This window comes from Mytilus californianus, unplaced genomic scaffold (genome assembly GCF_021869535.1).
Source record: "Mytilus californianus isolate M0D057914Y unplaced genomic scaffold, xbMytCali1.0.p SCAF_1, whole genome shotgun sequence".
Taxonomy (NCBI): Eukaryota; Metazoa; Mollusca; class Bivalvia; order Mytilida; family Mytilidae; genus Mytilus; species Mytilus californianus.
Genome location: NW_026262581.1, coordinates 1,269,918 through 1,479,527, shown reverse-complemented (window position 1 = coordinate 1,479,527; position 209,610 = coordinate 1,269,918). Strand labels below are relative to the sequence as shown.

General features: G+C 32.6%; 1 protein-coding gene and 1 long non-coding RNA gene across 4 annotated transcripts; one reads left to right on the top strand and one right to left on the bottom strand.

Annotated features, from left to right (window-relative positions):
- The first annotated feature begins 1,418 nt into the window (after window positions 1-1,418).
- LOC127727443 (uncharacterized) lies at window positions 1,419-188,688 on the top strand. Of its 3 annotated transcripts, XM_052234771.1 has the most exons (7): window positions 1,419-1,494; window positions 29,097-29,834; window positions 148,857-148,908; window positions 150,480-150,608; window positions 160,659-160,787; window positions 186,528-186,567; window positions 188,190-188,688. In XM_052234771.1, exons 2-7 carry the CDS (start codon window positions 29,140-29,142, stop codon window positions 188,438-188,440), a joined length of 1,296 nt encoding a protein of 431 aa, XP_052090731.1. In that variant the 5' UTR covers window positions 1,419-1,494; window positions 29,097-29,139; the 3' UTR covers window positions 188,441-188,688. The 3 variants fall into 3 exon arrangements, with proteins under 3 accessions (XP_052090731.1, XP_052090740.1, XP_052090769.1); XM_052234780.1 differs by lacking the exon at window positions 150,480-150,608; XM_052234809.1 differs by lacking the exon at window positions 160,659-160,787.
- Window positions 127,849-129,910, bottom strand: LOC127729621 (uncharacterized). Its single transcript, XR_007994753.1, has 3 exons — window positions 129,688-129,910; window positions 129,143-129,211; window positions 127,849-128,392 (listed from the first exon to the last, which is right to left on the bottom strand). It is a non-coding gene; the product is annotated as an uncharacterized LOC127729621 (long non-coding RNA).
- Window positions 188,689-209,610: the final 20,922 nt, after the last annotated feature.

Here is a 209,610-nt window from a genome sequence, read left to right as displayed (position 1 = left end):
AGTGGGTGCCCCCAATGCGTATTTGATCGAATTTGGCTTTATTTCCATGTTTCGGACGCAATTTTCGTCCTCTAGGAATGCTTACCCCAGAAATTCTTTGACCCCTCGTTGTAGTACTACCCAAACGCTATTTATTAGAGCAGAATCTATAATCCCTAGCCATACAGAACTGCCGGGGCAATGGTTTTGAAGAAGTGGGTGACCCAGTTTCAAATAGAAGTTGTGTTGTAGGTATACCATGAAAAAATTTATTTTACACCAAAATTCTATATTTTTAGTCGTTAATATGAGTTTCGAAAATCGCAAATGTGGGTTAAACATTGGTTTATACGAATCTCATCATGGACTTATTAACAGATAATACTTTGTTTGAATCGTCATCATGATATTATTGTAAATGCTAATTACAAAACCGTAAATGTGAGTTAGAAATTTGCAAACTAAATTTAGAATTTTGTAAATGGGATATACAAATCTTTGATTTTCTTTATAAATCTTATTTTCGAACAAAAAAGTCAAAAACTATGATTTTAAAGAAAAATAAAATTGTCGCTCAAGTAGTTTTCCAAACGCAATTGCAGGATGTCGAATTGCAGGATAGTCAAAAACTATGATTTTAAAGAAAAATAAAATTGTCGCTCAAGTAGTTTTCCAAACGCAATTGCAGGATGTCGAATTGCAGGATAGATTTTTATAAAGAGAATTGCAGGGTGAGAATTGCTGGATAGCTTGACACTAGTCAAGATTAGAATTGCGCATTTAAAAATTACACACTGACAAGACGGCTTGTTTGTTTTTATTTATATTGTAAAAACAAATGCACTCGAAAAAAATCCATTGATTCGTTTCAACAGTCTCCTTTTAGTTTTATATAGAAGATGTGGCATGAGTGCCAATATTATAGGTCAAAGTACGGCCTTCTGTAAGCTTAAATCATTTTTTCGTATTGCATGTTTGATGCGTTCATTAATTAGGTCTTTCCACTTTTCTGTGGAAAGACCTATTGTATTTGTTCTTGTTGTTTTGAATAAGACATTACTAAGTTGTAAAATTCTGATCAATTTTATCATTTAAAACAATAAACATATGTTACATAAATAGAAAATGAAATTATGGATTTTGCCTTTTAGAGAATTTTCGACATTTAGTTTTTTTTTTTTAATTTGAGTAAAAACTTAGGAAAAAAATCAATAAATAATGTTTCTTGATTAAATTTACAGCATGTCCACGGATTGCGATCATGTCCGTTTTGTAATGTTGAATGCTGATTAACATATCGACAAAGTCGTTTCTTAAAAATAGTTTTTTTTCTCGGCAACGACATCATATCACACAGTGAAAAATTAAATAGTGCAAAGTGGGTTTGTCTTCATACTGTCATTCTGTCATTCTGTCATTCAAATTTATAATATTACACAGGTAATACTGGTCGTTATTGAAGTAAAACATTTTCTATTAAATGAAGTCCTAGCATGTTGGATTTAAACCTTTACTGTAAGTTTATCAAGATTATTTAAATTGGTTAACTATAGAAATTTTTCATTTATTTTTTTGAAATTTGAAGAACAGTTCTGTCCTTGACAATTCATACCAGGGGTTACATTTGATTAAAATATGAATTGTATTATACTGAACGTTGTGTCTCCCTTTTTCAAAGTTTTTGTGATTGATGCTCCAAAATGATTTTTAAAATGCTGTATTTTTCTAAACATCTAGTAACGGGCTTAATTGAATGAACCTGAGGTCTGCATACTCAAATCTTAATATTTTGATTTGGACGATGATGTTCGAGGGAAAGCTTTTATTATCATCGTTTCCTCTTTGATCATTTTATTATATCGATTAACCTTGTTTGTTACCTTCAACCATATTTTACAAAGAGTAATAAGTGTTTTGACGCCTAAACAGTCTGAATGAAAGACTCATTTTACATAGTAATCAGTTCTTTTTATGCAAACAAATATGAAAAAATAGAACCCAAAGGAGCGAGAGGAAAAATGCAAACGATAAATAAATGAACGATGAAAAGAAATAGCAGTAAAACGATTTTTGCATAAATTTGTTTGAATAGTGATCATGGAGTTTATTCAAATCTCTATGTTTTAAATGTTTGTAAAGTAAATATATTCGTTACTTATATAAAAATTCAAAAAAATACGCCCAAAAGATCAAAACAATATATAAATTTTTGCTATAATTCTAAAAAGTTTGACATACAGAAAGGTGTTTGCATTTTTGTTTTACATATGTAAATTATTTAATAAGAAAAGAGATTTTATGGTAAGCGAGAAACACTCGAATTTGATGTAAAATGCATATTTCATATGACGGTAAATTATGGTGAGAGTATTTTCTATGTTTTATACCTATCAAATTGGTTGAGAGCACTTCGGTAGTGACATAATTCTAATAATACATTTGTACTCTAGAATAAAGAAATTTATTTTTAAGCATGTATACAATTTTGCTTTGTCATTTGATTATTTGTTTCACATTTCCATAATAATATTAGTTGATCCAAATTGTCCTTCATCTTTGTTTGTCATATGAAAATATCATTACCGTCAGCAGTATCTATTATCATCATATTTGACCAATCATTATGTTTGACCAATCACCAATGTCCTTGAACTGGAAAATATTCAGTGATGGTTTAAGAGTATCCGATATAAATATTGTGATAATATTACATGTCGTGTAAATGACCAAAACAGTCATTTTTGTTGTTTTTATGTAAAACGTTTAAACACTTCAATTCTTTTTTCAATATTGATATGGTTAACAGCCTTCTCTATCAACAATGCTTGATCATGGAACTAGCGTATCTAGTAGCAGAATAAAAGCAATTGGACTAACTTAACATTGATTAACTTTATACATTGGAATAAGATGAAGAAAAAAAGAGATCAGTTTTTATTTTGCTTATCTTTATATATAATGTAATAATGTCATCTTTGTAAATAATGGCCTTTCTGTAGAAATAAACGCTTTATTACGTAATACAACGAATGAATAAAATGAAATTATATTTAGAAAGAGGTGGAAATATGTACTCATATTCAGACAATAAAAAATATCCAAGAATACCAGATAAACCCAAGTATTAAGACGCAAAAAATGATAAATCAGTCTCAATTGGTGTATATATGTCGAAATCTTTAATAATTTCAAATTTGTATTTCATAGTATTTCTGTGCATAATTGATATATCAAGCTTTGCATTAGCCTTGAATAATTTACTTACCATCATCTTTGACCAATATATGGATCATTTACTAAAAATATCGAATTTTGAAATTGCAAAATCGAATAATACTTACAAGTTTAAACCATCATTTTTATAATCAAACCAACAAAATAAAACCAAATAAATATTATTATTTCATACAATAATATATATTTAAACTTTTGTTTATGTGTAGCAATGTTTTGACTTATCCTATTAACATTTTCAAAAACAATTTTGGCTATTCGGGAAAATTCTTAATAAAACTTTAAAATTGTGTCTCATGGAAAATAAAGTTGTTTTCAAGAACACAATTTCGAATATTTTCTGTCGGTGAATTGGTCGACAGCTTGTCAATTTTCCTTGTTATACCAAAAATATCTCTCGTACGTCATAAAAATACTAAGAGCATCGTAAGTTTAAATATACCAATTATTGAAATAAATTCATTTTAATAAACACAACATCAAGAACTTTTCTCGCATATTGTTTTACATTTTTGTCAATAAGTGTTTGGTAACTATAATGTACGTTTACTATATGTCCATTCAATTAAGTTTTATCATGTTACTAGCGAATACTATCTATCAGTTGTGAATATGATGTGTATTTAGGATAACGATGTTGTTTTTCAATTTTCAATACTTTTCAATTATGTATATGTTAAATCAAGAAATAATCCATGGTGGCCGTACATTTGTTTTCATTTAACCATATTCGATTCTTCCCTTTATGTATTCGACATTTGTGAAATGTAATAGTTACTCATGAAAAATAGATGATAGAGACCTAGGGTCTCTTGATTTGAAGTCCATGGTCCACCGAGAAGAAAATGAGGTCAATGTCAAAGGTCAAGGTTTATGTTTATTTTTTTTGCTACTACTAAGAAACAGTAAGATTTATCGACAAAATATTTTCACTAAATTGTTAGTTGCACTATGTTGTAAAAGGAAATTGTTTCTTCCAAGGGGTACGGTTACATTTACTACGAGTTTTCTCTCCTGAAATGCTAAAATTAAGATGTATGGTATTGTAACTTATAAACAATACATAGTAGAGACCTAAAGTCTTTTGATATGAAGTCCTTGCTTGATGACATTGAACTTGAGGTCAAGGTCAAAGGTAAATGTGACGTTCTAGATTTTGACCTTTGGTATAACTTCATATTGATACATGATAAAGCCGTAGGGTCTTTTGCATTTGATAGGAATACACATGACCTTGATACAGTAAACCGGAAGTGACCTTAAGGAAACTGGAGGTAGCCATGCTTGCATTAATGTAATATAAAAGTATCTAATGCCATTTATTTTGGAATCAGTGTCAAGTGACATATCATATTCATATAATACCGGAAGTGACATTTTTAACCTGAAGTAGCAAATAATCTCCCTTATTATAAGCAAATAGAAACAATATACGTTTGGAATCAGCTTTAATTAAACTATCGTCCAGAAATTACATTTTAAACCGGCTTTTAGTATTTTCATATCACTTGAAAGACCTTCAATTTTTCTCTGAACAAATGGTTTTTAATTTGTATTTAGAAATTGGATTGTTTTCAGCTATGTCTGCCTCTATCCACCCGACTGTGTCCATTTTTGTCCGCCTGTATCCATGTGTGTCTTTGATTCTTTCTAGAAAAAAGCATTGCTTCCAGTTGTATCCACCTGAAGCCACCGGCTTTCTTTAAATTTATATAGAAATAGCATTGTGTCCAGTTGTTTTCGTCTATATTCTCTTGTTTTTTTAATTTTTATATAGAAATAACGCTTTGTCTACTTGTGTCCACCAGAAGCCCTCGTTTCGTTAAAGTTTGCACCGGAAACTGGACATATCTTCCTTATTCATTGTTATTTGTATTTCATAAGGAACATTATTTGCTGGTATCATGAATCAGTAAACCGGTAGCTCATGATTGATTGTATAATACAAAGGACAGCAGTATTGATACAAAATGACTGCAAAATTGCATTTGCTTTAATTGAGAGTCCCAACATTACCTCTTTTTATTAAAAATATTAAAAACAGTAGTTTTGACATATCAGAATAGTTCGTTTAACAAAATGTGTGCATCATCTAACAACATTGTACATAATTGTTTTTCATGATGGCAATAATATGGCGGCATCTAAAATCAGGAAAACTCAGAACATATTGTAAATGTATTCAAATGAAGGCAGTAATAGTATCCATAACTACCACTTGTCGTCTGGTTTCAAAAGTATGTATGGCACGCCTGAACCACTTTTATCAATTAATCTTAGATTATCTCAGATAAACTAGGATTATCTCAGATAATCCCGGTTTATCTCAGATAAACTAAGATTATCTCAGCTTAATTCAAATTCGAGAAAATCCTAGTTTATCTCAGAAAATACAGAAAATTCATTATCTGGAGAAAATCCCGATTTATCTCAAAATATTAAGAAAATCTAGGTTTTTCTGATCGATTTTCAGATAATCCTAATTTATCTCCAGATAATTAATTTTCTCAATTTCAGATAATGAATTATCTCATTTCTCGAGAAAATCTAGGTTTATCTCGGATTCTAAATATACAAAAGAACAATGTAACGAGTGTTTTAATTGGACGACACTGAATCCGGCGTTTAACGTTTTACTTTCTCTTTGAAACCATGATGGGGACGAATTCACTTCCTATTATTGGGTGAACGGGGATGTGCCAAAATATGGGTAATAATTTTGCGAGATTTTATATAAAAATTAGCGTCCTTTTCAGAGGAGGGGTGACATTCAGCATACGGCACGCAATTTTAACTGATCGATCGCTGTTATTGTGTCATTTATCACTACTCGTGGTGTGAACATCACCGTTATTGACACCTGGACAAGCGAAATTTGTTGAATCAATTATAAAAACAAGTAATATACAGAAGGGCTGATTATATACAATATACATATACTTTGTACATACGTAATAAACAAATTTGGTAGCTATTTCTTTTACACAAACTGACTGTTTATTACCGACGGCTAATTTCGACATCGATAATCATTGAATTCTCATATTTTAATTCATTCAGTCGGTTTTAATTTTTTAATCGTGACAAAGTTTTGTAAAATATTTAATTTTAACTATTGCGTTATTTCGTCATTTGTCAGTAAACAAAATAAATAGCACTTGAAAGAAGGCAACTAAGTAATCCAATACACAAATGCACGATTCAATTATGGAAAAAACAATTATTTCATCATGGTTATTCATTAGACATAATTTTCATTTTGTTTTCAAAATAATTAAATACATAAGAGTTTATATGCCACGAACCTTAAAGCGCGAGTTATTAATTGTAGGATATAAACAATAAATGTACATTGTCTGAATACAAAATGTGTGTGTACTCGCGAACACGGGTGTCATTCGGTTTATCGAGAGAAATGATCGTGAAAGAATATCTAACGGAGGTCAAGTATTGCGAGACGATCGTGAAAGCTCTGGTACCGGATCGTGAAAGAAATTTAATCGAGAAGACATATGAAAAGTTATTAAATAATCTAATTTAATTAATTACACGGACAAATTTACAACAAAATAAAACTGTCTGTCAAAATGGTCGAACATTATGATCAGTATGTGAGAAAATCCAGTTCTAAAAGTACATAGTTTTTACAAAACAACAAAAGGCATATTGCTCCTCGACATTTCAGTGACATCAAAAATGTAAACAAACATGATTTTTTCACAAATTCCAATAAAATAAACTATTTTTCTTCGAAAAAGGGCATTCTTTTTGAATGCATCAAATGGTTCTCATAGTTATTTTGTATAAACATAATCTGAAACTTGGTAAAAAAAAAAATATTTACACAAAATTGATATTTCGGATCGTGAAAGATCACGTACTGGATTATGAAGATCGTGAAAAGGATCGTAAAAGATCTAATGCCACGAAGACGTTCATATTATTCTTCAATTATATGATAATTAATATTTGTTATTGGTATTAAAAAAAACTAGATTGGCATGACTGACCCGGGTCTCTTTTGCTGGTGAATAGGGCTATAATCGTGCAATGCCATTGGATCTAATATCTTATAATACCACACAGACTTGGTAAATTGTATCAATACCAGTCCATTTGTCCGTCCTTCATAAGTATTGTTTTTTTTATACATTAAGATGTTTTATTTTGTATTTATAACTTTGAATTCTCATCTTTATGCCCATTATATTTATAAAGCTTGCATACCTGTATGCTATAGGGCCACGGTATTTGGTGTATGGTGTACATGTCTGTCTGCATGTTTCATATATGACGTCAATTGTATTTGATATATTGAATGATAGTAAGATGTCTGTGTCTGACTGTCGGTCAGGGTTCATATACTTTCGACCTCATGTTCCGAATTAATTGGCCAAACATAACTTTTACATTTGTCAGTTTCTAAGGTACTGTAAGCATCGGAACACCTATATTTGGTGTACGGGATTTTTGTAGATATCTGTATGTCATGGTTCATCTGACCTTGATCTCTTTTTATGAATCATTGACAATTTTAAGAGTATGTGACACTTCTAGTAAAACCCTTAATATTACAGAAGTTCAACAAATATACTATCATAAGTAAAGCAGACGAGACATTTCAGCATTTGCGCTCTGGTATTCTTTATTCTGTAATATATAGTTGTCTCATTGGAAATCAATCCACATCTGCTACGTTGTATACAAAGATACATATAACAAAATGTTGGTTATCGTTCAATCTCAAATTTTTCATGAAAGATGCTGTTTTTGCTATAAGTTTTTGGTTGATGGTTAACTTTTTGGTTTGAACGTTGCATACCCATATTATTGGCTAAATAATGGCGGTCTGCCTGATTTGTACTAGTCCGATTCTCAGAGCTGAATTTTTCACACTGATTTAGACACGTTTTAAGTTAAATTTTTTAAACTTTAGAGGTAAAGTGTTGAATTTAAAAAAACAAATGATAGCTTTCATGTTCGTTCTAATCAAAAAAATTTCTGGCTTCAACCAGTTGCAGGTATATCAAATGGTAAAAGAAATATTGATTTCTGATTATTAAGTCTGGTCACGCATTATCTTTCACGATCAAAATAATGCGTTGCCTGATCTATCACGATCAAGTTTGATGAAAAATCAACAAAATTCAAGGTTTTCATAAACAAATGAACGATTTTAAGGGAAGAGCTTACTTTTATTTTACTGTACTTTCGGACACAACAAAGATTAAATTTCAAATATATCATGATATATTGAAATATGACCATTATAGGTACAAAAAACGTGTTTTTTTAATTAATCCCATAGACATGCATTGTGCCTTTTGTGTTTTTTCATTAAGTACTGCATATTTTCTTTATCTTATTGCACAGTAATGTTGAGGAAGTTGAATCATTTTGACAGACATATTTTTTTGTTCGGATTTGTTCCGCATTTTGAAAATTCAGCGATTTTTTCACACATTCTGAAGTAGAATTTACATTTAATTACATTCACGATCCGGTACCAGAGATTCCACGATCGTCTCGCAATACTTGACCACCGTAAAATATTCTTTCACTATCATTTCTCTCGATAAACCGAATGACACCCGTGGCTAAGAAACAGGAGAAAACCTCTTCGTTCTGTTTCTAAATCTTGAACCAAAACGTTTTATTCTTACAGGTAAATGTAATTACAGGTGACAAGATTGTCAAAGCTTTACCTGTTATAGTGCTAATATATAACAACTGCCCCCAATAAATGTTCACATAACAGGAAAAAAGTAATAAAAGTTTGTTTAAGACTGTTCAAAACAATATTTTAATTCAGGCACGAAAAAGAAATTTTGAAAGATTTATATTCTTATGGTTTCTGTTCAATCTTTTTCTCAAATATTTTATTCTAATAATATCTTTTGACTCGAAAACTAGCATATATTTAAGGAAGGACTTATCTTTTTAGACAACCAGTTGGATTTTTGTCGAGCCTGCGACTTTTGTCGCAGAAAGCTCGACATAGTGGGCCGTTAGCTAACTTCTTAAAAGCTTTATATTTTAGAAGGTGGAAGACTTGGATGCTTCAAACTTTGTATATAGATGCCTCATGTTACGAAGTTTCCGTCTGTCACATGTCCATTGTCCTTTACCTCATTTTCATGGTTCAGTGACTACTTGAAAAAAAAGTTAAGATTTTTTGTAATGATAATTTCTCTCTTATTATGAGTAACATGATAACTATGTTTTGTATTTGCGTACCTTGCAAGGTCCTCATGTCCGTCAGACAGTTTTCACTTGACCTCGACCTCATTTCATGGATCAGTGAACAAGGTTAAGTTTTGGTGGTCAAGTCTATATCTCAGATACTATAAGCAATAGGTCAAGTATATTCGGTATATGGAAGGACTGTAAGGTGTACATGTCCAACTGGTAGGTGTCATGTGACCTTGACCTCATTTTCATGGTTCAGTGGTTATAGATAAGTTTTTGTGTTTTGGTCTGTTTTTCTTATACTGTATGCAAGATGTCTACTATATTTGGTGTATGGAATGATTGTAAGGTGTACATGTCTAGCTTGCAGGTGTCATCTAACCTTGGCCTCATTTTCATGGTTCAGTTGTCAAAATTAAGTTTCTGAGTTTTGGTCTTTTTTTCTCATACTTTTTCTTTATTCTCAATAAACTATATACATGTACATAGGTATAGAGAAGACATTTATGTACAATATTTACAATAAGACAGAACAAACAGAACTATTGCTCAGACAATATATGAAGTACATTTTAGCCAGGAGCACATATACCTGTGTTGATAATCTTTATAAATTTACAAAGTTAAAATCAGTTCTGATTTGTGTTTTGAAGACATAATCTGCTTGTATTTAACAGTATTTGCATTTTTAAAATAATAATGTGACATACAATGTTTCCTGTTTTCTTCAAAGTATTTGCATTCTAATATGTAATGAAATTCATCACCAATGTTATTTTTATTACATAGAAGACACAATCTATTACTTCTAACTATATTATTCCATCTACCCTGTTCAATAGGGAGCTTGTGATTTGTGGTCCTAAATCTACAAAAATCAATAGACAGTTTGTTCCCAAAAATTTCAAAATAATCTTCTTTTCCAAAAAAATCTTTAAAAAGTTTATAATTAAGTGCTTTTGGTGAGTTTTCAAGCAAAGAATGCCAGACTTGTACAAACTGATCTTTAAGTCTGACCTTGATGAATGAAACTAACCATTTACAATTCATAAAAGATTGCGTTTCCCACACATTGGGGATACCCCATTCATTTAAAATAGTCTTTACTCTGTTTAACCATGAAAAATGCACATTGTCATTAATAGACATGTGATAACACAATTCATATATTAGGGTATATGATAGTTTTGTCTCTTTGCCAGAATTTAATTCCCCCCAAAATGAGATCAATCTAGTTTTTATGTCCAAGTCTATAGGATATCTTCCAAGCTCCCCATAAATCATGTAAGAGGGTGTTGATGTTTTCAGACCTAATAATAATTTACAAAATTTTAGTTGTACCTTTTCAATTATCTCATTATTTCCAATACCCCATAAATCACAACCGTACAGTAATATTGATTTCACCATTTTATCAAATAAGTCCAACTGACTACATATAGAAAGATTATGTAGACGACCTAGTCTTAACACTTCGTAAAAAGCCTTAGTAGCCTTTTCTACATTGATTGCCTCGTTTTATTAAAATTACCTGTTCTTGTTAGAATTATGCCCAAATAGTTAAATTCATCAACGATATCCAGTTTTTTTTTCATTAAAGAAACATTGAAAATTACATGATGGTCGTCTCCTTGAAAAAACCACGACTTTTGTTTTATCAACATTTACTTTTAGCCTCCATACATCTGTGTATTAGTAATCTAGAAAACAATCTAATAGTTTTTGGAGTTCAGTTGCGGATTCGACCATCAACACAGTATCATCAGCATACAGAATAATAAAAAGTTTTAAAAATATGTCAAGTTTTTCTTCAAGCTCTGTTGAGACTGATTTTAGGCCCTCTATATTACAGGTTTGGAAAAATGAATCAAGATCATTCAAAAATAAAGAAAAAAGAAAAGGCGATAAATTTTCGCCTTGTCTAACCCCGTTATTACATGGGAAAAAATCAGACACGGAATTGTTATATGAAATACATACATGACTTAGTACCTTGATACATATTTACAATAACATTATACATACATCCATTCATATTATTCAAAAGCATTGCGTCTCGCCAAATCGTGTCAAACGCTTTTTCAAAGTCGACGAATGCACAAAATAATGTTTTCTTTTTTAATTTTACTAATACTATATGCAATAAGTCTGTTTTTTTAGAATTTATCAGCAATAGGTCAACTATATTTAGTGTATTGAATGATAGTATTTAAAACATGACATTTTCAAAATTTCGGTGTCAAAAAATATAGTCTTTAAAAACATATAAACTTTATCAAATACAATAATATTTATTTAATAAACATTTACACAAGCGACGACCAAAGACATCGTTCATCGTTTGTTGATGTAAAAAAGGGAGAAATGGAAACCATTTTGTCAAATTTTTTATTAGAAGGTATAAAGTTCAGAGAGTTTTTCATAAATATATTCTTCACGGCCATATATTTCACGGAATGATGATAAACTTTTATTACAATAACTTATCTAGGTTATCTAGACAGGTATATTATCTGTTTCATCAAACAGCCCAACGAAACATATACCCAAAAGACAGCTGTGCAGTCCTTTTTTTATTGCACCTTTTTTTTTATTGCACCATGTGCACTTTTTGTTCCTCAAAGCAAATTAAGATCCACAAAGTAAGAACATTTCTGTAGATTCTTTGTTTTTGTCCAAAATGAAATTTGATAAAGCAAAGCATATATTGACATTTCTGAAATACAGATTTAAAAAAAATACTATTTCCTTACAAAACAGTGATTATAAGGTCCTTTGTGCTCTTATAAACTCCTTTGTGATCCTTTCTGCTACATTGTGTTCAAAGTAGGTCCTTTCTGCTACATTGTGCTCAAAGTAGGTCCTTTGTGGTGTTTACGAGACCAAAAAAAACATGCTGTCATAGTGTATTGGAATGTCGAAAAATAAGTCTCAGAAAAAAATCACTGTGTGGGATTCTTTCATGAATTTGGTTTATAATTTAAAATGTATAAATGATTTGGTCCATTTTAGAGGTCAATGCCTAACTCTATCTCTACCTCTATTATCATGGCCGACAGCCGGTAATAGTAATAGTGGTCGTTGTGACAAACCAGACACCTTCTACCTTAATGCTTCAAAACGTTTACTGGTCTAGTGCTAAGGGTAATTTTAGATACCATGCATACCTCTACTTCTGGTAACCATAACCCACACGGGAAATCAATAGGACATTCATCGAGTACCATCTATGACTATAGGACATTCAACAAGTACCTGCTATAGCTTTGGGACATTCACCAAGGAACTGCTATAAGTATAGGACATTCAACAAGTTCCTAGTATAACAATAGGAATTCAACACGTACCTGTTATATACTACTATATAGAACATTCAACAAGTACCTACTATACCAATAGGATATTCAACAAGTACCTGCTTTAGATATAGGACATTCAACATGTATTTGCCATCACTATAAGACATTCAACAAGTTCCTACTATAACTATTACTACTCTGTATATCTATCACCACTCTGTATATCTATCACTACTCTGTATATCTATCACCACTCTGTATATCTATTTCCACTATATCTATCTCTCGTTTGTACATCTATCAATACTCTGTATATATATCGCAACTCTGTTAATCTACCACCACTCTGTATATCTATCACCACTCTGTATACCTATCACCACTTTGTATATCTATCCTCACTTTTATATATATACTACCACTCTGTATATCTGTCCCAAACCTGTATATCTACCAACATATTGTATATCTATCACCACTCTGTATATCTATCACCACTTTGTATATCTATCACCAATCTGTATATCTATCAGCACTCTGTATATCTATCACCACTCTGCACATCTATCTTCACTCTGTATATGTATCACCACTTTGTATATCTATCACCTCTCTGTATATCTACCACCACTCTGTATATCTATCAACACTCTGTATATCTACTACCACTCTGTATATCTATCACCATTCTGTATATCTATCACCACTTCGTTTATATATCACCGTTCTGTATATCTATCACCACTTTGTATATCTATCACCACTCTATATATCTATCACCACTCTGTATATCTACCACCACTCTGCATATCTATCTCCACTCTGTATATCTATCACCACTTTGTATATCTATCACCACTCTGTATATCTACCATCCCTCTTTATATCTACCACTACTCTGTATATCTACCACCACTCTGCATATCTCTCACCACGTTATATATCTCCACTCTGTATATCTATCACCACTCTGTATATCTATCACTACTCTGTATATCTATCACCCTTCTGTATATTTACCACCACTCTGTATATCTACCACCACTCTGTATATCTACCACCACTCTGTATATCTATCACCACTCTGTATATCTACCACTACTCTGCATATCTATCACCACTCTGTATATCTATCACTACTCTGTATATATATCACCACTCTGTATATCTTTCAACACTCTGTATATCTACCACCACTCTGCATATCTATCACCAATTTATATATCTATCACCATTTTGTATATCTATCACCACTCTGTATATATACCACCACTCTGTATATCTACCCCACTCTGTATATCTATCACCACTCTGTATATCTTTCACCACTCTGCATATCTATCTCCACTCTGTATATCTGTCACCACTGTGTATATCTATCACAACTCTGTATATCTATCCCCATCCTGTATATCTACCACTACCCTGTAAATATATCATCACTCTGTATATCTATCACCATTCTGTATATATATCCCCACGCTGTATATCTAACACCACTCTGTATATCTATCTCCACTCTGCATATCTACCACCACTCTGCATAACTATCTCTACTCTGTATATCTATCACCACTTTGTATATCTACCACCACTCTGCATATCTATCACAACTTTATATATCTATTACCATTTTGTATATCTATCACCACTCTGTATATCTACCACCACTCTTCATATCTATCACCACTTTATATATATCTATCACCACTTTGTATTTTTATCACCACTCTGTATATCTATCACCAATCTGTATATCTATCACCACTCTGTATATCTACCACCACTCTGCATTACACACATATCTATCTCTACTCATTCATCGAGTACCATCTATGACTATAGGACATTCAACAAGTACCTGCTATAGCTTTGGGACATTCACCAAGGAACTGCTATAACTATAGGACATTCAACAAGTTCCTAGTATAACAATAGGAATTCAACACGTACCTGTTATATACTACTATATAGAACATTCAACAAGTACCTACTATACCAATAGGATATTCAACACGTACCTGCTTTAGATATAGGACATTCAACATGTATTTGCCATTACTATAAGACATTCAGCAAGTTCCAACTATAACTATATCTACTCTGTATATCTATCACCACTCAGTATATCTATCACTACTCTGTATATCTATCACCACTCTGTATATCTATCACCACTCTGCATATCTATCACCAATCTGTATATATCTTCCATCACTCTGTATATCTACCACCGCTCTGTATATCTATTTCCACAATATCTATCTCTCGTTTGTATATCAATCAATACTCTGTATATATATCGCCACTATGTCAATCTAACACCACTCTGTATATCTATCACCACTTTGTATATATATCCTCACTTTGTATATCTACCACCACTCTGTATATCTGTCTCCACCCTGTATATCTACCAACATTCTGTATATCTATCACCACTTTGTATATCTATCACCACTCTGTATACCTATTACCACTCTGTATATCTATCACCACTCTGCATATCTACATTCACTCTGTATATCTATCACCACTTTGTATATTTATCACTACTCTGTATATCTACCACCACTCTGTATATCTATCAACACTCTGTATATCTACTACCACTCTGTATATATATCACCATTCTGTATATCTATCACCACTTCGTTTATATATCACCATTCTGTATATCTATCACCACTTTGTATATCTATCACCACACCGTATATCTATCACCACTCTGTATATCTACCACCACTTTGTATATCTATCACCGATCTGTATATCTACCATCCCTCTTTATTTCTACCACCACTCTGTATATCTACAACCAGTCTGCATATCTCTCACCACGTTATATATCTCCACTCTGTATATCTATCACCACTCTGTATATCTATCACTACTCTGTATATCTATCACCCCTCTGTATATCTTCCACCACTCTGTATATCTACCACCACTCTGCATATCTATCACAACTTTATATATCTATCACAACTTTGTTTATCTACTACCACTCTGTATATCTACCACCAGTCTGTATATCTATCACCACTCTGTATATCTATCACCACTCTATATATCTACCACTACTCTGCATATATATCACCACTCTGTATATCTATCACTACTCTGTATATATATCACCACTCTGTGTATCTTTCAACACTCTGTATATCTACCACCACTCTGCATATCTATCACCAATTTATATATCTATCACCATTTTGTATATCTATCACCACTCTGTATATCTACCACCACTCTGTATATCTACCCCCACTCTGTATATCTATCGCCACTCTGTATATTTATCACCACTCTGTATATCTATCACCACTCTGCATATCTATCTCCACTCTGTATATCTATCACCACCCTGTATATATATCACCACTCTGTATATCTATCACCTTTCTGTATATCTGTCACCACTTCGTTTATATATCACCATTCTGTATATCCATCACCACTTTGTATAGATATCACCACTCTGTATATCTATCACCACTCTGTATATCTACCACCTTTCTGCATATCTATCTCCACTATGTATATCTATCACCACTCTGTATATCTATCACCACTCTGTATATCTACCACCACTCTTTATATCTACCACCACTCTGCAGATCTATCACCAGTTTATATATCTATCACCATTTTGTATATCTATCACCACTCTGTATATCTACCACCACTCTGTATATCTACCCCCACTCTGTATATCTATCACCAATCTGTATATATCTTCCATCACTCTGTATATCTACCACCACTCTGTATATCTATTTCCACAATATCTATCTCTCGTTTGTATATCTATCAATACTCTGTATATATATCGCCACTCTGTTAATCTACCACTACTCTGTATATCTATCACCACTCTGTATATCTATCACCACTTTGTATATCTATCACCACTCTGTATATCTACCATCCCTCTTTATATCTACCACCACTCTGTATATCTACAACCACTCTGTATATCTATCACCACTCTGTATACCTATCACTACTCTGTATATCTATCACCCCTCTGTATATCTTCCACCACTCTGTATATCTACCACCACTCTGCATATCTATCACAACTTTATATATCTATCACCACTTTGTTTATCTATCACCACTCTGTATATCTACCACCACTCTGTATATCTATCACCACTCTGTATATCTATCACCACTCTATATATCTACCACTACTCTGCATATCTATCACCACTCTGTATATCTATCACTACTCTGTATATATATCACCACTCTGTATATCTTTCAACACTCTGTATATCTACCACCACTCTGCATATATATCACCAATTTATATATCTATCACCATTTTGTATATCTATCACCACTCTGTATATCTACCAACACTCTGTATATCTAACCCCACTCTGTATATCTATCACCACTCTGTATATTTGTCACCACTCTGTATATCTATCACCACTCTGCATATCTATCTCCACTCTGTATATCTATCACCACTGTGTATATATATCACAACTCTGTGTATCTATCCCCATCCTGTATATCTACCACCACCCTGTATATATATATATCACCACTCTGTATATCTATCACCTTTCTGTATATCAATCACCACTTCGTTTATATATCACCATTCTGTATATCTATCACCACTTTGTATAGATATCACCACTCTGTATATATACCACCTTTCTGCATATCTATCTCCAATATGTATATCTATCACCACTCTGTATATCTATCACCACTCTGTATATATACCACCACTCTTTATATCTATCAACACTCTGTATATCTACTACCACTCTGTATATCTATCACCGTTCTGTATATCTATCACCACTTCGTTTATATATCACCATTCTGTACATCTACCACCACTCTGCATATCTATCACCACTCTGTATGATCTATCAAAGTTTACTGACTTTGAACATGTTGAACTAGGTTATAAAATGCTAGTACTATCAGATCGTTTTTTTTGTGTCCTATTTATTGGTATACTTTTTTTTGTCTGTATTGTGTTGATCTGGCCACCGTTTCACAAAGCCTTCTTAACCTACGATCACCGTATCATTTTACGATCCGTTTACGTGTGGTTCTACGTTCCCGTTACGTGTGTTTCACAAAGGCATCGTAAAGTTGATCGCAAGTTACGCACTGTGTATCATCGTAAGTGTATCGTAAAACGGAACTCTAGCTGTAAACAGGAGGTGTGAATCGTAGTTTATTTACATCGGAATATGGCACACTCTTCTTTCACAGATCGATGAGTCGAGCATGCCGATGAGAGCGGACGTGAAAATGTTTGCAGAGAGAATCCTTCAACATCATTGAAATTGTTTTGCCAAATTGGTTTCATGGATACATATTGTTATCCTTACATCTTATATTTTATGTTTTGGATTATATTTTTTTGTTGAGGAAAGTTTCTGCAGATATTTTCAGGTTTGTTTGAGACATGTGGTCAGATGGAATCCATAAGAAGTTTCCATGTGGGAAACTATCAGACCAATCTATTTGATGTCTGAGGGTTTTAGCTGTTGTTCCCCTAATGGATCGGTAGTTTCTTTCCGAGATGCTTTATTGTAGGATTTTCGGCTTTCCTCTACCAGGAATACAGCTGGGCATTTAGCGGTATCGGTTTGGAATCCAAGTATGTCCTTTCCGGTTTCTCGTTCGTTGCCTTGACATTTGTGCGGCATCCGGGGTGACCTTATCCTTTATTTTGTATATAATTGTTTCTTTATTTTGATTTTTTTATATTTGTGAGGACGAGCGAATCAGGTGAGTGGGTGTGTTCGTATGTTTTTCATTTGTAGACGAAACACAAGCCTTGTATCTTTGATGGGTTACTTCCTTTGATATTCAATAATACTTTTTTTCTTTGTATCGGAAATTTGAAATAATATATAGGAGAGTGACGAGACGTGTTTATATCTGATCAAAGAATTAAACGAATTTTTTTACAATTATTTGATAATGTCTAAAGTTATTATAGTACTGCAATTTTAGAGGAGATATGATTGATTGATTGCTGTTTTCTGAACGTACAGTGGGAAATATTTCATGCAGATTTATGAGCAAGAGAAGAATTTTCAAACAAGAAATAAGAAGTTGCATGCGTTGTCGTTGAAAAGAATTAAATGAAAGTCCAATAAAAATAAACAAAACCAGTGTATATAATGTGCGAATCCTGAAATACCATTTTCACTGTATCCGTTATGAATTTCTAATGTAGAATGATAAATAAACAGACGACAAATTCATGATTTTTGAATAGAATAAGAAATAAGATATAATGTGTACTGTTTTTATAAATTCATGATATAGGTATGAGATGCGGACGGGTTTTCATCGCGCCTACAGCCATCCAGGTGTAAAATTGATACACAAATAGATAAATATTAAGAATAGTTCACGAACAGAGCGCGCAAGAGATTTAAAAGCAGCAGTTAAGTTTCATTTGCAGAAAAATGTACCTTTTAACATAATTATTAATGTTGTATAACTTAAAACAGGTTTTGTTATTCAGCTTGTTGATATTGAATTAAATTCCACTATGCTGTTTTCATTATGCGATTCATGTTTACTGTCGAATAATGATACTATAAGAATTTACAGAATAAGCATATTTCTTACTGAATAGAGAAAAATGGCCAAAAGAATTACAGAGTACAGAAATGTAAAGCCCACCCCCCCCCCCCCCCCCCCCCCCCCTAATCCAGACCCTCATATATCATTGTGACGGATAGTTTTGTTTGTTCTATTTAACTGTTTTTATTTTCGAAAAGAATATTTGTACAAGGTGTTGTTAATAAATGTAACGGACAATATATACCATGCCCTCTCAGCCGACGTCGTTATTTCATTTTTAATGAAAGAAAGTATTTAAAAGCTTCTCTCCCTGTGCAATATGATTTATTAAACTCATTAGGCAGAGCATTTTTTATGACTACTTGCATAATTGTTTAATCGTATTAAATTCTGTATCAAATTTATATTAATAATAAAAGTTTCAGATCTTTAATATTGAAAACGGGTTAAAATTATTTACTTGCATTAATATTGATATAAAAACATCCAGTGCGTTTTTTTTGTGTTTTTTGTAGATCTAAGAAAAAAGCAACTCTGTTACACTAAAACAATTGACTAATTAAAATTGTCACATGGTGTCTTCTTATATCGTGATCTGTAATTTATATATTCGCCATCCGTAATTATTATCTAAAATGTTTATTTGGCATGCCATACTCGATAGAAGTGCGGACGTGAAAGAAAGCACTCTTCACAAAAACGTGAACGGAGATTATATTTCGATGATTTCGTCATTCATAGCCCCCCCCCCCCCCATTTATAAAATATAATACGCGAATCTGAATATCTGTATTAAAATTGAATGTTGACACCGGTGTCGATCTGTTGGATGTAGAATTTATTTTCAAAAAAGGTGTTTGTTTAGGATATACCATTCCACGGAGATTACATGCTTGACAAATTTCTGCAGTTTTCAATTTTGTTTAGTTTTCAAGATTGATATGATTTGGAATAAATGACGATTTAACAAAATTATTTATGGTAACTTTATAAACAAAATTATTTATGGTAACCTTATAATCAAATATAACTCATATGACACTCTATGTTGTGCTAAATATTTATTCTTGCTTGGTCTTCTATCCGTTAACGGGAATTACAGGTTTACGAAGAAAACATTATGACGGCCGGTACGATCACTATCGTTGTGCAATATGTAGATAATAAAGAAATATAAAAATCTCAGATATAAGTATAACAAGCTACGGGTATATAACTCGAAGTAGTTAGTTTTGCTTTGTTACGGTGGGACAAAATAAAATGGGCGCTTTACCGGAGAACCAGTGAGTAGCGCAAAGCTAACAAAACCTGCGTTTCAGGAGTAAGTGCATGGGACCTATTTGTATCATGTTTTATATCTGGTTCTATTGCCAATGTTATTTAATTGATACTGTGTCTATCCAGTCTGTATCTGGATATAATATCCATTTCATTTTCAAAATGATCAAACGAAGAAAGTGTGGTTCTAATATTGAAGATTTTTCTTCGTCTTCTAACATTTGCGGCATCTTGATCGAGAATAAAGCCATCTTAGATATGGTTTAATTCATATTCGCGGACAAACTATGATCGAGATACGACTGGGTATAGCTGTAGTAAGTTACGCCAGGATTTACGTATTATTTACGCTCATCTTAACTTACGACGGCTTTGTGAAATGGCTGTAAAACCTACGATTTATTTACGATGAACGTACGTTGACACGTAGACTTACGAAGGCTTTGTGAAACGGTACCCTGGACCTTTTTCATCAAATTTTTACTTTAAGTTCTGACTTCGGTCTTATCCCATGTGTACAGTTTCAGTTTAAGGTATGGTTTGGCACTAGACCTTTTTTTAGCCCCTTCCAAATATGCATGTGCCTTCCTCCGTCATGACATATTGTGTCATTGAGTCTTTGTTCCTGTATTTCATTTTGTTTTTGTTGTAAATTTAAATCAGGCTGTATGTTTGCATATTTTCTTTTTTTTTACACTCGTCGTTTTAGAAATTAAAAAGAAGATGTAGTATGATTGCCAATGAGACAACTCTCCACAAGAGACCATATGACACAGAAATTGACAACAATAGAAGACGTTACTAAGTTGAAAAACTTGTGTCTAATCCATTTGTCATTTTGGAACAATAAAATATGTTTAAACTAACAACTATACGTCACCGTACGGCCTTCGAAGCTAGAATACAGTGTTGCTGTTTACTGAAGTTACTCTTAGACTAGTAGCTCTGTACTGTTTTCTTGATGTTGGAGGTCCATAATATTTTTTTGACGGTGTTGTCCATGTACCATTTTGTAGATCGTACTTCTTGGGCATATGTTTTATAGCGACACGCAACTAGAACTTTGGCTATTTTTCAGTTTAAGTTGTCGTCAGCTAGCAATTTATCTATTCTTTTTTCGGGCTGATTACAGATGTTGTTCAATAGTCCAAGTACTCGGATATGTAGTTGGGCTTCTACTGGTAGTATTCCGTTTAGGATGTTGATAGTAACATCTGCTACATAAGTTGGTAATGAGAGTATAAGCTTATTAGTAGCTTTTTCTGGAAGTTTTCGATTAATTCTGGTGACTTGTTTTTGGTAGTTTTAGCTCTTATCCATAGAGAAGTACTGGAGATACGTAACACGAATGACCGAATGACACTTGGAATGACCGTATGACACATGAAATTTTAATCTTAGTTTAAACAGTATTTATTAATGAAAAATTTTACAAGAATAAAGTATTAAAATATTACATGAAGTTTTAATCTAAGCACATATATATGTGAATTTTAAACATTGATTTATAAATAATAGTACATTAAAAGTGTATGTTATAACTAAAACATGATTTATTTAAGCAGGCAAGTTCATAAAATGTTAATATAATTTCGTGGATACATCTGTTCCTGATTGCATATATACGATCGCTCAATGTGTTCAAGTTGGACTACCAAAGTGGGGCCCTCATTTGTAAAATATATTATAACTCACTGACACTCCATGAATTGAAATGTATTTCATTTAACAGTCAACAAAAATTATTTTAAGTAATAATTTTGCGGTACGTTTTAAAACCGCTCAGGGCCTCCTGAGTGCACTCAGGACATGTAATAGATATTTTAGTGGGCGTTGAGGGTATGCATCCGATAAATTATTTATTTTTTTATCTTAATATTTTTGTTTGAATAAAATTAATTGAATATTTCAGAAGTTATTGAAGTGTTTATTAACACGCGCCGTTATTTGGAATATGTCATGCATGACCGATGATCATATTCGATACCAATTATCATGTTGATTAGGTCTATACAAATACTTAATTAGGTCGTCTGATCTTTAGTAATTAGTGAAGGTAATCAACACATACTAGTTAACCAAGCAAGAAAGGTTTTTTTTTAGAACAAAAATAAAGATAAAAGTTGCAAAAATTGTTAAATAAACGTTTCGTTTTGTTTGTAATAATATTAAAGCCATTTGAGAATTTTAAGAAATCCATTCAGTTTATTTAATTTGAAAACGTTAACAAATATAGATCTTATTCATTGCAAAGTGTGGCGTCCTTCAGGGATCAAAACCCCGTTTTAACAGCGTTTGTTTAAAGGTTAATTATGCATTGGCCACGTGTCGTTAAAAACAAACTGATTAACAATATAATAGAGTTGTAAGGTAATAAATATTTCAGGTATTGGGCATTTGTCATTATCATGATTAGATTATCTAATTGACAACAAACACTTTATACAACTTACCAAGTAAGTACTAAAATGTAACACTTTGCAATAAATGGATGATAAATTCCTGCACCATATTTTACTCTTTTAATAGGGAAAATTAAGGAAAGAAAAACGGCGGGTGATATTTTTTTTTTGAAGATTATAACTTTCTAAAAGAAAACTCATTAGAACTTCGAAATGGTGTATTTCAACTTTGCTTAACTTATTTCAACATTTTAGTTATTTGTCCTAGTTAATTATGCGGATACCAGATTTATGTAACATATTTCACTATCTTCATAAAGACAAATACGGATATAACATTCAAATTCTCTTAAAAAAAACCTCTCAAGACAAACTTCTAAATTCTAGATCCCTCTGATCTTCATTATTATCGATACACTTGTCATACATGTACATCCTGAATAAATCAATTGTTATTTTTATCAAATTTGGAAATTTAAAACTTCTAAAACGTTTCCCGTAAGAGCGTAATCTTTCATTTTTCTCTATCTGTATAGATGCACCATTGTATCTATATCTTATCCCTTATGACCATGAAATTTTCCTCCAATTTGTCGTGGCTTTCTATTGGCTACTTTTTTTCAGTTAATCGATTTTCTCAAAATTCTCAGATAATCCCGGATTATCTCAGAATTTTCAGATAATCCCGGATTTTCTCCAGTTAATAATTTATCTAATTTTGTGAGGAATATAATGAATTATCTCAAATATGCATTAAGCTGAGAAAATCCCGGTTTATCTTAAAATTCTGAGATAAACCGGGATTATCTGAAAAAAATCGAGATAATCCCGGTTTATCTGAACTTAATGTAAAATAGTGAGATAATGCTAGTTTATCTGAGATAATCCTAGTTTATCTGAGATATCTAGGATTATCTATAAAAGTGGTTCAGGCGTGCCATAAGTATGTTCAACCCTCTTCTTTTTATTTAAGATACTAAACTGGTCGGTAGTCGTGGTATTTCACGACATATTATTTTACTATTTTTTCCCAAATGAAATGTTGAAGACCTGATGTAACCGAAATAAGAGACAGGTAATGCATTGTCTCTGTCGAAATTGACGTGAAGTATCAGAAACGCTTCAAAAAATTATACAATACTTTATAATTATATATCCGGGCACTATTCAGATTCTTTTGACCATTCCATCGAAAATATAATCATAAATACAAGGCCAACAAAGTAATTTACTATGCAAAATCCATGTAATGTAAAGCATATATTAAGGAGGAGACTGTCAAAATTGGAAAATAAGCTTATATATATATATATATATAGAGATTGCCTAACAATGTAATTTTAACACACTATTAAGTATGTAAATATAAGAATGTTTAAAATATTTACAAAATGATGAAAATAAACGCAATATTTCGCTAGACTAACTAGCTTTATCAAGCGTAGATCTATCCAGGTGAAATCGGATGTAGATGATAAGAAACTTTTGCAGCTCAATGTATATGTTGCACTTGAATTTAGCTGCCTTGAAAATAATACATAATTTGGATGAAGTTCAAGATTTTTACAAAATTGGTAGTTGAAGTTAGCAACGTCCATTGGCCAATATTACAGGATATAAAGGACGATGCTGTGTACTAAATTATTCTTTATCTTTCCTGTATCTTTTCTCATCTTTTTCGTTAAGACCATCAGGTTCTAAAGTGTGGAGTTGGTGGATCCAATATTATCTCTTCTCCTTCTCGCCGTGGTGTCCCACTCGGTGTTGACTTCTATGATTTGGAAAGTAACCTTATCAAAAGAATGTTTCGTTGAACGAAGATGTCTTGTGAGAGGACAGTTTTTGTTGGTTTTGTACCATGAACGATGGTTATTGAGCCGAATATTAAATTTGTCCATTGTTTCTCCCACATACTGAATGCCACAAGTGTCACATGTTAATATATAAATTGAGTTCTCCGTTTTACAGTTGGAATTTGAGTAGATGGTATAATTTTGTTTAGTAACGGAGCTGATGAAAGAACTGCTTGTATTGGCAGCTTTACAACACAAGCAGTTCCTTCGACCACATTGTTTGTAGCAACCGGGAGATAGAGTAGGCTGCTTTGCTAATACAGATGTCACTAATTTGTCACGGATGTTTTTAGGTCTTCTGAAGGCCATAACTGGTGGTGGGGAAAATACTTTTTTAAGATTTGAATCATTTTCTATAATTTTCCAATGCTTCTGAACAATGGAAGACACATTTTTAAAATCAGGATGGTAAGTGAGTACAAGGGGTGTTCTGTTAGCTGCTTTATTCTTATCTTTGTACTCTAGAAGTTCTTGGCGACTAGTTTTGTTTGCACTTTCGAAAGCGCTATCAATTATGTTGTTATTGTATCCTCGAACAACTAGATGTTTACGTAGTTGTCCAAGTCTAGCATTTTTCGTATTTTCAGTAGAGCATATTCTCTTGATTCGCAATGCCTGGCTGAATGGGATGCCACGGGAGCAGTGTTTAGGATGGCAACTTTTAGGAGAAAGGAATTGATGTTTGTCCGTTTGTTTGGTATGAAGGTCCGTTATAATGGTTCCGTTCTTGATGTAACTCGAAGTGTCGAGGAAGTTTATTTTCTCTAAAGATGATTCATATGTAAACTTTATTGAATGGTGGAAAGTGTTACAGTTTCCTAGAAATTCATTAAGATGTTCTTGTGAATCTGTCCATTTGAAATCAATATCGTCAATGAATCGGAACCATGATAAGGGCTGGTATGGAGCACTAGCCAAGAGGCGTTTTTCAAGTTGGCCCTTAAATATGTTGGCATATGACGGGGCCATTTTTGTGCCCATACTAATACCGTCTATCTGGAGATAATGTTTTTCATTGAAAGAGAAGTTGTTGTTCTCTAGCACTAGTTTCAGAAGTGTAACAAGGCACTCAGTTGGAGGATTTTTTTCACTACGAGTGTTCCATACCTCTTCACACGCTGCTATTCCTTCGTCTTGTGGAATGTTGGTATATAAAGAAGACATCATTTTGTAAATATTTAAAACATTCTTATATTTACATACTAAATAGTGTGTTAAAATTACATTGTTAGGCAATCTATAATTTTATTTGTGTAATTGAATTAATCTCTGTACTGATTAATCCACACTCCCATAGATTTGTATGTCATGTGCTGCTATTTATAGGCACTTATATATATATATATATATATATATATATATATATATATATATATATATATATATATATATATGTGTGTGTATAGGTACGTCTAAACAAGTGAGAACTCTACGACAGATCCATCGATTGGATCACCAGTGAAGGTGATACACGGCTGAAAACACATATTATATTTATAATTACTCTAAATATCAGCACAACAATGTTAAATCTGCAAATTTGCGGAAGCAAATCTTAGTTCTTCTCTCGCCGGGATTCGAACTCATGCTATTGGGATATCGTGACAGCACCGCCTGCACTGTGTCCAGCGCTCTAGACCACTCGGGCACCTAGACTGAAGTGGGTCTATATATATATATATGCGAATTTTTTTTAACATTATTTTATACATACGAGAATCAATGATAAAATAAATCTAAATGTGTATATAAAGAGTCACAATGTAAAGAATATAGTAGTTTGCTGTTTTAGAAACTAAATCGATACCATTACAGCCATTGGATGGTGTAAACTTCCCCCCAAAAAAAAACGAATATGGTGTAATGGTGTATGACATATGGTGCAATGGTAGAAGGTGTATGGTGCTATGGTGTATGGTGTAAGGGGAATGGTGTGATGGTGTAACGTGCGATCGGGAATAGTGTGAATGAATGGTGTACGACATTTAAAACTATGCAAAATATTGATAAGAACTGATTTTTAATTTTATACATTAATTTACAATATTGTGATCAAAATTCGTTTTTTGAAATAAATAAATAATTTAGTAGTCGCACGCTTTCTTTGAAATTAAATTGCATTATGGTGTAATGTGTAAGGTGTATGGTGCAAAGGTGTAACGTGTATGGTGTAATGGCACAGGGTGTATGGTGTAATGGTGTATGGTTAATGGTGTAATGGTGTATGGTGTTAGTGGGAAGGTTACACCATCCAAGGACTGTATCGTTTTAAAACCATAGGTTAGGTCTGATATTAAAAGTGTAAAACTAAACAATCTGTCGAAAGTATACCTGTCCTAAGGTCAAGTCAGGAGTTGACCTATTGACAGGAACGGTCAAAATACGACCTGTCAATATTTCTGGTATGGTATGGTATGGGGCAGGTCTATAGGACTGGTTCGAGGCAGACTTGTCAATACTATAATGGTGCTTTATAATTTCTAGATAGCAAAAACAGCAAATGTCAACTATAATATAACAGATAGCAAAATAAGGAAATGAACATATTTGCCCTCAGGGTCATACTTTATAAAAATACCCAGAACCTTTATCAGTAAAATCATGTAAGTCCTAGGGCTTTGCACAACAAACTGAAGTAAGATTGAAAACTCCAACGATCATAGTTGCTTGTTCATTCAAATATCATGCTAATAACAAAATGTATCCCATGGAAATATCATTTAATCATCATATTAATCTGGTTGTTTAAGGTGCAAAATATATGTTCATGTTTTGTGTGATCACAATTCACAGCCCATAATTTTTAATTACTTTCGTTGTAGAAATAACAAATAATTTACAAATAGGATACTTCAGATACAGTTAAGTCTGCATCACATCTTGACTTACATCTAGAAATTGACAATGAGGGTCGGTTGAAAACAAAACTTTACGACAAAAGAGATGATTTCAGCTTCCCAATTGTGAACTTTCCATTTCTATGTAGCAACATTCCAGCAGCGCCTGCATACGGAGTATATATCTCCCAATTGATACGATATTCCCGGGCTTGTGATTCCTATCATGATTTCCTTGATAGAGGATTGCTGCTCACAAGGAAGCTATTAAGCCAAGAGTTCCAAATGGTGAAGTTGAAATCATCCCTTCGTAAATTTTACGGACGCCATCACGAGTTGGTTGACTGTTATGGAATAACCGTTTCACAGATGATATCGGATATGTTCCTTATTTCGTAACTACAATACCCTTCCCTTTTCACGAATGTGACTTACCTAATTAGACTATTTACCGGATTTGTAATAACATAAGCAACACGACGGGTGCCACATGTGGAGCAGGATCTGCTTACCCTTCCGGAGCACCTGAGATCACCCCCAGTTTTTGGTGGGTTTCGTGTTGCTTAGTCTTTAGTTTTCTATGTTGTGTCATCTGTACTATTATTTGTTTGTTTGTCTTTTTATTTTTGGCCATGGCGTTGTCAGTTTGTTTTCGATCTATGAGTTTGACTGTCCCTCTGGTATCTTTCGTCCCTCTTTTACGGAAAAAGTTATGAATTTGAATGATGTAGAACTGTTTTTAGGAAATTGTTGGATATATGTCTGTATCTTATCCTAGTTACATAACAAAAAATATTACAGAAGGAAAAATTAAAGTTGGTGAATTAAAAAGTGTTTGCTTCAAATGCAACCATCCTGTAGACAATCTGTTTTACGTGTACACATTTATAATAAGGGCACAGAGAAACTTCATTGAAATTTTTATAGATATTGACATTTATTATTACCTGAAGAAAAATAATCTTTTATATAAAATAAAGGAGGCTATTTCAGTCAATGTAGTCGATTGACACTTCAACTGAATATTTTGATTCGAGGACGTATATTTGAAACAATACTGCATTGATTTTCATTTTCATTTTTAATATGCTGAACTATTATCACAATTAAATAGTGCTCCTGTCGGTTAACTGAACGATTGTCATCTTACAATTCATATTTATACCTATTTCTTTTTTTCTGTTACCGTATCTGTGTTTCAATATTCATGAAATGAATAATATTTTCATAATACGGAAACGTAAGACAATGTGTGAATTATTATGTTGACATAAATCTGTTACATTGCAACCCTTCGTATTGTGTTTACAGCGTGACTTTACATGTATTTTTCAAAATTTGTAAATGCATAATATATATTTTAAGTAAAGTAAACTTTTTGCATATAATATTTAAGAAATTTACAGTACATTACAATGACATTATTTTTTGTTTTAGGTGTTACAAGAAACGAAACATATCAACAATTCAAATTTCAACCATGGAACGACAACATTGGTGTTCATTTTGTCTTATCCCTTTTAAGGATGAATTGAGTTTGAGAGCTCATCTTTATATCCATGCAAAACAGCCACCAGTTTCCTGTAGTCTGTGTCCGTTAACATTTGTGCATCATAGTCAATTAGGAAATCATATCAGATATAAGCATTCGGATTATATCATCAACACGTTTGTTGAAAATGCTGAAAGTATTTATAGAAAAAATATATCAGGAATTTCACCTGAGATAGAATCTGATTCCGAATGGACAGACAGTTCCGAAGAAGAAGACATTTTGGAGGATACAGATTCGGAAAGTGTGGAAGAGCCCGTTGAAAGCATTTCGAATGAAATAGAATGCATCTTAGCACAAAATGTGAATGATGCTTCTGACAATAAAAATCCTATATGCGAATTTGATCCGAAAGGAGTCAATACTAAACATATGAATATTTCAGATGGACATTATGGCAATGTAACGAGTTGTGGTGTTTCATTTCTTGTCAAATTAGAAAGGGAAAAAACAGGAAGACATTATTTGAATATCACAAGAAACATTCCTAATTCAGAAGATAATTCTAAACGACACATATTACAACAGCATATGAAGTCGGCGTTCTTCAATTCAGATGACTGTGTGTGTACTAACCGACCTAGTTATAATTTCAGTGATGAAAATACAGACCCTGATTTACGGTTTGTAGTAAATTTATACATTAAGATACAAATTGATTGTTAATTTTACAACACCACTTCATTACTGCTCTAAACTATGACGTGTACATGTACGGTATATATATCATCTACGATTAAATGAATATTGTGCCGCTGAAAGGATCTCTAACTTACTAGTATATATTGTTTTTTTCTATTCTTTATATTTTGTAAATGATATACGTTGAACTGTTAAGAATAACTTTAAATCATAGTATTTTACAAAATCATTTTTCATGACTGCTTTTGTCAACATGTGATAGTCAGATATAATTTAGCAAAAGGAAGAATTTAAGATAGCATAATGCCTCTCGCTGTCTTCAAATCTCGCATAGGAAATCCTGTTAAAACATATTTGAATTACGTTATTTAAATTTTATATCGTAGTAAATGCACTAAAATGTAGATGTAAATAACAACCAGGATTATATTACGTGTTGAATAAATTTAACTTACAGATCAATAGTAGAGTTTTCTGAAATTTTGCATCAAAACCATTCTCGTATAGCTTCAATAATTGGCGAAAGTTAACACTAATCAGTTTTTTAGTTTATCTGAATGTAATGCAATTTATGTCTTAAGGATGTTCGTTACTCCGTTTCAAAATAGCTATGATAACAAGCTTTTCAAAATACTGTGATTATTTGATAGTATATAAATAACAGACCTAAAAAAGCAGAAATAAATTAGGGTTCGTGTCATTATTTTCGGAATATAAGCCAACGAAAATTCGGCAGGAAATGATTCTCTTTAGTTTTTCATACATTTAACATTGGCACCTTTTTTTGACAAAGTATAAAACAAATAAAAGGATTTTTTGAGATTTTCAAATATGGCTTTTTAAAATATGTAATAAATTTATGAAAAGAAAAGTAAGGGTTAGCGGGCTAATTTTTTAATGAATCTACATGAAGCGAACATCCTTGAGATTTTTTTGTTAGTGAAAATAATTCTTTCTATTTGAAGATGAAAGGTTCAGACTAAGCTTTGAAATTTTAGGGAAAATAGAAAAAAAAGTTGTGGCAAATTAAAAGTATAGCATTACACACCAATGGCACTAGTTATTTATATGTAGTAATGCATTGGAAAAACTACAGGGGTTTCTTGCTGGTCTGAAACTAGGATGTACATACATACATGTGGTAATCCTATGGTTAAATTAATAACACCTCCTCTCTTCTTCTGAAGTAAACAATAGTCTATCTTGATATGTACAGTTAAGGCAGCTAACCCGTACAGTATTTGACATAGTATCTATCATGCCTACATAATTGCCAATTTATAAAACATGTCTGGCCATTAGTATTTTAAGTAAAATTCTACTTATTTAGCAAAACGTCTCGGAACTTAAGGTGCTCTGTGCTCTTCAACTTCGTACCTTAATTGACCCTTGTACCTTTTTTGATTCGAGCTTCACTAATGAACCTTTTGTAGACGAAACGCGCGTCTAGCGTACACAATTTTAATCCTGGTATATATGATGAGTTTATTAACTACAGTAGCTTATAGTTTGCTACCTTAGTTTTAAAGACATTTCTTCCTACGGTCCAATATAATTTGCTTCTAAATTCAATCTTAAAGATGAGAATAATGCACAGGCGTGTGTATTCTGCTAACACTTTGAAAGTAGTATACACTGAATATGTTCTTTTCCTTCCTCATGGCTGTTTTTGCTAAGAAGATGTATCAACCAGTGTAATATCATTTAGACATAACATTATCCAATAATTTATGCTCGTACTGAAAGGTGTTTTATTACTTTAACAAATGTGGACACAGAATAGTATATACAGTAATTGTTGGATTTGTATTAGTTGATTTTTGTCATGATAATTTGGGAAATATAAACTGTGTTTAGGATGACATGAATAGTAATATTATGGAGATATGGTTCCCTGTATTTGTTCTTATTGGGCTGGACTAAAAAGTGTTGTTTTTTTTCATAGTGGAGCAGCAATGTTTATTCAGCACGGTGTACCGCACCCAATCTGTTTCATTTGTAAACGATTAAGTTATAATGTGTGATATGGTTTGTGAGAAATTGGTCATATGTCTCTCTTATAGAGTTCTATGTTAAACTGTGTTATATGGTGACAGCCATTTTGAACTTCAAGTTCACACAACAATCTCAATATTAGTATCATCGTAGTATCATGCATTCAATATTTAATTTAAAGGTTTTAGACGGTTTCTGAAAAGAAGATATTTATATGCATTTTCAAACCAGTTGTATGCGTAATTATGTTCCAAAGTGGTGTCATTTTATAATTTCGAAATAGGTACCATATCCTTAAAATAAGCAAAAGAACACTCCATTGTGCATTGGTGTATTATTTGGTTTCAAAGTGTGATAATGTTTCTGACACGTTGTTAGTATGTATTTCACATGTAGTTCATTTATGTTTTAAATGGTCTTTCGTTTATTTGTTTATCATAACAAAAAAATCCCAAATTAGCATGTGATCACTTTATAAAAATAATAAAATGTGGTATGATTGCCAATCAGAAAACTCTCCACCAGAGTATTCTTAGTGAAATCTGTAATTCCTATGTGTGATAAGATTGATTGATTGTTGGTTGCTTAACGTCCAGTGGCAAATATTTCATGCATATTCAGGACGAGAACAAGTTCACAATAAATACAATAGGTAGGTTCTGTAATAGATTAAGGGATAAAGGTCGGAGAAATTTAGACTGCCACGGGAAATGAGGGTATATTGGATAGGGACAGAAATTTAGCCTTGCAACAGGTCACCTACGGACCCCTCAAAGAGTTGTTGCAAGGGTTCTTAACGTGCAAAGAGCGTGGCACTCTCTTTACACGAGGCATCGGATTTAACGTCCCCATTCTGACCGGACGCTGTGTGATAAGAAGCTTTGTGTATGTATTTTTCATAGGGTTATATGCTATAAAAAAAAAACAATTTCCACACGTTCCAAAGATGCAGTCCTCTCCATTTGGGATTGGCACAAACAACTTAACATGAGTGAAATATTATATATGGATCGTTCCCAAAATTCCCATTTCGATATGCCAAGCAATTCATTAGAAGATCCCTGTAATTTTATAAATTTAGAACACAATATTGAGTCTATCAATAATTTTGCATTTCCGACTCACACAAACAGAAACTCAAATAGTTTAAGTACTTTCAAATGAAAAATCTTGTCAGGTTAAGTTCCAATTGGCAAAAGATGTTTTCCAGCAAAAGATTCAAACTTAAAAAAATTAAGGACGATGATTGAGACATGGTAATGACATAACATCACTAAGTTTTGATATATATAGTCTTTGAATGAGTTTTCTGCTTAGACTTCCATGTATTGGTTGTCAATATGTAAAGAAATGTTAACATTTTACAATAATTTTTAGTCAATGATTAAAAAAATTGTATGATAGGTCAATCAAGATATATTGCGTTGGTTAAAAGAAATGTTTTGATGCATAATTGTGTTGTTCATTTTTTTGTTATGTCGAGTAAAACATCAATGATGAACTTAAAAAAAATGGATACTGAAATTAGCAGTACAACGAAAATGAAAAAATTTATGAATTGTAAATTTGTGGTATACAAATAGACCATTGCTGCAATGACTATTAACTCACAACTTTATTTTATTTGATAATTAGATACTAGTAGTCAGTTAGGCCTTATAAGGTTCGTCCTTTTACATCAATAAACGAATGCCATTTAATTGTACTCGTCAGTAATCAATAGATATTTAAAAACCGGGTAATATGTTACTGTTAGCAATTTTCAGTTGAATGTTACTCAGTTATCTTTTAATATATGCTTTTTAGTAAAAGTAAAGTTAGGTTCCGTTGGTAATAAAATGCTTCAATTGTCCTTTAACAGTCCATACTATGCTTCAATAATACCTTACGCTGATAGTAGGAGGCGCACCACTAAATAAATATTTCGTTTAGTCAAATGTTAAATATGCAAATTTTGCAAAAAATCATTCAAATACAATCATCTTTTCATAGCATTGCCATGATGCTAATCGTAACAAACAAGAAAATTGTTTACACTATAAAGATTTGTTTTCTATCGATTCATTACCAAACAAGAAATTCAGTTTCAAATATTGCTGCTAAAACGTGACCACATTGCATTTAGCATATTTTCAAAATTCCATACGTACTAAATTGATGAATCTACTACTTTCAAACACGAAATTTCTATGTTCTGAAAGCAGTCGTTACCTTTTTCATCTCCTTCTTTGCAAATTGAGTGACGTATGGAAAATAAGATCGTTGATTAATTGCTCTTGTACAAATTACAAGCACTTATGAATATTTTAGCATTACTTTAGATCACTGTTCAAAATCAGTCTAGCTAAATAGTGGATTGCCCCATGAAGGAAAGCATATGCCATGGTTCAACCATCTTACCTTAAGATTTTTATGAACATATGGATTGTCTGTTTACTTATCTAAAAGTAATGCATAACATGGAACTTGTCGTTATGCAAAGAACCCTAAAACTACTCGGAAGAGAGTACCCAATCATGTAAAATACATTGCCATTGTACTTGCCATAACTTGAATTAAAAAAACAGTGTTACAAAAATGCATGTAAGACCTTTAAAAACCGTTGCTTATTAATTCTATTAGACGTAGAAACCAAAGGTAGTTGTGGTGAAAATATTCAGCACAAAGTTAAATGAACTAGAAGTCACTACATGCTCAAATGCTTACTGTAGGTCCTTCTTTTTGACATGCACAGACTTCTACATTTCCATCGTAAACCGGTAAACTAATTATAGTGATGTCCTTCGATGCACAATTTTACAATAACATTTACAATTCGAAAGTTTGTTTAATATGCCTTCAACTGTCGGTGATTTAGAGGCAGTTAAATTTATGCCAAACATTAACGCTACTTTTAATGCCGTTTTAATTTAACCATTGGTAACGTCACTATATCCTTTGTCAACAAGAATTGTACTGTTCGATATCTATAATTTCTCCTATACCAGTACCTACATTTTGATCAGTCTCCGTTGCTTCAATTTTGTCATCGTCCTCCGACATTGTTGTACATACGCTAGACGTTACATTGTTTCCGTTCCATGTTGTCCAATCTTCTTTGCTGTTTAACCATTTAGGTCCACTAAACCAGATTTTATTCTGTTTCATTTCTTCAGATGTTATACCACGGGTAAGCAGATCTACAGGATTGTCCGTCGTAGGGCAGTACCTCCATAAATTCTTTCCACACATACTTTTAATTTCTTCAATTCTATTTTTAAAAAATTGTCCCTGTGGTTTTACTGATGCAAGCCAACTAAGTACGATTTAACTGTCACTCCAAAATTGTATTTCACTGAAAGTTCCAGGAAAGTTTTTGCAGATATGATCAGCAAGTATTGCTCCAATTACAGCCCCCAATAAGCTCTAGTTTTGGTAAAGTTATAGTCTTGATAGGCGTTACTCGATTGTTTGCCATCACTATTGTTGGTTTTCTGTCATACATGATGTATGCGCATGCGCCGTAGGCATGTGTTGGTGCATCGGTTAATACCTGTGAGTTGGTAATTTTGTGTTACTCTCGTTTTGTGTTGTAGTACTTCGATTGATCTCTATTTCTAATCTCAATGCAAGATCTTGTGAAATTGATATCCAGTTGGATTGAATATATTCCGGTAATATTTCGTCCCACTCCAAATTTAGCTTCCAAAGTGATTGCATAAAGATTTTTGCTTTTACAGTTAATGGGCTTAATAATCCTAATGGATCGAAAATCTTGGATGATTGTCGTAAGATATATTGTCTGTCAGTTTCCCTTCTTCGTCTATCTCGAAGTTGTTACTTTGATAAAACAACTTGTCCAATTTAGCGTTCCATTGCATACCAAGAATTTTAGTGAGTTCATCTTTGTCTAAGGTTTTTTGCAAGCGATTTCTTGTAATTTTAGACTGTTTGAATTCCAATACCATAGGTTGAATCCGCCTTTCGTGAGTAATTCTCTCGATCTCCTGTAATAATCTTTTACGCTATTTTCGTTATCAAAGCCAGTTAAAATGTTGTCCACATATAACCCATTTCCTAGAGTATCTGAAAATTTTCCCGGATTTTCCTTAAAATGCTTGAGAAGTGTGGCGCTCAAAATAAATGGCGAACATATAGCTCCGAAGAGTACGGACTTGAAGCGATATGTTATTAGTGAACTTGATGTATTTGCAGGGTCGCTAAGCTACAGGAGCCTCGTTTCATCTCGGTTTTTTCTCGTCGAGCTGTATTTGTAGAAATGCTGTTTCTATCTCTGAGGTAGTAGCATATTTCCTAGCGCGAAGTCTCATAAGGATTTCCATAATGTCATTCATAACAGGCGGGTGTCATTCTAAGCATTCATTTAGACTTGGATTACCTTTTCCATCTTTGCAGTTACAATCATAAACAATGCGCATCGGCGTAGTAGATGATTCCTTGGCAACAGGGTGTTGACTAATTATAGACTTTACTGCGGTCGGTCCATTTTATCTTATTATTCAACTATTGACCAGTAATAATCTGCGCCAATCAACAAGGCTATGTTGAATTTGTCCTCTGCGGATATAGGATGTGCTAGTCGTCATCCATGTAAGTATGGCAGTGCTTTAATTTCCTTCCGTGATTTAGTCTGAATAGGAGCGGCAATTTTCGGTACGATGATTACTTCAATTTCTATTCCTTTATCATCAACTGTCTCAATAACTGTTTTTGCTTTATCAAGATGACGAACCTGTCCTTCGTTTCCTCCAAAGCCAGATATTTTAAGTGCAATCTTTTCGGTGGACTCGATTTCTAATTTTTGCGCTAAATTCTCAGTTATAAATGAGTTCTCCGCTCCCTCGTGAAGTAAGATATTCGTAACGATGGATCGATTGTCGGACCAAACTGGTGTTACGGCAGTTTTCAGGAGAACTTCTATATGTGCGGAAACAGTAGAATGAATAATGTGATCGGCTTTAGTGGCGTTTCCTCTACGGTTGTTTGTGCTACGGTCTTATGTGCGCTTTTGCTGTTTGCTGTCAAGCTCTTTAATTCCGTGGTGTGTACATGTATACTCATGTGATGTCTCTTTCCGCACTGTCGGCATTTAAATTCAGGTTTTCATTCAGCAACTCTGTGATTTCCGAAACAGTTAAAACAAACGTTTTTTCACTTTACAATTTCTTTGTGTTTCTCAACATCTTTCACGTTTTTTCATGTATTCGGATGATGCGGCTCTTCACAAAATAAGCATATCTCACGTGTCATCGACTGTTTTCTGTTCTGTCCGTAAAATGTTCCGGCAATAAACGAAGCGGTCGGTCAAATTTCTAATCCTTTCTCTCTTTTTTACTACCCTCAATGATTGGATGTCCCAGTCGTCGTTTCCGCGGTCACGGATTATGTTTTTTCGTACATCGGACGGCAACTTATTGTATGTAATAGGAGTCAGAATAGTTCCAAATGTGCTCTCGGTTGTGCCTAAAGATTCTAAACTGCGTTTTCTACACTCAATGTCGGAGGACGATAACAAAATTAAAGCAACGGATACTAATCAAAATGTAGGTACTGGTATAGGAGAAATCATAGATATCGAACAGTACAATTCTTATAGAAAATTAACCCGCTTTACTGCATATGTGATGAGATTTGCAGCAAACTGCAGAGCAACGGAAAACGAACGGAAGAAAGACTTGTTACGTATTGATGAAATTGCAAATGCAAAATATTTATGGATTAGATATACACAAGGTAAAATATTTATGGATTAGATATACACAAGGTAAAATATTTATGGATTAGATATACACAAGGTAATTTTTAATAATAAAACGCAATCTATTTGAAAAAGAGAATTTCTATTTTATTCTCTTTTTTCAATGTTTTCTATTTGTGTGAACAAAATATTCCAACAAACATTTAACTGGCATGATTGTAACAAATATATTTGATGATGGTATCAAATAACGCTACACAACAAAAATTAGAGAACAATCTCAAGAAATAAACACGTTTTACTTTACGTATACAAGAAATGTAGAAATTATTTGTTAACAAGTATTGGGGAAATTTCCCCATAAAGTTGATAACCAATCAGATATCAATAATTTGGGAAATTTCCCCAAAAAGATGATGACCAACAACAAATCAATAGAATGGGGAAATTTCCCTAAAACGATGTTAACGAAAAAGAAATCAATAGAATGATAAAATCTCCCCAAAAATGATGAAAACTAAAAAGAAATCAATAGAATGGTAAAATGTCCCCAAAAAGACGATAACCAACAAGAAGTCAATAGAATGGGGAAATCTCCCCAAAAAGATGATAACCAACAAGAAATCAATAGAATGGGGAAATTTCCCCAAAAAGACGATAACCAACAAGAAGTCAATTGAATGGGGAAATCTCCCCAAACAGATGATAACCAACAAGAAATCAATAGAATGGGGAAATTTCCCCAAAAAGATGACTACCAACAAGAAGTCAATAGAATTGGGAAATCACCCCTAATAGATAAAAACCAACAATAAGTCAATAGAATGGGGAATTTTCCCCAAAAAGATGCTAACGAAAACGAAATTACTAAAATGGGGGAATTTCCCTACAAACTTGATAACCAAAAAGAAATCAAAAGTCTGGGGAAATTTCCCAAAAAAGATGATAACGAAAACGAAATCACTAAAATTTTATAACCAAAAATAAATCAATAGACTGGGGAAATTTCCCAAAAAAGAGGGGAACGATACCGAAATCAATAGAATGGGGAAATTTCCTTACACAGTTGATAACCAAAAAAAATATTTAGACTGGGGAAATTTCTTCACAAAGATTCTAACCAAATAGTTATCTATAGACTGGGGAATTATTCCCAGAGATGATAACCAAAATAAGTTCACAGGCTTGAAGAAAATACTCATGCATTGCACAATGATTGCACATTCCGTTGTATACAACAGCGAGAAATATGTCGTCTAACGGATACTGTAAGAATAGAAAAGAGTCACTGTGGTGAAACATTTTCAGCAGAAGATAACACAATTGAAAGGAATCATTGGCTGGGGAAACATTCACACTGATAAATTAAACAACGAACATCAGAAATAGAGATGATACAGTATAGGAAATGGGCTAATTTCCTCACAAACTCTTGTTTAACTGTAATCATGTATATAGGGGCCTTTAATAGGCGACTAAACAGTATGGTTTTTCTCATGTTGAAGGCCGCAAGGTTGCCGTTAATTGTTAAAAACCACTAACAAATGATCTTTGAGGAAAAGTTGTCTCATTGACAATCATACCCGATCCCCTTATTTATGAATAGCTATAAATTGACTCGTATGTTTTAATCTGTCGGGGCCTCGGTGGCCAAGTCCTCCAAGTAGTCCAACTACTGTATCACTAGCCAGTCATCGCTGAGATTATGAATTCGAATTCTGCTCGTGCAAGGTGCGCTCGACTCCAATCCTAATTGACTAGGCCCACGATTGTCAGTTTTCCTATCGAAGGTTCGTGGTTTTCTTCGGGCAATCCGGCTTCCTCCATCAATAAAAAATGACCGCCACGGTATAGCACAATAGTGTTGAAAGTGGCGTTAAACACCAACAAATCAATCAATCAATCAATTTAATCTGGTGAATTTCCCAGCCCGTTTGAAAAAAATTACACCCTATGGGAGACCATGAAAAAAATTGACACATTTGAAGTGAGTTTATAATCTTGCAGAATGTGGTTTTAATTTCAACTGTTCAACATTTACAGCAAATATTATAATTCAAACCATACAGATTAAATAGAAAATAAGCTCTGTCCTTTATTTGGTGTCTTTATACAGCAGTAATAGATCATGCCTTAAGTTGAAGTCTTCTTTTCCTTTCCTGTAAATATATCATGCCTTGAGTAGAAGTCTTCTTTTCCTTTCCTGTAAATATATCATGCCTTGAGTAGAAGTCATCTTTTCCTTTTCTATAAATATATCATGCCTTGAGTAGAAGTCATCTTTTTCTTTCCTGTAAATGTATCATGCCTTGAGTAGAAGTCATCTTTTTCTTTCCTGTAAATAGATAAATCGTTCATACAATAGATTGCTACATGTACCAGACAGTGTGACGTCACGTTAATATTATAAGGAAGCTTCCATTTCATTTTTAGGGGAGCGGGGGCTGGGGTGAAATTTGAAAAAAAACGTCAGGACGTTAGAGGGAAAAACAAAAAGAAAAAGGCAGGACAGAGATTACAATTAAAAAAAAATGCAGGACAATATTTTTTCATCCTTCCCCCTTTTTCCCCCGATTAAAGTCAAATGGTAGCTCCCTTACGAATAAATAAGCTTGCTATATGTATATCGTTACAGGGTTAACTGCATTGAATGTCTCAATACTTTCTGTTATCGTCATTCTGACATTGATATCTATAAAATGAGAAGATTGTACCTGCATAGGGCAATTTTGATATCATTTAGAAAGAGTACGAGCACTTTTACAGACATTCTGATATCTGAGTAAACAACAAATTTTGAGGAGGTTTGCGCGACCTATAAGTTCAGTTATAGAATATGTATCATGAGAATCATTCTGTCAACACTGTGTTAATCGGGACAATTTCAAACTCGATATTTGATTCATAAAAATTAGGACAATACAAACATTTGTGAAAATAGATGCGAAACCCTGTCTAATTTAGAAAAGATGGAGTTACAGTCTATACAGTAACTTTCTTTCACTTGCAGTATATTTACATATTTGCCAATGTGCGTTTTTGTATTGGCAGCAGAAATGTCCTTAAAAACTAGTAAGTCTATTTCCTCATCTATTGATTACGCTTGAGAATTGGCAATAGTTAGGAATAGTTCACGCTCACGATTTTTTACGACACTGTATGGAAAATAGCGTTATAGAGTATAGAAGTTGTGGTGACGTTACAGTAAAAATTAAATAAGGTCACCGAATTTGTTTTTTCCGCTAAAAATCAAACCTTTAAGAAATGCATTCTCAAAAAATAAACTAAATAAATGGGAATGGACACAGATGCTGCCCCCGCTTGCATATAATGTTAGAAAGGGACACAACTCAAGAACTGTAAAAGTGATGCTACTCAAATTTGTACTTGCTCTGAGTTTTGTGGTAATTAGCATTGTGTATACGTTTCATAACATTTAGTTGAGGCAAACTTAAGTTAGACTACCGAAACAAAAAATCCAGCAATTTTTTCCATTTGTAAAGGGGCATAACTCTAGAACGGTAAAATATGACGCCACCAAAGTTCAAACTTGATCTGTGTTTTGTAGTAATAAGCATTGTGTATAAGTTTCATAACATTTGGTTGTGGAAAACTAAAGTAAGAGAACGGAAACAAAAAATTAAGCATTTTTTCCATTTGTAAAGGGGCATAAATCTAGAACGGCAAAAGAGACGCCACCAATATTTAAACTTGGTCTGTGTTTTGTGGTAATAAACATTGTGTATAAGTTCCATAAAGTTTGGTTGAGGCAAACTAAAGTTAGAGAACGGAAACAAAACAATTAGCAATTTTTCCATTTGTAAAGGGGCATAACTCTAGAACGGTTTAAATGACGCCACCAAAATGCAACCCTGGTCTATGTTTTGCGGTAATAAGCATTGTGTATAAGTTTCATAACATTTGGTTGAGGGAAATTAATGTTAGAGAACGGAAACCAATTTTGGGACGTTCTTAAGGAAGTTCAGACAGACAAGGATAAAAAACTTATTGCCCCCTCCGCTACGGCGGGGGCATAAAATTTGATAATAAATCTTTATAAGTCTGTTGCCGATGAAAAAAGCAATATCTAGAAGCAATGAATTATATTTAACAAGAATGTATCCATAGTACACGGATGCCCCATTGCACTATCATTTTCTATATACAGTGGACCGTGAAATTGGGGTCAAAAATCTAATTTGGCAATTAAATTAGAAAGATCAAATCATAGGCAACATGTGTACGAAGTTTCAATTTGATTGGACTTCAACTTCATCAAAAACTACCTTGACCAACAACGTTAACCTGAAGCGGGACAGACGGACGGACGAACGGACGAACGGACGCACAGACCAGGAAACATAATGTCCCTCTACTATCGTAGATGGGGCATAAAAATAACAAGAACAACTTTCAGTTTTGTCGTGGTAGCATGTTTGCATTGAGTGCAGGAGGTCATGGGATCGAAACCCGGCTTGTTCAAAACAAAAACTTTAAAAGTGACATTTGCTGCGACTACGCTGAGCACGCAGCATTAAGGAGTAAGAGAAAAGACTGGTCGGCTCGGAATTAGAATAAGGTGTCCGACTAGGGTGACATGTGAAGCGGCGGATTTTAGCCGAATCCTCCTTATGGAGCTACTTTTATGGTTAATGAAAATGTTTTACATGTTCCACTCCAAACATTGCCTAATAATTCCTGGATCCGCATCTGATGTCTTCCTACGGACTGTTGCCTTGTGAGCGAGCAAGTTGTAAATCCATCCCGGCAAGTCGGTCTAGTACAAAGCAGGGTTTATTATGCATATCACATTAACATATGTTCCCGTCCTTAATAAAAATCAACTTTGCCGCTTGACTTTAAGCAGCAATCCATCGTCACCAGCTTATACTAAATTGCACTAACACTCGTGTTCTATAATAGATACCTTATTAGCGTATCTTATAATTTGATCCTTTCTTCGTATTTTAATTATGTGTAAAATTTCTCATACATGTGTAAGACGATTTCTGTGAAAACACAGAAAAAATATAAGAACTATTAAGGTATTGAATTGCAGTGAAGAATGCAAAGATTTGATACTGATTGCGCTCATCTTTACTTCTTTATTTAAGCTTGCACACTTGGAATGTGATACTATTTATTATACTTCACGTAAAAATGCAATATTTTGATTGGCTTATACGAGGGTGTTAATTTACTTCATTATACTTCATGTCAAAATGCCAGATTTTGTTTGGTTAATACGAGGGAGACAATTTACTCTATTCTATGGTAAATACTCTATTACCCTTCACGGAGACGCTTGATCAAGTGTGCGCTTTATTAAATACGGATGGTTGTTATGTACAAGACGTCGTAGTTTATTACTTTGAATTTGAAATTTAATCGACAGTAATAACAGAACATTCAGTATAATAAATTAAATTACACATATCTGAGAGGGTGATAGATCTGATTGTTACCCCGAGAAAAGACATTGTCAACATTGGCTTCGCCTCAGTTGACAATGTTTTCTCGGGGTAACAATCTGCTTTATCACAATCCCAGCTATGTGTTATTTATATAGTAATACTCGCTCGACCAAGATCGTTCAAATTCGAATTAAATGTACGTGTGAACGACAAGCCACTCCGCTAGCAGCCATTTTTCAGATATGTCTATAAACCATAAAAAAATGGCATAAGATTCATTATGACTTAATTTTTTTTTATTAATATACCAGTAACCCCTAAATATTGTGTGTTTTTTTAACATAAAATGAAGCAGTCAAAGACACTATTAAATGAATTGTCGTTAAATTAATGAACACGAACTGAAATTTTGAAATTTATTTAATCCGAGTGTTTTTGACTGCTTAATTGTATCCTTAAAACAGATAATTTAGTAGTCATATATTAATAAAAACGGTTTCAAGTTAACTAAGTTTGAATCTGATGCAACTTTTGGGTTTATAGTCATATCTGAAAACTGGCTGCAAGCGTAGTGGCTGCTAGCTTGATCCTGGTGTGCGAGGCATTAATACCTTAAAAATGAGATTACTAGCTTGTGTATGTTGAAATTGATCTTATTTTGTCATGTTTTCTAAAATCCTACCCATAAAATTCCAACCTATTCATGTTATACTTTTTTCATAATATTTATAGCATGCAAAATCAGATATAATATAAAGTAATGTCTACTAAATCTGCTTATAAACCATCCGTGCAACAGTTACTTGAAAGCATAATCGAGTACACACACTATCGTTTGCTATAAATACGTATTATATCCAAGTGAAAATAATGCCATGATGCAGCTAAAAATACTTCCAATACTGTTGATTATGATTCATAAAACGTACATTGATATTAAGTGTATATGTCAATTATTTTCGTTCAATCTCGGCTCCCATGTCGTGCTACGGTTGGCACGGCATCAAATCGGGTATCTGCTATTAAAATTTCTCTTGTGCAAATGTAGAAGAAGAGATGAAGGAGTCTGCAGCTGTGAATTTTTGTGTTCAAGATAATTTCAGAATTGATGGTTGTTTGTTATTTCATTTTCACTAAGCGTTGGTCATTTGACTTTCCCACAAGTATTGATTACAGCACGGTGTTGTCTGTTCACTTTTAATGGTATGCATCATAAATATCTAGCAAATAACACATCTTGTTGTGATTAACAAAAGATATCGATGAAAAAGATGGTTTGGATTGTTCGGGTTATTTATATATATTATGTATAAAAAAGTGAAAAATAGTAATTACATGCTTTATTTAATAATTAACACACTTGCATTTTCACTGATCCATGAAATGAGCTCGAGGTCAATTGAAAACTGTCAGACGGGCATAAGGACCTTGCAAGGTACGCACATATACCAATTAACTAGCTATTTGTTAGCGAAAAATACGTCATAATTGTGTCATTTGGACAGAGGATTCGTTCTGCATATGTCTGAAATATTTGTCACTGGACGTTAAACAAGCAGTTTTATATTTGTATGATAATATAAATTTTAATTTCTGGTAAATGATGCAATCAAACTATTTTTTCAAATTGATATGCTACAATTAAAATGTTTCACTAGACGCAAAAAGGAACTGGTTCGCAGTAAGGTATTCTAGCAGTAACTACCGGTATATTTCTTTGAGAACATGTCGTGGTATTCATGCTAGAAATAGGAATTTGGATGATCCATATTTCAAAAATGACAACATTGTTTCATATGAGGAAAAAAAAATCGGCATGGCAGTAATTTCTCGTCTTTGAATATATATCATTATGTTGACGAAAGCTATAAATATATGTCAATATACACTTTGTTTTATCAAAAATTACTCTGAACAAAAACACATTATCTATCCAAAATTTTCTAACATTACGAATGATAATTGCTATGAAGATGTTTCACAAGACGCAAAATGGATCGGTATGGTGCAATGCTTTATTTTTATAATCCGTATTTCAGAAATGACAATATGTTATACTTTGCTTTATCAAGTTTTATTATGGACAAAAACAAATGATTTATATATTTTCTTTCATCACGAAATCAGAATGTTAAAAATGGACGTCTGTCTGTCCAACTGTCTTTTGGTTATTTGTGTCGTTGTGCTGTCTGATAACACGACTTCGAAATATGTATCTATGAAAAAACTCTCTCATTGTATACCTATGGCACGCCTGAACCACTTTTATAGATAATCTCAGATAAACTAGCATTATCTCACTATTTTACATTAAGCTCAGATAAACCGGGATTATCTCGATTTTTTTTAGATAATCCCGGTTTATCTCAGAATTTTAAGATAAACCGTGATTTTCTCAGCTTAATGCATATTTGAGATAATTCATTATATTCCTCACAAAATTAGATAAATAATTAACTGGAGAAAATCCGGGATTATCTGAGAATTTTGAGAAAATCGATTAACTGAAAAAAAGTAGCCAATAGAAAGCCACGACACATTGGAGGAAAATTTCATGGTCATAAGGGATAAGATATAGATACAATGGTGCATCTATACAGATAGAGAAGAATGAAAGATTACGCTCTTACGGGAAACGTTTTAGAAGTTTTAAATTTCCAAATTTGATAAAAATAACAATTGATTTATTCAGGATGTACATGTGTGACAAGTGTATCGATAATAATGAAGATCAGAGGGATCTAGAATTTAGAAGTTTGTCTTGAGAGGTTTTTTTTTAAGAGAATTTGAATGTTATATCCGTATTTGTCTTTATGAAGATAGTGAAATATGTTACATAAATCTGGTAACCGCATAATTAACTAGGACAAATAACTAAAATGTTGAAATAAGTTAAGCAAAGTTGAAATACACCATTTCGAAGTTCTAATGAGTTTTCTTTTAGAAAGTTATAATCTTTAAAAAAAAAATATCACGCGCCGTTTTTCTTTCCTTAATTTTCCCTATTAAAAGAGTAAAATATGGTGCAGGAATTTATCATCCATTTATTGCAAAGTGTTACATTTTAGTACTTACTTGGTAAGTTGTATAAAGTATTTGTTGTCAATTAGATAATCTAATCATGATAATGACAAATGCCCAATACCTGAAATATTTATTACCTTACAACTCTATTATATTGTTAATCAGTTTGTTTTTTAACGACACGTGGCCAATGCATAATTAACCTTTAAACAAACGCTGTTAAAACGGGGTTTTGATCCCTGAAGGACGCCACACTTTGCAATGAATTAGATCTATATTTGTTAACGTTTTCAAATTAAATAAACTGAATGGATTTCTTAAAATTCTCAAATGGCTTTAATATTATTACAAACAAAACGAAACGTTTATTTAACATTTTTTGCAACTTTTATCTTTATTTTTGTTCTAAGAAAACCTTTCATGCTTGGTTAACTAGTATGTGTTGATTACCTTCACTAATTACTAAAGATCAGACGACCTAATTAAGTATTTGTATAGACCTAATCAACATGATAATTGGTATCGAATATGATCATCGGTCATGCATGACATATTCCAAATAACGGCGCGTGTTAATAAACACTTCAATAACTTCTGAAATATTCAATTAATTTTATTCAAACAAAAATATTAAGATAAAAAAATAAATAATTTATCGGACGCATACCCTCAACGCCCACTAAAATATCTATTACATGTCCTGAGTGCACTCAGGAGGCCCTGAGCGGTTTTAAAACGTACCGCAAAATTATTACTTAAAATAATTTTTGTTGACTGTTAAATGAAATACATTTCAATTCATGGAGTGTCAGTGAGTTATAATATATTTTACAAATGAGGGCCCCACTTTGGTAGTCCAACTTGAACACATTGAGCGATCGTATATATGCAATCAGGAACAGATGTATCCACGAAATTATATTAACATTTTATGAACTTGCCTGCTTAAATAAATCATGTTTTAGTTATAACATACACTTTTAATGTACTATTATTTATAAATCAATGTTTAAAATTCACATATATGTGCTTAGATTAAAACTTCATGTAATATTTTAATACTTTATTCTTGTAAAATTTTTCATTAATAAATACTGTTTAAACTAAGAATAAAATTTCATGTGTCATACGGTCATTCCAAGTGTCATTCGGTCATTCGTGTTACGTATCTCCAGTACTTCTCTATGGATAAGAGCTAAAGCTACCAAAAACAAGTTCACCAGAATTAATCGAAAACTTCCAGAAAAAGCTACTAATAAGCTTATACTCTCATTACCAACTTATGTACATGTAGCAGATGTTACTATCAACATCCTAAACGGAATACTACCAGTAGAAGCCCAACTACATATCCGAGTACTTGGACTATTGAACAACATCTGTAATCAGCCCGAAAAAAGAATAGATAAATTGCTAGCTGACGACAACTTAAACTGAAAAATAGCCAAAGTTCTAGTTGCGTGTCGCTATAAAACATATGCCCAAGAAGTACGATCTACAAAATGGTACATGGACAACACCGTCAAAAAAATATTATGGACCTCCAACATCAAGAAAACAGTACAGAGCTACTAGTCTAAGAGTAACTTCAGTAAACAGCAACACTGTATTCTAGCTTCGAAGGCCGTACGGTGACCTATAGTTGTTAGTTTAAACATATTTTATTGTTCAAAAATGACAAATGGATTAGACACAACTTAGTAACGTCTTCTCCTATTGTTGTCAATTTCTGTGTCATATGGTCTCTTGTGGAGAGTTGTCTCATTGGCAATCATACCACATCTTCTTTTTAATTTCCAAAACGACGAGTGTAAAAAAAAAAGCAAATATGCAAACATACAGCCTGATTTATATTTACAACAAAAACAAAATGAAATACAGAAACAAAGACTCAATGACACAATATGTCATGACGGAGGAAGGCACATGCATATTTGGAAGGGGCTAAAAAAAGGTCTAGTGCCAAACCATACCTTAAACTGAAACTGTACACATGGGATAAGACCGAAGTCAGAACTTAAAGTAAAAATTTGTTGAAAAAGGTCCAGGGTACCGTTTCACAAAGCCTTCGAAAGTCTACGTGTCAACGTACGTTCATCGTAAATAAATCGTAGGTTTTACAGTCGTTTCACAAAGCCGTCGTAAGTTAAGATGAGCGTAAATAATACGTAAATCCTGGCGTAACTTACTACAGCTATACCCAGTCGTATCTCGATCATAGTTTGTCCGCGAATATGAATTAAACCATATCTAAGATTGCTTTATTCTCGATCAAGATGCCGCAAATGTTAGAAGACGGAGAAGAATCTTCAATATTAGAACCACACTTTCTTCGTTTGATCATTTTGAAAATGAAATGGATATTATATCCAGATACAGACTGGATAGACACAGTATCAATTAAATAACATTGGCAATAGAACCAGATATAAAACATGATACAAATAGGTCCCATGCACTTACTCCTGAAACGCAGGTTTTGTTAGCTTTGCGCTACTCACTGGTTCTCCGGTAAAGCGCCCATTTTATTTTGTCCCACCGTAACAAAGCAAAACTAACGACTTCGAGTTATATACCCGTAGCTTGTTATACTTATATCTGAGATTTTTATATTTCTTTATTATCTACATATTGCACAACGATAGTGATCGTACCGGCCGTCATAATGTTTTCTTCGTAAACCTGTAATTCCCGTTAACGGATAGAAGACCAAGCAAGAATAAATATTTAGCACAACATAGAGTGTCATATGAGTTATATTTGATTATAAAGTTACCATAAATAATTTTGTTAAATCGTCATTTATTCCAAATCATATCAATCTTGAAAACTAAACAAAGTTGAAAACTGCAGAAATTTGTTAAGCATGTAATCTCTATGGAATGGTATATCCTTAAAAAACACCTTTTTTGAAAATAAATTCTACATCCAACAGATCGACATCGGTGTCAACATTCAATTTTAATACAGATCTTCAGATTCGCGTATTATATTTTATAAATGGTGGTGGGCTATAAATGACGAAATCATCGAAATATAATCTCCGTTCACGTTTTTGTGAAGAGTGCTTTCTTTCACGTCCGCACTTCTATCGAGTATGGCATGCCAAATAAACATTTTAGATAATAATCACGGATGGCGAATATATAAATTACAGATCACGACATAAGAAGGCACCATGTGACAATTTTAATTAGTCAATTGTTTTAGTGTAACAGAGTTGCTTTTTTCTTAGATCTACAAAAAAACACAAAAAAAAAAAAACGCACTGGATGTTTTTATATCAATATTAATGCAAGTAAATAATTTTAACCCGTTTTCAATATTAAAGATCTGAAACTTTTATTATTAATATAAATTTGATACAGAATTTAATACGATTAAACAATTATGCAAGTAGTCATAAAAAATGCTCTGCCTAATGAGTTTAATAAATCATATTGCACAGGGAGAGAAGCTTTTAAATACTTTCTTTCATTAAAAATGAAATTACGACGACGGCTGAGAGGGCATGGTATATATTGTCCGTTACATTTATTAACAACACCTTGTACAAATATTCTTTTCGAAAATAAAAACAGTTAAATAGAACAAACAAAACTATCCGTCACAATGATATATGAGGGTCTGGATTAGGGGGGGGGGGGGAAGGGGGGTGGGTTGGCTTTACATTTCTGTATTCTGTAATTCTTTTGGCCATTTTTCTCTATTCAGTAAGAAATATGCTTATTCTGTAAATTCTTGTGTTCAGACCGTGCATATGAAAATTTCCTGTTGTATCATGATTTTGACATGATAAGATCTTTTTGTCTGTATCAACGACATATAAATATTTGAATCTACATTTTAAATTGATACAAAAAATCAAAATTCTCTGATCTATAGATTTTCATAAATGGAGTCTAAAATATATCCATAATAAATGCACTGTATCAAATGCATATATGAGAAAAACTACTTATAAACTGCTACGCGTCGCATACTATGTATAGAGACATGCATCATAAATCTAAGTTAAAAGACAAATTGAAAAAAAGGAATTTTAAAAGCTTTCTTTGACAAATTTTATACTAACTTCATTTTAACAAGTTTAAATTACATTTTCTAAAATAGAGCCAAGAACTGTTTGTAATGTTGTAAATTTAATTCGTTTGAAATTTTTATTCAAATACGCTGTTGAAGATTACTAAGCGCCAATAGAATACAATAATTTTGTATTTTATAAATTAGTGTCTTCGATAATGAAAAATTCTTCATCGAACAGTCTCATTATCATGTCGGTATTCGAAATGACTCGTTTCATTGTTATTACAAAAAATAGTTCACAATAACATGACAGAGTTTTTTTTGCTTCAGAATGTTCTAGATAAATATACAAAAAGCAAAGTTTAGACAATGTACCCTCATAAGCCTGGAAGTGGCTAGTCACATATAGTTAACAGCGTTTTTCTCACAATGATGTTCTACCTCCATAAGCCTGGAAATGTCGTGGCGGGTCACATATAATCAATCCTTCTGACTTCATAAATTTTGTTAGAGAGTCGGCTGAATTAAGACGTTATATGATGAAAATTAATTAATTTCCTTCCGTGAAAATGCATCGCATGTACAATAGAAATGAATCGCCCCTACAGTGAAAATTAAAGTCTAGTATCATTATTCGACAGTAAACATGAATCGCATAATGAAAACAGCATAGTGGAATTTAATTCAATATCAACAAGCTGAATAACAAAACCTGACATCGGTGTCAACATTCAATTTTAATACAGATCTTCAGATTCGCGTATTATATTTTATAAATGGTGGTGGGCTATAAATGACGAAATCATCGAAATATAATCTCCGTTCACGTTTTTGTGCAGAGTGCTTTCTTTCACGTCCGCACTTCTATCGAGTATGGCATGCCAAATAAACATTTTAGATAATAATTACGGATGGCGAATATATAAATTACAGATCACGACATAAGAAGGCACCATGTGACAATTTTAATTAGTCAATTGTTTTAGTGTAACAGAGTTGCTTTTTTCTTAGATCTACAAAAAAACACAAAAAAAAAAAAAAACGCACTGGATGTTTTTATATCAATATTAATGCAAGTAAATAATTTTAACCCGTTTTCAATATTAAAGATCTGAAACTTTTATTATTAATATAAATTTGATACAGAATTTAATACGATTAAACAATTATGCAAGTAGTCATAAAAAATGCTCTGCCTAATGAGTTTAATAAATCATATTGCACAGGGAGAGAAGCTTTTAAATACTTTCTTTCATTAAAAATGAAATTACGACGTCGGCTGAGAGGGCATGGTATATATTGTCCGTTACATTTATTAACAACACCTTGTACAAATATTCTTTTCGAAAATAAAAACAGTTAAATAGAACAAACAAAACTATCCGTCACAATGATATATGAGGGTCTGGATTAGGGGGGGGGGGGGAAGGGGGGTGGGTTGGCTTTACATTTCTGTATTCTGTAATTCTTTTGGCCATTTTTCTCTATTCAGTAAGAAATATGCTTATTCTGTAAATTCTTGTGTTCAGACCGTGCATATGAAAATTTCCTGTTGTATCATGATTTTGACATGATAAGATCTTTTTGTCTGTATCAACGACATATAAATATTTGAATCTACATTTTAAATTGATACAAAAAATCAAAATTCTCTGATCTATAGATTTTCATAAATGGAGTCTAAAATATATCCATAATAAATGCACTGTATCAAATGCATATATGAGAAAAACTACTTATAAACTGCTACGCGTCGCATACTATGTATAGAGACATGCATCATAAATCTAAGTTAAAAGACAAATTGAAAAAAAGGAATTTTAAAAGCTTTCTTTGACAAATTTTATACTAACTTCATTTTAACAAGTTTAAATTACATTTTCTAAAATAGAGCCAAGAACTGTTTGTAATGTTGTAAATTTAATTCGTTTGAAATTTTTATTCAAATACGCTGTTGAAGATTACTAAGCGCCAATAGAATACGATAATTTTGTATTTTATAAATTAGTGTCTTCGATAATGAAAAATTCTTCATCGAACAGTCTCATTATCATGTCGGTATTCGAAATGACTCGTTTCATTGTTATTACAAAAAATAGTTCATAATAACATGACAGAGTTTTTTTTGCTTCAGAATGTTCTAGATAAATATACAAAAAGCAAAGTTTAGACAATGTACCCTCATAAGCCTGGAAGTGGCTAGTCACATATAGTTAACAGCGTTTTTCTCACAATGATGTTCTACCTCCATAAGCCTGGAAATGTCGTGGCGGGTCACATATAATCAATCCTTCTGACTTCATAAATTTTGTTAGAGAGTCGGCTGAATTAAGACGTTATATGATGAAAATTAATTAATTTCCTTCCGTGAAAATGCATCGCATGTACAATAGAAATGAATCGCCCCTACAGTGAAAATTAAAGTCTAGTATCATTATTCGACAGTAAACATGAATCGCATAATGAAAACAGCATATAGGAATTTAATTCAATATCAACAAGCTGAATAACAAAACCTGTTTTAAGTTATACAACATTAATAATTATGTTAAAAGTTACATTTTTCTGCAAATGAAACTTAACTGCTGCTTTCAAATCTCTTGCGCGCTCTGTTCGTGAACTATTCTTAATATTTATCTATTTGTGTATCAATTTTACACCTGGATGGCTGTAGGCGCGATGAAAACCCGTCCGCATCTCATACCTATATCATGAATTTATAAAAACAGTACACATTATATCTTATTTCTTATTCTATTCAAAAATCATGAATTTGTCGTCTGTTTATTTATCATTCTACATTAGAAATTCATAACGGATACAGTGAAAATGGTATTTCAGGATTCGCACATTATATACACTGGTTTTGTTTATTTTTATTGGACTTTCATTTAATTCTTTTCAACGACAACGCATGCAACTTCTTATTTCTTGTTTGAAAATTCTTCTCTTGCTCATAAATCTGCATGAAATATTTGCCACTGTACGTTCAGAAAACAGCAATCAATCAATCATATCTCCTCTAAAATTGCAGTACTATAATAACTTTAGACATTATCAAATAATTGTTAAAAAATTCGTTTAATTCTTTGATCAGATATAAACACGTCTCGTCACTCTCCTATATATTATTTCAAATTTCCGATACAAAAAAAAAAGTATTATTGAATATCAAAGGAAGTAACCCATCAAAGATACAAGGCTTGTGTTTCGTCTACAAATGAAAAACATACGAACACACCTGATTCGCTCGTCCTCACAAATATAAAAAAATCAAAATAAAGAAACAATTATATACAAAATAAAGGATAAGGTCACCCCGGATGCCGCACAAATGTCAAGGCAACGAACGAGAAACCTGAAAGGACATACTTGGATTCCAAACCGATACCGCTAAATGCCCAGCTGTATTCCTGGTAGAGGAAAGCCGAAAATCCTACAATAAAGCATCTCGGAAAGAAACTACCGATCCATTAGGGGAACAACAGCTAAAACCCTCAGACATCAAATAGATTGGTCTGATAGTTTCCCACATGGAAACTTCTTATGGATTCCATCTGACCACATGTCTCAAACAAACCTGAAAATATCTGCAGAAACTTTCCTCAACAAAAAAATATAATCCAAAACATAAAATATAAGATGTAAGGATAACAATATTTATCCATGAAACCAATTTGGCAAAACAATTTCAATGATATTGAAGGATTCTCTCTGCAAACATTTTCACGTCCGCTCTCATCGGCATGCTCGACTCATCGATCTGTGAAAGAAGAGTGTGCCATATCCCGATGTAAATAAACTACGATTCACACCTCCTGTTTACAGCTAGAGTTCCGTTTTACGATACACTTACGATGATACACAGTGCGTAACTTGCGATCAACTTAGTAGTCCTTTACGATGCCTATGTGAAACACACGTAACGGGAACGTAGAACCACACGTACACGGATCGTAAAATGATACGGTGATCGTAAGTTAAGAAGGCTTTGTGAATCGGTGGCCAGATCAACACAATACAGACAAAAAAAAGTATACCAATAAATAGGACACAAAAGAACGATCTGATAGTACTAGCATTTTATAACCTAGTTCAACATGTTCAAAGTCAGTAAACTTTGATAGATCATACAGAGTGGTGATAGATATGCAGAGTGGTGGCAGATGTACAGAATGGTGATATATAAACGAAGTGGTGATAGATATACAGAACGGTGATAGATATACAGAGTGGTAGTAGATATACAGAGTGTTGATAGATATAAAGAGTGGTGGTATATATACAGAGTGGTGATAGATATACAGAGTGGTGATAGATATACATATTGGAGATAGATATGCAGAAAGGTGGTAGATATACAGAGTGGTGATATCTATACAAAGTGGTGATAGATATACAGAATGGTGATATATAAACGAAGTGGTGATAGATATACAGAGTGGTGATATATATATATATATATATATATATATATACAGGGTGGTGGTAGATATACAGGATGGGGATAGATACACAGAGTTGTGATATATATACACAGTGGTGATAGATATACAGAGTGGAGATAGATATGCAGTGGTAATAGATATACAGAGTGGTGACAAATATACAGAGTGGTGATAGATATACAGAGTGGGGTTAGATATACAGAGTGTTGGTAGATATACAGAGTGGTGATAGATATACAAAATGGTGATAGATATATAAATTGGTGATATATATGCAGAGTGGTGGCAGATATACAGAGTGTTGAAAGATATACAGAGTGGTGATATATATACAGAGTAGTGATAGATATACAGAGTGGTGATAGATATGCAGAGTAGTGGTAGATATATAGAGTGGTGATAGATATACAAATTGGTGGTAGATATACAGAGTGGTGATAGATAAACAAAGTGGTGATATATATATAAAGTTGTGATAGATATGCAGAGTGGTGGTAGATATACAGAGTGGTGGAAGATATACAGAGGGGTGATAGATATACAGAGTAGTGATAGGTATACAGAGTGGTGATAGATATACAGAGTGGTGATAGATATACAGAGTAGTGGTAGATTAACAGTGTGGCGATATATATACAGAGTATTGATAGATATAAAAACGAGAGATAGATATTGTGGAAATAGATATACAGAGTGGTGGTAGATATACAGAGTGATGGAAGATATATACAGATTGGTGATAGATATGCGGAGTGGTGATAGATATACAGAGTGGTGAAAGATATACAAAGTGGTGATAGATATACAGAGAAGTGATAGATATACTGAGTGGTGATAGATATACAGAGTGGTGATAGATATACAGAGTGGGGGTAGATATACAGAGTGGTGGTAGATATACAGAGTGGTGATAGATATACAGAGTGGTGATAAAAAATACAAAGTGGTGATATATATATATATAAAGCGGTGATAGATATGAAGAGTGGTGGTAGATATACAGAGTGGTGATAGATATACAAAATGGTAATAGATATATAAAGTTGTGATAGATATGCAGAGTGGTGGTAGATATACAAAGTGGTGATAGATATACAGAGTAGAGATAGATATGCAGAGTGGTGGTAGATATGCAGAGTGGAGATAGATATACAGAGTGGTGTTAGATATACAGCGTGGGGATATATATACAGAATGGTGATAGATATACAGAGTGATGATATATATACAGGGTAGTGATAGATATACAGGATGGGGATAGATATACAGAGTTGTGATATATATACACAGTGGTGATAGATATACAGAGTGGAGATAGATATGCTGAGTGGTGATAGATAAACAGAGTGGTGATAGATATACAGAGTGGGGTAGATATACAGAGTGGTGGTATATATACAGAGTGGTGATAGATATACAAAATGGTGATAGATATATAAATTGGTGATAGATATGCAGAGTAGTGGTAGATATACAGAGTGTTGAAAGATATACAGAGTGGTGATATATATACAGAGTGGTGATAGATATACAGAGTGGTGATAGATATGCAGAGTAGTGGTAGATATACAGAGTGGTGATAGATATACAGAGTGGTGGTAGATATACAGAGTGGTGGTAAATATACAGAAGGGTGATAGATATACAGAGTAGTGATAGATATACAGAGTGGTGATAGATATACAGAGTGGAGATATATAACGTGGTGAGAGATATGCAGAGTGGTGGTAGATATACAGAGTAGTGATAGATATAAAGAGGGATGGTAGATATACAGAGTGGTGATAGATATACAAAGTGGTGATAGATATACAGAGTGGAGATAGATATGCAGAGTGGTGGTAGATATACAGAGTGGTGATAGATATATAGAGTGGTGATAGATATACAAAGTGGTGATAGATATACAGAACGGTGATATATAAACGAAGTGGTGATAGATATACAGAATGGTGATAGATATACAGAGTGGTAGTAGATATACAGAGTGTTGATAGATATACAAAGTGGTGGTAGATATACAGAGTGGTGATAGATATACAAAGTGGTGATAGATATACAGAGTGAAGATAGATATGCAGAGTGGCGATAGATATACAGAGTGGGGGTAGATATACAGAATGGTGATAGATATACAAAATGGTGATAGATATATAAATTGGTGATAGATATGCAGAGTGGTGGTAGATATACAGAGTGTTGAAAGATATACAGAGTGGTGATATATATACAGAGTAGTGATAGATATACAGAGTGGTGATATATATGCAGAGTAGTGGTAGATATATAAAGTGGTGAAAGATATACAGAGTGGTGATAGATATACAGAGTGGTGGTAGATATACAGAGTAGTGATAGATTAACAAAGTTGTGATAGATATATAAAGTTGTGGTAGATATGCAGAATGGTGGTAGATATACAGAGTGGTGGAAGATATACAGAGGGGTGATAGATATACAGAGTAGTGATAGATATACAGAGTGGTGATAGATATACAGAGTGGAGATATATAACGTGGTGAGAGATATGCAGAGTGGTTGTAGATATACAGAGTGGTGGTAGAAATAAAGAGGGATGGTAGATATACAGAGTGGTGATAGATATACAAAGTGGTGGTAGATATACAGAGTGGTGATAGATATTCAGTGTGGTGATAGATATACAAAGTGGTGATAGATATACAGAATGGTGATATATAAACGAAGTGATGATAGATATACAGAATGGTGATATATATACAGAGTGGTAGTAGATATACAGAGTGGTGGTAGATATACAGAGACGTGATAAATATACAAAGTGGTGATAGATATACAGAGTGAAGATAGATATGCAGAGTGGTGATAGATATACAGAGTGGTAATAGATATACAGAGTGGTGATAGATATACAAAGTGGTGATAGATATACAGAATGTTGGTAGATATACAGGGTGGAGACAGATTTACAGAGTGGTGTTAGATATACAAAATGGTGATAGATATACAGAGTGGTGGTAGATTAACATAGTGGCGATATATATACAGAGTATTGATAGATATACAAACGAGAGATAGATATTGTGGAAATAGATATACAGAGTGGTGGTAGATATATAGAGTGATAGAAGATATATACAGATTGGTGATAGATATGCAGAGTGGTGATAGATATACAGAGTGCAGATAGATATACAGAGTAGTGATAGATATACTGAGTGGTGATAGATACAGAGTAGATATAGTTACAGTAGGAACTTACGGAATGTCTTATAGTAATGGCAAATACATGTTGAATGTCCTATATCTGAAGCAGGTACTTGTTGAATATCCTATTGGTATAGTAGGTACTTGTTGAATGTTCTATATAGTAGTATATAACAGGTACGTGTTGAATTCCTATTGTTATACTAGGAACTTGTTAAATGTCCTATAGTTATAGCAGTTCCTTGGTGAATGTCCCAAAGCTATAGCAGATACTTGTTGAATGTCCTATAGTCATAGATGGTACTCGATGAATGAGTGGAGATATATATGTGTGTAATGCAGAGTGGTGGTAGATATACAGAGTGGTGATAGATATACAGATTGGTGATAGATATACAGAGTGGTGATAAAAAATACAAAGTGGTGATAGATATATATAAAGCGGTGATAGATATGAAGAGTGGTGGTAGATATACAGAATGGTGATAGATATACAAAATGGTAATAGATATATAAAGTTGTGATAGATATGCAGAGTGGTGGTAGATATACAAAGTGGTGATAGAAATACAGAGTAGAGATAGATATGCAGAGTGGTGGTAGATATGCAGAGTGGAGATAGATATACAGAGTGGTGTTAGATATACAGCGTGGGGATATATATACAGAATGGTGATAGATATACAGAGTGATGATATATATACAGGGTAGTGGTAGATATACAGGATGGGGATAGATATACAGAGTTGTGATATATATACACAGTGGTGATAGATATACAGAGTGGAGATAGATATGCAGAGTGGTGATAGATATACAGAATGGTGATAGATATACAGAGTGGGGTAGATATACAGAGTGGTGGTATATATACAGAGTGGTGATAGATATACAAAATGGTGATAGATATATAAATTGGTGATAGATATGCAGAGTGGTGGTAGATATACAGAGTGTTGAAAGATATACAGAGTGGTGATATATATACAGAGTGGTGATAGATATACACAGTGGTGATAGATATGCAGAGTAGTTGTAGATATACAGAGTGGTGATAGATATACAGAGTGGTGGTAGATATACAGAGTGGTGGTAAATATACAGAAGGGTGATAGATATACAGAGTAGTGATAGATATACAGAGTGGTGATAGATATACAGAGTGGAGATATATAACGTGGTGAGAGATATGCAGAGTGGTGGTAGATATACAGAGTAGTGATAGATATAAAGAGGGATGGTAGATATACAGAGTGGTGATAGATATACAAAGTGGTGATAGATATACAGAGTGGAGATAGATATGCAGAGTGGTGGTAGATATACAGAGTGGTGATAGATATACAAAGTGGTGATAGATATACAGAACGGTGATATATAAACGAAGTGGTGATAGATATACAGAATGGTGATAGATATACAGAGTGGTAGTAGATATACAGAGTGTTGATAGATATACAAAGTGGTGGTAGATATACAGAGTGGTGATAGATATACAAAGTGGTGATAGATATACAGAGTGAAGATAGATATGCAGAGTGGTGATAGATATACAGAGTGGTGATAGATATACAGATTGGTGATAGATATACAAAGTGGTGATAGATATACAGAGTGGTGATAGATATACAATATGTTGATAGATATACAGGTTTGGGACAGATATACAGAGTGGTGGTATATATATACAAATTGAGGATAGATATACAAAGTAGTGATAGGTATACAGAGTGGTGATAGATATACAGAGTGGTGGTAGATTAACAGAGTTGCGATATATATACAGAGTATTGATAGATATACAAACGAGAGATAGATATAGTGGAAATAGATATACAGAGTGGTGATAGATATACAGAGTAGTGATAGATATACAGAGTGGTGATAGATATACAGAGTAGTAATAGTTATAGTAGGAACTTGTTGAATGTCTTATAGTGATGGCAAATACATGTTGAATGTCCTATATCTAAAGCAGGTACTTGTTGAATATCCTATTGGTATAGTAGGTACTTGTTGAATGTTCTATATAGTAGTATATAACAGGTACGTGTTGAATTCCTATTTTTATACTAGGAACTTGTTGAATGTCCTATACTTATAGCAGTTCCTTGGTGAATGTCCCAAAGCTATAGCAGGTACTTGTTGAATGTCCTATAGTCATAGATGGTACTCGATGAATGTCCTATTGATTTAGATAGAGTTAGGCATTGACCTCTAAAATGGACCAAATCATTTATACATTTTAAATTATAAACCAAATTCATGAAAGAATCCCACACAGTGATTATTTTCTGAGACTTATTTTTCGACATTCCAATACACTATGACAGCATGTTTTTTTTGGTCTCGTAAACACCACAAAGGACCTACTTTGAGCACAATGTAGCAGAAAGGACCTACTTTGAACACAATGTAGCAGAAAGGACCACAAAGGAGTTTATAAGAGCACAAAGGACCTTATAATCACTGTTTTGTAAGGAAATAGTATTTTATTTAAATCTGTATTTCAGAAATGTCAATATATGCTTTGCTTTCTCAAATTTCATTTTGGACAAAAACAAAGAATCTACAGAAATGTTCTTACTTTGTGAATCTTAATTTGCTGTGAGGAACAAAAAGTGCACATGGTGCAAAAAAAAAAAAAGGTGCAATAAAAAAAGGACTGCACAGCTGTCTTTTGGGTATATGTTTCGTTGGGCTGTTTGATGAAACAGATAATATACCTGTCTAGATAACCTCGATATGTAATTGTAATAAAAGTTTATCATCATTCCGTGAAATATATGGCCGTGAAGAATATATTTATGAAAAACTCTCTGAACTTTATACCTTCTAATAAAAAATTTGACAAAATGGTTTCTATTTCTCCCTTTTTTACATCAACAAACGATGAACAATGTCTTTGGTCGTCGCTTGTGTAAATGTTTATTAAATAAATATTATTGTATTTGATAAAGTTTATATGTTTTTAAAGACTATATTTTTTAACACCGAAATTTTGAAAATGTCATGTTTTAAATACTATCATTCAATACACTAAATATAGTTGACCTATTGCTGATAAATTCTAAAAAACAGACTTATTGCATATAGTATTAGTAAAATTAAAAAAGAAAACATTATTTTGTGCATTCGTCGACTTTGAAAAAGCGTTTGACACGATTTGGCGAGACGCAATGCTTTTGAATAATATGAATGGATGTATGTATAATGTTATTGTAAATATGTATCAAGGTACTAAGTCATGTATGTATTTCATATAACAATTCCGTGTCTGATTTTTTCCCATGTAATAACGGGGTTAGACAAGGCGAAAATTTATCGCCTTTTCTTTTTTCTCTATTTTTTAATGATCTTGATTCATTTTTCCAAACCTGTAATATAGAGGGCCTAAAATCAGTCTCAACAGAGCTTGAAGAAAAACTTGACATATTTTTAAAACTTTTTATTATTCTGTATGCTGATGATACTGTGTTGATAGCCGAATCCGCAACTGAACTCCAAAAACTATTAGATTGTTTTCTAGATTACTAATACACAGATGTATGGAGGCTAAAAGTAAATGTTGATAAAACAAAAGTCGTGGTTTTTTCAAGGAGACGACCATCATGTAATTTTCAATGTTTCTTTAATGAAAAAAAACTGGATATCGTTGATGAATTTAACTATTTGGGCATAATTCTAACAAGAACAGGTAATTTTAATAAAACGAAGCAATCAATGTACAAAAGGCTACTAAGGCTTTTTACGAAGTGTTAAGACTGGTCGTCTACATAATCTTTCTATATGTAGTCAGTTGGACTTATTTGATAAAATGGTGAAATTAATATTACTGTACGGTTGTGAATTATGGGGTATCGGAAATAATGAGATAATTGAAAAGGTACAACTAAAATTTTGTAAATTATTATTAGGTCTGAAAACATCAACACCCTCTTACATGATTTATGGGGAGCTTGGAAGATATCCTATAGACTTGGACATAAAAACTAGATTGATCTCATTTTGGGGGGAATTAAATTCTGGTAAAGAGACAAAACTATCATATACCCTATATGAATTGTGTTATCACATGTCTATTAATGACAATGTGCATTTTTCATGGTTAAACAGAGTAAAGACTATTTTAAATGAATGTGGTATCCCCAATGTGTGGGAAACGCAATCTTTTATGAATTGTAAATGGTTAGTTTCATTCATCAAGGTCAGACTTAAAGATCAGTTTGTACAAGTCTGGCATTCTTTGCTTGAAAACTCACCAAAAGCACTTAATTATAAACTTTTTAAAGATTTTTTTGGAAAAGAAGATTATTTTGAAATTCTTGGGAACAAACTGTCTATTGATTTTTGTAGATTTAGGACCACAAATCACAAGCTCCCTATTGAACAGGGTAGATGGAATAATATAGTTAGAAGTAATAGATTGTGTCTTCTATGTAATAAAAATAACATTGGTGATGAATTTCATTACATATTAGAATGCAAATACTTTGAAGAAAACAGGAAACATTGTATGTCACATTATTATTTTAAAAATGGAAATACTGTTAAATACAAGCAGATTATGTCTTCAAAACACAAATCGATACTGATTTAAACTTTGTAAATTTATAAAGATTATCAACACAGGTATATGTGCTCCTGGCTAAAATGTACTTCATATATTGTCTGAGCAATAGTTCTGTTTGTTCTGTCTTATTGTAAATATTGTACATAAATGTCTTCTCTATACCTATGTACATGTATATAGTTTATTGAGAATAAAGAAAAAGTATGAGAAAAAAAGACCAAAACTCAGAAACTTAATTTTGACAACTGAACCATGAAAATGAGGCCAAGGTTAGATGACACCTGCAAGCTAGACATGTACACCTTACAATCATTCCATACACCAAATATAGTAGACATCTTGCATACAGTATAAGAAAAACAGACCAAAACACAAAAACTTATCTATAACCACTGAACCATGAAAATGAGGTCAAGGTCACATGACACCTACCAGTTGGACATGTACACCTTACAGTCCTTCCATATACCGAATATACTTGACCTATTGCTTATAGTATCTGAGATATAGACTTGACCACCAAAACTTAACCTTGTTCACTGATCCATGAAATGAGGTCGAGGTCAAGTGAAAACTGTCTGACGGACATGAGGACCTTGCAAGGTACGCAAATACAAAACATAGTTATCATGTTACTCATAATAAGAGAGAAATTATCATTACAAAAAATCTTAACTTTTTTTTCAAGTAGTCACTGAACCATGAAAATGAGGTAAATGGACATGTGACAGACGGAAACTTCGTAGCATGAGGCATCTATATACAAAGTTTGAAGCATCCAAGTCTTCCACCTTCTAAAATATAAAGCTTTTAAGAAGTTAGCTAACGGCCCCCTATGTCGAGCTTTCTGCGACAAAAGTCGCAGGCTCGACAAAAATCCAACTGGTTGTCTAAAAAGATAAGTCCTTCCTTAAATATATGCTAGTTTTCGAGTCAAAAGATATTATTAGAATAAAATATTTGAGAAAAAGATTGAACAGAAACCATAAGAATATAAATCTTTCAAAATTTCTTTTTCGTGCCTGAATTAAAATATTGTTTTGAACAGTCTTAAACAAACTTTAATTACTTTTTTCCTGTTATGTGAACATTTATTGGGGGCAGTTGTTATATATTAGCACTATAACAGGTAAAGCTTTGACAATCTTGTCACCTGTAATTACATTTACCTGTAAGAATAAAACGTTTTGGTTCAAGATTTTTAACCCATTTCTCTGACGTCATTCTATTGTTCTTACAGTGGATTATTTTTCACTTAAGATAACTTATTTTATAACTTGAAACTTTGAACTTACGATTTTTTATCCTCTCAAAAACGAGTGGCATATGAAGGGTTCGAACTCGCGCGTATTTTCTTCATAATCAGTAGAGTCTTCAGTCTATGCATGATACCACTATACCACGAGTGCTCACATAAAGCATTATTTAAATAACACTCTTAAAACGCACAACTGTCAATACATGTCAATAAACTGTATTCCTATCTCAGAGATAATTCGCTTTTGTTATCTAACAAAATATATATACTATGTCTGGATTTGTTCATGTTCTTTTCAAATTTATTTATATCACGTCAACATTGAACGGACTCTAATTTGAGTAAAGTGTGATATATAAGCTACGACCGTAAAACTACTTCTTTGACTGTAAAACCAGAAACAAAATCATCGCCTTTACATGAAAATGAAGTATATAATACCTCTAAGATTAAAACTATTTTTATCGAGAAAAAAATTACAATGAAAAAATTTCATTCCGGATACAAGGTTCGAACTTTGCACTGTTAATATCACCGTTATGACATTCGTTACCAACGACTAGACAATCACAGCTATGAACAGCTTGATGGTAAGTTTATGAAATCAAGATAATTATTCATTGTACATCCGTAGCAAGAGCAATTCTGATGGGGATTCAGAATGCGTACCTCAGATAAAACTAGTTTATTTACCGGTGAACGATATATGCCAAATGAAATTATAACGTTAAAATAATCGTAACTTAATGAAACGGAAACAGTTTAAACTGATTTGAATATAATTGTTCAATTTAAATCGTAAGCACAATCGTAATTTTTATACTTTAGGAAAGCAACATGAATTTGAGCATTATGAAATGGCAGATTTATGGCATCTACCTAATCAATATTTTTTGACTAAGAACGGCTTAACGGTGTTTAGTCTTCAATTAACCAAAACATGTTGCTAAATATTATATATATAAATTTTGAAGGTTCTAAATTTTGGTAATTAAAATTTTTTAACTTTTCAAAACAAGATAAATAAATTCTGTATATTAATATGTGTCTTTTTGAATAAATTAAATATACCAAAATCTATTCAATATAAATAATTTGTAATGATTAAACATTAAATGAAATATGTATATACAAAACTAAAATCTGGTGTTAAAAAGGGGAGCTAACACCCCCATTTAAGTTATCTTAAACTTATGTTAACTTGTCAAATGTCTAATTATAGATGCGAACCGTGTGGATATAATCATTTCCAGCTATTATAGAATAAAAAAGACAAAATACTAAACTATTTTTATGAAATATCGTTGATTCATTGTCAAAACGTAAAACAGACAGTCGTTTTAATAGAAATGGGTTAAGCTAGAGAATTGATAAGAAGTAGTGGATTCGGAAACGATAATCAACTTGCCACTAAAGTCGCTCGTTGATTATCGTTTACGAATCCACTACTTCTTATCAATTCTCTACTACAGAAACAGAACGAAGAGGTTTTCTCCTGTTTCTTAGCCATGGGTGTCATTCGGTTTATCGAGAGAAATGATAGTGAAAGAATATTTTACGGTGGTCAAGTATTGCGAGACGATCGTGGAATCTCTGGTACCGGATCGTGAATGTAATTAAATGTAAATTCTACTTCAGAATGTGTGAAAAAATCGCTGAATTTTCAAAATGCGGAACAAATCCGAACAAAAAAATATGTCTGTCAAAATGATTCAACTTCCTCAACATTACTGTACAATAAGATAAAGAAAATATGCAGTACTTTATGAAAAAACACAAAAGGCACAATGCATGTCTATGGGATTAATTAAAAAAACACGTTTTTTGTACCTATAATGGTCATATTTCAATATATCATGATATATTTGAAATTTAATCTTTGTTGTGTCCGAAAGTACAGTAAAATAAAAGTATGCTCTTCCCTTAAAATCGTTCATTTGTTTATGAAAACCTTGAATTTTGTTGATTTTTCATCAAACTTGAACGTGATAGATCAGGCAACGCATTATTTTGATCGTGAAAGATAATGCGTGACCAGACTTAATAATCAGAAATCAATATTTCTTTTACCATTTGATATACCTGCAGCTGGTTGAAGCCAGTAACTTTTTTGATAAGAACGAACATGAAAGCTATCATTTGTTTTTTAAATTCAACACTTTACCTCTAAAGTTAAAAGAAATTAACTTAAAACGTGTCTAAATCAGTGTAAAAAATTCAGCTCTGAGAATCGGACTAGTACAAATCAGGCAGACCGCCATTATTTAGCCAATAATATGGGTATGCAACGATCAAACCAAAAAGTTAACCATCAACCAAAAACTTATAGCAAAAACAGCATCTTTCATGAAAAATTTGAGATTGAACGATAACCAACATTTTGTTATATGTATCTTTGTATACAACGTAGCAGATGTGGATTGATTTCCAATGAGACAACTATATATTACAGAATAAAGAATACCAGAGCGCAAATGCTGAAATGTCTCGTCTGCTTTACTTATGATAGTATATTTGTTGAACTTCTGTAATATTAAGGGTTTTACTAGAAGTGTCACATACTCTTAAAATTGTCAATGATTCATAAAAAGAGGTCAAGGTCAGATGAACCATGACATACAGATATCTACAAAAATCCCGTACACCAAATATAGGAGTTCCGATGCTTACAGTACCTTAGAAACTGACAAATGTAAAAGTTATGTTTGGCCAATTAATTCGGAACATGAGGTCAAAAGTATATGAACCCTGACCGACAGTCAGACACAGACATCTTACTATCATTCAATATATCAAATACAATTGACGTCATATATGAAACATGCAGACAGACATGTACACCATACACCAAATACCGTGGAACTATAGCATACAGGTATGCAAGCTTTATAAATATAATGGGCATAAAGATGAGAATTCAAAGTTATAAATACAAAATAAAACATCTTAATGTATAAAAAAAAACAATACTTATGAAGGACGGACAAATGGACTGGTATTGATACAATTTACCAAGTCTGTGTGGTATTATAAGATATTAGATCCAACGATTATAGCCCTATTCACCAGCAAAAGAGACCCGGGTCAGTCATGCCAATCTAGTTTTTTTTAATACCAATAACAAATATTAATTATCATATAATTGAAGAATAATATGAACGTCTTCGTAGCATTAGATCTTTTACGATCCTTTTCACGATCTTCATAAACCAGTACGTGATCTTTCACGATCCGAAATATCAATTTTGTGTAAATATTTCTTTTTTTACCAAGTTTCAGATTATGTTTATACAAAATAACTATGAAAACCATTTGATGCATTCAAATAGAATGTCCTTTTTCGAAGAAAAATAGTTTATTTTATTGGAATTTGTGAAAAAATCATGTTTGTTTACATTTTTGATGTCACTGAAATGTCGAGGAGCAATATGCCTTTTGTTGTTTTGTAAAAACTATGTACTTTTAGAACTGGATTTTCTCACATACTGATCATAATGTTCGACCATTTTGACAGACAGTTTTATTTTGTTGTAAATTTGTCCGTGTAATTAATTAAATTAGATTATTTAATAACTTTTCATATGTCTTCTCGATTAAATTTCTTTCACGATCCGGTACCAGAGCTTTCACGATCGTCTCGCAATACTTGACCTCCGTTAGATATTCTTTCACGATCATTTCTCTCGATAAACCGAATGACACCCGTGTTAGCGAGTACACACACATTTTGTATTCAGACAATGTACATTTATTGTTTATATCCTACAATTAATAACTGGCGCTTTAAGGTTCGTGGCATATAAACTCTTATGTATTTAATTATTTTGAAAACAAAATCAAAATTATGTCTAATGAATGACCATGATGAAATAATTGTTTTTTCCATAATTGAATCGTGCATTTGTGTATTGGATTACTTAGTTGCCTTCTTTCTAGTGCTATTTATTTTGTTTACTGACAAATGACGAAATAACGCAATAGTTAAAATTAAATATTTTACAAAACTTTGTCACGATTAAAAAATTAAAACCGACTGAATGAATTAAAATATGAGAATTCAATGATTATCGGTGTCGAAATTAGCCGTCGGTAATAAACAGTCAGTTTGTGTAAAAGAAATAGCTACCAAATTTGTTTATTACGTATGTACAAAGTATATGTATATTGTATACAAGTGTGGACACAGATGAATGTGGATAGTATGTTTGGATGTTTGACAGTGTTATATATGACAAAAGGAGTTCTATGTTTTTCCTATATGTTGTTATTAACTGTGTTGCACGATGACAACCAACCTGAGCATGAGGAGTGTTGTTTATTTAATATTTAGATTTTATGTTCAAGACGGGCATGGAAGAGGCACTAATTGCATTAATTACCAAATGATTATGATAGAATATTTTCCACATCTTTGATTTTGGTTACATTTTGTAGCTAGGAGAGCAACACATAATATGTTCATTTTTTCATGTGATTTGTTTTTAAATGGGAGATGATATCTGAGAACATGATATCAGGAGGCTGTAATTCAGTGGTTGTCGTTTGTCTATGTGTTACATAATATTTGTTTTTCGTTTATTTTGTGTACATAAATAACATAAATGACTATGTGTTATGGGCTTTGCTCATTGTTGAAGGCTGTACGGTGACCCGTAGTTGTTAATTTCTGTGTCATTTTTGTCTGTTGTGGAGAATTGTCTCATTGGCAATCATACCACATCTTTTTTATATGTATTTGCTCACTACTATTTGTATGGTTCTATTTATATTACTTTTGGTGGATTGTAAGTATCATTAGTAAAATATTCTGTTAAAATGTCGAAATTGTTTCTCAGATTAGAAGACATTTATTGGTTTTTAGTAATGACAATGCCTGACATGATGCTTGGGGCTAGAAGAGCTAGAAAGTAAACTTCTGTGTTGTTTTTTATCAATTCTTTGATAACATCTCCTCCAAAGCTGGCCCAAGCAAAAAAAAGTTTTGACCAATATGAAAATGATATCAACAAATAAACCTTTGTGAGCATGCTTCAAAGACTCATAACTGCTCCAAAAGTAATCCGATAGAATTTCAAGCATGTCAAGTGGGTATTATGAAAATCTACTTAATATGTCTAAATATCAAAAAAGTTATAGTATTCAATATGAAAAAGGTATTGCAAAATTATTCTCTTTTCAATTTTTTTTGTTATATGGATACAAATATAAATGATACAATACAGTATTTGTTGTGGTATGAAAGTGTAGTAATTAACATTTACTGTAACAATGTTAATTCACACAAATTAAGAAACAAACAAATGAATGAAAAATGTTGAACATGTACAATGAAATATAGTTTTAGAAATCAATTAGGCCAGATAGGCCTTATAAATTTTGCCCTTTTTTTTTTAACATACTGAATGACCATTTACACTCAGGACCGAGTCATCAGTAGGCAGTACAGATGTATTAAAACAACCTAGCATCATATTGCTAGTAGCGAGTGTAGCATTGTCGGGTAAATTTGTTCTTTTTTTTAAATTTGGTTAATGGACAAAAAATGTTTGGTTCAAATCATAATAAAATGCTTTTATCTCCTTATTACTTACATTGTACATAGAATGGACACTACCCTGACAAATCCTTGTACATGGGAGTTGTCTGTCAAATCTTTATTTCACAAAGAATGAATTGCATAACAATGAACTGAGCTCAAAGCAAAGCACTTTAATAATACACTTAGACAAAGAGCTCAATCCAGTGATATACTTTGTACTACAGGTCCTTCAAGAACATCCTATCCACCAAAACCATATCTCACAAACATGCCATACTACATGGTTGGATCAGAGGTCCTGAAAAAGACATGAATTTTATTATCGTATTTTAATTATATATACACAGGTTAAAAGTTATATACTCCAATGGCAGTCTTTCCTGCTAAAATGTCATGTGTAGAATGTGATATACCATTTTTGGGTCTATATGGGTACTGTCCTTTATATTTATTAGGTCATTTTGACACAGCAAAATATATAGAAAATGTTAACTTTGATCTGGAAATTGAGTTCTTTTTCGCAAAACAAACCCACTAAAACTAAACTTTGAATGCAAAAGACCCCTAAATGGCTAACAGATATTGTTATAAAGAATAGTCCATGATGATTCTTGTTATTAAAGAGTTCATGAAATGTACACCGATTCTGTCAGTTGAATGGACTAGAATGAGATAAGTTATATAAACATAAAGGTTTTTACAGTTGTGGTGTAAATTAAATCAGTTTTATTTTATGGTTGACATATTTAAGTATATATGTAGATCATTGGCTTTTCAACACATTGATATTTTACAATATCGATTATCTATTTATTGTTATGTTGTTGGTATTTTTCACCTTCCTAAAACAGTTTTAACGCAACATGAACACAAGCTTGATAGATCTTGATAGGGTGTCCTCACATATTTTGACGTTGCTGAAAAGTTTTGGTTGACATATGTATCCTCTTGACATCATTTTTCGTGCTATTAAGAATGCATACTGTCGTCACAATTTCCATTGAAAAGGCATGCATAGTACAAATTCATATGACGTATGAAAACATATGATCTGACCATATACATGTACATGTATGTATAGGTTATCAGCTTTTCTACACATATTAGCCAGTAAGCCGCAATGAACCTATTATGGCGAGTGAGCGCAGCTAATGAGCTAAAATGAATCAAATTGTGTCCTCAGTGGGGGATATTTTAAGGGATCTATATGAAGAAAACCTGATCATCTGTTTATCGTTCTATTACGTGCTTTTTCACCTCCCTAACTTGGCCTAAGACAGATTTTACAGACGAAAGGAAGCTTGATAACTACTCCTCACACACATGTATAGATTATCGGCTTTTCTACACGAGTCATGAATATCGTAAAATGTTAGCCGGTGAGCAGGCCCGCAATGAACCTTTTTAGCGAGTGAGCCCAGCTAATGAGCTAAAATGAATCAAATTCTGTACTCAGTCACAGTTGGTGATATTTTAAGGTATCTACACAAAGAAAACCTGCTTGTATAAATCTCAGTGGCGGATCCACAACTTTTCATAAAAGGGGGGGGGGGGGGGTGGCCGCTGACTGACCTAAGGGTTGCCCACTCCCGTCATGCTTCCCCAGTGGCGGATCCGGGGGAGGGTTCCGAGGGTTGGAACCCCCCCTTTTTTTGGACGATCAATGCATTTGAATGGGGACACATAGTTGGAACACACCCCCCACCCACCCTTTGTCCTGAGTTGGGAACCCTCTTTTATAAAATGGCTCGATCCGCCCCTGCTTCCCTATAAAATCAACCAAATTTTCCCCACCCCCTGGATCCGTCTATGTAACTGTTTATCGTTCTGCGTAATACTGGCTTTTTCACCTCCCTTACTTGGCCCTAGACAGTTGCTTATCTCAATATCTGTTTATCCTTCTGTCACTGGCTTTTTTTAGACTAGAGACTTCATGTGTACAAACCTGACGTCAAACTCGTGTACTATAAAAGAAGAGACAAATGATTTCACATTAAATCCTGTAACATTACATCTAAAGATAATTATAATCCAAAGTAAATTATATTACGATGTCAATGGACTAAATTCCCGCGCAAATATCATCACTGGGATAGACCAAAACGAATTTTAGGTTTATGTATCATTTTGGATTTAGTTAATCTATCAGAAAAAAAGATTTATTTCTCGCAGATAGCCCTCAATACTATACACCAACTCGACACAGAAGCTAAAAACCCTAAAACATAATAGTATATGGAATCGTCCAAACGGATTACCTAATATTGATATAGGTGAAATATGTAGATTCAGAATTGTGTACACAGAAATAAGATCAGAAATAAAGCCCTATGTAAGGTGAAAACAATAACACAACTGTATAAAATCATTGTTTATTAAATTTGCTTGCATAAGAACCATGAAGTTAAAATTTATAACGATTACGTTTATCCTGTCAACCCCTTTTCTTCATTGCATCAAGGCTTCCGTTGCTTTACATCGAGCAGCAATTCAACCAATCGGGGAATGTTAAGTTGGGACATACCTCTATTTTTGGAAGCGTGATCTTTACATCGAGGCTTGCGTTGCTTTACACCGAGGCCACAGTAGTTCGACCAATCGGGGAATGTTTATTTGGGGCATGTGACCTATTGAACTGCAGGTTTTATAATATTTTAATCGAAATTGTAGAAAAATGAAATGTTGTTAGTACATACAAAACAGAAAATGATGAATAATTTTAGTAAAAGATAATTTGGATCCGGGTTCTGTGTATTCACATCATTTGTACAACTCTCCTAACTGATGCCATTTTTTGGAATTTCTGTGACCTAAATGGTTCGCGAAAATTAATATTTTATTATATAGTATACTAATAATCAGCCCTTCTGTATATTACTTGTTTTTATAATTGATTCAACAAATTTCGCTTGTCCAGGTGTCAATAACGGTGATGTTCACACCACGAGTAGTGATAAATGACACAATAACAGCGATCGATCAGTAAAAATTGCGTGCCGTATGCTGAATGTCGCCCCTCCTCTGAAAAGGACGCTAATTTTAAATAAAATCTCGCAAAATTATGACCCATATTTTGGCACATCCCCGTTCACCCAATAATAGGAAGTGAATTCGTCACCATCATGGTTTCAAAGAGAAAGTAAAACGTTAAACGCCGGATTCAGTGTCGTCCAATTAAAACACTCGTTACATTGTTCTTTTGTATATTTAGAATCCGAGATAAACCTAGATTTTCTCGAGATATGAGATAATTCATTATCTGAAATTTATGGCACGCCTGAACCACTTTTATTAATTAATCTTAGATTATTTCAGATAAACTGGGATTATCTCAGATAATCCCTGTTTATCTCAGCTTAATTCAAATTCGAGAAAATCCTAGTTTATCTCAGAAAATACAGAAAATTTATTATCTGGAGAAAATCCCGATTTATCTCAAAATATTAAGAAAATCTAGGTTTTTCTGATCGATTTTCAGATAATCCTAATTTATCTCCAGATAATTAATTTTCTCAATTTCAGATTGCACTGGTATACAGGCCATGCAGAGTCTAGACGCATTGCATAAATCTAATACAACCTTTCCAAGATCTGACATCAAGACCTGCACTCTCCAATGACAAAAAACTGGTAAATTATTAAGTCAGGGATTTCGTTACCAAATTATTTAAAACCTTTACTAAACTCTTCCATAGATATTTAGATTTGGTTTGGAAGTTTGGTTGTATTTTTAATCGGAAAGCACACCCTAGTTTTTACGGAGATGTACATGTAGTTTGCCGAGCCTGGAAATTAAGATACGTCCCGGGTAAACTTATCGTTCCTTTTATTAAACTTATTCTAAAAAGGTTACCAATTCAACGCTATAATTAGATCTTTTTGTACTGTTTTCATTGGTGTAGTGGTTATCAGTAAATTAAAATCAAACTAAATATTAATTTAAATAGGCACATTCATTTATAATAAATCTTTACACTAAATCCTTTATATAGATGTTGGATGTGAACTTATTTGATATTTTAGTCTTAGATGCATGATTTTATTAGTTATTATTGGCTTTGAACAGCTGTCAACAACTGCGAGTACACTCAGATCTGTACTTAGTGTCTTTTTTTAGTGGGGATGTATAGGTACCCTGCCACGTTCACTCTGCGTTTTTGTAAGATGTATTTTTGCTTTGTTTCGATCTATCGAGTTTAGCCATTTTCAACGGATTTTCATAGTTCGTTCTTATGTTGTACTGTCACACCACTATCCCAGGTTAGGGTAGGGTTGGTGCGCCTTCAAACTTGTTTAACCCTGCCACATTCTGTATGTACTTGTCCCAAGTCAGGATCCCGTAGTTCAGTGGTTGTCGTTTATTGCTGTATATCATATTTGTTTTTCGTTCATTATTTTGCACATACATCAGGCTGTCAGTTTTCTTTTTTGAATTGTTTTACATTTGTCATTTCAGTGCATTTAACAGCTAACTAAGCGGTATAGGTTTTACTCATTGTCGAAGGCCGTACGATGACCTGTAGTTGTATTATTTTGTCTCTTGAGAAGATTTGTCTCATTAGCAATCGTACCACATCTTCTTATTTTTATAATGACATATTATACATATAGATTAGACCGTTAGTTTTCTTGTTTGAATGGTTTAACACTAGTCATTTTTGGAGCCCTTTATAGCTTGCTGTTTGGTGTGAACCAAGACTCCGCGTTGAAGGCCGTACTTTGACCTATAATAGTTTACTTTTACAAATTGTGACTTGGATGTAAAGATTGTCTCATTGGCACTCATACCACATCTTCTTATATTTAATATTATGATGATATTGACAAACGAATAAACTATTTAATAACAAAGCCTCGTCTCAATTTTTATGATATTATTCTATGAAAATTCTGTTTTGATCTCCTTACATACGTAGACGTACAGTGTGCCACCGATTAGTTCAAAATTATAAATTATGTTTATGCGTTGAGTATACAATTCCTTGGCGTTACATAGTATTTACAATCCATAGTTCACAGCTGGTCATAATCATCTATAATATTCTGGTCATCAGATAAGTTCATGCTGTGAAGACAAATACACAAACGTTTGACTAAATTATTTACTGATTAACTGTATGTGCTGGCTACGTAGGGTTGAAAGGAGTATCGTTATCGGGATAAAAATAAATAATCTCATTTTCCAACTATGTCACGTTAATGTTTAGAAGCAACGCAATCCAGTGTCGGATCCGGGGGGGGGGGGGGGGGGGTGTCCTTGAGTTGGAACTCCCCGCCCCTTTTATCCTGGGTGGGGAACCCCTCCCCCATTTTTTTAATCACACCTTGCTTTTCCGATAAATTCGTCAAATCTTAAATACTTTCCACTATTTGCCCTTTCATATCTTTCAGTATGAAGACATTTCACTTTCAATATACAATAAACAAGTTTGGTCAGATAAATGTAGTGACACCCCAGAGATAGATTTATATTACTGAAAAACTGATAAAAAGTTCCCTCTTAAAAGACGCTGACACAGTGGAATTTCTTTAAATAATTGTTATCATGTTTCATGTATACAAACCGTTGAATGTTAATTAGGTGCAAATGTCAAAATGGTCGGATTTATAGCATCTATAACTAGCATCAGTGGAAATACCACATTGGAATAAATAGAGATTAATTGGTTTGACACTTAGCTGAAGCATTTACAACTGTTGTTTAACTGCATCAAAAATAGATATTGACACCTGATTCAGATACTTACAGTGACTTATGACATAATCAAGCAGCAAGTGATAAATTCAACCTATTGATATATGTAATCTGAATTTTTCATATGGAGCATGAAATAGTGACCTATTTCAGCGGCTCATCCCTACCACTTATTACATTTTTACATTAAGTGCCAACAACAACCCCCCCCCCCCTCTCCTTTCCCCCTATTTTCTGAGCAAAGGATATATATATATTCGTTTGCATAATGGTTAGGAAGGTCATTTCAGACGAAAACAATATTTGTTTTTATTGAATTTTGTGCTAAATCGGTAAGTTAAAAAACTTACGAAGCCGTGTTACAAAGTAGGTATGCATATTTACATTACGGCATTTTTCAGATTATCAATTATCGAAGATTAGTATCATTTGTATATATATTTAAAAATGATGCTTAAATGAACCTAATTGTATAAATAAACGCTAGACCTTTAACTGGGATAAAAAAGCAAATGCACAATTATTTGTCAAAGTTTCAATTTCACAAATAAAATAACTATTGTATAATGAGAACTGGATTGCGATTGACATGAACAAATATCTGCATATTTGTTTGAATTGTTTTACATTTGTCATTTTATAGCTGACTATGTGGTATGGGTTTTGCTCAATGTTGAAGGCCGTACGGTGACCTATACTTGCTAGCTTCTACGTCATTAAGTCTCTTGTGGAGAGTTGTCTCATTGGCAATCATACATGTACCACATCTTCTTATTTTTATATTTATCAAATATTTAGAAAAGAAAAGAGAGAAAAAAAAAAGAAACTTTTATACAAGTTTTCTAAATATAAATCTTACAAGCGGTGATCAAAGACATCATTTGTTGAAGTAGAAAAAGGAGAAATAGAATAATTGTATTCAAAATTTTAGAATAAGGTATACAATGAGAGAGTTTTTTCATAGATACATATTTCAAAGTCATACATATGATAGTCACGATGGTACACTTTCATTTCAATTATGCATCAAGTATTTATAGAGTACAAGTGGTATATTTTCGTTTTATCAGACAGCCCAACGACACAAATAACCAAAAGACAGTTGGACAGACAGACGTTCATTTTTAACATTCTGATTTCGTGATGAAAGAAAATTTATAAATCATTTGTTTGTCCAGAATAAAACTTAATAAAGCAAAGTATAATATATTGTCATTTCTGAAATACGGATTATAAAAATTAAGCATAGCACCATACCGATCCATTTTGCGTCTTGTGAAACATCCTCATAGCAATAATCATTCGTAATGTTAGAAAATTTTGGATAGATAATGTGTTTTTGTTCAGAGTAATTTTTGATAAAACAAAGTGTATATTGACATATATTCATAGCTTTCGTCAATATAATGATATATATTCAAAGACGAGGAATTACTGCCATGCCGATTTTTTCCTCTTATGAAACAATGTTGTCATTTTTGAAATGTGGATCATCAAAATCCCTATTTCTAGCATGAATACCACGACATGTTCTCAAAGAAGCATTCCGGAAGTTACTGCGAGAATACCTTACTGCGATACCAGTTCCTTTTTGCGTCTAGTGAAACATTTTAATTGTAGCATATCAATTTGAAAAAATAGTTTGATTGCATCATTTACCAGAATAGAAAATGTATATTATCATACAAATATAAAACTGCTTGTTCAACTTCTAGTGACAAATATTTCAGACATATGCAGAACGAATCCTCTGTCCAAATGACACAATTATGACGTATTTTTCGCTAACAAATAGCTAGTTAATTGGTATATGTGCGTACCTTGCAAGGTCCTTATGCCCGTCTGACAGTTTTCAATTGACCTCGAGCTCATTTCATGGATCAGTGAAAATGCAAGTGTGTTAATTTTTAAATAAAGCATGTAATTACTATTTTTCACTGTTTTATGCACAATATATATATAAATATCCCGAATAATTCGGACCATCTTTTTAATCGATATCTTTTGTTAATCACAACAAGATGTGTTATTTGCTAGATATTTATGATGCATACAATTAAAAGTGAACAGACAACACCGTGCTGTAATCAATACTTGTGGGAAAGTCAAATGACCAACGCTTAGTGAAAATGAAATAACAAAAAACCATCAATTCTGAAATTATCTTGAACACAAAAATTCACAGCTGCAGACTCCTTCATGTGTTCTTCTACATTTGCACAAGAGAAATTTTAATAGCAGATACCCGATTTGATGCTGTACGAACCGCAGCACGACATGGGAGCCGAGATTGAACGAAAATAATTGATATATACACTTAATATCAACGTACGTTTTATGATCATAACCAACAGTATTGGAATTATTTTTAGCTGCATCATGGCATTATTTTCACTTGGATATAATACGTATTTATAGCAAACGATAGTGTGTGTACTCGATTATGCTTTCAAGTAACTGTTGCACGGATGGTTTATAAGCAGATTTAGTAGACATTACTTTATATTATATCTGATTTTGCATGCTATGAATATTATGAAAAAAGTATAACATGAATAGGTTGGAATTTTATGGGTAGGATTTTAGAAAACATGACAAAATAAGATCAATTTCAACATACACAAGCTAGTAATCTCATTTTTAAGGTATTAATGCCTCGCACACCAGGATCATACTAGCAGCCACTACGCTTGCAGCCAGTTTTCAGATATGGCTATATCAGATTCGAACTTAATTAACTTGAAACTGTTTTTATTAATATATGACTACTAAATTATCTGTTTTAAGAATACAATTAGGCAGTCAAAGACACTCTGATTAAATGAATTTCAAAATTTCATTTCGTGTTCATTAATTTAACGACAATTCATTTAATAGTGTCTTTGACTGCTTCATTTTATATATAAAACACACGATTTAGGGGTACTAATATATTAATAAAAAAAATAAGTTAGAATGAATTTTATGCAATTTTTTTTTTTATTTATAGACATATCTGAAAAATGGCTGCTAGCGGAGTGGCTGGTCGTTCATATGTACATTTAATTCGAATTTAACGACCTTGGTCGAGCGGGTATTACTATATAAATAAAACATAGCTGAGAGGGTGATAGAGCAGATTGTTAGCCCGAGAAAACATTGTCAACTGAGGCGAAGCCAAGGTTGACAAATGAATATCTTTTCTCGGGGTAACAATCTGCTCTATTACCCTCTCAGATATGTGTTATTTAATATATTATACTGAATGTTCTGTTATTACTGTCGATTAAATTTCAAATTCAAAGTAATAAACTATGACGTCTTGTACATAACAACCATCCGTATTTAATAAAGCGCACACTTGATCAAGCGTCTCCGTGAAGGGTAATAGAGTATTTGCCATAGGATAGAGTCATATTTAATAAAGCGTACACTTGATCAAGCGTCTCCGTGAAGGGTAATAGAGTATTTACCATAGAATAGAGTAAATTGTCTCCCTTGTATTAACCAATCAAAATCTGTCATTTGACATGAAGTATAATAAAGTAAATTAACACCCTCGTATAAGCCAATCAAAATATTGCATTTTTAAGTGAAGTAAAATAAATAGTATTACATACCAAGTGTGCAAGCTTAAATAAAAAAGTAAAGATGAGCGTAATCAGTATTAAATTTTTGCATTCTTCACTGCAATATAATACCTTTATAATACTTATATTTTTTCTGTGTTTTCACAGAAATCGTCTTACACATGTATGAGAAATTTTACCAATAATTGAAATACGAAGTACGAAGAAAGGATCAAATTATAAGATACGCTAATAAGGTATCTATTATAGAACACGAGCGTTAGTGTAATTTAGTATAAGATGGTGACGGTGAATTGCTGCTTAAAGTCAAGCGGCAAAGTTAATTTTTATTTAGGACGGGAACATATGTTAATGTGATATGCATAATAAACCCTGCTTTGTACTAGACCGACTTGCTGGGGTGGATTTACAACTTGCTCGCTCACAAGACAACAGTCCGTAGGAAGACATCAGATGCGGATCTAGGATTTTGAAGGGGGGACCAGGGCCCTTATTAGGCAATGTTTGGAGTGGAACATGTAAAACATTTTCATTAACCATAAAAGTAGCTCCATAAGGAGGATTCGGGTAAAATCCGCCGCTTCACACGTCACCCTAGTCGGAGACCTTATTCTAATTCCAAGCCTACCAGTTTTTTCTCTTACTCCTTAATGCTGCGTGCTCAGCGTAGTCGCAGCAAATATCACTTTTAAAGTTTTTGTTTTGACCAAGCCGGGTTTCGATCCCATGAACTCCTGCACTCGATGCAAACATGCTACCACGACACTGAAAATTGTTCTTGTTATATTTATGCCCCACCTACGATAGTAGAGGGACATTATGTTTCCTGGTATGTGCGTCTGTTCGTCCGTCCGTTCGTACGTCCGTTCGTCCGTCCGTCCGTCTGTCCCACTTCAGGTTAAAGTTATTGGTCAAGGTAGTTTTTGATGAAAATGAAGTCCAATCAACTTTTTTGTCATATAGCTCTTCAACTGTTTCGGTACTTATACATTCCTCGGATTTCAAATGTATGGCTTTGAGCGTTCCTGATGAAGGTAAATGCAGAAAAGCGCTTCGGACGCATGAAATTATTAAACGTGTTGTTTTCAATTTTTGAAACATCGTACACATGTTCCCTATGATTTGATCTTTCTAATTTAAATGCCAAATTAGATTTTTTACCCCAATTTCACAGTCTACTGTATATAGAAAATGATAGTGCAATGGGGCATCCGTGTTCTATGGATACATTCTTGTTAAATATAATTCATTGCTTCTAGATATTGCTTTTTTCATCGGCAACAGACTTCTAAAGATTTATTTTCAAATTGTATGCCCCCGCCGTAGCGGAGGGGGCAATAAGTTTTTTATCCTTGTCTGTCTGTACTTCCTAAAGAACGTCTCCAAATTGGTTTCCATTCTCTACCATTAGTTTCCCTCAACCAAATGTTATGAAACTTATGCACAATGCTTATTACCACAAAACACAGATCAGGTTTGAATTATGGTGGCGTCACTTTTGCCATTCTTGAGTTATGCCCCTTTACAAATGGAAAAATTGCTGAATTTTTTGTTTCCGTTCTCTAACTTTAGTCTGCCTCACTTAAATGTTATGAAACTTATACACAATGCTTATTACCGCAAAACATAGACCAAGGTTGAATTTTGGTGGCGTCATTTAAACCGTTCTAGAGTTATGCCCTTTACAAATGGAAAAATTGCTAATTGTTTTGTTTCCGTTCTCTTACTTTAGTTTGCCTCAACCAAACTTTATGGAACTTATACACAATGTTTATTACCACAAAACACAGACCAAGTTTGAATATTGGTGGCGTCACTTTTGCCGTACTTGAGTTATGCTCCTTTACAAATGGAAAAAATGCTTATTTTTTTGTTTCCGTTCTCTAACTTTAGTTTTCCTCAACCAAATGTTATGAAATTTATACACAATACTTATTACTACAAAACACAGATCAAGTTTGAACTTTGGTGGCGTCATTTTTTACCATTCTAGAGTTATGCCCCTTTACAAATGGAAAAATTTCTGGATTTTTTGTTTCGGTTGTCTAACTTAAGTTTGCCTCAACTAAATGTTATGAAACGTACAATGTATACACAATGCTTATTACCACAAAACTCAGAGCAAGTACAAATTTTGGTAGCGTCACTTTTACAGTTCTTGAGTTGTGTCCCTTTATAACATTATATGCAAGCGGGGGCAGCATCTGTGTCCATTCCCATTTATTTAGTTTTTTTTTTTTTTAGAATTCATTTCTTAAAGGTTTGATTTTTAGCGGAAAAAAACAAATTCGGAAACCTTATTTAATTTCTACTGTAACGTCACCACAACTTTTATACTCTATAACGCTATTACACCATACAGTGTGGTAAAAAATCGTGAGCGTGAACTATTCCAAACTATTGCCAATTCTCAAGCGTAATCAATTGATGAGGAAATAGACTTACTAGTTTTTAAGGACATTTCTGCTGCCAATACAAAAACTCACATATGTAAATATACTGCAAGTGAAAGAAAGTTACTGTTTAGACTGTAACTCCATCTTTTCTAAATTAGACAGGGTTTCACATCTATTTTTAAAATGTTTGTATTGTCCTAATTTTTATGAATCAAATATCGAGTATGAAATTGTCCCTATTAACACAGTGTTGACAGAATGATTCTCATGATACATATTCTAAAACTGAACACAAACCTCCTCAAAATTTGTTGTATGGTCAGATATCAGAATGTCTGTAAAGGTGCTCGTACTCTTTCTTAATGATATCAAAATTGCCCTATGCAGGTACAATCTTCTCATTTTATAGATATCAACGTCAGAATGACGATAACGGAAAGTATTGAGACATTCAATGCAGTTAACCCTGTAACGATATACATATAGCAGGTTAATTTATACGTAAGGGAGCTACCATTTGACTTTAATTGGGGGAAAAAGGGGGGAGGATGAAATATGTTGTCCTGCATTTTTTTATAATTGTAATCTCTGTCCTGCCTTTTTCTTTTTGTTTTTCCCTTTATTCGGTCCTGACGTTTTTTTATGATTTCATCCCAGCCCCCTCCCCCCTAAAAATGAAATGGAAGCTTCCTTATAATATTAACGTAACGTCACACTGTCTGGTACATGTAGCAATCTTTTGTATCAACGAATTATCTAGGAAAGGAAAAGAACTTCTACCCAAGGCATAATATATTTTATATTTACAGGAAAGAAAAAGATGACTTCTACTCAAGGCATGATACATTTACAGGAAAGGAAAAGAAGACTTCTACTCAAGGCATGATATATTTACAGGAAAGGAAAAGAAGACTTCTACTCAAGGCATGATATATTTACAGGAAAGGAAAAGAAGACTTCAACTTAAGGCATGATCTATTACTGCTGTATAAAGGCACCAAATAAAGGACAGAGCTTATTTTCTATTTAATCTGTATGGTTTGAATTATAATATTTGCTGTAAATGTTGAACAGTTGAAATTAAAACCGCATTCTGCAAGATTATAAACTCACTTCAAATGTGTCAATTTTTTTCATGGTCTCCCATAGGGTGTAATTTTTTTCAAACAGGCTGGGAAATTCACCAGAATAAATTGATTGATTGATTTGTTGGTGTTTAACGCCACTTTCAACACTATTGTGCTATTTCGTGGCGGTCATTTTTTATTGATGGAGGAAGCCGGATTGCCCGAAGAAAACCACGAACCGTCGAAAGGAAAACTGACAATCATGGGCCTAGTCAATTGAGATTGGAGTCGAGCGCACCTTGCACGAGCAGAATTCGAATTCATAATCTCAGCGTTGACTGGCTAGTGATACAGTAGTTGGACTACTTGGAGCACTTGGCCACCGAGGCCCCGACAGATTAAAACATACGAGTTAATTTATAGCTATTCATAAATAAGGGGATCGGGTATGATTGTCAATGAGACAACTATTCCTCAAAGATCATTTTAAGTATTTTTTAACAATTAACGGCAACCTTACGGCCTTCAACATGAGAAAAACCATACTGTTTAGTCGCCTATTAGAATTAGCCCATTTCGTAAACTGTATCATCTCTATCTCTGATGTTTTTTGTTTAATTCATCAGTGTGAATGTTTCCTCAGCCAATGATTCCTTTCAATTGTGTTATCTGCTGCTGAAAATGTTTCACCACAGTGACTCTTTTCTATTCTTAAAGTATCTGTTAGATGACATATTTCTCGCTGTTGTATACAACGGAATGTGCAATCATTGTGCAATGCATGAGTATTTTCTTCAAGCCTGTGAACTTATTTTGGTTATCATCTCTGTGGGAATAATTCCCCAGTCTATAGATAACTATTTGGTTAAAATCTTTGTGAAGAAATTTCCACAGTCTAAATATTTTTTTTTGTTATCAACTGTGTCAGGAAATTTCCTCATTCTATTGATTTCGGTATCGTTCCCATCTTTTGGGGAAATTTCCCCAGTCTATTGAATTATGTTTGGTTATGAAATTTTAGTGATTTTGTTTTCGTTATTAATTTTTTGGGGAAATTTCCCCAGACATTTGATTTCATTTTGGTTATCAACTTTATAGGGAAATTTCCCCATTTTAGTGATTTCGTTTTCGTTATCATCTTTTTGGGGAAATTTCCCCATTCTATTGACTTCTTGTTGGTTATAATCTTTTTGGGGAGATTTCCCCATTCTATTGACTTCTTGTTGGTTATCGTCTTTTTTGGGGAAATTTTACCATTCTATTGATTTCTTTTTAATTTTCATCATTTTGGGGAGATTTTATCATTCTATTGATTTCTTTTTCGTTAACATCGTTTTAGGGAAATTTCCCCATTCTATTGATTTGTTGTGTTATCATCTCTTTGGGGAAATTTCCCAAATTATTGATATCTGATTGGTTTTCAACTTTATGGGGAAATTTCCCCAATACTTGTTAACAAAAAATTTCTACGTTTCTTGTACATGTAAAGTAAAACGTGTTTATTTCTTGTTCTTTTGTGTAGTGTTATTTGATACCATCATCAAATATATGTGTTACAATCATGTCAGTTAAATGTTTGTTGGAATATTTTGTTCACACAAATAGAAAACATTGAAATAAGAGAATAAAATAGAAATTCTCTTTTTCAAATAGATTGCGTTAAAAAAATGGATTAGATATACACAAGGTAAAATATTTAGAGACGACATTTAATTAAGTCTCCCAAAGAAGTTTGGGAAGACTTATTGGTTTTGCTCAGCTCTTATTATTATGGCACCCTCAACGGAGTTGGGGTGACATATTGTTATTCTACGTTTCTTTTTTTCTTATTATTATTTTTATTATTTTTCTTCCACTTTTTTTATCCAGGCGATTTCTTGGAATTGTATGGACCAATGTAAATGGAACTATACAATAATGTTTACCACCATGTGTAGATTTGCAAATAAGGGTTGGCATATTCAAGATGGCTGTCGTTGTCATGGAAACAGAACAAATGTAAAAAATTAAATATTGGTTATTGGTGAATAATTTCAATATGTTTGAACTTAAAATCATCAAATTTTCATACAATGTTGGTGTCCACTATATACAGGTTTTGGATGGTTTTGAGAATCTTTGGAACTACTTATTGCCATAGCAACTCGAAATGTTTAGCATTGTACCCTATGGGAAAAATCTTAAAGTAGTTTTTACACTCTTACTTTGGTATATCAAATCATTGAAACTTTAATGGTATGTTCCTTATTATGTGGCAATGTGGTAGGTGTCTTTGGAATTTTGGAAACGGTCACCGTTAACATAGAAACAGCAGAAATGTTCAAAAATTTCAAAATGCTCCAAAGTTGATGAAACTTTAAAAAAATGGCAATAAACATCTGTAGATGCGCTCTTTGACTTTGGAATTTTCAAAATGGCTGCCGCTCACCTGGCAATGGGGGAAGGGTGCCATCCGTTATTGCTGGCAATTACAAATCTAGTTAAGTCTCCAAAACGGAGTTTTGGGGACTTTATGATTTTGTCCCGTTTCTTATTATTATTAAGTCGCCAAAACGGAGTTTTGGGGACTTTATGTTTTTGTCCCGTTTCTTCTTCTTCTTCTTCTTATTATTATTATTATTATTCTTAACCCTAATTTGTCCGACCATTTTCTTGCAAGCCTTAAATGATGGAAACTTTATATTTGGTATGATGTTGGGGTAGTATCCCTAGGGGTGCATTCACTATTTTTTATTTCAAATAGGGGTCAACTTGGCACTATTTGGGGGCCGGAACATGGGTGGCGTCATTTTTCGACTATTGATTCGCTACTGGTAGAACCTTTAAGTTTTGTGTAATACAAGAGACCGATGTCCAGATGTCCATTCCACATTTTTTATTTCAGCCCGGGGTCATCTAACCCGAATAATTCAGTCGTTATATTCCGCTGATCTACGAAGGCTACATTAACGCCTGAACGTCTTCCTCGATAAAGACCGTCAACCGGAAAATTCACACCGCTATGCAATATGGGAATTTTGATTTAAGTTGGCAGCTAAAGAAGGAGTTCCGGATGTTAATTGATGTTAAATGATGTAAACTGATGTTAATTGATGTTAATTAATTATTATCGGATTTGTGTTAATTGAACACACGTGTTTGGTTAGACAATTACAAGACAGTTGCGCAGACTCATTATCCTGATGGCCACCGATTGGCTCTCTCTCACAGAGAGCAGGCGACGCGGCCAATGATCATAAGGAGTTCAAGCCCTCGTGTGGGAGAAAATCGGACACGGAAAGGGCTTGAATTATTCGAGTTAGGGGTCATCTTGGCATTATTTTAGGGGGTCAATTTTCATGGAACATTCTAGAACAATAGTCATGTGATTAGTCATGTGATAGTGTTGAATTATTCCTATGTACTTTTTATGTTATATAATGATAGATTATTACAGGTAGCACCATATGTAGCTGTAATTCGACTTTGGAATTTTTAAAATGGCCGCCGTTACCATGGAAACTGCAAAAATGTGATTTTTTTTTTAAATGCTTCAAATTCAATGAAATTTTACAGAGATGTTAACGAGTTTATGTAGATTTGGAATTTGACTTTGGAATTTTCAAAATGGCCGCCGTTGCCATGGAAACTGCAAAAATGTCAAAACATTCAAAATGCTTCAAACTTAATGAAACTTTACACAAATGTTGACTGTCTTATGTAGATGTGGCATTTGACTTTGGAATTTCTAAAATGGCCACTGTAACCATGGAAACACGAATGCATAAATTTGAAAATTGGTCCATTTTTTATGAAACTTGTAAGTAATGTGACCAGTCACGTGTAGATGTGATATCCGACATTGAAATTTCAAAATGGCTGCCGTTACCATGAAAACAGCAGAACAATGGTTGGGGGCCGTTTTGGCAACTTTTGTGTTAGCATCCTAACACAGGATTACTTGTTATTATTATTATTATTATTTTTCTTAACCCTTATTTGTCCGACCATTTTCTTGCAAGCCTTAAATGATGGAAACTTTATATTTGGTATGATGATGGGGTAGTATCCCTAGGGGTGCATTCACTATTTTTTATTTCAAATGGGGGTCAACTTGGCACTATTTGGGGGCCGGAACATGGGTGGGGTAATTTTTCGACTATTGATTCGCTACTGGTAGAACCTTTAAGTTTTGTGTAATACAAGAGACCGATGTCCAGGTGTCCATTTCACATTTTTTATTTCAGCCCGGGGTCATCTTGGCATTATTTTAGGGGGTCAATTTTCATGGAACATTCTAGAACAATAGTCATGTGATTAGTCATGTGATAGTGTTGAATTATTCCTATGTACTTTTTATGTTATATAATGATAGATTATTACAGGTAGCACCATATGTAGCTGTAATTCGACTTTGGAGTTTTTAAAATGGCCGCCGTTACCATGGAAACTGCAAAAATGTGAAATTTTTTTTAAAATGCTTCAAATTTAATGAAATTTTACAGAGATGTTAATGATTGTATGTAGATTTGGAATTTGACTTTGGAATTTCCAAAATGGCCGCCGTTGCCATGAAACAACAAAAAAGCGAAAAATCTAGATTTGGTCCAATCTTTATGAAACTTGACAGTAATGTGACCTGTCATGTGTAGATGTGCCATCCGACTTTGGAATTTTCAAAATGGCTGCCGTTACCATGGAAACTGCAAAAATGTCAAAAAATTCAAAATGCTTCAAACTTAATGAAACTTCACACAAATGTTTACTGTCTTATGTAGATGTGGCATTTGATTTTGGAATTTCCAAAATGGCCACCGTAACTATGGAAACACGAATGCCTAAATTTGAAAATTGTTCCAATTTTTATGAAACTTGTAAGTAATGTGACCTGTCATGTGTAGATGTGCTATCCGACTTTAAAATTTCAAAATGGCTGCCGTTACCATGGAAACAGCAGAACAATGGTTGGGGGCCGTTTTGGCGACTTTTGTGTTAGCATCCTAACACAGGATTACTTGTTAAGTCGCCAAAACGGAGTTTTGGGGACTTTATGTTTTTGTCCCGTTTCTTATTATTATTATTATAAAATCGCCAAAACGGAGTTTTGGGGACTTTATGTTTTTGTCCCGTTTCTTATTATTATGTCACCCGATCGACAATATCGGGTGACATATTGCTTTTCCTCTGTTTCTTTTTCCCTATTATTATTATTATTATTTTTCTTCCACCTAATTTTGTCCGCCAGTTTTCTCAGAGCCAAAGGAACCAATCTAAATGATGGTGCACTATAACAAGGAACCCTGACTTTCGAGTTGCAGCGCAACTTTGGAACTAAAAAATGGCTGCCGTAACCATGGAAACCGAAAAAAGATGAAAAAATAAAATTATAGGGTTTGGTGAATTATTTGGATATGCTTTGACTTAAAATCATCAAATTTTAATACAATGTAGGTGTTCACTATATACTAGTTTTGGATGATTTTGGCAATCATCGGAAATACTATGTTGCCATGGAAACTACACCAAAAATTTCAAAAATATCAAAATGCTCAAAATTTATTTAAACCTCACAGTAATGATGAGCAACATTGGTAGATGTGGAATTTGGCGTTGGAATTTCAAAAATGTCTGCCGTTACCATGGAAACAATGCAAAACAGGTCAAAATGATCCAAAAACCTAAAAGTGGCATTTACTTTCTTAAAATGGTATGTCAAATCCATTGAAATTTTAATGGTATGTTCCCTCCCATGTACCAATGTAGCACCTGTCATTAAATTTTGGGAATGGTCTCTGTTACCATAGAAACCAGCAAAAATGTCAAAAATTTCCAAAAATTACAAAATGCTCAAAACTTGATGAAACTTAATATGATTCTTAACTGGCAAGTCTAAATGAGACTTTTGACTTTGGAATGTCCAAAATGGCCACCGTTTCCATGGAAACTGCAAAAATGTCAAAAAATTGTAAATGATCAAAAATGCTCTAAATGTTCTAAAAATTTACAGAACCATGTATAGCCATGCATATATAAGCATCCTGGTTTAAAATTTTTGAAATGGCTGCCGCGTAGTGGCAATGGGGGGAAGGGTGACATCCGCTATTGCTTGCAATGGCAAATCTAGTTAAGTCGCCAAAACGGAGTTTTGGGGACTTTATGTTTTTGTCCCGTTTCTTCTTCTTCTTCTTATTATTATTATTATTATTATTATTATTATTAATAACCCTAATTTGTCCGACCATTTTCTTCAAAGCCTTAAATGATGGAAACTTTATATTTGGTATGATGATGGGGTAGTATCACTAGGGGTGCATTCACTATTTTTTATTTCAAATGGGGGTCAACTTGGCACTATTTGGGGGCCGGAACATGGGGGGGGGGGGGGTCATTTTTCGACATTTGATTCGGTACTGGTAGAACCTTTAAGTTTTGTGTAATACAAGAGACCGATGTCCAGGTGTCCATTCCACATTTTTTATTTCAGCCCGGGGTCATCTTGGCATTATTTTAGGGGGTCAATTTTCATGGAACATTCTAGAACAATAGTCATGTGATTAGTCATGTGATAGTGTTGAATTATTCCTATGTACTTTTTATGTTATATAATGATATATTATTATAGGTAGCACCATATGTAGTTGTAATTCGACTTCTTAATTTTTAAAATGGCCGCCGTTACCATGGAAACTGCAAAAATGTGAAATTTTTTTAAAATGATTCAAATTTAATGAAATTTCACAGAGATGTTCACGAGTGTACAGTTTGGTGCAGACCAAGCATTACATAAAGTAAACGCACGTTAACGCCGCGTACACATATTCCGTTAGTTCACTTCAACTTTCGCGTTTTCTAGTAAACGCGCGTTTACTATAATTACGTTAACTTGGTCAAAATTGAAATTTCTAATGTCTACTCGAGTAAACGCGCGTTTACTCTGTGTCCGTTTAGTCAGTAGTAAACGGGCGTTTACCTCAGATTTCACAAGTTGATTTTTACGTGCACTTAAAAGTAAACGGGCGTTTACTACAGATTTCACTACGGTATTATTACGTGCAACAAGGAATTATATATTTAAATATACAATTCCTTGCGTGCAGCCACTTGAAAGTAAACGCACGACGTCGTTTACTTTTCGCGTTAACTGATTGTGTACATTAAGAAATAAACTTCGTGTTCATTTGTACCTTTGTTTTATTAAAACGACTTTTATCTTAATATTTTACGTATATGTGTTTCAAACCAGAACAATTCAACATCACTTTTAATTCGAAATATTAACTTTTATGAATTACAAAAAATCAGTTCCAACAACTTTACTGAGTAGCAGATTTGCTATTTTTCCATTTAAAAAGTTACATGTACAAAAATCGAGGCGGATAGATAGGTTATCCAACACATCGGAAAAATATTTTTATATGATGGGATATAAACATCATGGTTTTCGTTGCTTCGTTCCCCATTTTTAATAGTCTCTTCCATAATACATGGATTTTTAATCGTAATTCACCTTGTTTGCATTGGACATACATGATTTAAGATTCTGTTTTGCCAAATGTTCAATCGAAAATTGTACAGTGTATATATAGGGATATTGATAAGGTGTTGTATAAGTATGTACATTTGTACCATCTCGTCAATTTAGTCAGACTTATCCATAACGATTATAAATGATATCGGGGACGTCCGAAAAAATATACTCGTTCTGCACATGAATAAAAAATTTGCCCCTGGACGTTAGGCCACAAACGAAATCAATCAACCGACATAATAAATTACATGTAACAGTACACTATTCCAAGAAGAGAACTTCTCATACTTTTCATAATAAATTACATGAATCAGTCATGTCAGTGTTAGCAGAGACATATAATACATTGTATTATATGTCTCTGGTGTTAGATGAAGCCGTTAAAATTTTGTTTTAAAAACAAACCATCCCGAACTACTGACAGTTCAATATGCAACTATAATGATTTCAAAGTGCAAATATGGTCAGTTTTGGTTGACACGAACAAATAATTTTGTTATATGAGTCAGTCTGAGGTATGAAAACTACTGATATTTGTTTACGATTCAATATTTTGAATAAAAAGAGGTCATACTGGCACTATAAATTGATGCGAACCAAATTATTAAGTCATTCTTTTCCAATATTACTGTCATTTGTATTATACAATCCGTCATGATATAAAAATATAACTGATTTACTATGCGGCTATTAAGGTTTACATAATAAAGTGCAAATATGGTCAGTTTTGGTTGACGCAGACAAATAATTTTGTTATATGAGTCAGTCTGAGATATGAAAACTACTGATATTTGTTTATGATTCAATATTTTTAATAAAAAGAGGACATGCTGGCACTATATATTGATGCGAACCAAATTATTTAGTAATTTTTTACCAACATTGCTGTCATTTGTATTATACAATCCATCCTGATATAAAAATATAACTGATTGACTATGCAGCTATTGAGATTTACATAATAAAGTGCCAATATGGTCAGTTTTTGTTGATGCAGACAAATAATTTTGTTATACGAGTCAGTCTAACGTATGAAAACTTCTGATATTTATTGACGATTCAATATTTTGAATAAAAAGAGGACATGTTGGCACTATAAATTGATTCTAACCAAATTTTTAAGTCATTGTTTTCCAATATTGCTGTCATTTGTATTATACAATCCATCCTGATATAAAAATATAACTGATTTACAATGGAGCTAATGAGATTTACATAAAAAAGTGCCAATATGGTCAGTTTTGGTTGACTCGGACAAATAATTTTGTTATACAAGTCAGTCTGACATATGAAAACTTCTCATATTTGTTTACAATTCAATATTTTGAATAAAAAGAGGATATGCTGGCACCATTAATTCATGCGAACAAAATTTTGTAGTCATTATTTTCTAATATGTCTGTCATTTGTATTGTTCAGCCGCTCCTGGCCTAAACATATAACTGATTTACTATGCAGCAAAATAGATTTGCATGATATTGTGCAAATATGGTCAGTTTTGGTTCATGCGGTCAAATAATTTTGTTATAAGAGTCAGTTTGAGGTATGAAAACTACTGATATTTGCTTACGATTCAATATTTTGAATGAAAAGAGGACATGCTGGCACTATAAATTCATGCGAACAAAATTTGGTAGTCATTATTTTCCAATATTGCTGTCATTTGTATTATACAACCCATCCTGATATAAAAATATAATTTATTAACTATGCGGCTATAAAGATTAACATAATAAAGTGCAAATATGGTCCGTTTTGGTTGACGTGGACAAATAATTTTGTTATGAGATTCAGTCTGAGGTATGAAACCTACTGATATTTGTTTACGATTCAATATTTTGAATGAAAGAGGACATGCTGGCACTATAAATTCATGCGAACAAAATTTGGTAGTCATTATTTCCCAATATTGCTGTCATTTGTATTATACAACCCATCCTAATATAAAAATATAACTTATTTACTATGCGGCTATAAAGATTTACATAATAAAGTGCAAATATGGTCCGTTTTGGTTGACGCGGACAAATAATTTTTTTATGAGTGTCAGCCTGAGGTATGAAAACAACTGATATTTGTTTACATTTCAATATTTTGTATAAAGAGAGGACATGCTGGCACTATAAATTGATGTAAACCAAATTTTTTAGTAATTTTTTTCCAATATTGCTGTCATTTGTATTATACAATCCATCCTGATACAATGTATTAAAAGAGATGTTAAAGAGTGTATGTAGATTTGGAATTTGACTTTGGAATTTCCAAAATGGCCGCCGTTGCCACGGAAACAACAAAAATGCGAAAAATCTAGATTTGGTCCAATCTTTATGAAACTTGACAGTAATGTGACCTGTCATGTGTAGGTGTGCCATCCGACTTTGGAATTTTCAAAATGGTTGCCGTTACCATGGAAACTGCAAAAATGTCAAAAAATTCAAAATGCTTCAAACTTAATGAAACTTTACACAAATGTTGACTGTCTTATGTAGATGTGGCATTTGACTTTGGAATTTCCAAAATGGCCACCGTAACCATGGAAACACGAATGCCTAAATTTGAAAATTGGTCCAATTTTTATGAAACTTGTAAGTATTGTGACCTGTCACGTGTAGATGTGATATCCGACTTTGAAATTTCAAAATGGCTGCCGTTACCATGGAAACAGCAGAACAATGGTTGGGGGCCGTTTTGGCGACTTTTGTGTTAGCATCTTAACACAGGATTACTTGTTATTTTTCTTTTTCTTCCACTTTATTTGTCCAGCTTATATCTCAGAATTGTAAGAACCAATGTTAATGGAACTATACCATAATGTTAACCAGCATGTGCAGATTTGCAATCGGGGTATGGAACTTTCAAAATGGCCGCCGTTACCATGGAAACAGCAAAAATGTCCAAAATTTCAAAATGCTCCAAACTTAATGAAACTTTACAGAAATGATAATTGGCATGTGTAGATGTTCTCTTTGACTTTGGAATTTTCAAAATGGCTGCCGTTACCCTGGCAAAGGGGGAAGGGTGCCATCCGTTATTGCTAGCAATTACAAATCTAGTTAAGTCGCCAAAACGGAGTTTTGGAGACTTTATGTGTTTGTCCCGTTTCTTATTATGGCACCCTCAACGGAGTTGGGGTGACATACTGTTATTCTACGTTTCTTTTTTTTCTTATTTTTCTTCCTCACATTTTGTCCGCGCGAGTTCTTGGAATCCAATGGACCAATGTTGATGGAACTGTACTATAATGAGCACCCCCATGTTAAGTTGTGCACCTTGCTATGGAATGGTAAAAAATGGCCGCCGTTTCCATGGAAACAACAAAAATGCCAAAAAAAATCAAAGTGTTCCAAACTGAAAGAAACTCCACAGGAATGGTAACTGGCATGTGCTGATTTGCAGTTTGACTTCGGAATTTTCAAAATGGCTGCCGTTACCATGGAAACAGTTAAAATATCAAAAATTCTAACTCTTTCGTTATAAGACCCAACTGAATGAAACTTTATAAAAATGTTACCCAGTATGCTAAGATGTCAAGACAATATTTGGATAGTCCAAAATGGCTGCCGTTGTTATGGAAACTGGGGGCAAGTTTTACATTGACCCTATGTGAAAATGCATAAAATCAGCATTTTCTTGAAGAGTATTTCACCAAAGTCAATGCAACTGTATTGATATATAACATGACATGTGGCAATGAGTAGTCTGCTTCTAGAATTTTGGAATTATCCACTGTGTCCATGGAAACAGCAAAAATGTCCAAAATTTCCCAAAAAATCAAAATGCTCCAAACTTGATAAAACTTCACAAAATGTCAACTGAAATGTGCAGAGTTGCTATTTGTCTTTGGAATTTTCAAAATGGCCACCGTTACCATGGAAAAAGCACAAAAAAAACATCAGCTGACTGCGGTATGGGCTTCGCTCATTGTTGAAGGCCGTATAGTGACCTATAGTTGTTAATTTCTGTGTCATTTTGTCTCTTGTGGATAGTTGTCTCATTGGTAATCATACCACATCTTCTTTTTTATTCATAAAACACCTCGTAAATTTGAGGCAAAATTATGTAATCAAGAGTATGTGCATAGGATCAAATACAAATCTGTACTGCAAAACATCTTCTAGAAATATATAATTTAACGTGCTTCTATTGTATACAAAAATCGTGATTTAAAGAGAAAATGGCCACCGAGAGAGAGAGAGAGAGAGAGAGAAACACTTAAGAGTACATATTAGTGACATTTCTGTACTTGCATTAAAGTACACATCCGTGAATCACACACCTGCTAAAATATACACATTAGCTGAAATCAATCGATGAACGTGTAATTTAATTGTACAAGATAAGACACATGTATTGTGTGATACGCGAGCTATTAAAGAACAAAAATGAACAGTTAGTATGCCGCTCCGTCCATATATATACACGTGTTGTCTGTCCAAGGTCCCCTCTAAAAAGAATATAAATGTGCTCACGATAATATACTTGCACATCACGTGACGCGACGTTCTTCCTCGCGCGTGGGTCTATTTTTAGATTATTAAGAATTCCCAAACTATGTATAGAACTCAAACTTATTCTACGGGAAGAGGAAAGGGGGGGGGGGAATAAAAGACATGAAAATTCCAGCATGTATAATAGATGTGCCATTTGACTTTGGTACACTCAAAATAGTTGCTGCTACTGTGACAATGTCCAGTACAGGGTGACATCCTCCGCTATTGCTTGCAATAGCAAATCTAGTTATTATTCTTATTCTTCTCTTTCTGACCCCTTAAACTGTCCTACCATTTTCTTGGAAGCTATAGAGGATGGAAACTTTATATTTATTATGGGTATGGGTTTGTATCATGGGGGTTGCAGAACCCAAAATTCATGATACCAGGGTGTCCACTTGGCATAATTAGGGGGCCTCAAAGATGGGTGGGGTCAAACAATTTTTACATTTCTTAAATTAGCTGCTGTATGTAGAGTAGATAGAATTATGATTACTTCTATGAATATTTAGAGACACATGTCCACTTCAACATGGAACATTTTTTATTTCAGCTGGGGGTCTCCTTGGCATAATTTGAGGGGGGTGAATTTTCATGGAACATTCTAGAACATCAGTGTTGAATTAATTCTAGAGACATAAAATGTAATATGATGGTATATTATTATGGGTAGCACCATATGCAACAGCAGTTTGACTTTGGAATTTTTAGAATGTCCGCCGTTACCATGGAAACTGCAAAAATGTGAAAAATTTCAAAATGCTTTAAACGTAATGAAACTTAACACAAACGTTGATTAGCATATATAGATGTAGCATTTGACCTTAGAATTTCCAAAATGGCCGCCGTTACCATGGAAACTGCAAAAATGTCATTTTTCTTAAAATGCTTCAAAATGAATGAAACTTTACACAAATGTTAACTGGCATATGATGACGTGCTATTTAACTTTGGAATTTCCAAAATGGCTGCCGTTACCATGGGTACCGCAGAAAAATGATTGGGGGTCCGTTTTGGCGACTTTGTGTTAGCATCCTAACACAGGATTACTTGTTATTAAGTCGCCAAAACGGAGTTTTGGAGACTTTATGTTTTTGTCCCGTTTCTATTTATTATTATTATTATTATTATTATTATTATTATTATTATTATTATTATTATTATTCTCAAACCTAATTCGTCCGACCATTTTCTTCCAAGCCTTGAATGATGGAAATTTTATATTTGGTATGATGATGGGGTAGTATCCCTAGGGGTGCATTCACTATTTTTTATTTCAAATGGGGGTCAACCTGGCACTATTTGGGGCCGGAACATGGGTGGGGTCATTTTTCGACTATTGATTCGCTACTGGTAGAACCTTTAAGTTTTGTGTAATACAAGAGACCGATGTCCAGGTGTCCATTCCACATTTTTTATTTCAGCCCGGGGTCATCTTGGCATTATTTTAGGGGGTCAATTTTCATGGAACATTCTGAACAATAGTCATGTGATTAGTCATGTGATAGTGTTGAATTATTCCTATGTACTTTTTATGTTATATTATGATAGATTAATACAGGTAGCACCGTATGTAGCTGTAATTCGACTTTTTAAAATGGCCTCCGTTACCATGGAAACTGCAAAAATGTGAACATTTTTCAAAATGCTTCAAACTTAATGAAATTTTACAGAGATGTTAAAGAGTGTATGTAGATTTGGAATTTTCAAAATGGCCACCGTTGCCATGGAATCAACAAAAATGCGAAAAATCTAGATTTGGTCCAATCTTTATGAAACTTGACAGTAATGTGACCTGTCATGTGTAGATGTGCCATCCGACTTTGGAATTTTCAAAATGGCTGCCGTTACCATGGAAACTGCAAAAATGTCAAAAAATTCAAATGCTTCAAACTTAATGAAACTTTACACAAATGTTGACTGTCTTGTGTAGATGTGGCATTTGACTTTGGAATTTCCAAAATAGCCACCGTAACCATGGAAACACGAATGCTTAAATTTGAAAATTGGTCTAATTTTTATGAAACTTGTAAATAATGTGACATGTCATGTGTAGATGTGCTATTCGACTTTGAAATTTCAAAACGGCTGCCGTTACCATGGAAACAGCAGAACAATGGTTGGGGGCCGTTTTGGCGACTTTTGTGTTAGCATCCTAACACAGGATTACTTGTTATTATTCTTCCTCTTCAGCCGCTTTTAAATTTGAACTTGTCCTCACCCGTTCTCCAAAACCGCTTGTCAGATTAACTTAGGGTTTCACAATATGTTAGACTAACATGTCTAGTGGTGCAACCAGGGTTTTGTTTGTGCAATATGGTTTATAAAGGGGTACTTTGAGGGGCAAAAATAAAGGAAGGTTTTTACTATAGAACCCTATGGGATTTTATTTTTTTAAATTTTCAAATGATTATAAATTGAAAACCCCACCCCCTGCTATTTAAGAAAGTTCTAATACCTTGTAAGTGGTCAAGATCCCCACCCCTAAACCATATATATTCTGGTTTGTCATACTAAGATGGTTTGAATGATATACAGGGTAAGTCCCTAGGGGTCATCCCGACCCCCTGTCATTTGAGAAAGTTCTAATATCTTGTAAATGGTCGAGATCCCCACCCCTAAACCATATATATTCTGGTTTGTCATGATAAAGCACATCAAATGAAATACAGGATTAGTCCCCAAGGGTCACCCCCATCCCCTGCCATTTACGAAAGTTCTAATATCTTGTAAGTGGTCAAGATCCCCACCCTTGAACCATATATATTCTGGTTTGTCATGCTAAGATGGTTTGAATGATATACAGGGTTAGTCCCCAGGGGTCATCCCGACCCCCTGTCATTTGAGAAAGTTCTAATATCTTGTAAATGGTCGAGATCCCCACCCCTAAACCATATATATTCCTGTTCGTCATGTCTTGAACATTTGAATGACGTATAGGGTCAGTCCCCAGGGGTTCCCCACACCCCCAATGTTCTAGTATCTTGTAAATGGTCGAGATCCCTACCCCTAAACCATATATATTCAGGTTTGTCATGCGAAGATGGTTTGAATGATATACAGGGTTAGTCCCCGGAGGTCATCCCGATCTCCTGCCATTTGAAAAATTCTAATATCTTGTAAATGGTCGAGATCCCCACCCCTAAACCATATATATTCCTGTTCGTCATGTCTCGAACATTTGAATGACGTATAGGGTCAGTCCCCAGGGGTTCCCCCACCCCCAATGTTCTAGTATATTGTAAATGGTCGAGATCCCCACCCCTAAACAATATATATTCAGGTTTGTCATGCCAAGATGATTTGAATGATATACAGGGTTAATCCCCAGGCATCACTTATGCATATAACTTTACTGGACCAAACCAATTTTCACTGGACTTTGCCCAATGTCAGGCGACCCTGGGAATTACGAATTATGGGAGCTTCGTTTGGGAGACTTCGTAACAGCATCCTGTTACAATCATTTCTTGTTGAAAGATAATTCTGCACAACGTAAAACACTTGTGCGACAATTAAAGCTCTTTCTAGACGAAAAGAAACTATTATGATGTGGTGGCCGCCGAATAGACAATGCGACAGTTGCAGAAGGCTTACATTTGCCTATTTACGTGTGCCGTCACTCGAGCTGTACATTTGGAATTAATTTACGATCTCAGCGAAAAATCTTTTTTATTGTGTTTCCTGAGATTTGTAAGTCGACGTTCAGTGCCGAAAATAATGATGTCAGACAATGCGCTAACGTTCAATGTTGCATCAAGCGAAATTTCACGACTCTGCAATTCTACACAAGTTATGGAAAATATTCAGAGTTATGGCGTTGAATGGAAATTTATCCAAAAAAGAGCTCCATGGTTCGGGGGCATGTGGGAAAGGTTGATTGGCTTGACAAAAACATCACTTAAGAAAGTATTAGGACGCGCACATGTCAACAATGAGACTCTTAGGACTGTATCAACAGAGATCGAAGCCACGCTCAACGACCGACCAGTTTTATATATTTCAACAAATATCAGAGATCCGGCGCCGCTTACACCATCCCATCTTATACATGGACGAAGATTAACAACTTTACCGTATGTATCGTTAAACAGTGAAAATCTAAATGTTTGTAAATTAACGCACACAAGATTTCTGGACAAGATGGAAAGGAGAATACCTTACTTTATTGCGAGAATATCACCAAAGAGCTGGAGTCGACATTCGGAAGATTATTAAAGGCGATATCGTTCAGATACACGACTAATCGAAACGCGTGCATTAGAAACGGTGTTGTACAGGACACTATTAAAGGCAAAGACTGTTTAGTGCGCGTTGCTATGGTGCGTACCAAGTCTGGAATAACAAATAGACCTATGACCAAACTCTACCCATTAGAAGTCAACAGCATGGACTCTTATCTGAGACGAAGTGAACGAAGAAACTAACGTGTGTGAACAGACTTGTTATTTTTTCTTATTTGTGAAAAGACTTTCAAATTCAATGAGTGTTAACTTAAATTTCAAATTTAATCTTTTTCTTTATTTGTGAGATAAATCTATTTTAGTTCATTCCGCATGCCACAATACATCACAGCCAATGGATATTGCACCTGGTGGCCCCGAGTATGTCTGTGATTTAGATGCAGTTTAATTTACGTCCAACGTTAACGCTACTTTTAACGCCGTTTTCATTTAACCAGTGTTAACATCACTATATCTTTTGTTAACGTTATTCTTTTATTATGTAATTCGTCATTATATTGAGTTGAGATTACACAATCATACGAATTAGACGTTGTTTTCTGCCTCTCCATACATATTTAAGATTTGATTTCCTTAAAATGTTAAAAGTATATGTTAGATGTTTATGTATGTGTACAAGACTGATGTTCAAATTCCGGTATTATTTGGCAACTATAAAATGTTGACCTTGTTAGTGAAACAATGACAAGGGGTTTGACCCTACAATAATTTTGCACGACTCTACGATAAGACAAACAATTAAAATCTTTAAAACTACTTAAATCTTGCGCACGGGCTTTTCCTGTTTCCTGTGTGGTATTTCAGATTATATACTCAACCTAGGCAAATATGAAATGTTGGTAACTTTCGTTTGTGCGACTCGAAGTTTGAAGTAAATGATATGTTTTCATTGGCACGAAAAGCCGAATTCTGCTCGTAAAAAACAGTGAATGCTTTTCCGTGTATACTGGTACTTGTATTACAGTGGTATACCAGTTTTATAGAGGTCTTATTCTAATTTAAGATTTGACAGTAATAAAACTGACTGGACAGGATTTCAAATTTGATATGTTTACATGTTTTAAATCATTAGTATGTCATTTTACAATTATGGCAAAAATTCATTATCATTGCTCTCTTTTATAGAAATTTGAACCATACAAAGGATATATATATATTTCTCGGTGCCACAAGGCTAGACAACTCTGAAGTCTATTAGATAGGCTAGCATGTTTCTCTATAAAAAATGAACAACATCGGAAATCGGATTGTTTTCTTTGGATTGGAAATAAACACATTTATTCTAAAACCAGTTGTTGACATGCTACGGGTTATGTTCTTCTCAAATAATTTATGCTGGCATGATACTAAATTTCTAACGGGAGGCCTGGTGGTAGATTTTTATATGATGAAGACATAATCGTTCAATCAGTTTGATTGAAGTCTGGGGCTGGTTTTAACTGCTATTAGTCTTTTGTCAGTTTATGTATATCATTGTCATTTTGCTTACAGTACAACCTGTGACATGCTCTGAAAAATGATCACCATCTGCTATGTTCAACATCAAATGGTGACCATTTATTTGATTTCATAAAACCTGGGATGTTTGCCATTTATTGGGGTCATAAACCATAGGCTGGTGGTCAATCTAATTAGGTTACCTAGAAAGATGCACTGATTTGATCTATTGATAAAAAAATGTGTAAATGACATCCTGCATCAAAACTTTACCTGTACAGGTAAATTGTTCCTGTCCCTTTTCAATTACTTACATGTGAATAAGTTTTGTTTAAAGCTTGAAATATGATTTTTTTATTTAGTCATTTCAAAAATTAGAAATCATCTACAATTATAGGTAACAATGTAGTAATTTCTATTTTTGTACATGTCATACTAATTTTATCATTCCGTATGTTTATGGGATGCAAATTAATTCCCTTTCTCAAGCATTGTCAAGTATTTATATTGTAGCAAATTCATTTGAATCATTCTCATAATGATCATGACATAGGCAGTTAAATGTGTTTTATTACTATTTATTTTTTTACAACTGGTATCCAAACTTCTTCTAAAAATATAATAACGAATAATTAATAAACATAAAAACTATCTGTCAATATGGCTTATTTAAAGTTTTTTTGACTGATTCATGATGTTAAGAAAATATATAGGTAAACAGACAAATTTTTCTCCAGGAAAAATAAAGTACACTATAGATTGTGACATTTTTATAGAATATTAAGTTTGATCATCCTCATATGTTATCAACAGTGTTCTGATTTAAAATCAAATATCAGCTTTCTCCTTCTTGCCCAATAATTAACTGATTTTTGTCCTTTTTTTTTAATAATATACAATTAAGGATTATTTATTTAATAAAAATATGTATTTGATTATCCTGAATTATATAACAAGCAATTCCAATTAAAAAGATTAATATTATATATATACGGATATATTTTCTGATACATCATTTGTACATGTGCAAGTTATAAAATACAGAAATCATAAAACTGAATTCTGAATTCTGAAAATATAAAGACAATTAAAGAAGCATTTATATTGTCAAAACTGCTAGACTAAAATGGTACATATTCTTGGTAAACAAATGCCAAGAATATTAAAAAAAAAAAAAACCAAGACCTTGTAGATAAAGTTGATAATTGTAGGAACTTGAATAAAATATGAATTTAAAGGAAAACATAAAAATAATTTTTAAAATAGAATAAAAAATTATGACGAAATAGTAAACTGTTACTTTATGAAAATTTAAGCTTTACATGGATAGAGAGTTTAATTTAGCGTCCAATGCCTTTTCTATAAGAAAATGCTTCACTAAGTTAAGAATTAGTGACCATAATTTAGAAATAGAAAAAGGTCGCTATTATAAGATTCCTTGGAGGGATAGAATATGTAAACTGTGCCCACTTGTTAGAGGATGAAAAACACTTCCTCCTTGAATGTAACATTAACAAAAACCTAAGGGATAATCAATTTGAAAATTGTTTTCCCGTTCAGAATCATGTCTCTTACCCAAGAACAAAAAGTAAAAGAAATGTTAAACCTCTCTATCATGGAACATGTTAAAAAAATTGGCTCATTTATAAATCAGTTATTACAAATGAGGACAGAAGTCTTAAAATTGTTTTCAGTGTGTTCATTTCCTATCCTATTTCTTTGTGTAATAGTGTTTGTTTCTGTCACAAAATAATAATGTTTATATGACAATAAAGATATTATTAAATTTTGCTTTTATGAATATTTTGAAATGTCAATAGAGAAAGAATGAATTGCCTAGATTTTTTAAAAATAAAGTCCTAAAGATTATCTTAAACATTTGTTAATCAGTGTTGAATGGAGATTAGTATCTCTAAATCTTAACAATTTTGATTTAAAAAAAAATGAAATTGAGAAACACTTTTTCAATATGAAAAGGCAGACATTATAAGATTCATAGAAATGGGAGACTTTGTAAGTCTGTAATATATTAGAAAAATGAGATTCATTTATTTTTTCATTTGCCAAAAAATACATATAAGAAATAACTTAAATTGAGAGAATTATTTCAAAGGTAAAACATCAAAACCAACAGTCAAGGCAGTATAAGCTACATATAAAAACTGAGGTCATAAGAAAATTGTTTCTAAAAATATTATTAAGCTATATGTTCAACTAGTTTTATTATTATATTTTATTTTTTAATTTTATTGTCATTACATCACAGTAATTAAATTTGACAAACACAAATATTTTACCTGAGACATGCCATATACATGTGTATTTACAATGTACCTCAGACACTTAACCTCTAACCTATTTAATTTTATCACCTAAATGCAATCATAATTTCGCTTCACCCTTGACTAGTTTTGAGTAATACCTTGTGTATTAATTAAGCAACAAGAGGGATAATGATTGACATGTAAGGCCATCATGGTGGACATATTTGTTATGGTCACCATTAATCAGAGTATGTCACAGGTAGTACTATAGTTTCTTCTGTTACCTATTCTAATATCGGACTCGGATTTTTTTAAACTGAGTTTTACTGTGCATTTTGCTGTGTATTTGTTTATTTCACATTGGCTGGAGGTAAAGGGGGAAGGTTGAGATCTCTCAAAACATGTTAAACCCCGCCGCATTTTTGCGCCTGTCCCAAGTGAGGAATCTCTAGCCCTTGTTAGTTTTGTGGATTTTTTTATATTTTGGTTCATTTGTATATGTTTCGGAATTTCATGTGGCGTCCATATCACCGAACGGGTTACATTATTGTTTAGGGGCCGGTCTCCAGGTGCAAGATTTTTCTCACTGTGTTGAAGACGCATTGGTGGCCTAAGGCTATTTTCTGCTCTTTGGTCGTTTTTGGTTTTTCACTTTGACACATTCCCCGTTTCCATTCTTTATTCTTTAACTATTGATTACTGAGATTACTATAATACGATATTCATTCATTCATTCATTCATCGATTCATTCATTCATTCATTCATTCATTCATTCATTCATTCATTCATTCATTCATTCATTCATTCATTCGTTCGTTCGTTCATTCATTCATTCATTCATTCATTCATTCATTCATTTATTTATTTATTTATTTATTTATTTATTTATTTATTTTAATTAATTAAATAATTATTTATTTATTTATTTATTTATTTATTTTTTTATCTATATACTTATTTATCTATTAATTTATTTATCTATTCATTGATTTATCTAGTTTTATTTTTTATAAGTTTCAATATTTATTTTTGTATTGTCCTGAAGCACTTCAACTCAACCACATAAGGTTAACGAAAGTATATACTGAATACAACCTAGTCACAGGCGGGTATCACTTTGATATATCTGTGGAACTCCTTTATTTCAGCTATAAGGGGGAAAGCTGAACGCATGGACAAACCTCTAAAAGTCAAAAGCATTGCCGTGAAAGATTTGAGATAGAAGAATTAAAGTCATTAAGTTCTAAATTTGTCTATAAACGACATGAAATTATACGACCGTGTAAATCAATATTTTTTTCCCTAAGGCCTAGACCAATGTCAATTTTATATAATAAAAGTCGGTCGAATAATGACTAATAGTTAATTCTACAGTAGAGATGTTGGTTCTCTAAGACGGGGCCACGTGTCAATTCAACCGTGAATGATTATTAAATAACTGTAATAAACCAAATTTGGATGTTTTGTATAAATTGTATTTTGAAACTAAATGGGAAAAATTGTCGGAAAGAAGATGGAATCATAGATTAGTCCTTTTTCATAAAATTTTGAATAACAAAACACTAAATTATCTTAGAGACGCTATGCCCGATATAGTAAGAAGTAGACATGACCATTATACAAGACAACGTAATAATGTTATTCAATATAATACACGGACCCGTTTATACTCAGAGTATTTTTTCCCAACCAAGTTATGAAATAAACGACATAGAAAACGTAAGAAAATGTGAATCTCTTTCAATATTTAAGAAACTAATTTGTACTAAAAAAAGTAAAGTCCCTCTTTATTACTATGTAGGAAATCGGTTTGGGCAAGTTCTTCAAGCTCGCTTAAGGATGAACTCGAGTTCATTTTAAAAATTCTCATCTATTTCTTTGGAATTTAGCAGACTCTGCAAACTTTCGTGGTGACTTGGAAACAAAGTCTCATTTCCTATTATCCTGTCCAATATATACCAATTCAAGGCAGGAACTTCTGGCTTCAATTTAAGATTTAAAAAATTGGACGTTTTAGCGCCAAAGTGTAACCCATTTTAGCGCAAAATTTTTAACCAAATTTAGCGAAAAGTGAAACTATCAATGCCCTATTTTGCGAAAGATTCTTAATCCATTTTAGCGAAAAAGTAAAAATATAAATGCTCATTTTAGCGACAGAAATTAACCCGTAAAAGAATTATGAACTTTAATAGAATCAAGACAGCACAATATAAAAAATATCATGTCCATTAAAATACACCACTTAAAGTATAAACGATTAAGTCAAATGTTACAACTCCTTTCTAGCCTGAAATTGGTATCGTAGGGAACGTAAATAATGGATCAATGTTAACCTCCTGTGCAATACTGTTCATAAAATTGCAAAAGGAAATGTTCCTTCTCTTTATCTTGTATAGATTGACGTGTAAATTCATCTTTACTTCTTTATATATATCTTTTCCGCAAGGTTTATTGTTTTCTGTTTAGTATTAAATTTATAATTAAGATCCATTTATTACATCGGTGATCCGTTTATTTGGCAATCGCCAATGGCAGTCAGCAGGGTTTAAGAACATTTGTTGTTCGACCTGTTAGTCAAATGTGTTTTGTTAAAATATACTTTTTCGCTTTTTTGGTCTTTTGGAAAATGTTGTTTGTGCTGTATTTAGGCCCCTCTAACAAGACATTTGTTTTGCATGCACACGTATAAAAATAGCGGTTTTTATCCAACGCAATCATAGGTTTGAACGTTGTTTTCAATTTAGACTTGTTTATATTTTTTCGTTTGGGCTTGTATTATATTTGCCTTCGGGTTTATATGATCCGTTCATCCTATTTTGACTCCTCAAAATTCAAGAGTCTATCCTAAATTGAGGTAAATTGTATGGCTTTCCAAATACCGTTTCGATTTCTAACATCACTGAAGAGACATTAATTGTCGAAATCCGGATATGGTGTACAAAAAAATTTGCACCTTTTGTTTGCGGTATATCATCTTCTCCGACATAAATATATGTCACAGTGCTGGAGTCGAAGGTAAATCGCTATTAATCCAAACAATTGGGTCCCCTCCTTGGTAACCTGAAAGTTAGCGCGAAAATGCACGACGTCGCTTGCTAACAAATTTCACGTTCCCCGACTATTTTTCAGATGCATATTGCTTATTTCAAGCTTCAGTAAATGAACACACTTTTTTTTCGGAAAAAACAAAAGTATATCATAAATGCCTGTCTTTTTATTCTGTTGTTAATGAGATTTGTTAAGTTAATACGAAAATTTGAGCACCTGCTTTTCCGTTATAATGCACTGATGTTTTATGATAAACGGGGTACACTAATATCCGATTTTCTACTTTATCTATGAAGTTCCTGGCAAATGTTAGAAACCACTATTCAGTCTATTGATTTTTTATTTTATAACAATGTTTCATTTTTTTTTTCATTTTGTATTTTTCTTGAGGTGATATGATTGTTCCGTCTAACATTTTCCGTGTAACAGGCACACTCCTTATTACATGATATCTCATCTCTATCTTATTTCTGTATATTCAATGAGTCCTTTTCAAACATCTACTGGGAAATAATTGTATCTACAACTTATCACGATGTGCATAATCGTGGACAATGAAAGTTCAGCTTATAAAACAACAGAAATAATGATATTCGATCTTTTACAAAACTAACTGAAGTTATAATTAGGTCTTTCCACTTTTCTGTGGAAAGACCTATTGTAATTGTACTTTTTTCTTCCGCCAAATTTTGTTATCGCGTAAAATTTTTGTTTCGCAATATGTCGCTAAGATATTTCTTATATAGTATCATACAGTTTATGCGCTTTTTAATTTTCACCCATTCTAAGCCGAACAATTTTCTTTGTAAGAGTGATCTCCCTTTTCACTGTTTATCAGGTGTGTGCATCTCCTTCGTAACAAAAAAAGATATCGAGAAAATTCTTTTTCTAAATTGTTCGTTGCATCCTCAGGAATTTTTGGCTAATTTGGATTGAAGCGATTCGATGAAATTTTAAAGGATTTATCTACCTCTACCAAATAAATTTGTCGGTATGTTTTTTAACTCATAAACCGTTAACCGTATAACCCTGGAATCTTTTTATTTGAGGTCCCTAGGTACTTACTAAGAAATGAGGTCAAGGTCAAGTTCTCAATTTTGACTTTTCCTTGTTTTTGCATTTTCTCAAACACTTTTAAAGATATATATATGAAACAACAAGTGCAAAATGTTTGCTTTATTGTAATGAAGATATGTTACATTTGGTCTGAAACAATCTAATGGCATCTTATAGGAGTAAGTGCCCCTGAAATGTCCAATTATAAGGTTAGTTGATTATTACTTCAACTTGGTTCATTATAAAGATATATGACCTTTTACAAAAGGTTGGATGACATATGACCTTGAAGAATGACAACCGGAAGTGACCTTGAGAAAACCGGAAGAAGCCATTTTTGACTTTCTTCATAGAAAAGTACTCGGAATCCATATATTTTGTAATTTTAATACATAAACTTATCACTGAAGACTAGAAATGACTTTCGATAAACCGGAAGTGGCCAATTATCTCCTGGTTTACAAGCAAAAGTATATAGAACCTATATTTTTGGAATCAGTGTGAAAGAAACTATTATATGAGACCGGAAGTGACATTTACTTCACCGGAAGTAGCTAATTATCTCCCTTATTTCACTAAGAAACTGATGATAAGATGCCAATTTTAACTATGAGTAAACACGAACTAGCTTCTTTTCAATAAATTTAATAATTACTGTGGAAAGACCTTCAATTGTTCTCTGAACAATTGGTTTTTAATTCATAATTACATCACTTTTGGACAAAAATTTTGTTTTTATGCTATACAGCAAGACAAGGTCAGACTCTGGCCTGTTGTATATATTAGTATATTTATGGTATTTGTCGGTCTACCTTAAAACAAATTTTATTTGCTAATTTAAAGGTTTAATGAAATAAGTTACTGTGACTTGACTATAGGTGTTGCTGTTTACCTTTACCTATTGTTCAACCAGTTTGTTAAAAATTGACAATGCAATTGGGACATTTAAATTGACCAGTTGGTTTTTAGGCAGTTAAGCTGCCTTATGCTAGCACCCTAGATTTGTGTTCTTCCTAACGAATGCTGAAAAAAGTGCCATTGTTGTAATCTAGCAGGCTAATATGTTATTTATAACTAATTGGACATTTTTTTCATTCTTTTAATTCTGGAATACAAAAAATATGACCAGAATAACCTTAAATGATCGTCGAACGACGCATAATATTTGAAGTTGCACATAGGAAATAGTGCTCAATAGAAATCCGTACGTAGTTTATTATCCCCTGTGCTTTTGGCTAAGATGGCAAAGAACAATTGTATGAAATATTTCATCGCCGAAAATCTGTAATTACAAGTCGTTTATATTTCCCAAATGGCAAAATGCGCAGGAATATTGTTCATGTACACCAAATCTCTATGATAGAGGGAATAAAGTTATATTTAGTACACATGTAGTCTTAAGTTGGCGGTAATTTTAACTTACACGAAACGTAAGTTCGTTTGATTCTGATGATATAAAGTCCGATTAAGCGAAAGTACTCTTAATCATGATATTCTTTTAGTTTAAGAAGATTGTGATTATTTAATTGATTTCAATTAAATGTATGCACATTTAAATTCCTTTCTTTTATTAAACTATTCCGTTTATCACTGAACTTGTTGTTATTTTATGAATGAAAAACCGGAAATCGACGTAATCAATGTCGACCAATCAGGTCGATGTTTTAAGAAATGCGGAATAACTCGTCCCAGAGACAAGTCGGACCGAGTCCACTCGGACCGTCTAAGAAAACAACTCGGACCCCTTGTCAGATTAACTTAGGGTTTCATAAAATGTAAGACTAACATGTCTTTCGTTTGTGCATTGGGAACTATTTAGGGGTATTTTGAGGGGCCTAAAGAAGGGAGGGGTTTACTGTAGAACCCTATGGGATTTTATTTTCAAATGACTATTTATACTCGAAAACAGTAAGTGATAGACACGCGTGGTCTTCAGTAATGAGAACAGGACAATGAAACAAATCAAATAAAATATAGGGTGAGTCCCTGGGGGTCATCCCACCCCCCTTCAATTTGAAAATGTTCTTTTATCTTGTAAACGGTCGCGATCCCCACCCCTAAACCATATATATACTTGTATGGGACAATAAAACAAATCAAATGAAAATTTGGGGGAATCCCTGGCGTCACCCCATCCCCTTCTGTTTCAGAACTTGTAAACGGTCGATATCCCCACCCCTAAACCATATATATTCATGTATGGGACAATATAACAAATTAAATGAAATATAGGGGGAGTCCCTGGGGTCACCCCACCCCCTCCTGTTTGAGAACTTGGAAACGGTCGAGATCCCCACCCCTAAACCATATATATTAATATATGGGACAATATAACAAATCAAATGAAATATAGGGGGAGTCCCTGGGGTCACCCCACCCCCTATTGTTTGAGAACTTGTAAACGGTTGAAATCCCCACTCCTAAACCATATATATTCATGTATGGGACAATATAACAAATCAAATGAAATATAGGGGGAGTCCCTGGGGTCAACCCACCCCCTCCTGTTTGAGAACTTGTAAACGGTCCCCACTCCTAAACCATATTTATTCCTGTTTGTCATTTCAAAATAATTTGAATGATATACAGGGTCAATCTCCTAGGCGTCACATTAAGTGACATATGCATATCACTTTACTAGACCAAACCAATGTGTACTGGAACTTGCCCAATGTCAGGCGACCATGGGAATGACGAATTATGGGAGCTTTGTTTGGGAGACTTCGTAACAGCATCCTGTTACAAATATTTCTTGTTTATTATAAAATTTTATTGATGCAAAAAATGAGTCTAGGTAAATTGAATTTACTTTAATTATTTTTTGAATTATTTCTGGGCCTAAAAAAATTTTCATTTATGGCTTATTTTAAAGAATACATATAAATCTTTCAAGCAGTGTAAAGCCCAAGAATGTTTGACCAATTGTTTTATTTGACCGGAGAACCTGAGATCAACCCCAGTTTTTGGTGGGGTTCGTGTTGCTTAGTCTTCAGTTTTCTATGTTGTGTCATCTGTACTATTATTTGTCTGTTTGTCTTTTTATTTTTGGCCATGGCGTTGTCAGTTTGTTTTCGATCTATGAGTTTGACTGTCCCTCTGGTATCTTTCGTCCCTCTTTTATAATCACCTGTCATTTTATTCCAAACTTGGTATGGAGTGATATCACGGACTTGGGGTGAAGGTGGGGGTCATTTACATTTACTATGGTCAGGGCAGTCAGACCTCACCTTTGATCCCTGTAGTAGTAAAAATTTGTCTGATTTGTGTCTCATAACTTTTGTACTGTAGAACCCAAACTCAGTGTTCCTTCCAGGAAGCAAGTCCATTCATACAATTACGTCAACTTGTACCACTAAAAGTCAACTGGTACCAACGTTAACTACCAACTAGAACACCTGCAATCATTGCGAACTTGTACCACTGCAGACTCACCATTAAAAATATACATTGATATATGCGTTGCTTTAGAAAACCTTGATTAAATATTAATTAATTTGCTTTAATAATCAATTCATTAAATAAACATAAATGTACAATATACGAATGTTTAATGTTTGTTCTTTCAAATCTGAAAAAAAAATTTGAAGCAACACTGCCACAGTTTTCATAATTACGTTTGCCTTGGTTTTTGGTTAACTGCCTGCAGCGCTTACAGTGCTTTGATTTAGAGTTGAGTCTACCTTGATGCTACATGTACTGATTTTTCTTTACCTAACCCAACCTTACAGCATGCTTTTTTCCTGAAGTTTTTCTTCACCTAGGGTTATTCTATAAAAGTGATAGGGAAGAAAATATTATTGATTTTCATTGTTTTAAATCCCCAATATAGATGATTAATGTAATTTTTACCCAAAAATCTTATTCAATAAACGATTTTCTTAACTGCATGTTAATATGTATGAAAATTAAAACTGCCTATTCATAATAAATAAATCTTTAAATTTCTAACCCTTATACATAGTATTATCCAGTTGTCACTGAAACAAAAACAAGCTATTCAGGTGTTTACAATTTCAGTTTTCAGATGGATAAATATGTTATGCATTTCTTCATATATCCCATCAATCTTTTCATTTTGGATTATTATTCATAGTGTTTGAAATCTATTGGAATCAATGTGCATACAATATAATTGTGATTTATTTTATTTGAATTCACTTCTTAGATGCCATTTAATTTTGCTTCTTAAAATGTGACTTGTTTTTTCCCCAAGAATGGATTGTCATGAATGTATCAAGGAATAAATAATTCAATCAAAATGTTTAATGTGGCTTTCACATGATGATGTACATGTAGAATTTGAAATAATTTTGGAGTATACCATGCAGTGTTTTTATTTGAAATATATTAGGATTTTTGTGCATAAAATACTGTGTTCAGTCAAAGGAAACTCTTTTACAATTACAGTCTTTTTGTCATTGAAAAGAACGTATTCATTAAGTAATTGGCCATACAATTGCCAAAGAAACATAACATTTAGAAGGAAATAAAAGAGATTTTTTTTTACTGTTATTTCAAACTTTAGGAGTGAGCAAGCCAGACCAATAATGTATATATGTTATTTTTTTTCTTGCAGGGTATTTAATTGCATGTTGTATGATGAACTACATTTCCTTTTAATGTTTTCATAGCCAAATACTATGAGTGCTCGGATTTCTTTGATATCTCTTTGGCTTTTTCTAATAGGAGATAACTCAACATATATATTGTTTTTAACTCTTGTGGAAATCTTAATCATTTTATAATTTCCATAATTTTCCACGATTAATAAACACCAAAACAAATGTGTGCATTCCTTCATTTAGACATTTGTTCAATACATGACATGAGCCTTGCCCAAAGCGTTAACCGTATGCATAGTGAAATATAAAAAAAAAAGTTCTGAAAAACTGTTTTATTTATTTATTCATTTATTGACACTGATATTTGATATTCCATCTAGTATTCCAGTTTGACTATTTGAAATAATTTATAAATACTTTCCTAATTTTATTAACTTTGTGGAATATTTTCTTACATTTTCACTATATCACAAGATTTTACTATTTCCACAGTATTCTGTTTAATTTCCAATGATATAAACCCCAATTAAATAGGTGCAGAGTCTTTATATTACTATTTATTATGATTACACTTTTCCAATATCACATTCAAAATTGTAATCCTCACATTATGTTTTTTGGAATATTTTACTTTATTTTTCACTTTCTCACTAGATTTGAGGATATCCACTGTCAATGACTGTATTCACATTTTATTTCATTTCCCATGATATATATCCCATTTAAACAGGTGAATCATCTTCATATTAGAACCAAAATTTTATAATGATTATTTTTAAAATCACAAAGCCACAGAAACATGTTGGATGAACTTATTTCTCCAATGGTTTTTTTTTCCTGTATGAGGATTCTCCAATGAAAAACATAGGGAAATGAATTTGTAAAAATATTAGTAGTTTTTTTTAGCAAATATCAGAACATTAAATAAGTTTGCATCTTGTGGTCATACTCTAGCTTTAATCATACCACATATACTAATTTAAACTGTATGCATGCTATGTTATGTAACAAAGATAAAAATTGAAGCCTTATTGCCACATGGATAACTTTTGAAAGACCTATCCCAGTTGCACTGCAACAGTTACAATTGATCAGGTGAAGTGATGGGGCAGCATCCAGGTACACTCTAAATGCATGAGTGATCATCTATTCATCAACTCTAACAATACCAACTAAGCAATTTAAATGTCCCAATTGTATTGTCAATTTTACAATCTGGTTGTGCAATAGTTAAAGGTAAACAGCAACACCTATAGTCAAGTCACAGTAAGACAGCAGGGAAGATTAATTATATATTGTTTATTACTTATACTTATTTAACAGTTTAAAGATGGAGCCATTTATACTGCTAAGCAGCAGCGGCAATAAGGCCCTTTTTTTGGCCCAAATATTATTGAAGAAGAAGAGTTACCATACATATTCTTAAATTTGTCATAACTACACTAGGGTATAAGAGGTTCAGAAAATAGAGGACAAAATACACATTTAACAAATTACCTTGGCAACAAGCCATGACGAAGTTTGTATATTTGGTAACAAATCTTAATTTTCCTTGGTTTACAACAATTCGATCAAAGAAACAACTTTATATTTGGTGAGATTATGTGAATAGTATCAGCACGAATTCACGTGTATGTGTCATGTGTGCGCTTTGTTTTATCATCAGATTTTGACCTGTTCAAGGCCGTATGATGACCTATAGTTGTTAATTTCTGTGTTATTTGGTCTCTGGTGGAGATTTTTCTTATTGGCTATCATACCACATCTTCTTATTTTTTATTAGCATTCGTTTTAGAAGGCGTTAAGACTATTGCACACCATTATTATAAGTTTGCACTAGTGATTTATTATCTGTTATACATAAAAAAAAGAGTTTTGTGCTTTTCCAGTATTCCTGTATATATTCTATCGTTCGTTTTTGTACATTTAATTATTATACTTGTGGAGATAAAAAAAAGGGGCAGAGACCCGGTTTGAGGTGTAAGAAAACAAGTTGAATCCAGCCATAGATTGGACCATCTCAGGAGGTTATTGCGGACTGTTGAATAGATTTTTGGCTCAATTTATAGACTCAACCCAATCTAGAGTTAGACATACAAGCACTGTGTACATACCCGTGTATTGTTTAAGACCATATGTTGTCATAGATGGTGTTTTTAAAATGTTTTGGTTGGTGGGCTGCTTTGTTATTGACATACCCCAAACCCCCAATTTTTCAATATCTTAATGTTTATCAAAAGAAAATATATCCAAATCCTTTACCAAAATGTCTGTTCTTTTCATTGGAAATGTAAAAATCAAAGGCACTTCTTTTACGAGCGTAGACGTTGCCGTATGTCAGAAACATTATATAATTCAGTCATCGTTTTAATTAAATACTGTTCAAGCTTATTTTTTAATTACGGAATATTACATGCATGACGTACAGCCAAAAGTAACGTTTTTGTGGAATTGGACGTTTAACGTTGCGCAAAGAGTTTAATCCCTTGAAACTGTATAGAATCGCCTTAACAACCCAGAAAGGTTGTGTGATATTAACAAAGTTCCATGAAATAAATTGATAAATAAGTTTACAGACAAAAAAAGCTAAGTGCTAACGTAACAAAAAATTTGAGGGAAATCTTTTTGAACGGTTCACTCCCTCATTTACACGGGTAACAATATCAATATTTTAACCTTCATGTTGTATTACTTGATGTGATTAACACGATCGGATATATAGAGTAATTGATTGACTGACTTCTTACATCAAATGGCAAGCATTACACGATTTTTTTTACAAACTGCAATATCAAATCTTACCCGATGGCTAGATATCGGTAATCTTTTCCATTAAATCTTCTCCTTTAAGAAATCGAATGATGCAGTGTTTGATTAAACAAAAATCTGTGTTAGGAAACTGTTTCTTTATCGTAGAAAACTAATTACTATGGAATTGGTTTTCGCAATTGAGAATAAAGATTTTTTTAGATTTTTCACTTTCTGTGTCTTGGTAACGTTTGTTGTCACAATGTTGGAAAAATGAGATATTTCAGATTTTCGTAATTTTGATCGTTTTTATACCTCGAACGGATAGTCCCTCTATTGATCGCCAAAAATATGGATTTTTAAGCATACAATCGTCAAAAATTTGCCAGTATGTATTGCCTTTTCGGGAATTACGCCTCCTCTTTTTCACAAGTCCTTGATCCGCTCCTGATTGCACTAATACTCGTACAAAAATGGAAGAAAATCGTCCAAAAAAAAAGGCATTTAGATTCGATCTCCTTTATCTTAACTTTGATCTTTTAAAAAAAATATATGTAAGTTTAATCAAATGCGTACTTTTGAACATGTTACAGTATTATGTCAGACTCCTAAGCATGTATCTATACAGATTCGTGGATGAAGTTCACTTTTAAATGTTCCGTCTGGGAGGACATGATAAAAGTTATCATTTAGTGAAATATTATCCTTGGGAACACATAATAAAAGTTACAATTTAGTGAAATGATACTAAGGGAAACACACAAATGAATGTGCATCTAGGTATACACATTTAGTGAAATGTTCGGCTTGGGAACCTTGAAATGGTTTCCTAGGTAACACATGATACAAATTATCTTTCAGTGAAATGGTCCGATTGGGAACATATGATATCAAAGTACTGACGTGCTGTTTACCCAGCAAAACCCAAAATCTGATGGCTGGCAAATAAATGAAAAAAATGTTCTACCTCATAGACTACTAGCAGTTGCTTTTTCAAGTCAAATATCAAACATTTCAGCCACATTTAAGACGTTAACATACTACTATTTTTACATGTAATCAATTGTCTAGGTTCTGTGGGCATAGAGAGTCGAAAGGGATAAAATAAAAAGTTAAATGTGTTTTGCACCGTACTGGATAATACATTTAATGAATGCATTTCGATCAGACGTGATTTTTGTGTTTAAAACAGATCCGCTTCCCCAATACAAGACTGGAGAAGTTCATGTGACTCTTGCTTGAGTAAACACTATGCATACGCAGGTAGGTTAATCCAAGATTTCATTAATGTTCTAGGCATTCCCCCTTTTTTATTTATTTTTCATTTTGAAAGAAAAATAACTGATTTCAGAATTGTTTATGTGGAACACATTGTTGATAGGTCTATACCAGGAAAATATTTTCTGCTGTCACACGTGGTGTCTAGGTCGTCACGTGATTTAACGATATGACTAATTTTCCGTATGATTTAGCCTGTAGAACAAGTTCCCATACTGAAAATTTCGCCATAAAATTTCACTGTATGGTAAAAGATACCTTTTACTCCATAAAAACTGCTGATCGCTCACTGCAAAATGCTTCCCTTCATTTTAACAACATTAAAACTAGAAGTTCACGTCTGTTGTTGGGAGTTTTATCATAAAAATTACCTCGATTTTCAATTTAACCAAAAAATTATACAAGCGTTCAACAATTATCAATAAGCTGACTAATTCTTCTATACACAACTCAAAGGTTTTGAAATAATATTGCCGTTGGTAACTTGTTCTACTCGTTTGTTTGTTGTCCACATATATCGTCTGAAGTGACGCCCATTGAATAAACGCTTTAGTGACCTTACTGATTGGCGGAAGGGAGGTAATCGGTGTAAAGCATTCCAAAGTTGCGTTTACGGAAATTTCAAAATGAAAGATATGTATATGGCAGTCAATAACATTCGTTATTTTATTAAAGAATACCACGCCCTCAAAGAAGTACGTTTTTCCCTAAATGATAAAAATATCCCTATAAATACATCGCATAAGCACCTGGGAGTTACCTTTAGTTGTGATGCAAAATGGAACAATCATATTGAAAGTTTAATCACAAGCGTAAACTTAAATATCGACTGTCTCGTAATAACTTAGAAAAACTTTATCTAGTTTTTATCAGACCCATTTTTGAATATGCCACGGCAGAGTGGGATAATTGTGGGATTTGTTATTCAAATAAATTAGAAAACATGCAACTGGAAGCCGCAAGAATTGTAACAGGTCTACCAATATCTTCACTAAAACTGATACTCTGTACTCTGAGGTTGGCTGGGAAACTTTATATGAAAGACGAAGAAGAAGAAAATTACAGATGTTTTATAATATAAATAAAAAACATGCACCTGAGTACCTGTGTAATCCTGTCCCCCCATGTTTACAAAGTACAACCAACTATCCGTTGCGAAACGGTCAAAATATCATTGTTCCATTTTGTAGACTTTCCCTTTCCACTGAATCTTTTATTCCATCCACAATACGAGAATGGAATAAGCTTGACTTAAAAATTCGGAACACCGACTCTATATCTAAATTTAAGAGAGAATTGAAAAATGAAAGTGTTCAGAGTAGAGTTGCGCCGTATTATATGTACGGTCCGAGGAAACTGAATATTATTTTAACTCAATTGCGATGTTCCGCTTCTTTTTTAAACTCTGACCTTTTCAAAGCTAACATTATACTGGATCCTTCGTGTCAGTGTGGGTCTGATATTAAGGATGTTCATCATTTTCTTTTCGTTTGACCAAAATACACTACATGTAGAGAAATTTTATTTAATAATCTTAATTGGCTTACTGAAAACTTTATTATTGATACTAAACTATTAACTTGCGGACACCTTGAACTTTCGAATGAAAAAAATCTTCTAATTTTCAAACATGTTCAAGATTTAATAAAAGGTCTAACATATTTCTAGTACCTTCATAAAGTGTTATTACTACCGGCACGGATGATCATCACCATCAAATCTAAGTCATCATCACAGAAAACATGATTTGCTTCTTTTTCTTTTCCTCCTTTTCCATTCTTCTTGTTCTTTTCTTCTTTTTATTTATAGTTCGTATAATATTCAATGAATTTGTTCGCCTTACATGCATGCTCATAATGTTATTATTGTATATATACTTGTATTGTAATATGGAGAAGATTTCATAAGTATGATTTTCTTGCGTCTCATCCATTTTGCTGATATTCAGCAAATAAAATATGTTTAAACTACGTTTTGGATAAAAAGAAAAAAAAAGGGGGTGGCAGTTCTGCCAACTTTTAATTAATGCATATGCGTGAGATTTGGCCAAAATCGTTAAGATCAAAGAGAAAAAAACAATAGATCAAAGGAAAATGCCGGGGTGTCTCAACATTGGATTTTGGGTACAGTTGTGCAGCTGGGATTTAAAAAACACCCCTCCCCCCCATTCATATATTGAATAATTGTGAAATCCCTACCTATACATATATTTCACAGCGAAATCATAACCCATTCATATAAACGCAACAAAATAAGTGCAAATAGATCGATATGTTACGCAATAAGTGCAAAAGGTTCGATATGTGACCTGTTTTTTACTATACTCTAGTGGGTAAAGATTATTTATTGTGACAGTGTAATAAAATTTAATCAATAACAAAACTTGTGTCAATAAGTTTCAGCAGATGTGGAAATTTTAATGACTTTTTTTTGACAAAGAGTTTGGGAAATTCAGTGAAGATCGTTGCACAACAAACTAAAAAATTATGACCCATTGATATATTTTCTCGGTAAAATTGCACCCCATTGATATATTTGACGTATCAAAAAAGGGACCCATTCCAGCGGCACATATGTATATACCTTCATATAGGAAGTGACCCCCCCCCCGTGTGCGTAGTTTCAATCTGGTGTCATACTCTTGAAACACCATTCTGATGTGTTTGCTGTTCGGTGCGAGCCAAGGCTCCGTGTTGAAGGCCGTACTTTGATCTATAATGATTTACTTTTACGAATGGTGACTTGGATGACGAGTTGTCGCATTGGCACTCATACCACATCTTCTTATATCTATTTAAAGTTTAAAATGACGAAAAGTATTTAAAAAGTCTATATGTAGAAGGTGTTGATCAATTCCTTGTTTACTGACTTAACAGTTGGAAAGCAAGTCCTTGGAAACGTCCGTTGTCGTCAAGCTCTATCAGCAACAATAGCAGGGGGAATTAATTAGGTGGCACTACAGTCGTCCGTGACGTCAAAAAGTCCGCCAAATCAATCGGCTAAAAGATTGACGTTTAAAGTATTTATTTCAACTTGTCATGCTTTTATTATAATTGAATTTTAGAATTTGAAGGTTTTGCGACCAATATAGTTTCAATACGTCATACAAACATTATCAAAAATAGCTTGTTATTGCTATTTCTTTATCCTGTCCGTTCTAAAAAATTTCAGCCATCTTTTTTGTTCGCCAAAAACATCGATTTTTCATAACTTGACCTTTTGCGTATCCAAATAAGGAAAAGAACGGTAATAATCTTAAATGAAACCGGGTAAACTATTTCAAATTTCTACACAATTTTGAAGCCATCATTTTTTACTATTATACATCAATTTTGGTGACCACCAGTCATGTTAATTTGTACCTGGTTTTGGCTGCGTTTCTACTTCAAAACAGGAAAGTTCAACTTCTTTTCATTGTACCTGTTTCCAAAGTACTCTAAAATACTGATTTTATTATAGATATGAATTAAATTGTGATTAAAAATTGTTGTTTTTCACAATTCCATACGATACCTCCATTTTAAAGTAATAGAAACCACAGGCGCTTGGGTATATGATACAGAAATGTTTTAAAATTTTTGTTTTTGTTGATTAAAATATTCAATTTTCTATATTTATACTACATGTCTATCACTACTGCGCATGTCTCACCTAGTTTCGAGTGATTTTACCAACTTTGAGACAAACCCCCATTTTACTATCCACACTTAGAAACAAAAAGGCAACTAACTCGACGCCATCTTGCGTGCTATAAATAAATAATAAAATTGACCTACCTGGATTCCCCATCGATTTTTATGGAAAACATGCCTTTCTCGCAGTCCGATCGCAGACGTCGTTTCTATTTATCAAATTGCTACTGTTCGTAACATTTTTAGTCTATCTCAAGCATATAATAAAAAGATTTTCACTATTTTCACTAAATTCAAATTTACGTGCCCGGAAGTTTACTATTAATATTCAGGGGAAGTTACTTTTTCCCGAACTTTTGTTAAAGGGAAGCAATATATTCCCGGACTTTTTCGGGACATCTCTGCAAGTACACATAAAACAATCACGCCTGTAATTAAAACCCTTTTTGATCCCCTACACAAATTGACGGTGACATTGTTTTTTTTTTTCAACATACGTCATATTACGTTTACAAAATATGTGTCAGGGTCATGTGCATGGTGAAAATTTACACATTGGACAAGTGAAACAACAAACAAAGTTCTTCTTTATGGCGTTTGAAACTATAGGTCTTTTAGAAAATTTCATTTATACTGGAAACAAATATGACAAATTAATGATGGACTATGGATAAACAAAAGCACAAAAATTGCAATAGAAAATGCATTGCAAAGAAAATTTCTGGAGGAAAAAACATATGAAAAAAGGAAATGAAGGTCAGTTAATTATATTTATATTTTATAAGTTAGAAACCTTGCTTATTAATTATCTCTTTACTAAGTAAGCTACATTAATAATAGCAAACACTAGCTTTTCCAGTCAAACAAGAAATTAATTCATAGAGATGTATTCTTACAAAATTTAATTTATTCAAATGGCAAATTCTTGTCAAATTTAATCATCATTGATCATTATTAAAGTAAAATGCACAAGATTTGTCATACCAACTTTCATTTCTGAGATTAATATCCAATTATTCAGGTAAAATATACAATACTTTCTTTATAAATATGTAAAGCAGCATATACAGCAACCTGAAGAGAAGAAGCCCCATTTTTTTTTCAAAAAGTTTACTTCATAGTCTATAAAATACCCTGAGAAATTGGACAAGGGCTACTGTGCTAGCTTATCTAATAGTTGAATTTTACAATAATAATGATTTTAAAATTCAAAATTATGTCACTTTCACTTATAATTTTAAGCATTATTTTTTTACAGAATTTTTGTCATTTTTTTTGGTAAACTTTTCCTTTTTCTGTATGATATTTTCTAGGCAGTACTGTACTGTTCAACCAAGAAACATAAGCTTGAGTTAAAATGCTTTTTTACTTTGAAGAAATTAAATTGTGACTCTTGGTCCCACTTTATTAAAATATAAAATGTAAATGGTCAGTACTATTTTTTTTTTAGAAAGATTATTCAAATTGTATACAGTTTGTTTTATTGCATTAAACATTGTTAGAAGTAGTTAAAAAAATCCATTAGGAGTGATCCCATATCCCATTATAAAAATTACAAACTGAAAGTAAATTTCACCAGCCAGAGCTAATTCATATCAATTCATCTAGGTTTCTAGATCTAATTTTTACCATTTTTTTTGTCTTCTAATTTTTACCTGTAATCCTTCTCTGAAAAGTAAGGAAGTATCTCTTCTGAATATTATAATAACATAGTTGTTAATCGACTTTTATTTATTTTCTTCTTGATTTTTGTAAAATAAACTCCTTTTTATTCATTTTGATGGGTTTTTATTTCTGACTGGTGATATCAAGGGGAGATAACCACTTGCACAAATCGGCAAAAAAAAACACCGCTTCGTGTTGAACATAACTTGACGTTTGCGTATCCAAAACTGTATTGCCTAGATATTCATATCGGGTGTTTGTCTTAATGAGATGCTTTATTAAATTTAAATTCAGCCCATCATTTTTAGTTTCCTCGAAAATATTTAGATTTTTCGATCAGGAGCCTTGACAATTTTCACACAAACTTCACGTTTGAAGATAAAATATAGATTAAAGGACTTTGAGTTGATGTGTAAGTTTTGACGAGTTAGAACTATGTATATTCAAGATTATTTTGATTAATAAGTTTTTACCATGACACTGGTATTTTAGTGAGTAAAAGTGAGGTTTGTCTCATCCGTAGTTTTACTGACTTTTCACGGTCACGTGACTCTATTGTTGCATACAGTGAAAGCAGCAACAAAATTTAAACATATTATATTATTAGATAAGCAAAGTTTCGATAGTATTTAGGACAATTTTAGATATCTGATGGTAGTTTTTGGAAATTAGAACTTTACAAGGAACTTGTATACTCCAATGAAGGTTCAAGGAGTGTGCAAAGTAAAATGTGTACGACTTAATGGAGAGTTCCACTAGATATCATAAATGATCATTAATGTCCGGAACTTTTACAAACTGTAATTACAAATATAGAGATTTATTATGGAAGTATTTTTCCTACTGCAAAAAATTAAAAAAGCACATTTACAAGTACGATGCATCACACTTAATTGAAGGACAAAGTAGTAAGTCTTATTATTAAAAAGGGGAAATTATCTGAAATGAACTATTGATTTCAAAATTCTAAAAAGTTGAACAAACACTTGCAGTCCATGTACCTGCTATTATAAAATGCTTGTTACACTCGAACACGAATTGTGTATTCTTTTGAATGTAATAAGTAGTTACATTCAAGTGATATACTTCATCAAATTTTGAGGCGCAAAATATATTTTTCCACACTCATAACCTCTTTGACAAGTATTACAGTTATATTTAAAAAAATATTCTTGTTTGTTTTTGCCATTATGTTGTCTGATGTTTTATCCCCGCTTTAGTTTTTGTTTTTTTGTTTTTGGTTATCAGTGCCATGAAGAATTTATATCGCAAAACAAGGCAACCGACCCTATTATTCCTATTACTGAAAAAACATGTGGAATTGACATTCTACATATTATACCCATTCAAATCAAAATTTGTTTCATATCATTTAAAACAGAAGTGTCCATAACAGATATATGTAGTTTTAGACAAGATTATTACGACAGAATTTAGCAATTCTAAAATTGAAAACAAATACTTTTATGTCGTTTTTACGTGCATTCCACATAAATGATTTAAACTTCTATCTATTTCACTAATTCTAATTGATTGTGTATTTCTTGAGGTAAAATGCTACTCATAATTTTCTTCGATCTTAACAAATTGTAAATATAGTGTTTATTTCTTGATGTAAAATGCTACACATAATTTTCTTCGATCTTAATTAACAAACTGTAAATGCATAAAAATGTTTATAAAACAACCGGAACTCTACCTTATAACCATGATAACATATACTTAACCGCCTTAAATCTGAAACTTTTTTTTGTATGTTATTGAATTCAAATCGACACCGGTGCCTGTGTACACATAGTTCTTGGACTCAATTTTCGCACTTAATGCAACCAGTTTTGATATTTTACGCTTGTCGAACACAAGACGCAATTTTCCTAGCGTTAGCCGGGAAACCTCCAAAAAATTATTTTAAAACCTTGCGTTCTCATTTATGCATATAAACTTACATGAAAAAAACAAAAACAAAAACAACACCTCGTCAAAATTTGATGAAGTATATCACTTGAATGTAACTACTTATTACATTCAAAAGAATACACAATTCGTGTTCGAGTGTAACAAGCATTTTATAATAGCAGGTACATGGACTGCAACTGTTTGTTCAATTTTTTAGAATTTTGAAATCAATAGTTCATTTCAGATAATTTCCCCTTTTTAATAATAAGACTTACTACTTTGTCCTTCAATTAAGTGTGATGCATCGTACTTGTAAATGTGCTTTTTTTATTTTTTGCAGTAGGAAAAATACTTCCATAATAAATCTCTATATTTGTAATAACAGTTTGTAAAAGTTCCGGACATTTATGATCATTTATGATATCTAGTGGAACTCTCCATTAAGTCGTACACATTTTACTTTGCACACTCCTTGAACCTTCATTGGAGTATACAAGTTCCTTGTAAAGTTCTAATTTCCAAAAACTACCATCAGATATCTAAAATTGTCCTAAATACTATCGAAACTTTGCTTATCTAATAATATAATATGTTTAAATTTTGTTGCTGCTTTCACTGTATGCAACAATAGAGTCACGTGACCGTGAAAATTCAGTAAAACTACGGATGAGACAAACCTCACTTTTACTCACTAAAATACCAGTGTCATGGTAAAAACTTATTAATCAAAATAATCTTGAATATACATAGTTTTAACTCGTCAAAACTTACACATCAACTCAAAGTCCTTTAATCTATATTTTATCTTCAAACGTGAAGTTTGTGTGAAAATTGTCAAGGCTCCTGATCGAAAAATCTAAATATTTTCGAGGAAACTAAAAATGATGGGCTGAATTTAAATTTAATAAAGCATCTCATTAAGACAAACACCCGATATGAATATCTAGGCAATACAGTTTTGGATACGCAAACGTCAAGTTATGTTCAACACGAAGCGGTGTTTTTTTTGCCGATTTGTGCAAGTGGTTATCTCCCCTTGATATCACCAGTCAGAAATAAAAACCCATCAAAATGAATAAAAAGGAGTTTATTTTACAAAAATCAAGAAGAAAATAAATAAAAGTCGATTAACAACTATGTTATTATAATATTCAGAAGAGATACTTCCTTACTTTTCAGAGAAGGATTACAGGTAAAAATTAAAAGACAAAAAAAATGGTAAAAATTAGATCTAGAAACCTAGATGAATTGATATGAATTAGCTCTGGCTGGTGAAATTTACTTTCAGTTTGTAATTTTTATAATGGGATATGGGATCACTCCTAATGGATTTTTTTTAACTACTTCTAACAATGTTTAATGCAATAAAACAAACTGTATACAATTTGAATAATCTTTCTAAAAAAAAATAGTACTGACCATTTACATTTTATATTTTAATAAAGTGGGACCAAGAGTCACAATTTAATTTCTTCAAAGTAAAAAAGCATTTTAACTCAAGCCTATGTTTCTTGGTTGAACAGTACAGTACTGCCTAGAAAATATCATACAGAAAAAGGAAAAGTTTACCAAAAAAAATGACAAAAATTCTGTAAAAAAATAATGCTTAAAATTATAAGTGAAAGTGACATAATTTTGAATTTTAGCCCTTGTCCAATTTCTCAGGGTATTTTATAGATTATGAAGTAAACTTTTTGAAAAAAAAATGGGGCTTCTTCTCTTCAGGTTGCTGTATATGCTGCTTTACATATTTATAAAGAAAGTATTGTATATTTTACCTGAATAATTGGATATTAATCTCAGAAATGAAAGTTGGTATGACAAATCTTGTGCATTTTACTTTAATAATGATCAATGATGATTAAATTTGACAAGAATTTGCCATTTGAATAAATTCAATTTTGTAAGAATACATCTCTATGAATTAATTTCTTGTTTGACTGGAAAAGCTAGTGTTTGCTATTATTAATGTAGCTTACTTAGTAAAGAGGTAATTAATAAGCAAGGTTTCTAACTTATAAAATATAAATATAATTAACTGACCTTCATTTCCTTTTTTCATATGTTTTTTCCTCCAGAAATTTTCTTTGCAATGCATTTTCTATTGCTATTTTTGTGCTTTTGTTTATCCATAGTCCATCATTAATTTGTCATATTTGTTTCCAGTATAAATGAAATTTTCTAATAGACCTATAGTTTCATACGCCATAAAGAAGAACTTTGTTTGTTGTTTCACTTGTCCAATGTGTAAATTTTCACCATGCACATGACCCTGACACATATTTTGTAAACGTTATATGGCGTATGTTGAAAGAGAAAACAATGTCACCGTCAATTTGTGTAGGGGATCAAAAAGGGTTTTAATTACAGGCGTGATTGTTTTATGTGTACTTGCAGAGATGTCCCGAAAAAGTCCGGGAATATATTGCTTCCCTTTAACAAAAGTTCGGGAAAAAGTAACTTCCCCTGAATATTAATAGTAAACTTCCGGGCACGTAAATTTGAATTTAGTGAAAATAGTGAAAATCTTTTTATTATATGCTTGAGATGGACTAAAAATGTTACGAACAGTAGCAATTTGATAAATAGAAACGACGTCTGCGATCGGACTGCGAGAAAGGCATGTTTTCCAAAAAAATCGATGGGGAATCCAGGTAGGTCAATTTTATTATTTATTTATAGCATGCAAGATGGCGTCGAGTTAGTTGCCTTTTTGTTTCTAAGTGTGGATAGTAAAATGGGGGTTTGTCTCAAAGTTGGTAAAATCACTCGAAACTAGGTGAGACATGCGCAGTAGTGATAGATATTTAGTATAAATATAGAAAATTGAATATTTTAATCAACAAAAACAAAAATTTTAAAACATTTCTGTATCATATACCCAAGCGCCTGTGGTTTTAATTACTTTAAAATGGAGGTATCGTATGGAATTGTGAAAAACAACAATTTTTAATCACAATTTAATTCATATCTATAATAAAATCAGTATTTTAGAGTACTTTGGAAACAGGTACAATGAAAAGAAGTTGAACTTTCCTGTTTTGAAGTAGAAACGCAGCCAAAACCAGGTACAAATTAACATGACTGGTGGTCACCAAAATTGATGTATAATAGTAAAAAATGATGGCTTCAAAATTGTGTAGAAATTTGAAATAGTTTACCCGGTTTCATTTAAGATTATTACCGTTCTTTTCCTTATTTGGATACGCAAAAGGTCAAGTTATGAAAAATCGATGTTTTTGGCGAACAAAAAAGATGGCTGAAATTTTTTAGAACGGACAGGATAAAGAAATAGCAATAACAAGCTATTTTTGATAATGTTTGTATGACGTATTGAAACTATATTGGTCGCAAAACCTTCAAATTCTAAAATTCAATTATAATAAAAGCATGACAAGTTGAAATAAATACTTTAAACGTCAATCTTTTAGCCGATTGATTTGGCGGACTTTTTGACGTCACGGACGACTGTAGCGCCACCTAATTAATTCCCCCTGCTATTGTTGCTGATAGAGCTTGACGACAACGGACGTTTCCAAGGACTTGCTTTCCAACTGTTAAGTCAGTAAACAAGGAATTGATCAACACCTTCTACATATAGACTTTTTAAATACTTTTCGTCATTTTAAACTTTAAATAGATATAAGAAGATGTGGTATGAGTGCCAATGCGACAACTCGTCATCCAAGTCACCATTCGTAAAAGTAAATCATTATAGATCAAAGTACGGCCTTCAACACGGAGCCTTGGCTCGCACCGAACAGCAAACACATAAGAATGGTGTTTCAAGAGTATGACACCAGATTGAAACTACGCACACGGGGGGGGGGGGGGGGAGGGGGGGGGGTCACTTCCTATATGAAGGTATATACATATGTGCCGCTGGAATGGGTCCCTTTTTTGATACGTCAAATATATCAATGGGGTGCAATTTTACCGAGAAAATATATCAATGGGTCATAATTTTTTAGTTTGTTGTGCAACGATCTTCACTGAATTTCCCAAACTCTTTGTCAAAAAAAAGACATTAAAATTTCCACATCTGCTGAAACTTATTGACACAAGTTTTGTTATTGATTAAATTTTATTACACTGTCACAATAAATAATCTTTACCCACTAGAGTATAGTAAAAAACAGGTCACATATCGAACCTTTTGCACTTATTGCGTAACATATCGATCTATTTGCACTTATTTTGTTGCGTTTATATGAATGGGTTATGATTTCGCTGTGAAATATATGTATAGGTAGGGATTTCACAATTATTCAATATATGAATTGGGGGGGGGTTTTAAATCCCAGCTGCACAACTGTACCCAAAATCCAATGTTTAGACACCCCGGCATTTTCCTTTGATCTATTGTTTTTTCTCTTTGATCTTAACGATTTTGGCCAAATCTCACGCATATGCATTATTAAAAGTTGGCAGAACTGCCACCCCCTTTTTTTTCTTTTTATCCAAAACGTAGTTTAAACATATTTTATTTGCTGAATATCAGCAAAATGGATGAGACGCAAGTAAATCATACTTATGAAATCTTCTCCATATTACAATACAAGTATATATACAATAATAACATTATGAGCATGCATGTAAGGCGAACAAATTCATTGAATATTATACGAACTATAAATAAAAAGAAGAAAAGAACAAGAAGAATGGAAAAAGGAGGAAAAGAAAAAGAAGCAAATCATGTTTTCTGTGATGATGACTTAGATTTGATGGTGATGATCATCCGTGCCGGTAGTAATAACACTTTATGAAGGTACTAGAAATATGTTAGACCTTTTATTAAATCTTGAACATGATTGAAAATTAGAAGATTTTTTTCATTCGAAAGTTCAAGGTGTCCGCAAGTTAATAGTTTAGTATCAATAATAAAGTTTTCAGTAAGTAAAATTTCTCTACATGTAGTGTATTTTGGTCAAACGAAAAGAAAATGATGAACATCCTTAATATCAGACCCACACTGACACGAAGGATCCAGTATAATGTTAGCTTTGAAAAGGTCAGAGTTTAAAAAAGAAGCGGAACATCGCAATTGAGTTAAAATAATATTCAGTTTCCTCGGACCGTACATATAATACGGCGCAACTCTACTCTGAACACTTTCATTTTTTCAATTCTCTCTTAAATTTAGATATAGAGTCGGTGTTCCGAATTTTTAAGTCAAGCTTATTCCATTCTCGTATTGTGGAAGGAATAAAAGATTCAGTGGAAAGGGAAAGTCTACAAAATGGAACAATGATATTTTGACCGTTTCGCAACGGATAGTTGGTTGTACTTTGTATACATGGGGGGACAGGATTACACAGGTACTCAGGTGCATGTTTTTTATTTATATTATAAAACATCTGTAATTTTCTTCTTCTTCGTCTTTCATATAAAGTTTCCAAGCCAACCTCAGAGTACAGAGTATCAGTTTTAGTGAAGATATTGGTAGAATGGTAACTTTTGTCTGGATCGTTAAAAAACGTAGGTGAAAAAACTGTCAAAATAGGTGCAATTTGGGTAACCTCACGTCACCTACTACAGCAATCCCTACGACATATACTATAGAAAATGTCCCCTTCCCAGAGTATAGATCTAGCACGTCATGGCTCGAAAACCTAAAACAGTTTTGGTGTTTAGCCAAGTGGGCATCTTTCTGGCAAAATACAAAAGAAATATTTCCCAAGGTCAGCAACTGAAAGCATAAAGAAATGCATCTAGTTTGACCATCCAAATACATTGTTGTCATTCTTAAATTGTCTGCATGATATTAACCATTTCCGAATGTGAGCGTTTAAATGGTGAGATCATGTTCCTGAAAATGGATTAGCACTGATAAACGTTTATTATATATTTATACTTATACCTTGATATGATAGTTTACACATTTCGGGTATCATAATTTTGTGATATGATCAGAGTATAAAACCCTGCTTTGTACTGAACCGACACAATAAGCCTGATTCTTAACGTGCTTTTTCACAAGGAAACAGTCCCGAGCCTACGAGGAAAAATTATTCTGACATTATGTCGACCAATATATGGTCTTACTCCTAAATGCTGCGTGCCTAGCGGAGAAGCAGCAAAGACGTATTTCCAAGTCTTTGGTTTTACCAGGCCGGGGTCCGAAAGCCACTACTTCCCACACTCGAGGGGAGCAAGCTACAAAAAGACCACGAGGCGGTAAATAAAAAATAGAATCAGAATACATTTTGTAAACCATGTTTTTGTTACTACCTATAATATCCTCAATATTAACAAAACAAATTGAAATATTTTTGAAAGTTCGTTTTAGTTAAACCCTCTGAAAAATTTATGGATCCGTTCCTGTTGATCCTTACAAGCATTGTCAAAAACAAAATAAGGAAAGGGATGGTACTTTACTTTTGTTTTCTTATCATTTACTTCAAATTATTTTATTAATGTTATCAAATATTCCTTCTATAAAATGATAGGCAAGCTGTGTATTGTGTATATCATACGCTAATAAATATATCTCTGTATGCCCCCGCCATAGCGGATGGGGCATTAAGTTTCACCCTTGTCCGTCTGTACGTCCGTATGTCCCGAAACACACATTTATTCCATGTTTCTCTACTTTCCTATTCACCACAAATGGTTAAGCTCAGTCATTTGTAAAAAATAGAAACATGTCCAATATCACTACACAGAGATTATTTGTTTACACACAACTTTTGAGTTCCTCATTTCGAGGCGCATTAGGGATAATGACCCATATTGAAATCCATAGTTCTGATTTTTCCAAAGATTTTTGTGTGATCTTCATAAGTATGATTTTCTGAATAAATCTGTGTATTTTTGTCCATTTCTGAAAAAAAAAATAAAGTTGTTTCAGCACTATAAGGCAATGACATTTTTATCGCTATATTTATTTATTTATTTTGAATACAATGTGTATGTATAATTAATTTCTTCCAGTATACCTTCACTAGTCAAAACATGGACAAAACATCTGATGATAACCTTAAATTACAATACACAGACCCTGTTAAAGCATTCAATAAAATTTTCTAGTGTCTAAAAGTGCATTTTGACTGAGAAATTATGCAAAAATGTAGATCTGATAAAAAAAAACACCAAAATACTTAATTATTTTTACCAGTGGGAATCTGGTATTTATACTGTAGAAACCACTCTAAACTACTGTGAATGTCATTTTTATCATATAATTAGAGTGCAATGAAGTGCAATTTTTACAAAACTTGTCTTTTCACATAATTCTATTTGAAAAAAAAGTCTTTTACATGTATTTCAGTGAAAACCCTTTATCAGTGAGAAATGCACATTGTGACATCACAGGTATTATTGCGTCATTAAATAACGACAGATCAAAATAATGCTAACTATAGTTTGCAGTGTTACATGAGGAACAGTTGCCGCAAGGTTTAACTCGAAAAATGGAGTCGAAAAGATCAGTAACTAAGCATTTTTATATAATATCAAGACCATAGCAACAGTTTTCATATCAGCATATTTTTAACATACCGACTGTTGTTTCAATTGCATAAATACCATAAATAAACAATTTAGAGCTTGCCTAATAAAACAAAATGCTTACCAGTTATTCAGAACTTTTTAAAACCTCTAGTTTGTCGTCTCAGGTTAAATAGTAATGATATGTCTGGAACTGAAATAAGACAAAAAATTTACTCAGGCTGTGTTGTCATTTGATTTAAATACACAAGTATTATTGAGAGAGAAAAAATCTAATTTTTGAAAGTTTTATCACAAAGAAAGAGAAAGGCTTCTCCCTTGTGGCTTATCAACCTTCATTTAAACCTTTTATATTAGGAGCAATGAGTAGTAGCTTAATAGTTGAATAGGTGCAGCACTATTGTTTTCAAAAGGTTTGACCCTCCCTCTTTTTCACTGAGAAAAGACAATATCTTGTGATTTGCTAGTGTGCATTAATATATAATAGTTCATGATTTTCTTAATACATGTTTGTCTGTTTATTTGCATATAATTTCTAATGACCAGGGGTCAAATTATTGCATAAAATCACATGTGACGATGTATACTATTTTTCTTGATTATCAGTTATTTCTGTAGACCGGAATGATAATTACATAACAAAGACTTTATTGTGTCATATTTACTTACAATTTAATAATATTAAATGTTTCCATAAGCAGTTCATGCCTTTTTCAAGTAAATAACAAGTGCTTTTCGGATCTCTCGGGGTAAACAAAGTTATGATTGTGCCTAAAAGAAGTGTTCAGCCCCGTGCCAGTAATGCATTTCAAAAGCGAAAATTTTTGCTGATCTTTATCGATAATGTTTATTTAAAACCAGCTTGGATAACTAGGTATAAATAAAAGACTACTAACCGTTATTTTCACAATTTCCTCTGGTGTACAAGGTGCAATCATCCATAAATCAGTCTGAAAACTGCTGAAATTCTTCTTGTAATTTGGGTTAATATCTGTAATTCTTTTTCCATAGGCGGTAATGGTAACGTTTTTTCCTGTAGCTCAGTCCATATCGTAAACTTGGATATGTATGATAGCTCGTTTCGAAGCTGTGACATTTTCACATATGTGGTTAAATTTTCGGGGTACGAAGTGAGATTACTTTTTCCGTAAATTAGCATACCCCGAACATTCTTTTGTGATGCGGCTCTTCGTGGTAAAAAATCCCTTTTTTAACACAATAAGTTCTTTGAAAATTTAATACTTTGAACACATTTAATAGCTCCATAGTTTTTACACATTTATTCTATGTTCCTCTACTTTCCTAATCATCACAAATGGTTATGCTCAGCATTTGTAAAAAATAGAAACATGTCCAAAATCAATACACAGAGATTTTTTGTTTACACACAACTTTTGAGTTCCTCATTTCGAGGTACATTAGGGATAATGACCCATATTGAAATCCATAGTTCTGATATATTTAAAGATTTTTGTGTGATCTTCATCGGTATGATTTTCTGAATAAATCTGTGTATTTTTGTCCATTTCTGAAAAAAAAATAAAGTTGTTTCAGCACTATAAGGCAATGACATTTTTATCGCTATATTTATTTATTTATTTTGAAAACAATGTGTATGTATAATTAATTTCTTCCAGTATACCTTCACTAGTCAAAACATGGACAAAACATCTGATGATAACCTTAAATTACAATACACAGACCCTGTTAAAGCATTCAATAAAATTTTCTAGTGCCTAAAAGTGCATTTTGACTGAGAAATTATGCAAAAATGTAGATCTCATAAAAAAAAAACACCAAAATACTTAATTATTTTTACCAGTGGGAATCTGGTATTTATACTGTAGAAACCACTCTAAACTACTGTGAATGTCATTTTTATCATATAATTAGAGTGCAATGAAGTGCAATATTTACAAAACTTGTCTTTTCACATAATTCTATTTGAAAAAAAAGTCTTTTACATGTATTTCACTGAAAACCCTTTATCAGTGAGAAATGCACATGAGGTTTTAAAGGAACATTGTGACATCACAGGTATTATGGCGTCATTAAATAACGACAGATCAAAATAATGCTAACTATAGTTTGCAGTGTTACATGAGGAACAATTGCCGCAAGGTTTAACTCGAAAAATGGAGTGGGAAAGATCAGTAACTAAGCAATTTTATATAATATCAAGACCATAGCAACAGTTTTCATATCAGCATATTTTTAACATACCGACTGTAATTTCAACTGCATAAATACCATAAATAAACAATTTAGAGCTTGCCTAATAAAACAAAATGCTTACCAGTTATTCAGAACTTTTTAAAACCTCTAGTTTGTCGTCTCAGGTTAAATAGTAATGATATGTCTGGAACTGAAATAAGACAAAAAATTTACTCAGGCTGTGTTGTCATTTGATTTAAATACACAAGTATTATTGAGAGAGAAAAAATCAAATTTTTGAAAGTTTTATCACAAAGAAAGAGAAAGGCTTCTCCCTTGTGGCTTATCAACCTGCATTTAAACCTTTTATATTAGAAGTAATGAGTAGTAGCTTAATAGTTAAATAGGTGCAGCACTATTGTTTTCAAAAGGTTTGACCCTCCCCCTTTTTTTTGGGGGTCAATATCTTTAATTTTTTTTCCATAGTCGGTAATGGTAACGTTTTTTCCTGTAACTCAGTCCCTATCGTAAACTTGAGGCTCATTAGGGATATTGACCCAAATACAAATTAGTATTTATACAATATGACTGAAATTCACATATATCATGTATATATATATATATACAATCATTTACAGTAAATAGTCAAGAGTCTCATGTCCTCAAATCTAATGAATTTTTAATGTAGAACCCAAATTTATTTACTTCTGATGGTGTTGATGGATTGAGCATGAACATCAACTTTTCTTCATCAGACAAATCTTGAACAGCTAGAAAAGTTTATTTCCAAATTATAAAAAAATGTGTTTCTCAGCTCCCTATTTATTTCAATTTTAAACTGATAAAAACTGCTTTTTCATCTTCTTTTATGTTACACATAAGACATACTTCGCTGCTCTCTAGGAATATAAGAATGTCGTCCTTTTTAATATATCTAAATTATAATCTCTAATTGTTTGTTTTGTAATTAAAGTTCTATATGTAAAGTTTGTTGTTCTTAAATAGTCTTTAAACAATAAATTTTGTTTAAGTATCTTATATAAATAAAGTCTACTTTTTTCATATTTTTTTTGCATTTTATTATGAATCAAATTTTCAAAGTAGTTTTTAGAACTTGTTTTTATGTAACCTTTAAATGAATTATTTATTTTGAGGTCTGAATAGCGAATATTATTTGGTTTATAAGTGAACGAGAGAGCCATGAACAAAACACAAATAAACAGCATTCTGTACAGATAAATATACGGTTTCCAACAATTTGCAGGTGTCAACATGATAGGTCAAGTTCAAGTATCGCCATGAGTTTAAACATGAAGTTAATCTATCTATTAGAGGCTATCAAACATTTGTTACCGACACCTTTGGTTTTGCTTGTTTAATGGGATCTCAACCCAATTCTAACCTATAAAACATTAGGAAAACTAACAACAGGTACGTAAAAGAGGATGAGTTAAAAAGCAAAAAAAAGGAAATCACTCTTCAGGTATAGAACCTATAATTTGGATTAGGTCAGAAAGAAAGAAGTACGTATTGCAAAAAAAGTAGTTTCTATACATAGCTGTAACTGTTTCAATAAGTAAACTATTTAGATAATTGTGGTATCAAATGAAAGCTGAAGGACTTGAGATCAGTGTAGAACCATTGTTATTTTTTTCTTTGGAATAATATACAAATTTATGAAAAATAGGAGAGCATACTTCCCTGTTGATCAGATCAGAAGTACAATGTACCTGTTTTTTGTTCTACCAAACTTCCGGGAGCCAGTGCGTTTAATATGCAATTAAAGGTATATTGAATTTTTCAGCACAAGTCAAGATAAGGTATAGTTTTGACATGAAGTTACCATCAATTTATTTGAACTTGAGACAAAATAGCGATCAATACTTGAAGTTGCAGAATTAAACATAGAAAGCAATGGGGCTATGCATTAGTGGTATTATTCCTTGACAGTATAATGGATTTATAACACTAGTACTAAAAAACAAATACCATTACCAAAAATATTGCCCACACTATGAACATATTTCTAGCAAGCAACATATTAATTGTATAATGAATTTCCCTAAATGGTTCAAGAAAATGAAAATAACACTTTAGAAATGTTGTTCGTTCGACATGGTTTTGTGTATTTACCTTCAACAGGAACCCTCAATCCAAAACATTTTAAAATCAAGGATAAATAAATACCTGAATACGTGAAGAGCTATATGAACAAATAGAACCTAAAAAGAAACCACATTCCCGTCATATGTCTTTATTGTGATATAACGCGACTTTCACGTGAACAACTTGACGATTGCCTTATGATTATGATCTACTTATCCATTCAGAGCACGTGATTTATCATCGTCTTTTGGTTTGGTTTTTGTTGTTTAATCCTTTCTGTGTAATAGTTTTGTTTGTTAATGTGTTTGTCATTTCGTTGATTTTTGTTTGTTAATATGTTTGTCATTTCGTTGATTTTTGTTTGTTAATGTGTTTGTCATTTCGTTGATTTTTGTTTGTTAATGTGCTGATTAATTGCATTTAAATTTTTAAAACAATTTAACTGTAACAAAGCTGTTTCTAAAGAAATCAAAATGAAAAGTAAGCTGTTTAGGGACTAGCTTTTGAAATGTTACATTAATTTTATTTTTTATGAATCTGAATAAGAAATAAGCATTATTTCATATTGATTTAACAAAAAAAAAAAAAAAAAAAATTATATTTTAGATTTCATTTCAATTTTAATGTTTGCCACTCTGAAAAAATAGATGTAACATACATATGCATGTACACTACATAGTAATAGTAAATCCGCAAAAAGACTAGTTTATATTAAAATAAATAGAAGCCAAATATATAACAGATATGAATAAAAGTAGATGTAAAAGTAATATACGAGTTTTAATGTTGTTTTATACACAAACAGAGGGGGACTTCTCTTCTTTTGTGGTATGAGATAGCAATTTGACGTTCAGTACAACACCCTTTGTATATGTTTTGAATATAAATAAAAAAGACCTAGTATATCTTTGTTACACTACTTCATAAAATTAACAAATATTAAACTTTTCAAATACTTTTATAATATATTTAATTTAAATTGTGTAATCTTGTTATATATGATGAAGCTTGAAATAGGCCTCTAGCACATTAACACTGAGACTATGAGTGTAAAACCTTCTCTTGGCTCGATCATTAGTTCGATCTTAGGATTGAACGTTTTCCTGCTGAAGGTTGCTGATTCTCTCTTGGAACTCCGGTTTCCGACAAATAAGGCAAACCTTGATAAAGCCAAGTGTTGAATGTGGTGTTCAACACCATTAATCAATCAAGTAAGCATTACACATTAACAAAATCATTGTACATCTTCGTACATGCCTTGATGTACACAAGATAGTGTCAACTCCATGGAATCATATCATGATGGAAATAACAAATTGTAGTAATAAACTTCCATATATATATTTCAAATATGTATAAAGAACTTTACTTGGTGCTCCCAATAGCCTTATAACACTAAGGTGCTATATGTTTTGCTATCTGGATATATGTGATGATGGAATGTATTATAAGACTTAGTGTTGTGCTATAATTGTAAATAATGCGAGCTTACATACAAGTACACATGACACTCCCTAGCAAGACTGGATATACAATCAGTGAATCTTTGACTTTGGATCAATATCAAAAGCATCTATAATTTGAAGGGCATTTATTGCACATTCAGTTTTTAGCTGAATGTTAATAAAAAAGAGACTATAACATTAACTTTATATGTAAAGGACAAAACTCGGATCTGATAAAAAACAACTTCAAGGTCAAGTTTTGTTAATGAGTCTATGGCAAGCCTGACTTATTATTTTCGTCATTTTTGGTTGACGTCAAACATTTCATTTAATAATCTGTCTATCAAGCCACAATTACAGTAGCACACAGGGATGGGGAAATCGTAATATGTAATCGTAATCGATTGTAATTAATTACATTTTGTTTAAGTAATCGACAGTAATCTGTAATCGACAATATTTTGATCACATGTAAAAATTATGATGTAATCATTTATTACTTTCGATTACATTTCGATTACTTAAGTAAAATATTTTGATCAAAAAGGACCTACTTTAAATGAAAAAAGACAACTGCTTCTACTCATTGGTTTATAGCAAAGATAGAATATAATGTATAAATAAAGAGGTTATCCCGTAACAGTGTGGACGACACCAATACTTACTAGAACTGCGTAGCCTGTCGTAGCACTTGCGTTTAAGGGTGTCAGTTTTTAATCATATAACTTTGGTTTTCTATGAGAAAATTGCCCTTTTCTCTTGTCCCCGGATTTGTTTTTGTTTCTTGATTTTCCCTTCTGTTGATCTACGCATCGGTTTTCTATTCTTATCTAGTTTCACTATGCTTCCCAATTGTCTTTTTTATTTCACCTCTGACCAAACATAGGGGGAGCTGTTGGATCCAATTATATTAGTAAAACCCTCGCCGAATGTGTTATGCGACGGTTCCAAGCCCGGAATATTTTGGTCAATGGTATATTCTTTTCTCGGAAGAATTTATATTTTACAATATTATGCTGCGGCATTGGATTTGATCTCTTTTTTTTTGTCGGGGCCGACCAGATCTCGCTGCTGGGTAATTATTACCCGACAGTATTGAAGATCACGCTGTTAATGTCTGTTTTATGTGTTGCATTGTGTGATTTTATGCTTTATTCGTGCCGTGTCCATAACCCGTGTCTGCCTTTTCCCATTATTGCCAAAGTCTGTTATATGCTTTTGGAATTAAAAACAAAGTATAACCAAAATATGAAATAGGACATTCGCTTTATCTAAATGTTCTATACAACTTGTCACTAAATACAGATTTAAATTGAACATAGTATGAGTGAATTAAAAAAAAAGTACGAAGGAATCTTGAGGCCAAAAGTAACAGACTTCGTATAGAAATGTGCCGCCCATGTCAATAATCATAAAACAATTGTCTGTTTAAATATTTACTACTTTTATTTTCCTAGTTTAAAGTAGCTTTAATCTCATCTTCTAAAAAATTTGCATAGAATATTAAAGATCTCCCTTTCATTCATTCATGGGGGTCTGGATGGGATCCCTATATTGTATTCTCTTACTTTTTAAGCGATTTTCTATTTCTATTATTTTGCCCATTGTTCTCTATTCTTTATTTTTTTCCCTATTTTGCTCTATTCTTTATTTTTTTGCCCCATGATTCTGCAGTATTGGTCAATTTATGTCTATTCTGTAAACCCCATCAAGACCCTCATTCATACTTAATTCAAAAATAAAATTAAAGAATTTAAATCAGTAAATGGTTTACAACAACAACAAAAATATATCGTTGTGGTAAATACATATAGGCAACAAAAAAATCCTTTCAATTCAGTTACTGGTAACCATTATATACAACCATTACTACTTTGAGACGACCACTTACATCTTACCTGTCGTAGTCGTTGACAACTGTAGGTGTAGACAATTGTTGTAAAGGTCTATTAAGTACGACGTTATAAGTGAGCGATGCAGACGAAAGTTCACCTATTCTGACCCAGGCAATTGATGACATGAGCGCGCCACACTGTTATGAAAACGATAATATGACTTTAGAGTTTTGTCAAATGACTTATTCAGATTTGTTGTCTCAAGCTGCATAATGTTCAATTAGAAATCCTAACAAATTATACTGTATTTCAAGCTTTGAAGTCCTGTAAATACTTTAAAAGTTTAAAATTAAAAATAGAAAATAAGATATATTAAGAATTATAAAATGGCCTTAAGTTCTGTACTACATTGAAGTAAAAAGCTTATCTGTTTTAAATTTCTATATATAAAAAAGCATAATTTTCAATAAGAATTTGAGTTTTAGCTTATTATAGATAAACCTTTGTTTCATCATTATGTTATGATATAAAGATTAAGAAAGGATACAATATTCTATTGACAATGGATCAATGCAAAGAAAATATTGTTCAGTATTTATGGTAATATATAGATACATGTAGACCTTTTTGACACTTAACCTTTATATTGTTTATAATTGTGAATAGAGAATAAAGAATTGCCAATTGCCTTTTTGTCTTTACTAATCAGATGATGAAAGACTTCTAATCAATTAGATGCAGACTTTGTTTTGATTCCAATTACATTTATGTCTAATTAAGTGTGATTTTTTTACACATTATACTGCCATAGGTTATAAATTTTACTCCTTTGGCGGTGTTATCACCTGTAATGATGGAGATCATCCAAACAAAAGGATTAATTCAGTTTGTAATTAATCGATTACACAAAAAATCTTCATGTAATCGATTGTCATTACATTTGTCAGTAATCGTGCCCATCCCTGGTAGCACCATGGAACCTTAATGGACTAGTAAAATTAATGCAAAACTTTCACAATATTAAATATTTCATGAACTGTAAAAAATTGATAAATTGAATGAATTGAATCATAATTTGTAAGTTAAAAAATTGCCTGACATGTTCATTTACATCTGTCATCTGAATTTTTGCAAAGAAGCACACGTCTTATCTTAAGCAAAAAAAAAAAAAACAAAAAAGCAAAAAAAAAAAAAACCAATAGAATTATAAATGCACCAGTATAATGTAGAACGTCTTACGGGAATATTGTATTACTCAACGATATCTTTGTATGCAAAGTAAGTAACCCCAAAACCACTCACAATGTAGAGGTGTCACATTAAAGTTTTGGGGATGCAATTCATAGCTTGCTTCCATAATAATTGCATTTATTCATATTCTAGAGAAGAAAAAAAACCTTTGTATTTAACATGTTCAAATTAAAATAATTTCATGGAAGAAATTTTGTTTAGTTAAACATGTTTACGCCCGTAATTTAGTGGTTATCATTGTTTTATTGTCTGTCTGAATGGCGGAAATTAGACTTCGACTAGAAATTAGGGAATGGTGGGTTAGGACAGAAATGAAGCCATGCAACTGGCAACCTACAGAACTGGAAAGAGTTGCTGCAAGGGTTCCTTAACATGCAGGTATTGTGACACTCTCACTGAACGAAGCATTAGATTTTACATCACATTTTGAGCGCACCTTCATGATAAACGAAAAGAACAAAAACAAAACAATACCATATGCTATTACTAATTTAAATGTTTTATTTTAAGTTGGTCAAATGAACCCAGGGCTAACAGGCTCTGTGGACACATGATTGTAGGGCACAACAACTATGTTTGGCGCACAAACCCCATTCTATGGTTATAGGTTATGTGTAATAGTTCTACTTAATGGAAAATGTAAAATTAAATCTGGAAGAAAACGAGATTATTTTCAAGGAAAGAAATATTTAACCAAATTGGTTTTGATGTTTGACGAAAGATGGGTAATACATAATCTTGTACCAGTGGTCAGTTGATTGATTTTGATTTTTGATGAAAGATGGGTAATAAATAATCTTGTACCAGTGGTCAGTTAATTTTTTTTGATTTTTGATGAAAGATGGGTAATAAATTATCTGGTACCAGTGGTCAGTTGATTGATTTTGATTTTTGACGAAAGATTGGTAATGAATAACTTATGGTTGCAAGGGAGAATTGTTGACACATTATATTTTTATGAAATCAAATTCATCGATAAGCAACATTCACCCAACACTGCAGTCTATTTATAATATATATATATATATGTATATCACCTCATAATTGTAAGACAAATATGCTTGACAAGACTTTATGTTCAAGTTGCTAAGATTAACCCATGAATTAGCGATGACCTTTTTCTTTTCAACTCTGTTGGTTATTCTGAACATAAATTCAATGCCTTTCAAAAAGTAAAATCATGACCAATCATCGGACTTTTAATTCTAAAATAATGTATTTAAAGATGAAAATTTCTAGTTGTAAAATGTAAATTATACCAAGACGTTTTTAGAAAAGAAGAAAAAAAAAACAACATTTTAGCAAACGATGGAGTGGATCGTGGTTCTGTGTATTCACATTATTTGTATATCACGTCTTATTCTCGAAAACAAATCCGGGTATTTTCTATTTGGCTTACCACAAACATTAGTCTTTATATATATTATAGTAATTATACATGTTCGTTAAATTTGTTTAAAAATAAAGCTGATCATTTCATCTCTGGCGATTTATTAGTTTCTCAGTTAATGAATATACATGTACATTTTAAAGTGTTTAAACATATTGTTTGGTTTATTTTGCTTAACCATAGCTTTGTGAAAAAGCAAATCATATATGTTCCATGTGACTTCTATGTGTTTATAACATATTTCGACCGCCATGCTTTTTAAACTTAATTAAAATTTGCGTGGCCTCGGTGGCCGAGTGGTCTCAGTAGTTCAACTACTGTAATCACTAGCCAGTCAACACTGTTAAGTAAAAGTACAGGTTATACCCCCGGTTTGGGAGGAAGTAAAGACTCGGATCTGCTCTAACAGATTTTCTAGTCACTTTATGCATTTATATATATATATATATAGATGTCTACAAAAACAACGAACCAGCAAATTTAATATGTACCGGATCGTTTAGAATAGACGATACTGCGCAGATAAGGAAAACATTATAAAAGTCTAAAGATTTGCGCAACGGTATTAATATAAGATAGTGATATACGAAGATGATATTTTAAAATCGTGTTGACAAATACTTCGGCTGAACAAATAGCCTTCGTCAGTGGCAATAATTTTATATATGATATATTCCCATATGATTCCAGGAGTTGTTTTTAATTTAATTGATGGAACTGCTATGGGTACCGAGATGGCTCCATAATATTTATTGGCAAATAAGAAAACAACTCCTTGAATCTTCGATCGAAGAACCGCTTTCCTGGTTTAAATTGATAGATGATGTGGATATGAAATGGAATAAAAGTGACGAGGATTTAGATACAGTCATCAATGATGCCAACAACATACATCAAAGTACCAAATTTACTAATGAAAGTTCTAAATCCGAAATCACCTTCCTCGATACTTCCAGCCCCCTAACAGAAGGCATGATATCCACAAACCTATATTCTAAGCCTACTGATACTCACCAATACTTGTCCCTAAAAAGTTGCCATCTTGATCACTGCACTAAGACCATCCCGTACAGTCAGGCACTCAGAGTCAAGCGAATATGTTCCAACACAGAAACAACTAAAAACGACTGAGTCAACCCGAAACCCGCCTAAAGAGAAGAGCATATAAACACAAGACTATTGAAACAAGTTTTCAGAAAGCGGAAAATAACACAAGGAGCAACCTGGTATTTCTTTCTGCGCAGTATCGTCTTTTCCTGGCGATCGGGTACATATTAAAATTCTGGTTGGTCCATTTTATATAGACTTCTATATATATATATATATATATATATATATACATGTTTGAGGTATACCATCTTTTCCGCAAGTTTATTGTTTTCTGTCTGGGAATAAATCAAAAATAAGATCCATTTTGTTACATCTGGTGATCCGTTTATTTGGCAATCGCCAATGGCAGTCAGCAGGGTTTAAGAACATCAGTTGGTCGACCTGCTAGTCAAATGCGTTTTGTTAAAATATACTTTTTCACTTTTTTGGTCTTTTGGAAAATGTTATTTGTGCTTTATTTAGACCCCTCTACCAAGAAATTTGTTTTGCATGCACACGTATAAAAATTGCGGTTTTTATCCAACGCAATCATAGGTTTGAACGTTGTTTTCAATTTAGACTTGTATATATACAATCATATATTGAATACTCAGACTTGTAACAGTCACTCCATTGGTACGGAATGCACCATATTTTGCAATGTTAATTGTAAGACTACAAATGTTGTGTATCTTCTACAGTGTAAATGTGGTAGACAGTATGTTGGTGAGTCAGAACAGCCTTTTCACTAACGTATAAACGGCAATCGTAGTGACTATGAATGCACACCAGACCTCCCCCCAGTCGACATTAGAGATCCCCTGGACAAACGAAGGCTGATCTCAATCGACTGAATATTTCCATCTAAGATCACACAACTGCTTGGTTTAGGGAAGAGACTATGAATAAGAACATTAAAAAGTTGGCACCAAATGGGATAAATGAAATAGTATAGTTATAAATACGCAGTCTATTCATTTGAGTTGTATAACTACGCAGTCTCTATTGTAATTCCTTTACCTTCGTCCACTCTGAGATTTAGATTTAAACCAGCCCAAATCGCTTAGTGCTATTCATTTGGAATAATCACATGAATACTCAACCTCTGTGGAATTACGTAACCTAAGTCATTTTTGAAATTTACCATAATACAAGTTTAAATCGAACTGTGCTATTCATTTGGGCTTTATAAATATGCAGCCTCTTTTGTAATTACTTATCCTTTGCCAACTTTGAAATGTTAGAAATATACCAGTTGAAATCGGACAGTGCTATTTATTGGGGATGTATATCTACACAGTCTCTGTTGTAAGAAATCAACTCTCGTCACCTGTGAAATTTTAGAATCGTACCAGCTCATATCGCACATGATTATTCTTTTTGGATGCATATCTATGCATTCTCTATTGTAAATACTTCACCTGCGTCAACTTTGAAATTCTAGAATGATACAAGCGTGGTTTGGTTTTTAATTTCTATAACGTTAAAGACTGTATTAGCCAAATTAGAAAAGATTGGTATGATTCATGTTACATCATCATCAATATACGGATGAATTATATCTTTTATAATAAATATTTAAAGATACTTATATTTATTGTTTCCTTTTTGTCTTGGTTGACGGAATAAAAAACCGAGACATAGATATGCTGTTCCAGGCGTCGGTGGCGGCTTCAGCGGTGGTGTCAGTTGTTGCGGTGGCGGCGTTAACAATTATCAATTTGTGATCAGACCAATTTATATGGAACCACTAGAGCTAGATCAGTGATATTTGATATGCAGTTGTATTAGCATTGGAACATATAATTTAATTGAATGTTATTTAGCATCGCCCCTCAGTCATGGTCTATTGACTTTGAAACTTTCGGTTAGTTTACATGTATTAGTTTGTGATTAGTTCAGTATATGGAGAACCACTAGTGGTAGGTCAATGATATTTGGTATGCAGTTGTATTACCATTGACACATCTTATTTCCATGGAGTTTGTGATTAGGTCTGTGTATAGGGAGCAACTAGTGGTAGGTCAATGATATTTGGTATGCAGTTGTAATAGCATTGACACATCTCATTTCCATGAAAATTGGTTGGCCCTGTACCTTCAGTCATGGTTCACTGACTTTGACTATTTTGCATAACTTATCTGTATCAATATCAATATACATCATCAATGGCAATATATTGATGCACACAAACCCCTGTCCAATTGTGATGTGCATAACAATCTTATTAATTCTATATACATTATTAGAATATCTTAAAAGATTACAAAAGGATAGATCTCCCCTCACAAATAAACAAACATATATTTAATGAATTCAAATTTACTCTCAAATGTCTCTCTTGCTGTATAAGGAGAAAGATATTATTTTTTCTATTTGGTAGGTAATTTTAAACATTCCATGAATCTGACCCAGGAATAATATTTTTTGCGTTTAATTTCAAAGTCAAATTATGTTTATATTGACAAAGTGCTGACTTTTTTTATCTATAAATTTCTAACTAGAATACATTCCCAGAAACGATGACGTAAAGTTTCCTTGGTTTCATTACAGAACCTACATACATTGGTTTATTTTAACTCACATTTATGCAATAATGCACTTGTAGCAAGCTTTCTATATATAATTTTGAAATGAGGCATACTAAATTTGCTGTTTTCCGTACAACACAAGGGGAAATTATGAATAAAATCCCACTTTTCTATATGAGCGTTTAGTTTGTTACACATTTTTCTTCTTGATTTGTAGGACATTCTACATATTTTGACAATAATTTTATAATGAAAGATTGACATGATTTTTTTTCTGTTTTTTAATTCATTCAATTTTTCAATTGAAAGGCATATAATTTTTTCTGAAGTAGTGTTAAGATATTTTCAAGCTTTCAGTCTCAGTCCTTGCAGCTGAACGGACGTGTTGGATCAGCTCCTGATTATCAGAAAACTACAAGGTAATGCTGATCGTATGGTTAAACAACATACTAGTCCATGTTTGCAGTAAACCAACTCCTTTAACGCAGTACAGTTGCCAAAAATGGTCCGCGTCAGCATTCACTCCAAGACCCATTGTGGATAGGGAAGTGTTTTGCCGTATGACGTCCGAGGGCCCTGTATCCGTTGTGTTGAGTAATGGACAGTGGTTCCTCACAGTTTTCCTGCAGACAACTACTACTTTGTCTAATCTTCATCTACCAGTATTGCATAGACGTGGTTAGCGGGCTGCCAAGCTGATCAACATAGTCGTTGTGAAGAGCAGTGCTGTTAACATCAAACTTCAAAATAGTCAAGAAACGAATACAAGACTTGTAAAACCGAAATGGCTGCCTCCTTCCAGACAAATTTCATAATCGACAACTATAATACTCTAAAGCTCAATAAAACTCCTGAAGGCACCGAGTCGACCGTGCGAAGGCTTAATAGCCAGTCAAGGTCGTAAAACACACCCATCCGGACCCGCAAGTATATACTGGTATTCCAGTTAAGTAATGTTAAGGTTACATTTCCTGCGAAGTCAAAAATTTACTGTTCTTACCAAGTAAATCACTTATAAAGAAAACTTCTGATTCACACCAGCTTTAGTAAAAGAGAGTTTCATTACTTATTGTATATAGTTTGGCAATATGGATTGTTTCGTGATTCCTTCAGCAGTGTCATTACTGACAGTATTAGGAATATTTCAGTTAAGTAAAATGTCGTTGCAAAAGCTATTACATTTTGTAGAAATCAAGGTCATAACTTACGTTTTGTATGCTCAAAATTTGTGGTACTGATCTAGTAGCAGTGTTTTCATGTCATCTTTAATAAAAAAAAAACAACAAAAAGACTCTAAATCTAGCATTTTTAAAATCCTTCTGCAACCCTATCATAACTTTTCTTTCAACCTTATTTGGTTTTCCTGACCACAGAAAACCGAATAAAATATTTTAAATGTGTTTAATCTTATCCACAGGCGGATTTGGCAGAACTGTAAGTGACTGAATTAGAGGTAGAGCTAGTGATTTAATAACAGTAATATTTCCCATTTAAGTTTAATCTCCATATACCAAGGATAAAGAAGGCTCTACTTTTTTACCTTAAAAATTAACAAGCGTTTTATTTTCATTGAATAGATCAAATTTATTCCTAAAAAGCTAAAGATTTCCCGAGTAGTTCCAGTTCAAGATTTTTTTGTATTTTTTAGTTTGTATTTCGAGTGAATCGTTGAACCAATCCATATGTCTTCAGTTTAATCAAAGTAAGCCCTGAGTCCAGCACACTCATAGAATTTTTCTAACGTATATAAGCATTTTTCTACAGATTCCTCAATCTTATCTTATAACAGACAGACGAAAATTTGTTAGTGTGAATAACATGCATTTTGGAAATAGTAGTATTTAATGCCAGCCAAGCTGCAACACATAAAATAGTACGTTCATATGGATGTGGGTTATCTTAACCGTGTAAATGTGAGAGAGAATTAATGTGTAAATGTAGTTTATTTAGTTTTTTTTAATTGTATAAGATTGTTTTGCTTGCTCTTGTGTTTTGACAAAAAATATTGTCTCTCAAGTCAATATGACATAATGGAAAATCATATTAAAATTTTGTCAATGAATGTTCGGGGTCTGTTCTCTAATGTTAAGAAAATATTTGATGTCTTTAACTTGACAAACAAAAAGTTCAATTGTGTCTTTTCAAGACACACACAGTACTAGAGATATTGAAATTTTATGGGGTAATGAATAGGGTGGGGTCATCAGTGTTACTTCTGTCATGGTGATACTAAGTAGTGGAAGTGCTGCAGTTTGTATCATGTTCAGGAGTGGTAATAATTATAAAGTTTATGACTTTCTAATAGACCAGCATAGACGATACATCAAACTAAACCGTACTTTAAATGACCAAAGATTAACTTTGGTATGTTTATATGATTGTAACACAGATAAACCCTAATTTTTCTGTGATATCTTACAAAACATTCTCAATTACGAGTTTCATTTTCTGCGGTGACTAGAATTTAACACAAGATAAGAATGATGATACTTTTAATGTAATGAATGACAGAAACCCCAACAAAAAGGGGCAAAGGATAATGGAAATTTAATTTTAAGCTTTTTAAAGATTCAGCATATGGAGAATTAGTTAGAATTTGCATCAGATATACTGTTTCTGAGTATTTCTCTGGAGTTATTTTGAAAATGTTCTTCATGTTCAGTTATCATGTAGTGATCAGCTATTTTTAGAGATTCTAATAATGTAGATTCAAAGTCTTACCATCTCCTACTGTATTAAAAGTCAAGGGAAGAAAAAGAGATTTTCAAAAGACTTGAGTTGGAGATCCAGTCTTTTATAAACACTGTAAATGTAAACCCTTACTAAATGTGACGTCACTCAATAACAAAAGTGTGAATTAAAGAATAGACAGCCGACCTTAGTTAATGGCCTCATTCTCCGTTCTCGTGCAAATTGGCGCGAGAATGGAGAAAGAGGCACCAAATATTTTTGTAAGTTAGAAAAAGAAAACATTCTTTAAAACAAACGGGACTGCACTCATTAATGACCAAGAAAACCAAATTTCTGATCAATCTATAATATTGTTCAAACAAGAACAGAAACATTGTTTCTTTCGGTTTTGGTTTGTGACCCTGATTTGTTTTGGCTTAATCGATTTTCGACTATTGAACAGCGGCATACTACTGTTGCCTTTATTTAAAGGACACTGTATACATCAAACTCATTCAGCATTGATGAACATTAGTTTTTTAATCATGACACAAAGCTCAGTGAAGAACAAAAACTACTTAATGAGGGAAACTTTTCTTTTAGGGATTGTTAGGAGGCTCTAAAACATATGCAAAATGGAAAGTGTCCTGGATCGGACGGATTTACAGTGGATTTTTTCAAATATTTCTGGAAAGATATTGGTCCTTTTGTTTTCAGTTCTCTGCAATATCGATATGAGTTAGGCCATTTTTCAGATTTTCAGTACCAAAGTATTATTACATGTAGTCCCAAGGAAGGGAAGGATAGGAGATAAATGGATAACTGGCGACCAATAAGCTTTAAGTACGTTAATGAACAGAGATATGAAAATGGCATCTGCAGTTCTTGCTGGTAGATTTAAAAATGTACGGTTTGCTATTATTAGTAACACACAAAAGTGCTTTATGAAAGGGAGATTTATAGGAGAGAGGAGAGAACACTAGACTTCTATATTATCTAATGCACTATCTAGAAAAAAATGATTTAGAGAGATTTTTATTACTAGTAGATTTTGAGAAAGTCTTCGATTCTATAGAATTGGATTTTTTAAAGCAGGCTTTGATCAGTTGTAATTTTGGTCCATCTTTTTGTATATGATTTGAAGTGCTTTATTCATATGCTAAGAGCTGTGTCATGCATAATGGTAATATGTCCAAAATTTTGAACCTTGAAAGAAGCTGTCGCCAAGGGGATCATTGTCTCCCTATTTGTTTATTATTGTCACTGGTGGAATTACTTGCTATACAACTAAACAATGTTTTTTTTGGCAATTTTCGCCAAAAAATACATATTCAAATGCAAACTAGGAGAAAGGCTTCCTAAAGCACTTGAATGGAAAAATATACAGACAAACTTTTATAATATAGAATTACATATTGCAAAAAAAATACAACAGAGTTTTTGCATTTGAAAAACTCTGGGCCCCTATGCAAATTATTTTTTTCTGAATGGTTGTCTTTTTGTCTTATTTATGTAAACAGGACAAACATCATGCAATATATACACAGTACATGTACATATAATTATCTTCTCTATTTTATTACTTATAGATATTTTGCTTTAAATAGATTGTGAAAAAGTTAAATGAAGAGAGAGAGAGAGAGAGAGAGAGAGAGAGAGAGAGAGAGAGAGAGAGAGACATACACATATTTTCAAAAGGTTTATATATGTATTGATATCTTTGTAAAACAATAGTCTTAAGTTTGTTGTTATATTTTTTAAAACCATGTAACACCTTAGTAATGTGGTGGTAAAAGGGTGATGTTAAACCCTGACTATTAAAAAAATGTATTTACCAAAACCAAAAAAAACAGTAATAGTTTTATTCCGTTTTCCGAAAGAAAGAAAATGTAATAAATGACAATTGTTTACCAAAATCAATTGTACATCAAACACTTTTAACCATATTTAAACGTTTAGAATTTTGAATATCATTTTTCTACAGTTAAAATTGTTGTTTTATTCAAAATACAATCTATATAGGAAACCTACGAAAATAATACCACTATATGGAATGATAAAATACAAATGTCTTAAAGTGTTGGGAATATATTCAATTAAATCTTAAAGTACTCAATCAATTTATATTATTAAAAAAGTAATTTCGTTGTATTCCTTTGGATTCACTTTACACCATTACATATTGTTTTTTCATTTTCCTCAATAGAAAATCAAATGCAGCACTGATTATCAGGAATGTTCAAACCGCAGCGTTTGAAATACAAATTTAAACACATTTTGTGTATATGCCAATGGCCGAAGTGAATATCAGTTTTACAAAAGACAATTTAACCACATATTTACCTCACTGAAAGACATTAATTGTTATATTTTATGAATATTCCACGAGAGAAACAAATGTATTTAATGACAACTATTTACCACAACTCAATTGTGCATCAAACATTTTACCATAATTATACATTTAAATCATGTGACGTTTAGCGCGGTGAATATCACTTTTCTTCAATATTGAATAATATACAAATGCTGCCTTTTGATGAGGTAAATATGTGGTTTTTTTGACTTTTGAAAAACTGACATTCACTGAGTCCAACGGCCGAAATATTATTCAGTCTAGTTTTTGTATACTCATTTATAACTGTATGTATCTTGCGTTCATCGTCCTCGTAACGCTCGTCACTCATCGTACATTCATCGTCCGTGTAATGCTGATCAATTAGTATGCGTTAATCCTCCGTGTAACGCTCAACATTCATCGTGAGTGCATCATTCACAGTGCATTTATCATCCATTCACCATTCATTCTCCGTACGTGTATCGTCCATACGTTTATCATGCCTGTCGTCAGTTTGAATTGTATGAGGTCTGTATATAAGTTTGAAAAATGTCAGTATCAACCGTTTTCCAGCTATCTCGAGTATCTATTCGTAATATGTTTTTGCGCATAATAAGAATTTACTTGAAAAAATCATTTAACATCATATTGTTATTTACTTTTGACAAGTAACACATGTGGCAGTCGATGTAAAATTTATATCCTGGTCAGATAGTTTGGCTCAACGGTTAAGATAATATGAGTATATACAAATTTTGTTTTTCATTTATTTTTTTCATATTGTTATTGTATATCTGTATTGGTGTTAGGCATTGGCTGTTTGGGAATAAAGATATATATATATATATATATATATATATATAAATATATAATGAATAGATTTAAGACCCATTTTGATGCTAACGAATTCCTATAGTTCTGACATATCCAAAATATATCTATTCATGTTTGTTTATATTTTAAAACAATCTCCAGAAATATTGATTATACAACATAAATGTGTTTGAAGTAAAACATTTATTATTGTAGGGATGAATATCAACATGAAAAGACTCCAGTACACACAAAAGGAACTGTACAGGTATCATTTTTATCATTGTATTTATAGAAAGGAGAACACTAGTCTACGTTGCACATATTTTGATTTTAAAACGAAATAATGGTAAAAAGGTCTCACAAAAGAGTACATCGATTTAAAACAGCAGATTTCATTAGGTCACAATTTACGCTTGTAACTGTCAAGTATTTGTAAAACGTTTCTTTCTTTTTTAAATAGAATACACAACATCAATCTAATTAAAGCATTTGAACTCTTCAAAATATCCATAGAAAATAAAAAAGGAAGTACCAGGGTAGTTTAATGTTGAAAATACACGCTTATGTGCTGTTGGATAATATTTCTTATGGTCTAATGTTTCTTGTTTAATAAGTCTTTGTATCTGGTCAATGTTTTAATTGAGAGAAGATAATTCAGAGCCGTACATAAGACTGGTAGTTGTTCGACAAATACCCCATACGTCTGTGATGTTTATTGGCATATGAATTCTTTTAAAGGTGTGGAATCAATACAAGTCGAGGTCAGCCATGGTCCTGTTATATTCCTTATACAAAACAAACGTATTGTACGTTCATGCAGAACCACTTTTGTTGGACTAACAATCCCTGCGAGTTCTCTCCGCCAAGAAGTCAATTGCATGTTTTCAATTTTCTAATGACTTGATTGGAATATTTTGATCATAAATGTTTAGTTCATAAGTTATGAATTTAAAGTAAGGTTTCAGAATTTAAATGCAATACGTTTTCTGTTGAAGACCATTAGATTTGGATGATTAACTTTTTTACTTTAATTTGTGTTCCGTAACGTTATGTCTGTAGAACATTTTACAGTACCTGATTTAGCATGTGCTGTTCTCATAGATCATTTTTGTAGAGAAAGAACACTTTTTTATTTTATCATTTGATACTATGAAGTTGATTCAAAAATTAAAAAAAAAAAAGAATTTCAGAGCATGATATAACCAACATGAAAAGGGCAAAAACTCTACATGAAATGATGATACGACACATCGTAATTCTATCTTATTTACATTAAGTTGATATATAAGATACCAGAAAATACAAGTATGTTTTATTTAAAGGCTTTGGTGAAGCAATAGAATTCTGGAAACTCATAAAGGTTACCCCATTAGTCAGCTGTCTTCAATTTTATTTCTGTAACACAAATGTGAAATGTAAAAATCGGGAAGTTTATGAGTGACGAAAAGTTTGAAATTCAACGTGTAGCTATAATCATTGAAGGAAAAATGTACTTTTTGTTCACAAGTTACAAATTAGCAGTTTGATACAGCTTTCCCAGTGAGAAACATTGAGAAATTACGTTAACATTCGATTATTTTGTACAACAAGTTGGATTTCATTTCATATCCATGCTATTTGTATATGTGATAACCCCAAGGTTGTCACTCTTTTCAAATTGAGGATTCATTTGTCTTTGACAATGTTTGAGGTCGTATAAAATTCACGAACGTAAATAAATGAAAATGTATATCAGAGTACCTCAAACTGTGACAATTATTATATTTTTATTACACATTTGACAATTTAAATTGGTTTTGATGAATGTTACTTTATGCTTTCCTTTTTACTTGTAAGCAAACACCATGGGTTGATTTGGATAGCGATGACGAAGAGAAACTGGATTATGGGGAAAACAAAGCTATGGTATGCCAAAATGGTGTTCGCGATGAAGAAGAATTGATACAAATAAATGAAGATCATGAGGTAAAATATATTTGAACACCAATTAATGACATAAAAAATAATCCATTTAAAAAAGACCATTTACAGCCAGTATGGTTAAAGATATACTTACAATGTAACATATTACTAATAAACCGATTACTTATTTCTTTACTGCATTTTATTTTGATAGAAAAAACATATTTTTGGTTTTTGTGGTTTGGTTGTTTGTATCAATCAGTGTTGTTTTAAATAGTTAGTTTACTGAACATTTATTTTCGTGACTGTAACATCGGTATGATAATGCTGTCTCTGCATTCAGCATTTCAGCGACTTTAATATATTCATGCAATTATAAATGTTGCGTGAGCACATTTTTACGGAACGTCAAAATTGTCCTATTATGCCCATTTTAATAATATGATGTGCATTTACCTTTATATGATGTGCACTTATCTTTATATGATGTGCAAACACCTTTATACGATGTGCAAATATCCTTATATGATGTGCAAATATCCTTATATGATGTGCAAACATCCTTATATGATATGCAAATATACTTATATGATGTGCAAATATACTTATATGTTGTGCATAAATCCTTATATGATGTGCAAATATCCTTATTTGTTAATAGTGAACAAAAAGGTAAAACATGATACACAGAAGAGCAAGTGATCAGTATGCTGCAGTTTCTTTTTGACAACATATTTGTGGAATTTGGAGGTAGACTATTTCAACAAATTGTCGGCATTCCTATGGGAACGAACTGTGCGCCTCTACTTGCCGACCTCTTCTTATTTTCATATGGAGTCGGAGTTCCTTCAGACACTTGTCAAAAACAAGAAGATCAAAGAAGTGAGATCATTTAATTTCACATTCAGATATAATGATGATGTTCTTTCCATTAACAATCCAAATTTTTCTGATTGGGTTCCATTAATATATTCTCTAGAACTAGAAATTAAAGAAACAACAGACACTGCTTTTTCTATCTCATTTCTAGACTTATACCTCGAGTTTGACATAAGCGGTCATCTCAGTACCATAATCTATGACAAACGAGACGATTTTAATGTTGAAATTATCAATTTTCCCCTCCATAGTAGCAATATACCAACTTCACCTGCATATGGAATATACATTTCCCAACTCATTCGGTATCAAGAGCTTGCAGCTGCTACTCAGACTTTGTAAAACGTCACCAGTGTCTAAGCAGAAAGTTAATGAACCAAGGGTGTGTCAAAGAACGTCTCGTCCTTTTTCTAAAAAAAGTTCATCGTAAGATACCAAGACCTTGTTGATAAATATTCCGTATCAACTTCACAAATAATACACGATGGTCTTGAAGTATAGATTCTAGGTACTGACGTTGTTTATCATCTTAATAACGTGTTATAGTATTATTTTATTTGTCTATGTAATTTATTACTTTTACTGTTTAGCCTATTTGTGGCAGTATCCATTTGACGTGGCTCGGTACTTGTACATCCCGTCAATGTGTTGTTGTGCTATGATAAATTTTTGTATTCTTGTCTTTCGTTTTTGCTAATGTGCGTTGTCAGTATGCTTTTTTATTTGTCTTTGTTGACATATTTGCTTGTTTTGTAGTGATTCATTTGACGTGGCTCGGTACTTGTACATCCCGTCATTGTGTTGTTGTGCTATTGTAACCTTTTCGTTTTTGCTAATGTGCTTTGTCTATATGCCTTTTTGTTTTTCTTTTTTGACATATTTGCTTGTTTTTGTAGTGATTAAGATTATAACACAATTTGACTGCTGTACCCCTAATTTTGAATTTTTTACCTATTGTGTCTGTTTGTTTTGTTCACACATCGTTGTCAATATGATGGAATTGTATGCGACTGTGAGAGGTTTAGCTAGCTATAAAACCAGGTTTAATACACCATTTTCTACATAAGAAAATGCCTGTACCAAGTCAGGAATATGACAGTTGTTGTCCATTCGTTTGATGTGTTTGAACTTTGATTTTGCCACTTGCTAAGGGACTTTCCGTTTAGAATTTTCTTCGGAGTTCGGTATTTTTGTTATTTAACTTTTTATATGATGTGCATTTTATCTTATATTATGTGCAAACATCATTATATGATGCGGTTGTGTCATTATATTATGTGCTTGTAACATTACATGATGTGGTTCGGTTTACTTCATTATATGATGTCAAAACGTCCGTATATGATGTGCTTTCATCGTTGTTATGGTCAATGGACATGATTACGATTAGAACGATTACCGACTACGTCATAACTGATTCCGATCTGCTTCTCTGGAAATATTATAAAGCTGGCTCAAATCTGTAGCTATCATTTGGAAAATGGTTGAGATTTTAAAAGGGATAAACATTGGCACGTTGATAACTCGTTTCAAAGATGAAAAAATCACATCTTATATAATTGTTGGAAAATTGTCAAAAAATGAATTGCAAAGTTTGGGCTTAATCGATGGGTGTACAATAATGAACACACGGTTGAAGTTATTAAACTATGGGTCCTTGACTTTTTATTGAGCATCTGGAGTTCACATATTTGATCTACCATAGGATATTCTGCGTTTTTTTAATGCAAGATTACTGTTTATGATCTAGCAGCTCCAGACTCGGTATGAAAACTGACAATTCTAGTCAATTAAGATTAGAGTCGAGCTTACCTGCCTTCTTGTGCGGGATTCAAACTTACAACCTAAGTGTTGACAGGCTAGTGATACAGTAGTTTGACTATTTAGACCACTTGGACCCGTTATGGATGAAATGAGATATGGGATGAACTTCAACTCGGTGCATTACTTTTGCGCACAGCTTTTAATTACATTTTCGTGCATTTCGTCTACAGATTCAACTAGATCGCCGCAACATAAAAGGTTTCGTGGAAATCCGCTCATATATACACCTCCAGACTCAAGATCTATAAACAGGGCTAAGGTACCGGACATTTTTTTTGGGGGGAGGGGCATGCTTTTTCATTTGTTTGATTCCAATTTTTTTGAAAAATACATTATTTGTATCAGAAGGGAAGCAAAGAAAATAGTTTGTTTCCATTGAAAATGTCTTTTCAATTTAGAGGCGGCTTCTTCTTTAAGAAGTTGATACGTAAATTTCAAGTATGTTCATTTTTTGTAAATGTTGCCTTGCTGATCATTTAAGCTGTTCAAGTTTCTCTTTATATATTTTTTTCTCTCAAGATATTAGTAAAAAAAAAACACAAAAATGGGCGGAAATCGGACATTTAAAAAGTAATGACTCCTGAAAGGGACCGGTCATTTGTGACCCTTAAAAGAGGGGATAGGAGGAAATTAAGGGGACATTGACATTTTTTTTAAATGGATAGGTGTATTCAATTTTTTATATTTAAACAAATGCGGCCGTATAAAGGTATGACGATGTCGTCGTCGTCCGAAGACATTTGGTTTCCATAGAATAACTTGAGTATAAGTTTATAGATCTCTATCAAATTGTACTACAAGATTCCATTTTACAAAAAGGAAGTTTGGGATTGATTTTTGGGGTTATTGTTTTAACTGTTAAGAAATTAGGGGACAAACAGGGGACAACAAGCATTTTTCTTTTTTTTTAGGACAATCACTTGTGTATAAGTGTATAGACCTCTATGAAATTGTACCAGAAGGTTTCATATCAAAAAATGAAGTTTGAGATTAATTTTTGTGGGTAATGGCCTTAACTGTTAAGGAATTAGGGGCCAAAAACAATTATGTTCGAATACTGTATGAATTGCTTATTTCTTGACCAATTTCAATGGGATTTAATTCAAAGTCTTGAATTCTTGGGGATCTTTAATATTCTGAGTCTACAAATTCTGCTATGATATACATAGAACTAGGAAGACTTCCAATGATTGTTAAAAAAAAATCAAATTTGTAAATATTGGTTCAAAATCAAATCAACAATTAACTGTATTTTAAGCTACATATATAAAGAAATGTGTATCGATATTTATCAAAAACGTTCAAAATCTGTAAATTGGACAAAAGTAATTAGAGATGAACTTAACAACATTGGACTTAGAGATATGTGTTTTAAATAGTCAGAGCTCGTATTTGAGATTGATTTTTATCTTATTAAAAACGACTATTAGATACTAAAAACAGGAGTTGTATTCTTTAATTGAAAGCAGTAGTAAGTATCGTATCTATAAATACATTATAAACACCTTTAATTTACTATTTCATTTTACGAAGTATATTCCTACTGTGTACCGGAGAGCACTTTCTAAAATAAGACTTTCTTCTCATTCGTTAGCAGTTGAAACATTGAGTTGTCTTGTCGTATATGTACAATTTACCGTCAGTGTATTGAAGACGAATTCCATTTCATCTTAGTGTGTCCGAAATATAAGAATTAAGAGTAAAATTAACCAAGAAATATTACTGGTCTAGGCCAAGTATGTTTAGATTTATTGAACTTTTATGTATAAAGAACATCAAACAGTTAACCAATTTAGGAAAATACATTTTTACTGTATTTAAAATCAGAGACAATATTATAACATGAACATTCTCTGTCTGTTTACATGTTTACTTTGAAATTTTATATTGACACCGATGAACTGTAAAGGTTATAAAGAATTTGAATTTGAATCTAAACGTGTAATTAGATTTTTGATTGTGGACCCCTTTTTAAATTGGTCCGATATTGAGGTCCAATGGGTCAACAATGTATCTTTGTTTGAATGCATTGACAATTGAATTATTTAGGTTCCTTGACATGCCGAATCTAACCGTGAATTTAGATTTTTTATTTTGAGCCCCGCTTTCAAATTGGTCCACATTAAGTTCCAAAGGGTTCAAATTAAACTTTGTTTAATTTTATCAAATATAGAATTATTGTGGTTCTTTGATATGCCGAATCTAACCGTGTATCTAGATTTTTTATTTTGGGCCCCGTTTTCAAATTGGTCCACATTAAGGTCCAAAAGGTCCAAATAAAACTTTGTTTGATTTCAACAAAAATTAAATTCTTAGGGTTCTTTGATATGCTGAATCTTACCATATATTTAGATTTTGGGTATTGGACCATATAATAGTTAAATGTCCAATTTCAACTTTTTGAGATCTTAGACTACATTCATTCTGAGTCAGAAACCTATGCTTTGTCTAATAGTTAATCATAATCAAAATTCAGAGCTGTATAAAGCTTGAATTTTGTGTCCATACTTGCCCCAACTGTTCAGGGTTCGATCCACACCCTACACTTCCCCTTACAGTAAACAAATAGTTTTGACTCGAAAAACATCAATTTTTTACGCCTCGCTCCGCTCACCTCATTTTTAAGACCTAAATCCTAAGTTCCAACATGTTCTTCAGCAGAGTATTTTTCATCTAAAGCGAAAATTGCATGAAGGTGTGGTAAATATCAATGAGACCATAACCGGCATATCCAAATTAAGTTCCCTGAAGTCGCAAACAACTTTCACACTTGATCCACTACTGACGCAATATTTTATACTTATAATAGCAATAGAAATTTAATACACTTTTTTGGTTATTACGAACAAAAGTATTGAGAAATATATGTGTATGTGTGTATGTGAATGCATCAAGATAATAGGCAATAAAACAACAAAACTCCAAAACTCATAAGAGCTTAAATTGCCCAAATGGGACCTTTACTATAGAGCATATTCAATTTGTTTTCATTGCACTATTTGTTTTTCTAATCTATTGTTGTTTTCAAGATAACCGTAAAATATTAAAAGCCGCCGCTGCAAACTGAATCTCCCCGAACTGAACCTTTATCGAAAAAAAAATATTCAAGGGTTCACAATTTTAGAATGCTTAGAGGGTCAGATATTTACAAAACGTTATTTTTTACTTGATTAAAGGTGTTAGAATTAAGAATAAGATACTCGAGTCTTTATCCAAAACCAATATGAAAGGTAGGGCTAACTATTTGGACAATGCTCTAGATCGTGTATTGCTCACCATTTCAACTGTTTACAACTTCTACACAAAACTGTTATTCAAAGCCACTAACTCCTACAAGGATTCATCGCCGGAATAAATTTGGTGGAAATAGAATGTTCATGTAGGTATAGATCTTGACATTCTGCGCAATTTTTCAATAAAAAGTGGTTTAATAATACTATTTCCCTTTGTTTTGCAATGGAAACTATGTGCCACTGTGACCAGTATCGGCAACCTATCAATAGTAAATGTTTATCGTTGACAGGGGTCTACTCATCATTAATCATATAGTTTCGAAACATATAGCTTTGCAGTTTCAGTGAAGAGGATTTTTAAAAATTGACCTGGTGGTATTATTTTTTACCAATAGGAACTAAATGATGGTCTTTTGTATAGGACTTTCAATACATTTTTCTTGCAAAGATTTATTAAAACTGGCTCAGTGGTTTCAGTGAAGAAGGTGAACAGGTGAAAGTTTACGGATGACGTATGCTTAATGACGAAGATAGCTCACATGGCCTAACAGGCCTGTATGACATTAACAGTTATTGTTGGGAAACTGGACTTTATTTAAAAAGAAAGATATTTTTTACATCCTCAATCCTCAAATTTTAATAATTATGGAGCCTTGTTGGTCTTGAGATGTAAAGTCGAGCGCTGTAGATGTAAAGGAAATTTATATCTACATCGCTGGACTTTAAATCTATAGCGCTTGATTTTACTTCTGCAGCGCTTCACTTTAGAAAAAAAAACCACACAACTCTCTATCTGTATTAGACCAACAGGACTCAGTAAACAATAAATTAATGCAGTTTTGTTTATGTTAATTTAGACATCAATCTGATTAAAATACAGATCTTGTATGTCCAAGCTTTGCTTACAAGGATCTGAAAACGCTCCATTATATTTTCTGTTTTAAAGACCATTTTGGATTCTCTGGTTTTGTCGGATTGATACACACCTTCAAAAAAGGTTGAAATTTCATTGGCTGATGTAATAAATATCAGAACAGAAAGTACAATTGAGTAGTGTCAGATCCTTGTAACCAACGCTTAGACACATGATCTGATCTCATTTTCAATGGAAACAAACTTTTTGTTCGCTTCCCTTCTGCAGTCTTTTTCAAGAAATTTGGAATCAAACATTAAAAATGCGCCCTCTTAGTTGAATGGTCGGTACCTCAGCCCTGTTTACAGTTCGATTCCTTGAGTCTGGAGGTTTATATATATTAATGGCTTTATACGAAACCTTTTATATTGCGGGTTACTTTCTAGCTTAAACACCGCCTTGGTGGTTTCGTGGTAGCGTGTTCGCCTCGAGTGCAGGAGGTCGTGGGTTCGATCCCCGGCCGGATCAAACCAAAGACTTTAAAATTGGTATTTGCTGCTTACCCGATAAGCACGCGGCAATACGGAGTAAGAGCAAAGACTGGTCGGCTCGAAATCTGCATAATGTGTCCATGTAAGGTGACATGTTTTCCTGTGGACTAGCACGTTAAAAATCCGGCTCAGCGAGTCGGTCTAGTACAAATCAGGGTACATATTCATATTACATTAAAATGTTCTTGTCCTGAATATGCATATTAATTTGCCGCTGGACGTCAAGCATCCACCAATTATCATCTTGTTGAAGCTGTAAAATAAATACGCTCAAATGTAATGCATTGAGTTGAAGTTCCAATTTAATCTTTCAACCATACCAGGGGGCCTCGTAGGTCGAGTGGTCTAAGTAGTCGAACTACTGTATCACTAGCCTGTCAACACTTAGGTAGTGAGTTCGAATCACGCATGTGGCAGGTAAGCTCCACTCCAATCTTAATTGACTAGAATTGTCAGTTTTCCTACCGAAGGTCGGTGGTTCTCTCCGTGCACGACGACTTCCTCCACCAATATAAACTGACATCCACGAAATAGCACGATAAGGTTGACAGTAGCGTTATACATCAATCAATCAACCAAGTAATGAATGAATGAATCAATCAATCAATCATTCATACAGGTACAATTATGCATGAGTAGATAATTTTATAGCTTTTGTTATGAAATACATTAAAAGTTACTATGACTTAATTGGTGTCTTTTGCAATAAACGTTGTTTTATCATATTTTCGCCGCAGCCAGGAAATTCTTCAACTAGCGCCTGTATTAATTGATCCAAATCTTCACTCCAAAATGTTTGAAACGTTGATTTTTGTTAAAATTTCATTGTCACATGTTTTCTATAAAAATACACTTCTGGAAGCTGATACGAGGCTGAAGTTGCTAGATCAGAAACAAATAAACTGGCATTAAAAAAAACCCCGCAGAATATCCTCTGGTATGTCAAATATTTGCACTTAAGGTGCTCAATACACAGTCGAGAACCCATAATTTAATAACTTTAACCATATGCTCATTATCGTAGACCCATCGATTAAACCTTAACTTCGCAATTCATAATTTGACAATTTTCCAACAATTATATAAGATAAGATTTTTTTCATCTTTGAAACGAGGTATTAACGTGCCAATGTTTATCTTTTTTAAAATCTCAATCATTTTCCAAACGATAGCTACAGATTTGAGCCAGCTTTTTATTTAATTTCTAGAGAAGCAGATTGAAATCAGTTATGACGTAGACAGTAATCGTTCTAATCGTAATAATTTTTATTGACCATAACAACGATGAAAACACATCATATAAGGACGTTTTGACATCATATAATGAAGTAAACCGAACCACATCATATAATGTTACAAGCACATAATATAATGACACAACCGCATCATATAAAGATGTTTGCGCATAATATAAGGGAAAATGCACATCATATAAGTATATTTCCACATCATATAAAGGTGTTTGCACATCATATAATGACAAGTGCACATCATATAAAGGTAAATGCACATCATGTAATGAAAATAGGCATAACAAGACAGTTTGAGCGTTCCATACAATTTGGTTTCAAGTTTATAAGACGTATCTTTCTGGCACATTATATTTTTATGCTTTTAACTCACGTCTCTCTATTAGGCTTAAATGGCTTTAAGAATAAAGCTAAGGGCATTTACAGATTTGCTTGGTTTACTGTTCCCTAGTAAAACCATAAGCACACTGGAAGATAGATATGAAAAATGACAATGAATTGATGACAAATTGCATGGTTTATACTTAAAAATTGACCCAAATTCAATTAAAACAGCGGACAACGAATTGCACAATTAAGTTCTCTTTTTAACTTAACTAAAGACTGATCAAACCATTTAGAATGTTTAACTGGAATCTTTTTATTTGTATTTGTTTAACTGTCATCCCTGTTGTACTGCCTTGGAAAAATGTTGATAACATTTTGCACATATTTATATATTTCATAGTTAGTCATTGTCATCATTGACACTTTGAAATGGTCTGACATGTCAGGTCAAACGTTATGTACTTATTGAAAAGAAGTTGTTTGCAGTAATCTTAAAAAAGTTATAAAATTATCAACGGCACAACTATGTCGTCTTGTGATCTGGTCCAGAGAGTCATCAAGCTTGTACAATCGTTTAGTATTATTAAACATGACTCTACACAGAGGTCATTCATCTGATTACTTCGAAATGATACTATATTATCCATATGAATGAAACCAGGGTTTTCCAGATTGAAACAAAATTAGTAATGTACTGCTTAATACGAATAAAATTAAGATCTAGGTTTGATTTCCCTACAAATTCAATCAAAGGCATCCACAACAAATGCATAAAACATATATCTCGGGGCTCCTTTGAAAAAAAGAAGAAAACCTATACAGAAAAAATCAAGGATAATGTGGTTGATGTTTAAATCCTTGCATATTTCTAGATCAAAAGTTACGAATTAGCAGTTTGATACAGCTTTCTCAGTGAGACACATTAAGTAATTCCGTTGGCATTCGTATTTTTCGTACAATAAGTAAGATTTTTCATTTAATATCCATGATATATGTAAGTGATAACTCCAAGATTGTCACTCTTTTCAAATTGATGATTCATTTGTCTTTGAGACCGAATAAAATTCATCAACGTAAATACATGAAAATGTATATCGAATAACCCCAAACTGTGACAATTTTAATATTTTTTCACATTTGACAATTTGAATTGGTTTTGATGCTTGCTACTTTATGGTTTCCTTTTTATTTGTAAGCAAACCCCATGCGTTGATTTGGATAGCGAAGACGAAGGCAAACTGGATTTTGGGGAAAACAAAGCTATGATAGGCCAAAATGGTGTTCACGATGCAGACGAATTAATACGAGTTCATGAAGATCATGAGGTAAAATATATTTGTACTCCAATTAATTACATAAACAATCCATTTAGAAAAGATAATTTACAACCAGTATGGTTAAAGGTATACTTATAATGTAACATATTACTCATAAACCGATTACTTATTTCTTTACTGTATTCTATTTTATTAGAACACACATGCTTTTTGTTTTGTATTTTTTGTTTGTTTGTTTGAATCAATCAGTGTTGTTTTACTTAGTTTGTTCACGAAACATTTATTTTCGTGACTGTAACATCAGTATACTAATGCTGTGTATGCATTCAGCAATTCAGCTATTTTAATATATTCATTGCAATTATAATTGTTGCGTGAGCACATTTTGCTTTCAAGTTTATAAGACCTATCTTTCTGACGCATTCTGTGTTAATGCTTTAAAATCATGTCTCTTTATGATGATTAGTATGACATAAATTTAATATGCCTGGTATCGTTACATCAGAATTTATTTTCTCGATATTTTTGCATCTTAAAGAAGAAAAAAATCTCATTTGTTTGTACCAAAGTTTTTACAGTGTGTTCTGCACTTTTCTAATGAAGCGATTATTTTTTTCGGTGAGTAATTGATTTTTTTCTATTTAATATCATTATGTTAAGTTTAATAGTTTTAACAAAGATATTTCTACGGTTTGTCCATGCTTTCTTGATTATTCTTTAGTGATTAACTTTTGTAATAATGACTAGGTATTAGGCGAAATGCATTTACAGATTTGCTTGGTTTACTGTTCTCTAGTGAAACAATACGTACACTGATAGATAGATAAGAAAAATGACAATGACTTGATGACAAATGGCATGGTTTATACCTAAAAATTCATTTGAAACAGACAACAACGAATTGCACAATTCAACATCAAAATCAAGTTTTCTTTAAAACTTAACTAAAAGACTGATCAAACCACATATCATGTTTGACTGTAACCTTTTTATTTTCATTTGATTGTTTAACTTTTAACTTTTTTTTTTTCTATCGAAAAAATGTCTCAGCAATATTATCTATAATGTTCTGAAACTTTTTACCAACAGGTTGGTGTTAAAGTGACTGTCATTCTCTAAATCGATTACTTTTAGTATACTTCGTAAAATACTATCGCTTTGAAAGGTTTTAATACAATATTCTGCCGAACTGTCATCCCATTCGTACTGCCTTGGAAAAATGTTGATAACATTTTGTTCAGATTTATATATATCACAGTTCGTCATTAACATTCATTGACACTTCGCAATGGTCTGACATGTCAGGATAAACGTCAGAGAGGTCATTTATCTGATTACTCCGAAATGATACTATATTATCCAAATGAACGAAGCCGGGTATTTCCAGATTGAAACAAAATTAGCAATGTACAGCTAAATACAAATAAAATTAAGATCTATGTTTGATTTCTCTACAAATTTAAACAAAATGCATCCACAACAAATGCATGAAACATAAATCTCGGGGCTTCTTTGAAAAAAGAAGAAAACCTATACAGGCAAATCAAAGATAATATTTAAATTGATGTTTAAATCCTTGCATTTTCTCAGAAATATAGTTTGAATACAAGTAAACATGTTGTAAGGACCCGAATACGAGATCCAATCCCTTTTTTTTTCTTTTCTGTTTAATTTTTTAATCCAAATCTCACGCATTTAATAAAGGATGCAAGCTCACTCTTCATTTTTCGTTTGTTTTTTAAGACATGGTCCCATGTAACAATTCAAGGAACTGATACTTACCCGCTACTTTTTCTCAAGGAGAGGGGATGTACATTTATTGGTTCTCTGTGTAAAGAGTATGACCCAACCAACCAAGCCAATCAACGATCAAGGCATGTAAAATTTGTCAAACTTGACAGTTTTTAATCAATCAAGCATATATTTAGCAAACCAACATACTTATCAACAATTAAAAGCAAGTAAACAACCAATCAATATGCACTAGATGTCACTTGGTTGGTTGGTTGGTCCAACTCTCTGCAAATATGTTTTTCTTGATTGCACATCTCAATCGTCACAAAAAAAACCCAAAAAAAAAAAGTATTTCGCTCAATTGTTCGTTAAATCATGGATGCTTCGATCAAACTTGAGCAAGTGACATATTTAAAGCGTTATCCCTCCTTCCATATTTAAAAAAAAACAAATCGCGCGTTCCATTACTCATTAACTGTTAACCGTAAAAACCCTAAGGACTTCAGATTAATGGACGAAGACTAGAACACTTAGACCATGGTCCTCAATGTCATGTTTTTAATTTGACATATATCTCATATTCCTTCGTCTCTGAAACTTTTTAACTCGACAAATAAAATAACCAAAATGTTAGTCGCAACATGTTGTAAAAGGAAAAGTATGTCGAAATGGTAAATGGTAACTTGTAAACTGGCGAAGTGATAAGGACCAAGGTTATTTTGATTTGTGTGTAATTTAATACACCAAAAGTAAAATGAGTAAAGGTCATAGGTCAAGGTCATGTTCGAATTATTTACATTTGCTAGTTATCACTATGCCTTAGAAACTGTATACGATATCAAAACTATTAAATTGTAACCTGCATCATGTCTGAAGTGAAACATGTTGATCGAAACGGCACAGTGACACTAAATAGAAGTGTTTTCCACTGGAATGATTCAAATTTGCTGTACGATGACTAACTAACTAACCACACATAATAAAGTCTTTTAATTTCAGGTTATTACTTTTTACCATGAAATTGAGGTCAAGGTCAAAAGTCAAATTGACGTTATCGATTTTAATCTTTCCGATAACTGCATACTGGTATATGAGAAAAATTTGAAGTATTCTGAATTTGGAAAGAGCCATAGGACCTTTAAAAAAGTTTAATCAGAAGTGACCTTGTTTAAACCGGCAACACCCATTTTTTTCGCAGTAATTCCATGCAGATTACCTGAAAGAATATATCTTTAATATCAATGTGAAGTTACCTTTCATGTGGACTCGGAAGTGACGATTTGTGAACCGGAAATAGCAAAGGATCCTCATTTTTTCATGCAAAAGTACTTAGAAACCAACTTTTTGGGAGTTATTGTGACATAACATATCATATAAAACAGGAATAATTTACCTAGTCCGTACGTTGCTAATTATCTCTTTTATTCCAATATAAAACTATCTAAAGTTATGAACTTTTAAAAACTTATTACAATAACAATCTTCCAATGATGGAACTGTTTTCTTAAGCCGGAAAGTAATATTTCAACTAAATCGTCTAATCCAATGTTAATTTTGGTAAGGGGAAATACCTTCAATTGGTCTGTAAACAATTATATTTTAATTAGGTCTTTTAACTTTTCTGTGGAAAGACTATCAGAATTCAATCTGGTTATTATTTTTTCTTCGACCAAATGTGTTTCTTGCTCTCTATGTTCGTTTCTAATGGTGTCGTTTAGATGTTTGGTATATGAAATCGATAATATTTATAACGTTTTAGAAACTGACATCGCTTAACCGAATGTTTTCCCATTTAAGAGTTATCTTTCTGAAGAATGATTATCTTCTTACAACTACCGATTCGCAACCATAAAAAAAGGACAAGGTACGATGAGCATCAGAGAACGGCCCCCAATTTTCGTTCAAATTAAAAGTGACGTGCAAAAAATTATGATACTATATTTTAAAGTTTAAAACCTATATTTTTGTAAACATCAATAGATTTGTCAACTTCCGCTGATATTATTCATGCTTTGTTGCTGTAAACACCTCAAGATTCGCAAAAGGCCAGAAAAATGTCAGTTTCTAAACATGTTTCTGCATTTTAAACTATGAGCGTACCTACGGCCCACGATCATATTTATACCTGACATTCCATGAATATAAATCTTGATGCAGTTCAAATATCTTAGTGGGCCGTAGGTACGCTCATAGTTAAAAATAAAAAAAAAGTGAAAAAAATCGTCGTAATTTTCGTTGAATCATCGTAATGTTTAAACGAACTGCGGACCGGAGATGATTTCCGGTATTCACAAGATCCGATAACAGACTTTTCTTCGTGCTATTTATGACGTGAATTTTACATCTACGAAAAAAAAAGGAACACAGGATATTCCTAATTACTCGCCAAAATATAATACTAAAAATAAATTTAGGACAGCGTATATACATACTATTTATGTTATATGAATTTAAGGCGCAATTGCTACATAAGTAAGCCGCCTACCAAAACCAATAACAACAATATTCCTGCATTTATTATTGTTTGATTTTAAAGTGAGATTTTAGCAGATCGTCGAGTTTTGACACAAAATAGGAAAGATAACTTCCTTGACCTTTTTTGCAAAAACCAACCAGCATTAATACCAAAATAAAATCCATACCAGGTATATCTGATCATAGTATTGTATTGGTAGATGCAATCTGCAAGCCCCAAAGATCTAAACAATCGCAACATAAAATGTATTTATGGAAAAAAAGTTGATCTACAAAAGAAAAGAAGTAACATCTAAATTTATATCTGAACTCTCTGAAGTAACAAAATAAAAGATGATAATGTTCCAAGCAAAAGGACTAAATCTAAATACACAAACTCTTGGACTAGTATGGATATAGATAATTTATGTAAAAAACAACGCAAAGCCTATAACAAATAAAAAAAAAAAACAAAAAAACTGGCAAACAAGATCATAAAGATCAACATAAAAAAAATTAAGTTACCGCACAGAGGGAGATAAGAAGAGCTCAAAGTACTTATATACAAGACACATTTAGCCCCCAGTTAGAAGAAAAACCTAAATCTTTCTGGAAATTCATAAAAAGTAAAAAAAAACAGAAACATTTGGAAGTTCGCCACTAAGAGGAAAGAATGGTCTATTATACAGTGACCCTAATACACAAGCAAACATCCTTAGTGAACAATTTAAGAATGCTTTCACTACAGAAGCTACATCCTTCATGCCAAATAAAGGTATAAGTCCCCATCCCACCATGCCAGACATATATATAAACAATAACGGGTTATTAAAGCTACTTGAAAACTTATATCCCCATAAAGCCACTGGCCCTAATAATCTGCCAGCATATTTTTTACATAATTTTTCAGAAGAATTGTCTCCATTTTTGACGTACTTTTTCCAAAAATCAATTGATTCTAATAAATTCCAAACTGATTGGAAGCAGGCTAATGTTGTGCCCATATCTTATATATTCTATATTTTATATATTAAAAAGGTGACAAGCATAACGCTATTAACTATAGATCAGTTTCATTTACTGCAATATGTTGTAAAATTTTGGAACATATTTTAAAAGCAACATCCGAAAACATCTTACAAATAATAATATATTAAATGACAGTCAACATGGGTTGAAGGGTAAAAGGTCTTGGGACACCCAACTAATTATCAGTATCCAAGATCTTGCAAAATCATAGGCAAATGACAATCAAAAAGATGTTTTACTTTTAAATTTTTCTAAAGCATTTGATCAAGTCCCCCATCGAAGATTAGCTCAAAAATTAGATTTTTACGGTATTAGGAATCAAATCTTAAATTGGATAACAGATTTTTTAGCTGACAGGCAACAGCAGGTACTTTTAAATGGTGTTAAATCTTCTAAATTAGCTGTTGACTCTGGAGTTCCTCAGGGAACAGTATTAGGCCCAACATTATTTTTACTATGTTTTGATTACTTACCAGAACAGGTAACTTGCAATGCAAGACTTTTGCAGATGACTGCTTATTGTATAGAAATGTAAATAATAATTATGATGCGCAATTACTTCAAAAAGATTTATCTAGTTTAGTGCAATGGGAACAGGACTGGCAAATGAATTTTAATCCTGAAAACCGTTATGTAATACATATTTCTAAAAAAATTCACACTTCTGCTTTTGATTATGCATTGCATAATCATGTTTTAGAATCAGTAAAAGACAGTAAATATTTAGATGTAACTATAAGCCATGATCTTGACTGGGGAACGCATAAAAATAATAATACCTGCAAGGCAAATTTAAAAAGTTATAAACCTTACGTACACATCACTTGTCCGTCCAGTCGTCGAATAATCGTCCCCTGTCTGGGATCCGTACAAAAAGCACCACATCACTCAGGTTGAGCAGATTCAGTGTAAAGCAGCAAGATTTGTCTATAACGATTATAAAGACAGAACACCGGGAGCAGTTTCGAATATGATGAATTCTTTACAAAGGGAACGTTTACATAACAGACGAAAAAAAGCTATATTAACAATGCTATATAACATTAATTGGGGGTTGGTAGAAGTTCCAAAGGACAACATAACAAAATCTGACAGACATACTAGCTATATATATAGGGGGCAACATAAATTTCGGCAAATATCAACTAATAAAGACTTCTGTAAATATTCTTTTTATCCGAACACCATCTCTGACTGGAATTCTCTACCTGAAGCAATAGGTATGTCTGACACTCCGGAATCCTTCAAAAGTGGCATATCCACTCTAACATTTGAAGGACCCACATCAACTTATTAAACTACAAAAGCCAGTGTACATAATGTATACATGTTATTCCATAAACTATTTTTCCTATTATTCGTGTGTTTCTTTGTCCTATATGTTCTCCAATTTATTTGTATTGTGGTTCTGTCATGTGATGTTGTCGTTTTGGTGTTGTGTTTGACGTTGCCACAAAAGCGGGAGGTTTGGCATGCAACCAAACTAGGTTCAACCCACCATTTGTTTCTTAAAATGTCCTGTACCAAGTCAGGAAAACGGCCATTGTTATATTATAGTTCGTTTCTGTGTGTTACATTTTAATGTTGTGTTTTTGTTGTGTCGTTGTTCTCCTCTTATATTTGATGCGTTTTCCTGAGTTTTAGTTTGTAACCCGGATTTGTTTTTATCTCTATCGATTTATGAGTTTCGAACAGCGGTATACTACTATTGCCTTTATTTCCTTATTGTTTATATCAATTTTAATAAAGTCCATATATACATAGCACACAAGTTCCGGGAAGTTTTACACCCCTACCTAGGAGTCTACTCCCGTATTCGGAAGAATAAGAAAAAAAAAAAAAACAGAAGGAACTGTGACAAACTTCAGAGAAATTTTGGGAATGTAAATGAAACCAAAGTTATTCAATAACTGTTTCATACTCAAACAGTTCCTATTTGACTAAATTTCAATATTAGGAACACTGTGACACAGACGTTAATCGTGGATTGGCATGTCGAAGCATAAATGTGTCTTTTGTAACGTAGAAACTGCAGTGATTTGTTAAGCATGTAATCTCCGTGGAATGGTGTATTCTAAACAAAAATTTTGAATACAAATTCTATACCTAACAGATCGATATTGGTGTCAACATTAAATTTTAGTACAACTTTACCCTTCAGAAACACATATTTTGCTTTATAAATGACGAAATCGTCGCCCTGGAATGTATTAATCTCCGTTGACGCTTTTGTGAAAAGTGCTTTCTTTCACGTCCGCATTTTTATCAAGTAAGGAAAACAGTATATTCTTCCAAAATTACAAAATTCATACTTCAGATAACATAAAGAACCTACTATTGAACGGTTGCTATGCACTTGCTATGCAGCTTAGCTGTTGATAAGCATTAAGTGAACTACAATTGAACTAACTTTTCATTTCTAACTAAAAGTTGTTCATAAACAGACAATCTGCATTGCATTCAATTTAATTTGTTCAATAACATGACTAGTTGATTTGTAGTTGTCTTTAAATTCCAACATTTTTTTTGCTGTTGCTATGCTCAATACGGAATTTGTTAAGAATAAAGATGTATATGATAATATATTGGAAAAGAAAAATCTTCAAGCAACTGCTAAATTCATACTTCAGAGGGGGAAAACACTCATTTGTTAACCGTTGCTAGGCAACATTTCTGTTGCTAGGTTGTTATAAGCATATAGTAAACGTTTGCAAAGGGACTTTTCATTTGTGACTTCAAGTTCTTCTTGGACAAATAATATTATTTGGAAATATCTTAAATTTGTACTGATAAAGCAATTAATAAGTGATGATTTTGATACTTAATAAAAATCGTTGCATCAGTGATATTACTCCGTATTTTGCATTTTACAGAAAAAAGCTAGTGTATGTAAGCGCTCAACACTTCCTTAATAGTTATCAAAGGTACCAGGATTATAATAAAATACGCCAGACGCGCGTTTCGTCTACATAAGACTCATCAGTGACGTTCAGATCAAAATAGTTATAAAGCCAAACAAGTACAATGTTGAAGAGCATTGAGGACCCAAAATTCCAAAAAGTTGTGCCAGATACGGCTTTGGTAATCTAAACCTGGGATAAGAAAATCCTTAGTTTTTTGAAATATTCAAAGTTTTGTAACAGGAAATTTATAAAAATGACCATATAATTGATATTCATGTCAACACCGAAGTGTTGACTACTGGGCTGGTGATACCCTCGGGGACGAAACGTCCACCAGCAGTGGCATCGACCCAGTGGTGTAAATAGTTATCAAAGGTACCAGGATTATTAACCTAGGGCATTAATGTTACAGTACAACTTAAGAACAAACTATACGAATCAGTTAAAAAGGGTTTTTATAGTGTGCCTTTTTATGTTGTTATGTTACACTATTGTTTCAGGTAGGGTGAAGGTTGGCGCCTATTAAAACGTTTAAACCCGCTGCATTTGCTTGTACCTGTCCTACGTCAGGAACCTGATGTTCAGTGGTTGTCGTTTGTTGATGTGGTTCATAAGTGTTTCTCGTTTCTCGTTTTTTATATAGATTAGACCGTTGATTTTCCTGTTTGAATGGTTTTACACTAGTCATCTTTGGGGCCCTTTATAGCTTGCTGTTCGGTGTGAGCCAAGGCTCCGTGTTGAAGGCCGTACTTTGACCTATAATGGTTTACCTTTACAAATTGTGACTTGGATGGAGAGTTGTCTCATTGGCACTCATACCACATCTTCTTATATCTATTGACTCATCGGATCAACTCGAAACACAAACGGTTTTATTAGAGTAAAGTGATAATCCAATAAATCTGCAAGTACCTCTTGCCTAATTTCTAAGGTCATTTTATGGCATTTTAGAAGGAATATACAAATCGTAAAACGATTCTGATCAAAAACTGAGACTTAACATATCAACTGTAATTAAAAAAAATCATATCCGCACCGAAAACAAACATTCCGAAAAATATTAAGACGTCGCATAAAACCTTATTGAGAACAGTCCAAGAAGCACTGAGAAAACTTTATGCAATAGTTTTAACACAATTATTCTGTACTTGTCCATCCTGAGTCAATTGCCTGTAATTCAGTAGCTGTCTTGTGTTGCTGTCTGCCATATTTATTTTTCATTTATTGTTTTAGCAAAGACCAGGCTGTTGGATATTTCGTTTGAATTGTTTCATATTTTGTCATACCGGAGTCCTGTACAACTTACAGAACGGTATTGCTTTTGCTTATTGGTAAAGTCCGTACGCTGACGTATAGTTGCTTGAATCCACATCCACTGGTCACCAATGGATAGTTGTATAGAAGGAAATCATATTGCATCACCCTATTCTTATATTATAACTGACATAAATATAGTACGTATACGTTTATATGGCTTATAACTTAGGTATCCATCCTGCTTTAACAATATTTTTTTAAAAATGAACTTGAGATTTAATACATACAAAAGAAAACATATCTACTTTCATAATTGATGACAATGCAAATGTTGCATGAGGAGGAAGAAGATACCAATCGGACAAATCAACAACAAAAACTCACAGAACTACGTATAAATTTCACTTTGTAAATGTAGAAAGGATTCTGAAAGTAACCAAAATGAAAATAAAAAAAAAAACAACAGCAAAAACATAATTAATTGCTTGTATAAAATGTGGAAACTATACAATGGTCAATGACAACTAAAATAAATAATACATAATGAAAATACAGAACACCAAAACAACACTTGAAGCGTGACAGACCCTGTAGCTTGACATATTGTATAGATTTCTGTTTATTATTGAAATCTGTATGCAGCCCTCTACATGTCGTTAGGTTTTTTGTCTATGGGTTGCTGTCAGATTGCAGTAAATTCAACACATTCTTATATGTGAAACTAAAATTATAATAAGATATAAGTCTGGACATGTTGCACAGAATGGTGCTTGATCAGCATCTTGCTGGAAATGTAATTTTGTTAGAAATATCACATGCTATTCATTATTCCATATGTGTTTTAGTCCAATGGTTCCTGATATAAAGGCTTAGAAAAAAAGAAAAAAGTTAAATGAACTACTGTAATGTCCTTCTATCTTCACAATAATAAGAGGTTGTTCAAGTCAGGTTTGAAAAATTGGTGACAGAATGATTTTAAGGAATTAATTTAAACAACAAAATGCCATCAAAATTTGTTCAATGTGAATTACAAAATTTTAGCATTTCTTTTTTAAGACTGATAATAAATTCTTGTATTATTTATTTGGCAGTTTACTCATGTTTGTGATTATATAATTTATTATGATAAACAACAACACAACGATAACAGGTGAATTGAAAAGACTGATGTACTATCTTTTTACGACAAAAATTGCGCCTGTGTTCTATGAGTTGTCATGTTTGTCTTGCTTGTAGTTCTCATTGCCTATTCACAAAAAAAAAAACACATTTTCTTCAATTTATAGCACTATTGTATTGTTTGGAAGTTTTGCACTGTCTTCACAAGTTCACTTTCACTTTCAAAAACTCTGTTTGATTCAATAGATCAGATCTTATATCATCTATGATTTTGTTGACAGATATAAAGCATTGATTCCTTGAATATTCTAAGTTCTCAACCTGATTTTATTTACGTATCCAAATATTGTTATTCGTGTAATTGGAATCTTCTATCTGATTATGACACAGAGTAAGGAAATAGCCCACTTATACACAAGCTTCAAAGGATATTAGTATCGTTTTACTAGTGGTGTGATTCTTTTCTCGTACTCCTACGTAGAGTTTCCAACTATGTCTTTTTAATATCTGCTGACATTTTATTCATTATCTTACGTAACTTTTGGTATAAGTTGACCCTATCAAGTTATGGATATTTGTATTTTAAAGATTGTAAATTATCAGCCTTGTCTTACATGTGTTTTAATTTCTATCCAGTTGATAGATGTTTTTCAAAATACAAATAAAATAGTTTCTCAACATCTTCTAACATGTTGCATTCAGATCTTGCCATGCAAGTAAACAATTGAACCATGTAAACACTGGCATATATCTCAACAGTAAGCAGCTTTGACTGATGCATTGTCATTTATGGTGGCTTTGTTTCTCGTACATATGCATGGGTCAAACTTCTCTAGCCATGAATTGTTCTACAAGCATTCCCCCCCCCCTCCCCCCGGGAAAAGCTGTATGACCTGAAACATGCCAAAAATTATATTGTTAGATACAAATATATTCATTTTGAACGAAAACCAAATTATGAATGATTTACATTGATAAATTCAAGGTAAGTTGTACAAGTTTTACTGCGAAGGACTTATTATTATAAGGAGATGAACTCTCGTCGTTAAGTTGCTGACTTTAATACCCTTACCAATCTCCTTTTATTTATTTCCGTTGTTTAATTTAAAAATACCGGTGCTTTTTTTACAAAAAATCTTACCACGAAAAAAGCATTGTTCGTTATATATACTGAAATGGTAATGACTTACTGCCTACAAAACTTTGAATTTGCAAAATACTTAGGTTTTTTACCTTAAGAATAGATTACCTTAGCTGTATTCAGCATACATTTTAGGAATTTGGGGTACACAATGCTCTTCAACATCGTACTTTATTTTTTATTTTTTTTTATTTTAGCGTAACTGATGAGTCTTTTGTAGATAAAACGCTCATCCGGCGTTCACAATTTTAATTATGGTATTTATGATGAATGTGTTTCTCATAAAATGTTATGTGAAATGGTTGGCTGGTATATGTAGATAACATTTGATTGGGATGTATTAATTCAATAGTAATTAATTCTTTCATACCACAAACACTTGCGTTTTGTTGGTGCATATGACATGCATGTGCATGTATGTATGCACTGTAAGAGACAATTGTGTATCAACCTTTTTAGGTGGAAGCTTGTTCTTACGCTGTACATATTTTGAGCTGATATACTGCATTGATATGTTATTCTATATGAACAGTGTAACTTTTTGACCTACAATACGATGGACATTTTTGGCAGAATTGAGAATGGATTCTAATATCGATTTGTTACTCGTTTGGGGAGTAGTTCCCAATTTGGCGGGTTGTCGCCCAACTGTTGACAACATTCAAAATTTGTTGAAAGCAAATACAAATTAAGAAGACTTGATAAATCTGAGGTAAGTTGGCCAAATTAAAAAATTAAATGTCATTTACTATGAATTTCTCTGTACTTTTCTCTCCACATTGTAAAACGTGTGTTGTATCCTTATGTCACTCACAAAGCCTAATGAACGCCCTTCTAACACAAACAAGCTTAGTTGCAAGTGTCAGAGCTGTTTTATGGACACAAGTACCTCTCATATCGGTATCTTTATATAATGACAAATATTCCCAAAAACTGTGTCTTCCAATTCTTGCGAAGAATGTCAGAATGGGAAATAACTTTTGATAACACTTTTGTGAAAGTTACAAAATCTTTATTTATTTTGAAGGAATAAATTTGGAAATGCTTTTAAATCAAAATGTTCATTTGTGCAAAATTGATCATTTTAATGTATTTTTACATCATTTTTTGTGTGACATTTACTCATAATTGGTTTAGTACAAAATGAAGGAAAGACTCAAAGTGGGTTTTTTAAGTAAACATTTCAATATTTTGTACTTATTTTCATCGGTTGATTTTTTATATTTTTAAAAATTAATAACAATGTGTGCAAAGATATTAATTTCATTTATTCATGGGCTCACCTGTTTGAAAACCGCTAACTTAAACTTGGCTAGTAAATATAAACACACACTTATGGATAGTTAAGCTTGTTATTAGAAATAGACACAATTAAGAGGAGTCTCAATGCATTTTAAGGTTACCATTGTACATAATAATTTAAAAAAAATCATTAGCCAGAAGAGTTTTAACCACCCACCTCCACGACTTTTGCATGGTTTTCTGTGAGACAAGCTCTTAAATAGAAAAAAGTTAGAAATGCAAACGACAAAATACCACGCAAGAAAATGAATTTTGGAACGCCGACCTCACCGAATCCGGGAGCTGCGGATGGAAAAGTTAGTCTTACCCTTCTTCTTGTTCATCACAAGTAAACATTCAGAGATGAGTCTCGTTTGTTAATGTCAAAATAGATATATAAAAGGAAGATAGACCTGTAAATACAACTTGTGAAACTTGAATTTGGTTATCTGTGTCTCATTTGTGTCTCAATTGTCAATTACTGTCGTCGGAATCAGGATGGCGTATGTAAAATTTGCGACTATTAGGAAATTTGGACTAAAAAGATCCATGTAAAAAGGACCCTTTTTTTGAGAAAATCATAATTGAAAACACGAAACCAATTCTATATAACCGATGCTTGTACATGGTATTTGATTGAAACGAAGAGATCTTGATTTTTTTGTCTTTTGTCATTGAGCAATCATGTAACTGTGTAACAATTTGTGCTTACTCTTTTTCGGCATTTAATGGTACGATGTCCTCTGATCATTTGCTAACATTACCAATATCTTCTTCAAATTAACATCTTACAAAAGTTTTAAAACAATAACAGTTTCGGTTTCTGTGGATGAAGGTGCTGGACGTAAATATACTTAAATGTACTTGATTAGAAAATTGAATGTGTCAAGTTTCCTTAAATTTTGCGGAAATCGTGGATCTTCGGTTTTGGTGGGATTCGAATTGCTCAGTCGTTAGCCTTCGATGTAATATTGCTATTGTTTGTCGTCCTTTCCTTGTTTTTTTTTTTGCAATGTTGTTGTCTGTTTTATTGGACTAAGTGTAAACATATGTTGACATGAATTATTAATACAATGAATAATGAATAGAATCCTGACACATGTGAAACTACATGTTAACTTATATTAATCATTCTAAGACACATAGTCATGATACAACAATAGTTTTAAGACACAAATGCTGATTCAGAGACGTGAATTGACTGGGAAGTCCTTAATGATAAATTTGACCTAATACAATTGATGTTCAGTTAGCCGAAACTCGATACAATCCTTTAAAGTTCCATTGAAGTTTTAGCTTTAGTACTTTCACGCTGAAGATTGCAAGAGCGAACAGTTGTGGGTAAATTCTTATTTCAGTAAAGGGCAGTTCTTGTCCAAACATGTCATGTATAAGGATTAGGTATAGTTCTATGGGATCTTAGAACTAAGTTTGATTACTGTTCCGCTGTAATATGGTTTTTGTAGACATATATTTTATCATGTGCCTCCTTTCAGACTTTAATTTTCCAATCTGTTATGAGATATAATATAAAAATGCATTGTATCCTAGTTACTATAATGAAAACCTCTGTTTGTACTGTTGGAATATATCAATCACAACATTTATATTGTTTTTCCATAAACATTAACATATTACTATGGTCTATCATACGTAAAGTATGTTGTTTCGAGAGTTCATCTGTCTACAATGAATGTTAACTTTCGTCGAACATTGAGTCGTTTGTAAAAGCCCCTTTGGTTATGATTTGTTTGTGTCAAGTGCCTTAATTTCAAATATGTCTGCCAAGGTGTTTGGTGTGTAATATCAATTGCAGTTACGTTTTCCATGTTAAGCTTTTTGAAGATCAGGACTGTGCAGTTTTCGTACAATTGTTATGGTCTCGGTTTTCAGACAGATAAAGGTAATAAATCTATTTAAAAACTAACCATGGATTGATTCAAAATAACATTTCATGGATGCTGTAAAATTGCCGGGGTCATCTACTTTCAAGTATCATCTGAAAACAACTAAATAGTGGACTGTAAATCAGAGATGATATCATTGATAAATATGAAGAAACAGAGATCTCAGAATTGACCCCTGGGATACCCATGCCTTTATATTGCCTACTCAGAGGCTACACATTTACTATTTACAATAACATTTTGCTCTCAGTCGTAAAGATATCTTTTACCCTAGCAAAAAAGGCACCCTATATACCAAACCTTTTATTGTATTGTGTATTGTTCCCTTTGTATCTTATAACTTTAGAAACAATAACATTACAATCCATTTTGAGTTACCAAGTCTATCCGCAGATACAGATTTTTTTAAACCTGTGCATGATTGGTTCTCTTTGTAAATGCTTGGATATTTTATTATCAGCATGATCTCTACATTTGACTTGTTCATATTTATTGAAATTCTGTTCACAATTATATACACACCCTTTTGATTACAATTACTGGCTCATGATTTTCAATGACAAAATTTGTTTGTCAATTTCTGAATAAATTCAAGGCTTGAATTTTGAAACCCTCATAATTGACAGAATATGCATAAAAGTGGGAAAGTCAAAAAGAAGTCTTGCCATTCTTACTCAATTTAAATACCTTTAAAATAAAACTTTGTACATTTCATTGAGATATATCCCTTTTGGGGTTTCAAATTCATACCATTTCAGAAATATGACCTTTTTCAAAAAACAGATGTATACATTATCAATTATTCATTGTAAATAATAGTTGACTACTCATATATGTTACCATACAAACAGTCATATGTCAAAACTTATTTTCATGATAACAAGTCTTTTGTTAAAGTACCTATCGATATCTTCAAGACCCTATCGTCTCTAGTAAACTTTCACAGTTCAAAATATATATAGTGTATATATAGTGTATGCATCTAGATTAGTAATGAAGAGAATGAATATATCACCAACTTATAATAATGATCTTTTTTACATCTTTGCCTTGAAAATGTCTATACGCAAATTTATCGATTGACTTACAGTACTTACAACCTAAGGCGTTACTGTTTGACGTGAACTTGACTGATCGGTAAATGATCGTTGACGCGAACTTGACTGATCCGTGAATGATCAGTGATCGATACAATGAAACTTACATGACTTATCTCACGTATTCTATATGACAGTTACCGTGACAACCGTCAGCAATCGATCAGTAAATCAAATATATGCCCGGATCACACGCAGTCATATATCAGCAACATTAGAATGTGAAACGAACGTCCCAATTTTTACATGCGATAACCACGGACCTCGACGAAAACACCTTGACTTTTTAATTTGTTCCACCATAAGTTGAATAAAATGTAAATCTTGTACAATATAAAAAAAATATAAAAAAAAAAGGATTTTTATGCTTTCTTTCTTGTAAAGGGATATTTCAACTTTACGTACAAAACAACAAATTAAAATCACAATACAAAGTTTTAGTTTGTTCATCATGTTCACTCATTTTAAATAATGATACAATTTTCAACTTATTGGAAAACGCTCAAGTACACATTTACTATTAATTAAGGTTAATAGTGTCACTATTGTGTATAGCGTTCGCGCTTCCGGTAAAGATTGAAAACACATCTCCTCATTCCTTAACCAGTTGTCATATCATATTCGGTGGAAATCTCTGCCATTTCCGTACCAAAGCGACCAACAATTCTGATATTATTGCACATTTTGGTTGTCTCTAGTTAAGTTGACGGCCGATTAAGTCCAATACATGTTCATCGGGTTCATATCAGGTTCCATGGCCGGCCCAGGTTAAGTGTCTATTGATTCCGACGTCAGGTTGCGTTATCAATTATCAATTCGTGCGCTATGAGATTATGCATTATTTTATTGAAAGACTGGGGTCTGTTGTTCAACTTAGTTAGTGCTATCGAGTCGTTAAAATTTCTCATATGATTAGTGTGTTGTTCAATTTGTCGTTAATTTTAAAGAGTCGTTTAAAATGCTTAAACTGTCGTTAAACTTAATCCACCTCTTTGAGGTGTATTCAATTTTAATCATATGATTAAAACATCCAAGATGGCTGCTGTACCAATGCAAAAATTTGCTTATGCTCGAAATATGAGACGTTTAAGATATATATTTATCTCCTGGAAAGAGATTTTAGCCATGACCAGCTATGAAGGAGCTTAAGATTTGAAAGAAACACAATATATTTGCTAGGAGTTGAGTTGAAATATAAATTAGAAAGAGATTTGAAGGGGCAAAGGATCGGACACATTCATACAATGGTCATTCGATAACAGAAAAAAATTGCACATTTCGGCAGTTTTTTCGTTTGTATTTTACCGCTCAAAGACAGTGTTGATTGCAAAGACTAAACGTAAAGACGGGCCACATTAGTGTGCGGAATCATTCAACAAATAATAACGAACAGCTTTTATAAATAATAAATGTTACCATAGCATTAATGTACAGGCCATAAGTGATTTCCAAAGCAAGTCTTTGCTAATTTCCCCCTTTTTCGAAGTTCAAATATTAGCACATTCAGTAGCGCCCTTGACCTAACTGTTTACGCAGGTAAATTCTAATGGATAAATTCGTCCCACAGATAGTTTGGACCTTACAATTCTTATCTTTAGACGGAGATTTTAAACAGCATATATTTTTTTCCCATGTAGTAAATTTTATGAGCTTGACGAGGATCAAAATCATAGGCGGATCCAGCCATTTTAAGGGGTTCCAATGGTGCCCAGGTTAAAAGGGTTGTTCCAACCATATGTCGCCTTTCAAAAGCTATAATTGTCAAATAAAAGGGGGTTCCAACCCCCGGACACCCCCCTCTTGGATCCACCACTGCATATAGTTATCATGAAAATATACTACCGTAAGTGTTTTATGTTAGTGATTAAGTATAACGAGACTGAGTCAATGAAATGTCTCATCTTTCTCATCTGACACAATATACAAGAACACGCACCTGTTATTATTAAGAATTTGGGAAATCTCATTTCCGAGTGTCAGAGATATTTCAAAAGAAGTATTATACCCCTGTTGGGAGAAGGGTAGGATTTCTGTTATTAGTGCAGGTCTTTCCAATAATTCAGATCATCACAGAATATATGTTTGAATTTTTTAACACTCAACTATGCTTCTCTGGTTAGTCCGAATAAGAAATGATAGAGTATAAATTGCATCAATATTAAAAATAAAGGGCATGCAAACATCCTATAGAGCAAATAACACGGATAATTTAAATTGACCATTTGTTATATGGTCGTGTTCTTTGCGACACGTACATGCAGGTCATAAATTAATTTCATTTAATGGAATCAAATCTTTATCTACTAATGGGTGCAGTAGGAGGTCCACCGGAGTTTTGAGCGCAGAATTCTTGGCATGTAACAGATAGAAAACTTGGGTTAGAATTCATAGAACAAACAAGGTGCAGTGGCAAATATTTCATAAATATTTTGAACACAGATAGGGTACTTTTTCTTCTATGTGCCTTCGGACTTTATGTTTTCAATTGTAGTTTCACTTTCTATATTCGGTATTTATTCTAATGTAAGCCCAATATTGTAAAAATCACTTGATGCAGGAATATATTATCTTGGAGTTTGGCTATTTCTTTCTTTTCAGGTGGGGATCGACTTCAAGCAGACAACATGCATGCATATAACGACACTGTAGATTTTCTTTTTAAATAAAGAGAGTTGCCGGTCGTGTACATGAATAGATCGGTTAGAAAGCAAGGTTTTGAGTTTAAGTAGACTGGAAAGCCTCATTGAAGGGTAGAAAATGGAGGGAGTAAAAGGAGGGGTTCCACAGGGAATATTTTTATTTTACGAACTCTGTATTTGAAAGGTTTATGTTTTTTTTAATTGAATTAAAAAAAAAAACATTAGACAAATTGTGAATGGCCTTTCTTCCTTTCTTGGGTTATCTTGTGAAGTAGCAGGTAAAAAATCCGATTCAGCCAGTCGGTCTAGTACAAAGCAGCATTAATATTCATAACACACTAACATGCTCTGGTTTTAACTATGCATCTAATTACCGCGCGGGAAGTTAAACAGCCATCCATCATCATCAGCGTGAGATAAACAACCGATGTAGTAACATTATGTGATCTTATGTGTTTAATATTCAATTTTTGTTGTTTTTTTATTTTTTTTTCTGAAATTTGAACATGTTGAATAAATAGGAGAGGTGTTTATAACTTCTGAAAGGTTTAAAAGAATATATTATTAGTTTTTTAATTATGTTTAAAATCATTATAGTATTGTTATTTTAGAAGAGATATGAATTAATTTGCTGAACGTCTAGTGGCAAATAATTTATATAGATATAAGAAGATGTGGTATGAGTGCCAATGAGACAACTCTCCATCCAAATATATAACGGAGAGCAATTAATAGAATGTATTTCAAACAAGAAGCTGCACTTGTTGCCGAAAAAAATAGAAACATAAACATAATCCATAGTTATTTTATTCATAGTAAGCAGTCATCTTTGTTGGTCGGTTGTAGTACAATCTAATCCAATGGTAAAAGAGACCACACAAAAGGGACCAAATAAACCGGCATCTGCTACTTATATATTCAATCGGCTTTTTGCATGTGCCTGTAATTCAGTGGTTGTTGTTTATTGCTATATATCATTGTTTTACGTTAATAGTTTTGTACATAAATAAGGCCTTTAGATTGCTCGTTTGGATTTTTTTACCGTGATTTGTCATATCTAGGCCTTTTATAGCTTATTCTTCGATATTGGTTTTGCTCGTTGTTGAAGGCCGTACGGTGACCTATATTCGTTAACTTCTACATCATTTGGTCTCCAATAAAAGGTTGTCTCGTTGGCAATCATACTACATCTTCTTGTCTTTATACTTTACTATTATGCACCCCATCTCACGTGAATATTGGATACCCAAGATATATCATACTGTCGGATTGCTTTGCTTGATCTTTATTATTGTTTTATTGGAAAAAAAATGTTCTGGCAGGGTTTTGTCAATAAATGTCACGAACAAGTCATTATGTCAGTTTTAAAAAATCCTTGAAAAGCTTCTCTGACTGAATTACACCACTGTGACGGACTGTGCAGTATGCCATTACACTTACACAATTGAATATTTAAAATTGTCACACTGTATCTTCTTATGCCGTATGAACTACAATCGATCACAGGTCTGTTATATATCTACACCATCCGTAATAATTATCTTAAATGTTAATTTGGCATGCCATACATGATGAAATGCAGACGTGATAGAAAGCACTCTTCACCTACGCGTCAATGGAGATTTTATTCCCAATGATTTGCGTCATTTATAAAACAAAAGCATATCTTTAGCATGAGTGTAGAAGTTTGTATTAAATTAACAACAGAAATTACAGGTTTTTGAAGGAATCATTATGATGTGGATATGTAAAAACAAAGACTTCAAATTATCATTGCTATCACTGACATTGTTGGCGTCGTCGGATATCAAATTCCATGAAAATCATGGCCATGAATGACGCATTTTTATTGAGGACCGAAGACAATCACTGACATTGTTTCCGAGTTAGAACAGTCACCTGCTGCATGATAAAACTTTTTCATCAATGATTGAAACCTTTTTTTTTACAGAAACAACATTTCAAGTTACTCATTCAATGTGTTTTTTTTTCGACCAACTGCATGACCTCATCATTTCAGAGACCAAGATTTATGAACAAACAAATGACAAACTTTAGCCCTAGTCATAATTTAAAGTGAAATGCAAAATGTTGATTATTAAGAAATGTACCTTAAAAACAAATTCATACAGTATTACTTTCTGCATTCACTGAAATTATTGTTCCATTTAAACACATTTCATTTTGAACTGGAAAGAAATCTAAAATATGAATATGTTTCCATAAAATATATAAACATGTTATAAGATATTTATTCAATAATTATTGGCACCCAAAAATTGGTTAAAAGAAGAATGTTATAACTTAAAGCAGAAGGGGGAATTTATATAGGCCCTGATTTACAATGCATTGTGGGAAACACTTGCTAACTACCCAAACTTAATCATATGATTAAAGATTAATACAGTGATTAGTAAATACAATGATTAAAATAAGTTGAACAACGCAATTTAATCATTGTATTTACTAATCATGCGATTAACTTTTAACGACTCGTTAAGTTGAACAACAGACCCCTGGTCTATCAGCTAACGCGTGATTATCAAAATGAGGCGATACAATGGTGTTCAGGATGTCATCCCGATATCGTTGTCAATATATGGTATCGTCAATAACATGCATAGCAAGCTTACGATCATGGGAAAAATAACCTCATACTATTACACCGCCGCCATCGAAAACTCTTGCACCAAGATATTATTGTCCCGATATAAGGTGTTTCGTGTCCTCCAAACACGTGTTCTGGCGTCGACGGGATTCAGCAAGAAACGACTGTCATTGGACCAATAAATTCTTCTCCAGCTGCGTCCATTGGCGGTTGTTTTTAGACCACTGTAATCTTACTCTGTGGTGTCTTAAAGTTAATTCTTTGCGCTTTATTGGCCTCCAAGCATGTAGACGTCCATGTGCTAAAATCATTTGTGTTTAATCAAAAACATAAACGCGAAAAAAACACACAAAACAGATTTAAAAACAGGTTTTGAACAATCAATATGTAATCGAGGGAAGTTGTACATGTATCCAAAAGTTCACTTTTGTTAACAGTTTTATATTGAACATTTCTTCTACAAAAAAATCATTAAGAAAAACAATGTATCGAAATTAAATTTGATATTGCTTAACGTATGGCGGAGTGAATATATTGATTACTTTTGATATATTATTAGACTTATTTTATCATTGGTAGTTTTATTTTTCTGCTAAATAAATCACATAGTTTCATCATAATGACACGAGCATAGGGTATTATACGTCACTTAATAGCGACAAAATGTTAATATTTAGAATCAGCATCCTCTTTTATCAAGAAAGCTTTTTAATGCCACTAGATTAGTAAGTGTTTATAAAAAAATTGTAAGGGTTCAGCGTAACCCAGTGTCTCGCCTACTTTTGCTGTTAGTCGCAGGCTCAACAAAAATGGTGAAAAAAATATTATTTCTATTTATACACAGTGTTTACAGTTTCATGGGTAATTATGTCAGATCGATTGCATGTTTACTTGTAGTGTGAACACATTAAAATTGCAAGTGTGAACTGGGTCTGATAGAATCGTTATTTGTTTTTAGTACTTTTTTCAGTAGATTGGGATGTCTTCATCAGTATGATGAATATAAGAGACAAGTTACTACATGTAGAATTATGTTCATTTGTTTACACATTCCTGTATTACTTCTTTTTATTAAAACAAATGCACCATTGTCTGAATTCAGTCATTTAAAAGGCTCCGCTAGAGTAAATTTTTATAAAATGTAATATATTTTTATAAATAATAAAAGAATAAACACCTTTAAACTTGTTTGTGTGTTGAATAAGAGTGCAATCATTTCTGCATCTAAATCATTTAATCATTCATCTTTTAATTACATGCTGTCATTGGTTTTTTAGTCATTTTTTAACATTGAGATGGGTTGTATTTAATAAGATATGCTGAATGTCAGACAAAAGATACTAATATTTTGTTCGCAATGGTTAAAAATGCCAATATGTCATCTTTTGATAAATTTTAATGCACTGTTATTTTCAATCAGTCATTTTAAATGCCTCTGGATAAGTGTATATATAGTCAATAATCTAAGGATCAAGATACTTGACCTTTTGTTTGTGACGAATAAGAGTGCAACTATTTATTTATTTAAATGGAAATCATGAACCGTCATTAGTTTTTCATAACATATGATGAATATAAGAGAAAAATACTACAAATGTTTTCACATTCTTTAAACATGCGAATGTTTCCTCTTTTTAATACAATGAACGCACCTTTATTTTCAATCATTCATTTTGAATACCTCTTAATACGTGATTAATTTATGAAGTATGAATAATGTTATGTTGATAACATGTTCAATTATTAGTTTATCGGAATGAAATCATGACACATCGTTGATTTGAAGTACTTTGTGTTCATCAGGATGGATTGTTATTAATACAATAAGACGAATATTAAGAGACCAGTTACTAAATTGTGTTTGCTTTGTTTAAAAACGTCAATATTTGTTTCTTTTAATTAGAATTAATGTTCCATTTTTGAAATCTTTATTTTAAATTCCTCCGGATGATCTTTTTAAATTTATTTTATAAGATGTGAATGATATAAGAGTAAAGCTTTTTATACGTTCACGTTGGTGAATAATACAATTATTTCTTCGTTGTAATAGAAATCATGAACCATCATTTGGTGTTAGTCCATTTTGAACTTGAGGATGGGTTTTATTTTTTTATAAATTACAATGTACACAAGAGAAAAAATACTCAAATTTTGTTTGCATTGCTAAACAAAATGCAAATATTTCTTCTTTTTATCAAAATTAATGCACCATTACCTGATTACTTGCAAACAATCGCGTTGATGACTCTGGATGAGTTTGTTTTCAAAATAAAATGTAAATAAAATGTAAATGATATAAGAATAAAGATATTTTAAACTTTGTTTGTGTTGATGAAGAGTGCAATTATTTCTTCATTTAAAAAGATTTCATGAACCGTAACTTGGTATTAGTACTTTTTGTACATCTGGAAGAGTTGTTTTTTAAAGTTAAAAATGTGATGAATATAAAATAAACCTTACTAACATTTTGTTCGCATTGTTTGAAAATGTAAATATTTCTTAGTTTTATCAAAATCAATGTACCTTTATTTGCAATCGTTTATTTTGCCTCTTAAATGCTTCTTGATGAGTTATTTTTTTTCTTCATAACATGTTAATATTATAAGCGTAAAGATACCTAAACTGTTGTTCGTGTTGATAAAAAGTGCAAATATTTCTTCATCCTAATAGAAATCATGAACTTAAATTTTGTATTAGTATTTGTTGTACATCAGAATGGGTTGTTGTCATCAATATAATGAATATAAGAGAGCAGACATTAAAATTTCGTTTGCATATTTTAAAAATGCACATAGTTCTTCATTTTATTATTTTAAATGCCTCCAAATGAGTTAGTTTTAATGAAAATCATATAGGAGTACAAATACTATTTACCGGATTTGTAATAACATAAGCAACACGACGGGTGCCACATGTGGAGCAGGATCTGCTTACCCTTCCGGAGCACCTGAGATCACCCCAAGTTTTTGGTGGGGTTCTTGTTGCTTAGTCTTTAATTTTCTATGTTGTGTCATCTGTACTATTATTTGTCTGTTTGTCTTTTTATTTTTGGCCATGGCGTTGTCAGTTTGTTTTCGATCTGTGAGTTTGACTGTCCCTCTTCTAACACCTTTGTTTGTGTTGAATAAAAGTAAACATGCTTTCACTAGAAACTACTAATCCTCTTTTGACATTTTTTCGAACAATTATTTCTTCATTTAAATCGATACCATGAACTTGCATTTGTTATTAGTAATTTTTGAACATCAGTCATGGTTGCTTTTCATCAAAATAAAGGGTATAAGAGAAAAGATGCTAATTTTTAACACTCATCAGGTTTTATATATATTCTTAATTGATATTCAAATTTAGGTTTAGTCTGCATATGTCACTGCTCTTCTAACAAACAATTTAGTGGAGTGACATTTATCATAAAATTGAACTTTTAATGCATCTACCTAACACACGTCTATATTATTTATTACGGCTATATTATATAACATTCTGTACTTACTTTTTTGCTCAGTCGTAAACAAATTTGTACGGTGTAATTTCCATGAAATCAAGTTCAAAGATCAAGGACGGACACATTTATATTTTTCAAGATGTCAGACTTATGGCAGATTTAGCGCGTCTGGCGTACACAATTATAAGCCTAGCATCTTTGAGGATGTTTGTTTTAATTTCGCGTTTTTTTTTATCTTTGCGTGTGGTCCATGAATCGAAGAAACTAAGATAACACGATGATCAAAATAAAAAAAGTCAAACAGACAAACTACAGTCTACAAATACGACACCGAATTGTTAAAAACGAAAACTTCAGGCTTAATATTGAAATTTATAAGCTGTTTAAACCCTAATAAAGGTTATTTTGAATGTAAAGATATTTGAATTGGTTGTTTGGTTGAATAAAACTTAACTAGTGAAAGTTTGAACACCCTTCCTGAGCATATGAAATCATCTCCGATTTTAGAACATATTTATTCGAATATTTAACGAGATTAAACTTCTGAACACATTTAACATGTTCAATACTTTTTTAGATAAAAAAGCAATAGCATTATTTCTACCTCGTTGAAAGCATTCACTAGTTGTACGAAGGTATAAGTGCTTTGAATTTTGCCAACGACTTATGAGCAAAGTCATGTTGGCACAGATACATAAGTTCGACTTCGAAACAAAATTTGTTTTTACTGTCTTTAGATAGTTTATCTCTTTTTGACCTTAAAAAAGCTTATTCATTACGACCACATTCCCTCAACAGTGCCCTATATTTGACTCTGTCAGTCAAGTAGTCTTTATTTCCATATTTTCGTCTTTTCTTTTATTCTGTCTGTCTGTCTCTCTGTCCGTCTGTTTATCCCGATTTTGTTTTTATTTGAAGAAAAAAAATGGCTGTAAATACTATGCATTTGAAAACAAAAATGATAATATTCGAGAGAAATGCTTTTACGCTTACATATTAGTTACAATTGACTAAATATATAGCCAGTATTACACAGTGATACCCTGACACAAACAGATATTAACGAAATAATGGAAAAGTGTGGAATAAACCTAGTTTTTTGTTAAAAATCATATTATTGAAAAGCATCAATTCGTGCTAGAATTATAACTATTTATTCATCATTTTGTTTTAGCTCGCAGTAGCAGATGTGGTATATAGTCCGGGACACGCAGGTATATGCTTTGTCAGATCTTAAGAAATTGAATCATATACATGGTTAATGTCTATTCTTTGTTAAAAATACTTAAATGATTTTACAGAAATGATTTTATCAGTTTAAGCTTGTAAACTTAAGCAGATTATTATTATTATTATTATTATTATTATTATTATTATTATTATTATTATTATTATTATTATTACTATAGAATAATAATCTGCTTGAAAACGTAAGCAGATTGTTATTCTATAAGTATTTTATGTTGTGCCCTTGTTCAACATTCATCCATCAAGAGTTTTTTCAATAAACTAGGTAAGGTGTAGAAAATTTTAAAAATAACACACCATATTGTTATAGCACAGACTTATCGTATTCCACTAGGCAAATATGGCGTGGCTGTATATTTACTGTACAGTAAATCACTAGCCTCCTTCGATTCGTATGTCGACTTCACTCGAATTGCAGTCGAATCTCCCATGTTTGACCTTTTGGTCCTACCCAAGTTAACTGGGAATCAATCCTGAGTAGGTTGAGAAGAGTTACAAAATGGCGACAAACAATAATAGCAAAGTCACACGTACCAAAATAACTGGCATTTTACAAAGTTCAGCTAAAGAAATAGAGCTGATAAAGGGATATTTCTTTTTGCTATATTTAAGCATTAACAAATATTTGTCATGCGTAAAAACTGTCGGTGATATTCCTCAATGGAACAGATAGAATATAATTTCTGGAATATAAGTAACTAACAGGTAAATGTAAAATTATTACGAACATCAATTCCCTTTAATGATCAATATCACTAATGGAGGCTTTTCTGGAATTTCCGATCGTACACGAACACAGAGGTGTATGCTACTACGCAGGGATTATGATAATCATTCCCATCCGTCTACCTGTCCGTCCACCTACCTGTTCGTTCGCCTGTATGTCCGATACACTTGTATACTCTGAGATTGTCTAACAGCTAGCATGCTTTCACACTTGGTTTATTAGTCGTCATATTATCTTAACCGTGCTGTATCGTCTAGTATGATTTTTGTTTGGAATATCTACAGTTTTATGCAAGATTTTTCATTTGCAGAATTTGCTTAGTTAGGGGCACGGAGGGATAATTAAAAAGGGTTGTTTTGAATATATAGAAGAAAAGGTTGCTTACATTTATTTTGTTCTACAGAAATTGATCCCCTTATTAAATAATGTTTTTCTTATTATAAAAAAAGTTGGTCAGATCACTTTCATAGAATAGAATAGGGGAAATCAATTATTTTTTGAGACGTGACTGTGGATACAATAAGTTAATTTTCGTAAACGATGGTGTTTTGCTATGCAGCAATAAAAATAATCTAGTGATTCCATGTTTCTTTTTTTATTTTAAACATATATAATCTTTGTATCATATTTCTAAAAAAAAAATCTCTTACCTGTTTCTAGCCACATAATTGTACATTTTCTGCTTATAATACAGAATAGGGAAAACAACAACATATACTTTTGTTGAACAAGTACTGTGGCTAATACATTTTGTTATATTTAGAAAAATAACACAATATAAACTAAATTTAAAAAAAGAAGAAAAAAAGAAATTCCATTCAACTTATTGAGGTATCAATGAACAAAAAACTTTAATTGTAGTATGGAAGGAGGCTATCGACATACTAAAGGATACATTTATGAAAAAGAAGAAAAGAGCTAGGAAAAGAGGACGGTTTGCTATAACAAATACAGTTTCGTTCACAAAGTGGTTACCCGCTAATTTTCCTGTGGAAGGTGTCATGTGTGGTTGTGGCAGAAACCTTAAAACGCCGAAATCGCTTTTAGGTCACTTACGAAGAAAAAGCTCCACCGCTCGAAAAAATGTAAAGTTATTTAGAAAGGGAATATAATTAAAACACTGAACATGCCTTTGGAGAGGTTACATAGTGCCATTCATATCATATTTTAAACACATTAATGACGGCTGAACATTGTGGAATATAAAAGTGCAATATATTTACAATTCTTTAAATAGATTAATACTACGGAGGATATGTTTTATTTTTGACTCTATTTCATAGACGCCTTTTAAAAAGCAAACTCAAATGTCATGAAACAGTTAGCGAATAATAAGATAAAAATAAAAAGTTGCAGCATGTTCTTTTATCCTTCAATACATCTCATGAAATCAGTACACTTGCAACTTATCATCGATTATAATAACCTAACTACAAACACAACGGATAAAAAGAAAAGAACAAGGAACTGTTTATCCTTCCGTTTTCCTGAATTAACTTTTTTTGTGTTTGAAAGGGGTTCATGCAATCTGATTAATATACAGACTCGGTGTGTCCGATATTTTCTTACTAGCATCTGAAAACGCTCCATTCTACTTTCTGTTTAAATACTTTTCGGAGTCCTTTGCTTTTTTTCCGGATTATTATTGATGTTTTTGAGCTTTTGATGTTGCCATTAGATAAAGGACTTTCCGTTTTGAATTTTCCTTGGAGTTCGGTATTTTTGCTATTTTTCTTCTTACACACTTTCGAAATAAGGACGGCTTTCATTTCATTGGCTGACGTAATAAGTACCAGGACAGAAATACAACGGATTGTTGTCAGATCCTTGTTGGCAAAGCTTAAACACAGGATATTATGTTAAACCGATCGGGGACCGTGTTGTGCTTTGGTTAGGTAATTAATGTGTTAAATGATATTTTATTTCAGATTGTATTTTTTTGTTCCTTCTTGTAATTCATTGTCTTTGAAAAGCGCGTTTTCTTTTCAATTTTTTTCACATTCTGCCATCATAAGGGTTGGATAATTTATACAATAAATAATCTTTTGATTAAGATAAGAGACAGTAAGCAATCTGTTATTATGTGATATGGTATTATTCCAAATGAGACACACTATTCAACATAGAGCAGATGAAGTGGAAGCAAACAACTATAGGTCATCGTTAATCCTTGAACAATGGGCAACACCCAAACCGCATAGTAAAAGAAAGGCCAAAGATACCACAGGCAAGTTCGAACTCAAAATAATGACAATGCCGTGGCTGAAAAAAAATGACTGCAAGACTAAAACAGTACACAAAACACAACAGAGAAAACGAAAGACTGCGAAACAATTATCCCGTCAAGAAACGGTGAGCTCTCAGGTGCTCCGTTTGGGTGAGATGATCCTGATGCATATGCGACACCCGTCGTGTTACAATTTTGCAGTACGTTTTTAACATTTACTAATTGATTAAACATTACAAATTAGCGAATAAGTAGTTGACTCTTTTCTTACGCTATGATAGCACCAAATTAATAAACCATCGGTAAAGTAAATGTTCTAACCCTGAAATTTGATCAGCTGTACACATTAAAAAAAAGAAATACTATTTGCTTGACAAATAATATACAAAATTATGACCAGTGTTAACAACATAGACATAACAAGAAGGGAAAACAGATCCTGCTCCACTTGTGGCATCCGTTTTGTTATTCATGTAAGTACAAACCCGGATATTATTCTTATTCAGTAGATCATATTCCAAGAAATGACGATGGGATTGTGGTTACGATAATTGGAATATATCAATCGTCATCAGTGAAGCAAATAAATCGCAACAGTCAACGGATTCATGATGGCGTCTGTGGAAATTTCGATTTTTGTTTATTTCAAATTCACCACTTGGAAATCTTGTTATAATGGTTCCTTATAAGCAGTTATTTATGAAGGTAATCACAATAGGCAATATTAGTTCTAAAAAAAAAACATGCAGTGTAAAGATGTAATTAGCGCTCTTAAATAAGTTTTAAATTGTGCAATCCCAACATAAAAGTATTGACTGGTTGTAGGAATATAAACATTCATTAAGGTATCTAAATATAAATTCATTTTGCTTAAACTAAATCAATGTTAGAACCGATAAATAGAATAGTCAAATATCTTGCTTCAGTGTTCAATAGATAAGCTTTAAGAATACGCATATTCAATGCTTATACTGTTAATATGGATGATATGTAAATTAAAGATTTCTATAGACTAGATTACCCGGAAAATAAGGATGTGATATCCCATGTGTTACCCATCAAGATCCGCCCTGGTGACCTGAGCTCACCCCACTATTTTAATGTGATTCATGTTACCAATATTTCTAGTATTTATGTAACTTTTTGTAAATCTCTTTTTATCTTTATCGTAAATATGTTTTTCTTCAGCTTTTTTCGTATCACTCGCCTCATATTTAATGGACAATCAAAGTAATGACTTCAGAAATTGTAGTCTTATATGTAATATATTGGATTAAAAATGAAAAAAAGAGACGACGCCCAAAACATATAAAGTAAATCACTATGTAAAGAACATTCCTTTGGTCACTTATTATAACCAGGTGAAGATATCAATATTCCAATCTCTATTCCGATATAGATACCAAAAATTAACTACACCTCTATCATATTTATGGCTAATTTTTTATCTTACTAGATTTTCACCGAAAGCCTTTCAATTAAAAGACTATTGGTTTGGATGATGTTCATCTTTGCCGTTCAAAGGTAAATGCCTTGATTAATTTGAAAATTTAATTAAATGTCGATTCCGTGATACAACTTGAGTTTGCTGGATCCAAACATTTTCAAATTAAATATGTTGCTTTTAATATTTTTAAATTTTGCTATTATGTGTTATTATCACTGTCTGATTTTAAAATTATTTGTTTTTATAATGATATTGTAATCTGTAATTAATATAATTGATAATATTTACCGTTCGGAGGCATATACAACGCATATACAGGACGAAAACATGTAAACGTGATATGAATATCAACCCTGCTTTGTCTAAAACGTCGACGTACTGAGCTGGACGTTTGCCAAGTCGACCAGTATTTGCTATTACTCATAAACGCCCCGTGCTTGATGAATTTGAGACTTTAAAGTCTTGACGTGACCAGGCACGGAATCAAACCTACAACATTACTATGAAACCTAGTTGATTGATTTAATAATGAGTATACAAATGTTGGAAAACCAAAGTTTGCATTTATTTTGACAGTTATTGTAATTGTAGGTTATATGTCATTTGGTAATCCATATGAATTTTAAAATCTTTTACCTCGTTCGAGTTTTTATATGAGCGTCTTTTAGTGAATTTGAATTCTTTTAATAATACAGCTTTACAGCATCAACTACATTCGTCACATTCTCCATTCTGTTTTAAATAAATGAATTGCACTCATATGGTTTGGTTTAATAATCGATTAATTGATTAGAACTAAATATAAACTATAACTAACTAACGAAATTTTTACCACGTCTTAGATTGTGGTTTACCATCTACGTCATCTGGTCTGTTAAGTACATGACGTGACCTATTTTCGAATATGATCGTTTTGCCGAGTGTGAATTCGTTTTGCTATACGACGTGTCGTATGCTATACATCCAACATTCATGTATTTAGTTATGATGTTTCTTTTTTAAGTTTGGTTTGATATTGTGAAATGTCTTATCGTCTGTTGTTTGCATTCTGTATTTATCGGTACATTTCACGTATGTCTTATTTGTCAATATAGTCGAGTTACTCGTGATTCGTCTACAGTGTTATTGTTTTATGTTGTTTGTTTTCAAATGTGTTTACTGTTTGGTTTACATGATCTTGCCTAATACTACAGTTATTTTTTTTTCAATTTTCTATATGTATGTAAAAGTTAAGATAATTAATCAGCTATTTCATTAATATGATTTCTAGTTTCTAGCACAGGATTTGTTTTGTTGATACACAGTTTTGATTTAGAAGAAAAACCAAAATGGTTAGAAAAAACAAATAATAATACCATTACAAACTCAATCCCAATTTTATATTCTTGTACGTATCTACAATAAAACAAATCTATTCTATTTTTGAAATTTACCTGTAATGATATAAACGTCATAAAAAAAACGTCACTTTTTAACATGCCTTAAAGCGGGAGGTTTGGATAGCCATAAAACCAGGATCAACCCGGCATTTTTTCTTAATTAAGTTTACTTTTCCCTCCCATATAAAATTCCACATGATGTTGTTTTTTTTCTATTTTATATTTTTCAGGAATTCCTCGCATTTCGATTTCAAACCCTATTTCAGATATAATCAATGATTTTAATATTAAGATCCTGCCCTTGAATGTTAGGTCACGAGATTTCCATACCTCAAGACACGCATTAGTTTTCTTTATTTTTTCTAACCATATAGCTTCTATATTAACACTGTATTTATGCATAATTCCCAATGCTTTAATTGGTTATTTTGACCACCTTATTTTTTTTATATTTTGGTGTTTTATTTTTCCAACGAACCAAATATACTTCTACAGTTTTTTCATAATTTATGTTGGCTCCCGATGCTTTCTCGTATATTTCTTAAACCTTAAATGTTTCCTCGATTGATTCCTCTGTTCTATTTAAAAAATGTGTATCGTCTGCAAACATGTTTATTGTAACCTCTTTGTTTTCATTTTCTGTGTTGGGGTGAGGTAAATTAATTCCTTGAATTTTTGGATTAGTCCTAATTGTGGCTGCCATTGGCTCTGCTTGTATAATGTATAGCATGGGCGATATTGGACAGCCCAGACGGATTGATCTAGAAATTGGGATATGTCTTGATTGAAAACAGTCAGTCATTAAACAAATTTTAGCTTTTTTAGTAACATGTTAACCCATTCCCGAAAAGTTTCCCCAAATTGAATTTTTTTCTAAACATGCATCTAACCATTCCCATTCTGCATCATCAAAAGCTTTTGTTTGGTCAAGAAAAATGATGGATCCTTCCTCGTTTTCCATATCTATAAAACCGAAAATATCTTGCTGCATTCTATTAGAATCAAAAATATTTCTGCCCTTCATAAACCCTTTTTGATCTGTTTCTATAATTGATGGTAGAACAATTTTCAAACGTTCAGCCAGAATTTTTGAGCAAATTTTATAGCCTACATTTAATAATGTTATAGGTCGCCAGTTCTTAATATTCTCCCTCTCCCCACTTTTATATAATAATGTCATCATTGCAAGTCTCTGCGATTCGGAAAGCGTTTATAAAAAAAAAGTTTCTTTTAATATTTGCGTAAGCTCATCATGTATCAAAAAACAATACTTCTGATAAAATTCTGCAGTTATGCCATCTTCCCCTAGTGCTTTATCCCTTTTTATTAATTTGGTTGCTTTGAAAATTTCATCTTTCGAGATATCATAATCATAAAACTATTTTCTGCTTTAGAGAGAGTTTTATTTACGTGTTGTAGTAATTTTTTCCCAGGATCTCGATTTCAATTCCCCCGAGGTAAAAAGTTTCTCATAATATTTTATTTGTTCACCTAAGATTTCATTGATATTTTTTTGTATGTGCCATTTTCGGCTTTTATCTTTGCCCATAGTTTTTTTGTCCTCTTTTTTGTTCTAATCTAAAAAAAATAGTTTGTGGATTTTTGATCTTTTTCATACCAATTTATTTTTGATCTTATGCGTGCAGCTTCTGCTTTTTGTTTGTAATATTTATATATATCATGTTTTAGTTTTCCAACCTAATTTATATTTTGTTGCGTTCCGTCATTTTCAAGTAGAGTTTCTCATTTATGTTCACACTTTTTAGCCTCATTTTCATTTGATATAAGTTTCTTTGGAATAGTTATTTTAATGTTCTTTATTTTAGTTTTTGTTAGGTCCCAGAACTCCTTTTTATCTTTAAATATATTTATATTATGTTTCCAAGATTTCCAGAATGATTCAATTTTTTTTTAAATAGGTCGATTTAAATTACACTATTGTTCATTTTCCAATAACTTGGACCTCTTTCTGGTTCGTCGATGTTTATAGTATTTGTCACGCCGTCATTTTCACTGAACGGGAAATAAACAATTTTTGCGTTGTTTAATCTACAATTGATATTTTCACTAGTAAATATAAAATCTATTCTGGAGTATGATTTATCTCTTGAAAATGTGTATTGTTTTTTGTTCGGATATCTTAGACGCCATATATCCGTCTGTTCATTTTTTCCATAAAATTTTTTTGTTCATGATTGCCTACATCTTCACGCTTGGGCATATATTTTCTATCTAAATTCCTATTTAGACAACGGTTAAAATCTCCCATAACATAATTCACAACATTATTTTCTTTATTTATGGTATCTTATTAAAGACATTTTCCTTTCTATGCCATAATTAGGGGCGTTCACATTAAAAATTCTAACAATTTCGTTTGAGTGTAAATTGAATTCAACTATTAATTTTCTTCCCTGTGCATCTCTATTTTTTTCAGTAACGTTAATATCTAAATTTGGTTTTACTAAAATTGCTACCCATTTAGAAACGGAAGTCCCGTTACACCAAAAACGTTACTCTCCCCATTCTTTTTTCCATTCATTTTCTTCCAATTTTGTACAATGAGTTTCCTGCAAACATATAAAATCAAAATTCTTTTTCTGACATCATTGAAATAATACATTCTTCCATAGCGTTTGCGTTTAAAGAAACTAAACGAATAGACATACTTTATGAAAAAAATGTATGTTATAGATTTGCATATTTAGTTTACTGCACAGTTCAATGATTTCATTTGTTTTATACAAAGTTTTATATTTGTATCAATAACAATATATAGTTCAATAATTTCCAAAATATTTACAGTATATGCAAGTTTTTGCATACACATATGCGAGTTAGCAGTGATTTGTTTTAAAAGTTTTCCATATATATGATAAAAAAAGTTGATATTAATATATATAAATACATATATTTACACCTAGTTCTTCTTTATCTCGTTTAAAAAAGCTTGTGCTGGAAGAATGTATTTAGTAACTGTTTCTTCCAAAGAAGAGTTTTGTCTTTTTGGTAGTTGTTTCTCAGCTGATCCTGGTGTAGAAGCTTAACTTCGAGTTCTCTTTTTACAACTGGGTGTTTCGTATTTGCCTAATCTGTCTATGCTCATAAAGTTCTTGATATGAGAAACACTTTGTTTTGCCCCTTCTGAAATAATATGACCCCGGATGGGTCATTTTTGTCAAACATTGATTTAACGGGGCTGCAATCCATGCCTGGTCGACAGAAATCATCCCAAAGATCGACGAAAGAAAGTCTTTGATCTTTGAGCATGTCTTTTCCATATACAAATTTACAGAATGAGATGTCAGTTTACATTTGGTAAAATTTCGACCTTTACCCTTTCTTGGAAGTATGCTGAATAAGCTTATATCCGCATTTGAGAATTGTGCTTTCACTTTATTTAAAGCATTTTTCATATGAATACAAATGATTTCTTTATCTGTATTGTTTTTGTTTGTGACGTCGTTTTTACCCAAACAAAAGATGACCTTCAACACATAATTTTTATCAACACTTTTGTCCAATGTGACTAAAAGTTTGTCAACGTCTTATGCCGTACTACCAGAAACAGATGCATTATTTATTCTGCGGTCAGATAACTTGAGACGGCAACAGTTTGATGCACCTAAAATGATAGTAGTAGGGGGTAACGGTAAATCACTTTTATCTGAGTGTTGTTGAGTGGTGTCTTTGCCCTTGAACACATTCAAATCCTAAATCTGATCTTGTTCCATAGTTTCTCATCCCTCCCTTATTTCGTGAATATAATCCCCGTATTCGTTCTCGTCTGTAATCTGATCATTTTGCTCGTCTTTTCTTCCGTTTTGTCAATTTCGATTACAGTCTCTTTTGATATGACCGTCTTGACCACCTTTGAAAAGAGGGACGAAAGATATCAGAGGGACAGTCAGACTCATAGATCGAAAACAAACTGACAACGCCATGGCCAAAAATAAAAAGACACAAACAAATAAAAGTACAGATGACACAACATAGCAAACTAAAGACTAAGCAGCATGAACCCCACCAAAAACTGGGGGTGATCTCAGGTGCTCCGGAAGGGGGTAAGCAGATCCTGCTCCACATGCGGCACCCGCCGTGTTACTTATGTTATTACAAATCCGGTAAATAGTCTAATTCGGTAGGTCACATTCGTGAAAAGGGAAGGGCATTGTAGTTACGACATTAGGAACATATCCAATATCATATGTGAAACGGTTATTCCATAACGGTCAACCAACTCGTGATGGCGTCCGTAAAATTTACGAAGGGATGATTTCAACTTCACCATTTGGAACTCTTGGTTTAAAAGCTTCCTTGTGAGCAGCATTCCTTTATCAAGGAAAGCATGATAGAAAACACAATCCCAGGAATACCGTATCAATTGGGAGATATATACTCCGTATCCAGGCGCTGCTGGAATGTTGCTACATAGAAATGGAAAGTTCACAATTGGGAAGCTGAAATCATCTCTTTTGTCGTAAAGTTTTGTTTTCAACCGACCCTCATTGTCAATTTCTAGATGTAAGTCAAGGTATGAGACAGACTTAACTGTATCTGTAGTATACTTTGTCTCTAGTTCGATGGGATAGATTCGTTCAACATAGTCACCAAATTTTGTATTATTTAGTGAGAGAACATCATCTATATAGCGGAACGTAGAGTTAAAAGATATTGCTAACTTCTTATCTTTCTTCCTAAGAAGTTCCTGTATGAGGTCAGCCTCATAATAATAAAAAAAACAAGTCGACAATAAGAGGGACACAATTGGTTCCCATTGGAATTCCGACAGTCTGTTGAAAAACACGTCCTACAAACGTAACAAATATGTTGTCAATCAAGAAATCAAGGATCTTGATAATGTCAGTTTCAGAGAATTTTTTGTTGGAATCAGAGTGATTCTTTACAAAGTAGGATTTATCCCTCCCCAAGAAAAGATACTTGTATCTACGTTCGCCATTCTTTTTAATGAAACAAAGTAATACCAACTCTTTCAATTTGTCTTTTAGTTTGGAATAGGGAATACTTGTGTAAAGTGTAGAAAAGTCAAATGTTTTAATACTATTGCAAGAAGAGAGAGTCTTAGATTGTATGTAATCTAAAAGATCCTTGGAATATTTTAGTATCCACATCTGATTAACGCCACCTCTAGAATAGGCAGTTTCACAATAACTTTGGAGCCCGGCTTTGATTGTTGCTAAAGAAGATGTTAATATTTTAGAAAGAGGTTTCGTGGAGGACTGGGAAGAACTAGCAATATACCGTTGTTTGTACGGACACTTATGTAGTTTAGGTATCCAATACAGTAATGGAAGATCCAGTTCTTCATCTTTGGTTGAAATTCCAAAGGAACATAGAACAGACCCATGATTATCCAGGATATCCTCTTTGGTAAGTGTCGTGAGGGTATATGTTGAGTTTCCAAGTGAATTGTCAATACATAATTCATTTATCAAACAGTTTATGTAATGATATTTACACACAAAAACGATGTTGTTTGGGGCTTTATCTGCGGGGACAACAACATATTTGTCATGGAGGTAGATCAAGTGTTTTGCAACATTTGGGTCTTTAAAAATTGATGTAGCGTGGGTATTGATATGCCCATTTAGTTTCTTAATTCGGATTTGTATCAACGACCTCACAGCCTTACTCCATTCGAAAAGAGTATCTACGTCTTCTTTCTTGCGCTTAGCCTATTGCCTGGCATAATCCTCGACTGAATCCATCAGTATTTTGAAGTTGTATTTCCAATTGATGGATTTAGGCTCACGATATTTTGGACCTTTGGATAACAAATTTCGCAGGGAAGTGTTATTGACAATTTTGAGTTATCCGGTAATAACGTGGCCAGCCGGATTATATGTGAATTGGAAACTAGCACAAGTGCAATCAGGAGGTTTAGACTTGAAGTCGTCAATGTTGAGATCGTGCAAAACGTGTTTGTAATTGAAAATTTTAGTTGCAATTGGTTTGGTATAGGTATAAGAAATTATTGGTACAGACTGATCTTTAAAATAAGGAGGTATTTTCGACTGAACTAATTTATGATGAAGGATATTGCCTAAATTGACGCCATCGAGACCTTTGTTGGCAAAGGAAAGTTTAAGAAAAGATCTTTTCTCTTTTTCATCTTTTCCAATGCGAACTGATTTAAAACATACGTTATCTTTGTGCGGACAATTTCGTATAATATGCCCATGGCTACTGCATCGAAAACAGTATCGCTGTCGTTCTTGTCTTTGTGGTTTTATATCGCAACGGTATGAAGGGTGGTCCGTTCTGCTGCTACAGTATCGGCATTGGGTTCTATTGTTATCAGCGAAAAGTCGGATATCAAATCGTCCGAGTTTGGTGATATTGGTCTGGTTGGAATGCAATTTATAAGCTGAAAATACCGCGTACCGGTATCAATGTAAGTAACTCTGATAGTCCCCCTTTTAAGTGAGCCTTGGACCACCTCACCGTATTGTCTCATAAAGGTACAAACAGCAAGATCACCAAACTCGACAGGTGCATCATTAATCGTAACATTTGTCACCTCTTTTTCAACATCTACAAATTTGTAATGATAGTTTTTAAGTTTGATGCCTTTTATTAGTAATAGTATTTTCGATGCCTGATCATCAACAGTTACTACACATTCTCTTTCAGTTATTTTGTATAGCTTTAACCTTTTCTCTTTTTATACATTTTTTCACTTTGTTTAGAATATCTGTATGTGTGATCCCTTGATAAAAAACATACAAGACTAACAAAGGCCAGAGGCTCCTGAGTTGGGACAGGCGCAAACATGCGGCGGGGTTAAACATGTTTTGTGAGATCTCAACCCTCTCCCTATGCCTCTAGCCAATGTAGAAAAAACATACACACAACAATACGGACAGTAAAACTCAGTTTAAAAGAAGTCCGAGTCTGATGTCAGAATAGGTAACAAAAGAAACTAAGCGAAATGACAATGATACATAAATTAACAAAGGACTACTAGCAGTTACTGACATGCCAGCTACAGACCTCAATTAAACAAATTGAAAGATTATGTCTTCATCATATGAACACCAAGCACAATCCCTCCCGTTAGGGGTCTAGTATCATACCATCATAAAATATATGAGAAGAACATAACCCGTATCATGCCAACAACTGGTTTTAGAATAAATGTTTTTATTTCCGATGCAAAGACTCCATGAGTGAATCTATATTAATACCAACATATGCCATCTTTCATGCCCTGACAACAGTATCGTAACTATATCCCTTCCGAATAAGTCTGTTAAAAGGTTTGGTTAGCTTTTGAGGTGAATGTCGACATTTTTTTATTTTGTATATAATATTACCATAAAAGATTGGATGTGAAATACCTGAACGTAAAGATGTCTGCATGTTGATTTATATTTACGAATGATGTCCTTGTACCGATGATACAATTTAGTAAATGTTTTGACTAGTTTTTTATATCGAAAACCCTGGTGTAATAATATTTCAGTAATACAGAGATTTCTTTCGTTAAAATAAAATACGTTGTTACATACACGAGCGAATCGAACACGTTGAGATATATAAACACCATAATATGGCGAAAAGGGAACATCACCATCTAAAAATGGATAATTAACAATAGGAAATGAAAAATCATCTCTTTTATCATAAATATTGGTATTAAGCTTCCCGTTAAAGATATAGATATCAAGATCTAGGAAAAGGCAGTGTTCATTGTTAGTATTAGCTTTATTTAAAGACAGTTCAGCAGGATAAATCTCTTAAGTGTACATACTGAAATCGTCATTATTGAGAGCCAATTTATCATCCAAATATCTAAAAGTGTTATTAAATTTTTGTATTAGATGTTGTTTCGATGGGTCTTAGCTGATTTTAGTCATAAATTGTAACTCATAACAATACAGAAACAGGTCTGCAATAAGTGGTGCACAGTTAGTCCCCATTGAAATTCCGATAACTTGACGATATACGGAATCTCCATAGCGAACAAAAATGTTATCTAGTAAAAATTCAAGGGCAGTTATCGTATCAAAGCAGGTCCAATTGACATAGTTCTTTTGTCTGTTGTTACTAAAAAATGACCTAAAAGAGTTAGAAAATATATATTCGCATTCCGACTTTTTAAATGCTCATTTAAATGGGTGTGTGAATCTTTTCTTAATAAGATTATGAGGCAAAGTGGTATATAGGGTAGAAAAAATCAAAACTTTGAACAGATTCGAAATCACCAATATAAGCTTGCAATTTATCAAGTACTTCCAACGAATTTTTAACACTCCAACAGTAATTAATTCCACTATTTTCAAAGGCCTTATTTGAACAATTTATAACCAGGTTTTTGATTGTACCAAGTGTACTAGTAAGTATAATACACAGTTTAGTAGTGGAACAATGGCTTGACGACGAAATAAATCTATATTTGTAAGGTATTTTGAGAAGCATCGGAAGCCAGTCCATAGTTGGAACTTTCATTGTTATTAGTTCTGCTTGTAAAGAGGTAGCTAAAAGTTTATGTTTGTTACAGATGTCATTTCCGAAAATGGAGTCAATTTGAATGTTGGTGAATTCGTGATTTCCTTTTGCAGAAACTCAATGTAAAAATTACGTCAAACAATAATGACATTATTAGCAGCCTTTTCAGCCGGGACAAAAACAAATTCCTTGGCGAGTTCTTTTTACTTTCGTTTGATACGAGAAATAGGGCTATTATGGTTGTTGTTAGGAGAAAATGTTCTTTAAAATGTTTAATATAAATATCAATTATGTTCATTACTGAATTAAAAAAATAATGTAAGGGTTTTTTTTCAGCTTTTACTCGTTTTATCCATTTCGAGTACGGAGTGAGTCGTGGATGATGTTACGACACTCATTCCAATTAATAATTGACGGGGGACGATATTTAGGTCCTTTACTGAGGAATGATTTCAACTCTCGGTCATGAACGATGTTGAGGTCTCCTGTTATAACATGGGAACTGGGGCCATAAATGTACTCTGAATTACTGCAATTTCATGACGTAAGTGTATTGTCACTGATATTAACATCTTTACACACTTCGCTATAATTAAACACATATTTCCGGGTAGATTTTTTGTAAACGTAACAAATAAGAGGGAGTTCAGTATTATCAAAATAGGCAGGAATTTGTTCTTTAACAGAATGATCATTCAAAATACCGGCAATATGTACAAAATCAAAACCTTTATTGACTAATTTGATTTAAATACAATGTTTTTTAATGATCTTCAAGGCGATCAATTTTGGGAAACAGTTTAGACTAACAATATGCAATTATAATTTGGACGATTTCATACTTATGACTGCAATATGGAATTGTGCTGCAATCCTCTAAAATTTGATGTAATTTATTAACAAGTACAGAGCAGAGATTGGCTAACAGATACTGTCTGCCATTGTTTTTGAAATAGTAATTAGGTCCGAAATATTTGTATTGTTGGTACGAAATTTTCTCTGATTGGGATTTATTCTACGCCCATGAGAACGGTTTTCACGAACAGTTTTAGAATATACACTGTTGTCCATTATACATTGATTACCTACTTCATCAATACACAATAAGTAACTATTTTTTATTATTAATTTCAGAAGAATTTTCAAACTCGTCGAATAATCTCACAAAATTAGAGGCAAAAAATTCGGCGACTTTTTAAAAAGGTATATTCGAATGACTGTTAGAAAAAAAAGCAAAACAACAAGATCAAGCTAATCAACTGTACAATTATTCTACCTAATATAATGGCACTGTTGAGTGTGGTTTAGTTTTGTTGAAAATATGGAGTAAACAAAAGGAAGCCGGTAAAACAATCTTATCCATAAGCAATTGCGAATAAAATAACGTTTTTCTATTGCAAGGAGAGTCTTTTAAAACGTCGAAACTAGTGACAAAGTTTGCAGAAAAAAAAATCAGCGCCTTTATGAAAAGATGCTTTCAATGAACATAATAATGGTAACTTCATATTTCAGACAATAAGTTGTAAACCCATTCGAACACATATATCTGCATTCTTAGTTACTTGTTATTGTTGTAAAAAAAACGAAAGAACATAAATATATAGTATACACTGTTTTCCATTATACATTGATTACTTACTTCATCAATATACAATTATTGACTATTTTGTATTATTAATTTCAGAAGAAGTTTCAAACTCGTCGAATAATCTCATAAAATCAGATGCAAAAAATTCGGCGACGTTTTAAAAAGGTATATTCGAATGACTGTTAGAAAAAAAAATCAAAACATCAAGATCAAGCTAATCAACTGTACAATTATTTTACCTAATATAACGGCATTGTTGAGTGTGGTTTAGTTTTGTTGAAATTATTGACTAAAAAAAGTAGGCACGTAAAACAATCTTATCCATAAGCAATTGCGAATAAAATAACGTTTTTCTATTGCAAGGAGAGTCTTTTGAAAAGTCGAAACTAGTGACAAAGTTTGCAGAAAAATAAATCAGCGCTTTTATGAAAAGATGTTTTCAATGAACATAACAATGGTAAGTTCATATTTCAGACAATAAGTTGTAAACCAATTCGAACACATATACCTACATTCTTAGTTAGTTGTTATTTTTGTAAAAAATATGAATGAACAAAAATATATAGTATACACTGTTTTCCATTATACATTGATTAGTTACTTCATCAATATACAATTATTGACTATTTTGTATTATTAATTTCAGGAGAATAATCTCACAAAATCAGATGCAAAAATGTCGGCGACCTTTTAAACAGGTATATTCGAATGACTGTTAGAAAAAAGCAACACATCAAGATCAAGCTAATTAACTGTACAATTATTCTACCTAATATAATGGCACTGTTGAGTGTGGTTTAGTTTTGTTGAAAATATGGAGTAAACAAAAGGAAGCCGGTAAAACAATCTTATCCATAAGCAATTGCGAATAAAATAACGTTTTTCTATTGCAAGGAGAGTCTTTTAAAACGTCGAAACTAGTGACAAAGTTTGCAGAAAAAAAAAATCAGCGCCTTTATGAAAAGATGCTTTCAATGAACATAATAATGGTAACTTCATATTTCAGACAATAAGTTGTAAACCCATTCGAACACATATATCTGCATTCTTAGTTACTTGTTATTGTTGTAAAAAAAACGAAAGAACATAAATATATAGTATACACTGTTTTCCATTATACATTGATTACTTACTTCATCAATATACAATTATTGACTATTTTGTATTATTAATTTCAGAAGAAGTTTCAAACTCGTCGAATAATCTCATAAAATCAGATGCAAAAAATTCGGCGACGTTTTAAAAAGGTATATTCGAATGACTGTTAGAAAAAAAAATCAAAACATCAAGATCAAGCTAATCAACTGTACAATTATTTTACCTAATATAACGGCATTGTTGAGTGTGGTTTAGTTTTGTTGAAATTATTGACTAAAAAAAGTAGGCACGTAAAACAATCTTATCCATAAGCAATTGCGAATAAAATAACGTTTTTCTATTGCAAGGAGAGTCTTTTGAAAAGTCGAAACTAGTGACAAAGTTTGCAGAAAAATAAATCAGCGCTTTTATGAAAAGATGTTTTCAATGAACATAACAATGGTAAGTTCATATTTCAGACAATAAGTTGTAAACCAATTCGAACACATATACCTACATTCTTAGTTAGTTGTTATTTTTGTAAAAAATATGAATGAACAAAAATATATAGTATACACTGTTTTCCATTATACATTGATTAGTTACTTCATCAATATACAATTATTGACTATTTTGTATTATTAATTTCAGGAGAATAATCTCACAAAATCAGATGCAAAAATGTCGGCGACCTTTTAAACAGGTATATTCGAATGACTGTTAGAAAAAAGCAACACATCAAGATCAAGCTAATTAACTGTACAATTATTCTACTTAATATGACGGCACTGTTGAGTTTGGTATAATGTTGTTGAAAATATTAAGGATTTGTATAGTAAGAAGTATTAGAATCTCGTGGACTTTTGCATAGACAGTTTTATAATGTGTTATGCAGCGCGAGATTTTGTGTGATTACCCATGATGCATTTCGATAATGGTGACCGTGCCTTGATTAATGGCGGATTTTGTTTCACTTAAACGTCTTGATAAACGTTATGTAAGTATTACAGTCCATATTTATCAAATGTTATGCATGCAATAAGAAGTTTAAAATGGTTCTGGTGCAATTTATAAACTTTTACGATTGCAGTACGAATACACAGTTTCTAGAATGAATTTGCATTTTTACCCGAATGACCTAAACTTATCCCGCCTAATGGGCGGTCCACGCATAATTTTCTGTTTCATACTCCTGCCTCAAAACACGGAAATGAGTGATAAAAGTTATATTTTCTGATAGATATAGGATTGCTTCAGATCTTGAGTAAAATTCGTAGTGTTACACGCATTAGTTTTCGTTATTTTTCCGTTTCTTTGAGTTGATTATCACAAACAGGGGCACGTCGTAACATAAAATTGGGTTGCTGAGGAAAAGTCATTAAAGTTCTACAATCAGCCAAAAATAATGTTCACACATGTTTGCAAACGTAAAACATTGGTAATAAAATTACTCGAAGAACGCTCAAACCGCTAAATAAAGGAATTGTTATACTTTTCTGGCTTTAAAAATCAATGTGGTCCTCAGATGAATCGTAACTTACCAGGCATAATTTTGGAGGGATCCAGTTGTCATACTAATCTGATGTACTTCCGTCCTGTTACCGAAATCGTTAAACCATGTGGTTTTAAATATTTATACAACAATTTTATCAAGGCATGTGCCATAGAAAAAACCCTAGATTTGCCTTTGCCGACGTGAAAAAGGACAATGCATGGTTGGTACTCTTTTCAAATGTTCAGTCCAATGTTTACTAGCTGACCCTCTTATGCCAAGTGAATGTAATTGTTTTACTGACATCACTACCTCAACACAGCTCATCATTATTTAATTATAGGTACTGCTGTGTTTGCCTTCCTTCAATATATAGATATATAAATCCTTGCCTCCCTTTATCTGTTTATGTACTCCCATCTTCTCTATCTGTTTATATCACATATCACATGCATGACATGAGCTCTCTTGAGACTCTTCTCTCAGCCCAATTGCTAGTAACTATACTTTACTCAGGTCCAGTTTGAGTAATAAATATATATATTCATTATAAGATAAACCCAAATAATTCAACTTTTTTTTTTAAGTCGCTCAATATTAAAACTTTCCCATACATCTCCTTCCTTTGGCCTATTAATGGCCTTTGCTGGGATTAGGTTTACCAAGTTGTTTTTATTTTTATTTTATTACTCTTGAAGATATGAAAATATCAATTTTTCTGTGTTTTTTAAGTGTTGTTTGAAGACACAGTGACACATGTTGTGACATGATAATTCATTTAGGTCCTGCATTGCCTATTTTGACATGTACATGTATGTATACATAGTTTTGTAATTTTTGGATAAGCATGCACCATTAAATTAAAATGTGAATTTTTATGTTTGCAACATCTTATCCTGTAAAAAATGTCAACAATAATAAAAACATTGTTAAAATTACTGAATTTGAATAAGCTTACATCATAATTAACCCATAGAAAACTTACATAAATCTGGTAATGTGTACAATAAATATAATTCTTCTACCAGAGCTAGCTCTTGAGGTTATATTGCTGTCTCTATTGTTGATACAGATTTGATATTGAAAACTTTAAAGCCATATGATATTGTCTTTTTTGCTACATGTAACTATATTACACAATTTGTTTCTAGTATTCTCTAATATGTCTAAACTGGTGAATATTGAGAAGAAAATTCCAATCACTAAGAAAGCCCCAAAAACAGTCTAAGCAGTTGTGTGACAACAGGAATTGATCATCCATACACTAATCATGTGGACTTATCAATGGCATGCCTTTAAAAAAAAAAAACAATAGTCTTGGTACAACTAAATGTGACTATTGACGAAAACGTTCCTCTGATTACCATTTATGGAAAGATTAACCAACAATATTTCATTGCATCATTAACATTCAATCTCTTCAACCACAAGTTGAGAGCTACTCTGTTTGTGTAGGAAACTTTGATAGTGACTCGATAGATGTGATACCAGTACTTGTTGAATTGGATGTCTGTTTTTTGATGTAAAAATAAATTATTGATTATCATTGATCAAATTCATTTACATGCCAGAGTCATTTAATATTCTGCGAACCTGCTAAAAGCCTATAACTCCTTGGTGGTGAGTGTGTATTAATTATGGTATGATCGAAAATGAGACAACTATCCACCAAATATCCAATAAAGATTTGAGCAACTAGTAGTCTTCATGTATGTCATCATACATAATTATCAAAAAAGCATACAGCATAACAAGTCAATAACATTTCTCACATGAAACCAACAGCCCTTACATAAGACATGTGCGAAAATCAGTTTTTAAACCAACTTAAATTAAGACAAATAAGAAAATGGAGATGTGGTATGATTGCCAATAAGACAAATATCCACCAAAGTTCAAATGAAGTGGATGTAAGCAATCATAAAGTCTATCTTTATTTCATATCATGATAGACAAATGTCAAAGTGTTTTACATTTACATGTATGCTATAAAGTCAATACAAGCCAAAAATGTTAAAAAAATATATACTGTTACATAATAAACATTTTTGTTATTATGTTTACCAAGACATTATTCATCAATAGCTATAGACCTAGCATGCATTGTGCATGAAAGTTACACAAAGAACAGTCAAACTAATTATAAACTTTTCCCTTAATACGTGACGTAAACCAGATGAAGCTTTGCTGCTTACCTTATTTCTTTCAAAACATTTTAAAGCGTACCAACTTATCAGAAAAAGATGAACGAAGTCTTCTGTGATAGATGACACAAGTCTCTTTGCTCAAGATAGTGTCTGTAGACCATGAATAATTCCATGATTGACTATTTGAAAGGCTGTTATGACAGATAGATAAACTGACAGAAAGTCACAGGGCAAAAAGTCACAGGACACAAAGTCACAAATGTGATAGGACAAAAAGTCACAGGACAAAAAGTCACAAATGATTTTTTGATAATTGTTCGAATATATAAGAGAAAGATCTTGAAATATTAGTTTTTATTATATATATTCATTTTTAAGTTTCGGCAATTGTTCACAAGCCTTAATAAATGAAAAATGTATTAAATTTTAATCATGCAAACTTGAAAGGATATATTCTTTGCACCATGAAGCCATTTAAGTACCAAGCCACTTTGACATTTGGTTTTCATAACAATTATTCGATCATTATTGATATTTTAATAACAAAATTGTTTATATTTAAGAGTTCAAGAAAAAAAACTTGAAATTAAGTGTTTTCTTGTTCAAAGAAAAAAGAAATATCAAAACTGAGTTGTAAATTTTTGTCCCATGACTTTTTTGTCTTTGACTTTCTTTCCTACATTCGACAGAGAACTGACACTATAAGGTTGACCCATTAATTTATTTACATTTGTTTCATGTTCTCTGACAAGAAAGAAAAATGTATCACTTGGTTTCCTAAGACCCCTTCTGACATGTTTGTTAAACCATTTCCCGTATGCACTTACAATTTTAATTAGTACAGTTCAAAACATTTGCTTGCAGTGGATAATTTATAACACACTGAGTAACGTTTCTTAAATGCCTTTATAATGAAACCGGATCCTTGTACATAATACACAATGCAGTAATTCTTCTTGAAATGTGTGGTCAGTTCTCAAACTATGCAATTGGCGAAATAGCAGCTCAAAATCACTTATTGTGGTAAGATTACATTTTGTTGTAGTTGAGCTTGCCACAAAAATTGTTTTGCACCTATTTCCCGAAACTGATAGTTCGGGAAGAAGCAAAGTTGCATATAGCAATAATGTCATCAATTACAAGAATGACATATTTTTTTCAATGTTTTGGCAATTGAATGAAATTAAAAATTTACAAAAGTTAACAAATACACACATTGTTCTTACACATTGAATTACGCTTTTTTAACAAAAGTAAACACTTTAATTACGATTTGTCATTAAAAGTAACTTGAGCGGGAATAAAAAATAATTACATTTAAAAATTATTAAAGTCCCTTTCCATCACAACAATGTCTATACGTAACAAAAATATGAAAATAACTCGATACATGTGTACAAAAAAATTATCGAATACTTGTTCCGATATCGTATGTGACAAGTAGCAGTGGCGAGTAGCGAGTCTCGTCGCGTAAGAGAAAACGATAAACCACAATATTGTACAAAGGAGCAGTTCAAGTCTTGACTGATATAGGTTAATATATAGTAATAGTTATATTTCTTCAATATTCTGCATATCAGGATGGGTGAAGGTAATTTTCAAATGTTACAATTTACAATGAATTGTGCAGAATTTATCTTTGTTTCAAATAAAGAAATACTTGGCAAGAGTAAAGTTTTAGCCTGTCCAGTACTTTACACAAAATTTCACACGACATTTGATGCATATAAGAAAAAAACCATCACTGGAAGTAAACCAATCAAATTTTCACCACTTTTTTACCTGTGTACAAGCTTTAGTAACCATGTTACCTCAAGTTTCCAAAATATTCTATAGAAACACCAAATATAAAAATACTGGTGCTTTGAAACACCCAAGACATATGTTTATAACCCAGATTTTTTTTTCTGAAAGAAATGTAGGATTAATTTCCTATAACTGTAAAATTCAAGGGAATATATTTTTTGGCCGTTTTTTTGTATGCCACCGGATGTGATCTACTATGATTTGGTGATATTACACATAATGAAGACTTTTTTGTTGAATAAACTGCATGTGAATTTTTTCCTTTGTAATACTGGTTATTTCAAGCTTTGCTGTAAAGTTTTGTCATAATTAGTTCAATAGTTTGAGAAAAATCTATTATAATGTAAGACGACATCTACAGCGATTCGAGCCAAATTTCTTAGAAAAATCCAAATCAAGCCGCATCATGATAGAATATAGTGTGGACCAATAAATGATCAAATATTTATCTCATCTGCTTACAAACAGTTAAATATGATACAAATGATGACTTTAAGATGATAAGTACTACTAATGGACCTCTTTGTCTTCATTATAAGGTCTCTTTTTGGTCCATTTATACCTCTCATTTCCTCAAAATTTCAACGTTTTAGGCCAATAAATAACAATTTTGAAATGTTATAATAAAGGGGTAATTGAAGTATTCA

What these genes read in the sequence shown, in the direction of transcription:
- LOC127727443 (XM_052234771.1), top strand. Translation starts at nt 29,140, where the DNA reads ATGGAACGACAACATTGGTGTTCATTTTGTCTTATCCCTTTTAAGGAT. An exon ending in GAGTTCATGAAGATCATGAG is followed by an intron (nt 160,788 to 186,527) that starts GTAAAATATATT and finishes ATTTTGTTTTAG; the next exon opens with CTCGCAGTAGCAGATGTGGT. An exon ending in ATATAGTCCGGGACACGCAG is followed by an intron (nt 186,568 to 188,189) that starts GTATATGCTTTG and finishes CTTTAATTGTAG; the next exon opens with TATGGAAGGAGGCTATCGAC.